Here is a 288,358-nt window from a genome sequence, read left to right as displayed (position 1 = left end):
GACCAATGTTTTTGAAAGAAAATAAGAAAGACGGAAGAACGACATGGGGATTCTGGCCTACTGGGATGACAGATCAGTTTAAATATCCTCTTTCTCATTTCCTGTTCCTTCTTGGTCATCTGTCATTCATGTCTTCTCCATGGACAGAGGCCTTAGATATAACCCAATTTTAATCACCAACAGTTGACATTCAGTGTGATCATGCAAATGCTCACTGTCTCCAAATCTAAGCTCCCCACCTAGGTAGTTACATCAGGAGTCTTGATTTCCTAGACTTCATGAAGACTTTTTTTTTACAAAAGACAGTTCAAGGCCTACCTATCTGGCCGCTGTTCTGAACAGCTGTGTGGAAGAGCCTGTTTCTCTGCGTTAAGTCATAGTCTGAAGAGTCTGATTTCGTAACTTAGCCATTTAATTTAGGTGTCTGAAATTAAGTATAGGAGTGCATCTTTTTTAGTGTTCCTAAACAGTTAAAGTGAATCTAAGCTGCTGTTTTAACACCACCTTGACCCCTGAACATAGTCACCTGTGCTCTCTTTCCTGGTCTTCCCTGACATTGGAGCATATCTGAAACTGGCAAAGCATTTCAGGGTGCTAGTATCATGTAAAATTAGCTTTGTGAAAAACGTCTGTTGTTTTAGCCCCATCAGCTGTCTCGCTTCAGCTGTGGAGCAGTTGTCAATGCAGAGAGAATGAATTAAATGGGAAGGAGTGTGGGACCCCAGTCTAAATCAGAAGTGATTTAGATTGGCTTATAAATTGTTTTGAAACAGCACCATAAAGTCGAAATCCAGAAGAAGAATGTAATATAGTCAAGCTCAAACATGCAGCATAAATCCATAATGCACCTGGTTTCCTGAATAGATTCACAATGCTGACTCAGGCAGCTATACCTCCTGGATAAAGATGCCAGTCCCCTACATAAGAGGTGGCAATGGGGCCCCACCATGGAGTGGGAGAACTGAGTGAAGTCCAGGCCCTCAGCACCTGCGGGATATTGCAGTGTAACATGCCCCCATACAATCATAGAATCATTTAGGTTGGAAAAGATCTTTAAGATCATCAAGTCCAACTGTTAACCTAACCCTGCCAAGTCCACCACTAAATCATGTCCCTAAGCGCCTCATCCACACGTCTTTTTAAATACCTCCAGGGATGGTGACTCCACCACTTCCCTGGGCAGCCTGTTCCAATGCCTGACAACCATTTCAGTGAAGAAATTTTTCCTAATGTCCAATCCAAACCTCCCCTGATGCAACTTGCAGCCATTTCCTCGCATCCTATCATTCGTTACTTGGGAAAAGAGACCGACACCTGCCTTTCTACAACCTCCTTTCAGGTAGTTGTAGAGAGCAATAAGGTCTCCTCTCAGCCTCCTCTCAGCCTCCTCTTCTCCGGACTGAACAACCCCAGTTCCCTCAGAAGACGTGCTCTAGACCCTTCTCCAGCTTCATTGCCCTTCTCTGGACACGCTGCAGCATCTCAATGTCCTTCTTGTAGTGAGGGGACCAAAACTGAACACAGTACTCGAGGTGCGGCCTCACCAGTGCCGAGTACAGGGGCACGATCACCTCCCTACTCCTGCTGGCCACACTATTTCTGATACAGGCCAGGATGCCTTTGGCCTTCTTGGCCACCTGGGCACACTGCTGGCTCATATTCAGCCGGGTGTCAATCAACACCCCCAGGTCCTTTTCTGTGGGGCAGCTTTCCAGCTACTCGTCCACAAGCCTGTAGCGTTGCATGGGGTAGTATCTTGGAAAGAAGTATCCACCACCCCTGCTTTTGGAGTTGGGCCATTGTGTGTCCTGTGGCAGAAAATTCTTGGGCCCAAACAAAAAGAAAGGGTCCAGCAAGAAGCTATATTCCTGAACACATCTCTAAGCACATGAAGAAACAGACTCAAGTTTCTCTCTGTTAGATCTGAGGCTGGCTACATGAAGCTATTCTGACCCATAAGCCACAGAGGATTTGCCGTGGCACTATGCCTGACCTGGTAAGTCCATGGCTTGTTAGCTTTGGCACAGTACCAGCCAAGTGTGGCTAAGCAGTTTCTAGTTCTGACCAGCTCAGAGTCTGAGCAGAACAATAGTAGGTCTGTCTGAATATGTCTGCATATGTAAGGTGTCATGGCATTTGATTAAGTGGTGAAAGTTCTTCAATGCTGCTCTTTGGACTGTATTTAAGTATGAACATCAGTTACAGACAGACAGTTAAGGAAGGTAGGACCAAAACCCAGGAACGCCTCTTTCTAGTTGAAAACTTGATTTTCCCTTCTACTTCTACTCAACAGTGTTAGCCTAACAAGGTAGCCTAACCTGGGAACCAGATGAAAGAAGAGAATGGGGAACTGCTTCAGTCCTGTAAATGAAGCCACTATATACCAGGAATGCAAGAGCTATTGAGATTGAAGAGCAGCCAAGGGAAGCTTCAGAGCACCAAGTGCAGGATGCAAAGAAACGGCTCTGTTCCTTTCCAATTCACTTTTGCTTGGTTTTTTTCTGTCCCATCTCAAGAGAAAATCATCTTCATTTGCCCAGTGGAGCATATAGTTTCCTGGGCCATAAGATGTGCAAATTCAAATCTACAGCAGCTAAGGCACAGGGCACTTAACACTAGGTCTTCCACTTCCTAGCTAATCATGGGGAGTGCCCTTATACCAATATTATGCCTTCCACATTAACTGTAGACCTCAGTAAGTCTAAACTTTCGGTGTCTTTAGGATTTAGACAATTGTCAGACTAAATATGGTGTGCAGAAGAGCTGTAAGTAGAGATCAGTACCTAGTTATCCAGAAAAGGCACTTCTGAGTCTGGTTATGTATCTAAAATTAGGTTCTTTCAGAAGCTACAAGTTAAACAATAAGATAACCATTGACTTTAAGCACCTGAAAGGTTAGACAAAATTTGAAATCCAATGAACTGCTATTGGGGATTTTAAGGGTTTTGAGACACTTAAATATCCAAGACAGACAATGCAAGCTTTAGCCTCACCATTAACTAAGGAAGGAGATTTCCTTCACCATTTTACCTTCATGTATTTTGCATTCTATGGGTTGCACACGTCTCTTTCCTTCAGAAGTAGTGAAGGGTGACACTTGCTTTCAACACTTAGAAAAGCTCTCAACCTGGTACTTACAGGCATTCTCCTTGAATGTGAAGATTATTAGTTCATAGCACTTTCTTCTGACTTATGGCAGAGAAAAAGTTTTCCATTTTCTAGGTAGGTACCTACTGAATTAGGTTAGTATTACATGGCCTTTGTGCTTTGAATTGGACACAGTGCAATTTTAGACACACAGTCTCAAGAGGGTGTTTAGTGGATGGAGACACAGAATTGCCAAGCTGCTGTATCAAAAGAAGCCACAGGTGAGAGAGAGAGATGGGATGCCAATCCAACTGCAGCACTCCTGGACATGAATAGAAATACACCTGTAGGCATTTGAAAGAATTCTTGCCAGGAAACACAGGCAGCTAGAGCTTTTAAGCAGGTTAGAAGTGGGGTAAGAGAGAGTTTTTGGATAGATCTTCTGATCTGAGGTTCTTATATTCCATTTTAAGTGTTTATGAACTATTTTCAAAGTCACCTTAAGACCTTGTGAAAAATTTACTTCAACTTTTGACTCCTTTGCTGAAAGTAAAAATGACTTTTTTGTCATCTTGGCATACCCTAATGTTTAGCTTTTCCATGAGATATATGCTTTGTGCTGGTAATGTTTTGGCTCATTTTCTATTTTGTCTTCTATAAAATACCATTATTAAAAGTATTCTCTTTATTTTAGAACTTGCTTAAGTGTAAACTTGTTATATATTGGTTCCATTTAAATCTCTCCAGCTTTGATCCTTTTATTCTATACTGTTTGCTGGTCCAAACAGTTTAGTGTTACCTGGAGACACAGAAACGAAAGAAATGGAGTTTTATCTTCCTCTAAATCATTTAGGTGCACACTGAATGCCTCAGGCTCAATTCTTTTCCTCCTGTTAATATAGTCCACTAACTGCTGAAAGACTTATTTTTTTTTTTTAAAAAGAGTATTTAACACTGCCACCACATTGTGGCCAATTTTTTAACTATCTTAATACTATTGCAGTCTATATTTCAATTTGCCCTTCTGAATTCAGTTTTAATAACCACTTTCATCCAATTAGTTAATATATTAGTGTTAGTATTTACATGGCATGCTGTATACAGATCTTTTTTTACAGGTTATGAAAATTATGTGACATTGCCCTTGAAAAAAAAAAAAAAAGGGCTCTGATTGCATGGTTAAAGACTGTACATGGACATGGAAGAGTTGCATATTCATCTTTACTTTAGCATATCTAGAGTTTGCAGTGATTCACTGTAGACCTTTAGATTATCTATGATCGGTTTGAATTGGGATAGAACCCATCATTTGAAAGACTGATTTGAAGGGAAGGGTGACAGGGATATTTCAGTTGAGCATTTACTTTACCAAGCTTTTAGTATTCTTTTGTTTGGAAAAAATTTACCTTTTCTAAGTGTGTTTATCAGTTGAAGCACAAACAGACTTTCTATTTCCTAGACAGAAACGTAATTAGTGTTCACCACAACCATAGGTGGACATATATTAGCTGAATACTTCCTTTAAAATGAGCAGTTGTATGGATACTACGAAGAGTAACTTGGAGTTACATGCTACCAAATGTTATGGCCTCTGGCCTTGTTCCAGTACACGAGGAGTCCCATTACCTCCCATCCCTGTTCTATAACTATTCCCATTAAAGTCAAGCAGTGTTCAAAATGAATTAAAACATCATAAACGAGCCTACAGAGTTTCTATCCCATTTCTTATAATGCACAGTATTTAATTAAAGAAAATTCTATTCCTCTTTCATCCGAAACTATTACAGATGTTGTAGGATACATCTAATCAGAACACAGTTGCAAAACATAATTATTTTGTAGTCATGAGCTGAACTTTTCAAAGAAAGTTTAAAAGAGATTCCATGCTGTGATAAGTTAAATGTTGCCCAGCAACATCTTTTGTCTAGTATGAGGACTTGAACAGGAAAAAAAAAATAGGTGGCCTTGAAAGAAAGAAGAAAAAAAAGGGGTTTCATTTGCTTTGGGATTTTATGACATCTGTTTTAAAGGGCTGTGGACTTAGCAAAGATGAAACAATTGGAGAGGAAACTTTCTTTGTTTCAGTTATTCTGAATTTACTTAGGCACTTTCTCATGTCTGAAGAAGTAGTCAAATAAAGATATTAGAAAAATCAACAGTATGATATTTGAGGGCCTGAGAGACAAATTTTAACCACATCCTGTAATCCTCTGATTGCTAATTTTCATTCAGACCTATATTGATGCATTAATATTTTGTAAAAATAATGTCCTTCCATTATATCTAAGTTTGCTCTAGGGAGAGATTTCTGGATACTAGCATACATATATCCATATACAACTACATACACATCTAAAATCAAAAAATATTCACTCAGACACACAAAAGCACGGAGCCTCAAAGAAAAACAGACAAACAAACAAAGAAAAAAACCCTAAAAAACAGGACAAATGAAAATTATAAATTAACTACCTGCATTTTTCTTCTAGCAACCTGGTATATTTATTTGATTAGAGCTGCTTTACAATTTATTGAAGCAACAGAAGATGCACTCAGGTTTCACTAGGTTTGTGGACTTTTAATTATCTCACAGATTCATATAGTAAAATGTTACTGCTTATTCCAGGTTCTTATGTTTATATTCTGAAAACAATCACTTTTTAAGAAAGCTGTTCCTTCTGCATACCAGTACGAAGAACAGTGATAAAACTGTCAGGAGTCCTTTCCTTTGACGAACAGGAATGTATTTGCAGAAAAGGCTACGAGTCTTTTTTTAAAAGTTTACGATTGCTTACCAAAAAACCCGTATAAATCAAATTTATGTAGCGTGCCTTCATGCATGCCAAGACCCCTGAGCCTACTGAAGCTGAAATCCTTCACAAGTTTTCTGGAACTTGCTATTTCACTCAGACAGTAAATGTTGTTTTGCTTGGTGCTTAATCTAGTTAAATAATGAGGGATTTCACACACTTAGCTACCACATCCAAAACCAACTTTCTCATACAGTTGGAACACAAACATTGGCTTTCTTAGCTGTCCTGAGCTTGATATGTGTTATATGTAATGCAATCACACTTTGTCTATGAGGGTTGGCTTGAGAAATTTATCTTTTCCCATGTTTATCTTGCCAGTGATCTGATTATACTGTATAAGCAGGATATTAAACTGAAAGACAGTGCCTGCCACAAACCATAGATTCTAACTTGGTTGGAGCAGAATCAATGCATGCTCTCTCTCTGGAAAGCTCTCTTGTTAACACCTGCTGCATTTAAAAAAAAAAAAAAATTAAAAATATCAGTAGCAGTACTCATAAACACATGTAATAGTAGTATTGTTGTAGCTCTGATTGTCAAAGAATAAAGTAGAGGCAGTTTGTTGAGAGATTTTATATCTTTTACTAAAACATCTGACATAGCTGAAAAGGAGACAAGCTATAAGGCCTACAAGCCTTTCTGCAAAAGATAATAACACAGAAATAAGAAATTGGTCAGTACCAATATCCTAAATTAAGAAAAACAAAAACTTTGTTACCCTTGTGAAAATTTCAGGCATCACAAATAAGTAAAGCTTAATTATATTTTATATATTTATATATATAAATATATTAATAATGTGATCTATCAGTTGCATTCCTAGATTTACGAGGGTGATTGTATAAGCTGACACACAGACAGTAGTGCCTATCAGGCTCCTCTTCCACCTCAACTCCCCACCCAGCCCTCCTACCATTTCCCAGTTCCCTCCCTCAGTTCTGGGTCTATAACCTTGCTAGGCACACGTGGTGATGGACGGCTGCCCTTGCAGTTGTGGCTGAGCAGGGGCAGCCTGTATCTTCCTTTTCCTTGTCTTCAGAGTGCAAAGTGGTGCCAGTTTGGGGGGCAGAGGGTTCATTAGTCCTTTTGTTTAAATGCTGGAAGGCCACAACCCATTTTGGATCTGCTGTTAGCAGTGAAAGCTTTGATAGTTAGATATGTTTTCTGATAACAGCAGGAAATTCAGCATAATCTGTGGTGACTTTGCATCTCTTTATCAACTGTGGCCTGAAACAAGAAATTTTGGGAGAAACGTGGTCTGGCAGTGCATGAATAATGCTGGCATAATTCGATTGTTTCAGACTGAAATAATGAAAGAGACAATTGTGAAATGGCAGGTATTAGAAACATCTGTTTTTTCATATGTAGGTTAAATCAAACAGCAGAATAATTAGGACTAGGCATTCAAAAGCAGTCTGCAGCTGAGATGGCTGGTATCAGTGCTTTCCTTTCAGGGAAGAGCTGATAAAGAAAATAAACTCCTAAATATGTTACCATTTTTAGCTTATGCAACTATGAATTTTATACAGAACCAAAGTATTGTCATCATTGTTTCATGCACTGCGGTCCTGGAAGGTGCTTACCATTTTCACTAGGGCCAGTGGACAGGAAACATCGCATGTTTCAGTAGAAAGCTTCAGTTCCTTCAGAGAGGGTAGGGGGCAGTGCTGATGACTATATCAAAAATAGCTATTCCCATTGGCCATTTGCCACTGCCTTCGTCATCATCCGTGAAAGAGTTCCCTGTGTCACACCTATGTACACATTTTTCCTCTTCTCCTTTCCTAGTGTCAGGACCCCGAGGGCACTGGTGACCCCTAACAACTTTGACCAGCCTCCTCTGGGACTCCAACCCACACCCTTGGGCCAGGGCTCTGTCTAAGGCCATTGCCCTCAGTCCCTGTCTCCAGCCCTGTCTTTGGACCTGTCTCCTCATGACCCTGATGGGACCCACAGCTGGACTCTGACCTGTTTTAGCCCCTTGCCTTGTTGATGGACCGACCCTCTTACCAGGCCCCGGCTCTGCCCCCCTGCTTAGCCCCTGGGGTACAGCGCCCTGTCAGTGGTCCACCCTCAGCTCCTGGCTCCCTGTTCCTCAAGAAGCAGCTGGTCTTCACTTAGCCCTGACACCAAATGGGTTCCCTTCACATTTCTTGTAGCTCTTTAATGATCTATTTGGAGTTATAATGAATAGAAAGTTGTCCAGTGAGGAACTGAGAGGTGTGACCCAAAACTTGGAATCATGCCATTGAAAACTTGATAGCATTTGAGAGAGTTCTGTTACAGGAGATAAGAAGATAGAGTCTGTCTCAAACAGAAAGGTCAGGAATTGATTTACAGGAACAAAGATGCTATGCATTCCTAGTCTAGATGCATTGCCGTTTTAGTTAAGATTTGAAAAGGTGATAAATAACCCATGCGTTCAAGTGAACAAACTTAAAAATAAACAAAAGAGCAGCGTATCTCTGAAATTAAAGTACTTTAACTATTTCAATTCACAGTAGTTTTGGAAATGAGGTCTGAAGTTTCTATGAGCTTGTGAATTCAAAGATAGGTGAAACTTGGACAGAGATTTTTGTAGTGTTATTGACAAAACAACTAGGGACGCGTTCTGGTCTATGTATAATATAAATGTCAGACTGAAGATCTAAACATGGAATATAAAATATTCCCAGACACTTTTACTAGTTTCTGAAACTACTCTAGTCACTACAAGTAAAACTAAATTAAATAATATGAAACTACAGTGTGATAGTAATATCTTTCTTAGCAGTTGCAGTAATAACAGTGGCAATCATACACTTAGGACTTGATGGTCCAAACACTGTTGGATAACTTCTGTACAGTGTTGTATGTAGAGTATACCTTTTGAACACAGTACATATGTGCAGTTAAGAAAAAGCACATAGCTACAGAGTAAAGGCAAAAAAGCATACTAAGGGAGAAAATATAATTCTGTTGATGATAAAAGCCCATAACTAGCCAGAGATGGTAAGATGTTAACAATAATGAAGAAAAGGCATGAATGTTCAAGAAATGTTAATGTTCTGTAATTAGGAAGAAGCAGAATGTTATATATATATCAGATGAGGACAATGAAATGCTTTTTCAGGCCATTACTAGCCCCAGAGAATAGTAAAAGTCTTCTATTATAGAGACACATATTTAATCTGATTGTGTGAATAACATGAACCAAAAAGTCCTGGAAGAGCTGATGCTTTGAATTTTCACAAAACAGGGGATACTAAGGGAATTTTACAAAACTAGAAGAACTTGTGATGAGCCAGTAATATAAAGGGCAGAGAAAACAACTGTGGCAGCTAGAGTACTGGTTTATCAGTATAAACATTGGCGGGGGGGGGGGGGTGGGGTGGGGAGGAAAACTGATATAACAGAGAAGTGATTTAATTAGGCATTAAAATTATCACAAGTTCTAACCAGCTGGTTTAGGAAAAATAGAACTTGTAAAAAAAAAAAATGTTGTTTTCGTTCTTTTCTGAGAATGCATGTTTGATTCCTAAACATAATTGTCTAGATATAATACAGCTGAATTTTGTATAGGCCTTTGATTTACTGTTGCTTCTCATTCCATAAAGTACAAGATAAATAGATGGAGAACTATCTTAAATAGTTTTCAGTAGAAAGTTACTGAATAATGAGATTCTGAGTAAACTCTCAAAAATTCGTCAGGCCTTGATACTTGGTCCAGCCTTATTTAATGTTCCTCATATAAGTCAGAAATATATCTTCTGGAAAATAGTGCAGGACATACATCTATGGATAAAAGGTAATACTATGGTCACACATGGCAAAATCCATGATCAGTCCTTGCTGGAGAATGTACTCAACATATAGAGAAAATAGAGAAAGAGTGAGTTATTCTTGGTTGAACCATACTGTGGAATACAGATTGTATTTCAGAAAATTTTTATATGCTGTTACATGTTATTGATAAGTACATTCTGGAATCAGGACCTAAGAACTTTGTCTCAGAGCACATGGCAAATCTGTAGAAAAAACTTTTAAATTTTCTAAAAATTGCTTTTTCTTCTTTTTAAAGAACAATTATTTTTAATTTTTAACAAAGGAATTAGAATTGCAAGAATCCTTTCCTCTAACGCTTTTGATATAATGTTAATTTAGCTTGTTTAATCTTCTCTTCATTTTTTAGAAGGCTCTGTAAGCTGCTGTATATGTATTTATTCCACAACTATTTCCAACTAGCATAGTAGACTAAATATAAAATTAAGATACCAGCATTTTTTTTTATTATTATTCTGGAAGGGTGGTTATTGTGTGACCACACTATTGCACCTTCCTACTGACTCACTAATACAAAAAAAGTCCCTCTCATTCTCTTCTTTTCCTTCCCAGTCATCCTTCCTTCAAGGATGTGATGCTACACACAGTCGTGCTACATCTGGCCGCTGTCTGACCTGCGTGGATCAATTCACCTGAGTAACTGAACAAAAATCAAATCAAATATATTTCTGACAAATGAGTCAAATGAATTGGCTCATTATGCAGCCAGATGAAGACCAAGGCAAGAATATGTAACCAAAGTCATAAAAGAGAGAGCAAGAAGGGGAGTGGAGGGAGTAGGACTCCACACCTTGGCAACATCTGATTGCACTGTTAGGAAATATAGGCATTTCTATTCTTGCATGTGTGCCCTCTGAATCTTCATCTAAGACAACCTTCATCAACTTTTTCTTTTCTTTTGGTATCATTTTTCCCATTTATTCATCTACTGAAATTGAATGTGTTTGCAGTAGTGCATTGTTAGATAAGCACCTGTAAGGACAAGCAAAAGAAGAGGTAAAGAAGTCCAAGCCTACTGATCAGACTATATCTTTAAATTAACAGGCCAATATTTTAAAAAATGACTAATTGATTACACATGCATTTTTTTTTGGAACGTAATATTACACTTTTTCTAGTATCATAAGGTACAAAGCAACTGAACTCTCAAAATTGTTAATCTGTTCATGTTTCTCCCAAAACATCTCCAGCCTCCTAGCCACTTTTGAAAATCTCAGCCATGATGCACTCCACTAAATACACATTCGATGCCAGTTTCTACATACAAGCTTATTCATTGGCTTCAGCCTCTTCTAGAAAGACCACCTGTAGGGGAATGCACAACTGAGTCCCTGTGACCATTCATAGACACTCATTGCCTTTAAGATAGATTCACACGCTCCAGGGTTTGCCCCTGTTTTAGAAATAGTACTTAGATATTAAAAGAATAGCTTAAACATATGAATAACTTTTCACGCACAATTTTTCCATGGTTGTAACTGTTGTGTAAGCTACAGAATTTTTTGTTATTGTGTACTGTGATACGTTATACTAAATAAAATTACTAAAATTCCAACATTACTTGAAGAAAGATATTTTTTGCAATTAGCAGGTCTTTAAAAGATGATCACTGAAAATTAAAATTCTGTTTTGACTTTCATCCTGGGTCATCTCTAGGAATGGATTTAAAAGAATGTCTAAAATGAAAATGTCATCACTGAGCTTCTTTTCACTCTATCTAAATTCTGATGAAGAGATTGCTACATGCTGAGATATGAATTGCATTTTATACCTTTGAAAAGTTTTACAAGAGCAGAAGAAGAGTTAAATGAGTAACCCACACTCTAGTAGTGATCAACAGTACTTGCTTCAAAGAAGAATTTAGGTTCACATAAGTGACATTTAGTCTACGCTAAATTCAGTTACTGGGAATAGACATTTTCTGAAATCTTACTGATTGCAAGCTGGCCAAGGAATTGAAACCTAAACAAAAACATTGTATTGAATGGAGTGTTATTGTTTTGTATAGGAAGAACTTGATAAATAACTGTATAAATTTACAGCTATGAAGGTTAAATAATTTTATCTGAGAGCAAACATAGGAGATTCCAACATTATCTTCCTCATTTGACACCTCTCATAAGAAATTAAATTTTTGATAGGGTAGATGGGGACTAGTGAAGTGATGTGAGTATCTAGGTGCACTTATCGCTAGTGGTTACAATAATATATACCCTTACATTGTTTGAGGCAGTCTTAACCACATGACCACAGCTTTCCATTTTTGTAAGGAACTGTTCTCTCTCTGTAATACGTTTTAGATGTGGGTTTTTTCTACATTGTAAGATTATTCTTAGACCTAGAAAGGTAATATACTGTTCTCTTCTCTTTTCAATTATTTAGGATTCATCATAAAATGAATCCTGTTTTGAGAGTGAAATTAGGGGAATAGGATTTTGGGCAAGGTGGTTGTTATGCCATATAAATATGGGATAAGAAGCTGGGATCATGTACCCCAGAATTTACAAGCAAAAGATGGCAGATTAACAAATACAGACAAGGGCCAACACAGGAAAAAAGTCTCATCAACGAGTTTCCTAACATTGTCCCCGAGGACAGAATTATTTGTGTTCCACTCTAATAATCTGAAAACTTAACCAATGTGTTAATGTGACAGAAGGCATGTTTGTATTATCTGCCTGCAAGTGAAGGAGTTTTCAAGCACAGAAAAGATTTGTAGCATGGCATTTCTGTAAAACATGTTCCACATTGCAAGAGTAGGAATGAGGAAAAATGACCTTGAGGGTGAGACAGCACAATAATGAATGTGTATCTTGCACTTTATCAAGCCAGCTGTTAAAATAAAAAGTCATAATAAAAGATAATTTAAGGAATATTTTTCAGTTATCAATTTCATCATTCATTAATATTAAATTCTATTACAGAAACATATAAGAATCTCTGACACTTATTAAGTCTCCACTGTGTATTCACTGTGAGATACAATCTCAGACTCACAGAATTTTCCTTCTAAAAACACACATGTTAGAGAATGAAACAGAGGTAATTTGGCTTGCCTGCAGGTAAGTCAGCAGCAGAGAAGAGGGCAGGACTGGAATTTAAGACAATGTCCAGTGGAATATGATGCTTCTTGTGCTGTTTTGAAAGTATAACCCTTCTTTAATCCCCATTCTGTTTCTGTTCTTTATTGACTGAGGTTCTCTCTGGTGGTGCCTATTTCTTTCATGGGAGTAGAGTATGATAATGTGTAAGTCTAGTTTTGTGGCTCTGTTATACATGATTGTCATGAGTTGCTATCAGGATTGATAATGTGCTAAATATAAATAATTGACTCTTGCAGAGCACATGGTCATTCTTATTTGTAGAATATTGTTAGGCAATGATGCAAACGTCAATGTGTGAAAAAGGAAATGGCAATCATTGACAAGGATAGGAACAAATCTCTTTCAAGGATGCCATATCAATGGTCTTCAGTCCAATTCAGAAGTCATTCTCTTCCACATTTTTGCCAAAATGCATTCTGAGCTGAGAAAGTCAAAACTAACAAAATCTTCCAACTTCTTTTGAAATATTTGTAGCCCCAGTGCTGAGTCAGCTTTGTCTTAAGCAGCATCAACTGTTAAGTATTGAGTAGAAGCATTTCTTCCAGACCTGCTGACTCTGCATGAGATGAGTGGTCCAGCAACTGCCAGAGGGTTAGTCAGAAGTTTCAATTTCATAAAATGTATGCATTCAGTGGAAGGCTCTTCACCTCAATCTCAACCTGTGCAGCCTGGAGGCGGAGCCTTTATTATTTGTATTTGATTTATGCAGCACCCACAAGCCTGACTGGAGATCTAGGGCTTGTTAAGTCCTGTATATTTTTTTTTCTCATACGCAATAACCAAGAGACAAAAGCAAACCTCATCTTAACTGGATTAATACCTTAAAATAACTGTGGTTCTGTACAGAAATGATTTATATATATTAAAAAAAAAAATATTGTCTTACCTGACTATGAATTCCATTGTTCAAGAATTTTTGGGTATAATAGAATAAATTACTGCAAATATCTAAAGGGATTGAAGATCCCTATGCAGGAGCACAGAGTGTGCAGGACTGCCAGTGTAGTAAGTTTTATGTGAGTGAAAGCAGTTCTATGTATTGGAACAGCACAAGGAACATCAGACTGCAGTAAAAAGCTCTGACCATTTATTCCCTAGCACTCAGGTCACAAGTTGTGATTTGGAAAGATTTTTTTTAATTAACTGTTTCTTTAACAAAGAGAATGTGGCAGGAAGGAACGCTGATAGGAAAAGGAAAGCGAACCTGGCAAATGTGTGGCTCAGAGACTGGTGCCATCGGAGGAATTTTGGTTTTTTTGACCATGGGGCGGTCTACACGGCACCGGGCCTGCTGGGTGCAGACGGTGTTCAACTGTCCTCAAGGGGGAAAAGGATACTCGCTCATGAGTTGGCGAGCCTCATTGAGAGGGCTTTAAACTAGATTTGAAGGGGGAAGGGGATGAAGCCAGACTACCTAGAGATGAGCCTAGGGGTGGCATGCCAATGTTGGGGGCAAAATTGATAGCCCAGCTCAAGTGCATCTACTCCAAAGCACGCAGCATGGGCAGCAAACAGGAGGAGCTGGAAGCCATTGTGCACAGGACAGCTATGAGGTAGTGGCCATCACAGAAACATGGTGGGACGACTCGCATGACTGGAGTGCTGCAACGGATGGCTATAAGCTCTTCAGGAGGGATAGGCAAGGAAGGAGAGGCGGTGGGATGGCTCTGTATGTTAGGGAGTGTTTTGATTGTATAGAGCTCAACGATTGTGACAACAAGGTTGAGTGCTTATGGGTAAGGATGAGGGGGAAGGCTAACAAGGCGGATATCATGCTGGGTGCCTGTTATAGATCACCCAACCAGGGCAAAGAAGCCGATGAAGCATTCTACAAGTGACTGGCAGAAGTCTCGCAGTCGCAAGCCCTTGTTCTTGTGGGGGACTTCAACTTTCCAGACGTCTGCTGGAAATATAACACAGCTGAGAGGAAACAGTCCCGGAGGTTCCTGGAGTGTGTGGAAGATAACTTCCTGACACAGCTGATAAGGGACCCTACCAGGGGAGGTGCCCTGCTTGACCTGCTGTTTTCAAACAGAGAGGGTCTGGTGGGAGAAGTGAAGGTCGGAGGGGCTTAGCGACCATGAAATGATAGAATTCTCAATTCTTGGCCAAGTAAGGAGGGCGGTGTCAGCAATACCACTACGATGGACTTCCGGAGGGCAGACTTCGACCTGTTCAGGACACTGGTTGAGAGGGTCCCTTGGGAGATGGTCCTGAAGGGCAAAGGGGCCCAGGAAGGCTGGACCTTCTTCAAGAAGGAAATCTTGAAGGCGCAGGAGCAGGCAGTCCCCATGTGCCATAAGAAGAGCCGGCAGGGAAGACGACAGGCCTGGCTGAAAGGGGAGCTCTTGCTGAGACACAGGGAAAAAAAGAAAATTTATCAACTTTGGAAGAAGGGGCAGGCAACAGAAGAAGAGTACAAGGACCTCGTTAGGTCATGCAGAGAGGGAATTAGAAAGGCAAAAGCCCAGCTAGAGCCACAGTCGTAAGGGATAACAAAAAATGCTTCTATAAATACATTAACAACAAAAAGAGAGCCAAGGAGAATCTCTATCCTTTACTGGGTGCGGGGGGAACACTGTCACCAAGGATGAGGAAAAGGCTGAGGTACTTAATGCCTTCTTTACCTCAGTCTTTAACAGCCACGCCAGATATCCTCAGGGTATTCAGCTCCCTGAGCTGGAAGACAAGGATGGAGAGCAGAACAAACTCCCCATGATCCAGGAGGAAGCAGTTAACGACCTGCTATGCCACCTGGACACTCACAAGTCTATGGGGCCTGATGGCATCCACCCAAGGGTGCTGAGGGAGCTGGCGGAGGAGCTTGCCAAGCCGCTCTCCATCATTTATCAACAGTCCTGGTTAACAGGGGAGGTCCCAGATGACTGGAGGCTTACCAACGTGACGCCCATCTACAAGAAGAGCCGGAAGGAGGATCCAGGGAACTACAGGCCTGTCAGCCTGACCTCGGTGCCAGGGAAGATTATGGAGAGGTTCGTCTTGAGGGCGCTCACAGGACAATGAAGGGATCAGGCCCAGCCAGAACGGGTTCATGAAAGGCAGGTCCTGCTTGACCAACCTGATCTCCTTCTATGACCACGTGACCCCCTTAGTGGATGAGGGAAAGGCTGTGGATGTTGTCTACCTGGACTTCAGTAAAGCCTTCGACACTGTCCCCCACAGTATTCTCCTGGAGAAGCTGGCGACTCGTGGCTTAGACAGGTGCACTCTTCGCTGAGTAAAAAACTGGCTGGATGGCCGAGCCCAGAGAGCCGTGGTGAATGGAGTGAAATCCAGCTGGCGGCCAGTCACAAGCAGAGTCCCCCAGGGCTCAGTTTTGGGGCCGGTCTTGTTTAATATATTTATCGATGATCTGGATGAGGGGATCGAGTGCACTCTCAGCAAGTTTGCAGATGACACCAAGTTGGGAGGGAGTGTTGATCTGCTGGAGGATAGGAAGGCTCTGCAGAGGGTTCTGGACAGGCTGGATCGATGGGCCGAGGCCAATTGTATGAGGTTCAACAAGGCCAAGTGCCAGGTCCTGCCCTTGGGTCACAACAACCCCATGCAACGCTACAGGCTTGGGGACGAGTGGCTGGAAAGCTGCCCCACAGAAAAGGACCTGGGGGTGTTGATCAACAGCCGGCTGAATATGAGCCAGCAGTGTGCCCAGGTGGCCAAGAAGGCCAACGGCATCCTGGCCTGTATCAGAAATAGTGTGGCCAGCAGGAGCAGGGAGGTGATCGTGCCCCTGTACTCGGCGCTGGTGAGGCCACACCTCAAACACTGTGTTCAGTTTTGGGCCCCTCACTACAAGAAGGACATTGAGGTGCTGGAGCGTGTCCAGAGAAGGGCGACGAAGCTGGTGAGGGGTCTGGAGCACAAGTCTTATGAGGACGGGCTGAGGGAATGGGGGTTGTTTAGCGTGGAGAAGAGGAGGCTGAGGGGAGACCTCATCTCTCTCTACAACTACCTGAAAGGGGGTTGCAGAGAGGTGGGTGTTGGCCTCTTCTCCCAGGTGATGACAAGACAAGAGGAAATGGCCTCAAGTTGCACCAGGTGAGATTCAGGCTCAATATTAGGAAAAATTTCTTTACTGAGAGAGTGGTAATACACTGGAATAGACTGCCCAGGGAAGTGGTGGAGTCACCATCCCTGGAGGTATTCAGGGATCGTGTGGACGTGGCATTGTGGGACGTGGCTTGTTGGGCATGGTGGTGTGTGGTGTGGTTTTTTTGTTTGTGTGGTGTTGTGTGGTGTGTTTGTTTTTCTTTTTTTGTTTGTTTTCGGTTTTTTTTGTAATGGTTGGAGTTAATGATCTTACAGGTCTTTTCCAACCTTAGTGATTCTGTGATTCTGTGATTCTGTAATATAGAGCAGAACATTATTTCAAGACATACTTTCAAAAATAATGCAGAGACCTGGGCATACAAGGTATATGCTGTACACTCAGTCTAGCTATGCAGTGGATAAGTGCATCTTTCTAAGAGACAATCTGTATAGTGTAAAACAGGCTTAGCCTTTGAGTGCAGGGTAATTCCCTCTGCATACCAGAATCCATTCCTGAGTAAAGAAAGAATGAGCATGTGGGACTTGACCAGTTAAAACTAGAACTCTTATTGACTTTGTTTTCAGTAGAACTTTTTGACTTCTTTAATTGTCAAAATTTGAAAATAAAAAAGGGTTGAAACCTTCAAACTCCACACATTTATATTATATTATTATAAAATATTTTACTATATCCAAAATTCTAAACCCTTAAATACTTTGGACTTGGTTTTGTTTTGTTTTCTTACATTGATATAAATTGCAAGAAAATTCAGTGAAGGCCGTTACTGATGTTAACGTTCAGTCTGGCTTTGTGTTTCATCTCTCTCAGAATATTTTCCTAATATTTTATCCTAATATACTTTTGTCTTCATTTAATGTGTTTATGAGATTCCCACAGCAATATCACAACAATACATTGATATATAGTGTTATGGGATACTGAAATGATTTCATTAAGTCACTTTGGACAACATTTTTTCCCTTACAAATCATCCAAGAACCTCTGTTAAAGAGCAAGCTGTCTAAACAAAAGTTTCTAGGGGAGCAGTAAATAAATATATTTTTTTCTTTAAGAAAAGTAGCTCAGAACATAGAAAACAATGTTGAAGGAAAAAGATATTATTCATTATATTTAAATCAGAATTCTTTAGTTGTAAGACTCTTGATCTGTACTATGTTATAGTGCAGTCCAAAAATGACTAAGAATTACTGTTTAAAAATATAATTAGCAACCTTAAAGATATAGTTGTTCTCCTGTCTGATGCCCCAAAAAGTCTAGATAATAGTAACACTTGTTCTAGATTTTTTATATAATCTGTTTAAGTACTGGTACTGATGCATTCTCCAGATTATGTGGCTGGAAGAGCTTTTGCTCAGTATGATAGCTAGTATTCTTTTGAAGCTGCTTAAAGTTTCTTTTTTTTTTTTTTTTTTTATTTCTTTTTTCTCCCTCTTCTTACAAAGCTTGGAGGATATCCAGACAAAATGAATTGAACAATTCTTTGTATCCAGTTCCCATGGCAGCTGTTCTCCAAAAGATCTTTTGTTCCAAAGCCTCTAACTCTGCTGTAGACTAATATAAACTATGTTAATTTTTCAGTATACTCTATGTTTGCAAGTAAATGAAGTGCCACCTTATTGTTATCCAACTTAGCTCTGATTGACTTGTCATTTATTTAAGATGGGAGTGGATTTTCATATACTAAACCCTGTATCTTATGGGTAAATGTAATGTTTCAGTTCACTTAATACAAAGTCTCCATGAGAAGGAAGAAGTGTCAGGAACTTTGAAATACTGAGGCTACAACCATTTATTCCTGAGAATCACCAGAAATTAATTTTTAACATTGAAGCAGGACTGAAACATTTGACCATTCATAAATAAGTTACAAATCCTATTGTATCTGTCCTTTCTTCAGATAAGGTAAAAAAAAAAAAAAAAAAAAAAAAGGCTTAATCTGAACTATGATTAAAAGGTACCCTTTAAATCCCACATAGACCAAACAGATAAATATGTTTTCAAAGAAGGAACCAAAGCAACAGTCTCTAAAAGGGCTGCACAGTGAATTATGTGACAGGATTTACTTTGGTTAATTTGTTGAAGTTTTCATTTTCTTTTCCTATTGGCTATATCTCCTGTGGTTTCTAGTTCCTCTGTTTCTCAGACCTGGTGTGTAATCATTTGCCAGCTACACAGACTATTCAAATGTATGACTAGTTCAAGACAAATAGTACAATTAAGATGCTCACACTGGAAATCTTTGTTGGAAAATTATTTGACACTGGAGGTGTATCTTGCTGCAAAAGGAATAAAGTTGTTTGTTAAGTGATCAGAATGCCTATTGTTCTAAAAATGTCAAAATGTCAGATACAGTAACATCTTCTTTAAAAGAGCTCACTCTTAAAGGACATCAATTTAAAAACTTTATTCTTCCCAGCACTTCAGAGAATAAGGGTTTAGCGCTTTTTTTTCTGTTTGATAGATTTTCTGTTCATGGAGTTTCTATTTCTGTGCAAAATTTTCCGATGCAGCATTTTGAGCATTGTGGGAAATTTACTGGAGCAAACAGAACTATTGGGTTATGCAGATTGCTCTAATGAATGGTTAGGTTTCTAAATGTTATGTAAATCTTACCTTGTGAACCCAAATCCTGCTGTAGCTATGCCCTCAGTATCACATAATATATTTGTGGTACAGCAAAGTCGAAATCAGATCTTGAAAACTGCACAATATAACCCTTAGACTATGTATCTCCTCTTGAGAAACTCTGTTCTGTCAGCATCAGTGGCAATCACTGGTTAGAGTATGAGGAGAGATGTCAAAAGAGTTTGGGCTATATGCTGGATTTAGTCTCTTATCTACAAAACAGCAATGGAAAATATTTATAAAGCATTTGAATCAGGTTTCTAGACAGCTGGTGGAGAGAGAGAGAAAACACATTAAAACTTGAAAGATTTATGTAAAAACTAGAAAACACTGGGAAGATTAAAGGAAAAATAATCCTATCTTTGCATAAAGGGATGGAAAGAGATGATGTAGTCAAATAGGACCCTGCACTCCAGTTATGTAAAATTATAAAAGACTGGTCACTCCTGGATCTTATGAACCACATGGTTTTAACAGCTTTTCCTTCGTAGATTAAAACCAACAGTCCTGCCCCTTGTTCAGTGTCTTTCCTCAGGTTTTGTTTCATAACATATAGCACTCTTATTTTTTTTTTCCTTTTTTAATTTGACTTGTTTGGAGAAATTGTAATTTTGGCAATGAGGCAAGAATGGGAAAAAAGATTGCTGGAACTTTAGAGCATGGTGGAAGATGCTATGTATGAGCCCCTCTCAGCTTTTCATGAACAAAGCCAAGGGTATGAAGTGGTTTGTGGACTCCTTGACTGAATACCATCATTACTAATGAACACAACAGTCAAAGGTTGTCTTTCTCAAAATGATTACTGCACAGTAAAATACCATAAATATGTTACACTGTAAGCAGCAGAAGAAACCAAGCTCAGTTTCCTGCTGATTTATGTATTCAGTGTGAGCTCCTGGGTGAGATTCTCTCTATGAAATGTAAAGGTCTCACACTACAACCTTTCCCTAATACAGTTACAGTTTATCTGCTTTATCCAAGAATCTGGTTTTATGATTCATAGAAACAAGGTCTTCAACTCTTCCATTTAATATGATTAAGATTGGCAGAGGCTCTAAAGGCTAAGGGGGTTCATGCATACACACACACACACGTACACAAAGGCTTATTGAATAAGCCTCATTTCCTTAGGAAACTCAGTTACAGATGAACTCCTTACAAATTGTTTGTGCTATAAATGTCTTAAGAAGAATGTCTTAAATAAAAAAAAAATAAAAACCACACAACAAACTCAGAAATCTTCCCATTATCCTAATTTTCTTCATAAATTAATAATAAGAACATTTTAGTGGAACTTTACCAAACTTTGTCTTAAACATTACCCTTTTAGATAAGCCTGTTAAAGAGGAGATTGGACTGCTAGCTAAACTACAGCAGTAGGGGAAGGAATTTAAGACTTCAGTCCCAGCTCCAACATTTCACACAAATCACATCAGAACTAGCTCTGCACTTTTACTTATAGAACTGGTCTTCCTTCAATAAGAACAAGTAAGGAGCCTGAAATCCAGCTTGTTAATACATTTCTGAATTTTGTTTCAGAAGAGGAGGAAAATACTTTCCTCTTACAGGTGGTACATGTAAAGCTTGTCCTTGTTAGATGATCAAAACCAATACGTGTGTAGGAGGGTTTCTGTTAAATCATAATTGTAAAACATAAAAATCTAATCTCACATAAAAATCTAACCTCACATAAAAAACTGCCATTCCAGCAAGCATTTTAAATTGTCATGGATGGAGAATGTCAGAAAAGAATATGATTCAGAGAAGATTGGAGTGCAACTGATATTAAGTAGAAACCTTGAACAAAAAATGCAGGTTTTGGGGTGCATTGTGATTGATTCATGTTCATCAATATTGGATGGTGAGGCTGACAAGAAAAGAATATATAGCAGAAAAATAAGTTTTTCAATACTTAGAGGTAATAGGCAGAACAAGGTACTGTTCATTCTTAGCAGAAAAACTAAAAATGAGACAAATGCTGCGTATAATTTCCATGGGTAGTTGCAGACCTCTAATTATGCCTCCTAAGAAACAGCAGCAAATCAGCTATACAACTTGGTGTTCAAACTTTTAGAGCTGTGGGTGATTATTCATTTCTGTCCTCAATTCATGTTATTACAAAATTTCATGTATTGCAGTTATTTTTGCTCAGCACAGTAGGATGTCTCCTAATGAATTAAAATTCATTAATCAATAACATTGACCGTGCACAGAGGGTCTAACAAAAACCCTCTGAACCATTATTTGCCGGTAGCAGTGCCTCCAGTCTTGCAGAACCCTTTGGGAAAACATTTTTGTCTGCAGAAGAATTTCGCACACTGATCTTTTTGAGCAGCAGTCAGTCCGGTGAGAAAGAACAAGACCAGAGTAGGAGCTAGACCAGGATGGGTCACTCATGTGAAATGGAGCGGTAAACCACTGAGGAAATCACCTCCTCTTAACCTCTTTTTCTCTTCCCCAGTTTGTGTGCCTGCCTTCCTTTTGACGTAATCTCTTCAGGGAACACTGGCCCTTTTGTTACAGTTCTTGAGTATCTATTGTTATCCTACTTTCAATGATGGTTCTGGATGCTGGTGTTAAAGAAGGCATGAAGGTGTTACAGAAGTGCAAAATATGTTATATGAATTTAGTTTAAAAGTATTAGTACAAATGGAATTTCTCACAGTCCAACCAATTTCCCGAACAGTTGGAATCAGTTTAACTCAAATTAAAGTCTTACCTCACTCTTGGATCTCTTTCTGTCTCTTTCTGTCCATTTCTACTACATTTTTGTGGAGAGAAATACCTCAATTTTCAAATTAAGCATTCTGTATTACAGTGACTTGAAGGTGGCCTAATTTTTCTCATTTCAAATATTCTATTATTAATGAGAAATCCAGCCTAATTATATTTCCATATGCTTTAAAATTAAAAATGACAGACCTCTGCAGAACATGGAGATATTTTCCAGGTCAGGTATTAACACTAGTATGCACATTGTTTATTTTTTCTGGCAACTGGCCTTTTCTTTTTAAAATCAAAAGTGATGTTAATTTAATAATAGAGGATAAAGTTCAATGCTGCAAAAGCCTTCCTGTCCCATCAGGGTTTATGCACATTTCTGAACCTGCTCATTCCTCTATCTTAAAACCCAGAAATCCCTTTGGTTACAAAAGGAAATGTTTTCTGGATCCGCTGATAGTGGAACATAGGGATTAACCTCTTGCATCATTTATATTTGAAAGTGTTATAATTGGCATTTAGCAAAATCTGAGTTTAGAGTGTTTTTTTCTGTAGGGTGACCTATAGTAAGTTTCTGGTTTTCCAAACTTTTTATTTAAAAAAATGTAAACAGAAAAAAAAAAAATTTATTTCTAATTTTCTGCTACTTTTTTACATTATTAACTCAGATGTCTGCGTCTTATTTTCTAGAATGAGAAAATTTAAAAAGCAGTAAACAAATTAACCTTAAATATACAGTAATTTGAAGAGCAGTAAACAAGTCAAACCTTCAGTGCAAACTTAATTCATTTAATTCATTAGGACTATTTAAAATGCTTTACTTTCCTGATGAATACTTTTTAACATTTTGTTAATTCAAATGATCCAGAAGAGCCTTAGTGAAAAGTGCCTTTGTTTCAGATCTAACTCCTTCCTCCAGTGAAGTACAAAGAAGATACTTTTATCACATACTCTGTCTTTCAGTAAAAAGAGATAAAAACAGATGTGATATTTCTAATGCTAACTTTTAAAATTGCTCATCTGAATATACTTCCACTTTACCAACCACTTCAGTATAAGAAAGAAAGGGGGGAAAAAAAAAAAAAAAAGGGCTCTCAGGCACATACCCAAATACTGTGGTAATGAATTCCAAAAACCTTTAGAGCTTTCAGTTCAAGCTGAAACACAAAAATAACAATTTGTATCGCCCAGGAAAATGCCCACTGTACTGTTACTTCTCTCTAGCTCAGACATTATAAGCTCCATGTTCTGATTCATGAATAAGATGATTGGAGCAATGTTTGCTATTAAAGGACTTGTTGTCAACACCATTCTTCCAAAGAAGTGAATCATATTCATTGCCGGCATATAACACCGGAAAATTGATCAGAAACAAAGATTTCTAAACTATTTTGCTAACAATATACTCAACAAAATATTTCCAAGTCTTTCTACATTACTATGACACTTTGCATATTTCTCCATGATGCAGACTCCACTCACCCAGCTCCTAAACTTAATATTATTTTTCCACTGGGAAGTGTTCTCACTTCAAAATTCAGGTGAAGTAAAACATTTTTTTTTTTTTTTTAACCTAAGGTTTACAGTCCTGGTAGTTGATATAACAGCTGGGCAGTTTTGCTCCAAGCCATGCCTGTTACATGTAGCACAGTTCAGTCATGTCATGGATTATTCTGGTTTGGAGACAAAGATTAGTCAAAGCATTTCCAAAGTAGTATTGAATCAGAAAATCTGAATCCTCTATCAACTGAACCAAAGAAATAATTCCTCCTGGAATCCTGCTGGAATTCAGTGTGTCGCAGCTTTGACCAGCTTGAGGTGCAACTGCTTTTTCAACATACAATATAACCTCATTATTACAATGTCTGGGGCTGCAGACATTCTACCTGGAGTCACAGGCACCTCAGAGAGCTGAAAGTGAATTTTAAATAATAAGAGAGTAAATCAACAGTTATTGTGTCAAAAGCATGTGTAGTAAGTAATATTCTATTTTCTATTTATTTAGTGCAGTTTTCTATCCTACTTATGTTCTGTTGAGTCATATACTCTTTAAAATGTCTTCTAACACAATGTAGAAGTGAAGCAATATAATTTAAAAATATTAAACTTTCAGTTTCATTAAATTTGGCTATTTTTAAGAAAAGGGAATTAAGATATCATCAAAAATTCTAAGATTCTTTCATTTCCCTAATATTTCTGGAAGAACAACATACAGCTTCAGTAAATAATCCATTATTTTTAAATTAAATAATACAGTCAATAAATTTATCTGCATTTATTTAGAGTTCTTCAGCAGGAAGACTGTTTGAAACATTTTATACATTCAGATCAACGATGTCGAGAATTATGTGTTCACTGAAAAGAAATATGAGCTAAATTTAAAAGGTATTAACAACATGGGATGGATTTTTTTGGTTTACATCCCAAGTATTTCCCCTATGTGATTTAAGGAATTTAAATATATTGTTTACACATGTAGCATCTCCAATAGAAATAATCAGATGCTAAGCCCTTTCATGTTCTTTCAAAACATATTATATACACTTTCTGTGTACTTTGTGATTGGAATCTCAAACCCATTTAAAGAAAGCAACTGATCCTGGTAGCCTCCCTGCCAGCTCAGTAAGTATTATCCACATTTAATAGCTGGAACAACCGAAGTCACAGTATCATAAAATGCTCACAACCCAGAAAATTTAAGTGCATTACAGAAGCCCCTGTAAGAATCATGTGAAAGATTTGGTATTTCAGTATGGATTCAAAAGTGAATTCAGGTAACCAAAATATTTGTAACCTTTTAAAGAAAGTTTGGTAAATTGGTTTCTAGTTTTGAAACCAGGGAAAGTGAAATACACAGGTTAGAATATATACAGTGTGCACGGAGGTTTGGTTTAATTTGAATTCAGGACAAAACCTGGCTCATGGGATATAAATGTTATATGAAGAATGGATTTAATCTTTTCTTGAAAATTAAGCTCTTCCCTTAAGTGTCAACAGCCCTGATACTACCCCTCTCCCCTACCGGACCCAACTCTGCAGTGTTTTCCTCACTGTTTGCCTTTATGAAAACAAGAACTAAAAGAAAGATATGAAAACAAGAACTAAAAGAAAGACTTGAAAACAAGAACTAAAAGAAAGATTTGAAAACAAGAACTAAAAGAAAGGTTTAAAAACAAGTACAATCAGTTCTCCACTTCTCTTTGGTTATTACTTTTTCCCTGGAATATACGAATTCATTGCCAAGAGCATTTTGAAAGTAGACTTTTTTATATTAACTTCAAAGTCAAATTATAAACTATATCTAAGAAAGGATAGGTACAGCTTTATAATGACACTAAAATACCGTTTACAAGTCTTAGAGATAAGACTGGAAGACTACAGAAAGCTTATAGTGGGAGTGATAAGTGCAAAATAATTCGAGAAAGTCTTTTGTATGAAGTGTAACAGAAGATAGAGACAATTGCAAGAGATGGATTGGGCACCTTTGCTCTGAAGGAACGATTGACAGTGATGCTGTGATTACTATAAAAGCACAGGGCTGTACTCGTCAGCTCATGGCTGAGGGCTCAGCCAGCTGAGTCAAATAGCATGTCCTCAAAGATCTGTGTTTCCAGAAGATCTTGTCTTGAAAGACAAAACTTTTTCCTCTGTGCCTCTTTGTGCACGGAAGCCTTGGGTTTCTACCTCGAACTTGGACACCAAGCTGTAGTCTGGATTACTTTGTCTCAGCAAATGTATGGAGACATTTAGTGGAAAACATGACAGGAAGATCCTCATACCAAAGCATTCAGCTGCTTGTTCAAGCAAAACCTGTCCATCCATGCCTTTGAACGTAATTTTCCTTAGAGACGTCTCATTTCAATTTTCTAGGGAAACAGAGTATAGATTCACATAGTAATAAAGGTTAACCAACATAGAAGTTATATCGATGCAGAAATTACAGGATATGCTGTCTTTTGAGAACAGATTTCTGTATCTAAATCTTTAGTTCTAAATCTTAGGCAAATATTTAACAAGTCAGATCATCAGCTTTTTTACGAATGGCTTCTGTTTATGCAGATTTCTGTGATTTTAGTGGAAAACTTTATATCTGGCATAATGTAATCACCTCCAATTTATACAGAAGCTCCTAACAATTCAATCTTCCTCTTAGCAAGGCAACTCTACTACAGTACCTTGTGCCTGGTTTTAAAAGTTCTTGTTTCTAAGCCTTTTCTAATTTTATCTCCTGTTGGACTTGAAGCTGCTCAGGGAGGTATTTAGGGTTTTCTTGACTGTCTACTTGAATTTCCAGGAATTACCTGATAACCACTACACAATAAATGATCATAACACTGAATGGTCATCTGGGAATGGAAAGAAAAGTGAGGTGACTATTACATTTGAAAAAAACATCAAGCGGAAGGTCCAGAATACCTTAGCAACATCGTTCAAAATCCCATGTACGATCTAAATATTGGTCCCAATCTGAAGCCTAATACTGAGTATGCTCTAGCCACATGCTAGCAAATTCAGGCCATGTTGATTATGTGACTTGTGGCACGATCTTCAGTGGAGTTGGGAAAATTGAAATACCCCTGGCAGAAGGAAGTGTCTTTCTACCAGGAAATAAGTACTGTTTAAGGGAATTTACCTTCAGGGCAGGAAATCTCTTAGAGGACAGGTGGAGTTTATGTGCCCTGGAGTTAAGCCAGTTAACCACAGAAGAAGCAGCACAGATCAGTCAAATAATTTTAACATGCCTACATCTGTGTTCGGAGCTGTTTGAGGCATTTTAAGTGTATCACAAACCTGCTTGTGCAGTAAAAGGGTTATAACAGTCCTAGCCTCAGGTAGGTCACCTGCTTTAGGCTGTGGCAGAGGTGGTTGAGTATGTGTTTCACTGGGGGGACTGACACCATGGCATAAGCTCTATAACACACTGCTGCATCTGAGCCTGTATGTGGCTTGATTCTCCTTCAATATGGATACTTCCACACTGAATTCAGGACACTTTTGACAAACACAATCAGTGCCATGGTATTCTGAAATGCGAACCAAAGGAGCCTGAATTTTAGCTGTTATTTCAGCTACTGTGAGTCATTGACTTAAAGGCAGTAATTCTAAGAAAAGCAACTTATTATCCAGATTTATATACATTACAGAAATGATGGACAAAACTGTAATTCAGTCATCAATATGAACAATAGAAGTACCATAGGTAAATGTTGAAATGCTGTTGTAACTCTTAGAAAAAACAGCATAGCAAACTATTTAACAGCTCTTTTACCAATCACTATGCGGAGCAAGAGGCAACTGCATATAGACCTGAGTATGTACCTGATGGCAACATGAGTATATAGATGTAGCAAAAAGAAATTTACCCTGCAGAATCTGTATGAGAATAGGCAAAATAAAGAGAGAATGTGGCACAGCTTTTCAGTCGTGACCTGAGTTTGCCTTGTGGGCAGTTAGGAAATATTGCGTAACTGTTACTATTACAGTTCTTATGCTTTTAAACTCAGCAAATCTGCAGCAGAAGTTAGCAGGGACAATTAGCATTCATTTTATGCCCTACTAGTCAGCTTTCAGCATGGGACCCACTTAAATTTTCTGATGTATTCTCATTCTAATAGCTCTTTCTTTTATGATATAACTATTGTTAGCACCAAAGTCTTTAAATCAATTGGTTTTAATTTAATATACGCCTCCATGTTTTCCTAAAAGAAAAGCCTATGCAAATTCTCTTTCTATATGTACCATTTCAATGGGGCTTGTGGAAGAAGTTACAGTCATCTTGCTGGTGAACACAGACACTGAGACTGAGATTTCTGTCAGTAGTTCAAAACTAGCCAGCTGGATAGTCTGGGTTGTCAGTGGATATTTCCCTCACCAGAAGTGATAGACTTGCCAAGGTATAGGTGAGTGTCTAGTGGTGTCTTTTTCAGCACTGTTCCCTTTTTAGGGTAAAGGAAGAATTATTTAGGGGTACCCTTCTGTATTGGAAAAGAAAAAAAAGTCCCCAGGTTTACAAATCAGGCTGCCCTAGATGTATTTGGAGGAAGACCTCCCCGCTCTGGCGGAGGGTGGCAGATGGAGCAGCAGACGGCATGGGAAGCAGCTGGATGGGTGCACAGACGCTGGTGGCTGGGGTCTAAAGAGGCTCTCTGTGGAGGTTCATGGCGGAGGAGAGAGTGGAGCAGGCGTAGGCTGTGCTGACGGCTGGACTGCAGGGCATGGGGAAAGAGAAGGAAGAAGAGTCTGTCCTTAGCCGCACGCTGGAGCCTCACTGTACTGCCGATGTGTTTACACAAAGCTCAGTCCCTGGAAATGAGAAGCTGCTGTAAACACAAATGTGCCTTGAAGCCAAGGAGCACCTGGGGACTTTCATTCTCAGCATTACAAGAGCTTCACTTCATTCACTGCCACTATGAGAGGGTCCTCTTGTATTCCAAAACACCGAATCAGAGCAAGTCTGGACTGTCGCTCCTTGAAACTCTTTCTCTGGGTGTTACTTTTGGGAACAGCTAGAAAAATACTGCAACATCCACTGTAGGTGTTGGCTGTGTCAACAGAGTCAGTAGGAAAATATTTATTCTTCCTCTACAGGCCTTCAAACACAGTTTCTAAACTCTTTTAAATGGTTTCTGTTTATTTCAAACTTTGCTATATGATAGCTTAGAGATTTAATCGAGCATAGAAAAAACAGTGGATAGAGGAACCTACATGTTCTCTCTTCCAAAGCTCCTGTTAGGTGACACACACAGATCTCTCAGTAGAGTCTTAAATCTAGATCTGAGCTAATCTCAAAATCTTATTTTCCAAGATATAATAGATTTTCTTATCTACATATTGTTCTTATGCAATATTGTTGCCATTCTTTTTAGAAAAATGAGAGACAGCAATCAGGGCACCTGCTGGAAGAAAAAATACAAGCTGCAGCTTTCTTCAGCAATATTTTCACTTAGCACATTTAAAAATTTCTTAGTTGAAAGAAAATGTTTCTCATTAATTTGATAACTTCTGAATATAGAGTCATGTTCTGTTATAGCAAGCTCTGCTAATTTTCATACAGATTTTTTTCCTTCAGACTCTTGGAAATGATGAAGTAGTTACTGGTAGTTTAAATGGATTTTCCAGCATTGTTTAATTTGAAATTTTATGGTATTTTTACACAACTCTGCCCATAGCCAGTATTAAGTAGCAATTTTCCATCTGGGTAGGGTGACATGTCATCCAGATGGTACTGGTGTTTACTCCAAGGCTCTCTAAACATCTGTCTTGCAGAGAAATTAAAGTATTCTTTCCACTCTGAACAAAAATTACTTCCAAATTTTCTGTACTATAAAAACATTATTTTCAGATTAGCAGCAGGCAAGCCATCCATTATTTCTTTAGGAGAGGTTATGACATAGATCTTGTGGGACAATAAAGCCTAATTGTAAGGATAAAAAGCTTTAACTCTAAGCCTGTCTGTGCTGGATTGGTCTGCAAAAAGATAACATGCATGAAAAGTCTTATTTTAGATAATGCGTTTGTTCCTGTGTCATTCCTATTAACTCGCAGGCAAATATCTAATTGTCTGATAGTTCATTTTTGGTTCTGATCTTCTGGGACACCCGAGGCGTTGTGTTGTGGAGGTGAGCAGTGCCTGCAGCAGTGAGGGCTGCTCCCCCTCTTTGCACAGTGAGTCCGTGTCGGCTTTGTGTCCATCTCGACGATGCTCCAGACTTGACCTCTCTTCTGCAGTTAATGGCTCCTGACCAGCATAGGGGCTGGAAGAGAGGTTTGTTGGCTGCGCTGGAAGTCAAGTTTCACCATGGCGATAAGCCAGCATGGAGTCCAGATGGGGCTGGCTTCAACAGGAGAATCTGTGATGAGCACAAGCAGCTTAGTTTTATGTGAATCAGAACAAAGAGAAGATGGTGTTCAAAAAAGCTTACATTTCATTACATGTAAGTATATGAGGAGAAAAAACAGTTCAGTCTCATTGTGGAAAGGGCTGGGTTGCTGCAAATAAAAACATTATTTTCACATCTAAAATACTTTGCCACGAAAACCTGTAACAGCACAAAACTGGATCTCCATTTGCTGTAGTTTGCTACTCACTTGTGGAGCTGATTAGTGTGGATAATGAGCATGTTCATTGTCTGTATCCTGTTAGTTAGATGGTTAGCTTTACCTTTTTTATAGGAGTGTTACAGGATTCTTGAGAGTTACAAGTGGACTGATCTCAATACACTGAAAAGGAGATCACATTTCTAAAGTAATGCTCCTGTTATGCCCATCGGATCAGAAGTAGAGGTACGTTTCAGAGAAATTACCAGTGAAACTGTTAAATTCAGCAGTGTTGAATAGGGCTCTGGACTTCCAGTGCTAGCTCAGTTACTCCCATGCTGCGTGACCCTGATGCAAGGTATTTCCTCCTCCTTCTCATTCCCACTGCGAGCTCTTTAGGCACTGTCTCCTACTGGGTGTTTGTGTACTAGCTAACATAACAGGCCCCACTAGGCACAACTGCAACACAATTCATAAATAATAATACATCTAGTCCCACTCTCTGCCATTACAGGTTCGCTTGCTAAGCAGCATTTTTTATTGTTATTGTCATTTCCTTAATCATTATTTAGCCAAGCTATGCATACATAAGTCTTTTATTCTTCTCTAATAAATCAGTCTCTCTAGCCCCTTCATCCTTTTTAGTGTTTTTCTCCAGAGGAAGAAGTTAGAGAGGCACTAACAGTAAAGTAGCCCTATATTTTCCACAATTCTTATCAGCAGTAAAAGTTTTATATTATTCATATCCAATACATAATACACATTTCTCAAAAATAAGCTAAACTGATCAAATGAATTTTGCTTAGTGCATTTCTAACTGTGCTTCAGTTTTCATTATACCTCCCTTTTACATATTGTTAGCACTTTTCAAGACCTGGAATAAAAGTTTCCAGTCTTAGCCAAGTTTTTCAGGTGCCTCACCTGGCCCTCCACTGGTGTGTTAACTTCAGCCAGCACTACCTTTGGATGCACTGACACTTGAGTGCATAGTTTACGGATTTGCATGCCTGAACATGCAAATAGATTGAGAGAAATAAGCTTTATATGAACCCCATGTTCATATAAACACATATAAACACATGGGGGATGTTGCCAGCATTTAGGCAATGTAGAAAGGACTGTATATGAAACTACAGAAACCACCATGGGTCTGAATGAGCAGAGGCAGACCTTGCTTGTTAAAAACTTACGCATTCTATCTTTTCTCTTATGGAGGAACTGAAGAATACTAGGCACAATTTTATACACTATTTTAGATTATAAACTGGATAAATTTGGGACATGACATGTGCCAAGGTCATTTATCTCACATAGTACTTATCTCTCATCTTTAATAGTGTAAACTTGATAGTGATCCAAACTTTGAAAGATAATGCTGGTAAAGAGGTGAACTGCAAAATCTTGCACAGCAACCAAAGCTGTATCAAAATATTGTCAACCATACATACCTTTTTTGCACAGAACTTGCCAGATCACCACTACTCTTTTGGGATTCAAGGCTAATAAATATAATACAGTTAAAATGAACTTGAGAATTTTTCAGTAAGTAAATTCTTTCTTTTGCAGTGGCAACAGTTGCACTGCTTTAGCTACAGGCAAATTTTGGAGAAGGTATTAATGTCCTTACACTGGTAGTTAGTTCCTCACATGAGTAAATCCACTGGAGCTGGTATTCCTACCTGAGTTAATGTCTGCTGATGGAAAACTCTGTAAACAGTCTGTGAAGAATAAAATAAATTATTTCCAAGTGAACTACTGGAAAGAGGAAAAAGATTATTTTGTTGTGAAAAGGATCATACAAAAGCTGGCAAGAGAGCAAACAGACTGGTATTGCAACAGCTGGTATTCAGTGTTAATTGCCTGACCCTCTCTGAGACCGTTGGAGTACATTGTGCTGCATGACCCAGTTCTTATGTAAAGTAATTAAAGACAAGTTTAGGCCAAACTCTTGGACATACATACCACAGATCTTAAGGAAGCTTATCTAAGTACTGAAGCTTTCTGGTTGGATTTTATCATTGTGGTAGATCAAGCTTTAAAGCCATGGATGCAGTCTGCAAGGGCTTGATTTTTATAAAAGAAATATAATATTTTGAAATACAAAATAATACTTTGTTCTGGATCTGGGCAGTTTGGCTTAAACCCATCTCCAGTATTGATAATATCCTTGTATATTTTAATTCCACAAATTTTGTAGACTGGCCATCTAAACATGTCCTTATCGCTCTGTATGTTTGAGACACGCCTTCCATTTCAGTATGATGTCTCATGCATGTAAGTGCTCTGCAGGATCAGAGCCAAAGGATTTAGCATTTTGCAGGACACAGCCCTTATAAAATAGAGATAGTGTGTATTATAAAGTAGGTAGATGGCTGTCAGATGCAGACATAATACCATCTCCATGAGTCTGTAAATATAAAAGAGGAAACTATAATTTTGCAAAAACAATCGGTAAGTCAAAAGGTAATGATAATAATTTTTTATGACTTCCTTGAACACAGAAACCATGTCTCCACACAGTATGAATTACTGAGCTCTTATGGAAAATTATTGTAAAAGACTCTGAGACAAGAATCAATAGATGAACTCTTCTATAGCATGACAAACATGCAGAAATAGTGCCTTACAAATGGGCTACAGAATTGAAGTGTCAGGTATAATCTTCCTTATGTAATCACTAAGTAGGATCATCATGAAGTATTAATGTATTAGTCAATAAAATAAATCTAGAGAAGGTCAAACACCTTAGGTGTTATCTCTTCAGTTCTAATTGCTGTTACAACATGACTTTATGAACAGCATGAAACATCCTGCATTTTAGCAGAGAAAAGACTTCAGCAAGTAACAGGCTGTTTGAAGAAAAGAGTAAGACAAAGCAAAAGAGTAAGCAGGACCTAACTCTGATAGATGTGGTCATAGGGCTGCATCTGGAACTACAGCCTCTTCCTGAGGCAGATTCTCCTACTCTGCTGCTTTTGTGCAAGTTAAATGTTGCAAAGAGACTGGAAACAATTTACCTCTGGCAGCTCCATCCTTTATGGGCTCCTTCGTAGGTCATTATACTACTTTCCTGAGGCCAAGACTTAGCAATAGTTATCCAAAGAGGAGGACCTGGCTAGGTCACCTTGGCTAGCATCAGCAACTAAATGGCTTTGCTGTGCTGTTATTCCTCATGTTCATCCAGCAAGTCATGTCATGCCCAGTAGTTTCTCATCCTCTTTTTGGTTAGCCTAACCTTAGGCCAGGGCCTAGAGTTAACACAATTTACAATGCTTTTAAGTGCAATGTGAGCACAAATGAAAGCACAACACTGCTCGCAACTCTCCTGCAGTCAGTTACAAGTACTACAGATGCCAGTCGCAAAAAGTTAGACTTGTTATGAAATGCAGTTGTCTGCAAAAACTGATAGATACTAGTGCTCAAATAATATATTTACTCTTACATCAAGTTTTTCTAATATTGAATGGGTTTAGACTTTTATCAATTAGGATATTTTTAAAGAAAAGACATACAGAGACTAGAAACAGGCAATGAGTGATGAGTTACTGATTCAAAATGTTATACATTATTTTATGACATACCTTGACAAAACTAGAATATGCCAAAAGCCTTCCACTATTTTCTCATTCTTATATCAATTTAAATGTATTAGGATTTTGATGAAATGTAGTCAGTCAGTAAGCCACTGAAAGGTAATGTTCAGTACAAGGTTATTTGCAACCGTACATTCAAAGTTATACACAATATTACATACCAATCATTCAAGGGGATTCCCCACAGAAAATCCATATAATTATTTGAAGCTTCATTGACTTCAAGAATAGGCTTGATACAGGCTTGGTCTTGCAAAAAGCAGCATTGGGATCCACCCCGGCACAGAGGTCTGTGAACACAGAATTCACTGAACTACCTAAGAGACTGGAGGTAGGATTGTCTGTCCTTTCTATTTATATACCATCTACTAGATTTTAAAGTTAGCATGCTGTAGTATAAAGAAACATCATTATCATCTGCAGTGTCCTGGCAACCCTGAATATAACAACTTAGTCATTTTAACTGGCTGCTAGAAAAAAAGTTTTGTGGCATGGAAAACTTCCTGAAACTAGTTCATTAATATTATTTCCTTTATAAAATGTAATTTTGTAATGGGCTGCAGTCTGAAGACATGAAAGCAAGGTTTCAGGTTTTAATCTATATGACCTAATTAGCCAGGAAGTTTACACTAAGCTCATCAGCTGGAAGGCCTCATCACTTATTTCAGAACAATAAATGTGCCTTGATTGCATTGTGTTTCCTATATATTTCATTAATGGTGAATTGGGAAGATTTGTGTTCAGCAGAAATCAGGATCTAAATTCTTGTCTCTACATGAGAAGAACAAATGCAGAAGAATAGCTAACCTAAGCAATCGGGATTATTATCGTAGTTAATGATCTCCTTTGGACAAGAGAGAAAGACCAGCCTGACTCTTTCACAAGGATGGATCAACCTCCTTCAGTATCCCTGGTGACAAAACTTCTCTGACATCTCTGCAGATCCTGATGAGAAAAGATGTAACCATGTTTGAAGGGCTGAACAATTTTCTCCCGTGTCATTCTATGTATGCTAATGGGCAATTATTTTTTCCTTAAGGTTCAGTTCTATTCTATCATGTCTTCAGTATGCACAAGTGACTTCTAATAGAGACAGTGAAGTTTTTCCTAAGATAAAGAAATTTCCTACTATAATTTGAGATTACCCACTCAAGATTACAAGGTTTTTACTAGTAGGAACTGGTGCACTAAACAGATCATTTAATTCTTGTCTAACACAACCCTGCAGAACTTAAAGCACCAGAAGAAACACACAGGTTTCACCTTTCATAGCTAATTATATATTGCCAGGGAAGACTTCTGGGCACTGAAGCTTCACCAGCTGTTTAATTGTTAGTATAATTTGTAAATGTCTAGTATGGTCCTTAGCAAGAGCTTGGCCTGAGCCAAAACACTCTCCCAAACAGTATTTAGATTTGAATCATGGATTTTCATAGGCCAAAATCCATTCCTCATAAGTAATTTCATGCAGCCTGTTTTGAATGGTAAGAGAGTTTAACGCTATGTAATAATAAACTATGGACTGTGTTCCGCCAGTTGCCTTTAGTGCCAGAGATCAGTCACAAGCCTTTTACTAATCTTGTTCCACACAGAAATCCCATTCAATTGTCTAGATCTACTTGCCTTCTTCCTCTACTCCTGTGACTCTTTTTTTCCCAAATTTGTTGCAATAAATCTGTTCTTCTGTGCGTCATTAAGACACTTCAGAAATTCCAAGGAAGTCTTCTTAGAATGAAAAAGAAAAGTCACAGAAAAAAGAAGTCCACCAAGAGATATTAAACAAGGGGGTATGACCTTGGCTGAAGAATTCCCTGTGCTGCTGATTGCTAAAGGTTTGGAGGATTTACCAAAGAAATATTGTTATACAATTACCTTCTTGTACTTTTTCTGAATCATGTGCAATATCTAGAGAGACTGCTCTGTACCCTTACAGCTGTTCTTTAATTGTTATAAGAACAACCGGAATAATACCCGTGGGAAAGATATTATTGTTCTTTTTCATAGAGTGGCCTAGGAATTTTTATTACACACTGGCATCATGAAGAATAGTAAAGTTTGTAGTCTAGTGTATGAAAATCCATCTTGCTGATTAGCATGATTATTTTGGGTTTTTTCTTGCAGTAATTATCTGTCATTAATGAAAGAGGAAAGCAGGAAATGTTCACATCCTGTTGTACAATAGACTAATTTGCAAAATCTGTTAAGAAGGAGTCACAGTAAAATAAGACATCACTCCTAAATATGACGAGATTAAATATTGATGTTTTCCTTTTGATAACAGGTTTTTAGAGAACACAAAAGATCTATCAATACACACACGCACATATAAAAATAGTCATACACTGCCCAATTTTTAAAATGTAATAAAAATTACAATTAAATATATTTTCCTAGTGTTACATATGATTTGCTAGAAAAAATATTAAAAGGCAAAGTAGCAAAACCACATCTATTCCAGTTTATATCGCTGGGAACTAGTGCATAACAGCTTATAAGAACGGTATTGGAAAAGTATATAGGATTGATCTTGTTCTTACTGAGATCTGTGGGATGTTGTATCTGGCATTTATTGTAACAAGACTAAAATTTTACTCCTGGTTTTAAAAAATCCTTTTTTTTTTTTTTTTTGTAGCAGATCAGCTATTAAATTCCAGATATTATTCTTACACCAGTGATTAAAACCAAGCAAATTAATTTTCATAACCTTGAATGGTAATTTTGTGTTTTAAACTGCAAGTTTAACTGAAATAATTCAGCTTTTCAAAATAATCTGAATATACTTTAAATCTGATTTTCAATACATTCTAATCAACCTGTACTCATACTAGTGGATCTACTCTTGAAATAGGATTTTTTTCACTGGTCCAGTGAGCTTCATTTGCCTTTTATTTTCTTTTTACAGGAACGCAGTGTCAACCAGGATATACTTTGCAGGAAGAAATAAATGTTAATCTTCTACGTGCTATGTAAAAGGCTACACTCTCTCTTTGATCTACGACAGTTTGGATGTTGTCCTATAAATATAGAAAGTATTTATCAACACATGCTGAACTGTGTATAGAGTTCAAAATTACTTTTTCATCTAAACAAAGCAAATTGTGCACTCCTGATTTTAAATTTTGGTTGACAGTGGCTTTGTTCATTAACTGTAATTTTGAATACTGTTCATACAGAAAAAATATGTCAAACTTCATTTTGAAGATAATATATATAGTGAGACTTTGCAGACTTTTTTTGCCATGTTATTATCATTCTCATTATGGTTTTTTCACATTTCCGTCTAGACCATTTAAAAACAAACTTTCTTAGCATATAGCCAGGACACAGAAATGTTTATACAAATAAATTTCTCTATTATTATAGATCAGTTTAAACACTGATAAAGAACTAGATATATCTCTGAGCTAGCTAAGTTTATGGCATTTTTCTGACTTATGAAACTTCCATTACAAAGTATATACCATTCTGTCCAAAGCAGGTGGATTCTTCTTGATCATAAACCACAGGAAACTAGAGCAGAGTCACGAATTACTAACAAGAAAGGCTAGTTAGTATTAGGAATCTAACCATTTGTAAAGGTTTAATGTTGTCAATATTTAGCTCCAACCTGGGCTTAGCAGAAAGCTTCTCCCATTTTACTCACTAGTTTTGAATGCCTTTCTTACGTCAAATCCCTCACTTTTTGCTGTAGGCACACATTTCAATTCATGAGGGAAATTTTTACTGTCTTTCTCTGGTCTGCTGGTAGTACTGAAGCATACTTCTGGAAGAGAAAATATCTGTTTGAGCCAAGAACTGTGAATTGACCTTATCTCAGAAATGTGTATTACTGCCACATATTTATATCCTGTTAAGGGTATTCCTGAGCAGCGGTCTCCAAATTGGGGTGCCTGCCCCCCAGGGGATGCGCAATCCATTGGGGTTTGGGAAGAATATACTTTTTTGTGTCATTAATAAATAAAATTAAAAATTAAAAAGAGTGTTTATTTCATCTTTACCTCAACCTTTTTTAATTTCTAAGGATTTGTATGTTTTATAATGTGCACAATACAATATTACAGTAGTAAATGTATATAATTTATAAATAAATAAATATAAATATATTGGGAGTGTGTTCTCAAAATTTTTTTACTGATAGAGGTATACAATCAAAAATGTTTGGAGACCACTGCCCTAGAGGGCCCTTGTGTAATTACAGAATGGCACAAAATCTACAAGTCAGGCAAACAACAAGCTCTAGCTTCCTTTATAAGTCTCTGCACTCCAGCAGCAATAGTAACCAGGATGGGCTGCTGACGCCCCACTACAGCCTATCTTACCACCTTCCTAAGGGGTTTGCCCCAGAGGCCTCCAAATACATACCATATTGAAGTTTTCAGCATCTTGGTCTTGGGATGTGTAACAGATGTTTTGTCTTCGCTCGTCTAGTCTTATGGATGCTCTGTAGCAGGTCTTCTGTGTTTCCTCACCTTACTTTTTTGTTTCTCCTTCCTTTCCACCTTGCTCTTCATGACTGTTTCTGCACCCACACAGTTATTTTATTCTCTTTACCCTCCTCTTGACCTGTGCTTCTCCCTATCTCTTTCTTTATCATATCCTCCCATTTCCACACACTTATTCTATGTGACTGCTTCACCACAGAGCAACTTTAAGTTCATGCCAATTAAGTAATTATAAACTGCTCCCAAAGACAGGAACAAGTGTAAACAAGAAAGGAAGAAAATAGCAAATGCAACTTCCCTATTATTGTAACTCTCATGCTCTCTTGTTTGCAATCACTTACTTTGTCAGATCTAAGTTTAGACTATAAACTCCTCAAGGCAGAAACCATTTTTCACGTTCCTAGAAACTGTTATGCCATCCTATTGCACTATATAAATATTGGTGCACATTTTTAAACACAATTAATCATTTCATATGCCACAATATTCATCTGTCCAGCTAAAGAGTGCTTTAAGGGTTATGAATTTTATATGGCAGGTACTATGCACTTCCTAAAATGGTGTTTCTTTAGAATGCTATCTATTGGGTAACTGAGGTAATTAATCATGCTAGAAAATTTGAGCTAACAGCAACATCAATCTATCATCTTATGCATTTTGCACACGTAAATCTCACTGGCATCACTGCCAGGAAGAGCAGAGGAGAAATGCAGCAGGAAAGGAACAGCTCTCCATTAGGAGCTGCCCAGTCCAGCAGCCTGATAGAGGTGTGGTGGCTGCAGCTCCACCCAGTTCATTACTCCAGCCAGTAACGAGTCTGAGCATGTAGTCCCAACAGGTACACAGACAAACACATGTATACAATATGCATATTCAGACGGCCAGCCACACCAGCTAGCAGAGGCAAAAACCACAGCATTTGGGCAAACGTAGGCAGCACCAGTGGCTTCCTCCAGTTCCCATCTCAGGTTCATCAGGATAAAAACCTCTTAGTGGAAAAGTGCACATACATATAATATGGATCCCTCCAGTAACTGGCCTAGACACTCAGTCTGCACTGGAACTGGCCTCTGGATCCCATTCTCCTTAGCTGTTAGCAGCTGGACATAGGAGCCCCAAAGCCTGCAGCCCCACTCCAGCTGCTGGTACAGACATCTACTCACACACACACTGTGGATGCACCCAGTAACTGATCTTAGACAGTCTATCCAGTAACTCACCTTGAGATCCTCTCACCTCCTGTTGCCTCATGCACTGACACACACATGTGCAAATGAGTTCCTCGGTTGAATCCTAGACCCCATGGTCAGCCCAGCAGCTGGCTTAGTTCACAGAATCACAGAATTACAGTATCACTAAGGTTGCAAAAGACCTCTACGGTCATAAAGTCCAACCATCAATGAACACCACCATGCCCACTAAACCATGTCCCACAATGCCTTGTCCACACGTTCCTTGAACACCTCCAGTGATGGTGACTCCACCACTTCCCTGGGCAGCTTATTCCAGTGTCTCACCACTCTCTCAGTAAAGAAATTTTTCCTAATATCCAGCCTGAACCTCCCCTGGCACAAGTTGAGGCCATTTCCTCTAGTCCTGTCGCTAGTCACTTGGGAGAACAGACCAACACCCACCTCTCTGCAACCCCCTTTCAGGTCTCCCCTCAGCCTCCTCTTCTCCAGGCTAAACAACCCCAGTTCCCTCAGCTGCTCCTCACAAGACTTGTGCTCCAGACCCCTCACCAGCTTCGTCGCCCTTCTCTGGACACGCTCCAGCACCTCAATATCCTTCTTGCAGTGAGGGGCCCAAAACTGAACACAGTATTCGAGGTGGTTCTCCTGGTGCCTCCAGTAATGAACTGGCAGATTCATTGGTCTCTCCAGGGTCCAGCCTCCACTTCTGGACATTTCAATATGTGTTTCCCAGGCCACTTACCCTATTTATCAACTAGTCCAGCTTGATATTCACAAATAATCACACAGTGACATATGTATCCACACACTATGCAAAAACTCCAGTCTCTCTGAACAGGAATGTATGAGGCACTAGGAGGAACAAACATCTGTCAGAAAAATGGCTGCAAGAATGTTGTATGATGGTTTCACTCAGATTAAGAGGATTCCAGTATATTTACTTGCAACTGCTTAGGACAACCAGACTGAAAGACAAAAGACGGTGAGTAAATTCTCATTACTCACACAGATGTGAAAGAATGGAAAGACTGTCAGCTTCTAGAGTACAAAAAGGCTATCCAAAACCAGCACAAGACAATGCAGGGAGACATGAGGAGGACAGGACCCTTTGCCTTCTCTGTCATCTCAAGGAAACCTGCTCAGACCACCTGAATACAAATGGCTTGGATGCTAGATGGACTACTTGGACACATAGGTTTTAGTGGTTTTGAGTATGCAGGCAAGATGGTGTGAGTGTGAATGCATGAAAGAGGTTTTATTTTAAAATTAAATCACCTTTTCCTGTAATGCCTCAGGCTGAACTTTGCTACATTTCTGTTGCTACAGCGTTGCAACATTACTTCCTAATGGCTCGTTGAGATCTCATCTTGCTTAGCCTATTGGCTGCTGTGAATCCCCATTACTAGGCTTACTAGAAGTTATCTCAAGAACTTAAATGCTTAGCTTCAATTAATGAATTTCATTAGGTGCTTGACACGTAAATGTTTTGTGTGATAATATGTCATGCTATCACACCTAAATCTGCTTGTAGATCTGGCTGTGTTTCAGTCACAATTCATTCATTAGGAAAGATCTGTTCTGGAAACGTTGCCTGATGTTCAAAAGAGAATTTGTTGGCACATTTAGTAGGCAATCATCACTACCGTATTTGACTGCTAAAGTGCTCACAGACGTCTTAAATACGTCTTAAATCTCACAACAAATTCTAAATTTACACAATAATACTTACACTATGAGCTTTGAAAATTCCCCATCCAGACAGTTGCTGTCTTTTTTCTGTATTCACAGAAGTTGCATTATTTCCATTGTACTATTAAATGACAAATAAACAAGCACAGATTCTGACAGTCTTAGAAAAGCTGAATTACTATCAAATAAAGAGGAGTTTGGTCTGAGGAAGAACATCAGGATTTATTCAAGCAGTTGAAGCTGAATTTAATGAAATACAATTCCTTACTGAGCAGTCAGAGTGTGTGGGTGAAGTGAGACTGGGGAGGGGGAAGGTTTGAGTATGTGTACGTATTGCTATTTATAAGTACCCTTCATAAACCAGGTGGTACATTCTGCTTCCCTAACAAAAAAACATTTCTCTCCACTACAAATAAGTGCAATTTTCCTTTTCTTTTTCTCATTTATTTTGATATGCAGGGTTGGGATACAATGTACAGCTGTAATAACAACTAAAAACATTGTAAGGAACTAGGCAAGAAGTGCAGGTGACTGCTAAACTTATAGGGATGAAGCACTGAAAGGGCCCAAGGGCCAAATGGCTTTTAGTACCAGACACATATTGAGACATGAATGTCAGAGCATGCTGAAGGTAGGAATTTAAATACACAAAATGCCTTGCAATGCAGCGTAAAAGTTTATATTTCCTTCTCCCTCCCCTGTAGGAATGTTTTCCTCATCATTAGAATAATACTGTATTGCTTGGACCCCCTCACTGGCTCTACACATGACTTTCTAGTGAATGGCATACTTTCTCCAGAGAAGGTGTGAAGTGTGTGTGAAGGTCTAGTGTTTAGGGCACTCTTCTTGTAAGTGAAAAGCCTGGATTAGACACAGCCATGCTAATAAAAGCTCAGGCCTTAGGTCAGCTGCTTCCACATCTACTGCCCTAACATTAGGAAAGATAGATACTCAAGCCTGGGGAAGGTGAGAGAGAGCTACAGTCCTTTTTTTCCACATTTCCTACTGCATATATTTGTCATCTCCCTGCTCAACACGCTTGGTGCTCCAAATCCCACTCTGTACAGTGTCTACAGTTATGAAAATGCAATTTGCTCTGATCTTTTCCAAAACAAGCTTGCTTGCCTCTCCCTCCTTCTGATAAATGCTCATTCCCTCAGTCTCCACTTTCAAGAAGACAACTTCTTATGGGAGAAATAGGCAATTCATTCCTACCTGCACATTTTCACAACTACAGATGCCGTAGCAGAGCCAGTTCCTCCTATACATGCAGACTCAGTTATTCAGCAGTGACAAAGATTATGGTTTTTCCATGTTTATATTTTAAGAGACTTGAAGAAATGTTTATGCATGCCTGCTACCTTTGAGCCAAAGCCAAACAATATATGTATTTCCAACTATGAGTCAGAGCAGCTCTCTTCAGTTTCAGGTTAATCGATTTTATTGTACATTTTATTTCTCCTGTAAAAGGAAGCTCAGAGTTCTTTTCAGTATATATTCTTATATACTCATGTTCAACATATACACACACTCCTTCTTTTAAAATATGACTTGTGAAGTTCTCACTCCACTCAAATCAATGACAAAAGTCTACTGAGTTTAAGTCCAGAATTTCATCCACAGATACAGAAAATAAAGCTCTCTCCAGCCTGCAGTTCTGGAAGAAGAACAACCCCTTTTATCAGCAAACATGGTTAAAGTACTGTAATGTATTTGTGAGACAGAATTAAAGGCATTTTTGCCATCTGGAGGAAACATTCTGTTACCATGGTTTTGTTTTGAAAATTCAAAAGGTGGCATCCTGGATGCGTAAGCAGAACAAGATCTGTTTTTCAGACACAATGGCTTTATTTGAGCATTTGCAAAGCCAAATGTAACAAGATGCTCTACTCACTGCTTAAATATCTTGGTAGGTAGGTTTGTGTACCAAAATTGGGACTAATTCAGGTTGTTTTATTTTTCAAAGTCCTAATTTTATCATCACAGAACTGCTGAAGGAAGGATGTGGTCATTTTCTGTTTAGAATCTTTTTCTCTGACTCTCTCCTTAATTACAGATCTCTTTTCCAAATTTTACCAGCTGCTACTCTAACAGAAGATAAACAAACCAACTTGAGAAGATGTTCAGAAAGACGAAGTCAGAAGACATGTATGGGATCTGGAAAAAAGTAAATCTCTCTGTTGGGAAATAGTAAGACGTGTTTTAGAAAAAGGTTAGATTGATTTTTCTTATATATCAGAGCTCTCCTACAACCATTACAATAAAATCAGGAAGTGTATAAAGGATAACTGGATGAAGTCCTGGGTTAAAACTGAATAAAGTAACAGTAACAGCTTAATATACAGAAAGTGATGATCCAAGCCCAATAATTCAGCAAGCAACTCTAAAGCTGAAAAATGAAAGGACTAGCGTCAAGTACTCAGTATAGGGTAAGCAAACTGCTGCATGCAGAGCTCCCAGTCTTCTTCTTACACCTTCTGTGAGGGCGGAGCACATCCTCAACTTCTGTCCTCTGTCTTGTCTCATGTGGGTGGTTTTACTTCAAGTTCCCAGGTGCAGTATAATATACCACCACAGGTGGTACTGACTTTCATATTATTATTGTCTGCTTTCTTGTGTGGCTATTAGTGATGGCTTTTGATAGACTGAAAAGGAAAAAAAAAGATCAGTTCTAGCTGGGAAAATGTTAATCGTGTTAAATGGGAATTATCATTGTTATTTATTTATAGTTATAGTAGCCTCAGCCTATTTTTTTCTTTCCAGAGGTACACTCTCAGGATAACAGATGAAACTCAGGCCAAGTGGAATAATTTGCTGTAGATACTTTCTCAAGAATTTGCTACATTTTATCTGACCACGTGTGACTTCACATTTCAGCCAGTATTCAGAGACTTGAATATCTGTGACAAATGTATTCAATAAAAAGTCAGTATTTTTTTAATACATTAATTATTTGTAACTTTTTTCTGACACTATTTGGCCAGATCCACTGTGTTACAGTGTGCTTTTGGGGGGCTTGTACTGTAGCTTCAATATACACAAATGAAATGAGATTCATGTTACCTGTGAAGCCGATGGAGATATTTTGGATCTACTCTCTGATCTTACCTGTTTTATTTTGCAAGGGAAAGCTATTCTGGCTCACTTTTTTGAAAACACTAGGAACTGAAAAATTTCCAGAATAAAATAACTATACTGATGATCCATAAGTAAAGCACACTAGGCTAATCCAGTGCTCTGAAACATGTCTTCTGATCTTTTAGGACAAAACTATCTTAATTTTGTATCTACTTTTCATACTAGGTCCCAAGTGATCTAAGTCTTGCAAGTCAGTCTACCTTTAGGCAAAAGACAGGTAAGTATGTTGGCAAAAAATGCCCTCTGACTATGGAGGCTGACACAGGACTAAGGATTAGAACTGAGGTCGCACTACTGGGAAAGGGCTTTTCCTGCCTGGCCACCAGAAAGGTTTTGCTTGAATAATTAGTAGTCTGGGAAAGCAACTAGAGGGCTACTGAAATAAAGCTGGGGGGAAAAGTCTGTGAGGAGTCTAGATGTAAAAGAAAGAAAGATTTAAAGGAAGTTGCTGTAATTCAAGACATTACTGTAAGAAGAAAGTTGCCTGAGGAAGAGAGTGTAAGAAACACTGACCTATGACTGGCTTCATACTTGAATATCCTATGCTTCAGTATTGTTTTAACTATGGTTTTTAATTGTTTTTGTGCTTCTCTGGAACACATCCCATTTACCAATTTTTTTTTTATAAAAGGCATGCACCAGAGCTGGGCACACATCCCATCTCAGCAGCAGCAGTCATACTCACTGGTAGTGGTATCAAATGCTTCCTACTACTACTCAGTAGTTCAGCTGTCTGTATGCAATCACCATAAACCAGGTTGTTACTCTGGAAGCTCACATTCAGCTGACTCTCTGCTATGATCTCTCTCAAACTCATTTTTTCCTGGGTTTCATATTGGAAGCCCAGACTACATTCTTGCTCCTTACACTTAGTGAGATAAAAACATATGGATTGTGCCCAATTTACAAGATGATCCAGCTTTCTACATTAGTGACCTGTATTCTTCATTGTATTTACCACTCCCTCAATCTTTGTCAGCAGCAAATTTTATCAGTAATGATTTTATGTCTTCCATGTCACTGAAAAACTTTAAATACTGTACAACCAAGAATAGACACCCATGGGGCTCCAGTAAAATCTGAAAAGTAGATGGTTCTCCATTCAGAATGACATTCTGAGACATGGAGTTTTAAAACCATTTTAAATATACCATGTTGTTTTTGTATCATTCTGGTTTCTGATTTAAAATCCAGTAAAGTCAAAGTACAAGACCAGAGCTTTCACCTTTATCAATAAAATTTGTGATTTTTTTTTTCTTTCATCAGATTAATTTGATAAAATCCTTAATCATAAGCATCTGGTGATATTATTTAAATGGAACTCCTTTAATAGCAGTGCCTTAATGACTAATTGGTGTTACTACATGATGAGAATCTGATTAACTGGGAGCTAAGTGCCAGTCATTAAGACTGCCTATTCAGCTCTCTGTGTAGGGATTTAGATGCCTTACCTGAGCATTTGGCTTGAAAATATTTATTAATTTGCATATGCAACTACTAAGTATTAGAACTCAGACAAATCACAAGGAGCTAGTTCCTCACAAGGGCTTAAATACCTAGATGCCATCTCAAACACTTGCATTTAAAATACAGACTCCCATAATGCACTTTATGTGCTGACAGCTAACTCTAGAGGGATCTAAAGTCCTTAGATGTCTAAGTTTTTACCAGGAAAGATATCCTGGGTACTGAATATGTACTGCTGACCCCATGCAAAGCCACCAATTGCATAACAGAAGTGAATTGTTCTTTGTAGATGTCAGGAATATTCACAAATTATGTGTTTCCATGTTTAGCTCATCTCTCATGCTTGTTTTAGTAGCATTTCCAAAACTTGGCTAATGGTTCTGACCTCCTGTATAGGTAGGTGTCTCTTTTACCCACAGCCCAATGCTTAGAGCAGCAAGACCCATTTATCCACTTAAGTTTAAAGTGGAGTCCCTTCACAGCCCTTGTTCTAGTCAGGTCACACAATCACAAATAAAGCCTTATATTTGTCCCTTAGCTAGACTCAAGGTTCCAGGAGATGTCTCTGAGCTTATGGGTCCCAGAGGCTGAGATGTCTTTTGCAGATAGGTGCTTGTGTGCCTGCTTTCCACAAAGTGTGGGGATCTCTTTCCTGAAATGCTTGTAATAGTGGTTGTCCTGGCCCTTTATTTCTGTTTCTTTTCCCTCACCTCTTCTAAGTAGACACCTGCCACTGTGTGGAATGTACAGACATGTTTCACTCAATCTGTCATTAGATGTTCTACTTTTCATTTTCTTAACTACAAAGGTAGAATAGAGGTATGCAAGGATTTTGAAAAACAGTCCCGTTTAAATGAAGAAGAAAGCACAGATGCAGGTTATTCTGTGCCACCTGAAAAATTCTGTTTAAAACAAAGATGTTGACACATTCTCAGCACAGGAGCATCCTTCACTGTAACATACTTGGGCAGCTTCGGGGTGTGCAAGTATGCCATGTCTTTTTTAATAGGAGATTAAATGACTCTGCAAGTGGAACAGAACAATGATGAGGACGAAGGTTCACCTTGCTTGGAGGTGTTACCAAGGTTAAGGCAGTGTCCTGTGTAAAAATGTTTTACGCAAAGTTGTACACCCTATGTAAAAATGGCATCCATAAAGAAAAAAAGATGGGTCATTGTCATAGGGGACTGTCTCCTGAGGGGAACAGAATGCCCAATATGCAGACCAGACCCACTTCTTAGGGAAGTCTGCTGCCTCCCTGGGGCCTGTGTTAAAGATGTGACAAGAAAACTTCCTACCCTGGTATGGCTTTCCGATTATTATCCATTATTGATTCTTCAGGTAGGCAGCGATGAAGTTGCGACAAGAAGTCCAAGGTTGATCAAGAGAGACTTCAGGGCCTTGGGACGACTGGTCGGGGGATTGGGAGCACAAGTGGTGTTTTCCTCCATCCTTTCATTGGCAGGGAATGACAAGGGAAGAAACAGGTAGAGCTAGCTGATCAATATCTGGCTCCGAGACTGGTGTCACCAGCAGAATTTTGGGTTCTTTGATCATGGGTCGGTCTATACGGCACCAGGCCTGCTGGCGACAGACGGGGAACACCTGTCTCTGAGGGGGAGAAGGATCCTGGAGCAGGAGTTATCAGGGCTCATTGAAAGAGCTTTAAACTAGATTTGAAGGGGGAAAGAGATAAAACCAGGCTCACCGGAGATAAGCCTGGGGGTGGCGCACCAGTGTTTGACGGGCGGTGTGCTGGCAATGACTGCCATCTGATGTCTGCCATCTCAGTAGAGGCAGGGGATGGAGACCCATGTGGCAGCAAAGACACAGGGGTTGTGATGTGCTAGGAACCAGGGAAGTGCCTGAGAATAGTCACATAGGAATTAGGGCTCCTCCCCTGATAAAGGTGTCAGGATCAATAGCCCAACTAAAGTGCATCTATACCAATGCATGCAGCATGGGCAACAAACAGGAGGAGCTAGAAGCCATTGTCCAGCAAGAAAACTATGATATAGTGGCCATCACGGAAACATGGTGGGATGACTGGCACAACCGGAGTGCTGTACTGGATGGCTACAAACTCTTCAGAAGGGACAGGCAAGGCAGGACAGGTGGTGGCGTAGCCCTGTATGTCAAGGAGTGTTTCAATTGTCTAGAGGTTAATGATGGTGATGACAGGGCTGAGTGTATGTGGGTAAGACTCAGGGGGAAGGCCAACAAGGCAGATATCATGGTGGGAGTCTGTTATAGGCCACCCAACCAGGACAAGGAGATGGATGAAGTATTCTATAAGCATCTGGGAGAAGTCTCACAACCCCTAGACCTTGTTCTCGTGGGCAACTTCAACTTACCAGATGTCTGCTGGAAATACAATAGAGCAGAGAGGAAACAGTCTTGGAGGTTCCTAGACTGTGTGCAAGATAACTTCCTGACACAGCTGGTGAGTGAGCCCACTAGGGAAGGCACCCCGCTGGACCTGTTGTTTGTGAACAGAGAAGGACTTGTGGAGGTTGGAGGCAATCTTGGGCACAGTGATCATGACATGATAGAGTTTTCGATTGTCAGAGAAGTAAGGAGGGGTGTCAGCAGAACTGCTACCTTGGGCTTCCTGAGGGCTGACTTCAGCCTGTTTAGGATCCTGGTGGACAGAGTCCCTTGGGAGGCAGTTCTGAAAGACAAAGGAGTCCAGGAAGGCTGGACACTCTTTAAGAAGGAAGTCTTAAAGGCACAGGAGCAGGCTGTCCCCATGTGCCAGAAGATGAGCTGGTGGAGAAGAAGACTGGCCTGGCAGAACAGAGAGCTTTAGATGGAATTCAGGAAAAAAAGGAGAGTTTATGACCTTTGGAAGAAGAGGCAGGCAACTCAGGAAGACTACAAGGATGTCGTGAGGTTAGGCAGGGAGAAAATTAGAAGGGCCAAAGCCCAACTAGAACTTAACCTAGCCTCTGCTGTAAAAGACTATAAAAAATGTTTCTATAAATATATTAACAACAAAAGGAGGGCTGAGGAGAATCTTCATCCTTTACTGGATGTTGGGGTAAACATAGTGACTAAGGATAAGGCTGAAGTACTTAATGCCTTCTTTCCCTCAGTCTTTAAGAGTAAGACCAGTTGTTCTTGGGGTACCCAGACACCTGAGCTGGAAGAGGAGCAGAATGAAGCCCCCATAATCCAAAGGGAAATGGTTAGTGACCTGCTACACCACTTAGACACACACACAAGTCTATAGAACTGGATGGGATCCACCCAAGGGTACTGAGGAAGCTGGCAGAAGTGCTCACCAAGCCACTTTCCACCATCCACCAGCAGTCCTGGCTAACCAGGGAGCTCCTAGTGGACTGGAGGTTAGCAAATGTGATGCCCAAGACCTGGAAGGAGGATCCAGGGAACTACAGGCCTGTCAGCCTGACCTCGGTGCCGGAGAAGGTTATAGAGCAGACCACCTTGAGTGCCATCATGCGGCATGTACAGGACAACCAGGTGATCAGGCTCAGTCAGCATGGGTTTATGAAAGGCAGGTTCTGCCTGGCTAACCAGATCTCCTTCTATGACAAAGTGACCCGCTTAATGGACAAGGGAAAGGCTGTGGATGTAGTCTACCTAGACTTTATAAAAGCCTTTAACACTGTTTCCCACGGTATTCTCCTGGAGAAACTGGCCGTTCATGGCTTGGACGAACGCACTATTCGCTGGGTAAAAATCTGGCTGGATAGCTGGGACCAAAGAATGGTGGTGAATGGAGCGAAATCCAGTTGGCGGCTGGTCAAAAGTGGTGTTCCCCAGGGCTCAGTACTGAGGCCAGTTCTGTTTAATATCTTTATCAATGATCTGGATGAGGGGATCAAGTGCACCCTCAGCAAGTTTGCAGATGACACCAAGTTGGGAGGGACTGTTGATCTGCTGGAGGATAGGAAGGCTCTGCAGAGGGTTCTGGACAGGCTGGATCGATGGGCCGAGGCCAACTGTATGAGGTTCAACAAGGCCAAGTGCCAGGTCCTGCCCTTGGGTCACAACAACCCCATGCAACGCTACAGGCTTGGGGATGAGTGGCTGGAAAGCTGCCCCACAGAAAAGGACCTGGGGGTGTTGATCAACAGCCGGCTGAATATGAGCCAGCAGTGTGCCCAGGTGGCCAAGAAGGCCAATGGCATCCTGGCCTGTATCAGAAATAGTGTGGCCAGCAGGAGCAGGGAGGTGATCGTGCCCCTGTACTCAGCACTGGGGAGACTGCACCTCAAATACTGTGTTCAGTTTTGGTCCCCTCACTACAAGAAGGACATTGAGGTGCTGGAGCGTGTCCAGAGAAGGGTGACGAAGCTGGTGAGGGGTCTGGAGCACAAGTCTTATGAGGAGCGGCTGAGGGAACTGGGGTTGTTCAGTCTGGAGAAGAGGAGGCTGAGGGGAGACCTTATCACTCTCTACAATTACCTGAAAGGGGGTTGCAGAGAGGTGGGAGCTGCTCTCTTCTCCCAAGTGACTAGCGACAGGACAAGAGGAAATGGCCTCAAGTTGCACCAGGGAAGGTTTAGATTGGATATTAGGAAAAATTTCTTCACTGAAAGGGTTGTCAGACGCTGGAACGGGCTGCCCAGGGAAGAGGTGGAGTCACCATCCCTGGAGGTATTTAAAAAGACGTGTGAATGAGGCGCTTAGGGATATGGTTTAGTCATGGACTTAGCAGTGTTAGGTTAATGGTTGGACTTGATGACCTTAAAGGTCTTTTCCAACCTAAACGATTCTGTGGTTCTATGACTTACAAATGAGGCTACATAGGTAAGGCAAGTATAAACAACTTCCTCAACAATCCATAACACCACAAAGCCCTATACTTTACTTTAGACTTTTAGATTACTTTTCTGTACAGATAGATGCCAGCTTTCCACCCAGAGATATGATGTGGTAAAGGTGCATTTTGAACTTTTTTAGAGGGGAAATATATATATTTATACGATTATTGCCCAGATGTTTGAATTTATTTGACATGTCATGACCTTGGCCTTGACGTGATTTTCCTTCTTTTTTGGATCTGTCCCTCCCTGTTTAGCTGCCAGAGGAATGCAGCTGACATCTAAGAAGTTTCCTTGATGTATCATAAAAGTTCTGATTCAGCACTTGCTGTTTCACCTGATGGGATCAGTCTACCTTTCCACATGCACAGTGCAACACTTCTCTCAATTAGCCCCCACCCACTGGAAGTTTAACCGTGCCAACTACAAAGCAGTGCTTGCTGATGGGTTCTCTTGGGTAATACACAGCTGCAGTGTGTTTAAACTCTTTTCTTTTACATCTATCTTTTTTGATCACTAGATTACTTTTTCTGATTTAAAAATAAAACTGTGGTTACAAGGAACAGAAAGCGGTGCATCCTGTCTCTCTTTGGCATTCTGATTCTTTTGTTTGAAACAGACGTTAGCTCCTATTCTCAGAATAGTTTGAAAGACAAGGTCCTATAATATGACTTTTGCATTTAAACAACATTAGGCAGCAATTCTTCAATTCAGACTATCCCATAGTGTCCTGCTCTTATTACATGACAGATATGAGGACTGCACCTGAAAAAAAAAAAAAAAATAATCAAGCCAAAAGAATATTTTACATACATTAACTTCCTGTGGAAAAAAAAATCATCATTTAAAGCTGATTCTGGGCACCTTCCCTTTTTCAGTCTTTTACAGTACACTGCAGAATGTTTGACAAATTTCTTTTCTTGTCATGAACGGCCAACAGTTCCTCTAGTCTTAAAAAAAGTAATCATTGACAATCAAACACACAATCACTCACATGCCTCAACCAATAGACACAACACATAAACAAGTTAGATAAAAATAGTTTTGTTTAATCTTAAATTCAATATTAGAAAATTTTTTTTGCATAAATTGTTCCCTTCTGTCCCCCAAATATCTAGTTTCTAAAGTAATATACGAGCATGGGCATATAATAGCATGTGAGATTATTATTTTTCTCAGCATTGGAATAAAGGGAAAAATGTAGGTTATTTTCAAGTCCCAATCACTCTATAATTTGGTTACAAACTTCAAGTACAATACAGATTCAATACGCACATCTTTTCTCTTCTTTCTGTTTAGCCAAATGGAATATGGGGACAATATTATGTTAACTGACATTAATATCCATCTAGAGGGTCAGGAAGGCTCTGTACATGATCGGGCTTCCTGTAAGGTCAATGGAAAGACATAGGAACATCCATTCCATCACAAAATAAGCACCTAAAATAAATAGTATTCTTCTTTGCTATAGAAAGTCTATCCATATAGGAGATGTCCTTATCTGTGTATGTCTGCTTCAAAACAGTAACTCTGGAAAAAATCTAGATAGCTACTTTAAACTTGATGCTCAAAATGCATAAAATTAATCCAGCTCCAAAGGATAATCCAAAGGATAATCCAAAGAAACAAGTATAAAAATTGTTGCTGATCACTTCAATAAAAATAAGTCCTAAGACATATGCATCACAGACTAAGGTAAGGATTCACAATAGAAAGGTACAACTTTTTCTGCTTTTGCTTTGCCTTTTTTTCATACTACGAACATCAAGTTTAGTTCCAGCCAGAAGCCTTATAAATAGTTCCTAAAACCAAGGAAGAGTCTGAAGCTAGAAAGATACTCAAGATCCCTTTACTGTCTCCCTTTACAGGGAGAGAGAGGCACTTCTGGAGGGGCACTCAGCTCCTCTGATTCACCCCTCTGGGGGTGGTCTCACTCTACCTATTTTGGCTTGGGATTTTCCAGTTAGTTGCCTACTAGCAGGAGAGAGGGTGGGAGGAATTCAGGCTCTATAATGGATATCAGCCTTTCAGTCGTTTCAACGTTTTCCCTTTTATATGCTATCCCTTGTTCATTTTCTTGGTTTTGAGCATTTAATACGTTCTTTCTTTTGTACACATTAGTGGACAGATGTATAGCCATTAAATAAAGCATCTGTTATGTGGCTTTCATTATCTGAATGATAACTGGTTTAGAGGAAAGGCTGAGAGAGTTGGGGCTGTTCAGCCTGGAGAAGAGAAGGCTCTGGGGAGACCTTACTGCAGAATTTCAATACTTAAAGGGGGCTTATAAGAAAGATGGGAACAGACTTTTTAGTAGGGCCTGTTGCAATAGAACAAGGGGTAATGGTTTTAAACTAAAGGAGGCTAGACTCAGACTAGATATAAGGAAGAAATTTTTTACAATGAGGGTTGTGAAACACTGGAGCAGGTTGCCCAGAGAGGTTGTAGATGCCCCGTCCCTGGAAACATTCATGGTCAGGTTGGACGGGGGTCTGAGCAACCTGATCTATTTGAAGATGTCCCTGTTCATTGCAGGGTAGGTTGGACTAGATGACCTTTAAAGGTCCCTTTCAACCCAAAGCATTATTTGATTCTATGACAGATGACAACCAAAATATTCTTCTCGGTACTGCCTGGTTATTGCTTGCTCCCTTTCCCCCCTAGGGGCAGTGTCTTCTGCAAGGTATCATTATCCGCAGTTGTCCTCCAAACCTCACATTCTTCAATTATAATAATTCTTCAATTATTTATGTATAATGTAATTTATGAATTTGACTGGTGGGAATACTCAGCATATTGGTCAAGGAATTGATTGGAGCCTCAGTATTTGCATAGTATTCAAATATAATATCTATTTCCCTCTAACTTAGGTCTTTATACTGTCACCTCTCATTTAATTGTGCATTGTAATAATGTATTCATTCTCACAGGAGCTTCCACCATATGTTCTAACACTGACAAAAGTTAACTTGAAAAAAGCAGGAGTTTTGAAGTGACTGATTTTTCAGAAACACAAGATAAATAGGAAGGGAACAGGTGCCCCAGATGCATTGCCTATAATTCTGGTAAATCAGCCTTTTTATGTTGTGTAGGAGTCTGGTGATGCTCACCACAGAGATTCACCTCCCTTTATTTTATACCATTTGGTTTGCCTGGTTTTCTCCAGTGAGAAGAAAGCAAACGCCACTGATGTATATTACACATCCACTCCTTCCAGAATCAGAGGAGCTTTAGTTTTAACAGGCAGCTAAGAACCCATTAAAATGAGTTGTCCTGTACTCAGACTGAAAGCAAATTGGCATGGTTGTTGGATTTCCTGAAGTTTGTTTAACAAACAAACCAAAGAAAGGGTTAATCTGCAGGAAGATGACTGTAAGCAGTTTAAAGCTGATGGCAGATGTTCTTAGACCCCCATCATAGCAAAGTTTCATTTGAGCTAAGAGAAAAAAACAGCTTTAAATGAGGTGCCGCTATGACAGTTTTATATTTCAGTAAAAATAAAACATGAAGCTTGGAGTTATATTCTAGTTCTACAGTTTTCTAAATAAAGTGGGTTTGCGCAACATGAATGGAAGTTTGATAATGAGCTGTTTACTGTAGGGCCTGACTAATTTGGGGGTCCGGTTTAGCCAGCCACAAAAACAGATCAGTATGATGAAGGCCGATGAGCAGGATGGCGTTTAGGTTACATTTGTCAGAATGACAAAGCAATAACTACCATTACCAATAGCTTGGACCTGATATGAGGTAAAGTTATTTAAGCAACCCAGTATTGTTCCAGTAACTTGTATTAATCAATTGTTTTGGATTATGTAAAATCACAATAATAAAGTTGTTTACTTAAACCAGTGATGTATATACTAAGCTTAAATTTCAACCAGCTACTCTCGTGTCGCCATCTCTCTGCCAAGGAGCCTTGCGTGTGGATGTGGCATTGTGGGATGTAGCTTGATGAACATGGTGCTGTGTGGTGTTGGGTGGGTTGTGGCTTGTTATTGTTGTTGTGTGGCGTGGGTTTTGTGGTTTGTTTTTTTTTTTGTTTTTTTGGTTTTTTTGTTTTGTTTTTTTTTTTTTTTTCCCCCCAGGTTGGACTCGATGATCTTACAGGTCTTTTCCAACCGTACTGATTCTGTGATTCTGTGATTCTGTGATTCTGTGATTCATTCTGCAGAACTAGTTTAAAAATTATAATGCAGTTACTAGGAGAAACAAAAAAATGGGAGATAAAAGATGATTCATGAGTTATCTTAGATCAATGTAAATTGCTAATAACTCTCTATCCCCCAGACCTCAGACCCTATTATGTCAGGGCACAATACAAATTGCTAGCATTGAAACCAATTGGACTTCTTTATACAATTCGGGAAAATAGAGCCTGTTCAGACTTAACCTCAGATGCAATGTCAACATCTTAAGTATTTTTACTTAACTGTTGTATAATTGTGAAAAAAACTCCATCGCTTTAGAGTTCTCATATATCCTGAAACTCACTTTTGATTGCATTTATCATTGCATCTGAAGTGAAACAATAGTCACTGACAGGCTTTTATAGACATACTTAGTTTACAAGTAGAGGCCACTTAAAGGAAGTGGAAGACTGTTTTTCTTTGAGCGACTTCTCAGTTGGCAGTATCTGAAGTATCGTTTCTTTAGGAAACAAAACCTTCATTGGATTTTTTTCTTCACTGGAAGTAGAGTTCAGCAGTTGTATGACTGTTTTTCTAAACTAAAAATGCCAGCAACCTATCTGTAGTATTTTTCATGCCTTTTCGTTCAATTAAATCTTCCAGCATTGAGCTTGCATAACAGGAAAAAGATTTTATATTACTATGACTGATTATTTTAAAAGAGTGTATACCTTCTCAAAAGTGAAAGAACTGAGACCGTAGAAACCCTACATTAAAAAAACCAAACTAGGGCATATGATCCTAAGAACTTTATTGTAGTATCTCCCCAAATTGGTTGCAGTGTGTCTACATCTTCCTGAAACACGTCAGGTTATTTTAACAGATTCAGAATTGCACAAATCCATCTTAAGGATTATAATAAAGTCATACACCCTTGAGCTAAAGTGTCCTTCTAGAAATGGGGAATCCAGAGGATGGGAAATGGAGTCCAAAGTAGGCATAAGGATGTGTGAAAATTTCAATTTGCAGCCATTTAGGTGGGAATTGGACTCCACATTTACCTCATGGAATCTTTTCTGTGTAGGTTTGCCTTAAAATGACAAATTACATTAAAATGTCACTTTAATGCCGTTAGCTTTACTTCTGTCATGGAAGCTTTGGTTTATAAATTAGGCTCTGAAATACAGACTGACAAATATCCCTTTTTATGACAAAACTATGCTTTTCAGAGCAAGAATAGTAGTGCATTCACATGCACAACTGACTTGTCACATAATGATCCACAACCTGAAAAAATTGAAAATAAAGACTATGTTTACTGATAATGGATTCATTAGGATCTCTATCCTGCTGCCAACAGGCACAGGAAAAAGTTCTTTGGCTTCATGTGCTGGCTACTCCTAGTGTTGATGGAAGAACTCAAACATCTTTCAATAGCATCGAAGTGAAAGGAGATCTTTGTTCTGTGCTCTAGTGGGACCAAAACATACATTTTGAAATTCAAAGGTGTATGCTCTAGGAAGACTTAGAAGATGTTTGTTAGCTGAGGAGGCTCCAACAGGGGAATTTAGACTAAACGTGTCACTGTTAAATTTATGATGAATTCCAGAGGTCCAGACACTTTTAGGTTCCAAGAAATCTCAAAGTAATGCAGAATATGAAGGAAAATTATTTTTGCATGTACTTCAGAAAAGCAGATTCATTAACAGCATAATTCTGTTTGAATAAAATGTTTAAATTTTAAGTTTAAACTTTGCTTAGTAGGAACACAAAATATTTCCATGGTATAGCTTGCAAGAGATCCAAAAAAAAAAATATATGGGAAGTATTCAGTTATTCTATAAGGCCCTAGGTATACATATTACTTGCATATTATTATTCTAAATATCAATATAAATAAGAGCTTTTTCCCAACTTTCTTTTTTCTTTTAGGTTTCATTTAAAAGATCTTAATGGAATGAGTGATTGAGAAAAAAAGTGGGTTCAAATTGGGTTTCATACCAGTTGTAAGACACCAAGTTGCTCTTTGGGTGCTCACAGGGATGCTCACCTTGCCAAAATGTCAGGTGACAAGACAAGAACATGGGTGTAACAGTGTGTGTGAATGGAATTCCCGAAACTCCCTGAAAGATCATTTCACCCCAGTTTGAATACAGTAGCAAGGATGGTGACAAACAGACGGCTTAAACAGTAACCAGGGAATTATTAAAGGACTTTTGAAGCACAGGAAGAGTCAGGTCAAAAAGAAGTATGAGAAATATGAAAATTTTAATGGTGAGAAGAGATACTTTGGAGAGGAAAGATCAGCAGCAAGGCTGGCATGACCCTGCCAGATATAACCCTGTGGCACTGGGGGGTCTGCAAGGACCTGGCAGCATGGCCCCCCCCGGGCACCCCCAGCAGTGAAAAAAAGTTCAACATTTTGAAAACTGGAGTCCATGGCTACCTTCATCCTGTCTGTCTCTCACAGATAGCCACATCCTGCGGCTCTTCATAGTTTTCACTCCCAGGGTTAGGCAGGCCGTCCTGTACAGAAAACAAGATTGAATTTTCTACATCAATCCTTCCAGTCATAGTAGTAGTAAGGAAAAGTAAATGAAGGCAGCTGTCCACTTTGCCTCTAGTTAACAATTTATTTGTTCTTCTATTGTAGCATGTAGCACACCCTGAGATGCAGATGAGAGAGAAGTTGACAAATAGAAGAGTCCTTCTGCTGATAATTGTTCTGCTCTGCAGATCTTCCAAGCCAGAGAAACTGCTAAGCTATTTGATGCTGTCTTTTAGTGATGTTTACAATACATTTAGCAATTTAAAATTAGTAGTTTGTAGATATAGTGAAGAAAAAGAAAACTTTCTGAAAGAATTGAAGCTGTTAGCATAACTAACTTGGATAAAACCTATGATAATAACTTTTGCTTTGTACACAATAATCTCAGAGGAGGTATTTGCTTTATCTCAATTTTATGAATCATATTTTAATTTATAAAAAATGTTCTGCTAAAAGATTCTTGGTGACTGTGAGATGATCATTGCTTTCAGTACATCACACATAATGGCTTTTTATTGTTGATCAGTCCCTTTCTATAACAACCGCATACTTCAGGCAAGTGGGCTCAAACTCAGGAGCCCATCTCTCTCTAGGAAAGTATTTAAACATACACAGACATGTAAGCATAATTCCCCTGCTGAACAGGACTTAATCCTCCTGTTTAAATGCCTCACACAGTTGGGGCTATAAGGGCTCAGTATAAGTGTACGTTTGAAATGTATCCCTCTTTATAAGTACATGTGAACAGTTCTAATTACCCATTGAAAATCAACTGCTACTTATTGCATAGCTATTAAAGCACATTGAACCATACCCTTCTTCCAGTTAGATAATTTAACTGATTCAGACATTTACAACATTCACACATAATCAGTGTTCCTGGAACCTTTGCTGGAATCATTACAGGGACTTTGGTTCACCAAAAAAGCTTTGAAATGCAGGAAGCTTTGCAGAGATAGTTGTTGCTACAATTTCTTTGCTAAGTTCTCATGAAGATGTGTGTACTTAGGAAATAGTCTCTAATTAAACTGAACAACCAAATAAATTATACGTGTAGTGCGTGGATGTAGTGGAATATGTGGAAGTAAGGATGCATAATTTGTGATCATATCTTGTTAGCGGGTACTCAACACAACAGACTAGGAAAAGAGACAGAAGTAGTAATAAATTAAACACCCAGATGCACATACCCTAACGAGCCATAGATAACAGAGACAATATCAAAGATCAGAGCTCTTAGGTGTCTGATTGAGACAGGCAATGGATGGAACCACTCAAAGGTCAAGGGACCACCTTGAGGAGGTTCATCCAGATGTTTTGTAACTGATAAGAAGGGGGAAACAAGATTATCCTGAGTCTCGTGAGAAAGAGGAAACTTATTATGGGATATTTGAAGGGGCTTGTGTGATTGTAAAGTTTATTATGGGATGTATAGGAGAAGGGCCAAAGAAAGTAGTGTGTAAAGAAGTTGCTGGTCTGGCATGCTTGACTGGCTAAGCCTGGCACATGATCATCACGGTCTGTTGAGTCTTCGTATTAAATCCTTCTCCTAAGTGGTTTCCTGTGTGAGTGTGCTCTCTGTGTGTGTGCATGTTTGTGTGAGACCTGCTGGTGAGCGTGAAGCTGGACTAGCTGGCAGGTAGGAAGAGTGGTCTAAGTGGCTGGTATGGAAGATAGAGACTGGGGATCAAAGGGGCTTATAGGACAGGGGTCTGGTAGCTGGGGAGACTGGGGCCTGGGGACAGCTACTGGATAGGCTGAGGGGCTAAGGCCAGCTCCTGGAGGGATCCATTTATGTGTGCATAATTCTACAAAATTGCAAACTGGACTAGCCAGCGAGTCACACCTTAAGGTCTGGCAGCCAGTTACTGTAGAAGCCATAGGTCTGGGGCCAGATACTAGGTAGACAGCAAGCAGCTACTGGAGGGATCCTAGGACAGGGCCAGCCACCAGAAGGCCCCATTTGTGAATGTGTGAGTGTGGGCTCTTGTTAGTAAGCCTTGAAGCTGATTAGCCTGCAGGTGAGGACAGGATCATAGAAACATAGAATCATAGAATATTTTGGGTTGGAAGGGACCTTTAAAGGTCACCTAGTCCAACCCCCCCTGCAATGAGAAGGGACATCTTCAACTAGGTCAGGTTGCTCAGAGCCCCGTCCAACCTGACCATGAATGTTTCCAGGGACGGGGCATCTACAACCTCTCTGGGCAACCTGCTCCAGTGTTTCACAACCCTCATTGTAAAAAATTTCTTCCTTATATCTAGTCTGAGTCTAGCCTCCTTTAGTTTAAAACCATTACCCCTTGTTCTATTGCAACAGGCCCTACTAAAAAGTCTGTTCCCATCTTTCTTATAAGCCCCCTTTAAGTATTGAAAGTCTGCAGTAAGGTCTCCCCAGAGCCTTCTCTTCTCCAGGCTGAACAGCCCCAACTCTCTCAGCCTTTCCTCGTAGGAGAGGTGTTCCATCCCTCTGATCATGTTTGTGGCCCTCCTCTGGACATGCTCCAACAGGTCCATGTCTTTCTTGTAGTGAGGACCCCAGAGCTGGACGCAGTACTCCAGGTGGGGTCTCACCAGAGCAGAGTAGAGGGGGAGAATCACCTCCCTCAACCTGCTGGCCATGCTTCTTTTGATGCAGCCCAGGATATGGTTGGCTTTCTGGGCTGCGAGCGTACATTGTTGGCTCATGTCCATCTTTTCATCCACCAGTACCCTCAAGTCCTTCTCTGAAGGACTGCTCTCAATCCCTTCATCCCCCCAGGCTGCATTGGTACCGGGGTTTGCCCCAATCCATGTGCAGGACCTTGCACTTGGCCTCATTGAACCTCACAAGGTTCATATAAGACCAGTTCTCAAGCTTTTATCAGGCCATTGATATGATTCATGTCCATGGGAGTGTTGTTTGTGGGCACATGGTGCCTGTACAGGCACTGCTCTCCTGTTTGTGTTACTTTGCTGTTGATCGGTTGTGTGTGCATGTATGTAAGAGTGTGTGTGTGTATCAGAGGTACCTGCTTGGCCTCACTAGGACCCAAACCTAGGCTGGGTCTTGGGGACTGGGCCAGGAGGACTTACCCGAGTCTTTGGCTCTGGTGGACTGGGAACGATAACTCCCTTGGGTCCTGAAGTTCACCAGATTTGGCATCCCTTTAGCTCATAGTCCTAGGGGACCCTTCTGAACCACACCTTGCATGGAGAGGGAGGGAGATGCAGACACTGGGTTCATAAGCAGCCTTACCCTGACTCCTTCTTTCAGGAGCCCCAACCCCACCAGAGCCCCCCCGTGCCTCCAGAAACCCAAATCCAAGAACAAAACTTGTGTGGAGAGTGCCAAAAGCAATCAGTATGACACAAAAAGAGAGAGGATAGCCACCAAAGTGCAGAATCAGGGTGCCAATGCCCTATTATACACAGTAATGGAAAGTTAATTAGGTGAAAACTCTTCCAAAGGAACCTAGAACCATATCATGCGCTACGGAGCAGACCCAAAAAAGCTATTGGTTCCTGTGAATTTGATCTGGAAGCAGACACAATTCTTTCTCGACCTCCAGCCTGACAGCTGGTTGGATCTGGGGCACATTAAACAGACACCCAACAGACTCATTGACACTACTAAAAGCACAAATGCATTTTTTTTCCCATGTCCTGTACCTAGCATGGCCATCCTCTGAATCTCTTAAAGAAGGTGAAATGCAGTTCTGATACACAATTGTCCAAGTACAAGGAAAAAAAAATATCTCTTGTCCACAAAAGTGCTCAAAGGAAAATCTAAAGCATGGAATCAATTTAGTACTGTACAAATACAGTGCAGTATGTTTCCTGTTATGTTGCAAAAATTCATGGCCAAGTGTTATTGATAAAGAACCCATTTCTTTTTATCTTTCCAGGGTACTGAAAGGGGAAGAAATGGTGACAGAAGGGAAATAATGTTTCTTTTGTTAGCTATTTTTTCTCATTCTGTTTTGATTTTTATTTTATTGTTGTTCTATTTTGTATCTATGTAAGTAGGCTGTTGTCAAAATCACTTTTCCTTGCTTCATTCAAAACACTGGCAAATATATGAAACATCAGAAGAAACTCCTTAGTTTTCACTGAGAGGAAGACTTCCAATTTAATTGACAAAGTTAATTCTTTTAGGATTAAAAATTTCATTCACATCCCAGATCCATCTTGACATTTACTTGTCCATTTGTTTATGAAAAACTGTGAAAGAACTAAACAGCTGTTAACTATGGAGGCAACTACTGCAGAAACTCCAGTGCAAAATTGTGAGGCAAAATTTTCCCCTATTACCTTGCTTGCTCCCAAGGGCCAGCAAGATACTGCATGCTGGTCACAGCTTCTCACCATTATTAAATCCATTAAGGGGTATTAAATCAATTAAAAGCAAGGGAATCTTGCTTTTAAACTTACTTATAAAGTGTTGATCTCTGAGGAAGCCGTCTGAGAAAGTTTTCCTTAATCAGCCACTTTCTACATCACGTATCTTGAATTATTTTCCTATACCTTAGGGAAAAATCTTTCCTTCTCTTGAAAAACTATGACAAATCACTCATTCATTATAAACTGTACATCAGGTACATAGGTTTAACTTAACCTTCCTGCTTGTGTGTGTATATATATATATACACACATAACAAATTTTTTACAGAGTAGGTGATAGACTAAGCACATAGAATTATACTGATTAACTTACTATATTAGGGAGGCAAAAGGTATATGAAAACTATTCCAAAGATTAATATTTAGTTTTTAATATAGAAGTATTCAGCTGGCCTCAGTGTGCCAAGTCAGTCTTTTCATGAGTCACACTGAGTACCAACACACAGAAGGCATATCCAATAGAAATCTTGATGTAAAGATCTGTATCAGGGAGACTTTCATAATATAATACACAGTAACCTTTGTCTCAGATTAGGCCTTCATCTGTGTAAAGATTCAGTTGCTAATGGTGAGCATGACTGTTATGATACCTCTCAAAGACATATTTTCAGGATCATTATCCCAAAATTCATCATCCCCCAAGTGGTTGATTATCATTGTGTCTGGTTTCAGTGAAGAAGCAGAAAAGAATTACACGCACTTATCCCATTTAAATATTGATATTAAGTATATCTACTAATGTATGGGTTGATATGAAATACAACATTCAGTAAATGAAGGTCCTTCACATTTACATTTGAAGTCCAGGTTACCCAAAGCAGTGGGAAGCTTGGTAGTTTACTCCTCACTGAGTCAAGTCAATTATAACAAATGCTGCTTGTTTACCAACTCAATAGATAAACACAGAAATGACAGTATGGGATCTTGTCTAGTATCTTGAGCCACTTCCCCAGAGACACTACTTTAAATTTGCATTATTCTTATTCTTTTCCACAGTCCTGCATCTTGGTGTGTCAGGTCCTGTCTGGAGGACTCCCTGTGCCCATGGTGGTGGTTTGTATTGAATAGCTCTACAGAGATTTTGCTTCTTTGCATTTGTCAATTGACTTTTTGAATATATACGTCAACTTTTAGGGTCTTTGATAATTTGTAACAAGTAGATGAGCATCTTACCTGTGTGTTGTGTGAAGTATCCACTTTAGCTAGCTTTAAGCCTGCCACCATTTGATTCACTTACTTACAGGGTAAGTACGACAGTGAAAAATAACTTCCTATACATTTATTCATATAACTCAGGTTTTTAGACCCGTTTTGTGTTTCCCCTCAGCTACCTTTTCTGAAGAGTCCTCCTACACATAGTCATTTCTTATAAAATAGAAACATCTTTGATAACTTTGCTCATCCTTGTAGCCTTTATCCAAACACAGCTACATTATACAATATTATTACTTTGCTACTATACGAATTTTGACATGCAAGTGGAGAAAAGGAGGCAGAACTTCAAACAGAATTCAAGATGCAGGTATGTAATGGATTTATACAACAGCATAATGATTTTTTTATTACTATTATATTGTTTTGTTCTCTATTCCATTCCTAACAACTTCTAACATCTCATTTGCTTTTCTTTGCTGCTACAGTGTATTGAACTGACACTTTCACAGATCTCTCTCTCATATTCCTAAGAGCTTTTCTAAAACAGTAATACTTGGCTCAGAAAACATCATTATGTATACAAATTCTTTTTCATATGTGCTTCACTTGTACATGATTTCATTTATATGCCGTTTCATTTCCAGGTCCCTTAGTATTCCTACTTTTCTTTTTACAATTATTAACACTCATTCCATGTCTTTATTACTGTTAGTATCATCAGCAAACGTTGTCATATAAGTCTTTCCAGATCATTTATAGTGAGTAACAGTCTCTGGCAGAGACTCTTATGAGTTTTATTTATGATGTCTCTTTATTGTGGAAACTAGCTAATAATGCTTTCTTTTGTTTTCTGTAATTTAATAACTTGCTTATCCATCTGAGGACCTTACCTCCTTTATCTGCTATCACAGATAAATTTCTTTAAGAATGTTTGGAGGAGGATCTTACTAAATGCCTTTTGGAAATCCAGAAAAGTGTGTCAACTTGATTAGCATAATTTATGTTTCAAGAACTCTAATAGATGATTCTGTTGCTAAAGTAATTTTGATTCCACTCTCATATATCATATTTATCCATATGTTTAGAAGTCCCTCTCCTAAAGTCAGTTTGCTTGCTAGAGGTGACAGTTTACTTGGCTGCAGTTTTTCAGATTCTGCACAAAGCTCTGTAAAAATATCACTGCCACTTTAACCACCTTCCAGTCATGAGGCAGTTTTAGGAAGACATGATACAGCACAATTCATAAATCAGTTATTTCTTCTTTCAGTTCCTTCAGAACACTTAAATTAATTCCAGCAGAAATTTTATACTTATCATCCTATCAACTATTCTTCAACATCTTATACTGACATTTCAGCTGGAGATGATACTGTGATAATCGCATCCAGGAAGATAATTCTACCTCAACATGTTCTTCCACTTTTAACACAGATAAAGAATTTTGCATCTCCACAGAAGTTTGTGCCAGGAAGACAGTGCCAGGTATGGAATAAAGTAAAATAAACTTAAAGAATAGTTGCGCAGGGTTAACCTTGGCTAGCAGACAGACACTCACACAGCTGCTCACTCACTCCCCCTCCTCAACAGGACAGGGGTAGAAAAGAGGACAGAAAACCTCATGGGTTGAGATAAAGACAGGGAGATCACTTACCGATCACTGTCATGGGCAAAACAGACTCAGCTGGTGGGAAATTAATTTAATTTATTGCCAATTAAAATAGATTTGGATAGTGAGAAACAAAAACAAATTAAAACACCACCTTCGCCTCACCCCTCCCTTTTTCCCAGGCTCAGCTTCACTCTTTCATTCCCAACTCTTCTACATCTCTACTCCCCAGTTGATGGAGGGTGTGGGGAATGGGAATTTTGGTCAGTCTGTAATAGTTCCGGTCTGCAGCTCCTTCCTCCTCACACTTTTCCCCTGCTCTAGTGTGGGGCCTCTCCACAGTCTGCAGTCCTTCAGGATGAATCTGCTCCAGCATAGGGTCCTCCATGGGCTACAGCATGCATATCTGCTCCACCGTGGTCTCTTGCATGGGCTGCAGGGGAATGTCTGCTCTGGCACCTGGAACACCCCCTCCCCTTCCTTCTTCTCTGACCCTGGTGATTACAGGGATGTTTCTCACCTTTTTTCCTCACTCCTTGTGCAGTGTTTTCACCCTTTCTTAAATACAGCTTCCCAGAGGCACCACCCACTTGGTTGACAGGATCAGCTGTGTCCTGCAATGGGTCCACTGGAGCCAGTCAGAACCTCCTGGAACCAGCTGCGTACACCATGAAGCAGCCCTGACCTCTCCTTACAGAGGCCACCATGCAGACCCCCGCTGCCAGCACCTGGGCACTGACAGCAGATACAATGACTAAATCTCTGTAAGCCACCAAGAGGCCCCTGGGAAGATTAGCCAACTTGTTTCACTCAGAAGGAACTTGCTGTGACAAATGCAAGAAACTTGCTGTGACAAATGCAAGAAACAGAGAATCCTCACAGAATTTATCAGTGACCCAGCTTAAGACATCCACTGCAAAGAGTCTTTGCTTTAATATCTAAGATAGTGCCTAAATTCCTTCGGCGTTGACTGGAGAGGCTGTTTAGAAACAGATTCACATCAGTTGCCATAATATTTCCTAAATGAATGCTGAGTGAAAAGCACTACTGAGAAATACTGAGGAAATAGAGTATTTAAAATCTTTCTTCTCTTTCTGGGTTAAGTACATGAATGACAAAAGCTCTCTGGAGATTAAATATCTAAATTTTCCCTTTTTAGACACAGGGGAAAGAAGGCTGAGCTGATGAAAGCCATCTAATTCCTAAGAAGAGCCAGATGCCCTTGAGCTCAGGGGGCTTTGGAGTCCAGAAGATTCCACACCTGGGGGATGATGCTTGAATGAGTGCAATTTACCCAATTCATCTCTTGATGGTGACCCAGAGCCTCAGATGTGCCTAGCTCTTCTCCCAGCTGGTGGCTAAGGCTAGAGGCAGAGTTGCACTGTCTTCTTCCTTCAGTGCTTCTTAATAGTAAGTTTAAGTGTCACCTTGCTCAACAGGTCGACTATTATGAATAATATTTTTGGTGCTCAGGGTATGGAGAGCTTAGACACGCAACTCTGTATTGGCAATTCTGCTAATTTCAATACAGAGCATTACAACAGCTGGCCAGTGGTGATTATGTGATTCACCAAGGGTCAAAAAAGTAATGTGACTATGCTGGGAAGTTGAATCTTATTCCAGTTACGCTAGTATTGCCATCACCTAGGTATCTTTATCACTTTAGCCACAGGACTACAAAAGCAGCTGCAAATCCACTTTATGTTCTACGCAGATGGAAAGAATTAGCCTTAGAGGAACTCCTGAGGCTGCCAGGCTGCAGACTGGGACTAACTGCTGTAATAATCCATGTAAAGAGAAAGAGACATGAGGGAATAAGATTACCAGTGCTAAAATAATTACTTTTATGTATAAAGAAGAAAGTTCTGTATGAACTGTACAGCTCCTGAGATAAACAGGCACGTATGAGTGTGCCAGTGTAATCTGGAGAGTGGTTGGAGAGGTGAAGTGAGAGTTTTTGTCCCTCAAGGAACTGTTCCTGCAGCCCGCATCAACAGAGGCATAACATACAGCACAACACCATGTAGCCTGACCCATCAAAGAAATAATTTAATCTTCAGAACTTTCAATTTCTTGTCTCCCTGAACCACTTAAGTTCAATTCTTTTAATTAACATTTATATGAGATTACAATTCCCTGTTTGCATTTTCAAAGGTCATTAGGACTTTAAGGCATTAGGCAACATCCCTTTCATATGAATGGATTTGAGAAATCTCACATCCAGGCATTTTATACTTTCCCAGTACAGTTCATCTGGATTTATTTTGCTGTTTCGTCTTTACCTACTGATTGTACCTGGGCTTGGTAAGTAACACAGCCAGAAAAACGTGCATGGTCCAGATTTCCCCAAATGTTAAGTAAATAGAAACTTTACTGTCAAAATTAATTTCCATATTGTATAAAGCAAAGCTCAGAACTACTCTTCCTAAACACTCTGGTCTTTACTGCTTTTCTCATTTCTCGCAGAATGTTTATCTTTCCCCCATTTCCATCTTTTTATTACATTAGTAATATGCTCTGTGTTCTCATTTGTTTCTTTCATCATCCTCTGAGAGACCTGAGTATACACAGTATAGTAACATTTCTCAGCAAAATATAAGTTTGTTCTGTATGGCATAAGCCAGCAGATAAGCGAAGTGCTGTACAAAGAGCTGTGTGTGCAAAAGCTGTAGGTGGCATTCAGCATTACAGTCAGAGGGCATTCAGCACCACTGCACTTGCAAGGCCTCTTTTTGCTCTCACCTATGTCCTGTCCTGCTAACTGATGTCCGTATGGGGTAGCTCAATGAATGCGTCTTCTCTATGCAGTTTGTAATGAGCAAAGACTCTGCTACACACATGAATTTCAATAGTGCATCAGTGGAGGCACCTTCCTTACAGGTGATAAGAATGTTAGTTGACTCAAACAAAAGAAATCAGGAAGTGGTATACCTGGAAACAGCATATCTCTGCCTGACACTTGTAAATGGGAGACTCAGCTTTGGTTGTCACCTGGGCAGTGTCCAGTGGTAGTACACAACTGTAGGATGGTCGAGTGTGCAAGCACATGTCAGATATTTAAACACAGAGAAGCATGTGTTGAGCTTCCTTTCCGTTTTCCTTTTTCTTTTCTCTTTGTACTGTGATTCCTGACAGTCCTGACATACCTCATTTCTTTTAATTGCATGGGATCTCTGACTGTTGCCATTCCCAGCATCTTTTTCTATTGTCTGCATCTCTGTTCTCCTGGCTGAGGGGTGAAAGGGGTACAATTCATTTAACTTACATGTCTTATCAAGAGAAAGAGTCTTAAATTAACTCCCAAATGTAACTGTTTATTTAAGGAAGAGAGGAACAAACTTCTGAAGGCCACCAGCTAGGGTACAAATCTATTATAGTCAGGTAGAGCCCTGATCTGATTGCTTTAGGCAGGGTTAGGAGCTACAAGTTGGCAATTATGCCCTGTGATAGACTTTTAAGGGGCATTTAAGTTCCTGTATCCCAAACTGATTTTCTGATAGACTAGTCCGACCTTGGAGAAGGTCTAACTTTTCTTTACCTCTGAGTTTGCTATAGTTCTGAGTCTAAACAGTGCCTGACTCATTGTCAATTATACCCAAAGAAGACTTACAAACTCATCGTTCTTCTAACTGAACCGAACTTCTTGTGAACTGTGAGGTTCTATTTCTTTTTGAATTGAGGTATTTTGAAAACATGCATTATGTCTGAAAGTGTTATACCTGCTGGGATCATATAGAAGGGATGATGCTATCTTATCCAGTATGTCAGAGTGATTCCTGGAATAACTGCCTCCCAAAAGAAAACACAGGTTTTATCTCTAAAAGACCTAGCTAGTGTACTCCAAAAGAAAATCTGCAATGCACACACAGTGTGATCTGCCAGGGAAACAGGACTTGGAAGAGATTTGGGAACAAAGTTATTTGACACTGTGACAGTATTCAGATACTCCATACCTTTCTTGTAAAACTAGTCCTTCACAGATAATAGAGTATTTCCTTACAAAAGAACAACATGAATAGAAAAACCCTTTAGGATCTTTTCAGCCTGAATCTATTACTTTAATCAAAGTATGAGCAAGGACATGCAGTGGGAAGCTGGCCAGTGTGACAGAGTAACAACTTCCCAGTGTAGAAATAAGGGGAGTGCAGCCACACTTGTCATTTGTCATGGGGAGAATGTTTGACTGATGCTGAAAATCAAAGCAAAAATTATGTATGAACCACAACACAAAAGCACTGCACAATGAATCTCTTATCTAGGAATTAGACAGAAAGTGAGCAAGTCATGGATAACAAGGATGCCTCTACATGTCACTTCAGGGGAACATTTTAAATAGAAGAATCCTGGAAAAGAGAAGAAAGATAATCAATATGGTGATTAATGACAGTAATTTCACACAAACATCTGGGAAATTAAGCATGCTCTTTTGAAGTTTTTTCTTGCAGTGACTTGTGAAGGGATGAATGAGTTGCAAACCAAACTTCACATCAATATATTGAACAGTGCGGTAGCAACAGTACTTATTTCAGCTTGGAAACTTTCTAGAAATTAAATACTAATATAAAAATGTCTTCAAAAAATAATGGGTTTTCAAATACTTTTTTTGTTGTTATTGTTTTCTTGGATGCTGCTTTATTTTTACAACTTACCCACTCTGGTTCTCCTGAATTATAACTTGAATATTTCACATTAAAAAAAAAAAAAAAATCATGGGGGAAAGAGATGCTTAAGTGAAAATATCTGTATGTTGCATTTAATGTGACACACAGTAAAGTAAGACAATATGGTTTTGTTAAGTCTTGGAAAAGCTCTTTTGCATTATGAATGTTTGTGCAGAGGATCATACTACACCTTCTTTTGGGTTGAAAGTGACTCAGGTGAACAGTGGTTAGGCATTGATCAGGGTCTAGCTTTTTGTACGAGTGCAGCACAGTTCAAATGTGCACCTAAACTTTGCATCTTACAGCAAAAATCTCTTTACCAATGAAGACTCATTTTCACCACCATTTTCACCAGTACATTGCTTACGTTACTTGGAGAAAAGGCAGTTTGGCTGACGTGTATTGTAGGCTTTAGGACTGAATAATGTTCATTAAAGTGCAATCCTCACAACTCATAGTAAGAGCCCAGAGTTTTCCCAGTTGGCTTAGTAGGTGATCTATAAAATACTAATTTCTTTTATCCTTAGCTGCTTTTGAATGGAAAATGAGTGTGTTCCATGCCATTGTATGCTGTTTAGAACTGAAGAAGGTCATATCTAATATATTCATAAGTTTTAATTCCATTGACAGCTATTGATGTCCAGATGTTTAGGTGTTTTTGTTCACTATTTGTACTAATTCAAATAAGTATCATGAAAGTGTTTGCAATAATTTGTTCACTGTTTGTAATAATTCAAATAAGTAGCACGAAAGTGGTTGGCAAGCAGTAATTAAGAAAATTTGTTGTTGATAATCAGTTTTGTCTAATTGGTTAACCTAGTATTGATTGTGTTTCTTGATTGGAAAGATTTTTGGAAAAGAATAATTCCTGGAAGCTGAATCTTGAATTTGGGCCCAAACATTAAAACAAAAACCTAATTATCTGCCACATAATTATATGAAAATAGGTCTGAAAAAGATTGAGTTATGGCACCAAATTTCTCATATGTTAACTGTGATTGCTAAGTAGTTTTCTGCCTGTAGCAGTAACTTTACCTATGAAGTGAATGATATTAAGAATACATGGACCAATTTGGAAGTTGTTTTAATTCATAACCTTCAGAAACAACACAATTCCATGAACTTAAGATGCTAAGACATTTAAGATACGCCCCAAACTCTTTCATTCAGAAATGGTGTCCTTCATGTCAGTCACCTGCAGACAAGACCCAGCCAGGGGGCTTTTCCTCTCTCATGTGTGAGAACTGCAATCAGTGATTTCTGTAGCATCTGTTTTATTCAGTTCTCTTCCTTTCTTCCTTTAATTAGTTAAATAATGGAATTTCCTTTTTTTTTCTTTTTTTTTAATGATGAGCTACTTGTGAGTTTTAGCAAGTGTAGTAAAACACATGCACCTCTGATTTAGAATGGAAAAAAGAGAGGTTTTGGGTAGCTTAGATATGTGATGAGTTTGGCCTCAGGTATTGGATCAGCTTACAAGAACTGCCTTCTTTCTTGCTAGGGCTCTGAAACAATAATAACTTTCAGGTTGTCTCCAAATAGATTGATCATGTTCCTGGTTTCCTACACCCACACATATGCATGGGTGTAGGAAACCTTTAGTCCTTTATAGCCTAAGAAGAATCACACATTTGTTGACACAGGAGGAACATAGATCTTTGCAAAGCTGAGCTGGGTGGCCAAAGTTTTACAAAACTCTCCTTTGCATCTTAGTCCTGTGGTCTTCTATTGTGATTTGTTTTCAAGAAAACTATATATTTTTTGGTTTTTATTCTTCAGCTTTTTTCTAATCTGAATCATTAGACTCACCTTTTCTTTACATTATACTTCTCATGGTTTTTCTTACACGCAACAAAGGAGGAAATTTGGCCACCTGTTCATCATTTTTGTAGTAGCTGTGACAGCAATCTCTAATGAATGGCCCTTCAGACATTACAGAATTAGGTCTACTGTCACACACTCCACCTCTTTTCCATACAAATTAGTTTTTCCTACTCTATTTTGATTAGGAAAATTAACTAATGTTTCTTTCACCCTGCTCATACCCAGATATATCCGTAATATCTCTATATATTGTCATTATATGTTAGGCATTCTTCTTCTGAAGCTAAAGTTGTCTGTAATGTTATACAGTATCTAAAGAGCACCATCTATAAATCTTACAGTAATATATACCAATTAAACCACAATGCCTTTATGAAACTTTTTTCTGTTCTCTTATTTATTGACAGATTTTTTTTAGTTACAACACAATGAAACGATGGTAAGTACATAAGATGCAATAGTATAAAAAGCCATTTTAACCCTTCCCTTGGTTAAGACACTTACAGCAGACAAGAACTGCCCCACCCCAATTCCCCCTTTCTCAAATGAAAACAAAAAATAAATATAAATTAATAAATATAAAACAAATCGCTGCACAGCCCTTAACTCTTTGATTGCCATGGCAAGAACCATAATTATGATTCTAGCGTGTGACTTTCTGTGGTTAGAGGTTGCCGCAGCAGTCAAAGGGTTATAGCATTGTAAACATAAGTACTTCGTTGAAAATGTTCAGTCATGTTAATGGTCTACAGCAATGAGATTATCATGACCCCTTGACCTTTAATGACACAACATTATAAGGAGTTAAAGAGATAATAGCTTGGTGAGCTGTTACATATATTAATTAACCAATTTTGTTTAACAATGCACTATGAGGTCTTGATTTACTAATAAAAGACAACTTGTGTATAATAAAACACTGTTCAATGCATTGATCAATAAAATCAATGAAAAAATCAGTCTAAGCACCACAAAATTTTGCCTGATTATATCTGACAGTCATAATACACTTTAGCACCATTTAGTCAGCCTTGCATTTGCACACAAACAAGCTTTGTGTTTGTCAGTAGAAGCTACCTGAAGGAATAACATATGTCAGTTATAAAAAGGTTACTGTATAGAATGCTGTGTGAGCCAATAAAATAAAATAAAATAAAATAAAATAAAATAACAATAATAAAATGAAATTTAGTTGCAGAAAGCAAATAAATGCTCCAGTTATTTTGTTACTAACACACATCCTAATGAGCCAAACATGGGCATGAAATGCATATGGGGCTATGCAAAAAAAAGGGACTAAAAATGAGAAATTTGCATCACACAGAGAAATCACCACATGCATATTCTGACTTATTTGTCAGGTTTTGCAAATTAAATGAACAATTGGGTGGTTCAAGAAGTAGAGCTTGAAAAGAGTTGATGTTTAACTATGTGTGTTTTATGGTCATGTTATGCATAAAACCACTTTCAGACATACCCTAACAACTGCACCAAAATCCTTGTCTCTGCATAAAAGGTTGATTTCATCTTTCTCAGAGGTGGAGGATAAACAAGCAAATCACAGTGTGGGCAGAGTCACAAGTTTAGTAGCTTCTAGCTAACATATTGGAACCAGAACAATTTCTGCTGGAATTACAGGGAATTACAGGGAGGAAGGAATGGCAACAAGATGGAAAATGGCATCAGTTGCTAAAATAACACCCAACAGGCAGAACTAAGGAAGAAATCAGGTTCTGGCAGATACAAGAGTACAGCACTTGGAGAGAAAGCAAGGTGCATGTTATTCAGAAATGAGAAACAAGAATGTGTATGAAGCATGGAAAACAATGTACCCTTCTTGTACATACTCATATCAAACTCTGATTGACTACACACTGACAAAACCAGCTGTACATGCTTTAACTGCTAACAATACTAACCACAGGACTGGCAAGGAGCAGACATCACCTCCCTCAAACAGCTTCTGATCATATAGGAACACTTACCACATACAATAAACCTAGAGAAGTCGAACACCTGCACCTTTCTCTGCAAGCTGTGACTGAATCATGCAATGAATCCAACTCCCAGACTACAGTAGCAGATGTCAGAGAGAGCTCCTTATAAATATGTTACTTATGATATCTAAAAGTTAGGATCAATCATAAAACAATGCATAATAGCAAAGCATTCTGCCATGCAACAGTGCTTGCGTATTACGCTACAGCAATAATGTAATGGTAGTTGATAAATGTGTATGAACTGACTTGTGGTAGAGGAAGGAGTCCAGACATATAATTATTGTCTGAATATCCATGACACAGATTATAGGCATCAGAATGCAAAGGAGAAAGAGAAAAGGTTAAAGATGAGAACTGGAACAACTGGAAATAATACAAACATTTCTGAAAAGTAGCTTTCGAGACTGCTCACCTCTCATAGATAGCATAAACCATGCATGCAAATGGTATGAAATGGCTGGCATCAAAAATGATAGGTCTCTGCTGTTACACCATTGTACATGTGACCACACAAGTAGTCACAAGATGCAAATAAGGAGTCCATGATGGTCAGTGCTGACTGTACCAGGTCATTTTCGTAAAAGACTTAAAGGATAGCAGTGTCAATGGATGGCAGAGACTTCAGTAATCTGAAGTGAGTAACTTGGAGCTCAGTGTTGGGGGACTGGACAACGAACAAGATTTCGTGAAAGATGTACATCAAGTTCCTCAAATGTTCACAGGTTTTTGAGAAGGTACTACGTCTTCACCGTAGACACAAAAAGCTGCATTTCCTAGTGACAGACTGTAAAAAGTTTTGTGTGATTAAATGAAATGATAGATAAACAACAAAATTGTATTTTCTTCTTTTCTCTGTATAATGAACAGATCATTTATCACTCGTCTACCAAGAGCACATAAAATTAAATATTGCCTTAATTAGTGAGGAAACATGTGAGGGCACAGTAAAATAAGGGAGTGGAGGGGAATCACAAGTTTGATTGTATTTATGAATTTACGTAAAGAAATAGCAATAGATGACCCATCCAAAGGTCATAAATGTATTTCTATTATATAAAACACTTCAGGACTGAGATATCATAGAGATAAAGATACATGGCTGTAATATAGACTAATAAAGGTAAAGGCTTCTTTGTTCTTCGGTATTTCATTCAGTGGAGTTCTTCAAGTGATAGATAACTTTTTGGATCTAATTTCTGAAAACAAACATAAGAACATTTCACTGTGACAAGTTTTTGCACACCAATTCAGGCTGATGTTATTTTGACTAAATCTCTCTCAAAAGATTTTTGATTGCAGCAGCTAAATAATGCACTGCCTATATGTATTTGTAGTCAGGTTTAGAGTAACTATACTGACGAGCCTTTTGACTGACTGCTTTCTGGTGGGTTATGACACCAAATATATAATTCAGCTATCACCAGCTTCCTGATAATGTCTCTTCTCTTCTGTTGTTGATTACATAGCAGCTACATGCAATTTTAGTGTTGTCAGTGGTCCTTCACTCCTTCCCTTTCTGACAAACTGGTTTTGTATTTGCAATTATAAACAAAAATGTTCTCTTTCCTTTTCTTATATTCTTCTGGAAATGAAAAATGGCAATGTGCTTATGCTGCTTTTTCTGCGCCTGTCTGCAGCCTTTGACCAAAAGACCTAGTTGGCTTTCCTGTGGGTTGTAGAAGTTATGGAAAGAAAGTTCATGACTAATTTAAGTTTCCTCTGAGAAAGATTTCAATAGGGTGTTCCTTTAAATCTGTATTTGTCATCACTGTGATCCAGGGACTATCACCTTCAAAGGAATGCATGTTGACAGCAGATGATGACCTGTGTATCTTGGATGACAAGAAGGGAGGATCATAATCCTTGATCTACCCTATAAAATAGTTTTCAATCAGACACAGTAAGACAGTACTGTGCATGAATTCACAAGAGATGTCTGCATGGTTTTGGAGACACAGGATGTTAGGCATATACTTACTTAGTTGACAATGTTTTACCAAGTGCATTACATAGAGTAAGAGCTGGGACTAGATTATTTGCATCATCACACATTCCTTCAATTCTGGATTCCTATTCAAGATTAAATTTTATTGGTTATAACAATCTCAGGTATTCCTGTGAGCTGTATGAGTGTTGACAATGGCTATCCTGAAAGATTTTTAACAGTTTTTGTCTACCTCATGATGCATGGCCAGACTTCATAGCACTTTATCATGAGGTAAAACACAACCATATAAATACAAACCACAGCTATGCCTTGCACGTATGAATTGTAGTTGTCATGATCATTTAAAACAGCACTGTAGGTTGCTGGTGATGTCTTCTGAATACACGCCATCACGTGTACCATTTCCCAACTTATATAACTTTACTTATATCCAAGCAGACAAACTGCTTGGAGCTGACTTCAACATGGTACTCCCATAAGATGAAGATGATCAGTATGTGAGCACTGACAATTTTGTGGCAATAGCCAAGCACAGCATACACAGTATGTGTGTCTCTGTTTAGATTCATTGTATGCCTAAATACGGGGCTGTGCATTTCAACTGGAATATATGAGGTGTACAATAGTACTTTTTGAGCTATATATGATATCATGTAATTGTGAACACTGACAAAGAGTATTATAAACCATCATTTTTCATTATGGAAAAACCTATTTTCTTTTCTTTTCGGTTGTAAAATGATAGTAAGGGAACCAAAATTTGTTCACACCTTATAAATGAGTTAGCACTGATTGCCTGATGACCCTAAGCATTGTCAGCTTCCACAGGGCAGGTGATTTTATGTACAGCTATGTAAGATACGAATATGTGTGTAGAATGGGTGTTAAACTATGCCAACACATAAGGATGGAAATATGGATTAGAAACATTGTTTTGTGACTTAACACACTACTTTTTGCAAGTGGTGAACCCATCTGGGCATGCACTGATTGGCAGTTACACTGTTTTGTTGCTGGTGGGTAAGTAATACAATACTTCACTAAAAACTCTTCTAACCCCATTGTCATATTGTTAGGGGCTAACCAGGTACTTTAGGAAGTTATTTTATACCAGCCTTCTGTTGCTAAACCCACTTATCAGAAAGCCAGTTCCCAGAATGATGGATGAGCAAATAGATGATCCAGGACACATGCATGGCACAGAAAGAGATTATTCCACGTGTTAGGGCCAGATGGCAAGATGGAGAGAATGTTCAGTATATATTTTACTGCAACAGCAAAAAAAATAACAGGCATGAAAGGCTATGAATTAAGATATGCCAATAGCTCACCAAGGAGATTAAGGTTGTAGTTATAGAAAGGATGTGATGCAATTTCACAGGGTAGGAATTACTATTAACTAAACAGAAAGCTTTGGTTTATGTGGTGGCTATTACAGTTATCTGTGGACAACGTCACTCTGCAGAAACAGAAGAAAGTAAGCTGTGTGACTGGAAAATTTGTGCCATTGTGAATGGCTGGCATGTGTAATGATTATTGTTTATGTAGTTTTACTGTGACAACAAGTAGCACTATGCTGCATGCACATCCAAGTGTAGAAAATTGTCTTTAGCATGCTAGTTTACATCAGCATTTCTTCATTTATGTCTTCTCTGCCTCTGAAATGTATTTAATCTATACTGTGAGCAGACTAGAGCAGTACTTAAGGCTATCTCCACAGGGCAAACATACCTTATGTACACCTCTCACAGAATGTCATATCTCAAAGACATAATGGGCACCTGCAACCGCAAATGTTAATAAACTGACTATAATTTGTAGATGATATGCTAAAGCTTATGTATACTGGGAAACAAGACCTGTTTATGATGCATGTGTTTAACGCTGCCTACGTGCTTCTTTCAAATACATTTTGATTTTAGGAACAGATGCTTGCTATGGTCACATACTGATGATCCTTCAAAATACGATCTCCTGATTATCACTGGGCTTTCCTAGTTACATACATACATCAAATAATGCCACGTCATACAGAATCTATGCTGCCTAACATTACAGGCTACCTTAGACCAAGCATCAAATGGAGCCAGCCTGCACAAGTGATGGCATGTTTTTGATGCTGACCAGACATTTTCAGCATCGATGGCACTGATGACAATGTCTTTCTCTATCAGCCTCTGACATCTCAGATGGCAAGTCAACAAGAATGGGTTAGACAGGTTTGATTCGCACGTTACATTTTTTCATGAGACCAGTGGCAGACAATTAATTGATTTACATGCATAAATCAGAGATTAATTTTATGAGTATATGGTTCATTTACACCTGATTTTGTAACTGACATATGTTTAAATGGTCTTGTCTTATGTGAACCAATTTGTTTGTCTGCAGTCTGTGTAGTGAGAGCTAAGGAAATATGCCTAACATTACAGTGCTGGTGTATCAGTCATGGATACACCACTGTATTCAATAACAGGTTATCTGTTCCTCAGCTCCCACACAATATTATTTGATTTACAGCATAGCTGAACACCTAAGTGGCCAGTGACATTTGTTCCCTCCACTGATAATAACAATTTTCCTTATGGCTCATAGGGCTGCAGTCATATATTTACGCATCTGGAAATAGAGCTGTCCAACGACAGTCTTAACAACAGAAGGCCACAGGGAGCTATTGTTCTGTAATGGCTGCTTCACATCTCCTACTGCCACGGTGCACGGCTTCCCCTACCTCTGCAATTGGTGATAAAACTTAGGCCGTGTTGTGAGAAGATACAGGAGCCAGGACAGAGCAAGCCCCTGCAGTCATATCCTTGCTCCTCATTCCAGTCATCTTGTGCTATCTCCAATTTAGGCTGCTAATGGTGTTGTAGCTTGCATTTCTGCTTTCTTAAAAACTGAACATTCACTGTTCAGTTTGCTATGTGCCTTTTTTAAGGTTTGCCCTAGCGATGGTTCAAATGCAAAAAACTAGAATAGCAATGTAATGCTTCCATTACTTATAGGCAGACCTACTTTCTATTCTACACACTTTTTTCTAACCAACAAGCTAGAGTTTGATTCTATATAATTCGGTACCAAAAGCTACATTTAACTGACATTAAGATTGTGAAGTAAAACCCCCCAAAAGTCAAAAATTCAAATATTAAGCCTTACACTCTGTTCTTAACCCACAGTGCTAATGGCACAGCCTCTTGACCAAACAACTGGGGAGGTGAAGTACACTTCTAAGAAAAAGCGTAAGTCTGCCCCTTACATTTGAATCTTTTAGCTTCTGTTATTTTCATTCACAAAATTAGCCTTAAAACATCTTTTTTCTTTAATTATTCCCTCCCTTTGCCCCACTTTGAAAGAAGAAAAAGAACAAAAGTTCATAGGAAGATATAAAATATGTATTACATTTATTCATGAGACTTGAAAGGGCTCCTTTGGAGCCATTTGAGTCTCTCCATCCCAGCCTATCCAGTAAATACTCAGTTACATGGGTTTTTTAAATGTATTTTTCGATAAAAATTAATTTTTGTCTACAGTCAATAACCTTTTCATAGGCTTATACATTAAAAGGCCAGAGGAAACACTGCCATCATCTACTCTGGCCTCCTGCATCATACAGACCATAGTACTCTGAAGATACACAACCCTGTATAGTCAGCTTGATAGACTGTAACTGATTAACACAATGCATATTCAGTTTTGTATTGTTCCACAGTACAGATCATGACAATAGCAATATGGAAATGTTTATTAAAAACTTTATGAAAAAATTTATGGCACATGAGCAGGAACCCAGATTGCAGAACTGAAAATATTTTCAATTTGTTTTTTCTTAATTCTCATAATTATAGGCCCTGGCAGAAAAACAACTGTTCAAAAAATAACACTGTCTTAGAACTTTTACTCATTTGAGTTCAAAACTAGATCAGGCAACATCGCTAATTTACTCTGAACTTCTATAATTTGAAACTAGACAGTATGTATTTTGGGGAATTACAGTGAACAAAATTGCTCCTACATCTTTTACTTAAAGCAAACCTTTATGACTGTGTTATAACCTACAGAAAATAGGAGTATGTAATAGAAAAGCTGATACAATCTTGCTCTGCATGACATAAACATGCCAATATAATATTATTTTTTCTCCCTCTCTCTGTATATAATATATATGCACTTTTAAGTAAAAGAAAATAGATTAAGCAATCAACTTACCATGTATTCATGTATCTATGATGTACCATACACCAAGCACTAGACTTATCACACTTACCTTCCTGCATAATTAAAGTTAAATTCTCCAAATACAAACATTTTTGTTACCTTATCAAAGAACAACAGTCAACATGCTCAGCACTTCATTACTGTCAGGGAAACAGTTGCACAAAAAGTTAAAGCTGCCATGGAAGATATTTCAAAATTGAAGTGAAATTTGCAAGTGAATAAAAAACCAGATGAGATGCTTTTCTGACTTAAAGATAATGTAAAGTAAGTTCTCCTATTGTAGAGGAAAACCAAATGCAGAATAAGTAGTGCTGTTTGTATTTTCGACCAACTATCCGAGGGACAAAATTGGAACAGCAACATGAATCATTTTGTTCTGTCTGTAGCAGAACATAAGTTGTAGTAGTTTGTTGACATTAAAAATCTCTCCATGGATTAAAATATGCATGTATGTGTGTGTGTGTGTTTGTGTGCATTTATAAGTATACAAACACACACGCACATTTTAATATATATGACAAACAGGCATAGAATTCCGAATTCACGAAATGAGCTCATGTGCAGTAAATGTCCTATGTTACTTAACTGTCAATCTATATTTTCAGCAACAACTGAATTGGATTTACTAAATAATGCTATGGGCTGATACTGGTGCACTTCTAACCTACAGTATGCAGTACGTCTACAAAACATCTCCAAATGCCATCTGCATTGCATATTTGTTGTAAAACTATATCTTTTTCTAATCTTCATTTTTGTTAGCCATACATATGTATATCTGTTTATGCTCTAAGAAATAAGTTTGCAATGCTTTATAGCATGCCACATATGTTCATAAAATAAGTCCTCAAATCAATATAAGATCATGTAATTGAACAAAAAGGCATACTATTTTTCATGCTATGCTCAATATAAATATAAATTCAAGGCAGTCAAGCTATCCATTACCAAAATAATAATAAACATAATATATAAGTATATATACCTACACCCTCTAAAAAGTGATTCAGTTATGTGGATTAAGAAACCAGTAAGAAATTTGTTGAATATAATATAAAAGTCTCATTTTATGTAAAAGCCAATACTGGCCATTTCAAGTATTTTAATACTTTCCTATAACCTTTTCATTAATAACTATCTATTTGTAGAAATGATGATTTTATACTGAAAATTGTATTCAAGTTAAATAAAAATTAACTTCTACTGTTGTTCATTTTTAGAGTGTGCATGTATACATAGCAAAATACCCTTCTACAGATCTATCACAAATATTTTAGTTTATGTCAGTTCTTTTCTATGAAAACACTTCAATGTTTTTTTCTCGAATCTTGGATAATGTATATCAGGCCTTTTAAGAAATAAAACTCAGTTCATTCGCAACACCAGATTCCCTTCAGTTTGTGCCAGTTTGCAAGTTAAAGGTCAAAGATCAAAGACATAGGACAGTACACTTTAAGGAAATTCAGACAGTGAAGCTGTTCACAGAAGACAATGTTTAACTTGGTAATGACAGTCAACAGGTCAATAATCAAGTTCAAGGCAAGCTGTTCATTGTTGCAAAAGCTACTCCCCTCAAATCCTGGCTTTCATAAAAAACCAGGTGTCTGACTTTTGGGGTGCATCATTCTGACCATCTTTAATAAGTTCACAGCCCAGTGACTGTAAAGCCTATCACTGCAAGAAGCAGCTCCTAAAATCAATAAAGAGGTCTGTCAGTTGCTGACTTTTCTCTAGGAAAAAAATATTGATACAAACCTGCTCTGCAGGTCACATGAAAATGACAATACTGCTGTTAGCACAAATTACACAGAATGACAAAACGCTTTGGTGGTCCCTTGGCTCTGTCAGTGATATCTTGTTTGGCTGAAGGCCAGAAATTTGACTAACCCTTTGAGAACTATGGTGAACATGCAAAGGGGTAACACACCAGAGGATACTCATGCAATATCAGAGTCATCATTTTAGCTTTCATTTGAAACTGCAACTTTACCTCTGCAGAGGTAAATTGAATTATCATGCAACATAGTTTAAAAGAGAAATTCAAGATGCTTAAGATAAAAGGCTAAGCTATAAAACTGTTGCCAGTTCAGAAAAATTCTTAATAAGTGGTAGAAGTTATTAAAAAAGGTTTGGTTCCTTTAACCAGAAAGTAGCTGGTAAATATATTTTGTTTTCTATTTATGTTACAAATGTTTTTCTAGCAATAATGCAAATAATTAAAAACACTCACTTGCAGTCACAGGAAATCTGTTTTGAAAAACTGATTTTCTTTTAAAACCTGTATTACCCAAACACAATCCTATAATTCAATGATAACCAAGATTAACATCCACCAGACTCTGAAAACGGATGCAATAGTTCTCAAAGGGTTACACCACCAATGTAATACCAGTGTCAAGCTTCTCTATAGCATGACTGTTGCTTTAGTTCATTGAAATCCACGTCAGAGACACACTGCTTTTTACCATACTTTGGAATGAGTGCTCCTGACAGACCTATGAAAGGTCTGGGGCAGTTGGCTTGGTTCAGCTTGGGAAAGATTATGCAGGAAAACCAACCAAAACTAAAAAAACCAATAAAAAGGTTCTGCTTGAATATAGTAATGAATATAAATGAGTTTAAAACATTGAGGATGTAGCCCAGAGCAGCTGTAAAAAACACAAAATGAATGTATTATTAAGGCTGTTACTATATTGCAGATATTTTGGCCCCTTGTTTGTTGGAAAATGGCTGTCCGAACAGTCTGAAGTCCTGCATGTCATCCGAGTCTCCCACCTGACAAAACTGGAAGCAGGAGTATAGGACTTTATCCATAGCAGACAGAAAGCAATCCTCTTTGGAGACAAAGCTGTTTTGGGTCTTCTCACTTTCCTGAAAGTTCCATTGTGGGTTGTTGTGTTTTTCTAAAAAAATTTACTTTCAGCAAAAAATCTTTAAAAGGGGAACAGGCCTTAAAGGAAAAATGTAGAAACATTGGAGATTTTTTCTGTTTTCCTCTTTGTTAGTTAATCCTGATAGTTTATAGGGCATTAAGCGTGCAGAGGAAAGGCCTAGAATCGAATGACAAAGAAAGACAAAGGACTGAAGAAACAGCAGATACTGTGTATCATGGAAGCTTCCCAGCTGAGCGAATCGCCACTCATGCGCAGGACAGGCAACCCCCTGGGTTTTAAAGATCAGCTTTGTTTCAGACTGACAGATGCCCGCTCCTAGCTAGGAAACTGCATAACAGCTCTTGTGTTGAATCTCAAGTTACCACAAACTCCTGGGAGGGAAAGAAAAAAACCAAAACCCTACATCACACCCACTCTTGCATAGAGCGTTTGCAGTACAGTATGTGGCGGGGTGTTCCTTTCCTTTTGAACTGGAACACAGTGTAAACCAAGACAAGGAGGCACAAGGCCAGGATGCAGGGAATGACGATGGCTATGGCTTTCACAGTGCTGGCTGTGTTGTCCAGTTTGATGACAATATCAACGTCATCTTGAGGGCTGTGTCGGTCTTTATCTCGGTCTGTTGGTCCATCACAACCCATAAAATCCTTGAGGATGGATCTGGGATAGCCAGGTTCCACCCTGAGCATCTGGTTATTGAATTTCCAGTACTCTTTTCCTTTGTAGAAATATGTGAAGCCTGAGGAAGAAAATTGCAATTATTTATGGTCATATTGGATCAAATCATGTCATCAACACACCATGACCAAAACTATTGGTATCAAATTATTTTGTAATTAAAAAAGTGTAAGGAATAGACATCAGTTATAGGTCTTTCAAATTTTCTTTTCAAATTTTGTTTCTTTACTGTCTCTAGAAAATCTAATATTGGGTGGGGTTTTTTAATTCAATAAACTGGGATTTTATTTTCTTCCATTACTACAAAAAAATAAAGGAATTCCAGAGAATATGATCTTTGATAGACCAGGGTCCAGCTGATTTGTTCATTCACTGAAAACCCAACCTGAGTTAGAGTCCTCAGGGCCAGGACTTTAAAGCATCGCAACCTCTTCAAGATGGGAAGTCTACTGAAACAAATTGCAATGCTATGCTAGGCAGAAATGAAAACTGACACTCTTTAAAGTCACATAACCTACTGCTGTACTTCAGAAGAAGGAAACTGGATGAAATAACAGCAGCTTTGCCAAGAGAAAACAGGTGTAATCAGTTTCAAGTTTTCTGCAAAGAGGTGGTATTTGATCATTCAGGCACAATCCAATGTTATTACTAAACATGCCTAAATGGAAAAAAAACCAAAAACTTGACTCCTTGCCAAAAATCTACATTACTTTATTATCCTAGCTGAAAAATGGCATTGATCTGGCAAGAAACAAACCTTCAGGATGGGTGAACTTCCTCCTACTGTATATGAACGGAATACAAACAGCTGGATTTTTCCTTATCTTCACTTCATAGACCTCAGCTTATTTCCTGCAGTATTAAAGGCCACTAAGAATACTAAGACAGATTGGGCACTATTTGTCATTTTAACAATGCTTCCTGAAAAGATTTGCAACTGGCTATCTGGAGATAATATTAGTAATTACCTATTCAAAGAGCAGTTAGTTTATTTCAACTGTAAAAAAAAATTACTTGATAGTATATTTTGCAGCTCAAACTGTAAAAAAATCATCATCTACTGACGCTTTTCAGAATATTTAGACTATTTGAACATTCTTCTACATCAGCTATTTATGTAATTTTAATGGCCTTCCTAGCCACTGAAAAGGTACTGTTTTCCTTTCCTTAATCCCTTTCAGTTTTATTATCTGAGAATGTGTTAGCGTATCTATAGAAAGGTATAATACTGGTTAAAAAGAAAAAAGAAAAGAAAAGCACTGAGCTATACCAAAATAGTAGTTAGGAGGCTTGTTTGCAAAATGCCTTCTATTCTAATTGGAATAAAACAAAGAAGAACACTGTAATTCTTTCAATACGATGAAGTTTTAAAATTTTAGTCGATATAAAGTTCCTTAAAGCAATCTGTAGTTTAAATGAAAAATATTATGAAATGCAAAATTTCAGAATTTTGAGGCACAGGTTACCCTATCTTTGCATTTCATGTAACAATGTGTACGTAAGAAAGCACTGTACATACCGGGTCTGGATAAATATTTCAAGTGTGGAAATTTGATATATTCACAGAATCACAAAATCACTATGGTTGGAAAAGACCTGTAAGATCATTAAGTCCAACCATCAGCCAACACCACCATGCCCACTAAACCATGTCCCACAATGCCACGTCCACATGTTCCTTGAATGCCTCCAGTGATGGTGACTCCACCATTTCCCTGGGCAGCCTGTTCCAATGCTTCACCACTCTCTCAGTAAAGACATTTTTCCTAATATCCAATCTAAACCTCCCCTGGTGCAACTTGAGGCCATTTCCTCTTGTCCTATCACTTGTCACTTGGGAGAAGAGACCAGCACCCACGTCTCTGCAACCTCCTTCCAGGTAATTGTAGAGAGCAATGAGGTCTCCCCTCAGCCTCCTCTTCTCCAGACTGAACAACCCCAGCTCCCTCAGCCGCTCCTCATAAGACTTGTGCTCCAGACCCCTCACCAGCTTCGTTGCCCTTCTCTGGACACGCTCCAGCACCTCAATGTCCTTCTTGTAGTGAGGGGACCAAAACTGTATTCGAGGTGCGGCCTCACCAGCGCCGAGTACAGGGGTACGAACGCTTCCCTGCTCCTGCTGGCCACACTGTTTCTGATACAGGCCAGGATGCCGTTGGCCTTCTTGGCCACCTGGGCACACTGCTGGCTCCTATTCAGCCGGCTGTCAATCAACACCCCCAGGTCCTTTTCTGCCGGGCAGCTTTCCAGCCACTCGTCCCCAAGCCTGTAGCATTGCACGGGGTTGTTGTGACCCAAGTGCAGGACCCGACACTTGGCCTTGTTGAACCTCATACAATTGGCCTCGGCTCATCGATCCAGCCTGTCCAGATCCCTCTGCAGAGCCTTCCTACCCTCAAGCAGATCAACATTCCCGCCCAACTTGATGTTGTCTGCAAACTTGCTAAGGGAGCACTCAAACCACTCATCTAGATCATCAATAAATATATTAAACAAGACCGGTCCCAAAACTGAGCCCTGGGGGACTCCGCTTGTGACCGGCCACCAACTGGATTTCACTCCATTCAGCACAACTCTCTGGGCTCGGCCGTCCAGCCAGTTTTTTACCCAGCAAAGAGTGCACCTGTCTGAGCCACGAGTCGCCAGCTTCTCCAGGAGAATACTGTGGGGAACAGTGTCAAAGGCTTTACTGAAGTCCAGGCAGACAACATCCACAGCCTTTGCCTCATCCACTAGGCAGGTCACCTGGTCATAGAAGGAAATCAGGTTGGTCAAGCAGGACCTGCCTTTCATGAACCCGTGCTGGCTCGGCCTGATCCCTCGGTTGTCCTGCGTTTGCCCTGTGAGCACCATCAAGATGAACCTCTCCATAATCTTCCGAGGTCAGGCTGACAGGCCTGTAGTTCCCTGGATCCTCCTTCCAGCCCTTCTTGTAGATGGGCGTCACGTTGGCAAGCCTCCAGTCATCTGGGACCTCCCCTGTTAACCAGGACTGTTGATAAATGATGGAGAGTGGCTTGGCAAGCTCCTCCGCCAGCTCCCTCTGTACCCTTGGGTGGATGCCACCAGGTCCCATAGACTTGTGAGTGTCCAGGTGGCATAGCAGGTCGTTAACTGCTTCCTCCTGGATTATGGGGAGTTTGTTTTGCTCTCCATCCTTGTCTTCCAGCTCAGGGAGCTACATTCCCTGAGGATACCTAGTCTGGCTATTAAAGACTGCGTCAAAGAAGGCATTAAGTACCTCAGCCTTTTCCTCATCATTGGTGACAATGTTCCCTCCCACATCCATTAAAGGATGGAGATTCTCCTTGGCTCTCTTTTTGTTGTTAATATATGTGTAAAAACATTTTTTGTTATCCCTTACGACCGTGGCCAGATTGAGCTCTAGCTGGGCTTTTGCCTTTCTAATTCCCTCTCTAATATCTCTATCAATATTCTAATACATATTTAGAGGCCATATACAGATATGACATCTCTAAATCTATATTCTTACATATATACATAATGCATATATGTATACATCAGGGGTACATATAAGTCAGAACACTGACATTAGTTAGTATTAATTGTCATTATACATTGAAATATCAAATTAAAACTGTTGAAATCAAAGCAGCAAAGGAATCACCAACCCCTATAGATCCAGTAAATATTCTTCAATCAGAGCATATTTTCCACTGTAAAACTCTGAAGGTAGTTTGAACTTTTCTGTCATTTTGCTGAGCCAGAAACCAGGATAACAGCCAGTAACAGCTGAAGGAAGGAAGTTACCAGCAGAGAAGGGTAGTTCTAAGAAACTGAGTAGTTTTACTGCTTCTCATGGCAGAACAAGTGACTTCACACAGTTGTTGAAAGTGATTTCATCTAATCTGCTTGATTTGTTGAGCCTGTTTTGGAAGCTGCTCCTTACAATTTTCTAGGTGCTAGTCGCTGAGAGTAGTGAGAGCAATGCCTGACCCAAATAACATGGAAGGGCTTAGCAGTCACTAATGTGTCAAATAGAAACTCAAATTAGGAGTGGTAGTAAGCACAAGGCAAAAAAAGCTCAATGGGCTAATAAAGTAGACTACCTTTTCTCTTTCTTCTCTCTAAAAATTGCCCCACCATCCACTTTAGCAGAATTTCTAGCTGGGAGGTGAGATTTTTCTATGCTGCTCCCAAGGCAGAAAGAAAGATTTCTCCAATCTGGAGAACTTTGTGTGATCTCAGATTCTGTAGAGCAACAGAAATGAAATTTCTTCTTCACCTCCTCCTAAGAGTTTCTACCACAGCGTTAGAAACCAAATCACAACATGGGAAGTAGCAGAGAGAGTTTCAAAGATGTTACCTATACCTTACAAGCTTCTAGAACACTGAGTCGGGATGCTGACTACAGTAGGAAATTGTTTTTTCTCATCTTTCCTAAGCCTCTTACTGCAAGATTACCCAAAATTTTTGTGGACAGTGAAGGAAACCCCTTTATGATCAGACTTATTGCAGGTGTTCATTTGCATGGTTTACACAATAGAAAGACAAGGGAAAGAAAAAAGTGTTCTTTAAAACAAAATGGATAAACTGTAAGACATGCTTTCAGATGTTCCCTTATGAAGTTATATAGTAAAACTTCTTTGCCAACTCTGCTTCTGCCCAAAGAAAGGAAAAGAATTTCAGGCAAAATGTAATCAACTTCTTTCCAACTAAGCTGTAGTACTTATTTGCATCTGCTTTTGTTTCTTTCTCTCCTCATACAAACAACAGTGGAGTTGTGAACTGTTTCTTAAGACATCTATTTTCTTGATTTCAGCAAAATGTCTTAGAGGCCTTCTTGGGAACTTTATGGTGTCATTTTTAGTCCCTCTTTCTGCCCTGGAGCCCTTTTAGGCTTTCTGAGAAGTCCAAGAATGCCCTCTTTCCCTTCCACTCCTCTCATGTCATGTTTTACCACCCTCCTCATTCAAAGAGTCAGACAGACTATTAAAGCCGCTGGGGTAAAAAAGAGAAGTGGCTTTGATTTAACCAAGAGTCTTTCCTGCCTTAGGAATGAGTGCTCTGCCTCTGCAGTACTTTCAGACCCACTGGTCTGAGTCTTACAGTAAGATGATTTTCATTTGTAATGAAAGACACATGTACCTGAGCTCAGTACAGAAAACTTATTATGGGGAATGCAATCAAGGTAAGGAAAAAAACCGCAAACCCATACATACATACATATATATATATATATGCTAAATTCCTTTTGGATGTAGATCTTTAAAAATGTGCTTAAAAAGTAATGAAAGGAAGAATGCAGAGGTTATATCCATTATGTTTTTCTGTTCATACATAATGTTTGTGCCCATTTCTACATATATGTGTATTTACAGTTAGTTATTGAGTGTGATATATGCAGAATATCATCTTGACTGACCTACTTTCCAGTTAAAACCAAAACAAAACAAATAAAAACAACACAAAAAAAATCCAGTCTAGCCAAAAGCCCAGAACCCAGGGAGAGTTTCTGCTTCTGGATAAAACGGAGACAAAGCAAGGAAGCAATTAAATATATTTTTGAAGAAAACCCCTAACATTTCCATGGTAAATTACTTAATCAAATTAGAGGTTGAAACAGGAGACTGAAATGGTTTATACAAGGAAAGAAATCTTTTTATCTGCTTAATAAAAGGAAATTGAAATAATATGGCAATATATACATGTGCTGTCTGTGAGGCAAACAAAATAAACTCAGAACATACTAATAAATAAATCACAAATGTCATACGACAATTCTCCAACAATGATAAGTGACGACAAATGCATATTTTTATTCCTGTCAAAGGGATCTAAACTCTGTGCAACTGAGGGCTCTGTTGGCAGCCTGCCAGCAGCTCCTGGGTAGCACTGAATTCTCGTAAGATAGAGGAGATTTGGGCTACTCTCATTCATTTGGATGCATGGGCAGCTGAGATTCTAGGTTTCTGTATGTGATGATGCATCTTAATACAGGTAATAGCACTTCATACTAACATTGCTGTGATCTGCATTTTTGCATCATGGGCTTATGACATCTTTGATTTACATGGATTCCTAGGGATATTTATGCTTAGCTAAAGATTTTTCTTCTCTTTTCTAGTTGTTCAGAATGAAAGTAATACCTTCTAAGCTGTTTAAACAGACAACACCTTGACAATTCAAATAGAGTTATACTGTGTTTAGGAAGCTTGTTTTAAGATATAAACTATTATGTGCTATAATTCAGCAAAGAAAAAAAAGTGAATTAAGACACAGGAAAAAAAAGAATGGAAATCAAGGTTTATGATACTAAATTTGAAAGGCTTTTGTCCATTGTGTTAAACAGTACATGCAAACCAACAGTCTTTTTCACAACAGCAAGTTCTATCGCAGGAAATATTCTGTTCATAAATCAAGAATTCCTTTGCTACTTAACCTGAATAGTCAATCACCCCTGTACTACTCTATCTTACATAAAGGGTGTTAGTAAATCATTAAAACAGGAATGTGTTTGCATACCATTTTCTTTGTGGACAAAGGCTCCCTGAGGAGATTCGGGGATACCTTTCCAAATTGTGATTGGTTTGGGATAACCAGGGTCCATGGATCTCATTTCTTCACTGTACCTCCAGTACCTGAAATTTTTTTTAAAGGGGAAAAAAAAAAAAAAAGAAAAAAGCATTTGTAAGAGAGCAGATGAGGAACTACGTATTTTTTTCCTTCTAACATTTGCTACATTCATTAGCCACAAATGGGAATATTGACTTCTTTTCTTTGAACATACTACCAGATTACAAAGGAATCTATTTGCTAACTGGACAACGGTTTCATGTAAGCAGAAAGAAGATAAAAGATATTTGCACTTTGACAACTAAATCAGTGTGCATCTTACTTATAATCGCAGCAATCCTGATGCCTAGCACTTCTGCACAGTGAGAGATGCAACATATGCAAAAAGATATATTAATGTTTTAGATAACACTTTAATCATGAAAATGACAGTAGATTCAAATTAAAACACTCTCAGCAATCTTAATTTAACTCCATATATGTATGCATTATGGTAGATTTTCATTTCATTATCACTAAATAGATACAGTGTAATAAAAAATTCAACATGATTTTGTGCCTTTTTGCCAGCCAGCCCTTCTCCAATTTAAAAACCTTCAGCATGCAAATTCTAGGCAACCTAAACATGTAAGAAGTATTTACACTTGTGACTTTATTTACACTCATAGATAATGTTGATAATTTCTTTGTCCTTATGTAGCTGGCTAAATTGCTATGCATGTCTTATTATAAGCTGGTTCTAAGAACTAACGTATTGTATCTTTAGTATCTCTGTGTATCCTGATATAATATTAAGGTGGGTCATTTCATATTTTGATTGGCTCCACTAATTTAGAGCATACCAATTTAGACCATAGTTTTCTTGGAGAATTTCTTTTTTTTTCCAAATCAGTTTTATTCATGTGAAAAATTACATAAAAAGGCAGCCACTTGCCATTTCAGGATATCAAGAGCATGAGAATGTATCACTTTCATTGATAATCTGGTCACTGCTAAAAACTTGAGCCTTTTTCTAATCTGAATTCATCTGACTTCAGCTTTTAGAAACCCTTGTTATGATCATTCCTGATATATGAAAGAGTCCTTAAGTGGATGATATTTTGTCCCTGTGAAGGTACTTAGACACTCTAATCAATTCACGTCTTAATCTTTTTTAGAAACAAAGTGGTCTAAACTACTCTGTATTTCTCCTTATGGGGCATTTCTCCAGCTTTAAACTTTTAATGAAATTGAAAGGTGGCAGATTTCAGGTAGGTTAAGAGTTGGCAAGTTACATTAAAAAAAATCTGTATTTATTTTTTTTCTTATGCATAAATTATTTTTATAGACTGATTTCTTAGTCACATATGCATGAGTAACCAGCTAACAAAACAATGCTCTTTATTTTGAAATGTAACATCTTTCAGAGTTTACATGGAGAAAGAAACAACGTGTAGAAGTAACAAACAAAGCTCTGATATCAATATTATTGCAACCAGTTCTTGCTCAGCTTTTGACTCTGCATTTCTTCATCCTTAGTTTGCATTTTCTCTTTTCACATTTGCCTGTTCTCTTTTTCTCTTTGTTCATTTATTCTCTTTGCTGAGCTTAATATTCTATTTTCTGACCTCCATTTTTATCTGCATTTCTTCTTTATCAGCTATCTTACCTCTTCCTCTATCCCTCTTAGCCAGAACCTTATTTCTTTCCTGCATGCTTCCACTCATTTTCCTTTTTTCTCTTCTAATCTTTTCATCTTTTTGAGCTCCTTCTTCTTTTACTAACCTCTGCGTTTTTCCACTAGGCTGCATGACGGAAATAGACAGTCCTATAGGACTTTCAAAAATATACATTGTCATAAAAACCAGATATTTGAGGACACACCCAGTGCACACTCAAAAGTGCCAATACTGTTGTTTTTTCAGCATTGATAAGAAATCCTATGAGGGAGGCACTGATCATTACACTATATCAGCAATCTGTGCTGGAATAATGAGCATGTCTACAGGATAAGGAAAAGCCTAGCCCTCATTCTCTTTGGCATGCCAAATGTTCACAAGCAGACTCACCAATGATGATTTGAGTCATCTAAGCTTTACAAACTATATAAATTGGGTTGCTGTATCTCAAAGACTGATAAAGAAACAGAGGGAAAATAAATGAAAGTGCACTTTGTGGCTTTAGAAAAAGGGAATTTGGAAAATATTTGCTAAAATGTGTTTTTTCCTGTATCTAATCCTATTTACTTAATGATATTCTGAACTATTGGATGACTAAGCTTTATGAAGAAAAAAATATTAATTTAAACTCTAAAGTACAAAAACCAGTCACACCAGACAGGGTCATAAAGAAGGCCATGTGTCAAGAAGTGCAGCAAACCTGTTATCATCTTGTCCCACACTACTCAATTCTGGCAGGAGAAAAATGAGAGAGGGCAAAATGTTTTCTGTAGTCATCTTTTGTCCGCTCTTTAGCTTTCAAACAATTATTTGGAAGAATTATCTTTAGTGTTTAAATGGATCGTTTCAAGCAATAATAATGATCCATATATGAACTGCTTTAGACATACGAGTATTACAATACCATCTACTATTTGGACTTTTAAATCTTTTTACTCATTTTGTTTTGTTTTTTTTTTTTTTCATTATATAGCCAATATTTGATGCTTTGTATCCTATTGCTCTAACTTTTTTATGTATACCACTGTTCTGGGACATTTAACTCTGTCTAGATTCTGACCTGGAGCTCCTTAACTACAAATTACTGTCAAAACAAAGTAAGTATACAGGTCCTTGAGTTACATAAGGAGGAACATACTTTGTTATTTTGACACTGGCGTAACTTTTTGGTTCCCTTTCATTCCTACCTCCTGCCACCGAGAAGCTACATTTATTTTGGGAAAAGACCCACCCCTATAGTAGACTTACACATACTACTAAAACCAACAGGAGAATTCAACTTTAACTTTACATTAAGAAAAAATTATCATATAAACAATACACATTGAGAAGCTTAGTAGCATATGGGTTTATTCCCACTGGTGGTCAATATCCTGTAATAGCTCAATTATCTCTGCAAGGTTCATGTTGTTTGATTTTCTTCTAACATGCTGTATTGCATTTATATCCTGCTGAGTGTCATTGTGCTTGTTAGCTCTAAGTAGCAACTTCTCCATCAATAAATATTTTCTCTGGTAGTTCTTTTTGTCTTCTGTTACTACCACTAGTGTCTTAGGAAAGTCTTGACTAGAAGTAACTGCCTGTGCGTGGAAATATAAAAGGACACTGCTGAATAAAGCATAAAGGAAGTACAGGTCACATAAGATTCCTACCGTACATACTTTCCCAGGAGTGTAGAGGTAGAAAATTACTACCTGAAAATGAACTTATATTTTTTTAAAAATCTACTCAACCATGGGAATCTACTCAACCATTTAGGTGGCTTTCTTCTTCATTATGGAAATTGTTTGAAATGATACCTAGTTTTCAAACTCCACAAAAATTTTACTTAGTTAGCTACTTTCCTCATTATGAGTGTTGAAGAAATTTTATTTTTTTTTTTAAAGCTTTAACAATAAAATTGTTTGTGGCAATCTGTAGTGCATTATTACAATACTGCTAAAAATTATCAACTGTAGTGTGCTAAACATATTCTATGATGTACATTAAATTAATTTCTGAAGTGCTCCATGAATACTATTAGTGTCTCAGAATCCTAAGCACCACACAGTAACAGCAGTCATCATACTTTTAATAATACTAATACAAACATTATGACTATTAATAAAGAATAAAATGTCTCTGCGCACTCAGAATTTGCACAGTGAAATATCAATCAACAAACATAGTAACATCCTGAAAACCTGTAAAATCCATCATTCAGATAACTTGCAGGGTTTCAAAAATTAATGAGTTGTTGTGACATTTCTATAAAGCAGACAAATATTCTTTCCCTTATTTTTACAGACCGGGAAATGAAGACATAGAAACACCAAGTGACTAGTGCAAGTCTATTTCAGGACTGGAGAATAACTCAGATTTTACAATTTTTTCTGTTCTTTATTAATCATAAAAATAAGTGTCACTTCTGAAGGTAACTGTAAGATTTATTTTAAAATAATTCCTAGGGAATTGCTCAAATTGTTCTCCAGCTTCCTGGTTTAGCTGTCATTTCCCTTTCTTACCTCATTTTTAAATAGTAGCAGAGAAGTCATTTTCACTGACCTTAAACAGCTTTGGATCATGCCTTGCCTGTTTACGTGCTAGGGTTTAGAAATGTGGATAAATAGGAGCAGGTAAGAATGTGCATAACTACATTACTTTGAATATTTAAGTTTGAATTTGCCATGACTGTGACTTGCCTGCTGTCTTCTAAAACATAACTTTTCCACTGGATATACATATATTCATTTCAGTATGTTCACAAAAACATAATTTATGTTATAAGAAATGTGAAAACAGAATGGCCCTCTATACAGGAGGAGTTAATTCCATCCACAGAAAATGAACTATTTAAGTGGCTTGACTTCTTTTGAGAAACGGAGGAAAACATTAACACACTTAGCTGATATCCACCAAATTACTTCCTTGCAGAAAACCTATACCAACCTATCTCCTTTGAAGAAGTAGGTTTTCCCAACATCTTCCCACCAAATTGCTGAATCAATGCCATGGGAAGGAATTCCGCTTCCAAGTGTTATCAAATCATGAGGATAACCTGGCTGGAGAGTAGTGTCCTTGAAAACCCAAAACTTGTTACCTGTACAGAAGCATACATATACATGTGTGTTAGTCTTCAGTACTCTCAGTATTAATAATAATACACTCCTAAGAAATAAGAAAGACTCCCAAAAGGCTATAGTGGTTCTGCCAATGAAATGAAAAATGTTCTATCACTGCAGATAATGCAAAATTAAATATGCCTTACAGATACCTTGCATTTATAAAGCACCTTTCATTCAATAAGCCTCCAGAATATTTTGATACTGATTATATAGGGATCAAACCCAGAATGAAAATGAACTCATGTCAAGAGGCTCTGTTGTTGATAATGTAATACATTTACAGCAACACTACACAACAAATCTACATTTCATGAGGAAAGAGTGAATTTTAAGACAAAATGAGGTAAGAAATCATGTAAATAAATAAAAAATAGAAACCTCTATCCTCATAGAGACCATATACTTTTATTACTCTGTACTCTCCTTCTCCTCAAGAAGTTAAATTGATTATGAAGGATGTATAGATTATTTCTGAAATGACAATAGAATTTAAAATATTTTTTTTAATAATATTTTCTTCAGTGCGGCCTAAAGACAGCAAACTGAGGTTCTGAATCCCACAGGTGAAAACCTTGTGTTTCTGAAATTAATGGAGGGTTGCCTTTAGTACCAGTGGCAATAAGATTTAACCTTTGGTTGTGGGTGACAAATCATTCAAAACCACCCAAATGACTTATTACGTGCTGATAATACAAGGTAGTTGTACGACTCTAGCTGGTTTTAGCACAGTGTCTACACAAATCTCAAGTTACCTAATGTGTCTTAAATACAAATAATAGCCTAGTGCCTCTTAGACAGCAATGCTCCATGGTTGAACCACTACTGTTGCAGTTACTAGCTAAATATATTGTCTATATAGGGGAATGCATGTCTATAGAAGCAGCAGTTGCACCAGTGTTTTGTAGTATAGCCCCCCTGTACCTGGTTTTGGAGAGGATGCTTGCTGTGCTCTCTCTTATAACTGGATAGCTTATCTCATGTATTGGGTTTGCGTGGCAAGGTTTTGGTAGCAGGGGGGACTACAGGGGTGGCTTCTGTAAGAAGCTGCTAGAAGCTTCCCCTGTGTCTGATGGAGCCAATGCCAGCTGGCTTCAAGATGGACCCGCTGCTGGCCAAGGCCGAGCCAGTCAGTGATGGTGGTAGCACCTCCGGGATAACAGATTTAAGAAGGGGAAGAACAACTGTGTAACAGCAGCCAGAGAAGAGAGGAGTGAGAATATGCGAGAGGAACAACTCTGCAGACACCAAGGTCGGTGACAAAGGAGGGGGAGGAGGTGCTCCAGATGCCAGAGCAGAGATTCCCCTGCAGCCCGTGGTGAAGACCACGGTGAGGCAGGCTGTCCCCCTGCAGCCAATGGACATTAACGGTGGACCAGATATATCCACTTGCAGCCCATGGAGGACCCCACAGCGGAGCAGGTGGATGCCTGAAGGAGGCTGTGACCACATGGGACCCCATGGAGCTGGAGCAAGCTCCTGGCAAGACCTGTGGAACCATGGAGAGAGGAACCCATGCTGGAGCAGGTTTGCTGGCAGGACTTGTGACCACATGGAGGATCCATGCTGGAGCAGTCTGCTCCTGAAGGACTGCACCCTGTGGAAGGGGCCCACACTGGAGCAGTTCATGAAGAACTGCAGCCCGTGGAAAGGATCCACGTTGTTGAAGTTCAAAGAGGACTGTATCCTGTGGGAGGGACCCCACGCTGAAGCAGGGGAAGAGTGTGAGGAGTCCTCCCCCTGAGGAGGAAGGAGAGGCAGAGACAATGTGTGATGAACTGACCACAACCCCCATTCCCCATCCCCTGTGCCACTGGGGGGAGTAGGTAGAGAAAATCAGGAGCAAAGCTGAGCCCGGGAAGAAGGGAGGGGTGGGGGGAAGGTGTTTTTAAGATTTGTTTTTATTTCTCATTATGCTACTCTGAATTGATTGGTAATAAATTGAACTAATTTCCCCAAGTGAAGTCTGTTTTGTCCATGACAGTAATTGGTGAGTGATCTCCCTGTCCTTACCTTGACCCATGAGCCTTTCATTACATTTTTCTCTCCCCTGTCCAGCTGAGAAGGGGAGTGATAGAATGGCTTTGGTGGGCACCTGGTGTCCAGCCAGAGTCAACCCACCACACCTCACCATCCCACAACTCCAGTTTCCCAGCTTCAGTTTGCTGTAGCTTCCTAGCCAAGCTCTTCTTCTTCACTGAACACTTCCACAATTATCTCACCTGGTTCATCATCTCATATTAAGCCTTTAGTCTAACACTTTCCCCAATAGCTGTGTTGTCCTCCAGCCTCTTTACTAGGGTCTTCTCAACATACTGTGCCTCCTGTCCTATTCTTGCAACTATCTTCTCCTTTTTACATTTTCGCTTTCTTCTAATTCTTCTTCAAAATACGTTTCTCACCTGTGTCTTTTCAGTAGAGACTTCTCTTTCAAACACAGCTTTGGCTGAAAAAAAGGGAATAAAGATCCTCATATGCCCCCTAGAAATAGGGAAAAGGGAGTATAATTTGTATTTTAGTGCTTGTCTGAAAAGCTTGCTTTGAGGCCTGTCTTCTCTGTGCATTATGTCATCTAGGCCACAGGGACACTCTTTCTGAGCTAGACTATAGGCTCTGTTGTGTGGGAACCATGTGTTTATTGTCTCTTCTAAGCACCACCTTCATCTGTGTTTCCAAAAAGCATTGCTATTTTTAGTAATAATAACACCAAAGGAGAAGATACTCTTTAACATTATGTAGACCCTTCTGAGTTACATCACAGACAGGTCTAGAGAAGATCCATGAACATATATATTGGATTGGCCTACTGGATACTTCACTTTGGTCTATTCATTGTTATTTATGATGATGATATTTAAAATATAAGGGGAAAAGTTTGAAAATATATTTTGCTAAAGCACATTTGGAAAGAGATCCTAAGAGATAGTTCATATTAGCCATTGTACTTACCTGTAAGGCTAGGCAGGCTATTACACAGACTTAGGAGGTTAAGGGACTGTGCTGTATAAATATTTTATAAGGAATTGTAATATTATCCCAAAGATCTAGGATCAGGTGTATGTCAGAGTCACCAAGATGGAAAATCCAGAGGGCTGTTTTGCAGTTGGTTTTATATTTTAGCTATTCCTCAGTAGTATTAAATGTTTCTTTAAAGGGAGGGGTGTTCTAATCTCCCTGTTTGTACTGTAGTGGTTTAAAGCATGTTTTCATTTTATTACAGTTTTAATTAGGAGAAGGGATACGGTTTCAGGCCCTCCCATGCTGGGTTTCCAGAGTAAATTTTTTATCAGCTTCTTTACAGCTGCTTGTTACCCACTTCCAAGAACAGACACTACAGTTTGCTCAACAGATCTATCTTCTTCCTTCTGCCAGTTGAAGGAAGAAAGGGTTCAAAGAGTAAGTATGTACAGAGCCATCTGAAGTACTGAAAATAAAAGAAACACAGAGATCTCTGAAGAACAGTCATGGAAAGCTGAGGTCTGTATTGACCTGGGATTAAGGTCTGTGCTAACCTGACATTTACCTTTCCTGAGATACCTTACAAAATTCACTTACAGGGTTTAATCATGACAGGGGTGAGCATCTTTAGTCATTCACTGTCCCTCCTCCCATGTGGTTTATACTGTTGCCAATTCATGTGACTGGACACAGAAGGCTTCAGATGGTAATGGCAGTTTCAAATGCAACAATAAGAGAAGTCATGCGTTTTGGACCTTACTAGTTGGTACTTATGGTGTGAACAACAGATGGCATCCAGTGAATGATACTGAGCCAGCTCATTTCTGTTTCAGAAGATCATTCAAAATGACAGCTGTTGCACAGCATTGAGAGGCATATGCTGTGATGTATGTAATGCCATTGCGTTTCTCTGTGCCTCACAAGGAATAAAAGTAACAGCAGTTGTTAGGAATAGATCATTATCAGCCATACCCAACAAGTTAAACTTAGCTATTAACAAGATGAGGTCATACAAAAATAAACAAAGGTTGAGCACACACCATTACAAGTGGCAGCACCGCTGAGCCAGGTATTTGTTCCATATTCAGATATACTGAAGTAGAAGGGAAGTGTAGATGTGGCAGCGCAAGACTTAAGAACCTAAACTCTTCTTCGCATAATTTCTTACTAAGAAGTAAATTCTTTCTGGGTAAATAAAGAAAAGGTAAATTTAACTGTATTTTATGAAGACAGGAGGGCATTGTGAGCTCTAACATATGTGGGCAAGACTTCTATTGAGTCTAACTAGAGGGAATTGTATTTAACATTTGCTTTGGAAGACATGTTTAGTCTGTTACAACTGTGTTGATTGTTAATGGGAAGGACTGTATGTAAGAAATCCAAATGTTCCATCTGGCTGACAGTTTTCACTTTGGTTTCTTTTGTTTGTTTGTTTCAGGGGTTTTTAGGTGATTTGTTGTTGTGGGGTTTTTTTCTGTTTATCTTTTGTCCCCCAGGCTGGAGGAAAGTGGGTGGCTGTTGATCAGAGGATTTTCGAAAAGTCCTAAAAAATGAGAAGCTTTCAAACTCAGAACCAGATATTAAGAGGACTTAAAGTTGAAAATCAGTGCAAAAGATATCTGACTGTGATGAGAATTAGCTCCTTTTATTTCTAACTTATTTTTATGTATCTTAAAATGTATTAAAAATTAATGCTTGTTAGTATGCTTTCATTTAGCTCATATTCCACTTCCACTAGTAAATAGTCAATACACTTCATTAATTGAGGTTATAATGGAAATAAAGAATATATGACAAAAATAGAATAGTTATAATTTGAGCCATCTTATAGATAACTAATGCTTGTTCAGAGTCCTAACCTATGCCCTTGGCAGAAATCATCACTGTATTTATTTTACAAAGTTGTTTTTTAAGGTCTGGTTGGTGGGTTTGTTATTCTCACAGCGAATAAAGCACCACATGTTTCATGAAGTCTGGCCAACCTTTAGGATGTTTCATCTCTCTGCTTTTATTCCCTAATGTAAGATCTAATATAATAACAAACAGAATGGTAAGGTCACAAGCTGAGAATGAAGAAAGTGATAAAAAAAGTCAAAATGTCTTACTTTTTGCAATAATGCTTTGTTAAATATCATCACTGTAGGGAAACAATTGAGAAGGATAAACTGTGACTGCAATTATTTGAAGTCTCTCAACATCTATCTTTGACATTCTAAAAAATTACTGGAAATAAAGGGTACCTGAATTGCTATGCTTCACTTAAAATATTGAATATTTAATTCCAGATATTCTTCAGACTATTTAACTACCTACTGACTACTGCAAACAATTATGCAGTTTTTAACAACTGTAGTTCTTCCTTGTAGAATCAGAATGCTGAACAGTTGTGCTGATGGGTTGTCAGCAACCAAATTTTTTGTTCATGTTATATGCATTTATGATGTGAGTGTAGTGCAAGACCTGTGTGGGATATGGTGTATAATCAGTGTAAGTGTTACAGCAATGAGATAAATTCTCAAAACTTTTAGGAATTATATTCAATTGAAACCAGTTAAAATTTTAATATCTAATTCTGAAGGGTTTTTTCCGCCAGTCACCCTTGCTCTTAATTTTGGTCTTTCAAGACAGGATCAAGTATCTTCTTACTAGTATCCCCAAATTGCTATTCATGGTTCCTTTTTTCTCATTCTCTGTTTCCCACATTAAGTTTCTGTCATTTCTCTGCTCCATGATCTGACACTATAGTAAATCTATTTTTCAAAATAAAACTGTTAAGCAGTAGGATAAGTGCAGTTGAAAGTTATGATGGTGGCACTGGTAGTATGAGTTTTACAGCAGCCTTTCTATTGCTACATTTGGTTTACCATAACATTCAGCAGTGCAGATGGCTTGGCAATTTCATTTTTAGCACCATATAAATTCCCACAGGTACACAGAATAAATTTTACTATTCACATTTCCTCATTAAAAAAAAAAAAAAGAAAAAAGTATCATTCTGGTGCCATCTTATTATCATTCAGCATGGACACCAGCAGTGAATAATGAGAAGAATGTAAACATCTGCTTTTTATAAGCAGACATCCACCAGATTGCTATGTACTTTATGAGCATTATGGGGCACAAGGAGGCAGGCCAAGTACCTTAAGCCACCCGAAATGAGCAAGCATCACTTTGCAGTACAAGCATGCTACTGAATTTTTACAGTTGTTTTTCCTTGTGTTAATAAATATTAATTAAAAAAAAAAAACCCAAGAAAGGAAATAAAAGTTAAAATGGTATTTTTTTAAAAAAAATCAAAACCAATGAAATTTCAAAACCAAAGAAGACACTTGATCCAATAGTCTTGAACTTGATTCAGCTTGATTTTCTATAGACATCTAACACATTATGCATGACCTCACAGGCTCCTCAAGTATTCTCAGGAGAGTAATGTCAAATAGGTATAAATACACTGATAGATTTTATTAACACAAGTTAAGAATAACTAAATTTCTCATATCAAAAACATAAGCTACAGAGATGTTTCAAAGATTCATAAATAAATGTTCCATCCTGAGCTGCCATATTATATCATTTGCATATGGCTCATTTTTTACAACATAACTCCCATTTTAAAAAAATATTAGTTTTTAAATACTTTTATACCTTTATTAATCTATGCTTCTACTACTGTAAAGAAGAAGTCTACTAATATCATGAATCCAACTGTATACACAAAGGGAGGAAAAATCTAATGCTAATAAAAAAAGTAATAAAGATATAAATCTGTTTCATAATTTAAATCATCTGTTTCAAATTTGATGTTTGCCATCCTGAAAGACAAGGATTGAAACAAATCAAATAGAGCATAAATTATTGAAAATAAATGAGATTTGTGGATTTCTAAAGATATAAACAGAATGCTTCAATCCAGGATTGTTCATAAGGTTTATCCTGAGTGCATCCTAAAAATGTCACTGGCCTAACAGAATACTGTTTATCCTGAACTTATGACAGTGTAGGCATGTAAAGAGAAGCCAGATGGCAATTACTCACTAGCAGTCACAGATGAGTAAATTGGCTTACTTCTTTCTTCACTTTCCTCAGAGCGTAGAGATACTGCTCCACAGGAGCAGTAGTGAAAAACCAGTCAGTCACAGGAGGTCCTGTTTCACACTAGTAAAAAAGCCTCCAAAGTGAGTGAAAGAGCACAATGGAGATGGAAGGTGTGCCTGGAACCTTCCTTTGAGCATCTGCAGGAGAAGCAGTGGCTGTTCTGAAGTGAGGATATTTACATGCTGACCCGTTTCTCCAGCATGCACCAGAGGTTCAAGACTATACCTTAGAGGACATTGATGTTACTGATACCTTGCGAAGAAGTTTTGGAGACTTTATTTAAAAATCTGCAAGTAAATGCTATCTTCACTCAAATACCACACTTTTCTGCCATGAAGAACTCACCAGTCTTAAAATTAAGTGATCTGGAAAATGTTTTCTGAGAGGAGCACATAGTCCAAGCTCTGTGATGGCACTCACTCCATCTTTTCTATTTTTTCTCTGAATAATGGATGTAAATATTGGCTCAGATATGTGCTTTGTGAACACATCTATATGCCAGTCTTCAGATTTAAAGCTCCTTCTAGAACTTACTTGGCTTGACCAGTTTTAGATTGGTAAAGCACACTGCCTGGATAACATGATCTACTTGCTCATCGTCTTAGCAACAATCAACTTGTCTATTTCTGACACCTTTGGAAATAAGACATATACTCTCTTCCCAGGAAGAAATTTTGTCAGGGAATGGAAGAAACGAGACAATGATTGTTACCTAGTCCATTTATACAGGACTCTGCAATCATGTTCCACAAGGTAGCTGAGATCCTTGCTTAACAGGAATGTTCAAGGACACACATGCAAAAGACTCAGCTGGACCTATTGATTCTGTGGCAGTGGAAAACATGGATTACACTGATAGACAAACACCATCAGGTAGATATTGGAAATCATGAAGAGCAAGTGGCAGAGAAGAAAAACTTCAGAAAAATCACACAAGGAAATACGAGGACTTTTGACTTTGGCAAACAAAGGGACAATACAAATATCACTGGAAAAATAATGGAAGGAACTTTGAAAAGAAAGCAGGTGGAAAAATACCTGCAACAGAAAATCCAAGTAGCATATAATATCAGCTAGAAAGCACAAAACTAGATGGTCTGAAATCAGAGAGCATAAGTGGGGATGATGGGGAAGGAAAAGAATGCAATATTCTGACTTCTAAGTGCACAATCCTGCTGCTTCTGATTGCTCTAATTAATCATGATTATTTAATTTCCTGGGTAGGAAATAGAGAAATTCCTCTCCTCCTTCTTTTTTTTTGTTATCTATAACCTGCAGACTACTGAATCAACCCGTTCCTCTGAGACGTAACAGGAGTCAGTCAACATTGGGTGAAGAGTTAAATAATGATAAAACACATTTTGAGGTCACTGGGAAGGAAAATAAAGCAGGTATAATACTAAGCTTCATAATTTCTGTCTGAAGCTCAGGTAATGGATCCCAGCATTTTCAGGGTGGAGATCTGGAATGCACAGGGTAGTTCCTTTGCTCTATGTAGCAGTGATGAGCAAAGGAATATCTACAGAATAATATTTGTATCCTCCCATGACACATGGACCCAAAAATCAAGCAGTGGGATGGACATTTGGAGGTGATTCCTGATCTTATCAACTTCCTGGAGTTTATGACATGAAATTTATTTTATGGCTATAGAAGTAAAAGCATATGCTGTATTGAAGTCATGTAAATAGAAAATGTACTATATGGAATGTAATTTTCCTTACAATTCACACAAAAATTACAATTTCCCTATTAGTAAAACATAAACTTCATCATCATTGTACTGTTATGCAGTGTTTCTGCATGTTGTTAAACATTTTCCATTTAGCATTCCCAAAATGATAATTTTTCCATAGTGAATGAAATATTATTTCTATCTCCCTGTTAATGATTCCACTTGTAAAAATGAATTCATTTTTGATATAACAACTTAAAAAAAATTATATTTTTTTGTAATGAGTTAACAAGTGAATCACTCACAAGACTAAATAGCTGAATAATTTTTCATATAACTATTCAGTTTCTTCTTTCTTCTCTCAAATTATCTTGTGAAATATACTTTACATGGGTTTCACTCTTTTATTGCTAAATGGTATTTATTTAACATATAGGATAATTTTCTCATTAAATCTAAATTAGATGCATGTTCAAGAACTTTAATTTTGAAGAATGGCTGATGCCTGGAGTGAAACTTTGAAAAGAATTATTAGCAACAATTCAATCCATACAACATATTTTCTGGAGTTTATGCTTCTTTAAAATTACTAAATACACATCTATGAAAAAGATATTTCTTTTTCACACCTGAAACTCCTAACATCATAGTTCTCAGATAAAATAAGTACAGTGCAGTAGAGTGAGGTATATGTAGCACAGATGCCATTTAAATATATGTAAATTTCATTTGTAAAAAGGAAGAAGAGTAAAGAGAACCACAAAAAAAAGGAAAGGAATTGTGTTCATTCTTGCTTCCTAATCCACATTTTTCAAAAAGGATTTCGTAGTAGATCACTGCCTTGCTATGTCTCTTATTTGTACTTCCAAATCTCTACTGAATATGTAAATGATCTGATACTCTGAAGGGTAATCATAAATTAAAGCTGTAGTTGCCAAAATGAGAAAACACAACTCATTACTCTTCATTTAGCTACCTATTTGTAATATGATTTACAAATCATTAGTAAAAATAAGCAAGATATGTTCCAACAAATCATCACAGCCAAAAGTATTACACAAAATCTTACTTTTCTTCTTTTCTTACCTTTAAAGAAGACAAAATTCCCCTCACTGTTTTCATAAACTGCATCAATGCTGGGAGGCAGTCCCCTCCAGAAGTAGGTAATCTGCATGGGGTATCCATCCATCACCCTGTTGTTTCTGACTCGCCAAAACCACTGATCCTGGAAACCAAATATACATCTCTTACTATGCTTTGAGGCATTTATGTGTGTTCAGTTGCTGTCTTGAAAATACTGAACAGACTATCCTAGCATTTTTAGAGCATGACCTTTCTCTGTTTGCATAACCATAATTGTGTTTGCATTCGTGTCACATCCACACTTTACAAATGTGTCAGAACTAGTTGTTCTCTGAGGTGGGAATAAAATACCCATGTGAACTGTGTGGTTGGTGTAGATAGCCTTCGGCAGAACATACAGTGTGCTGTACGAGATGATGCAACTTTCTCAACATCATTCCTATAAGGGAGTTCCTGTAAGTCCAATTTGTGGACTGACTGCAAGTGTTTTTAGACTGAACCATATGTATATGCGTAAACCTAATATAATGGGACTACAGACAAGCTTTGAAGATCAACTAATTCTGCAAGCCATTTTTTTGCAGTGGCTGCTAACAGTGAAAGGTTGATAGATACAGCTGTAACATTACTACATCAGTCCAATAAGAACTACACTTTGATGACAGCTTTACTGTAGTGAAGATTTGCAGTCTTTCCATGTAATATTAAATAAACCAGTTAATATTACAACCAGTTATATGTGCTAAATCCAGTGTCCTGGTAGATCTCTCTTAGGTTGTTGCCATTTAAAATGGCTTATCCCTGGGGCATGTGCTATTGCTTTAAGTGAGAGTCATACACAAGTTGCATTGTTGAGGAATGAAGAATGTTCAAGTTGAGAAATGTGTATGTGACACATTAGGTGCACCTTGATAAAGATGTTGTTGTTGTACCTCTGCAGCTCTTATAATAACAACAGTTCCGGTTCATCCAATATTTAGGGATGAAGGATGGGGTAAGCCAGTATTTAACTTTCCACACACATTTGCACATTTTTACAGCATTAATATTATATAAAACAAAACCCCTTAAATAATAAAGAAAGTGCTATCCTGTCAGGTATCTGTCATAGTTTTACATGGCAGTTCAGTCTTCTTTCTGTATAGGTCAACTTGCCAAGCAAAACAGATCTGTGCTCTTATGGGAAATAGCACAACTTAGAGAGAAGATTAATACTTTGCAGGAGCAGGCTGATGATGAACTGTATTCATCACCTTTCCAAACCTCAGATCACAGCTCTCTTTAATTGCTTATCTTTCCAATGACTCAACAATTTATACATCTCCACAAAAAGTTTTAGCCATACAAATACAAAACAGTTCAATATATATACAAAAATATGCCTTATTCATGTGAGAAAATGAGTCTAAAATTGAAAGATCGAAAGATTGTTTTGAGTCCCAGATTTCTGAGAACTTTAGTATCAAAAAAAATTCGAATAGCTTACACAACCTGAAAAATATTGAAAAGTTGCAATTGTCTGGAAACAATACTAATAAAATCCCTCACATTTTTTCATGTCTAGCTATTTCATTGCTAGTGGAACACAGTTGCACTATTCTAATCTGATTAGATTCCTATTGTCATCTTTCATTGTTTTTTTATTGTAAGATATATTAAGGAAGGTCAGCAAAGCAATTTTTTAGGATTAATTGACTAAATTCCAGTAAGAGAACTGCAAGAGTGGGGGAGTACAACTTAGAGATACAAGTATTTAGGAAGGCCTAACTGAAGCATGTGTTCTGAATGCTGAAGGGATAATGTCCACCTCTGTTATTTTTTATTATGGTATGTAGATAAGACAAGAGGGTTTTGAAAAATTAAAATTAGGGGTAATATCCTCAAAGCAGACATTTGGAAGTACTTTTTCACTGAAACAGTAATAAATGCTTGAAATGGATTTTCAGGTCAGATTTTTTAGACATCATCAATTTAAGAATGACTTAGGGAGGAATGATGTAATGTAATGATAAGCCTCAATAGGCCAAACAGTTCTTTTGTCCTCCCCAAATTTCTGTAAATGCCAGGCAGCATCTCAGAGATCAGTTACTAAAATTTACAAAAAGGACAAACAAGTAGCAAGCTGCAGTGATTTAAAACTGCAGTGTTTGCGTTATCTGTTACTATTTTCAGTACACTGGAATATTCCAATCTTGTCTTTCTTCACTCCGAGATAACCCTTTTTATTCGTCTGAATTTGGTTGCAAAAGCATGTCTCAGAAAACAATGTTTAGTTGCAGGAAGGAAAATATCCAGCTCCCATAAAGTGCCCACCAACTCAGAAGGACATTGATCAAGTTGTGGGTACAAAATAAGCAAGATATTTAAAGCTGAACAAAGGATGACTACTTAGCTGAATACAAAAGGACATAAGTACACCCATAATCACTTCATTGAACAAAGGTTGTAAATGAAATGTTCAGGCTTTCAGGAGTTTCCCAATACAACGTGCATACTCCGGAAAGTCTGGACATGAGTGCTATAGACAAAGCTTATGCCATTCTAGGCTGGCTAATGAATCTCAACTTTCAGTTAATACACCAAAGCAGATCTTGCAAAACACATTAATGTGTTACAAGAGAAGGATTTCTGTGTTTCTAATGACAGGAATAATCTTTTTTTGATCAGACTTAAACTACATTGCTAATTAGTCAATCAATTCTATTGACTGTTTTTTGGTTTTTTTTTTTTTTTAAAAAAAAGCAAAACAAAAAAACCCCAAACTTTAAATAGTTATGGCTATATTCCATAATTCACAAACTTCCAAGTGTTAAGATAAATGTGGCTGGAGTAGCAAGCAGTCAATTTAGTTTGGGCAGTAACGCACTGCTTACTGGCTAGTACTATCCCATCATGGTGATTTCTGGTATAATATCAAAGTGTTAGTAGAATGACCTCAGTAAAGAGGCTAAACATGCATTCTTGAAAGAAACTGACTCTGTAACGAACACAGATTTCACAGTGCAACAAAACCTGTAAAATCAACAAGTCAACAAAGATCCTTTTCTTGAGAATGAGTTATGTTTCAGCCTTAGTGTTTTGTGGAATATATTTGCATTAACTCATTTTGATAACAGGACCAATAAAATTATATTCTGAACATTTGGTATTGACTTGTATGTTGAATTGTGTATTTCATATTTAATATTAGCAATTTGCAGCATAACGGTGAGACTATTCTTATTTATTTTTTGCTTAAATTCCTTAGCAAACCAATAATTTGTCCTGCTACACCACAACTAAAATCTTCACAATAATACAATTATGGCAAAGCTGTAATGTTTGATTCATGCAGCATAGCCCCAGGAATTTGTTTTTAAATATATATATACATACATGGTAATGTCAATACTATGTATCTATAAGCTTTCAACATCAAACAATTCAAGGTATCTGACAAGAAATTAATTCAGCAGGGTGCTACTGTGTATACATATCCATCCTGGGCTGGCACAGGCCTTTTCACCTGAGACTGATTACAGAAGATCCCCACTCTATACTACAGTCATTTCAGATATACTTCCAATAGAAATGGTATCTAAAATGGTATAATGAAAAATCATGAACCTTCAAGATCTTTTCCTTTTTTAATATGTACCTTGTTAATTCCCGAATTCTACAAAGAAATGAGACTACTACTTCTGTACTAATACTACTAGATTAGTGTTCAATGAGTTACATAAGTAGAATTGATTTGATCAGATTTGTATGTCTACAGTGTAAAAATCTGTTTAGAAAAGAATCTCTGAACCTGGCACAATAAAGGTCCTTCATAGAAACATTCTAAGGTAAGCTTCTCTTGTTTGTTTACTTCTCTACACCGATTATAAAGGGAATCTAGAAATCTGACTCCTGTTTAGATGTCTGCAAAGTACAAAGTGGGCATTTAAATGCAAGTGAGATAAATCCGTCCATTCTCTACCTTTTGTCTCCTGGGTTCAACCAATCATAATGCAAAGAACATAAAATCATAAGGATGACCACACAGGGCCAGATCAGGGTTCATCTAGGCCTGTATCCTATCTCCAGTGGAGTCACTAGTAAATTAACAGATAAGACTTCAGCCCTGAAGTGGTCAGGCAGTTGGACTAGACAATGGTTGTAGGTCGCTTCCAACTGCACTATTCTATTTTATTCTATTCTAGTCTAATAAAAACAAAGGGAACATGCAATGACATGTTCTTTCTGATACACTCTCCCAGTCACCCATCACTTGTGGTTCAGGGACCTCCTGAACCAAAGGCGATAACTTTGTGATTAATAGCACTTGATGGGCTTTTACTCCTTACTTTGTGCTCCTTCCTGAACACATGCAAACTTAGAGCATCCACAGCTATCTGCAGTAATGTGTATGACAATTCAACAACCCACAGAGTGAAAAGCCATAAGCAGTCAGCAACAGTCACAGCTGCTTACTGGTGTTTAGCCTTCATTCACTTTACTTCTTTTTCTTTATCACCGCGAATAGTAGCACTTTGACTGCAAGATCTAATCCAAGATCTTTGTTGCTTCATATTAAAACCACCTTGTAGACTAAATCCTTCTGCTTGTTTTCAGGAAACATTTCTATACTGTAACACATCTGGCCAATATTAAGTATAAAGGATCTGTGGCTTGAAATAAGAACTTCCTGTGCCATTGCCTTTAATGTCTAAATATTCCATTCTGAAGCATAATTGTGAACATGATATATCATGCTCTCTCTTCTGCTGATGGAATCCCATAGACTTCTTATTTTTCTGCTCTGTTTTCAGCAGATGTACATGCCATTGAAATAATAATGAACAATGGGGTATTGCTTATCAGTAAGGACCTTACAGGGTTCCACAGAACTAAAATTTTGGAAATGTATAATTTTACCTTTTTTATGATCTTATTTAAACAGACAGAAGCAGGAACATGATTTGCCAATAGATGTATTTTTAGAGATAGCCAGACGGACAAGAATCAGCAAATATCTGGAAATGTCTGAAAGCAGAACTGAAAGTCTGGGTCATTTATAAGATTGGGAAAGGTAGATGTTGGCAGAGGTTGATAGAATAATTTGTTTATGTAAATTTAATTTTCCTGGCTGACTTTCCTATGAACATACTGGACTCAACAGTTTTAGACTGCCAGAGTTCAACTCTGGAACTCAAGTTAAGAAACTCTAGCATGTGGCTCTAAAGCATGCCAAGGATCTTTCTGCAGTATCAGATGGGATAGGCTCTGCTTATAGAAAGTATGGAACATTTCAGCACATTTAACTAAATGTACTTAATTTCTCTTAAACAAAGCTATATTTACCAGCAATTTTATAATCTGCATTTTGATAAACAGGTACAATTACTGAAAATGTGTTTTCAACACAATTCAGCTATTACTGAAATTTGAAAGAGGCATAGTCCAAGAGAAAGTGTATTCACTCTAAGAAAGCTCTTTCACACTTGAAGTAAATAGCTTGAAACAGTTTCTCTGACAAAACACGTCTCGGTGTATTTGGTTATCCTGAATAAACATAATTTTGTCTCTTTTGAGAAATACTGTGTATTGAAAAACTGTTTGTCTTTCCCACTGTATTGGTTAAATATACTTTTAATTATTTTATTTCCCCAAAACACATTAACTCCTGCAGACAGGTTGAACACATGACTTGTCACATGCTCTCCAATTCCAAGCCTGACAGACACATACATGGAATGCATAGCTTTTAGTGCCTTTCCTTGCTGGCTAGCAAATGCCTTTTTGTAAGCATCTGTAGTTACCAAATAGCTCCAAATATATGGATCACTCCTGTGCAGCTGGAATCTTGCATAATAATGGATCATTGAATATTATGACTACAGACATACTAAGAAATTAAACTTGGACAATTATTCCCAGTTCAAAAAGCAGAACTGAAACAAAATAAAAATTCAAAATTGAATTGAAAAGTGAGCAATATATCTAAGAATCAGCAAATGGGCATTGAGTAAGGAGAGACTGTAAGCTGTTTCAGAAACACTGTTATGGATAAAGAATAATAGTAGAATGAAGAAGCAGGAGCAGTCACTCAAATTGAGTGTTATGAAATTTGTTTTATTTAGAAGAAGGGATACTTCTGAGAAAAAAGACAATAAAGCTTTTTAGAGAAAACAGACGGAACAGAGGTTATACATAAATTATTCTGCACTGTCAGTAAATGCTCTAGGTATTTTTTCCTATGCATAGATAACTCATTGATTAGATGAAGGGACTAAAATATAGTACACTGTGTATGATCATAGCAAATACCTTCCTCATAAAAGCACTTTATTATCAACTTGGAGAATATTGAATGGAAGAGTGTATTAGAGTCAAAAATCTAGCTCATAATGCATAATTTTCATACTTTATTGTTAGATGCGGTCTCCTCCTAGTCTTACAATAAACCAATTTTAGCTCTTTAGTGATGATTGTGTTAAATTGTTCTTCATGTTTGATTCTATGAGCTCTTTTAGCAAAGTTTCTAAACCAAGAAGTTTGTAACTTTCCTTTTATTTATTTCTATTTGATGCTTGTAAGCATTGCTGCCATCTAATTTTTTTTTTTTCAAATGAATGTTTAAATCTGTACTCCTATGAATAATTAATTTCAATTTCGGCATTTATTTTCACCTTAAACATCTTTCAGGTTCCTTAGGGAACACATCTGATGGGTAGGAGAATTAAAAACAGTCTCCAGATATTTCAGTTCATCCATAATACACAAACTAGTGGAGTTTTTAGTGCAAAATTGATGGAGTTTTCTTCTCTCAGCACCTCATTTTCTCCTGCAATACTGGACCAACAACCATTGCCACCAATGAAACCCTAATTTGTTACAAAATCTCTAGAGCTCTGCCCCTTATTTTATACCTAATGAACTCTATCTGCAATTCTGTAACAACATGTGACACTCTGACTCAGAGGTCCAAATCATACCCACTAAAAACAGAAAGACTGCCCAATGTGACAGACATTCTAAAAAATCTACAAAGAGCTAGAAAGAAGAAAAAATTAGAAACCTTTCAAGTGGTAACTTTTGTAACTACTTGGAGATGAAGATTAAGCTGACTTTAGCAGAAATTAGGTTTTGTGATGGTTTTACGACGAATCTTAAAACTCACTGTAGATACACAAGGCAGGAAAAGATTTAAGGCAGACAGTGGGATAGGTGAAAAACAAGGACAAAGCACAACTGTAAATTATAATATTTTGACTATGATTATAAAAATGTGTGTGAAAAACCCTGTAATTTGTGAAAAACCCTCCCATTGTACAGCAAATATCTGTGTGAATTTCTCTCAGTCAATACTGAGACTTTGACTTGATGTTAAAGTATTTATGTAGTGCTGTTGAGGATATTCCACCACCAAAAGATGAATGAGATGCAAAACTGAAGAATTTAATATCTACAGCTGCTAGAGAGAAGTTTTGCTATGGCTAGATTCCACAGGATCACTGCTTGGCCTATTCAATTTCAAAAAAAAAAAGCAAATATATATAATACCTCTACCCTAACTCAATGTTAATGAAATGCTGAATTCCAATCAATACTGTAGCTTAATATTATTGACAAAAGACATCAAGGTTTCACACTGGGTCATGTCTTCTCTGATAAGCTACCTCTGCTCATGTGCAAAAAGCAAGTCTTTTGTCAATGGAAGATTAAACATACACAGCCGCTATGCAAAGCAGGAGCGGCAGACTGATACATTCAGACAAATGAATAGCTGTCTGATTTTTTCCCATCTGAGTATTGCAAAAAAAAGTCAGTGGTAAATAATATACTGTTTAGTAACTTTAAATTACTCTCTTACAGAGAAAGAAGAGTTCCAATTATATACAGAGAAACTTACCAGAGGACAGAACCTGCAGAGACTATATTTCAAGACTGTGATCCAGGAGAGAAGGAAGTTCCCCTGCTACACACTTTTATGGGAGTATAAAGAAACTTCCTGAATTTGAGAAATTCAAGGAATAGTTATTGTATCTAAGTCAAAATAAACTGGAAGTATCCTTTTAAAAATCTTGATTCAATCTCCAAAGGCACTTTTCCACATCTACTTCATCAGTTCCTGTGAATTTCACCAGGGGATCTCAGTGATGGTAATACTTGGGCCTGCAGCATGTGGGATTAAAGGCTTTGTTCCTACTCATTTGGGGAATTCCACTATTTCTTTAATAGCATCCATTTTCAACATTCCAAATTTGGAATTTATAGCATTCAACTCAAAGGACACAACTGCACAAAATAGGAAAAAAAAAAGAATAAAATGCTTTTGAGCAAATTTCTGTGAAATAATTTTCATGGAGCAGAAAAAAGAAGTTACAGTCCAGGGGAATTAAATGTAGAAAAAATATTAGCACAATTTGTCTATGAGAATGATTGCTGAAATTATTTTTCTTTTCTGTTTCACTTTGTTTTTCAGTATAGAATTTGCAAGGAAACATATATATCAGCCCTACTTCAGTTCCTACTTAATTCAACAGCAGAAAACAATTGACTCTAGTGAGACTGGAATCAGACATTAAATGGATGCTACCAATCTAGCTCATTTTAGGAAACAATTAACTAAATGGGCTATTCTATACACACACAGAATACTTCAGTTCAGCTAATTATTAAGCTGATTCACATTAAGAACAAACAAATCTCCTTTAAAACTACAAAGGACTGTTATCCATTCATTAACAGATGAATGTATAATGCATTGAAGATGACTTATTTGAACTTCTAGAAACAATTCATCTTTCCTAATGAGTTTGAGACAATAGCATGGTTGTAATAGGGTAAAAATGTGGTCTGAGAACTGCTGTGAGAAGGCAGAGCATTTAACACCACTCAGGAAAACCTCAGCACCTCCTATGGTGAGATCCTGAACCTCCTGATCATCTCCTCACTGGAGATGAGACCAACTCACCGGATTCAAAACAAAGGTATGCAAAAACATCACCAAATGCTGTTGCTAGTTCTGTTGTTTCCTTACATTCCCAAGCAAGGAATGTACTTCCTTGATGCAATTTATTAACCACTGTTAATTACGATTTATTGTTGGCATCTAATCAGACACCGAAGCACTCCTCCAGACACATTAAAGCCATTGTTTGTTATGATCTTGTTCTTTTTCTTAACAACATGTTAATGCTAACCAACACCACGAGCAAAAGAACTAACAGCAGGAGCAAGTAAAAAACTGGTAAACTTACCCATTTGTTGTTTATGGGAAGTACTACACTGAGCCTGCTTTAAAGTGTCTATCTTCAGCTAAGCCACTGACATGAAAAGTTCACTGGTGTAAATACATTTTCAAGAGGAAAATTTATCTAGTGATTTTATTTATGAAATCTTTGCTTACCTAAAGCCACAGCAATCCAGAAATCAGGCTTCAAAGATCAGGAAAAATACAAAAAATAACATTTCTTTTTCCAAAGGAGCCAAAGGGCTATGGCACTCCATATACACTCTGACTCTCTTCACAAGACAAACCTCTTTTTTTCCCGCTCATTGCTAAACTGCTGTATAGATGTCCTTCATGAACACTATATATAAGAAAATTGTAATATGCACTCTTGCTCATCCAAAGTCTGATTCTGGTTTATGCACCACCAGGACGACAGGCTCTAACAAGAGGAACTATGAAGCTGGAGCAAAAATACTTCCTTTACGTTCAACATCAAATTCCAAAGTATGGTCTGTTAGCCAAAACATTGGTAATCCCTCTGAAACCTCTCCTGACTTTTTGTAGTAATTTCAATGAAGTACTAGCAGCTGCACACCAGTTTTCCCACTTCTAGTGCTGCACAGTGGTAGATCCAAGATGCAGAGTTTCTCCTCCTTTATTTTATCTTTTAATTTCTTTTCTTCTCTATAAGCTTCCTTTATTTACTTTCTCCCAAATGCATACTTTGGCTGTTTGTGTTGGGTGTCGGTGCCCAGGTACTGGCAGGGGGGAGCTGCAGGGTCAGCATCTGCAAGGGGAGGCCAGGACTGCCCTGTGCCGGACACAGCCAGTTCCAGCTGTTTCCAGCTGGTTCCAATGGACCCACCTCAGGACAAGCTGAGCCCCTCAGCCAAGTTGCTGCTGTGTCTGTGGTAATGTATTTAAGAAAGGGCAAAAGCATTGCTCCCCACTCAGAGTTTGTCATATTCAAAACACTTTCATGTTCAGTACCAGATTTGAGGAATTTCTGATTTTATTTCCAATACACAAAAAGCAATATTGAATGCCTGACAACAAGCTATACAAGAATTCTGCAGTTCTTCAACAAGCTTTGGAAAACACCCATTCATATTTAGACTACATTCTGCAAATCGCTCATTTGTGCTATATTTTTCTCATTTGAAAGACAACATTAATTGTTCAACGTTTTCAAAGAGGTGTTGTTTTGTCTAGAATCATCAACATAAAAGGAATATAAAACTATTAATGTTTTTAGAATATAACTGTGAAGTTTATTTTGGGTATTTTATGTTGAAATTTTGCTAAATATCTTGCATATTACAAGGCAAATATGAAAAAAGTGCACAATACTCTGAACTTATATTTGTCTTCCTAAACAAAATATAACAAAATATTCAGCCAAGTACCTCATGCAGTTTGTTCTTTTGCTGTGCAGAAATTGTTTTGGACATCTATATGATTGACTGTTAGTATATCCCAATACTCTGTGTGCTTCCTTTAATATGTATAATGTATAAGACATACGCACACATACAAAGAAAAACAGCTCTTAAAAATAGATCTTAGGTTTAAAAAATGCCCAAAGAGGCCATTTTTTAAATTATTGTTTTCTAAAGGAAACAGGCTTGGTATAATACAGAAAGAATTGCCAGAGAAATGACCTCTTTAAATGAATATAGTGAACATAGCCTACTTGCAGAGGCATCCACAACCATGGCTATAGTTCTCTGTTGGAAGACATGTCTTGATTTCAATCCGGGCCCTTTCCTGTCTCTGCTCAGTTGTGTGCAGTAACTAACTGCAGTAACTAACTAAGTTACTTTCACCTGCACTGAAAAGGGCATATGATTGCTGTTGCCCTTCCCAGTGTAGATGAAAAAAGTTTTTAAAAAAATATCTTCTCTACATTTCAAACTAACAAATTTAAATTACTGCATATGAACAAATTCATTCTAAAGTAAACATCTCTTAAGACTACCATTAGTATTTGGTGTTCTATAGAAGTAATTAGTGTAATTAAAGTTTGCAGACAACACCATCTGGGCGGGTGTGTTGATCTGCTCTGCAGAGGGATCTGGACAGGCTGGATCGATGGGCTGAGGCCAATTGGATGAGGTTCAACAAGGCCAAGTGCTGGGTCCTGCACTTGGGTCACAACAACCCCATGCAATGCTACAGGCTGGGGGAAGAGTGGCTGGAAAGCTGCCCCACAGAAAAGGACCTGGGGGTGTTGGTCAACAGCCGGCTGAAGATGAGCCAGCAGTGTGCCCAGGTGGCCAAGAAGGCCAACGGCATCCTGGCCTGTATCAGAAATGGTGTGGCCAGCAGGAGTAGGGAGGTGATCGTGCCCCTGTACTCGGTGCTGGTGAGGCCACACCTCGAATACTGTGTTCAGTTTTGGGCCCCTCACTACAAGAAGGACATAGAGGTGCTGGAGCGTGTCCAGAGAAGGGCGACGAAGCTGGTGAGGGGTCTGGAGCACAAGTCTTATGAGGAGCGGCTGAGGGAACTGCGGTTGTTCAGTCTGGAGAAGAGGAGGCTGAGGGGAGACCTTATCGCTCTCTACAACTACCTGAAAGGGGATTGTGGTGAGGTGGGAGCTGGTCTTTTCTCCCAAGTGACAAGTGATAGGACAAGAGGAAATGGCCACAAGTTGCGCCAGGGGAGGTTTAGATTGGATATTAGGAAAAAAATTCTTCACTGAAAGGGTTGTCAGATGCTGGAACGGGCTGCCCAGGGAAGTGGTGGAGTCACCATCCCTGGAGGTATTTAAAAAGATGTGTGGATGGGGCACTTAGGGACATGGTTTAGTGGTGGACTTAGCAGGGTTAGGTTAACGGTTGGACTTGATGATCTTACAGGTCTTTTCCAACCTAAATGATTCTATGATTCTAATTAATTTAAGAACACTTTGATGTACATTTGGTTAATATCTAATTTTGAACTATTGTAACCTCATTTTGTTACAGCTCTGTTCTAATTAGTAAATTATTCTTTCATTATGTCCTTTATTTTAATTATTTCAGTCTTATTCAAATTTGTATTTTATAATTTTTTCATTATCAAATTATATGTGAGCTTTTTATAAAATTTTTGATGCATATCCATCTGTCCTCTCTATTTTTTCTGTGTAGACAGTAGCAATGGCATTTATCCATTTCTTTTCTTTGTATACATTAACCTTTCAAAACTACTCTGAAGCAATAAAAACCTGTAAGTATCTATAGAACACTTTCAGTTCAAGGAAAAACTCTTATGCAGAATACTTTTTAAATGTGCTATGGAGCCTTTGGTTACAACCACCGGCTGGGTGACACTAGATCTTATATCATATTTGAAAGTCGGCAATCTCAGAGACCCCTAACAACACCATGGGTTTATCTGGGCCTTATGTGAAAGATTACCATGTACTATATCACTATCATATACTTCCAAAAGCACTTGGCTCTTCCTGGAAAATTTTCCACATCAGAACTTGTCCAGTGTATCTATTCAGATTACAAGTCTGTCAGCTACAGACCTTGCAATATGGTGCGGCTGGAGATGGTATTGCACAGTGCTATTGCTTTTCTGATGTGTTCCACATTTTAATGGTAACAACTCAGGTACAAGAGTCATGTCATCAATGCTTTATCTTTGCCAACTGATCATTCAATTAAAAAAAAAAGAAAAAATAACTGCCTCCTTTTGGGTGGGTTTCTGTATTCCTAACTGAATTCAGCATTTCAATTAATTCTGATTTTGTCCAAATAACTAAAATGACTGAGACTCTATAAAATGTTCCCATTGCCACATGATGATGATCCAATATAAAGAAACAAACAGACAGCCATAAAAGAGACACAATAAAGACCTCTAAAGACATCAAATCGAGGCTTGTAGCTAGGAATCTCTGGAATGTTCACATTCCCTCTAATGCTCTGTAGGTAACAGTACATGCACGTGAAATACTGTACAAAGCCCTTCATTGACAGGATGAACATTAGGCCTTTACAGAGCAGTTGACTGTTTATTTCCCCAGTAGTGATTGCACTTTGAGCCTACAAAACCATCTGTAAATTTTCATGAACCCAGTTTGTTGCCTGTACCCATAGGGAGTTCACATAAAAGTCTATGAGTTCCATGAGTTCATGGAGCAATGGTGCGTTCTGCACCATGGAAAGGTAAGAAAATTTGGCATTCTTTATTATACAAAAATTACTAGTTTTCTTGATTAAAACTGAAAAACTTTCTCCTGGCATTGAGAAAAAAGTGTTCTGCTGAGATATATGCTATATTTAAACTGCAAATATTCTAACAATGATGATTCAAATGGAAAAAGTATGACATCTTTTCAATAATACATGCGCCTGTCTATGTAATATAATTCAAACAAGGCATCCTTGATACATCCATTTTTTAAACCAGGCAGGTATATAGTAGGGGTTAAACAATGAAGAGGGGTGAAAAGGTTTAATAAGTAGTTGCATAACAATATGAGGTGAAGATGTCTGCTTTGCAGTACCTATCCTTGTCTCTTTAAAAATAATAGTGTAAAACCAAGTCAGAATGAAGATTGGCTTTCTGAGAGGCCTGCATTTATACAGGCTGTGTCAACACATGATCATGGTTCTTGGAAATATCACCGGATATATGATGAATATAATATTCAAATGAATTAAATCTCACTTTCCATTTACCAACACCTACTTCCTGGTACTTCTCTTACACTAACTTATTCCCCTCTTGATGCGCTCTGTGGGAAACTAATTAACCAATAGTTTTCTATGACAGTTTGCTAGCTTAAATCTCACAAACTTGTGAGCCTCTGTTCTATTTTAAAGCTCAGTAATACTAATTTTACAACTCCCTTCATTCCCCAAGTCATCACTGATATTATATGTCATACTCTCCACTTTTCTTCTACCCTTTTACATCCTCTTTTACCATTTCATTAAAAAAAAGAATATCAAGAACCTTAGACTACCTTTTTCCCTTTAATAAAATTGTTCAAGAGGATTTGAAAACATGTGCAATTCCTTAGAAATAGACAGGATATCAGCATAAAAGTATTTTCAAGATTCTTTTCCCAGCTGCGCAGTTTTCCCTAGGACTATGCTATATTGCCTTACCAACAATAGCCTAGACATTAGAACAGGAACCTCCTTCCTGGAGAAGACCAAGTCTGCTACCTAGGATGCTATAGAAAAGTTAAGGACTTTTTTTTTCCACAGTTGTTTGTAATTTATTTTTTGCTATCCATCTTGGGCTATGAGAAGAGAATAAGGAATATTTGGTTTTGTGTGCCTATATTTTTTTCTGTACCTTTCCCCACCCCCCACCCCCGAATTATACTCTATCTATTTCTCATCAGTCTGAAATTGTTGACTCCACATTTGTAAGGAATAGACATACAAATATGTGAAAATGGTCCAGGACAGACTTATCTTTGTCCAAGCAAAACAGACCAACCATTCTAATGAAATCAGAATAATTGTGTTTTCTCTACTTGTCTGCCCTTATCACTTTATCACTTGTAATATGATGCTTCACCATCTGCCTGAGGGGTGAGCAGACTATATTAACCACTGCTACTACAAATATGTCTGAGTCATCAGGCTCTCTGTAATGTCTCGGGCACTCCCTGAAAATCAAAAAGACCACAGGAGACCAAACTCAACTCCCTTTCTTTATTTTTAGCCCCAAAACATAGGGATTAAATTAGCATGGAATGGAGGCTATGGGCCTAGAGAGCCAAAAGTTACTGACAATCCAGGAGAAGGTATGACCTGCTTCATTGAAAGTTCTAGATGCAGGAAGAGAAAACACTGAAAGAAGTCAAATGGAGAAATTATGATTAAGCCAAAGCCATAAATACTTGTTTCTAGTTTCTTTAACCCAACTAGATACCATTGGCAAACTAAGAAGGTTGGAAAACTCCAAATAGAGCAGAGAAGGATTCACTCGGTAAAAAATAATGTTCACCTACATGAATAATCCTGTGGCTTGAGAACTATGGCATGTCTATGAGATCATTTAGCATAATTTCCAGCTACAGGAAGCTTCTAAGTCTCTTTTCACTATGGAAATAAAATATGAGTCATTATTGTTCACTCTTGTTGGCCAAAAGCTTGTGAAGATGAGGGAGTAACAAACTATATCCACCAAGACTAGCCAAAACCAACTAACAAAAATCTTTTCTTGATATTGTAGGAACACAGAAATTAGTACTCCAAATATTTTTCCTAGATGTAATACAGTTTTCATTTCCTTTAAGCAGTGATTTTTTTACACTAGAATTAATTGTGATATATTTATGTTTGTATTTATATGACTTATCACTATATCACCTGCCTTTTCATATTTCTGTCATACGCATAAATTCATACACATCTGTGTTTCTCTCCATATGCATATGTATGTCCCTGCCCATGGCACGGAGGTTGGACTAGATGATCTTTGAAGGTACCTCCCAACCCAAACCGTTCTATAATTCTATGATTCTATGATTGTATGACTAGTAATAAGAAAGCATTCACAAGAAATTAAGAGGAAAAAAACATTTAAAGAATAAATGAAAATTGGGCAAAAGAACAGTAACATTACAAGTTGTAAAGAAAGATGGATGTCAGTGGGTGAGGACATAGCATGAGCTGATGGAAACCATAATGTACATGTCATACACACATACACAAATACAACACATGAAAACAGCTGTGTTGGTAACTCTCATGCTGACATTTGTTACCTCTCTGAAGACCTAAAATAATCATGTCCCTCCCTTGAAGCTTCATCACTGAAGCCAAAGGTAATGGGTTTGCAATACAATTGCAATTCGATGTGAACCTAAGTACAGATGCAGTATGTGCTCATCCTACCACTTACCCTGTCTCCCTGCCTTCCCAACACTGCACATTGCATGGATTCTCTGAGGAGACCAAAAGAAGGCTCAGTGCCCTGATGAGTCATGTCAGAACCACAGGTGAGAGCATGAAACAGTGACTAGTTTAAGTATTTCTTCCTGGTTGCAGTAGTTTAGGACAGTTCATGAATAAACAAGAGACTGAAGCTGCTCTAACCAGGCTGGGGCTCTCAAGAGCATATACCACTCCTTTTACACATTCTGTGTAGGGGTAATGGAAGAGGACCTACCCTATTCATGTCAGGGCCATACCACCTCTTTCCACATATGTATACCTATAATGGGTAGATGTGAAAAGATGTATATCAGCCTTCAAAACTGCATGGGTTGGTATTCCTAAATGTAAGACTTCTGAAATCACAAAGTAGAAAACACGTAGTTATTCAGGTCAGAGCTGTGGTTTCTTTGAAAAAGCAACCAGACACTTGTAAACAATGTAAGAATGCATTTAATTTTATACATGCCAACCTTTCTAAATGCAAATAAGTATCTATTTCTGTTAAGCTTCCTTTTTTGTTCTTGTATTATCCTCAGTGGCCATGGAAGTCAACTAATGCAATACTCCGAAAGCCAAAATGTCTCAATTTTTTGCCCCAAAAACTAGCTATTGTAATTGTGCAATTGAGGAGACAAGTATTCTGAGATAGATTAAAACTAATGAACTAGCTAACTAAGACTTAGGTAATGGACTAACAAGGGGCCATTTGTAAATTTGTTTAGGGTATGAATTAAGCAATAAGCTCTGATAAGCTGATAACACATGAAAATAGGGGAAGACATGACGTAAGAAACTCTATAAGTGAGTGTATGGGGGTTAGTTTGGATTCAAGCCACTGCAAGCTAAGACGCTAATATATGCTGTTTGATCTCAGTTTAATGCTGTGATCTACAAAATTGTGCTGACAACAACAATAAAAAAAAAGTGTACCACATCTAACTGTGGGTAGCATGGGGCAAGGCTAAGTAAATCTTCTCCCCCATGGAAGTGGCAGGATTAGAAAAAGACTGTAGAAGTTCCTATGTAATCAATGTGTGAACAGCAATATTCTTGGAGTGACTCAGCTTTGAGGTTGACAGCAATGGCCAAAGAGAAAAACAGGCCATTAAGAGTGGCATATCCAGCAAAGAGCAGCCAACAGTGACATCTGTCATGACAATGCAAATATGAAAATGGTAGATATTCAATTGTCTTTGCTCACTGTCTCTATCACTCAGATACAATGGGATTAGATAATGAAGAAAGTGAATGAATTTCTAACAGTGAATATGCAATATGGTAAATTATATCTGATTACAGATAAGCTGTGAATGTACAATTTGAAGCAGTAAATGACTGTGGGTGTTATAAAGGGCTGGCCAGACATTACTCCAAAACATCAGCAAAGGCTCCATCGTAGTAAGACTGAGGAGAAACGCTGAACTGTTAGGGAGAATGGGAAAGGGTTGAATTCTGTCATTATCAGCTGTAATCTTTGACCTAATACAGTCTATTCTCCTCAGTGAAGGTATTCGCACTGGACAGATATGTCAAATCATTAAATAAAATGATCCCTGTCTCATTTTGATTTATAGACTGGACAAGTAGTGTAATCAAATTTGATGTTGTACAGGAAAACAGGTTTTGATTTCATATGCTTGGTATTATAAGCTAATCTGCTGTTTCTTGTGTTATTCTACCTAATACGTATTACTCAAAATAGGTAGTCTCCTTGTCATGTCAAAGGTACTTCATTCTGAGTGAAATCATGAATCTGTTACAGTCAATGGAATTTTTTTCCCATTACTTACAACTGGGCCAAGTTTTCACTCAGTAGGCAAAGAAGGCAACACTTAAAAAAAATATTCAGGCTATAGCTTATAAAGAAGAAGAAAATATAGGATTTAAATAAAAATCTATTATAACTTTTTCATATTTTTCAATAGTGTGAATAGTGTTTTACTGATTTGTTGAAAAAATAAACATGGATGTTGTTCTAAGTTATTTAAGACCTCAATTGTTTAGTAGGGCAGTGTTTTGCACAGGACACAACTAATTCAGAGGAACAAATGAGATTAGTTTCTTTTCATTTAAATGCCTACTAAATTTCTGCATTGTGGACCCTCAACCCCTTGAAAGGGAAAAAAAAAGAAACAAAGAAATTAAAAATACAAAAATACATCTGGAATATAAAGCTTTACCTGTAAATCAAGATTAAGCAAATATTTCCAAGACTGATCAATACCACTGCTTGAAAAAGCTTACATTACAAGCCATTCCAATTGTTTCCCAAAATGTTTAGCTAAATTTATTGAAAGGCCACAATTTTGTACAGCAAGAAATTTTAATTAAGCCTCGTGCTTGAAGTGTTTCTGCAATTACTCCCTTTGGTTCCATTAGGATGTAGCCCCAATTAAAATGTATTGTTAATATTACAAGATAACATTTGCTGGTGGTAAAATATTGAAGATATTCTCTATGTAATTTTAGATTATTCCTTGCTGTGAGCTTTTGCATAACTTTGTCAATAATGCTTTTTTCTATTCTCTTGCCAGTGAAATATATTTAATCAGTTCACTCAAACACTGAGTCTCTGAAAAAAGGCAAGTTCTACAAAATTAAATACCTTTTGTACCCCAGTATTCAGTTAAAGCTTTTTGTTAGTCATTTTTGCTGTAGTAAAATAACAAGTGAAAAATTAATAGGGTCACAGGATTCTCTGACTGCAAATATTGTAACTGTGGGGGAAAAAAAAATCAAGATCTGATCTTTCAACTTTATTTTACAACATTAGTCCTTACTCAAGTGATTATGCCCACTGAGGGCTTATGTGCATATATTTTCCCCATTGAGATTCTCTGTCTAGGCTTGGATTATTCATAAGAAGTAAATCTGCCAGGTCAAAGTCCTTCATGTGCATTTGTTTATCTGTATTTTTAATGCCTTTCACTTATTTAATAGTGCTATGCAGGACTATAATTGTTCTGTGTTTCTTGCATGTCATAGTATGTAAAACTTGTTCTGATTGAAAGCACAATTAAGTTAATGGTCAGCTAGATTTCAGAACAACCTCTTGACATATCAGGAGAAAAAAGGAACAGTTATATTTAATGACTAAGAAAAATAGCATTTCTAAATACACACGTAACACCATATAAGTATTCTATCATTTGTTGGAGGATCTTCTGGATTATTTTTTGGGGTTCAATAAAAAGTCATAATTCTATTTTTTATTCAGTATTATTACAAGTACTTTCCTAAGAATACGTAAAAACTTGACCCATGCTATCCTTTTGCATAAAGAGAGTAACAGAGATCTTAGGATTCCACAAATTCCACTCTATTAAAAAAAAAAAAAAAAAAAATTCTAAAGAATGACTAATTCTTGTAATTTTGGCCTATGATTTACAAAAAACTTAGTCTCATATTTCTCCGTATTTATTAGATTAAAACTTAATCAGAAATAAGAATTTGTTAAGATTCGCGTTTAACTGTCCATACCTTTATGAACATTGTCTCAAATCCTACCACCAGATTTGTATATGGGTTCACACAAGTACTTGAGCATTGCTGTTAAACTTTGTCCACCCCATTGTGAAAACTCTTGAAGAGTCTGAAGTGCCTCTTTTTAATGTGTGAAAAGACTCTGGGGTTGGGAGTGCACCTTGTGGTTATTAACATGTCATCATGGGATGGTGAGAGTCTCACAGAAACAGGACCAGGTCAATCTTTGAATAAAGTGGTTTAGCCCAGAGCCTGACCCTAGAAAGGAGGGTGATTTCCCCTGAAAGCTGAGACAAGGGAAGGAGACAGCAGAGGATCTGTCTCGCACAGCTGGAACGGGTGGACCTTCCCTCCCCTGCAGTCCCCTTGTTAGCACTTTGTGAGGAGCAGCCACACACCCCAATCTCCTCTGCCTGGTCTCTTCTTCTGAGCTGAATACAGAAGTCACAAACAATCTCCTGACCAAATCTCACTAGCTATTGCCTGTGAGGGCCATATCCCAAAAGAGATGATGGATGTGGGTCTACTGGGAAATGCGTGGGTGAAACAGTCAAATTTCAATGGATTCACAGAATCATGGAATGGCTGAGGGTGGAAGGGACCTCTGGAGGTTTTGGGGGAGTATGAAGCAATACTTGATCCCACCTTTGGAAGAAAGTGGGGAAAACAGATGACAGAAACATTTTGGGGAGGCTATGCCTTTTAAATGCTCATATTTCAATTGCTACACAAAATCACAGAAGGCTTGAGGTTGGAAGGTACCTCTGGAGATCCAAATCCGTCCTTTGCTCAAAGCAGAGTCAGCTATAGCCAGTTGAAGAGGTCTATGTCCAGTCAGCTTTTGAGTATCTCCAAAGATGGAGACTCCCCAACCTCTCTCGACAACCTGTTCCAGTGTTTAATCTGTAAAGGTTTACAATGAAAAAGTTTTTTCTTATGTTTAAATTGAATTTAAACAATGCATTCTGCCTGTTTTTTCTCTCAGGGAAAAGAAAATTCAGAAGGATATTAGTCTGTAAGGTCAAGGTGATGTCTTGGCACAGCTGTTAAATCTACCTCTTCTCCCTGGACTGTATTGCAATGCACATCATCCAAACTCACAGTACGGAGGCAGTCTAGCAACAGGTACCATCACGTCATGCAAAAAATGGTATGAGGAGAAACAATATTATGTGTTTTGCATGTGAGAATTTATTTGGGTCAAGATGGTGTGAGCAATTATATGTTAACAAGATGGTAACACCACTTGCATTAGATGAAACGCTTGTGTGGTACACCCTCGAGGGGTCCACAGTCAAAGACGCCAATGTCTAAGGGATAGCTGCCCTTCAGAAAAATCTGAACCACATGTATAGTGGAACTGTTTGGCCTCAGAGGACAGACTGTATCTAATTAAAAGCAAAGCACATACGATGGACGTGAGAGGAGCTCAGTACCTTCTGCTCTGCTACTGATCAAATCCTTTTACATCACATTGTTTGCCAATGAAAACATAGCCTTTTGGAACAAAATAGTACTATTTCTTCTGACAAATCTAAAGCCTTGCTGAAAATACTGAGTCACGCATCCTGCTAAGGTTACACCTTGTAATGGGCTAGTACATGAATAATAAGAATTTTATTAGCCAGATAGTACAGATTGTTAATCAGTTCAAGTTGCTCACAAGTTTCAATAACATGTATATCCATTACAGTGATGCTCTTCTATATAAAGCCCTAATAATATAGTTATGATTTATTAAAACTTTATGCACATACTGTTTATATGTGTACAAAGACACCTGTAGGTTAGTAGGTGCTAGATATTAAGTATAGCTATGACTGGGTTGCCATCTTTTGAATGGACATAAAACTATGTAACAAAGTTCAAGACAATTGTTTAAAAGGTGAGAGGGTAGAAGGATTTTTAACTGAACTATTCTGGTATCATTATTACCCAGGTGATTACATTCTTGTCTAAATTCCTCTGCAGCAGGATGGAATATACTACCTACTTTCCATACAGTGATGAACAGACTGTGCATTTTAAACCTGTGAAATGTGTTAGCTAAAACCCTTCCCTAGCTTAGAAGCACACCAAAAGGTTTAGTAACATTTGGAAAATATTTTTACATCTGTCAGTGAAATACCCATTTATCAAAAATATACAAGCTATGATCTTTTGGTATTCCAGCATGTCCCTGATTTTTTTCCTTCTTGACATCTTCAGTTCAGTTTTGTGCCACAAAGCATCCATCCTGTACATTTCCAATGGGCTTGGTCTACTGTGATTGAAGTCCTCACTGAGTTTTTGCTGCTTTTCTCCTTCCTTTTCAACATATAACCTGCATTACCTGAATTAAAGTAGCCTTCCTCCCTGATGAGTTAAAAAACGGCAAATTCCACCAGATTGTTCTTCCTAACATAACAATAGAAAAAGTAGGGGGAAATGAGACCGCTCTCTGCAGACTTAGCTATTTCTGACCTCCTGTTCCCAGTCTTTTACAGCTAAGATGTTAAGTGGTTTTACCTCTCAGATCCCAAAGTGTCTACTTCACAGCATCCTCTGCTGAACTTTCCCAGGCTGCAGCTGACAGCCTGGACATCCACAGCATCACACGACAAAAACCAGCTACGCAAACAGACCAGGAGAGCTTTGAAAAAATGTCTGCTTTCAAATATGGTGGAGTCAAGTCTCATACTGTAGCTGTTTCTTTGTCTCTACTTTTTATTATTAGTATTTTCCCTCTGTCTCACAGACTTTTTATTAGACCTACCAGTTATGATTAAATAGCAAATGCTAAAATGCTTTAAAAAATCCTCCAGTGTTTACCATGTATCAAGAAACAGGGTGTTTTTTTTCCTTTTGTGTTTAACAGCATACTCCATATAAATACACAGTTCTGAAAGGGATATTAAATGGCATCTATACAGTTATGTGTGAAAGCAACTGCAGTCTAAACTAATGCCAAGGGGTAATGACAGCCTAATTGGCTTGGCTTGTTTGGCACGTCGTAAATGTTTTTACAATGGTTCTTAGCAGATGAAGAGTCAGAAAACAAATTTCTGCAAGTTGTGGAGAAATTACTATAAAATAGTAAAACACAGCCTGTTAAGGCCTTCCTAAAATTGGTTCTATATTCTACCATCTGTAATGTTAACATTTCAGAGGACATTTCTCTGAGCTGTAAATGCTATTTGTCTGATGAACAAGTTTCTTTTTCTTATACTTACATTTCAACAAACACCCTAGTATATGAGAGTGGTTAAAAATGCTGTTCTTCAAGCAGTGAGTTAACTTTTCCAACATGAATACTAAAACCATTATAGATTATATAGGATCCATTCATTTGTTTCTTAAGGATTTAGCATTAAACAAAGAAAGGACTGGTGCAACCTCTACGAGATGTCTTCTGTGAAGCAAAAACCTGTGCCACATAAGCAAAGAGCAGTGACCTGTCCCTCTAACTTGCTGTTTATGCAGGACAAGTTCCACACATTTAGTGCTTACTTTTCTAGATGTAACCTGTTCAAAAAGCTAAGGATTTTGTTAAAATCTGTGAAACTGAAAAGGACATAAAGAAAAAGGATATTAACAGCATTAACACAGATTGTTGAAGCAGAGCTAGAGGTAATTTTGTTGCCAAGGAACAATCAGCACGTAGAGTCAAACACAAGCTATATACGCCTCAGAAATAACAGAATAAGCAATCGGTGTTACTTGATCTGCATCCTTTGAGAGATAATACATTCTGTGCAACCATTGGCTCCCTTGAACATTTTTTTTAACTGTGTGAAAGATTCAGAAGGTGTTAACATAATTACCTTTATTGATAGGACATCCTAGATTATCTTCAAAACTGTTTTGCTACAGAAGACTGGAAAAGCAATGTGAATTGCACAGAACACAGGAAGAAAGTGGAAATATGTGCTGTAAACTTCTTCACTAATGAATCTTTTCTGGTGACCTTAGCCAATGGGGTTCCTTTTCATTATGTAGTAGCCCTGGAGGTACTCTCAGGAGACTTTAAGGAGAAGACAGTATTGTCGGATAATACTTATTGCTATATACAATGGCTGAGAGGTTTTTCCATTAAAGGCAGACAGTGTCATACCACTCTGCAGAACTTTCCCAGAAAAGGAAGACCAATTTGTTTTTCTCCATTTTCAGCCATTTTCTGTGTCCCAGGGGGAGTTCTAACTGCACAGAGGGAGAAAATAGCTGGAGAAAAGATTGGAAATGAGAGTGACAGCTAAATACTAATTGCATTCAGCTTAAATACAGAAGCTAACTGGAATCTCAAGATAAAAACTTGGCATTCATGAATTTTGGCATAAAAATTCTTCTGTCCTGATGGTTGCTTGTACCAGCTCAAGCATGTATTGAATAATAGCAGTAATTAAAAAACTGCATTCATACACTTTAAAATATCAGTTGATGACAACTGAAACCAACAGTTACAATACACTGATTTTAACTAATATTTTTCTTCTATAGCACACTGTGTTCCCAAGCCTTACAGCTAGCAGGGGCATTTTAAGGGCATCTAATTTAAAGAATTCAGGAAGAAGTCCTTTTGTCACAATACATTTACATGTCAGTAATCCATGAATATTTGATGAAAAATAATTTTTTTTTTTCCTTAAAATCCAATCATTTCTACCAAAATGATCCACAAAATTCTAATTTTATTTGGTGATCTTTGGGGAACCTTTAACAAGTTTATTGTTTTATTTTTGTGTTTACTGTTCATGTTAGATCAAGAACAGTTCCTCTTTATTTCATTTCTATAACACTACAATTTTTATCAAGTGTTGCTAGGATTGTTACTTCGTCAAAGTGATGGCAAAACAATAAAAAGGGATGGATACGTGTAAATTCCATTTTCCCTTTAAGTTTACTGCTATTCAGTTTTACTCTGGATATATCCATTTGAGAATATCAGATAGTCTTAAGACCATAGACAAAGCTCATCAGTTTGACTGAACATAGAAATTGTTTCTAATATTCTGATACTCTTAAATACACCTAATAGCTCAATAGCCAAGAGAAAACAATCTTCTTGAAATTAATATTGTTTATCATTTACTATGAAAATCCACAGTGTATCTCAAACTGTTATCTTTCATGCTTCAGTTTTATGTTTAAATTAGAATTTAATTATTCAAAAGGGCTCACATTCTTCAACTCTGTGGCTAAGTTCCCAAGCAATTTCAAGGATTATTTAAATAAATTGAGCTCCTGAGCTTGAGACTTGCCCATGAGATTAAAAAGTGGCTATTTTCAATTTGAAATTGGTACATGGCATACATGCCATTCAGAAGGCAGTAAAATCTGCCACTACACAATCATTACAGACCTGTGGATAAAGACAAAGAAAGAAAATGATAGTATTTGATTAGCCTTCAGCTTTATTAATTTAACTCACCTGGGAACTATCCAGCAATAATTCTTCCAATGAAGGTCATAATTCTTCTTTAATTGTTTCCACCTGGTACAGTACTGCCATCATTCCCTTCTTCTCCACCTCTCTGTACTTGGCTCTCAGTCCATCACTCATGCCTTCCTAGTCTATCCTTGCACTAGCATTAAGGGGCAGGGGCAAAGAGGTTTGTTTGGGTTTTTTTTGTCAGACCACAGAACCTCCATCTTTGCTTCCTCCATTGCTGGATGCTTTCCCTGTATTCAGTCCCTATTCCTGTTTATACCTTCTGAGAATTAATTCCTGCCCTGCTCCTGCTGCAGTCTGATATGCTGAGCTTTTCCTTATAACCTGCCCCCCTGAGATTCTGCAAAGTAAGTTGAAAATTACTAACAACCCCTGACTTTTCTAATTTCTTCTCCCCTTCCTGCTCCTTTCATACTCCTCCCCATACACCAAAAAACATCCCTCCCCCAAAAAAAATCTCAAACACGTAATGAAACTCCTTTAGCAGACAAAAATCTTCATTAGTAAATTAATGTACAAACCAGAAAGTTAAGGCCTGCTAACTCAAGCATTCAAAGACACTCAGACTACAAAGTCAAGATTTGTATACTTAAGTAAACTCCATTGCTTAGCATGCTAACCCAAGTCATGACTTGCCATGCTCCCAGGTACCCCGAGGAGAAAAAGGGGAACTGTGGGACCTTTAAAGAAATTAATCTGGACAAAGGTCATCTCTTTCTTCCCTTCCCAACATGTTGCTTTTATGATTGCAGCAACTTCATTTTGGAGAGTCAGACTCATATTCAGACATAAAATCAGTAAACACTCTGTTACTGGTCATTTTTCTCTGACAAAGTTTTACTGTGTTTCCTCATTAGAGTGTGGATCATGAATGGAGTTTTGATTTCGGAACATAATGCAGTTTGCACACTAGTAAGCATACAAAATGTATAGTAAATATGTAGTGTTAAGGCAGTAAGCAGTAAATATTTTTTGAGAAAATTTAATTTGTATTTTCAATCAGAATAGGTAAGAGTGATTAGTAATGGTGGTGAATCTATTTATCCAGGAACACAGACTTGACTAGGCAGGAAATTTTGTATTAGTGGAATAGCATTTCACTATTTATCGATCTATGTCTCAAACAAATGAGAATATGTTCTATTGCTCTTGAGGTGGATGACACGAGATTGAAGTAGGTATTTTAATATCCTGTTTAATGTCAAGTTAGAAAAGCAGATTCTTCTTTAACCTTTGAGTTTTAGTCATAAAAAGACTGATGGTTCAGGACCTCCCAGTGTTTGAATATATACCATCTATTCAAATGGAAAGGGCTGACAGCCCCAGGGCTGGCAAAACCCTTAGCTGTTTATGGGAAAAATATTTCCTGCCCTTTGGGTTGTGAAGGCAGCTCAATAATTTTGAATTAATTCATGTAAAGCTATTTGTATATATTTTTTCAGGTATGCTAAAGAAATTGAAAGCCTGCATTGCATTGCTAATAAGATTTATCTGGAGTGACAGATTACATAAAAAGAAAACATGTATGGGAGAAATGGGTCCTATCCGAAAAGCCATTGAACTGGGAGCTTCATGTTTTGGGACAAAGTCATTGCACTTCCCTTGTACTTACACTATTGCTGAATGGAAAAGTGTTATCTATTCATGTGAAAAGGCCTTCCTCTCTACCTATAATGTTGAAGTTAAAAAGAATCATACCATATATTTACAAAACAAAGATCCCACACTTCCTATTGCTTAAGCAAATTTGACACACCAGTAGTTCAAAATAATAGATTATCCTGTTGCTTGTTTCTGGAACATTTGCACAGCACTACCTGTCAGCAAATTGGTTTAAGATTTAAGAGACTGAACAATAATGATTCTGTAATTATTCTTCATCATTTAATACCTTCTGGAAACCATATTGCACATCATCCTCCTAAGACAGCTTTGGTGTCCATGAGTCTTAGCAAAGTCCTTCTATCAAAAAGATTGCCTTTTGGATCAGTTTGTTTATTTCAATTTGTTGTATATACCCCATATTCAGCTCAGAGCAAGAAGTTGAATGGAAATAAACAATGACACATTTGTAGTAAGATTTTTGTGGCAAAGACCTTTACTTAGATTTTGTGGTTTCAATGCAACCACAACACAATGACAAACTTCCTTTGTAAATGACAGATCTAATCGTAAAGTTAAAATCATAGCTGCATGGGGAAAAAAAAAAAAGCATTGAAGACACAATATCTGCTGTATGTCTGGATGTGGCTGTATTCCCAACAAAATCATTCCTATTATTCATGAGTGATTTACACTTTTTATCTCTACATAGCACACAGCATTTATTTATTTATTTTGAGGCTTTACAATTTCTGCTGACATGGGTATTTTCCCAAAATAGAACATTACAGCAGTCCTCTACTAGACATTCAAACCATGTGTATGTTTATTTTTTAATTTCTTTCTTGAACTTCTAACTGTGAACAGGCTGGGAAAGTGGAGTCACGATGAATGAGAGTTTGCTTTAAAAAAGAAAAAAGGAGAAATGTAGACATTTGATGTAACATTGGAAAATTCACAGCCTCCTACCTTGAAAACAAACATTTCCCGGCGAAGAATAGCTAGAGTGTTGAAGTTCCCATCACAGATGTTAGGCTTGGCTCCAGGATAGGAAGGTTTGTCACCAGTGGGTGGCCGGGGAGGTTTAGGTTGCCTGTCATTCTTCCGCGGGTCTGCTGGAGGGATTGAACGATGTGGGGGCACTGTTGGCAGAGGTCTTGTTGGTGGTGGGATCCTGTCAGGTGGACCTTTACAAATATAGCAGCAGGATGTAATTTACATGCTCACTAGTGGCACTCAAAGAAGAAAACACAACAAAAACCTGCTGTAAGCAGTGCAAATCCTACAGCAGAAGAGGAATGGAAAAAGTGACCTAACATAGCTTTCCTGTTTTGTTAAAGGGTATAATGAACAACTACCATAAAACCAAGGCACAAAAGAAGAAAATAATTTTGACTACCCATAATCTTCCTTCCTTATTGGAACCATATTACAATAAAACCTGCAAAGGATGCATAGTTCAACATCATTTCAGATGAGAAGTAATTCATAGCACATACTTTACCAACTGAGTAAGAAATGTTAAAACAGAATCATTGTCTATTGTACAAAATAAAGGAAAACAAAAAGCCTGTTCCTAGTAAGATCATCAGCAGTCAATGGATTTTGAACCCATATTTTTATCTTCCACTCATCAATTCACATATGCATATATGTAGCATACATGGTATTTCCTACTGACCCAATTTGTTGGCCAAGTAATGTCATGTGCATTAGTGACAGGACATTCCCAGCTTTCCCTAATGCCTCTTGCTGTGCATACGAGCTCTTGAAACTGGACTTCCAATCCTAGGCATCCATATAAACAACACCCATAATTCACATGTTTTCTTCAATATTCTGAAATTAATTACTTCTTGATTAATTTTTTTATTCTCCAGTCAGTCTTACAAAGCTAGAAACCTAGTAACTAAAAGAATTGTTCTGAGGATAAATGTATTAAAAAGAACTAAAGTGAAAAGCTAAAACTCTGTACAGCAGTTTTAAAACATTTTTCTTCTTTCAAACACGTTTTCTGTCGTAATATACTGAGTTTGATGACAGGTGAAATAACAATCCCACTCACAATTTCTCTACCTGAAACTCAAAAGGCCATCCTAGACAGATGCTGTTCATAACCCTAATGGCATACTGAATGACTTGCAATGTGTGTACTGAAAATGCCTTTTCCTTTCTACACGTATTACTTCATTTACTTATATTTTCCATGTATAACAAGATAAGAAGTTTCAGCTGGACCAGTAAGATTTCTGGAAACAAGATGAACACTTTAATTTTGCTCTCTCCAAATAATTTAAATACATAACAAATTTTGACTTTAAAAATCAAATATCAACTGCATGTCCAGCTTCAGAAAGATTTTTGAACAGTAAGACAACTCCAAAACTGCATAAAAGGCATTTGAATTTCTGATACTTTTCCAAAAATAGTATACTTTTTAAAGAACAAGATGGACTATGTAAGGAAATATTAAACTCGCCAAATGGTTGTCATACAATTTAATAAGGCATTTATTTAATTCACAATTTTAAGGCTTGTGACATTTATAATTTACAGTTAATAATGGCGTTTCAAGGAATACTGCAGACCAAAGTAATTATTTTAATAGGTGTGACATTTTTATTGAGGCATATGATTCCAGATCACCTTTTGATTTTAAAGGGAGCAAAGGAATCAGTTTGCAGTAGCTTATGTTGGAAAGTTTTTAACCCCAAACCAAAGTTTTCATATGCCATTCCATGGTGATGTCAGATATTACTTCCCAGGGGTAACACATTTCTCCTAATGTACAGCCCACAGCTGTTAGAGCTTAGCAGTTAGTTTTCAGCAAAGTATTCTTGTCTAGCCCTTAAGTCTAGACTACCAACTTATGAGGTCATGAGAAACAACCTTCCTTCCAGCTAATCACACAGGAAAAAAACCTACCAAATGAAATGTGATCAGCCAATCATTTTGAAACTGCTGTTTATGTTTTATGAAAATATGTGTCAGTGCTTGTTAATATAATATTTTAAAAAGCTTGTTAATATAAAACACCATGGAAGCTGCAGAGTTCTAGTTAGCAGTACAGTAATTCTACATGATCATAGTTATCCTTTCTAGTAGTAAAGACAAACAAGGAATGACCTTGATAATATTCAATATAAACCTGAAAAATCTTTAAACTGAAAATAGTCGCGAGTACAAAATGAATCCAATACAGAATTAGTTGGGGAATATTAAGCAAGTCAGTTCCAAATTATATGTCCTGGACACATAGCATTAACATACAGATACCACAGATTTATCACTGCAGGACAGAAAAACAAAATATATTTTTTTAAAAAAACCCAGACTATTTAACAGATACCAACAGAATCAAAGTCTTTAAAACCAAGAACAAAACCAAGTCATTGCAAATGTAAGGAACCGTAACATGGGAGTTAGTGTTACATTCAACCCATAATTAGAAAAATGTTATTGGTTTGGCTTTTTTTTTTTTTACTTTTCAATTACCTTGCTTTGTTAAATTGAATTCAACACACGTAGAATTTATTTACACCTCATGTGTCTTTTATATCAGGCCACAAAAAACCTGAACAAACATATTTTAAAGAAGGGGGCCTTTTCCCCCTAGGTAGCTCAAAATCTTGGGCTGGTAATAACATTTTTTTGAAATCAATTTGCTATATTTATCACAAGAAAGTGTTTTTCTGGGACCACAGATTTTGTACACCCAGGGAACTGTTTAGTATTATAACTGATAAAGTGAGAAGCAATCAATTCATCCAGTTACACAGGCTTGGACTACTGTGGAAATCAGCTCATCATGGTTAAAGGCCTGCATTTCTTAATATTTGCATAGTTTGGGATCCTGTCGCAGATATTGTCTTTATGGCTTTTTAAAACATCTAAAATTACTATTCCAGCTGAGTATAAATTTTAATGCAAATTGTGAACAGTAAGAAACAAAGTAAAAGAGCTTCATCAAAATCTTTGGCCTACTCACAAGAAGGCCTCTGGCATAACAGCTAGCAGAGTCTACAATAACAAACTTCTGGAGAGGTGGTATGGACAGGAGGACCACAAATGTATTCTAAAGTGAAAAACTTACGTTGCTTAATTAGAGTATGACATACCGTATATCTTCTGGATGCCCTGTAAATCATCATTAGGTAGTTTGAAGTTGTCAGTTTCCATATACTGGTAAAATGGAGCCATGATTGCAGTGGGATCATTAGAGTGCTCCAAGCCCAGAGCATGTCCCAGTTCATGCACTGCAACTAGAAACAAATCATTTCCTGTGAAGAGAAGAAAGGGAAAAAAGACCTTTGAAACCATAAGCATAGTAACAGAAATAGCACAAGTGGAGGACTCTGCACTTGAAAGACATTTTCACTAAATTTGAATTTTACAAGGTAATGCTTAATAATGAATCATAAGGATAATGTGGTAGCAAAGGGAGCTTTCCTGCTTTTTTAAACAAAGAAACCATTATTGTTACATATAATATATGATACTCTTACAGACACCGTAAGTGTAATCTTTTTTGACTGATGCACATGGTTAGCGTAGGGTTCAAGTGTCATACCTCATGTCTAGGCATGTGTGAAATTTCTGACTTGAAGTTCATGTTGTAGTCAACCTGACTAAAAATGCTTGCATCAAGACATAGTTTCAAAAGGAAAATATCCTTGCTGTCTGTGGTAAAATTCACGAACTAAGGACTACCTATTTAGTTCCTGTTTAGGACTACCTATTTAGTTCCCACAGGGAACTTAGTCATCCAAGCGTTTGTAATCAGACTCCTGCTGATTACTTGTAGATGTTGTCCATTTCTGAATCACCATAACTGAAACCCTAATGAGGAAAATATGGGTGTTGTGCTATCCTTCTTAAAATAGAATGCTCTTGTTTATTTCATTCTGTAATTCCCTTATAAGTGTAGTTGCTGACTTAAGTATTAGAACTTTTTGATTTTTGTAGGTCTAAAAAATAAAATAACACACTCATGTTATAGACTGATTTAACTTTTTTGTTATTCCCTTCTAAAATCATCTTTTCATTTTTTATTACAGGGTATTAGACACAACTAGAAGTTTTGGCAGTAGAATTATGGCACTCTGTGAAGCAAACACAAATCAAAGCCAATAGGATTATTTCTATAAAAATTTCAGAGCTAGAGGTCTATGGTATTAATTTTGTCTATTTTTATTCATCTAAGACTTGGTCCAGCATATCTTTCTATGAGTCTTTTGTACAGATTCTGTCTGTAGTCAACCTGTCATATAATGAGGCTTTGAAGAAATGTTTTACATCAGGAGAAAGATTCCAGTCACTTGGAGAGGGTCACGTCCAAGATATTGCTCATTTTCACCACCTAGGGATGGGAAGAATCATCCTCGGGAAGTGTGTTCCTGTCCCACTGACAAGAGAAGTATTCTAGATCAGCAGCTTATGCTGAACATCTGACTTTCAGATGGCTGGACTCAAGTGAAACTGGTGCCACCTACAGTAGGTAGTTTCTTGTTGAAAGAGCAACATAAATAACAAAAGGCCAATACTGTGGCCTAAAAGACAGTTGTATATTGGAACAAGAAAATGCTCAACATTAATTATTAGCCTATATTCTGTAAATTCTTTGGGGGTAGACAGTTACTTTCCACTGCTGCCACTTGATCTGGAATTCTAAGTACTATTATATTATTAATAGAAATAATATTAAAAAGTCGAATTTAGCAAAATGTTTTACATATATATATAGTAACAGAACTTTAAGGACATAGTTGACAGCTTTTCAATTTTTCAAGTATTTCCTCTTGTTGACATAAATAAATTTTCTCCCAAGTATATATGAAAGGGGAAACATTTGGCAGTAGATATCTTCATGATGTGTGGAGCCATGCTGATGTTTGTAAAATAAATGTTTGATTGAAAGCATGAAAACAGTCACAACTAAAACTATGTGCGAGTCTTTGTGATTCTTAATCTGGAAATATGAAAACTAAATGCTCTTGCTTTTTTATTCAGTATAACTGCAGAAAAATCATGTCTTTCAAAAATTAATGTGACATAATGTGCTTTCAAAAATGAGAAGAGTTTATCCTATCATTTAAAATTATGTGGTTTCCAGATGAAATATTTTCAAGACAATATTTTTTCTTGGATGCAGTTCTTTTTATAGTAAAGCAGATTCTCAATGTGCTGTTTTAACAGGTTTGATAAGCTTGACTGTCTCGGTGACAAATGCTTTTGATATCTGAATCTGCCCTTCTATATGCAGTCAAAGCTGATCTTGACATTATCTTATATGAATAATCCACAGCTTCTGTAGCTAACATTGGCATTGGAAGTGATGTACAGGAGCAACTCTGTAAAGGTTTTCATTCTGCACTCATAATGGAATAATTAATACTTTAAAAAATTATAGGCTTAAGATGGAAAGACATGAATGAAGAAGATGTTACTGTACTATAACTATTGTACTGTGACATGTCTCACATTATTTTTCAGTTCTTTTCTGCATTGAAACTCTTGACTTATGAAGGTTAAGAGTTCTAACTCAGGTTTATTAGAATGAAATATTTCTTTGTCTGGCGTTAACTCATATATTTAAGATGCAACTTTCTTTTGCTTGTCAGACCTTGTGAAAGGCAAATTTGCCTCCTAGACCTGTGCTTCCTACATCAGTATTAAGAATATTAACCAGTCTAGGTCCTATATTAACAATTGTACTAATAAATTGGCCAGAATATTTGCTGAACCATTTTCAAATAGTTTTAAATCAATAGTATTTTATTCTATCACTATTATTAAGCTGGTCAGTATCAGTAGACCAAAGAGTGTTTTACTTATGGTATTCAACCTCTGCTGTTTGAGGTAGGAGGTCTGGGAGTGAACTTGTTACAATTTCTAAAATGTCAAGAAACCGCAGTTGTTAAATAGTCTTGGAAGAATCTACTGCTTCTCTCTATATGCACCAGTTATGCAACTCATGAAGAATCAATACATGCTTTGGTTATCAGTCCTCATTGAGTCCCCATAAAGATCTCCAGGAATTTCCATGTTTTGTTCCATGTTGACCTTGATGAGGTGTGAATTACATAGTAAGGGGGAAATAAACAAAACACACTGTCATCTACTGGCATATCTTCCTTCTGGGATCACAGATAATGAGCATATGGTAGAGCACTTCCAAAGTAGTACTTCTAAATGACAGTGGGACTATGTCAGAGAACAGATATTATGCAGGGGTTAGCTGTTTCTTAGTATGTCTTTCTCCCTTTGTCTTTTGGATAGGGGTGATTATGTAAAAAAAAAAAAAAAAAAAAAAAATCAGCATCTCACTGCCCCTCTGGACTTAGTCAAAGCTTAAGTCCAAAAGGGAAAAAGGCAAAAGGACTATGAAAAGTAATTTCCACCTCCTGCAATGCAACATATAGCCATCAGGGGAGCTATTAAATGTGGGGAAGACAGAGCAGACGTTAGAGCAAATGGATAAGGGGGGAAGGGAGAAGGTCACTGGAAAGAGCTGGGAGAAAAATATTCTTGCCTGAGGTGACAGTGATTTAAAAGGGAACATATTTTCTACTTATAGTCAAATAGCCCCATTATTCATAACAATTTCCATCAAGAGTCATGATTGCCTCCAGGGCATCCTGAATTTAAACTGACCCAAATAAGTTAGTGCAGTTGAAACTGAGGTTTAAACCAGTTCAAGATGTGTTGTCTGAGACCAACACAGGTAGGACTTACTACTGTCTTAGTTTCCATCCTTTTTCCTTTGCATATAATTAGATTTCTTCCATTAGGCAACAATCACTCAGTCCCTCTTTGCTTTCAGGAGCAGACTTGCCTTGAGCATCTCAATGTTACTGTAAATAGCTACTGAGAGTTCAGAAGGATAACCCTGAGTGCTTGCTCTTTCTCTCCAGGCGGCACAGAAGTGTACTTGTGACTGCAAGGTTGATAGTAGGCCAACTTCAGTTCCTTGGCCAGTGGTCAGAGAAAGATGAAGGTGTGTAAAGGCAAGTGAACATTCCTACCAGCTCAGGCTAGTTTTGTTATCATACTGACACTGGATATAATTTTTTAAACATTTTCAGTTCCCACCATTGAAGGAGAGTCCCAGATGAGTCTATATTTCAGTATACATTACCCAAGTGGAAACATGTATTTCAATCCACTTGGCGAAATGAAGCACCATCATAAAACTTTAGCAAGTCATGAGTAACAGAGTTAAACTAGGTATGACTATGATGACTTTATACTAAAAGTTGCCACTGCAGGATATACGATGGTGAATATTCATTGTGATAGTTTCAGTTACATCTTGTTATATTTATCTATAGAGTAGTAGAGAAATATTGGAAAATATATTTCACGAGTCCAAAACTTGTGCATCTCTGTTCTTGTGTTCCCCATTAGTATGGAGATTTGGAATAGAACGGCTATAAGCTCAAAAAGATTGTGATTGTCTTTCGTATTTTATCTCAAGTTTGATTTCACAAGGAAAAAAAAAATACTATGTGTAAAGAACTAAGACAAAATGATTATTTTTATACTGACACTTTTCTCTGAGGCTATAAACTATTTTAGGCACTAAATCTGCCTGACTTTACAATCACTGCCCAAACACCAGAATATAAATATGTATTAATATATCAAATATTCAACAGCTAGCACTGTGGAGCATGGTGTATGGGGAAGCCTTTCCCTGTAGCTAATGTATACACTATTTTTCATGTCTACAGATAAACAAAGCTAATATATTTGTCCACAGCAAGCTATTAAGAAACCCTAGTTCTGAAGATATTAATTCCTGTTTTAAATGGTATGTGAGCTTAATTTACAAAAGCAATACCCTAATGGCTTAGCAAGCCTTTGATTCATCACTTGGCCATCTTTTTAAAGCAGCGCTAAATAACACCTCAGGGCACGTCACTTGGTTCTTCTCCTTGGCACATGACAGTAACTGCTACAACACATTGTGAGCTCCAGAGTTGTCCATCATTTAAATGCTATGTGACCTCAATTTTGAAGACTTTCCCACCCAGAGAAAAACAAAAAATCTAGAAACTGAATTTCAAATGACAAACTGGAAAAATACAAAAATGTTTTATACATGGACATACACTGTTTCTTCCAAAGATTATCCTACTTCATTTTTCATGTAATGCAGATGGATGCTTTCAGATTAAATCCATATGAATCTGAAATGTGAATTTGTGCAAGAAAGACTTCTATTACAGCCTTATTATCAACAAGACAGTACCTCAAAGTCAAGCTTACTGTTCATCAGAAAATATTACACACACGCTACCCATGAACTTGTGTCCAACGTATTTAGAATTTGCAATTTCATTATTCTATTCACTTGTACCATTGACTACTCAAACCAATGCTGCTAATCCCAACCGGCTGAAATGCTGCAAACTTCAGAGTAAGATTCTTACTCTACATAGCATACAGAAAGAAAAGAAAAGGAAACAAAAGAAAAAAAATTTATAACTTTGTGATTATTATTCTTTCCAGACAGGACTGACTTTTGAACATGGTATTTCAACAGTCAGTGATAAAAGAAGATTCTTTCTCTCTCTGACCTTATTGCAATACAGTGGAACTGAGCATATACATTATGTACTCACTTACATAAGCACCATATATGCATATATATGCTATACAGAGTATAGACGGACCTAAATATAAATCATAGGCATACTCTTACCCAAATAAAGATGCCACATTTTTCAGTTTAAGAAATCATATACAGTTGCTTGACATTATCTCAAATTTCTGCCAATGGCACTGAAATTTGGTAGCTTGGTGGTTATTTTGGAAAGAAAGTTTTGCTAAAAGATGGAGCTGAGGTGGTGCAGTAGCTTTGAAAAATGAAGAGCAAAACTAAATTTTTGTGGTTTTAAATAAAAATGTATCATATATAGTATAGTCATCTGTATGAAACTAGCGTATCTATTTTGTACACACTGGGTTTTAAACAACCATTTTTCAATAACTTATCTACACATTTAGCCTTTTTTCCATTGTGACAAAAGAGAATGACATAAAAATATCTCTTTCACTCTATTATTACATATACTAACACATACACTAAAATCTTTGCAAGTTGACTTACTGATATATATATTTGCAGACAGAAGGGGAGGTACAGGCAGTTTGCTATAGAAAAGGTATCTACTAATATACTCTGTGTATAATTTAGTATACCTACACCCACATCTGTATATTTTTGAAAAACTATTCTATTTAAAAAAGATCAACAGATTAGTGTGAAATTTAAACTTGCTTGCTTGAAATTTGACAAGGGGATATTCCTGTAGGGCAAGACTGTCTTCAGGTGACTCAGTGATCATTGATGAGATACGGTAAGAACATATGAGTTTAGAGGTGTGTGTGTTCTTCCTGGCAGTATTCTACTGTTTCTGCATATTGTGGGCATAATATAGAAGAAGTCAGGAGCCTGATAAATAACATACTTGAAAGGAGCCCACATTCTTTTATAATATATATCAGCCTGTACTTTAGAAGGCAAGGACATGCAAAAGGTAAGAATTTCTGCCTTACTACTTAGTTTATTACCAAGTACATTCTACAACTTTCTAGTAAATTGCTTGAAATGGGTGGAATTAGTTACTTAATGTATTTTTAGTTTTCTTTCTAAAAAAGCATGGATGTAAGGATATTTCCACTTTGCTTCTCACAGTTTCAATCACTAGTATTGAAAAATTTTGCCAACTATTCTGACTAGTGAATCAATACCAACATCTCCAAAAAGTGAGAAGTGAAGCAGCTGGAGATGGTCCTAGGGGAGGTAAAGAAGACAAAAGAGCTTACTGCTACCCAAAAAGGTGTAAATATGATTGTATGTGTTCCTTCTGAAAATATAATGCTTATGGCTTCATTTCATGCTTTGAGGAAACCCTGCTGTGACAGTGAACCTGACAAACTAAGAAAAACTACACTTATGCTGAATCTCTAGCTCCTGGGATTAACTTGTTCATTGCTCAGGTCCACTACTGAATTTATATGCTATTTTCAAATGGCATTTTCATTCTATTAGTGATAAAGTCATATCAATTGACAGACTGAAAAGTTTTATTTTGGGTGTTTTCGTGGTCATCTTGAGAAAATAACTATTTTACGTAAATTAAATTAAAATTATAATGGAATTTTACATTTTGCTAGAAAAGATCTTCATAAATTAACTTCTCTCAGCAAGCCAACACCAATAAAAACATTTGAAAATACAATGGTCATTCTCATAATATTACAAATGACCAGGTTGCTAAATAACATTTACGTTATTTTTCAGTAGTCTCAATGCAATTACAAATGCTGCAAATACTGTAGCAGCCTTATCTATTTATACTCTTTCCTATCTATCTTCTCTTTGTTTCTGTTTTTAGTTGTTGCTGTGGGAGCAATAAGCTCAAGAGGTATTTAAAACTCCTTCCTGAAGGCTGTGAGAATGAACACATGCTGGGATTGAAGATTTGGATACATGCACGAAAAGAGCATGTATCACACAATTCTCAGCTTTCCTCCATGGTCCTGTCCCTGAGGGTCATTCATGTGAAGGGAATGGATATCTTTCTACCACTCCTGAGTAAGTGCAAGACTGGCTGAGAATAAACGTAAAAGGACCTTAATTGATTATGAGTCCATATTAAAATCAAATCCTTGCCTTTGACAAAAACACATGTAGCTTTTGTCTCTGAGCCACTCAGCTAAAATGCTGGCATGTTAACACTGTGGCTGCTTTTGTTTTGAAGGGATGATTTTTTTTTTCTTAATTTCCTCTAATGTCCTGTGTGTCCTACTATAAAGAAATATCTGTAATTACTAGGAAGAAGGTCAAAGTTATGCTGCCAATATTCACCATAGATGTAACTTGTCATGGGGCAGAAGTCTGAAAGGGTTCTACAGATCACTGAAATCCCTGCAATAGAATGTACAGAGAATTTAATTTATGTGTAAATCTTGCGTTGGCTCTCTGCAGAAATAAATTTTTACCCTGTGTCAGTTAAACTACTAAGAGTAATTATACTATCCTCTAACTTAACTCACTTTAAAGCCATCAAAACCAGCTTATTATTCTCACCCTATCATTGTATCTGCTTAACACGTACATATGGCTTTAAGATTTTTTTAAAGAGAAATACAATCTACAAAGAGAAATACATCTACAACATCTAGTGTTGTAGATGTATTTAGGAATTTTATACGAACAGTTCTTCTTCCTTCACTGTTATTTTGCTTGTTTAATTCCTGTTAAGAAAAAAAAGTCAAGATACAATTGTCTATGTTTTTTTTCCTTGGACTGGTGATAAAAGAAGTGAGAAATTTGAATCCTAATTGGCAAAGTGATTAGGAGCAGAAAAAAATCATTAAAAGTTCTCTCATCTGAAAAGCAGATATGTTTTCTAAGAAGTCTGCAGACTTCAAAGGGAGACCTAATCCAAGTGTGTACCATATTCTAAACTGAGACCACTTCAAACTGAGGATCATATATAGAAAGAAAGTGACAGAAAGATAAATCTGCTACTTTGGTTTTACTTTCTTAAAATTTACTCATACGAAATGCTCTGATCAATTGGATAATCTGCTACTATTAGTGGTTATATCCATATAGTTGTTTGTTTCACTCTAGCTAGAGGAACCACTGTAAGCCTCTCTAGCAGTCAGAGAATACTGTCAGTTTGGCACCAGTGACTCTTGGCTCTTGTTGGCATGGAGAAGCTTCAGCACCCGCCCTGGAGGGGCAGCCTCCAGGATGAAAGATTGCAGAGGGCAGGGCAAAGGATGCTAGAGAGGCCAAGATGGTTAGGCTGCCATGCCATCCTCCTGGCAGAGGAAAGCCTGTGCAAGAGGGTGCTTAGAGAGGAAGATGAAGGCAGGAGTTAGCTGCCCCTGCCAAAGTGCAGGAGAGCTTGGACATGGGAATGTTAGCCAGGGCAGAGGTCAATCCTGGCACACTTTCCCTTCTGTGAGTTAGGAGCTCAGCAGGATCCCAGCCTGGAGGGACAGATGCTGGCACAAGCAGGGAGGAGGGGCAATGCCAGAGGTCCCATGTGTGATGGCTCTCAGACCAGAGCTTCCCACTGGAAAGTAGGGAGCTGAGCGCAGAGTCGCTGGGGGCACAATGCTCTCACAGCTGCTCTGCCATATCTCAAACTCAGGCAGGTCTGGGACCATTATCTCTCCACCTCTGCCAGCCACCAGGGCCAGCCCTGCCAGCAACACAAGTGATCATGAAAAACAAACCAGCTAAGGACTGACTGCTGGTATATATTGTAGTTGCTAACTCTTCTTGAAGCTCAGGCCCTAATATTTTTACTGCTTCTGCTAGCACTGCTAGCTGGAGTACAGCTAGCAACATTAATCCTATGTCACCACCATATCTTCAGATTCCTGAATACTCAGTGATAATCCCATTTCCTCATATGTACATTGTATCAGTTCCTAAACTGCATCATAAGAAAGGAGCTAGGTACGATTCTTAGAAAAGGGAAACTAAAAGTATGTTTACACATTACCATATTGCCAACTATGCATTCAAAATTTAAGTGGTGCAATGCATTTGTGAATTATCATATTTAGACCAATAGGAGAGTGTTTCTCCTGCCATACTGAGAGGGAGAGGAGATAACCTACACCAGTAATTACCTTTTCTGAGTGTAATATTGAACTGTTCCCAAAACAGGCATCTCTGCTGCTGAGACAGATTTCTTTAGACCCCAGCTGTTGCTGTTATTTGGAAGTACTTATCACTTCAGTTCTCTAATCTGAAAATGCACATGATTCAACATCACTGGTGAAAGTCATCTAGCTACAGAAAACTGCAACACAAATGTCTATACCTGCACCTTTCACAGCCAGTGATGAGAAACAGGTATTTCAGGACATGATTCATCTAGTTTATTTTAGACACCTACTTCAGGATGCGACAAATCTTACCCAGGAAGGCAATATATCTCTCCTCTAACTCTAAAAGGACTCTATGAGATTAACTCAGATGTAAACATCAACATATGGTCAGATTAATTCCACCCCCTCAAGTCTTCTGGCTTCTGACTTAGGTCTTTCATTTAAGCCAGTGCAAAACATTAATTATAAAAGTACAGGATATGGACTTAAGTGGTATATGTGCAAAACTAGGAAGCATTCATCATTGACTTGAACTAGAGACTTAAAGCAGTCCACTACAACAAAACATTTTGCACGAAAAAATATTGTTCTTTTAATTTAACTGGTACTTTTTGATTTTTCTGTTTTCATCTTTTTTCTCAGCCTGATGTTTCCAGGTATTGGTGTTAGCTGCTCAGCACTTTTTGAAACCCAAGCCACTTAAGAAGGAGTCTAAATATAGATTAAAAACATTTTGGCCTCAAGAACATATGGTTTGAGCATTTTGAAGTGAAGAATCGTCAGGGTAAAGCACAAATTATTCTCTACACTTAAGAACACAGATATTGTAGAAAATCTTCCATTAGTTAGTCATACACTATTCTTAAAAAAGTCATATACAGTATTGCATTATATTTTAGGGTTATCTTACATATCTCACATTCTTCTACTTTTGCAACAACAATCCATTAAATTTCTGCCTAATAGATAAATAAATATTTAATTAACGTAAAATCCTTGTCTCATTCTCTCAAAAAAACATGACAACATCCATAGTAATTGGCAATATGATTTTTCAGATTCTGTTTGCCCATGAAAAGGCAGGGGAAAGGAGAGAGCAGCACAGTAATAATATTCTCTAGAACATCTTTGGGAAAAGTCAGATTTCCTAAAGCTGCTGTCTTGGTGAAAACGTCTCCATGAAGTGGTCCTAGCAGCAAACGGAGACTTGAAGATCTCTGGACCACATGACAGTTGGAGTGCTAAGCCTGGTGCCTGCTTTAAATGACAGAAATGCCACTTTCTGTTTAAAGGGACAATTTGAGGATCATAGACAGTTTCTCTTTCCTGAATTATTTCTACTACCAGATCAGACTGAAAAGGAAAAAAAATTAATTTCAAGCCATTAATTCATTAAGTGATTTTTCAGTTGTGAATTGATTCCAACTTATTTGCAGTAATAAAGGTGATTTTCTCTTTTTTTAACCCAACGTGCTTGAGAGTATGGCTTTTCACAAGCTCTCCATAGCAAGTAATCTTTCAAGAACCTGAAATTCAGTCTCTAGTGTGAAATCCCATAGGTCATAAGGTAGTTTCTTTACTATTAGCATTAGGTTTTTTAGCATTATTTTTATATCATACATTTTAAAGAAATATTGCATTTTTGTAAGCTGATGGAGAACACTTCTAAAAAGATGCATAGGGGATAAGAAAAAAAAGCACTGGAATATGTTAAATTCTTTCCTTTTTTCCCCCTTCGCTATAACTTTCTGTCATGTGCAAGAATTATATGAATCTCTCTCAGATTCAGGACTCAAAATCTGTTAAGCTTCTTTCTAAGAGGAGGAAAGGTTAAGGTAGGAGCTAGATTTATTTGTTGTGTGTGAGATGTTACTTTTCTTTTTCCTTGTCATTCCCACACAGTAACCATGTGTGAGGGGTTGTGGGGCCATAAAAATAATCATGAACAAATCATCAACAAAAAAGCCTTCCCAATGCTCTTTTCTAGCATACTGCAGGGAAAAAAAAACCTAAAAAAACCCAACCAAAACCAAAACCCCCAACATTGTTAGTTTTAACTTATTAATAATTTTAACAAACATTTTTCAACTAAATTTCCCCATATTAACTCAGTATTCTTAATATACTAATACAAGTGTCTGCTCAAATGAATCCAGTTTGGGAAGATACGTTTATCTTCATGGTTGTAGAAACAGTTTTTTGAGACAAAGACATCTTTGGAAAAAAAAAATATGGCAGTTCTTTTTCTGTGAATGTGAGTGCAATGGTTGCCAAAATTGTCTGCAAGGATCCATTCTGCCTCTCAGCTAGATGTTTCCTTGGCAGTACAGTTGATGTAACAGACAATGTGAACTTTCCTCATTTATTTCCATGCAAAGTCAGCCAGCTTCATTTTAACACTTTTCATTAGCAGTTTAAGATAGGCTGGCTGATTGCAAACTGAGGCAGATGGCAAATGCAAGCAGTTTGTTCTACTGGCCCTGGTGTGTAGGAAATAACCTCCAGTTGCAGTTTGAATGCATACCTGAGTTTGCAACTTCCCTAACTACGCCATATAGGCTTGCAATGATCTATGTTTACCTACACTGTGATGGAAGAAATATGCAATTTAGTGGCTTAGGTTACACTGCCTTTTTTGGTTTACGACCTGCATCATGACCATCTCTGTTTGGCAATTAAGCCACAGTGTAAATATCACCCTGCTTCTATAGACACAAAAAGCACAACACAAGATGTGCATAACAGTTTACATTTCCATTGTTTTAATTAAGAATATCACAAAGACCATCTTGACATATTCCTCTTCTTCAGTTTGCATAATAGTGCACTTGGCAATTTTAGGCCAAGAAGGAAGCTGAGAGCATGATATTGCACACTCATAGCCCTTGGGATGTATTAAAAGCAGCCAGCTAAACACACATCTAGAACGTGGGGCTGGATTCATCCCCAAGACCGCTTTCACTGACTCTGCCAGTGTTCCACAGATTTCCCTTTTAATGACATGTAAATGAAGTGCTTTTCTCAAAGCCAAAAGGGTGTTCCATGAAAGCAAAAAAACTCCCCAAAACCAGTAAAAACTAGGTCATTACCTTGCCAATTGTTAATATGTTCCATCATCTGGCTTCCAGCCAGTAAGTGGGGTCTAGCAGACACATCCTCTTCTCCTATCTGTATAGCCCTATGTCTAATGACTGAGTCCTCACAAGCCAGCCAGGGCTATTTATGGTTTATTTTTTAATCATCTCTTCAGTAACTGAAAGGGATCTTTCAAGTGCAGCTTTGCATCCTATCATCATACTTTCAAGGACACTTTTTATGCAGCAGACACTGAAAGTTTCAGAGTTACCATTTTATGTAAGACCTTGGGGTGACTGGATATGGAACAGGTGGACATAACCCATGGAAGGTTTGGGAAGTTTGAGGACAGATTACCCCGTTAAATTCTAACAGCACAACATGCACTTACTGACGGGGAAAGACTGGTGTGCTTTTTAAATACTGGAAGCCTTGAGGTTTAGCAGTAGAAAGTATTATCTGTGTTAATTCACTCCTGAATTAAACTGGATTTCAGAGGGAATGGTGAAATTGAAAGATTCAATCCCTACTCCATTTGTCTGCAACTTGCAAAGTTCTTTTAAATATTATCCTGGCATCTTCATCATTGTGCAATATTATAAATGTAATAGTTGGGTTTTGCCGTCTTTTATAATTTTGCTAATTCTCTCATTTTGCACTCAAATAGATTCCATTTAAAATAGAAGTTGTGCTTCCTTAAACTTACAACTACATATAAACAAAGCTGTAACTCAGCGGGCTAGGTCTCTTCATCCTGGTGACAGAGGTCCATAAAATTATGAATGGCATAGATAAAATTATTAGGAAATTACTTCCTCACAATATGAACACCAGTCTACCTAAAGTGAATTTATCAATGGCAGGTTCAAAATTCAGAAGGAGGTAGTTTTTCACATCTGCTTAAACTATAGAACATATTGCCACAGGATGTTGTGGATACTGAGTGCTGAGATTACACCAATTCATGAAAGGAAATCCCTCAGAGGCTATTAAATACAAAAATATGGCCTGTGGTTCAGAAATTCAATGAGCCACAGATTGCTGGAAGCTAAGACAGGGTATGCTGGGGTTCTCTTACCATGTTTGCCCTGCTCTTATTCTCTTCCTTAGGTATCTGTTAATGGCCATAACTGGAGATAGGATATTTTGCAGGATAACCTTTGATCTGAACCCATGTTGGCAATTATGTGTTTACAAGTGTATACACAAGTATAATACACAAATTCAAAGACATTTATCTTTTACATATTTATCGTAGTACAGAACTGGAAAACATACATGTGACAACTGCAAGGTCACACTGCTTGGTTACAGACTAAATTTGATACTGATAAGAGCTTATTAAAAATATATATAATTAATTAAGTAAGAGTACTATGATTTATGAAATTAAAGTCATGGTAACATTGTAATACAGAGCTTCCTTTAATCTGAAAAGCTTGGCTTTCTTTATACCTAACCATAGCATATGACATGAGCACGGTTTGAGACACAGAGCTCCCTTAGGAGACTTAGTTTTCACAACGCCACTGGCTCATATCTCCAGCAGTATATATCTCCTGCACTGTGTCAACCACACTGGCAGCCAAAAGAAATTTACTACAAGTTGATCTATGTAGTTCAGAGATCAGGATTTTCATAAATTTTTCTTGGCTGCCAACATAGTGCCCACAGCAGAATCTATGCACTAACTAGAGTCCAAGTACATTACACTAGATACTGTGTTTGCATCAGGTCCAAGAAGCTTTTACTTGGCAATCTACAAACAGCATGGTACAAAGTGACAGGTTTGGTTTTTTCTTTTTATTACCTGCAAAACTTGAATAATTTTTTGAATGTTGGAGAGTTAACAAAAAAATTACTGAATTATTGAAGTTTTGGTTTTGTTTTCCTGAAAACACAGCTTCATACAAGGTACAAATATTCCACATGAATGTAAGCACTCTGCAGTAATATTCTCCTTACATTTAAATGTAACTGTACACTAAAAACACCTATTATTTCTGTAATGGAGTTTCACTTGTTATTATTTATTTTATATTCTTTGATGGAAGAACTGGTTTCTGCAGAATTACAGTATGGTACAGTAGCTGCCTTGATAAATTTGCTACAGATGTAAAAAGTCATGCATTTCACTTTGCTTTCTATTTCTCTTGCAGATATGAATACAAAGATAAGAGTATCAAACTACCATTACTGATCTGCTGTGTTTATCTAAGGAGAACTTAAACTTAGTCTTTGTGAAATATTTTCTGCCACTGGAAGACACAGTTCTATAGTCAGATTTTAGCCAGTAATTGGTATATTAAGCATCATGTCTAATGTGCTTGAAATCTAAGCTCCCAAGAAATCCTTGTTTTCCCCAAAAGCTGCTTCTAAATCTCGCTCTGTTTTAAAAGGCTGCACTTGTGTGAGTAGGTGAATCTTAAATTAATCTAGTTAAAAGTAGTGCACTCTCCTTTCAAACTGGTTTAACACTCCTTTAAATAGGCTTAGATGCATTCAGTAATTTCCCAGAAAAAATAAGTACTTTAAACAAGGTTTAAACTAACTTAAGTGCATGTAGCCAGACAAATGTGACATCAGTTTTGATAAACCAATGCAATTTTTGAAATAGAGGCAAGAGTTTATGCCTTAAGTTAGAGATGTTTACCTTCTGACAGATAGCAAAAATGTTTTCATACACTGTCAAGGTGAAGAAAGGAAATATATAAATTAAGAAGTCATAAAATACATGATCTGTATTAGTAATGGATTTTGCTTTATATTACAACATAGTGTATATATATCTTTATCCATGATTGCCCCTTCTTTGAATGTCTTCCTTTCTCCTCTCTCTGCCATAATTTTTAGGATTCCATCTGAGAGCTTCCCTATATTTAATAGGAATTATGTTTATAATAAATCGTGCAATAAATCCAGGGAAAAGAGATTGGTGGAAAATATGTAAGGCAATAGTGAGGAAGAAGAACAGATACATGCAGTCATTATTCCAAACTGATAGGAATAGTCTGTGTTTCATTCAACATGCAGGTAGCAATGACTATTAACTGCAAAATTCATCACAGTCCTTTCTTTCTTTCCCTGCCACTATCTGCCAAAATGAAACTTTTGCTCATAGTCACTAGTTGAGGAACCTGGCTTCGATGGGTTGGGGTTGCCAAGGAATATCACAATGATCCATGAAATGGCCCTTGGGGTTTGCCAACAGAACTGGTCAAGATACACAGATTTCTAAAGATGAGACAGCTTTCTCTGAAGTCACTGCTGAGAAGACTGTTTTCAGACTCTTCATCTGTCCCTCTCTTGGGTCTTAGTTCAGATATGGTGAAGGGTTTGAGATTCATTTCACTTTTGAAACTGTCCGCTTTTAAATTACTGAGAAAACTACAAACTAAACTGAGAATAGTTCTTGTCCTCTCCAAGGCTTTACAAGGGATTCCTGAAAAAAACCAAGCCAAACAAACAAAAAACCAAACAAGCAAATAACACTTCCTGTAATAAGGGACATATATCTACTTCATCACTTCAGAAGCAGCCCCCACTGTGTAGATTGCATTTAACAGCTCTTAGATCAAATATTGTTTCCTCTCTTTCTCAAAGTTCTGTTACGGGATCATAAGCAACCTTCAGTCACAGGAATAAGACAATGAAATAAAAACTAGTGAGTACTGTATATAATACATTTTTGACTTGTAATTTGCATTTTCTAAAGTACACATAGGAAAACTGGCCTACTGAAATTTTTTATGGTTTTATTACTCTGTGCCATTAACAAGGCAGAGTTGCAAAGTAAGTCCTCTTCCTAATTGTGTCATTGTAGAAATACACCTTCCATTTTTTCCAACAGTGAACATCTATGCTCAGCAGACATTATTAACAGCTTTCAAAAGACTGTTGCTCAACATTAGAACAAAATATGGAGAATATAAGTAGAAACAAATAATTGTCAGTCTTATGATAGGGAAAGAACCTTATCTATAAGACCTTGTGAATGTGTATGGCCCACCATGCTACAGTAACTTGGAGAACAGGGGAGGAGGAGACTATAGGCTCCGAGGCTTAACTCCATAATGAAGCAGATCTTCCAGAAATCTAGCACACTACCTGTTCTACTAGAATCTGACACTTCAACCTCTAGTTATATTGCAGTGCATAAAAAAATTTCAATGCTGCAGATTTAATAAAGCCTTCTAAGGCTAGTAGGAACACCATCTTCAGCTTTGGTATAGGAAGACAGGGCATAGGCTAGGATATTTCTGCTAGCTACTAGAAAATTTACTACAGAGACAGTCCCTATCCCTGCCACTCCCTGGCAGTAACTTTGAATTTCATCACAGTGTTTTGAAGTATCACAATTGAAAAAAACACTTGGAAAAATATTTTTGTTGAGGATTTTGACAATACAATATCTCCAAAATATTGCCACTCTTAGCAAGAAGTCATTGTCCTTTTCTGTATTTAGATACATTATTCATTGACCATAAATTTTTCATTCAAAAAATGAGGTGATATATATCACCTAAATGGATTGGAGTCATGGGAACAATGAAATCTCTTCCTAGCCTCAAGACTGGTATATTAAGATTTCTTCCTTTTCCTTCTTTTTCTCCACTTATTTTTCTTTCCAGCACTTAAGTTCAGAAGAAAATAAGGATTTAAAGTTTTTCTTAATAAGTGCTGATTTTTCACATAGCTACTTATGTAACTTGATTTTCATCTCCTGTTTATTCTTTTCTATTTTTGTATCTTTAAGTGTACATATTGTGAAATGTTTTCCTGTGATATTCCTATCCTTTCTGTTTTGCTATTCCTGAACAGTGTTTCACCGTCGATGTTTGTTTCCTCCATCCTCTTCTTCTACCATAGTTGTCAGGTGTTACCAGAAATGAGACTGCCTAGAGCACAAGGTACTTCATAAGATGCATGAAGAAACCATCCTGTCCCAAATAATTTACAAACCTAAGGCTCTCACCTCACACTGAAGCCTGGATAGGCAGACGATAAAGGAAATGGGGTCTACTGTAGGTGAAAAGGCCTATTCCCACAGAACTTGAAAAGTGGATGTCCTAAAAGAACAAGTGGAACCTGAAAGCTGACTGGAGGAAGACTACGGTCCAATGCATACAAAGACTTTGTCCAAATTAGTGGAAGACTACCATTTCCCTACCTTGCAAAAAAACCCAAACATCTTTTATCCTCCAGTATATCCCTCCTTTCCTAACAAAAGAAATTCTGTCCTTGTTTTCATTGCTCCCCTGTGATGGCAAGTTTCTTGTCCTACTTTCTGGCCAATACTTCTGGCAGCACCTGCAGCACTATGGAAGGAAATTCAGAGAAAAGACCTCTACAGCCCAGCTGGAGTTAAGGTACCACCTGTACTCTCCTTACAGGGTATTAAAAAAGCTAAGAAATATAACATTTTACAGAGCCTGCAAGTATAAAATTGCATGACAGAAGGTTTTTTCCTGAGCAACGGGCCCATTAGTCTTTAATCTTACAAGAACTTTATTCTTTCTTCAGAATGAGGGAGGAGTCAAAGCACAGATCTCTTCCTCAGAACATGATTGATAAGATAGGTCTGCAATCCACAAAAACATACCACTGAAGTGAGAACAAAGGAAGGCAGCGTTGCACTGTGGAGATGATGTATTTCTATTGGAACTGTCCTTTCAGTCTAGAACACTATTAAAACCAAGCAAAACACAAGAAAATCAAGCTAACATGATAAGAAAACAAAACAAAACAAAACCCAAACCTAAAGTATGAAGACACTGCAATTAACTAGTCAGGATAAATTACCTTAGGAATTAACTATACTCAGAATACTGAATTTGTATATGATTCCTTATTTGGAATGAAAATTATTTTAAAAAGGACAACAGTTTATGAAAGCATTTCAAGAAGTTGTCTGTCTTTTCTAAGGTAGAGAGTATGCAAACCATTTTCATTGGAAGAACAGTATAAAGTGGAGAATGAGGCTAATACTTTTCAAGAGGATCTTATGTTTGCATTTTTGCTGCTAAATAACCAAGCTGGTCCATGTTTTCAAATCACCCTGGAATAATAGAATAGGAATCAGAGAAAATCAGCCCTTTGAGGCGAGAGTTAATTTAAAAATAAAAATAAATCACTGATTTTTTTTCCCCTTTTATTTGATTTCTAATAACACTACATGAAGATGACTATTGGACTAATGAAGCAATGAACCTTAAAAAAAAAATGACACTCACCTGGGATAAATGACTCATAGCTATGATCATAAATACGTTTTTCACCCTTCTGCTTTTCAGTGCTCTGAGACTGAGCTCAAGATGATAGGGAACCTAAGAGAGCTGTAAATCTTTTCTTCCTGTCAATCCCAAATGGCATGCTTGTCTTCTTTTTCCACACGGAAATTTTTTCCAGTCACAAAAATGTTCCTTCAGGATTCCTAGCCATAAGCTAATGCAATAAGATCATCAGCAGAACTTGGCCTACCTGATAACTCGACGTCACCAATCAGACAAATAGATACCCTGCATATACAGATCAACTGTACATACATTGCTATTTCTAGAGTTACAACAACATAAGGCTTTTCTCTGGACAATAGCTACAACCTAAGATCTATGGTTCATACCATCTCAACCATGAAACTAGGAGTTGCCAAAATTTTTCAGAAAACTTGCACTGGTAAGATATTTTTTTTGTCGTGTATTTTGCACAAATTTTCCAGTCATAAAATATCCTGGGTTTTCTACCTTGACTATTCCATTCTAACAGGAATATGTCTCCCTCAAAAAAGTATATATGAGCACACCAAAGTACACAAGTTATTAAATTTGCAGAATAAATTTCCAGTGATACCTATTAAACCTTCATGAAATAGATAGCAAAACTTTTTAATTATAAAAGTTGATAATATCATGTAACTTTCACTTGATTTTTTTTCCTTCAAAATATCTTAAAATTCATTAATACAAGAAATAGCTTTTGAAAACTGCTCTACAAAACTCAACCACAAAAAAGCATATAAAGACATGAACGCCCTTTTGCACCCTTGAAATTATTTAAGTTAAAGGAGAAGGAGGTAGCCATGGATACTATAAGTATCCATATATGGCACTGCTCCAAAAGGGTTATCACATTTTAAATTGACACCTTGACTTCAACGTACACATGCCTGTAGATTTTCCTGAGTGCTTGAAGTAATACCTCCAAAAACACAGAATGTTATGTGCAGTGTTGGTCTCCCTCTGAGGCTGATAAAAATACCTTAATCTAGCCTCACAATGCTGTGACTGACTATGTATCTGAACTGCAGAAATAGAAGATTCCGCCTGTTGTTTCTTTGAGCTAAACTTGTGAAGAGGACAAATATGAGCAATGCAATACCACAGATTTTGTTCCAGTAAGAATCTAGGGCTTGGTCCACAAGAAATAAATCTCTTGAGCCCATTCTGCTACTAAGGGCTTTCACAGTGCAGTACACTGCTCTTGCTTCACTGACCCTCGCACAGCAGAAGTATTGCACCATTAGAACAGTCACAATACCGTATTTATACTTCTAAAATATTAACTTAAAGCTTTGTTGCAAAATCCAGGCTACAAATACTGCTACATAAAAAGCTCTGAATTTTACTTGGAAGATCTCAAGTGAGAAAGGGAAAAGAAAGGCATTAGATAAAGCCCCTCATTGTTCAAGAATTCAGTGTAACATTGAAATACAACAGCTCTGCACTTTTTGTCATCTTTATCGTCTTTTGTATGCCAGAAAAATCCTCTTTGTGCATCTATACATCCTCTTCTGTGCATCATTTTTTGCTGAAGAGGGTCTCTCAAACTCTATGTAACTGGCTTAGAGAGATCTACTAGGACAACTGAGGCTGCTTGGAACCAAAACCTGTCAAAGCATCAAAGCATCAAACGCAGAATATGTCTACACAAAAACTCTTCTTTGATACTGTTCTGCAGAGATGCAAAAGCTATCTTTAGATCAGGTTTCCTAGACAATGGCAGTAATTAAATCACATGAACTTGGAGCTCGGCAAGGGCCAGATTACAGTTCTGTGAAGAGTAACTTTAAAGAGTATCTTTAACCTTGATTTGGTAAATATTAGGTATGTCAACTGCACTATGCAGTCACTTATTTGACTACTGGGAATGCACAACTTAAGTAAACTGGAATTATTGTTAGAATTAACAATTCCAAAAGATGTTCAAAAGTTACTGGGAAACACTCGCTCTCTTCTTGAAATGGCATCTTTAAGAGTTGACTTTAAATTCAGCCATTGCATCACCATAAAGAAAAACTGGAGAAGACTAGGTTTTATGTACATTGGTACCCACTGTATTGGTGGGTAGTCTCAGTTGTTCTTAACCTCTTTTATATTACTGCTAAAAAACATTCCACATTTTCCCTAAACCTAAATAAGATCTATATGGCAAACAATTTAAAAAAAAAAGTAGTTTATGTAAACATTCAACAGTACAATGTTTGTATGAACACAAATGTTCCTAACAAGAATTCTGTGTTTTTCAAGTGAAACACATTTTCATACTGTAACTTACAGTTAGACAGAAAGTATTCTGCCTCAGATTTGAATAGACCAATCAACTGAAGATATTTCTAAAATAGGGTGAACTTAGGAAAGAAAACTATGTGACTTTAGGGACAGAGAAGCATGGAAATAGTTCCGTTAGCTGAAAATTCATGCCATTTATTTATTTTGTTTAAACTGAAATCTTCTCTTACCATCATGATTGGGATTTCCCAAAGTCCATGGCTCATCTGAGTCAAAATGAGTGTCTCCCCCAATTCCTGGCCCAGGGAAATATGCATGAGCCAAAAATCCTCCTTCCCCATCAAAGGGAGAACTGTCTCCATGAAAACCTGATGCAAAAATGATTGTAATATCCACGTCCCTCTTGCCATTTTCTAATTCAATATAAGGAACTTCTTCAAATGTTAGAGGAGTTACATTCTGCCACACATCGAAGGCACGGCGAATGGCTTTACGAGTTTCAGCATCCCCTACTTTTGGAGTGACGTTCTTTATGCTGAAAAAAACAGAGAAACATTAAATAGATTAAATTTGACAGAGCAGTAAGTGGCACTGCTTACATCCATTTTCCCCTAATTATTAAAAATACTGTGCTTTTAATAAAACATGCTGGTCTGGCATTATAATCCTTTAAGAAGAGTGTTTTTAAACAAGCTGGTGTGAAATTATTGTGTCAATCTGAGTAGCCCTTTATGCTAGAACTTATTATATGTTAGCTAGGTTACTCTCAGCAGTACAAAAATCTTATTTTTAGAAGTTTAAAAATATTTTAAAATGAAAAAATCTTAACAGTAGGATAACCAGGTTAATCAACCACTGACTGTTTACCTCCTGGACCACAATTAGAATCCATCACAGCTTAAGAACCACATGTCATTGCTGATCATAAGAAAAATGTTTCCAGTTAAATGAAATTTTAACTTCTTACTGAGTCCATTAACAACAGCAGAGCTCCATACTGTGACCACCAACCAGTATTCATAAAGCCTTAAAAATACTTCTTGTTGCATTTGTAACTGGATAGGTAATTCTTTATCAGAAAGAAAGTCTTTTCATTTCAATACAGGTTAAGATGTCCTTTTATGATCGGATTACTTCTATAAATCTTGTATAAAACTGCAGAATTCATCAGAGAAATCGTTTTATAGAAGACAATTATGTGCTAATTCAGAAATATATATTTAAACAGACATTTCAGTCTCCACTACTTCTTCAAATGACACACATAAGAGAAAGGCAAAAAACCATCAGAATTACAGTTGAGTTCAGAGTCACACATACTAGTAAATTATAGTGGAATCATCTTTTTTATTATTGAATTCAAGAAAAGTATGGCAATAATCAATTTCATACCTATCCAACTTCCTCCATCATTTTTATTCGATGGCCAGCAAAAACTCTCATTAGGTTTGTGTCTGCTCTGAAACTGCTGCAGACAAGATGCTCTTTGTTCATTTGACATATGCCTGACTGAACGTCCAGCACAAATTTCAGAAACTACATAATTCTAGAGTATATGTAAGATTTCTGTAAGTTTACACAGCATGGCGTGTTAATGGAGAACAAAAACATTTTCATTGATAAACATGGAATGATTGATTTGTTTGGTGCATTATATATGCTTGATTATACGGTATTGTAAGTTTATATAAATGGAAATAAATCCTTCAAGTCTAATTTTATAGATTTGACTTCACATATATAATATTGTGTTCATAGGTTCATGTAGAAAACATAAAGTTACCTATTTTGACTTCCATTCAAAAATATTATTGTATTGAGGCCAATAATGCTAGTCTAACCAAAGAATTATTTCTTTTTAGCTAGTATGTATGTTCCAAAGAGATATCAAGACAGATTAGAAGGTAGTATACTGCAGAGAATCCACTGCTTTCCTTGATCTTTTGTTCCAAAGATGATTTAACCAGTCATTACATACTTGTGCCTATTCTCTTATTTGTCTGACTTGTAACATTGGTTCTTGTTCTGCCTTTCTCTTTCACATACATGAGCTTTAAGAGCATTTTTCCTCCTAAAAAAAAAAGACATTAAAAAGACATTTCTCCACTGCAAAGTCATTACCTTTCTGTTGTCTCTTTGAAATTAAAAGTTTGAACTCTTTAAATCTCTTATTATAAGGCATTTTCTCCAGTCTATTAAATATTTTCTGTGATTTTTATTGAACTCATTCCAATTTTGCAATGTTCTTTTAAAACTGACTCTGTCAGAACTACAAAGTACTGCTGTACTGATCTTGCTGTCAGAGAGAAAAAGTCCTCTGATCTGTAGGCATAGCCTTACCCTATATGGTGTAGATGCCATGTGATTCAAATTGCTTTGTATGATGCCCTTTCTTCCTAGTTATTTATCCGTAAGTAATTTTATGATCAGTGTTGTGTTGATTTTCAGGTGATTGATTAAAAAAATATTGGATGCGCTGGATCAACTATCAGTCCCTGCAGAATACCTCTCTGAAAGCTCCCTCCCTTGTGAATTACTTTTTTGACATGTTTTAGTTAGCAAGTTCATAAACTACTCATGCTGTGCCCCTTGAGAATTTACAGTATTTTACAACCAGAGTGTCATGGGGCACTAAATCAAAACACCTTACAAAGGCACACTTACACTGCCACTACCAAAAAACCTGACAACGGTTAACTTGTTGCTATGCTAAGAATACCACTTACAAAGCTGATGACTTTTCTCTTAGTAGTCCTGCAGTGTGCTCTCTAAAGCACGTAAATTGTCTCAAGCACAGCTCATTGAAGGATTAGAGCCTCTTTTATTTGCTACGTATAATGAATACAACAAATGAATCAACAGGCTTTCATAGAAAATTGAATATGTCTAGGAAAACTGATATTTTGATGTAAGAAAAGTTCATCTGAAAGACACAGTTTATTATTTTTTACTTGTTTTGTATTTAGGCATCTTAGGAATGGATCAAAGTCACACTTTGGGATTATGTAAACAGAGCAAAAGGATGGTCTATGCTTTTATATGTGATATGAGGAAATGGATAAAAATAGATTGGAATTTTGTATTGGTGGTAAATTCATTAATTATTTGGTCTAAAAGGGTTTGACTCACATTTTAAACCTTATCACTTCACATTTTCGTGCTTTTTCAGTGCACAGAATTAAGTTTTAGTCATTGATTACAAATGGAAAATTGAGCCATTGTGCTAGTTTTACGCACATTAACTAGGGGTGATTACCTATGACGGGAGACCTTTTCCAGGGGATTCAGCTATTGAATTACTTTTGAAATAGCATCCTACATCTCAAGTTTCATTGTCAAGAAGAAAGATTTTTCAAAGCATACATTCTATATTAAAACAAGACAGATTTCTGGCTTCCAAAACAACCTTCTGGAGAGGGTGAGATTATACTGGAAAACGTAGCTTCTAAAAGAAATGAAATAAATCAGTAGTTATTCCAATATAAGAGTATTTCCAGAAGATAATTGTCCATTTTAATGTGTTTAATGCAAGCCATGTTCAATACTAAAATGGCAAATTCCAATACTGTGTGTAACACAAACGTTGAAGCTGTCTAGCTGGGAACTTTGCTTAGAATAATTCACCTATGTAGACATATGAAATCCAAGTTATTTTACATTTCTTTCATAGTGTTGATCATATAACCTCCAAAGGGGAAGTACAGTAACAAGATCAAGTCATACAGACAATGTATCAACTACCAGAGATTCTAGGGCTCATCTCTTAAAAGTCTTCAGTTTAGACATATCACTGCAATAGCTAATAAAGTCTTATATGAACTATTTTCCTATTACATTTGGCTTTATGTCTTAAAGCCAGCAGTCACCTGAAATAGTGGTAACTGTCACCAGTAACAAAAAAAGAAGAACTGAGTGTCTTACACTCAACATGTCCAGATAATGGAGCTCAGATAAAAATAAGTGGATGACATGCCAAGTGAGAACACTCCTATTGCAAGGTGGCAGCATAGCAAGACAAAGGCCATCATGATAAGAAAAGAATATTTCCTAAGTACTGCTTTCCTAACCTCCAAGTCTAGTGATCATTTCACAGAAAAAATGTTCAACAGAGAGAAAGATCCAGTGCTGGCCTTGACCAGATTGGCAGTGCAAACTTACAAATAGGCTGAAGAACATACTCACAGTTCCTTCCAAAAGGAAAGCATTTCAGTAAGCAAAAAATTATCTGTAATATGAAACATTTACTTTGACGTAATTTTTGTACAAACTAGTAAACTGAGTGATGCTTTGTATAAATTTTGAAAGCTGTTATTCTTAGACAACCACAGCCATGTATCAGTTGAATACAGTATTTTGTGGTTATTATTGCTGTTTGATGCAATTTAGGCATTATAGCTTTCATGTCTTGCACAAAAAGAATAAGATTTCACCAGTGATATGCACTTTTCACACTGATTTACTATTCCTACAGAACCTGAAGAGTCTTGTTTTGGAGACTGTTATTCTGAAATTCTGAGTCCCACTGATTTTAGAAAAGCTTTGGGTTTTCTTTCCCGTTCCCTCCTTCCCCAAAATACCCTAAAAAAAAATTATCCAGGTTTCAGTGACACATTTTTTGGCTGCAACAGCTTCAGGAGCCTTGCAAGGCTGTCAGGATATACCTCACTTGGCTGTGTAAAATCAGTCATCTGAAATTTAAATACAGTACGTTATATAGCACAAATTTGCCATTAAATTTCACTATTTCCTTTTCTTCTTCCTGAGCTGTCATTAGAACAGCTTGTTATATTTTTCAGTAAATTGCTGCAATTCTGTATATAAAATCAACCCTTCTGACCCAAGCTAGACCCAAGAGGCATTTCAGCAAAGGCTAGACAGAGCTCAAAATGCATAAAGCTTATTATTACTGCTTACCTTAGCAGTAATGGCCTCCACAAGAGTTGCAATAACTCAGTGACAGACTTCTTCAAGGCCTGTAGACTTTGATACTTCTATTCTCCACTGCATATAATAAATACTGTTTTTAAATTGGTTCTATGCTCATTTGTGCATTAAATCCAGAGTAAAAGATTAACAATATCTTAGTACCCTGTTGTGCTGATTAGATTGGATAAAAATGAGTGCTTTTAGCATTATTAGGTAATTATAATGATGCAAGATGATGTTTTTGGTTTTTTTAGAACATAAATATATCAATTAAATATAAATGGGGAAAATATTTCTACAATGCCGTTTGTTTTAAACATTCCAAGATTTTCTTGGAGCAGACACAAATTGGAAACCCCATTCTAAAGAAAGAAAGGACACAGAAGATAAAAGAGCAGGAAATTCAACTAAGTAAGTGAAAAGATGAAGTCAGTAATCTGTCTGAAGTAAGCCAATTATAGATCTGTATTTGATATGAAACAGTTAAGATAAAATTAATTGAAACATAGATTAAATTTGAATAACTTTTTGAAATGACCTTCTCACTGCCATTACTGTAAATCAAACCTAAACTGAACCAAAGCTTTTCTTTTTTTTTTTTTTTTTTTTTTTAATCCCACTGTTACTTTTATTGAAATTAATAGATTACCTCTGGTAAAAGGTATATTTCATTTTGCACCATCATTTCTCTAGAGATACTTTCTATCAAGTTGCTTCATTAATCTATCACTGATGTGGGTTTTCTTAGCTTCAACTTCTTTCCAGTCTCACTTTGCTAACTCTTTGTACCTACAAACCAAGAATGTTTCTCATGTAAAAGGTGATCTCAGTTCACATAGCTCCTGCTCCAGCTGATTAAACCCCAGTCAGAACTATTGCTTTTGATTTTCTTGTTCTGTGACCACATTAAAAGTCAACCTACTGCTGGCATGTTGGAAAGAATTTATAATTCTCTTGCCTCTTTAGTTTCATGGATAATATTCTCCCCATAATTCTTTAAAAGGAGATGAAAAGTGACAAAGATGAGATTTCCAAGACATAAAACCAAGATTAGCAAAATACTTGACAGATAAATGGTTTTATAGGAAAGATGTTCTAAGTAATCCCATGTCATAACTTATTACTAATTAATTTAAAATAAATAAAATGCAACATAAACATTTACAGGTGTAGGATATTAATATTCAAATATTTAATTATTTCAGGATTGCTGAAGTAGACAAGTAATAAAGAAATGAGAACTGATATTCTACAACATTCAAATTTTATATGCAAAAGACTGACACTAAAAATACATATACTGAAGAGCATTTTTTTGTTAATTACACTGTTGAAAAACAAGTAATTGGCTTAATTGATTGTTACGTAGGAATCCTCTCTCACAATTACAGTTATCCACACTTTTTTCGTTGCATGCATTTTAGAATTGCCACAGCGTAATTTAATCTCATTTTATTAGGTCTTCCGCCCTTCTATTCAGAGGTTAAAAATGCTAAGGTGTATAACACTGCTAACACAGTTTCCTTAAGAAAAGGGCAAGCATTACCTTTATTAAGTTAGACTTTGGGAAAGCACCAAGCTTTAACAGAGGGATAAATATGCTTAAATCAACACTCAGGAACTGAAGTATTCTATTTTATTCAGATTCCCAAAGACTGCCTATAATGGCACTAGCAGTTATCAGGTAGATAGATATTGGAAACTTTTCAGTGTATCATCAGGTTGACTAGAACTGCATTTTTTATGGTATTTCTGATTGAAAGCTGGTAGGAGATGCAGTTATAATGAAAAAAGAATGTTTAATAGAGCCTCAGTTAGCATCTAATTCTGCATCCATGCTTACTACAAAAAGCTAATGCTTAGTGTCAGGAATCATAGCATCCCTCTCCTTAAGGGTTGAAGCTCTATGGTAGTCTAACAGTTTATGAGACCTTCATTGTAGAAAACAAGTAATCTCTCTAGTACAAATTACTATTTTTCTAGATTTGCAGCTGTAAATCATCAGAGTTCCAGCAAAACATGTAAGTAAGAATGCTAAGAACTCATGGGTGGGTCATTTTGAAAACATCTGTTGTCGGAGAACCCTGAAAACTTCTTCACCATGCCACTCAGAATGCTTTCCACATCTGGAGCTATCACTTCTTAATAGAAATTTGCATGCGTTTTCTGTATTACTGTGTGATCTGTGATACAGAGAAACTAAGAACTTCAAAATTTTTTACTGACTTAAAATGGTAGGGTAGGATTCTAGAGCATGTATTTAGGTATTTACACTGCCTTAAAGTCTTGTAGACCTCATATGTATGTAGGGAAAAAATTATATCAAATTGCAGCCCAATCCTGTAAATGCTTCTGGTGTGTTTCAAAATATATTAGTCAGGTACAACTGAATTAAAGCATAGACTATAGCTAGTGTATTGAAGAAAATTTTTCAGACATTTCAGTTATTCACAAATTTGTTAAAGCAAGGACATTCTCGGCATCTATGAAAAAACAAATAATCATTATTTCCCCTTATTTCTGCTTTTCATTTTTAATGGAAAGACAATATGCTCATGTCTTGATGCTGAAATAGTATAGCTATGCATTTCAAAAATAATGCAGTGTGAACATCATCACAATGCAAAGCTTGTGTTATCATTTCAATATAGACACAGAGCTGACCTTTTTTCATTCATAAGCAAACTGAAATCAAGGAAATTAGCATATACTGACTTTGTGACAAGTATGATTAATAAGGTGTGCAATTCCTTGATTTAGGAAATATTTTCTAAAAATTCCTCTGTAGTAGTACTCTCAAAATATTATTTTATTAAAAAATCTTGTTGCTACTTTGAATCCACAGTATTTTCTAAATTTCTTCTTAATTCAGTATTTTCTTACTTTTCAGTGTGGCTTTTAAACATCCAAGAAAAATTCTCTTTCCATATGCCAGACAATATCGATCATTCAGACCATAGAAATAGCATAGTCTATTGTTAACAAGCCAGATAGGACTTTTCATTGCATACTGAAGCTCCCAGCTAGCATTAATTCATTTAACTGGACAAAATAAAGTAAGACATGTCCAAATCTTTCATCTTCTGTTGTGGTTTGGAGAGCTGAAATCCAGGATGTATCCAACTTGTTGAGAAAGGAAAAAAGACATTAATCTAGGGCTTGACCCAATGTCCACTGAAGTCAAGAAAAATATTAAATTAATTCTAGTTGGTTTGGGAGAAAGCCATTGACCATCCATAGTTAATTTTCCTCCACCAATTAAATTATTACATATTGCTGAACAATCAAATTTTTTTTTCTTCCTCAAGACAGCAAAATAAAGCAGAATAGCTTTTAAATTATTATTTTGCTTTATTTTAAATCATTATGAGTTCTAAGTAATGGTTGTAATTCAAGGCAAAGCTTGGCTTTTTAGAAAGCATTATCCAATTTTATTTGCAAAAGTGTTCTGCAGACTGAACAATCTGAGCAATTGACCAATGACTGACTGATGGAGTTAAAATTATGAATAGCATGCCCAGAATTCTGATGAGGACGACTTTATATTCAATGATTCTCTGTCTAAAAAGGACATATAAACATTTATGTTCTATTTTTACAAAGCTGATTGCTTTATTCATTCACATTGTTGCTCTTTCTTTAAAGTACTGGATGATTTACTTCCCTAGCAAAAGAGAACATGATTGTTTTTTGAGAGAGACTCATAAGTGCCTTTGTAAACACCTGTTAAAAAAAAAAAAAAATTTTTTTTTTTTTAAATGCCTTAATAGGTGTCATAGATTTCTCCTTTAACTCTATATAATGTTCAGAGATAGTTGTGTAACCTGATACGGTCTAAAACACTAAAGAAGTATCAAGACGATATCATTAAGATCTTTGCAGTTTGTTCTGTAATGGGGCTATAATTTTCATATACTCTAGATGTTCTCCTTCACTCCTATACTCTTCTGGCTGGTAAAAAGGTTCAAATAATCACTCCCTGTTTCTCTCTTTGTAAAAATCATGTTAGTATATAACATGGGTACTGATAACGTTTACAAGGTATACCGGCATGAACTATACCAGGCAGAAAAGATACAGTAAGTAATATTGCTGTGTAACTTCATTAGAAACAGAAATTCTAACAAACACCCTATTCACCAGTTCAAATAAGCAGAAAGCTGCATTCCTTGAGGGGGAGAAAGTATAATTAATGCAGCACAACGCCCATTCCATGCTTATGTTCCCAATACTGGAAATCTGCATTTTGATACTGTCTGCACACACGTTGTTTTCTAAGAGTAATTATCACCTAAGTCCAAAATGTAATATGTGGCCAAAAAGGACATAATTAATGTAAATTATAATAGTAAGTCACTTCTTTGAAGCTCCATCTTGAAATTTTGGGGAACTGTCAGCTTGAAAACTTACAAATTGAAAATACAGAAATTTAAAAAAAATATTATGTCGCATGTGTATCTGTTTGGATCCTCTTACCCATGATTACAGGGACAATCTAAGAGGAAATATATTCTTAACAACACTAATTAATTTAAATTTAACAGGTGCCAGGAGCAATTCTTGGGGAAAAGATGTGACAGACAGAAAATGCTAGAGTAAAAATATTAGTAGACACAGTTTAAAATGCATTTATATGTGGTCTCAATTCTCTTTTTCCATTAATAATGTCTTGATGTTTTGCCTGAAGTGATAATTGTTTCATTTAAACAGAGCATCTAAAGATATACCGTAAGACTAAGTAGCCAGACAGTAAATGGTAAATGTAGCTTTTGATCTCTTTCAAAGGGCTCCCCTCAGCACTGGAATTGCACCTATTTGACAGTGATGAATACAAAGAACTCCTCCACATCTGCAGATTTCAGAAAGTCCAACAAGAGTTTATACATTTACAGTTTTATATTAAATATTTTCTTGAAATGAGCAACAAAGAAGCAAATTCGAAAAGCTTGTCTTGCTCTACTCCAATCAAAATCCTTGGCAAAATAATATTTTACGAAAACCTATTAAGGACCATATTTTGCTTATCTGTTGGTCTCTTTTTAACATAATGCGTATGTCCACAAAATACTTTTTTTTGCTATTACCCTTCCTGTTCAGAAAAGCTGGTGAGTGCAGTCCTATGATAAGATAACTGTGACGGATGGCATCTTTTTTATTGTTTATTCTGTGTTTTCTGTTCTGTTGGGGACGGGCTTGGTTTTGTGGGTGTTTTTTGTGGGGTTTTGGTTTTGCCTTCCAGAAAAGTGGAAGAGGTAGCAGACACTGAAATGAGGGAGAAATCACTCTTTCTTTGGAGGAATTACTAAGCTTACTTAGCGGGCACACTTCAGAGTACAAGGTTTGACTGACCAGGAAGACCAGGAAGACACAGAATGCAGCTGGAAACCTGCAGATTATAAAGAGACTGAGAAGTGGCACTGAGAAGAATGGAGCAGACAAGTGATGCTAGAGATATGATCAAAAGTTTAGGGAACAAAGCAACTTAAAATGTCATTCAGTTAACTGGTATTAAGACTGTAAGCAGGGAATTGCTGGGAAGAACAAAGCAGGTGAAGAGAAGTATGTAAAGAATTATATTTCTTTTTTGTTGTCCTTATTTGTTTTGAGTTATCTTTTAATTCAGAAAGATTAATACTGTATTTTTTTATTCTAATAAAATTTGGGGTTTCTACTTTAAATGTGTTTTGGTCGGTAATTCACTACAAAAAATATTATAGGCTTATTCACTTCAAAGCTCTGGTTGACTGGAGGTCTTGTCAAAGTAAGAGAGTGAACATTTTACAAGAGGGAAGGCAGGAGGTAAAGAATTGCTATAAATTCTTCAAAGTGAGAAAGATTGCTACATAGTTGCCACATAGTTTAATACCAGGCACCCTCGTTTGTTATTATGATTAATGCCTTGGGTGACAGTACAGAAGATATACAAGTGGTAGGATTTAGACTGTTGTAAAAAATCCTGTAATGAAATAGAGAATCAGAAACTGTGTAAATCAGAGCGATAGAAAAACACACATATTTGTAGGTGACCATGCATGCCTTGTCATATGTCTGCACACACACTACATTTGCATTTTAAAATGCAGATAAATATAAAGTGCTGTAGATGCGCATTCTTATTCTAACCAACTACGCATTACATTTACATTACAGCAAAGGACTCCAGCCAATGCAACATACTAATCTCAAGGCAGTTAGTTCTCTATTGCTTGAAACTGTTATCAGTGTGTAATGTCTTAAAATAGAATTCTCCAATTCAGACATAAGTCATAGTACTGACACAGAGTTACTAATAAAATTACCTCTTCACTGTGGTATGAAGAACAGTCTGTATGATCATAAGAGCTTACGAACTTATGGATTCATGAATAATGGCACCAGTGAATGAGTTTGAAAACTATTTTATCCCTCAGAACTTACCCTTGTTAGATATTACAGGAATCCCAACGAGGCTCTGTAAATTTTCAAGCAGGCTGTATTGGAATCCTTGGTTTGCTGACAAATTATGGATTTTATATGATATACATGACACTTTCTTTGGTTGACAGAGCTCTAGCAAGTATGCAGTTTGCATCTAACTTTCCCCGCAAAGATCAGTTTTGACAGTAGGCAACATACTGTGTAAACTACATGCTAGACAAAAGAGTTATACAGATGTACAGCCCTGCACATACCCCTACGCCCATCATCATGTAGGCAGGAAATGGTTGGGTCAGTGACTCACCAAATTATAACCAAATTCATTTGTACTTAGCCCAGACCTGTAGGCACCTATATTTTGCAGAGATTGACTCCTTTCAATAATCTGTTTTACATATTTAAATTAGAGAACTGAGTTTCATTACAGTGCTCCTAGTTTCAGAGCAATGTTACCTCAGAAACTGCCAAGAGGGTTGAAAGGTAAGGTTAAGGACATATTTGGTGTTAAATTGATGCCGAAAGCTTCAGAGTGGTTACTAAATACATGCAATTTTAATGCAAGAAAATTATTTGGTTCTTATGCAACACATACATAGTTATCCAAGAGGTATCCAAATCAGCATTTTTATATCACCTATTAATAGTAAACTTCTCAAAATATTGAAAAATATTTCAGAAAATTCTATTTACTTTAAATTAAAAGTCAGCACTACTAGTAACATTTATATATCTATATGAATATCTTTGGTACCTGTAAGTGATATGTTTGTGTTGCCATTTCTGTCCTGTTAACGCGTAGCGTTTCCGACGAATGTTAAATTTGGAGCTACCTCTTGTTTGGTCAGGCACACCACACCGAGGCTTCTTCATCCAGCTGCAAGAAACAGCACCACATAGTTAAAGCAACATGAAAGAAAAATCATAACCACTGCACCCAACTAATAAAAACATCATACTTTTGTGAAGTTACAATGTTTTGAATTTTGTGTCTACATGCAACAATGACTAACAAAAGGAAGAGTTATATTCACAGAATCACAGAATCATTAAGATTGGAAAAGACCTGTAAGATCATCAAGTCCAACCATAAACCCAACACCACCATGCCTACTAAACCATGTCCCTAAGTGCCACATCCACACGTTTTTTGAACACCTCCAGGGATGGTGACTCCACCACCTCCCTGGGCAGCCTGTTCCAATGCCTGACCACTCTCTCAGTAAAGAAATTTTTCCCCTAATATCCAGCCTAAACCTCCCCTGGGGCAACTTGAGGCCATTTCCTCTTGTCCTGTTGCTAGTCACTTGGGAGAAGAGACCAACACCCACCTCTCTGCAACCCCCTTTCAGGTAGCTGTAGAGAGTGAGAAGGTCTCCCCTCAGCCTCTTCTCCAGACTGAACAACCCCAGTTCCCTCAGCTGCTCCTCATCAGACTTGTGCTCCAGACCCCTCACCCACTTTGTTGCCCTTCTCTGGACACACTCCAGCACTTCAATGTCCTTCTTGTAGTGAGGGGCCCAAAATTGAACACAGTATTGTAACCAGATGTATAGTTTGTGGAACTTCATTGCATCCCATGACATTTCTTTGCTGTTATTTTTCCTAGTTTTCTTTTGCTACAACTTCTGAAAAAAGACTTCACGGCTGGACAAGTCTTTCACAGTCAATAATTTATTCTGATTCATTCAAGGTAATTATGATCTGCATTACTAGCTTGCTTGCTGAGGGTGCAGTTAAAGTGCATACACAAAGATTTAGTCAAATCACTAGTTCCTAAATAATTTTTTGTGATTCTTCTCTATTGTCTCATTGTCATGATATTTAAACAAGCCTTGAGTTCTTTTAATCAAAGAGCCCAGCCAACTGTCAGAATGTATTTTTTAATTCAAGGTACTAAACCTCCTAACTTTATGATAATATTAAGTTCTTCTATCTTACTCTCTTTCCACATAATGAAGAGTATCTCACTGTAAACTCCTAGTGGAGATAATTAACTCAAGAATTTTGCCTAAGAATATTTAATGCTCTACACAAAACCAAGCTGAAAAGGTCTAAATCACAAACAAAAAAAATGCCCATTGCAGCAGCACCATGCTTTCCACAGAAGTGGAAAGTGGCCTTACAGTGGCCTTCAATATTTCAATATTTTCCAATATTTCAAAAGCTTCAAATTTGTCAGCATTCCAAATATGTCAAAATTAGGATGATATCTAATTCAAAAGCATGAGTTCAAGAGCAGTATCATTGAACTGTTTCTCACTTGTAGTGTAAGGGGTTATTTAGTTTGAGTAAAAGTGAACAAAACTCAGCTGAAGTTATTATGTTATATGAGCTGAATAGCTGCAGAACAATTTACTATCAGGAAGATAGTAAGATTAAAGACATTCTCTTCATAAGTAAAAGACAGATCTCCTCTGTTACTTTTCCAGTTCATTTGACTATATTTCTATCATGCCAAATAATTACTGATGTAAAAGCTATAGTTTTCTGATGGTATTTACCACAACAGTAGTCATACCCTATATTCAGGCTTGCATGAATGAATTTCTGACCATTAAACTGGCATTTAAGCATTGCTTCATAAATAACTATACACACACAGCTGCTGTATGTATGTATGACTGGATGACAGAAATGTCATTTGAAATGTCATCTCATAACATAGACTCCTTTTAAAACATGTGCAGGTAACAAAAACTCAAAAAAAAAAAAAAAAACCCAGCCAACCATCTTTCATCTTCTTCAGAAGATATCTTAGTTCAATATATGCAAAATGAAGAAAACCATCTTGTTTTTTTCCAAAAGAAAACATGGAATATTTGCAGTACAAAGCAGTAGTGTGTGTGTATAAAAAACTACACAATCTTATGAAATCATTGATTTTTCAGTTCTGTACTCAAGGAATGAGGTGTGCATTGTAAGTTTTACACCTACTAATACAAGACAAACTGTATTGCATAGTGAATGCACTTTTAGATATGGGCTAATCCAGTCAAAATCAGCCTCATTTTCATAAATCCGTACAAAGAGGTTTAAAAGTACAGCCAGTCTTACAACACTTCATATATGCTGTAGCTGTGTTTATATACCAAACCATTGTTTAAATGCATAAGTAGGAGTTAAGCTCACCAGCCTGTGGGAAACTACAAAATTTTAGTGATAGTATCAAGATGGCCCTGCACCCCACGTGCACTGATAAAGACTGCCTGCAAAAACATTGATGGGTGACACATCCATCAAGCAGTACAAGTGGGGAAGCCAAAGCTTATGAATTTGACTGCCTGAACTGAAGACACTGAGTTCATAGTTATTTGTTTCAAATAAGAAACACAGAATAATTTGCTCTAATTTCTGGTCAGAATAATTACAAAGTATGTGTGGCACATAAAATAGTTAACTATTATTTGTATTTGCAAGGAAGACAATCTTCTTTCCCTAATGTCTGCAAAGACAGTACTGCAAAACCTATAAAACTTTACCCTACCAGTATTTGCTGAAACACCCTGCAACTTTACTTCAGGTTCCCCTGCTTTTTAAAAACAAGCATCAATTTAACAAAATAGACATTAGCAATTTCTGGGATGAAAAATTATTGAAAAGTTTCATTTGCTCTAACAATAAAAGAAAATGGAGGAAAGCAGCAGATTTTAGTTGCAGACCAAAGGGCAGTTCTATTCTTCTTAGTAAAATGGTATCGTATTAACACTTCAGCAAATGAGATTAAAATTGGCTCAGACCTTAGAAAAATTTTAAACACGTTGTCGGTAATACTTTTTCACAGTGCATGTTAGATCAGCATGCAGTTACCATGCATTTTAATGACAGGGTATATTTAAATTATGCTGTTGAAACTGCACACACACATTGCAGAAAAAGACATATACGTAACAAAAGATCAGTGTTCTCACCCTAAGGTGATACCACTACATCAAAAGAAAGAAACAAGGAATAAAGCAAAAACAGATAACTATTATACTCTGTTAGAAACACTGTACAAAAATGTCAGGGTCTTGTATAAAATATATAATATATCACTTACAGTTGTATTGTTTCAAGGGCAATGACTTTAAATCAAATTAATTAGGCCTCCCCCCAAAAAAAAAGAGTTTAAATTATTTAGCTTAACTTATGGAGACCTATTTTAATAACAGGGTTTGCTCACTGGCAAGACAGAGCAAGATGAGTGTAAATACTCCAAGTTGGGAATTTAAAAATTAATCTTGAAAGCTGTTACTGAAATAAACTCTCAAGTTATGTCAAAGGTTCAATACTCTCACAGAAAATGTTAGCGCAAAATGTTTTACACAAGATTTAATACAAAAAGTCAAGAACAGTAGGTAGTATGGATTCAAAATTCAGCATTGTATTATCTTACTAGAACTACTGACAATCCAATTTTAGCAAAACAAAATATAGCCCAAAATAACATGTTATGAAATTCAAGCAGTCACAATTTGTTCTTGTATTGATTTTGAAGTGGCAGGTACCTATCAAAAACATTATGCTGGTATCCTTATTGGTTTGGATGGGCAGGGGATGTTCCATGTTGTCATGCTGTCTGGCCCACTAATGTTCTTACTGTTCTTACATGAGGACTGGGACTGTGGTTCACACACAATATAAATTCCAATGTAAATCAAATGGAAGCCTTTGCACAAGTGGTTCACTAGCTTTCAGGAAATTATCTTCCTGCAAAATTTAAGGAAAGATGCAATTTGCAGCTGAAGAGTTGGACTATCATCAAATCTATCACCTAAATCTTAGCTGAGCTAAGTTTAGCAATCAGAATTTTAAACAAATTATTACATGGTTAGTATTGGAGTTCAGTATTTTCTGGCACAGGAACGAGGCAAAATGTTAACAACTTCTGGCACATAAATTTTCTTTTTTTTTTTTTTAATATGTTAAAAATATTTTTTTAAACAGTAATTGTTCTCACACTCACTGTGAGGGACTTCTGTCAGTAGTAATCATTAATGTCCCTGATAGCTGGGGATACTTAGTGTGCAATATGCTCTTCCATCCAGAGGGGAATTGACAAGCAAAACATTACTTTCTATTTTCTTCCAAATATAGCTGCTTTTAACATAATATGACCAAGGTCTTCCATGTTCTTGATTGCTTGTTGGAGTTTAATTAATTTTTTTGAAAGAATTGTTTTTAATTTTAGAAAGGTGCATACTGGTAATGACTTTGCCTGTCTTCCATCTGTTCCTGAACTTGTAGAAATCTTCTATGCCGCAGCCCCTCAAAATTAATATTTTGTCAGTACTCAACAAAAAGGCTTAACTGTGACTAATGTACTCTATCTGTAGACTCTGTCACATCAAATTCCTCTCTTAGCTCCATTAGTTTGAATCTTGAGGAGCTATATATGTCAAGAGAATTAAAACAGTTTAGACTCACAGAAAATCTGAAAAGATTAAAATAAAAATATGCAGCAAAACTGTAATGCTGTTCCAGTAGAGAAAGAGCTGAAACTGAACTTCTCATAACTCAAGTCTGTTGCCTAACCATATTTTGTTCTTTCGGAGTTAAGAGGAAGAATCTGTTGCTGTCTCCTCACTTTCTTAAGCCTTCAGGAAAACGTTTTGGTCTAACGCAGAATCAAAACATTAAAAAATCCTACCTTTGGTTAAACACCCCCCCTCGTTTATCCCTAATCAAAACTGCTGCCTAGGCTGTATAATGTTTTTGTTGGTGGTGGGTTGTTTGGGGTTTTTTTTTGGCGGAGTTATAACAAAAAAGGAAAATAAAAGGGAGAGTCCAACTTGACTTAGTGCAACTTGACTTAGTGGCTGGAAAAACTACAGACATTTATTTAAGAAAACTACTGAGTGGTACCCTTAAAATTATTGTGAGGAGAGACAGATCTGTTTTCTAAACATCTTTACTCTTCCCTACGATACTCCACTATTACAGGACTTTACTGACACTCCTCTGAGTAATAGGAAGCAGTCAAAGAGTGATGTAAGATACTGTATTTCAGCCCTGTTACTGACAATGATTTGTCTGCAAGGCTTCTCATTGAATGTTTGCTGAGGGTACAAGACCTTATGTATAGCTTTTGTACAAAAGCATTTAATAATAAAATAGACCACTGAGTCGATTTCAACAGCTCAAAAATTACCATTCACTCTTACTCCATGACTGATAATTAATATATAAACAGGAGAGATCACACATAAATATGATTACATTTTAATTATGAACCTTGAAGTAAACTTGGTTAGAAACTCATCTGAGCATTAAAATAAGCACATGTGCCATTTATTTATAAAGGGTGACATTAAAATAAAATGAATGCTTTGTTACTATTGCCTAGATTTAGTCAGCCTCCTATACACAACCATTCTCTCTGTATACCAAGAAGTTTTTAATGTACCCCTTTAAACTGAAAAACATGTTTTGGAAATAAACATGTATAGCAGTTTTAAGAAAAGACAACAACTAGTCTTTTTCTACTTAGTATGTTTGGTTTAGGGATGTGAAAGACCAGCATGCCAACAGTGGGTCCATTTTCTGAAGTCATCTTTTTAATGAATCATTGACTGTGTTTGGGAATACATAAATAAATCACAGAAAATACTGTGGCACCCCATGCAAATGTCAGACAATATTTTCATTGGGTTTGTCATTGTCATGATACTTGTATTCAGAATGTCCCTCATATTTTTCCACCATTATAATGATGACTCTTTCTACTATTCACTCTTCCTTATGCCCAGCAATAAACGTGCATCATGCTTTTCAAGCCACTTGGGAAACAAATTAAAAAATATAGCAAAAACAAGTGAATGGTGAGTAGTAGGGGGAAGATGAACACTGTTCATATTTATGCATATCAAAATACTCATTGAGGGTTTATCTTTTTTTCAGAGCAACAAAATCCCCCCAGGAGATTTTTGATGGTGATGCTGCAGGACATTATTTCTCTGTTAATATCCCCAAAGTTGGTTCCTATCAAGTTCTATACTGTACTACTATAACTTCTTTCAATTTTTTGTCCTTCTAAAGCTGAAGAGGCACATTGTAATCTCTTCTCAAGATATGCTAGAGAAGCAGGTAAATCCTCATGCACAAGATGAGAACTTATGGGTTTTATAAGGTTCCTGCTGTTTTTTATTTTGTAATCCCAGCATTGTATGTGATTATAACATATTAATCACAGAGAAACAAATGGTAAACTGTCACATATTTCTGGTCAAAAGAGAGTATATATATTTTCTGTGTAGATGAAAAGGAAAATTATTTCAAACGTTTATGAAATACTGCCATAAATGAACAATTGAGAAAAAAAATATTTAACCTTTGTTATATAGTCGTATCTCCCAAGAATATTCAGTGGTGTTAACTGACGGTAACTTGAGGCCACAGTTTAGTTTAATGAGTTTGGTTTTTTCTCAACACCAATGCAAATGTGACAAGTTTTTAAGAATCAGTTCTGTTCCCAACTTGACTCAAGTTAATGCAACTCCAAATGTGGAAGTAAATGCAGAATTCATCCAGCATGAGTTATATGTGCCTAAGAATAGCCATGCTTTAATATGTCCTTCTGTGTAGAAGAAAATCATGCATCAAAAGGTTTGGAAGACTCAGTATCCACCAGATTGTAAAATTAATGTTTTGGACTGCTGCATAGATGGATTCCTTTGTTTCTTACATAGCAGAAGAAGCGAAGACAACCTTGCTGACATGCTGGCCAACAAACCCAATTTAGCAAACATAAGCCACTTCCCTTTGCAATTAAAGTTTTGGTTTTGTTTGGGTTCTTTTTCAGTTCACTATCTGATACTCTAAACTAAGAGACGGCCTCCGCTTTTCCTTAGGTTACCACTTTCCATCATCTCCGTACTGCTGTGAACAGATTATTTTCCTTTTAGTGAAATATATTGCCTCTTACAAAGCTGTCACTAATGTATCTTTAAAAGGCTACTAGTGACTAGTATAGCAGCACTCTCCTCTCAAGGATCAATCACTGAAGCTGTATAAAGAGCCTAGTCTCACCACCCTGCAGGTTGGATCATAAACATACTTTTGAGCATGGCTCTCTCACAAGGCATTTACTGCTATTGCGCTGCATGTTCTAAGGTCCTTTAAATTCCTAAACTGAGGGATGTGTGATCAACTCATCTCCCCTTAGGGCAGCCCTGAGATCTGCTTTGCTTTATTGCTTTTCAATAGAATAATGCATGTGCCAGTGGAATAAAATGATTTTTCCAATCCTGCCAGCATTTTGGGTAGTCTCTTACCTAAACTCTAAATGATAGAAAAATCATTCATGTCAGCTACTTTACCAAAAAAGAATAACAAAAGATGACGCATGGGGTTGGGGCTGGTAAATGGGAAATGAGGGAGGATTTCCCCCCCCCCCCAAAATCATTTTAGAGAAGTAGTAGAAACATATTTCAATAAAATAGGTGTTGGATATGTAGTGACAGTACTATTTTGTTATTGTTTGCTTTTCAAGCAAAGTAACTTTCTCTAAAATCACAAGATAATCTTTATTGCGTTTTAACTAGAATGAGTCCAACAAGCACTTCAAATCTTAATCCCAGATACATTTTCTTACTTGTGTACTAATACTCTTTTTTTTTTTTTTCCTGGCACATTTTTAAAATTTGGCATAGTATAGAGTTGTTTGGAAGTGTCTTTTAATAGCTGTGTTTCACAAAATTTCTCTGCATTCAGTCTGTCAGTAAAACCAGACATTGCCGGCCTTACACAACTTCAGAACTGCAAAGGGCATGCAAAACTAATCCAACTTTACTGCATGTTAAAATGACCACACCTGGTCTTTTGTTACTGGAAACCATTAAATGAATGGACCAGTGAAGTATGTTAAAATTTTTTTCAATGAGGATAAGGAAAATTACACTAAAGATTTTCCAGTAAGAAAAGACTTTTTCTACTGTGAAACATTTAATGAATTCTTGCCAATTTTGAATAGGTTTCTCCACTTCCACATTGATAATCTTTTGGCACTTTCTTTAGTTAACCCTGAAACATTTTCTTTACAATCACACACCCAAAGGCAGACAGCAGTTAGGCAGGTGACTACCTGCTACCATGAAGTACAGAAAATAAAAAAAAAAAAAAAAAACCCCGCAAGGAGAGAGAAAAACATTTTAACTCCCCATCTGAAGCTACAACACTATTTGGATAACCTGGTCACCCTGCTTCATATGTTATAAAGTTTTTCCAGTTCTATTTTACCCTGCTTTAAAGAGAAAAGTCAAGAGCAGTTCGGTACCGGTTACTTACTCAATTGTGTTCCTGTCCACTTTTCCTGTCATATTAATGCCATAGAACTGCTGCATGGCAGCTATAGCTGATTGCATGGTTTCTGCAGAGCGCAACACCGACATTCGGGGGTCAGTTGGTGGAAGGTAGCCATACTTTTGTAACCATACCTGCAATGACAAGTGCAGTGGCTATTAAATAGAAATTAGAGGTAAATAAAATGCTCCCTAATAATTAGTTTTGTACCATGTATAATGAAGATTCTAATTCACCAAGCATAAATCCTGTTAGTTTGGGTTGGGGTTTTTTTGCAGAGAAGAAATTCTTGGGGGCTTTTATTTCATCTCCTTTATTAAAGATTCTGCTGTTTTAAGACTTACAGTGTTTTCTACCCAGAAGTCAGCTCTCTTTATTATCTGAAACTGCCTGCTTCAATTATTTATTTAATGTATTTATTTATTTGAAGTTACAACTTAAGCACCTAACCCTCGCTCTAGGCACTTCAAGAAATTTTTAAAGCAGGCAAAATATAAAATCTACAATATATGGCACATATAATTGACTGTTCACAGGGTACATAATAATATTCACCAACTACAATAATAAATCCACAATAGCTCTCACACAGTTACACTATACTGTTATCATCTCTCAAAGAATACGAAAGAGAGGGAAGGGAGACATTCAGCTTTATGAGAAGAATATCAAAATCACAAACTTATAGGCAAAGCAGGTGGCCAGGAGATAGATAGTGAAGTAGCAGAGTCTGTCCCCACTTACAGGAAACTCCCTTACAAGAGGATCTTCCTTTTTAAATCAAGATGGATTTAATGCAAACCATTTTTGCTCTTAACTGTGTAGAAGTGAGAGGGAGAAGGCATGGTCCAAATAACGGAAAGCTTTATGGATTAAAGCCAATATCTTAAGAACACCTGAAAAAACCCTCTGACACATGCTGTCCTCTTGTGGCAACGTTTCATAAACAAGTAGCCGTGGTTATCTTAAAGTTTCTAAGCATTCTCAATGTCTAGCCTATACAAACCACAATGTAAGACTTCTGAGTCAATGAGAGCACTGATACATCTTTAAAAATGTCTTGGCTTCTCATCTAAGGACTGGAACTGCTCACTAGAATGAAAGGTACATATATTGCCAATCTACAAGACACAGTTAAATTGTATTGCTGCAGCTTCACTCTCCCAAGTAACAAAGTACTTGTGACTCCATAAATCTGATGTTCTGTTCTTTAAAAAAAATGAATGAATAGGCTAACAAATAAAAAAATTGGTTCAGCCACCTCTTTCAAACGTATCACATCCCAGCTCATGGATTCTGAATCATTACATTAATGAATGCTATCTACCCACTCTCTCCTTACAGTGTGTTGTGGGCTCTGCCTGCCTTATACAACACTTCTGGGGTTTTTATCTGTTTATACAGAGGCTAACACCAAACTGTGTAGTCTGCAATTTTCAGCCTTAAGTTTAGCTTGCAGAGTCCACCCAATTCAGTTCTGTAGCAGGTTAACCATGTTGGTGGTGCACTCCTCTTCCATCGACCCAGTGAAGACCTCAAGATGGATGAACTCACTGCTGTGGTTCACTTTACTAACACCGAACATATATTATAGGTGAACATTGGCTCAGTGTAAATAAAAGATCAAACTGGCACTAAAGATAGGGGAAATCTTCAGGTTATGAATTCAGATATTTCTAATTGAAACAGATTTACCTTCCCATGGCGCAGTTCAGCCACAATCTCAACAATGTTTGTGAGCTCCACACAACAGGGAGATACAGTACAGAGAGGATTAAGACCCAGCCTAACCTTTCTCACCTTCATACTATCTCTATATACAGGACCCATTCAGAATAAGAAGAAAATTTTGTTTAATAGATAGGAAGATGGTCTTATTTCCAGTATAAACGAATTGCTACAATCGGTACCTACATCCAACTTTACATACTCCTGACTTCTTGCACTTTTCAGCTTCTAGGGCAAACTTGTGAATACTAAGTTTGTGCTAGATTTGGGTCATCAAACAAATAATTTAGTTGATGTGTCGCTTTGCACAGGGAGTCTGTTTTTCTTTCCATTATTGGAAGATAGCTCTGAAAGGCAAGCTAGAGCTGGAAGGTTGGCAAGAGCAATGCAATACAGGGAAACAAGACCATGAAAATAAGAAATAAGTTTGACACTGAGTGGATTGATTACAACGCAGCGTGTAGAATCCCTTTGAATTAATATTTACAGTGAGTATATTTAAGAATGGGGTTATTTTGAGATTCATCTTCTCAAGTCAGTGATATTAAAACAAATGATCAATCAGGGAAGAAAAATAATTCTGAGCAGCATGTCACTGTTGTCTAAAATGATGCCACCTTCTCAGCATGAATTTGGTACGCAGACAGAGAGCAGTGCTTTTCAGGAAGCTCTCTTTCAGGTGCTAAGGGCACCCAAAATTGATTGGTAGGCTTGTGAGGCCACCTATCACCACTCAAAACCATCCTCACTGTGGCAAAACTGAAGATGACAGAGGTATGGGGCTACAAGTAATCAAATTTTCCAGGAGCTAAACCTTCAGATATCTGAATTAGAAAAGCTATAAAGAGAGAGAGAGAAAAAATAGCTTGGGGTCTACTGCTCATGGGAGAATTGGAGTAGAGAGGACAAACTGGAATCTAGCAGAGTGCCACTGCAGACACAGAAAAGGAAAAAAGAGGTGGCTCAGAAACAGCAGGAGAAGACAGTGTAGCCTTTCTCCTTCTAAAAAGACTTAAATACAAGTTAAATACAGGATGCCTGATAGTCACTCCCTATCACTGAGCAAAGGAAGTAGACCACCTGAGTCTTCCCTCAGCCTTCAAGATAGTAACTAGAAGACACAGCCAACATACCGGAAAGTCAGATGATACTTGAAAGCAAGTTTCTTTTTTTGAAAATTCAGACAAATTGACCTCCAAACTAATAACTGGTGCATGCTTGAGAGCTAGCAGCATTTAGTGCTAGTGCTACTTGTGTTCTGTCCTTGTGAGAAAGGATCATGAAACAAGATAAGAGACAACAAATCTGATTCCTGTTGCATTCCTCAGATTCCTCAGTTTTCTATCAACAAATTTTGAAGAACCTTGGCTAAGTCTGCCAGATACCTGAAATATGCCCCTCAGATTCTATTGTGCATAGTCCAAATGCTGGGAAATACGGAGGAGAAGCTTAACTTCAAAACTGAGTCCAAAATATATACATGGGTAAAACAACAAAGAGGAGAAGAAATGGAATGAGGCAGACACAGCAGGAGAACAGAGGAAAACAATTTTCTCACAGCTTTGTATTTTTAAGGCAACCTATTAAAGAAATTATGACCAGAAGAATTTCCTCCTCCCTCTCTAGTGAAATTAGATGTCTCTCTGCCTTAATGCACTTCAGCAATGACAATGCAGTGTTGGCGAGCCATCTATCATCCTGAGGAACTCATCTGTCCTGGAAAAAAGAAATAGTGAAGTAGATCCATCTAACATGTAATGCCTGGCACACCAACAGAGACCCTTTGCACAGACTACAAAATCAGTGATATGTCCCATTCCTTTATACAGTTTAGGAAGATAAAATACTGCTACTTAAAGTGAAGGTTTTGGGCAGGACTTTCTTGTCCTGCAGCAAAATGAAAGCCGTGGTAACCTCTTATAGTAACCACAGAAAAACACAGCTGGAAGACAACAGGTTCCACCACTTCCCTCTCTATTACAGTGCTTTACTATCCTACTGCTCTAATGTTTGCCTTAGAGTTGAATCTCCCTTACTATAATTTAATCCTGTAACTTCTCATTTTTCCTACTACAGGTGAGGGAAACTGATTATTCCTTTCCCCTCTGCAGCAGCCTTTTATGTATTTGAACTCTTTCATGTGAGTCACTCTTTCTAATCTTTTTTTAAATAAACTAAAGAAACATCTTTTGTTTAATCTTATTTCCTTGTCCACATCAACCTCCAGGAAACTAGAAGCTAAAATCTATCTTTACTAAGCATCTGCTTGAACTAGATTTGTATGTTAGTTCCCATTGTTAGCTTATTAACAAACACTGGAGTTTAGCTGAAGTGTTAGGAGTAATTCAGAAGAACATGGGAGCTCAAACACTTCATTTTGAAAAAAAAACCAAACCAGAAATAACATCAGCCTAAAAATATTTTTTCTCACTAATTGAACTTCAAGACTTATGTCCCATTTATCTATACATTTTCAAATTATAAAACTATGCTTTACATGCACTTTTCCCACCAGAAATATTCCTTCACCATGGTTCTACCTTCTCTTTTTGTAATTGTAAAAGATAAACAGAATCCATTGGTCATGAAAGCTGTAGAGATGCCAGGAGTTTGTTGGGGACCTGCCACTTCTGCAGGAGTCCATGGCACCTGTAAGTGCTCAGCACACAAGTTGTATCACCTTCCAGATTTTGGATGTCATTGACTAGACGTCTAAGGTTTGGGGGTTTTTCTGCCATGATGAAAAGATCTTTTCATTTTAATTTGTAAGTACCAGTAATGCTATGCTATAAGGAACATCTGGCTATGGAATAGATAGCACTTTGTCATGTGATTGTATGTTTTTCTCCTCTAAAGGAAAAAAGCATGGACTAACTTAAAGTGTATTAAATACACCAATGGACTTCAATCATTCAGATCTTTGCTAGTTTGGGAAGAAGGAGTGCTCTTAAAAAACAGTATGTTGACGCCAAATTGTTACTAAGAACAAAGAAAACCCATATATCATTCTTAAAGATTAAGCAAGAATATTATGAAGATAATCAGCGTTTCAGAGAGCTTACTGATTTCTAAGATAGAACAGAACTTATCAACAAATTATTAATGTTCCTGAATGACAGTACATAGTATAAGCTACAGTACAATTATGTTCTATGAATCTGAAAGCTTAGTAAATCAAACAGTCTAATAAAGCATGGATCAAAACAATTTCATCAACACCTTCAGTAGTGCAGCTGCATATCATTATTATTCATGTATTCCTGTTCCTTTTTTAGATTTGATCATGCAAACAAAATTCCTATCTGTAAAGAGTAAAACTGAGATTTCATAATTTCAAAATATTTTGACTTTTGATTTTTAATACACTTCCACCAAAGACACTATAAGTGAAATTATCTAAAATGTCTGAGTAATTCAGGAGGTATGTATTTTCAAAAAGCATACATTTTTAATCTAACTTACACTGATCACCATCGGATTTAGCAGTACAAGTGCTGATGTCATTTTGAAAACAGATTGAAGGCTTTTACTATGGTATGGATAAATAAGCTAACTCCAGAATTAGTATCCATATGGCCAGGTCATTTGTCCATTTAGGCCAATTAATCATGGCTAATGGTGTGTTTTAATTACAGACCTAACTATTGCAGATAATACTGACTTTTCAGTGACGACTTGATAGCCAAATAGACAGAGATAGACAGAAGTGTTTACACAGAGCATTATAGAGAATCTTCTGCTGTTTTTCTTACCTTGTATCTCTAATGCCACCAGTTCCTCATTGGTGATTTTTTCTCTTTTTAACAGAAGACACTGATGTGAATTTACAGAATGGATATTTTGTGTATGGTATCTATCTAGTGAGAAAAATACTTCCCAAAAAAAGCATGTAAGAAGAACATATACTCCAGGAGAGTCTAACCCAGTCTATCAGAAATGTCTACAGAATGAGAATGAGAATTTTGATAGATAATGTAATAGTTTAATGGTTATGATTGGTTTGCTACCTATGGTTGTAATTTGAGACAACTAATCCTTGACAGCTAAAAAAGAGCTTGCATGTTCAGAATACATTAGTCTGGAATGTCTTGAAGCTCACAAACAAATCCACTTCTTGGCAATTGTACAGCAGGTGGAAAAGATCTTAAATAGAAGGAATCATCTTCAAACCAAGCAACTATCTTGTTTGTCATGAACAGGCCAAAAAGAAAAAGTCAGAATACCAAATTGCAAAAATTAGTTCTCTAATGATCTAAACTAGAAAGTGACCAACTTCTTTTCTTGTGAATTACTCTGACACGTTAATGATGGCAACCATTATTGTAGATTACAGAATTTGTAACAAGATTTACTAATTCAGAAAATTCTGCGGAATGTCTAGGTTGCACACTGCACTATAGTAAATACTTAGATGGAGTACTAGAAGTAGCAGAGTTGAGCTCACAGTGGGTCAAAGAGGAGGATAAATTAGGTGTCATTGAGTTCAGTGTTGCTGCAGCTAGATAGTTCAAAATTAGTCGAGGCATCTCCACTGTTCTAGTATGTATATGCTTAGAGTTTTTCCTGCATTATAGCTACAAAATGGATGTGAAACTGAACATTCATATAATACAAGTCTCAAGATAGTACAAAAACAGATTTACCAATACATGATCTTTTATGACTCTTCCTACATGAAGTCAGGAGAGAGGGAACAGAGTCTGGAATTTCCCCACACAAGTGTATGGTGACTGAAGCAATTTTAAAAGGGAGCTCCTGTCCACAGTGAGAGGTAACTCCATTGCAGGAATCAAGACTGCAGCCCAAGGGCAGAAGCTCTGCCTGGTTAGTGACTTGAACCAAACTCAGATTCCAAGGAGTGGAAAAAGTAAAAAGGCAAAATATATTCAAAGCTGTTCACTGATGTATTGGGTTTGCGTGGCAGCACTTTGGTAGCAGGGGGGGCTACAGGGGTGGCTTCTGTGAGAAGGTGCTAGAAACTTCCCCTATGTCTGATGGAGCCAATGCCAGCCGGCTCCAAGACGGATCTGCCACTGGCCAAGGCCGAGCTAATCAGCAACAGTGGTAGCACCTCTGTGATAACATATTTAAGAAGGGGGGGAAAAACCGGGAAACGGCAGCCAGAGAAGAGAAGAGTGAGAATATGTGAAAGAAACAACTCTGCAGACACCAAGGTCAGTGAAGAAGGAGGGGGAGGAGGTGCTCCAGGCGCTGGAGCAGAGATTCCCCTGCAGCCCGTGGTGAAGACCATGGTGAGGCAGGCTGTCCCCATGCAGCCCATGGAGGTCTACAGTGGAGCAGATATCCACCTGCAGCCCATGGAGGACCCCACAGCGGAGCAGGTGGATGCCTGAAGGAGGCTGTGACCCTGTGGGAAGCCCATGCTGGAGCAAGCTCCAGGCAGGACCTGTGGCCCTGTGGAGAGAGGAGCCCACACTGGAGCAGTTTGCTGGCAGGACTTGTGACCCCATGGGGGACCCACGCTGGAGCAGTCTGTTCCTGAAGGACTGCACCCCGTGGGAAGAACCCACGCTGGAGCAGTTCGTGAACAACTGCAGCCCGTGGGAAGAACCCACGTTGGAGAAGTTTGTGGAGAACTATGTCCTGTGGGAGGGACCCCACGCTGGAGCAGGGGAAGAATGTGAGGAGGAAGGAGCGGCAGAGACAACATGTGATGAACTGACCACAATCCCCATTCCCCGTCCCCCTGCGCCGCTCAGGGGGAAGAGGTAGAAAAAATCGGGAGTGAAGTTGAGCCCAGGAAGAAGGGAGGGGTGGGGGGAAGGTGGTTTTTTTTAAGATTTGGGTTTACTTCTCATTATCCTACTCTAATTTTGATTGGTAATAAATTAAACTAATTTCCCCAAGTCAAGTCTATTTTGCCCATGATGGTAATTGGTGAGTGATCTCCCTCTGTCCTTATCTCGACCTATGAGCCTTTACCTCATATTTTCTCTCTCCTGTCCAGCTGAGGAAGGGGAGTGAGTGAGCAGCTGTGTGGTGATTAGTCCGGCTGGGCTTAAACCACAACAGCTGATTTCCTCTCATTTATAATTCAAGTTTAGTTTCAATATTCTAAATCCTTTGGTTTACTGTCACACTTGTGCATGGAAAAAAACAATGTAGCTTGAGAGCAGCAGGAACGGAAGGTGTAAAAGAGCAGCCAGGAGCACCAGGACAGAGCCATTTGCAGATCCCAGGCAGGTGGGTACCTACCAGTAAGTGTCAGATGTGAGATCTGCATGTAACACTGTGCTTGAGAGAGTCTGAAATACAGTTGGAACAGGGATCAGATACTACTCAGCTCCAAAGGCAGGAGTCACATTGTTCATTCACTACTTCCTCTGAGTGTCTGTACCGAGAGTGGGTTAGTGTTATAACAACTATGACACAAATCCTTTCCCTGGAAAGAAACTCTTTGTACCTTGATCATTCCCTGTAACAGTATGCACATTTATAACTGACTGAAGAATGTGGACCTTTTTTGTTAGTTGCTGAGGGAAACTTTCTCCAGTCACTAACAGAAATCTCTGGAGAAGCCTGGCATGGATCCAGACCAGTGGAAACACTTCCACAAATAAAACTAACAGTTCTAGTAGATGTAAACACTCAATCATAGAGCGTATGTTAGGGGACACTGTCCTTACATCTTACTAGGATTTCTACAGCTTCTAGGAAAATATGAAGTGCTCTGCAGGGATAAGGATGCTGTGTTGAATAATCTGGCTGGATAAGTCATGACTGCTTCAGAAAAAGAAAAAAGAAACTTCTAGGGCTATGAAGATGACTAAGGGATTGGAGCATTTCTCCTATGAGGAAAGACTGAGACAGTTGAGACTGTTCAGCCCAGAGAACAGAAGGCTCAAGGGGGATCTTATCTATGTGTATAAATATCTAAAGGGAGGGACTAGAGAAGATGGAGCCAGGTTCTTTTCAGTAGTGCCCAGTGACAGGACCAGAGGCAATGGGAACAAAGTGAAACACGGGAGGTTCCCTCTCAGCATAAGGAAACACTTTTCACTATGAGGGTGGTCAAACACTGGCACAGGTTGTCCAGAGATGTTGTGGAGTCTCCATTCTTGGAGATATTAAAAAGCCATCTGGACACGGTCCCGGGCAGCCTGCTCTAGGTGGCCCTGTTTGAGCAGGAGGTTGGACCAGGTGACCTCCAGAGGTCCCTTCCAACCTCAACCATTCTGTGTGATTCTGCGATTCTAGACTGAAGGTCCCAGAACTGTAATATCCTGAAGACTTGTAGAATCCTGCTCATACTGGCTCAAACCACGGAAAAGTCCCTGAGGGATTAGAAATCCAGGTAAGTCACTACTGATATTTTTATAGTTTTTTTCCCCCACGGTCTGTTGTAATAATTACTCCAAAATTACTTCAGACTAATTCTTATATGGTCAAACAAAACAATAGATTCTTTTACTGTGTACACTACTTTCAAAACTGAAGTGAATTTATATTTTATCTCGCACAGAGAAAGGTGCATAGGTGCATAAAGGAATATGTCCTGAGACTGGCTGATTTAAATTAGCAATTCTACCAGAATGTTCAGTTCACTTCATTACAAAACTTTGGTTTGAAGCAGAAGACTGCTAACTTTGGCTAGGCATGTACTCCTTGCAAATTATGTTTATAGTCACTGATTTTCTTAGACAGACACTCTCCTCATGGAGAAGGGGAGGATTCATTTGTTATTATAACTCACATACTTGTACCCAGTGTCATTCCAAGATCTCCAAGACAGAAAGAAGAATAGTCTTCTAGGAGGGAAAACATGCCTACATACTTACATTCCTAAACAGTCAGCAAGTTTCATAGACCCTCTTACCCTCGGCCTATAAGGCATTGCCACTGCTCCTAACATGAGGACAAAAAAAGGACCAGCAGAGAATCAGGAAATATGAACATGGGAACAACACTATTACTATTTAGGCAGTAGAAGTCAGATAGTTTGCTATAGCAATAGAGAGAAGCAATAGAGTCCCATTGTGCTATGCTGAGCAAACTAAGAATGAGAGTCAGACATAGACAATATCTAGTTCAATGTGAAATGAAGAAACAGTTTATAGGAAGGAGAGACTGAAAACCCCTATGTACAAGGGGTGTTGAGTAACTTAATCTTTTAAACAAGATAAAGTAGAAAAAATAATGAGTAATTCTTAGTAGTCACCCACAGTCATTGAAAAAAAATTGAGGAGACAGTCCTGGAGATAAGAACCTCTCTAGCAGAGTGTTGCAAGATTAGGGAAAAAAGTCCTCATGTTCAAAGATTAAAATAAGTCCCAGGAAGTTAATTCTCCACAGAGCTCTCTTTCTACAATACACATTCAATAACACATATTGTTTATGAATCTCAAACTAAGGAAGAACTTGGGTGTAATTTTGCAACTTTTTGCCTGATAGCTAAGCAGTCTGGCTTCTGGTATACATTTTGCAAGAATAGTGGTCTACTTCTTTGACAACCATCATATTGTGGGGTATGGAGATTGCCCACAAGGTTCCATAACCTCCAGTCCTTATAAGACTCATTTTATTTGTCGAACCTTTTACTTTTTTTGCCTCTTTCTCTCCCTCTCTGTGTATCTTCTGAGAGGTTGCTTATGTGTTCCTACCTGGAACATCCTTGATCTTTGCTGGGTTTAGATTTTTCTCTTCCTTTTACTGTTTTCTATGGCTTGTTATATGTAACTGTGGAATTCATTCAGATGCCTGGATCCCAGAACACCACTGGCCAGATCAGGGTAATTGGCATATATCAAAACCAATGATGAGGCTGGAGTCAGAACAATCCTGGTTGAGCCACAGGCCCATTAGGTGTTCCTGGGAAAATCAGCTGGCTTTCACGGTAGCAGAAATAAGAATGAGTAATGCTTCTGAACTTTTCTCAGCACAGCATTGGAAAAATCCAGACAGGTCTTAGAACACCTAGAATGCCGTATAAATGCAACTGTCATTTGGTGATGGATCAAGGAAGGCAAGAGTTCAAAGTGACTCTTTCATCACACTCCAGAAGATTACCGCACCTTGTCATTGCCTTGGTGTTAACATCTTTGATCCCTATAGCTTTGCTATAATATAATAATGACCTGCAAGCTGATTATTTTGGTCTAATCCATCTATATATTGCTGACATTGTTGTGACCATGCTTACCATCACAGTATTTTAGTGCACAGTTCTTTCTTCTATTTCACTATTTCTAAAAGCAAGCAGGGAACTGAACACCAACCAGGGAAACAGAGTTTGCTGCTTAGATCCTACAGCTTAGCTCTTGCTTGGACTTTTGTTTCTTCGGTTTTAGATTCCACAAGAGAAAGGCCTATCTAACCTCACACACATATGCTAAACAATCAAAGCAATGCATTTCAACATGAATTCATAAGGACTGCCTCACTACTTCCATCGCCATCCTACAAGCAGCAAAGTCTCAAAATGGGTGGCACTAACTGGAAATGGCCACACATGTTTTTAGGCTCTGAGAATATTATTGCAGTCAATCATGTACTTCAAAAGAGGCATTCATATCAGAAAATTTAACAGTAATATAGGATTTTTCCTCATAGATTGTAAAATTGTTAGCAGCAGCAGCTACATCAGACAAATAGAAACTGTATACTACTATAAGGCTAATGTAAAAAACCTTGGTTATTTGGTATGCCTTCTGTGGCACAATTATAAATTACATGCTGTCATGTAAAAAAAAAAAGATACCAAAAGTGTATTAACCAAAAATACATTAAATCAGTACTGCCCTTTTTTATCTGTCCCAATAGGTTGTTTCAAATTATCTTAATAAAAGTACTAGAACATTGTTCTAAGACATTTACATAGGAAATACATAAATACATATGTATTTGTACCAACAGATGGTGTTGTGCTACTTTAAAAAGCCTTTTCGGAGAGTAGTCCATTGTAATAAAATCAAAAGGTCAAGCTACAAAGTTTCTTTGTGGAAATGATTAGTCAAACCATATCTGACACTTGGTATTTGAGTCCGTTAGATAACATAACTTTACTATTACAGTTTATGCAGTTTTTAGTTTACATAAGTGAAGTAGATGAACTACAAGTTAAACATCTATACGAAATATGACTTGGCCAAACTTTTTTTTTCTTCATATCACTTATATTTAATTTTATTCATTATAATAGGTTTTTCTCATTTTATAGCCATAAGAAACATAATATTTTGAATCATAAACACATCCATTAAATATCTATGCAAATATTTCCTGTATAGATGTCAATATCATGAATATTCTTATATTATAGATTAAACTAAAATGGCATTAAAGCAAAAGAACAGAAATGCAACAACGCATTGCATATCTTTTGTGGCTTTATACTTCATAGGTTTTTTTACTACACCTTTACAGATAATATTGCACGTAAATTCATACTGTACTGCACATAAGCAGTGTTTGAAAGTCTGTATCTGTAAAAAACCAACTGGCTATGCTAAAGTCAAAAGCAAAGTTGCCTTCAGTGGAAACAGGAGGTATTTAACTGAATCAGGTAGTTCCTTTATTTTGCTGATTGTTATTTTTAATTTTTTCCTTTCTACGCCTTTTCAGCAATTAATGATGTCACTACTACTTGCAATATAAGATTTTACGGCACAGAATGTTTGTTTCCCATGGTCAAAAGAGTTTTTAAATATAAATTGATACTAAACCCACTTTTAAATTGAAAATATATTTTTTTCTGTCTTCTGCTTTTCAAAGTCAGATATATAAGATGTAAAATTTAAGATGCTGTGCTTCCTTGCTGGATATCATTCCATATTTTAGAAATCCTTCTTTTTTACAATCAAGCTGGTATAAGATTTGTGATATTTTCAGTATTATAATAGCTCTTTGAAAAATCTGATTCATGTTTTCCTGCAGAAATCTGTAGATAGAAGATGAACATGGATTTTATAAGTACATAAAATCTACAGATAGTATCAGTTTGAGAGACAGGAAGAGAATGCAATGAACATAAAAGGTAATACTGTGATTTCCCAAATTACTTTATAACATCCACACAGCAGAATGAAAACAATGACAAAAAAGTATATACTACAACACAACATCATTTGAAAGAAAAACCTTGTAACTTCTGCAAGGAGGCCAGGGAACTAATAGAGATGAAAGGAAGTAAAAACCCTGAAATGTATGACTTCTTTGGAGCAATGCATCCAGTTGGGAGGAAGAAGGGCAACATTTTAATTCAGCCACTCTCTTCCTGTTTTGCAAGGAAGACAATCTATTCAGCTACATAGTAACTCTATCTGATCAGAAGCTGTAACGATGAAAAGGAAAAGGCAGTACAGAAACCAGCTCGTCCTCTGCCCCATCCTCTTTTAGTTTCTGACTTGCTCCCCAGTTTTGAAAATGCTGGTCCGGTAGAGGAGTTTCCATGGGATATTGATCTGTAATTAATGTTGCCCACTTTTATTTCCAACCCTTCCTCAGAAAATGCCTGTGGGAGATGACTCTGCAACAGGGAGGGCAGGGATCAGTCAGAATCTAGCATTTCCATTTTTACATGCTTGCTTCTAATGATTCTCTCTTATAATTTATGCAAATTAGACCTGTCTTATTTTCCTCTTGTACATGTGACTCAAATGGAGCCAGGCAGTGCCCTACAACTGAAGAGGTAACATCAATACTAGTTAAACATTTTTACCTTTTTTTTTTTTTAACCATCTTCAACAGTGATCACATATCTTTCATAAATTTTGTTTTAGCATGGATCACAATAGGTGACTACAGTAGCTTTTCTGTATAAAATTCAAATCTTAAATAGCAAGAAAAGGTGAATTTAGTATGGGTAAGACACTATCCTTTCTTCAAATCACCACAGAATCTATCACAATTGACCCCTGCCATAGATGTTAAGGTGAAGAAAAAAGACAAAGTGTAGAGAAAGCTATCTTGCTTGCTGTAATAAAGACATATCAGTTCTGAAGTAAAACATTCCCTTTCCTTGAAACCATCTCTGTGTACATTAGTGGCAGAATATGACCGACTCAGGCTAGCTGTATTAGCATCCTACTTTCTTAAAGATAAAAAAGTCCTCATACTTCATTTGATAAGTAAGTCTATTTTGCTTGCAGTACACTAACTCACCAGCTGTTTCTAATCCTTCTGCAAGTAGCAGAAAGACTGCATATATTTCAGTACATCTGCAACTCTCCTTTTTATGTTATCCTCCAAACTCTATTTTTGTTAAAGGGCAGGATTACAAAAATAGAAGGGGGGAAGGGGAAGTGGTGGATTGATGCAAGTGAGGGATGTGACAAGGTGATTCCTGCAGGCAGAAAGGGACATGCAGTAATTGCTTCAAAGCAAACCACGGGGTTATCTTTTATTAGCTCCCCTATGGGCTATGGTCATGTGTATTACAATCTTAAAATGTAATAGAATAATTTTAGCTTTGCTTAATTAGGATCTGATGCTGTGAATTCCTGAGTAGCCAGGTTCAGATGGATGCTTGGAGCACTCAGTACCTGGCAGAACTCAATCAAGTGTCTCTATCAACCAACAGCAATATCTGTACTTTTATATATATTAAAAAAAAAGTTGCTAAAAGAAAAACATTTCCTTACGCTCATCATTGATAACATTTATAAAGCTCCGACATTGTAGAGGGTTTTTTGTATAAACACATTGTTTTTCTAGCTCAAACATTCAGATAGTACCAAAATAGCAGAAAGGCCAGGGAAAATTATATGTGTATGCTTTTCTGGTTTTTTTCTTCCAAGAGACATGGACTTCCATGCAGTTAAGAAGGATAATATGCAAAATGAGTAATCTAGTACATTTTAGAAATTACATTTGCAATTAATAAACATAATGAAGAGGTCCTGTATTCTCATAACAATATCATTAGTATGCTAATCCTGTGAACCTCGTGTTTAAGTATCCCAAGCAGCACTTTATTTGATATTCGTTTGTTTTCAGTTTAACATAAGATTCTTAGACTTGGTCTACCATAAACTAGAGGCAAAATTAGAGCTGGTATGACCCCATTCAGCAATTAAATCCAAATTTCCGAAAGTATGTATATATTTTGTACAGGTTCAAACTGCAAAAGCAGCTTTTGCATGTATTAAAGCCAAGGGTGTTTACAACTGTTTATCTGTGTATGTATACATATGCTTAGGAGAAAAATTACACATTTTTTTCAGCTTTAGTCAGAAAAAATGTTTTAGTATAGTGATGGAGTTAGCAGTTGTTAATGGACAACCTGAATATTTGATTTCTCATTTCCTATCAGGAAGGAGGAAGAAACCTTAGGAAAAAGGAACAGTGTAAGTTTTGCTATACTGGAAAAAAAAAAAAAAAAAGAAGAGAAGAGAAAACAGGGTTAGCAATCAAATGAAGTCCTGCACTTTGCAAACATTAAGCTCTCCTCCAGATTAAGGTACCTCAGAACTGCAACTAAGGAACCAACACCCAAAACCCCTCCAGCCTGTGACCCGTGTAAAATGAACAAAAAAATACATATTATGATTGACGTGGCATAAACTGGTTAGGATACATTGTTCTAGTTCATCCTATCACAAAACAGAACAGACACACAAAATATTTCCAACTGAAATCTTCCAATACGTGGTGGACATGATGGAAGTAGTACTCTCATTTTGCTGTATTGTTTTTCTGTATGACAGCTAAACTAGAGCTTATTTTAGACACTTGGCAATGTTTTTTGACTTCCTACATGTAAGAGCTAACAGTATGCTTTTGCATTGTTTGAGGACGATATCTGTATGATAAACATCTACACTATAAATTTCATTTTTATCAAACATCATCTCCCTATTCACCTTAAAATTGTGCAATTGACCTTCATCATATCTATTCTAAGGTTCAATTTTTTTAATACATGCTTGCCACATGATTTTTTCTGTAAGCAATTTTTCACAAAAAATAATCTTTCTTCTTTCTCCCAATCTAAGGAATATTCAGTCTGAGAAAAGTCTTTTTTAGTTTAATAGTGGATTTAATAATGCAGCCATTATCTGAACAGAAAGTGGGGCAAAGGTGACTTCCTGAATCTACAGAAGAGTGCTTGAAGTGCTCATGCTGCTCTTTAATGATCTTATAAGGAGGAGCAGGGATATGAACAAGACTTTAATGAGAAGTTCCAAGAGAGTGAAAGCTGTGAGGAATCATATTGCTAAGAAAGCTACCTGTAGCAAACACAGGGATGTAAATGGAGGCTCAAAGAGTGGCAGCAACCTTTCTTTTCTTTCTCTTCATAGCAGAAAGTCTGAAGAAGCAGTGATGGAGACCAAGTTTGTAACTTGATGCAAATTTGAAGAAAGTTCTTCTGTCTTATAGCCACAGAAGGACAGAGCTTCAAAGTTACCAAGCACCTAAGAGTCAGAAGTAGATTTGAAGACCCTAAGACATTTACCTTAACAGAAACTATAACCAACTTTGCATTAGTTGTTATAGCATCTATAGCCATTGAAGCATCTCATGTGTCTTTTCCATGAAGTTCAGCATTATAACTCTTAGGAACCTAACGTTGCCAGGTGGAAAACCGAAGTTTTCTCCTCATTCAGTTTTATGGATAAAAAGTGAGAATGGTCATATAGCCACACTGCCAAAAAGCGAGGTATGCCTAACGAAATAAGAGTCTTTAGCAAGTGGCATTTTTAGATTCATCAAATTTAATTGATATCTAGTTCCCCTTCCCTTCCTTTCCTCCTTTCTAGAGAAGAAATGCAGTCTTGGTTCAGCATTAGGTAAGTTTTTCAGATCTGAAAGCAAAGTAAAACTGAAGGATCTGATAACATCAAAAGCTCTTAACTGGTTGTATATACTCATGTCAGGATCATTATCCCTACCACAAAAACTGATAATCACGGTAAGCGATTGGAAACTAAATATTGGACTAAACATGGGAAATTCCACATTGCATTGTCTCAATGGTGCTTCATCTCCTGCCTTAGTAAAAACTTCCTATTGGACAATTATGGAATAATCTGGCTATCAGGGTAAATTCATTTTCACCCCATCAGTTAAAGGTTGTTTTTTTAAAAAGCGGTTTTCACTTCAAAGTTTACTGTCCACTTAACTGATCCGCATTATTTTTTGAAAAGATAAATAGGAGAACTCAGTTTAGCTTTTCATATTCTTAAGGCCAATCCTATTTAGTCTCCTCAAATGAAACAATGTTAATACAGACCCTTACAAAAAGGCATTCCCTTACTCAAATTTCTCCTCACCCTTTCCTAGAATTCTGTCTTGTCTTGATGAATCACTTCCTGAGATGAAGTTGTCAGAACCTAACAAACACTATGTAAGAAAATAGTAACAGATTAGCTTAATGATTTTAAAATACTTCAGAATTTTTAGAATTGTTTTTAAGTATCCTAACATTTCCCTTTTGTAGCACACTGAACAGCTGTTTTCGCTGAGCTGTCCAAAACATTGCCCAAGTCTCTTCTCTCAGTGACTACAGTTAATTTAGAAATCTGCAACGTGTGTGAGAAATTCAAATTATCCCCTTTAGTATGCATTACCTTATCAGCACTGAATTTCACCTGCCACCCTCAATAAATTGACAACCATTCACTCTAATCCACACATTCTGAGAACTGTACTATAGTACTTAGCAAATAACCTCTCTCTCTCCCAAAATAAATTCAAAATCTGATGATAAACTCACTTCTTAACAAAATCTGTGGGAAAAAGTCTTGCAAGGGTAAGTAATTAATGGATTAAGTTTCAAAGTTTTAAGAAATATCCTTTTTACTGGCAAGTTGAAAATCAGGATGGATTGTCTCTTCCCTAATGGATGTGCTTTATTTCAAAGCAGAATTAGTTCAGGGAAGTCCTATGACCTTTACTATGAAAGCAGGATGATCAACAGTCTTCTATGAGAACAGGTCTCACATTATTTTCCTCCTAGAGTTAACAATCTTCTTAGAGATAATAATTCTTCATGAAGAGGAAGATGTGATAGGATACTTGTACAGTCACCATGGCAGTAGCTATTAGACTTGCATTTTTGCATATCATGATCTAGAAATCATTAGTCTTTCTTTTGTGCCTGTTCCCTTTATCTCAGCCCCACAAAACACATGTGGTTGTGACAGCAAAGAGGTAATGTTTACTGTAAGCAAAAGCTGTATATTTAAGTGATATGAATCATAAGAGTTTGGGAGGTCTGGCAGTTGATGCCTCCAGGGAACAGTGCAGAAGCCTTAATGAAAAAAAGCAGTGGGGACTGACAAATAACAGGACATAGGTCTGCAGAGGGACTAATATAGACCAGTGTGGGGCTGGAAGGAACTGGAAAAGATTAATGTGGTTTTAGTGAGCACTGAACTGCTTTGTAGGAAAAAGAATCTGAGAGAAATGGATCAAAAGTCTGCTACTGAGGTCTGGGATGAAGTATTGGCTCAATGGCTGTTTATATAAATGGCTTCATTTGTACACATAAGGTCTAGACAGGTGGAAAACACATATACATCCCTTCAAACTTGACCAAAGCCAGTTTTCTGTCATATGATTAAAAAAAAATATTAAAATCTGCTTGCAGGCTCAGAATGAGCTATTTACTTTGTTTCTTTCTGTGGGGCACATAGGGCAGCTGATATACCAAGTTCTGTACATGTCATTTTTCATAATGGAATACTTGAACTAAGTCTTGCAAAATCCTTACAGCTAATTAGTGTGAGAAGAATATGTAGAAAGTCTCTGTTCCCAATCTCGGGAAGGTCTTGAAACATTTCAGATAGTGCCAAGTAATGCAGAATTCAGCATTATAATAGAAATGCTTCGCAAGACTTCTTTTTTCTTCTCCTGACACTAATTTTTATGTTCTACTTTCCTTCTTAACTTTAGAATATTGAAAACGTGTAACACCAGGAAACTATCTGAAATCTCTCGGAAAAGCTGTTTTGATTCTTATATCATGTATTGAAAATTCTGCTTAAAACTCAAGTGCCTCCCCATGTAGTATGAATCTGGTACCCCCAAGCACTATTCTGCCATTCTGAAAGGCTTCCAGAGTAGCTGCTCTTTTCTAGAAAGGCACAGAATCTAATTTTGAAATACTCAGACTTAAAATTTAATTTCCACACAAGACTGGAAAAGTTTTACTGCAGAGAGGTTAATTCAGTACAGCATAGACATGTACAGATAGAAATCTATCCTAGAGTTTACATTGCCTTAAAAAATTAGTTTCTCTGAATGTTTCACAATTTTAAAGGATTTCTTCTTACAGCAGATCAGATAGGGAAATAATGGTAATCTCCTTTCATAGATGAGGAACTGAAGCAGAGCTAAAGCAAAGAACTGTCCCATTAAGCCTCTGACAGGAGATTGAGAGGAGAGGAGGAAACTTTCTTGGACACAAACTGTGCTTTCTCCTAATTCGTCAGAACAAACTCTTATGCTGATACTTTAAAGTTCCTGAAGTTGATGGAACTGCTTTCACCTTGATGTTTAACCAAATGCTTTGTAAATGCATAAAAGTACGCACTAAGGAAGGTTTCAGGACAATTTAAGTCTTTTGCAAAAGAGGAACCACATGAATGAAAGAACATACACTGTTATGAATGAAAGAACATACACTGTTATGATTTACTTCCATATTCAGATATTACAGCCAGCTTGATAAGGTGTCTTTAACTGTTAGCTAATTCATAATTTGCCTTCTTTTTAAATACATACTTTTTAAAATAAAAAAAACCATACTTTTTTAAATACTAGACCTTCAAAAATCTGTGTCTGTGACTCTTGTATTACTCACTAGCTTTACAGATGTGTCCCCACACCATACTTTGGATCATATATCAATTTCTTAAAATAACTACAAATTTCTCATACTCCTAAGCAAATAAATATATTTATATTGTATTAGTATTACAAAATATACAGTACCAATTAGCATGCTGTGGGTTATTTCTACGAATACTTAAAACCAATGGAAATAAACAAATAAATAAATATGAAAATAAATCAATGGAAATATGCATATGAAAACACTTCACTATTTGTTCATCTTTTAACTCATAAAATTCAATTACCTTCAGTTGTCTCCCAGTAAAATTCTGCTCTCACCTATGAAATATCAGGTAAGGACTTTGGAAGTTATTTTTAAGAAACATCCAAATAGACCTGTTCTTAAAAATGGATCTTTCCCTATTTTAGTGTTATAGATATAGGAATTTGTTACATTTTTACAGCATTTTTGCATGCATTCACTGAAAAAAAGGCCATCAAAAATTTATGCTAAGGTATACAGAAATTTCCTTCCAAATCTTCAATTTATCCAGAATTTCATTATATTTACTAAATATCATTAAATATTTTCCAATTTCAGTGAATTTACAGAAACGTGAGCAACAGTTTCATGGAATATTTTCCATTTTTTCTTCCATCAGATATTTTCATGGTTGAAAAGCTATTACTTGAAACTTATGTATCTCAGGGTTTCTTTAAACCACTTACTCTAGAATACCTGATTCCCTAACTGGCCTTAGTGCAGTACCTATAGTGCAACTCTTATTTTTGGAGGCAAACACCTTTTCCTTGGATAGCATAAGCATTATCCCAGATTCCTCAGGTTGATTTGAATTCAGGTTTTTGCCATTCAGAAAGATCTTTAGATCACACAGGTATGCATGAAAATTCCTTTCACAGCAAGAGCAATAAGCAGTTTTTGGTCCCATTCTCCTGTTTCCTATTCTAAGCACTGGCATACAAATCCACACTGCTACTTGAGCTCTTCTCTGTGGAGGCATTCCCACCACTTCAGGTAGCATTCTTCCTATAGAGTAGCATTTCTTCAGAGGGTGGAGAGTTTCAAACTTGCCTCTAGTCTGACAGACTATTGCAAGGGACTGTGGCAGAGAAGAGTCAAGAATATGAGCAAATGCTTTATTTGCGTTTGACCATAATAGAAAATTTGATGACTCCTTAGCACCAGCTATCTGGCAGTACTTTTCAAAGACCATGGTGAAACAGCTGCTTAAAGACCTTATTTAGCTTGACAAAACTTGAAGAGAGTAGATGTCACAAACAAACTTCTCTTTTCCATATTTCTGAGTGGAAGCTGAAGGTATTGTATAACCTGTGCTGATAAATACCCTGTTCTTGCTTCCCTGTAAAAAGAATGCAGATTTGTGACATGATTTTTTTAATTCTCTTTCCAGTCTGAGCCCTGCTAACACCCAACTTTGTCACATTATATCTTCCCGTTTTCCTGGGTCCGACTTTTTCATACACAATTGCACATGACAGCATATACAAAAGTGAATGTTGATACGAACTGCTTAAAAAGCATAGACTCAAAAAAATTAGGAAAAATAGCATGACAATGAAAACAAGATAGGGTCCTATATAGAAGAGCAGGCAAACAAGGGAGGCATTCACCCTTGTGATAGAGACCAGCAAATCTTTTAACTGTCTTCTGCACCCTTTTATGTAAAATTTTGAATGCATCTAGGTTTTTTCAAGGCTCATGGATGTCATAAAGAGTAGAATAACATGAATAATTACAACAAAACCTCAGAAGTCCTCAAGTGGTAGCTTAAGCTGTTTAAGGCCAGAGCAGCACCTCAGAGGTAGACTGACAAATCTAATAGTGGACTTGAACACATATGCAGTGTCAGCTGCAAGCATCAAATTATAATCTGGATATGTTTCTGTTAAAATCAAAAGCCTGGAAAATTAAATCAAGGCCTTTTCAGGAAGATAGCTCAGTAGGTCAGGTGGAACCGTACACAGGCTACATACTGTGAGTATTTCTTCATTATATATTTCTAACTGGCCAGGATGGTTATACCATGAAGGGGGTTTTTTCCAAATAAAACCATATTTTCATACTGTATACTATTCATTACTACTCTGAAGAATTATAAAATATATAAAAATATATAAAATGCGTATCTTCAAAAACAGTTGCACGTGACTGAACTTTACAATTATTGTGAATATGAAGTCTTTAAAAAAATATCTCAAATTAGGAATAAAAAACAAGGAATTAAAACAATACAAGAGCCCATATACATAAATAGTACAATACATCTAAGATATAAAAATATAGTGAGCTATTAAAACCACATCTAGTTTCTCTTTTTTATGTTAATGAAGTGGCAAAACCAAAAAAGCAGGATTTTTCCAACTGGAATTGCAGACAGACTCTACATGCACTAATCTGATTAAACTAAAACACCTTACACACATTCACTGTGTTTGCAGCCAGATAGAAATGAGTTATGAATTTCACAATGTGTTTACATTTTACTTCCATTACTGTTACATTAACTGCCTCATAGTTTCAAAATACCTTAATGATTATCACTTGACTCTGCTTACTGTCATTCACAGGTACTTCTCCCCCTGTTCTATTGTTTAAAATGCCTTTCATTTGATAAAACATACTGCATTTCAGTTTACTCTGGCATGAAGTTTTATTATGGTATATACTTGGTAGTTTTTTACTACATAAAAAAACCGACACAAATTGGCAGCTAGGCAGAAGCTTTAAATTTAGGCAGGAAGTCTCCACAAGCACAGTTCTTACCAGGCATTTTTCATGTCCTATTATCAGTGACAAGGCCCATAGATCCATATGACACCTTAAAAACTATCATTTTACTGTAACTGATCCCAGTAACAATGGCTTGGCTTTCATTTCAATATCTTCCATTTTTACAACAAAATCTGTACGTACTTAGAAAAAGAAGCCTGTGTGTCACTGTACTTTAATGTATCAAAAAGTAATGCTTTTAATGTTGCTTGTAACACCCAAGCTCTTGTTGATAACTGTGCTTCAATTAATAAAATGAACTGCAAACACATTGGTTTTCGCAAAGTCTTAAGTTTATGTTGTTTTTTCAATGCTTGGTTGTGGAATTAAATCCAGGCCCAGATGTCCTCCCCTGTGTGTTACGAATTCATGCAGACTTGCACATGAGGAAAGGCTTAGCTTAAAGCACATGAAAGTCAGAAGTTTATTATCTAAATGGGATATTATTAAAATTGGGATTAAAATGGCCTCACCAGATGTTTACTCTTGTGAAATGCTTAAGAGCAGCACCAAGTTAGACTTGTCATTTTGATCAAGAATTGATAAATCCTACATTTTAGTATTTTCAGAATTTAAATAAATTATGACCAGTGTTTTGGAAAGACAGTTCTCATTTCACCTGATTCTGATAGCAAAAATTCTATCAACTTTCTGGTACATAATAGTATGATCGATGATTTTGAGAGTTACATTTTCAGATAATGCCCAAATAATGCTCAAGCTTTTTATCAGCCTATATTTTACTGACCCAAAGTTCAAACACAATCTCAGTGACAAGGGATCTGACAAAGAACCTCTAAGCAATGCCATCTGTGATGAGAATCTGACGTGTTTATCTTTAGAAAGGTCAATGCAGAAGGACAACCTTGCTTGCCGCATCCATCACAACAGAATTCAGCAGCTTGGATGAACAAAATACTTTCCTTTAGTCTGATCAATCGCACAATATCAGGGCAATGCCTCAAAATACTATGAACAAGCACTAACATGTTTGCAAATATTGATTTTTCTTTGATGCTGTCACCTTCAAATCTGCATTTTACTCCGGTTTGGGAGACTACTTCAAACCATTTCACACCATAGAAAGAATTAATTAGAAAAGTTGTCAGAAAAAATACTTCAGGAAATACTGTTCTCTTTAAATCACAGCTTTTATAATGCCTCAAAGTGCTTGTAAAAAATGTCTATTTTTAACTGAAAAATAGGTATAAGTTTAAATTCTTGTTAACTTGTTACAACATTATTCAGTCCAACAACCTCCAGGTGATGAAACTACTTTAATTGTTTTATTCCTTCATGAGTTACTCGATCCTGTCTATGCAGACAATGCCCTTTATCAACTTTTCAGTGCTTCTGGTCTGCAGGAACACTTTGACATTCTGTATGCCTCTTCAAAATGTGACAGCAAGGTAGAATTACTTACACTGTGCTTTACTCAGAGTTCAACTTTTTCCATGGACATGTCAGAAAAATCGCTACAGTAATCATGCAACATTTCAGTCTTGAAGGAAGCTCAGTGTTACTTTTCGGTGGTTCCAGCTTTGCAGCTACATAAGTAACTATGAAAAATGCCAGTAGAAACAGTACATGGAAGTAGGTATGGATGCAATGAACTCTGTTCAGAATTAAGGCAAATAACGTAGAAAAAACAGTATGAGTAACACTACAGAAAGCTACAGAGTAATAGTCTGGGGCATGCTGCCATTGAAATCAGTATCAAGCACTGCTTGATCACTATGGTACAATGCTCTGTGGTACACTAGCTCTATCTGATCAGTCAGAAGTCTACAAAAGAGTATAAATGCAGCCCCAAATGTTTGGCTACTTTTGACTGTTGAGATAATATACAATAATAATTTACTTATGATGATAATTATTTCTTTGGTAGGATGGAACACCCAAGTAACATTGAATTCAAGAATGTATTTATTTCTTTAAATAATTCATAGTATCCTTTTACTACCAATGTAAGTTACCATAAACAGATTATATCTTCCAGAAGTACTACTTGCTCTAATTCTTTCATCCATGTATAGTTGTTTCTCCTTTTCATTTTATTAGCACTAAAAGAACAATTCAGTAATAGTCCTATTTAGCATCCTGACTAGATAGTCCCCTGGAACTATCTACTGTAGCAGCCTACAGGTAGAAGCACAAACACAAAATAAAACTGGAGTGTGAATAAGATGCTCAGAGATATGATAGTCACTGCCTTTAAAAATACATCTGCAGTGGTTAGATGAGTCAAATATGATGAGAATGATTTAAAGGTTATCATGTCTCTTAGCTGCTGTAGTGCCACCTAATAAGCATAATCTTCAAAAGTCACCTCAAATTCCATTATTTGTTTTAATTTAATTCTAAAGAATGCTTCAAAATAAGTGCACCAAACAAAATGCGGAATGTGATGTGGACACAACACAGACAGTGTGATGCCACTCTTCATTCATGTTGGTTTAGTATCTCTAAGTCCCAGTGGAATGGTAGGGAGAAGGGAATCACCTAAGGCTGACCTTAGGTTAAACTGTAAGTGTGTTTTACTTCATCAGTTGTGCCATAGGCTTCTTTAACCAAAAGCAAGCATGTCAAAGCAAGGCAATTATCGGTAAAACACATGGAAATGTCTCATCGCTCTCTGACTAGCCCCCCTTGGTTGTGACATTTTCTAATATGTCATTTTTTCCACAGGGGTTCCCCTGTATAATGAGCAGCCACTACTGCAGTGTCAGTGCTGAGTCACATGTACTCTTAGGAATTCTCCTGTCCCACCTCTTCCATATGGCGATGGTGGTAGCTGGCACATCTCTGTGCCAAACTCTGCACAGGTGCAGGAGAGGACATATACTGGCCACCCAATACCTATCATTCATCTCTGTGAATAAAGGAGCAAGATGTCATATTACTGATGTCAGTTTTACTACTATTCTCTTGCATGATGCTTTGAAATAGATGGTGTATGAATTGTGAAAAAAGGTATGCCACAGTTTGGTAATCCTTGTTTTAGACTAGAACAACAGCTAGGAAACTGTTCTGCTATATCCAAGATCAACTCAGACTTGATGGCTGCCCATTGCTGGAAGTGGTGCAGCTACATATTAGTTATGAAGAAGTCCAGCTACGACATTTGCATTACAGTGCTGCCCCCCCATCTATTGTGCAATAATAATTACTGCAAACAGTGGCACACTCCTATTTAAACTCAGTGCTTTCCAGTCAGTCAGGATGAGCAGTGCCCCTCACACATATTTAGAGCATGAAATGTATTCAGCCTTCCAATCCTGACAGCTTGCATCAAGCTCTCCCCAGCCCCAGCTAAAAAATATACATCAGGCAGGAAAGCCAGGCAGAAGAAAGCAAAACCACTGCTGTCCTAGAAGTTCTTTGGAATCACAGACAACCAGTACAAGTCAAAGCACACCGCTTAGAATCTTCACCTGTGCTCAGAGACTGGCTTTATGAGAAACCAACCTGGCTTGAAGTAATGTTTGCACCATCCACCACTTAAGATGTGCCAAGCACTACTTGGCATGAATACATCTTTCACTTACAAAAGGTAAGAGCTTCCAGATGGTACAACTGTCAAGGCAGACCAGTTTCTGATCCAGTTCCAGCTACCTTGACAGTATTGTCTTTAGCACAGATGCAGACAAAGAAAGTCCAGAAACACGACAGGACAACTGAGATTTGAATTTCAATTGTAAGGTACTCTCTCTTTTAATCTTGTGATAAAAGTAACTTTAAAATAACATAACATTCTTCGATTGCTTTTGAAACATAATATGCAGCTATCTGATGTAGATACAATTAAAAAGCCCACCTCTGAAAACAGCACAATGATGCCAGACTAGTATTTTACAATACAGCCCAGCCAGTACACACTTCAGTATTGTTTCAAGCAAAAGCAAAGCAGAACTGATACAGCTGAAGTGTCTAGGAAAACTGACAGCTCTAAGATATGAGAAAATGTAAATCAGAGAACTGCACATCCCACAGAGAGAAATATTGCTGATACTGGTGAAGGAATATTACCAAAAAATCGAGTTAACCTCAGTTAGGAATGACATGCAATTCTAACCAATTAGAATGATATTTAATTTCATAACAAATCTGACTGGAAGTATTCTCCGCTGTTTCATAGAGGTTACACAGTTACTTCATCCTTTCAAGAATGTTTCTCAGAACATTTGATCATCTGACATTCACAGTTCACACAGCTACTGCCATGCAAGCTCACAGATCCCTGGGATAAACTGGCTTGTGGCAGGTGACTTCCATGGTCAAAACATAATGTACAAAAGGTTTAAGCAAAGGGAGCCATCACACCTCACATGGGAGATTGTTAATTCCCAGAACCCTCTGCTGTACATCATGAAATGCTGGATGTCTGGTAAAACTTCAGAAATGGGTTCACAGGAAGGAAAGGAGAAAAAGAGAGAGAGAAGTGTGATATGAGTATGATGGAGGACACAAAAGACAAGAATAGTAGAAGACAGTGTATTTAAATTTATATAGGATCTTCATAAACAAAGGTATTTCTAAGCCAAAAAGTTAGGTTGCCTCTAAATAGGTACCAATATATGCCTATAGGAAACATTTTGCAGTATACCTATGATGTGTGCAAACCATTTTGATGGTTATTTCTTCACCTACACTGTGCAGGACACATAAGCCATATATGGTTTAAGGTGCTTGCCTTACTGCCAGTTGACTTTTTATAAATTACTCATATTTGTAAATAATTCCAAAATCATTTTGTCAAACAATCTTCTCCATTTAAAGGGGGGGGGGGGGGGGCAAACTCCCAAGCAAAACCAAAATCCTTAAGGTTTTTTTGGACACAAAGAAAAGAAGCCATCATAATTCCAAAAAACACAAGCAGCTGGCGGATTGGCATCTGGAGGCTGATGACAGCTCTGTGGAGTTTACAGAACACATATGCACTTGAATGTTTCCACTCTAAGAACAAATACAAAGCTGAGCTACCTATTGCTTATCCTAAAGCTGCGTGAAAGTCAGAACTACATTTTATAGTCAGATCTGTCTCAGACCAGAAAAGGACAACTGTGCTACTGTTGCTGGTTACCATGTAACTTGGTACATTTACCCAAATATGTCCAAAGATCATCCCCAGCACATCACAACCTCAAGTCCCCACCACCTTCCAATCACATAATAGGCTTTAGACTTCCACTACAAAAGACCAAAAGCCTCACAAATGATAATGCTGCAGTTTAACATCTTTTTTCAGGAGTGTTATGATGACTTATTTGGAAACATAGGGTTTGCATCTTACAGAAGAGAAACACTGCTCTCAAGGGGAAATATTGTGATGTCAAGGCTATATTGTGATGAGAGTTTCTTCTGCTTGTTTTCTCATGTCTGCACCTGGTGGTGCCATTTATAGCTGTTTGCCATCAGAAACATACTGACCTAAAATGAAAATAGGAACCATTACAGAATGACATGCAGAAGCGTTCGCAAATAAAAACATGCAGGCAGCCGTCAGCAGAACTAAATTCATACGATCAACCTGAAGTATGCTCTAAAGCAGCTGTGGTGATTATACTGTAAAGGGAGAAACTGCAGCTGGAAAAATCTTCAACAACTTCATATCTTTGCCCTTTGATTATAAAGAAATAGGAATATAGAGAGAGTCGATATCAACTGCACCTTGCTTCACCGCAGCTTCTTTATGAATTAAATAAATTGCAATACATTCTGAGTTTAGAAGAATCAGACATTCCTTCATGAACCAGCTATTTAAACAGCCTTCCTTCTTCAAAAGTGTGTATTTTATATTCTTTTATGTGATCGTATAGTGTGCTTCCATTTATTTGCCTACTTGTCTCTGAAAACCTGATTGATACTCTTGCTAAGGCTTTCCTTGCTGTCATCCACCTGCTTTCTCTGCCTCCTTAGACATACATTCAAAGCGCTGCCTCTGCCTTGTTCAACTTTTACACAGCTCTGGATTATTCCTACCTACGCCCCATTTGACCTCTCTACAAACTCCAAGAATATTTTACCTTTTCTCCTCTTTCAATACCCGCCTTGGGATTTCAAAGCACAAAGTTTGAGTGCAGTACTTGCTCACTCACTTCACTCAAGCTTTACCCCAGTCTCCTTCCCTGCCTTTCCCATGCCAACAGCTTCTACAGCAGATTATAGCCTTTCTGGCAATGGCCCACATGTGTCTACACAATGCATTACAGGAGATGCTGAGTTAGTTCTGCCTACCCTATGAGCTAGCCAAAATGTACCTGCTTTATGCAGAGCTAAGCCTGAATTAAAAAAGCCCTCCTGAGATATAAAATACATCAGATCAAACTCAGCATTATGTCAATATAGGCACAGGTCTTTTGGACTCAGCTCAACTCACATTGCACTTTCTCAGAGCCCAGATGAGACACCCTAAATACACCTACAGAGTATCTTGGAGACATTTCCTCATTTTTCTAATTCTTCCTCTTCTCACAAACTCCACATGCATTCATATAAATGTGTGCAAACCATTCCTGGGTGAAGGAAAAAAGACAAGCCCATACTCCAGAGTACTACTTGTTTACCATTGCTATTTCCTTTGTAGTTTTGGTTTTTTGGGGTTTTTTTAAAAAAGATAAATTCCCCTTCCCACAAAGCTTCAGCTGAAGGTGCAAAACCACCTGAGCCAGCTCTGCTTAGGACCACGTGGATATAGGGGATCACTAGTCCAGGCTTTTCCTCACTCAGGTACAGTTGCCATGCTTCTATTGCTGCCTCTTTTTGAGGGATTCCTATTTCCACACCTTGAATACATTTCCTATCATGTCATGGGTTACTGTGTCCAGTTCTGGACTCCCCAGTACAAGAGAGGCATAGACACATCGGAGCAAGTCCAGCGAAGGGCCATGAAGATGATTAAGAGACTGGAGCACCTGCCATATGAGAAAAGGCTGAGAGAGCTGGGACTGTTCAGCCTGGAGAAAAGAAGGTTCAGGGAGGATCTCATCAATGTGTATAAATAACTGACAAGTAGGAGTAAGAAGAAGAAAGCAGACTCTTGTCAGTGGTTCCCAGGGACAGGACAAGAGGCAATGGGTACAAATTGACATAAAGGAAATTCCCTTTACACATAAGAAAAATATTTCTGCCTGTGAGGGTTGTCAAGCACTGGAACAGGTTGCCCAGAGATGTCTTAGGGTCTCCATCCTTGGAGACATTAAAAATCCAGCTGGACATGGCTCTGGACAACCTGCTTTAGCTGACCCTTCTTTGAGCACAGGCGTTGGACTAGATCATCTCCGAAGATGCCTTCCAGCCTTCAGCCATTCTGTGATATGTATTAACTTTTTGCCTTTGATCCCTTTTCTTCCTTTGACACTGTTCACAATTCTCTTGTTTCTCCTTCCCCCATTCCCAGCACTTTGTGTCTCTCTTTCTTGGAAGACTCATTGACAACACCCAACTGCAGAGTCAGCTCAAATCAGAAAGCAGCACAACCATCTCTTTTGGACTTCCGAGTGATGCCACACGCAAGAAGGCCAGAGCAGAGTTAATTGTGCTGACTGAACCCACAGCATAATCTGATTACAGACCAGGTAATTGATAACAGAAAATTGATTTCATCTCTGTTCTCTCAATTCCTGCTCACCCTCGTCACCTTTGTCTAAAATGTCTCTGGTTTTTTGGACCAGGTAAGAGGTCATGCTAGCTTTGACTAAACCCAAACTACTTCTATGACTCGCTTTTATTTATTATTATAGGTACAATCTGACTTTTAACAAGGAATATCAAAGTAAAGAAGGCCTAAAAACCCTGGGATTTTAAGGGAAGACTTACAAAATTTTAATTTCATTATTTTTTCAGTTACTTTACTCATTGTAAAATCAGCAAATCCAGAATACAGGCCCCCTCTCCCCCCATGGCCACAGACCTTAGGTAAACAGCAGACCTTATCAACCTCTCATCGACCCTGATGGCTTCGGTGGAATTATTCCTTGTTTGTGCTGGTGCAATGCAGGGAAGAAGCTGGTTCTCCATGTTGCAAGACTTAGATCAAAGTACTGGAGAAAGAATCACCAAGCTTTCTACTGCTCTTTTTTTAATACTGCATTTAATTACTGTTATAAGAATGGTCCATAACAAGCGTTAAAACTGGTTATATATTAACTGTATTTTTTTTGTTGCCATACATGTAAGCTGACAAAGAAAAAACTTCAGCGCCCTGTTTGTCCAATTGAGATGGGCTAGATTCAATTAAAGATAAGAAAAAGGTGAAGTAGTAAATTATTTTATCAACTCATGTCTGCTCTACTGGAGGTTGCAGTATAATAAAGCTTTCTCTAATAAGATTTTACTTTATCACAAATCCAAACAAATAAATTGAAACATCATCCTGCTTCATGAGAAAATATAAACTACAAATGCTGTAAAAAAGTATTTTTTCTGCATTCTGCTTTATAGGCTGGTACTGCCAAAAGTTATGTAGTGCTTAAAGTATCTAATTATACTGAATAATAGGGACAAAGCCCTGAGGAGTTTTAAAGTCACAGATAAAAGCCAACACAGTAGATGCAGCTCTGCAGCAGGGAGACTAGAGTTAGTGCTGCTTGACTTTTGCTACTAGAAGTAGACTGACAAGTCAAAATCTAGCTATAATAGATGCAGACACAGGTCAAAATGATTGAAGATCTATCTGGAACAGAAAGCAGGGAGGGCCTGCTATTTTAGCTCAGTGCTTGCAGGGCCTATGAATGCCATGGCAGCAACCTTCCACACTTCCCCACCAACAGAAACATTTCAGTGGTACTTATATTGGGGTAAAGAAGCAAGCTCATATGGATTTTCCACTAGACAGGTACTTCTTCTGGTATCCCTCTCCTAGAAGCCAAATTCCTAGGTTTTTCTGCCCATGCTCTTCTGAGAAAAGGAAAGGAAATTGTGCAGGCAGAATAATTTATTCTTGCTGAGGAATGAAGAAAAAGGTAAATACTAGATTGTCACTTCCCATGTAAAAGGAGCAAATTTGCAAATAACACCCATGAAAACACATATAAAGCTAAGAAAGCATCTGTGCAGGTTTTGCTATAAAGTAAAACAAGTATAAGACCGATTTGGAAATTCCCACCATTTTCCTACTGGACATCAGCCATGTAAAAAAAAAAAAGGTTGAAATATCCGATCTCAAAGAGAAGTGAAATGCAAAACTAATCAATGAAGATAAATGAATAATGAAAACTATACTTGTCGTTCGTTGGAGCAGAAACAAAAACATTGCAATGGATAAAGAAATATGGTTGCTATTGTTGTTTAAATGGACAGAAGTTTTGCATGAGGTTGCTTTCATTATCCACAAAACAGCAAATACTTAAATGCTTTCAAGGAACTTTATAGCTTTAGTAAACTTCCATTGAAAAATAAAATGACATGGTGGTCTACTATTTATTCTTCAGAATAAATAAACTGTTACAACCAGAGTATAATGTATTAAAGGGAAAATGTGACTGTTTTGCCAGAAATAATAAAAAAACCCGACAAACCCAAAACAAACAACTCTTTTACATAATCACTTCAACTGTGAAAAACAGAAGAATCTTGCTTAAAAAAACAGAATACCTCTAAGCATCACCCATCATCTGTGCAGGAGCAAAATAAACAAAAGATTACATTCCTGCGGCTCCTGAAGCAACGTCTTTCCTTACTTCAGCCAAGGATCTTTTTTTTTTTTTTCCCCTTTATTGAAGCAACAAAGATGGGGATATCTATGGAAACTAATTTCATCACCAATGACAATAAAACCTGTCCATCTATGCTTTCATATAAACCTCTCAGCTTTTAAATGAAAGGAGAAAATATTTTTGAAAAGAAACCTTCCCAATTATGAAACAAGGCCCTGTTTTCTTACTGAATCAGTTTGAAATAATCTGTTTATGGTTCTCTTGCTTACACAGGCACAAATCAGGAATAACTCTATCAAAGCTTATATAATTATCTGTTACAAAAGTCATGCAAGCAAATGGAATGCCCAGCGCAATTTGTTCTAAGATAGTGGTGAAATACCTGTTAGCCTGTCTGAACTACATCTTCCATGAGGCACTGCAGTCTCACCTAAATGAAACCAATGTGATAGAGGAGATCTAATCTAGTAAGGGAGATAGATAGAAAACAAATGTCAAAATACTGGAACTGCCTATGGGACAAAATTTGTGATTCCAGCTAGTTCTAATGTGATGTGTTCAGATACGGTGGCTGCCATTTCCATCAAATCGCTCTGAAATAAACAAGATCGAAGCCTGGAGAGGTGATATTCTCGGCCCACAGCAGAGAGACTGCTGTGCTCCAGATGCACATCTGGAGCATCCACAAGACAGAAAAGTGTTCAGGCAAAACTGTAGAGAGAGCATCTGTGGAGTAATAAACGGCAGCAATCTGGCAAGTGACTCACCCTGAGCTGATTCAGAAGTTCTGTTCCCTGCTTCTGTATGTGTAAACCTATTTGGAATAACTGATTAATTAGGAAGACATCATATTTGAGGTAACCTGTCCAGTTCTCAAATACAAAGACCAAATTAAAAAGCCACATTAAACTAAATAGAAGTTTAAAAAGAATAGAAATGAGGGCAAAATCAGAATTTTGACATAGCATTTTGCAAAGAAACATAAAAAAGGAAGGCTGGCCGAGCATACGGGAATAATGAAGTCACTTGCCTATCCCAACAGCAGAGTTAAGTGCATCTAGACTATTCAGGACAGATTTTTTTCTTAAAAATCCCCAGTGAAAGAGAATCCACACTGTTTCCTGTTAGTCAGCATTCCTGCATTTCATTCACAAAGGCGAAGGTTTTTCCCAATACCACATCTAAAGCACTGGGCTTTGATTGGTTGGTTAGTTCTGTGGGGTTTTTTTGAAAACTAAGCTAATTATTACCTGTTTATCTACATGGATGTCTTTTGGACTATAACAGTCTTTTACGTATTGAAAGTCTGACTTCCACCATTTAGGTGAAAACAATTAAATGTATCTTCTCTGCTCAAAAGGGAATTTTCCATACCTCTTGTAACTTTGCTACTCTCTTCTGAGCATGCTATAATTTTAAGCTCTTTTCTAAAGTGTGGAGGCAAAGAATGGACACATTGCTTCATAGTCAAGTCTTCATCAGGTTCAGAGTAAAATTATTAACTTACATACACTGCATATGGCATTCTGGTTAATACAACCAGAATAACATCTGATGTTTGTTTTTCAAAACCATCATTTTTTTAGCTGACAAAGTCTGTGGTCCACTATAGCATTCAGATACTGTTCTTCAGAATAAATACCTAGTTCTTTACCCTCATTTTGTATTTGTGCATTTCACTTTTCCCCCTAAACATTTTACACTTACTTATTACTGAATTTCAGCACAGTGATACAAAACATCTCAAATTTTCCAAGATAATGATCTTTCTTTCCTATTGTTCAAAATGCTTCCAAACTCTCATTTCATCCATAAATTATATGAATTATACTTGTTATTCCATTACCAAGTCATTTATGAAAAAGTTGAACAAAACCAGGCCCAGCACTGTCCACTCTCCTTGACAGTCAGACATTGATAACTCAGCTTTAGAGTATCGTTTTCAACTAGTTATGCATCTTGTCTTATTTTCATCTAGATCATATTGTCCTAATTTATTTATGGACTCCTTTATGGGACAGTGTCAGAAACCTTGCCTGAAGTCAAAATTAATCCTATCTGTTCCCATATCCGATTAACCCAGAAATCTCATCAAAGTAAGTAATTAGAGTATGTTGATGTGATTGTTTTTGACAAAACCATGATAGCTGTTTTTATTACTTTATTATTTTCCCTGTACCTACACATTGAATGCCTAATAATTTGCTCCAGTAACTTTCCAGATGTTTAAATTACACTGATTCATCTATAATTCTACAATAGTCTATTTTTCCTTTTTTAAAGTTAGGTACTATGTTTGCTAATGGTTCAGAGATTGAGCTGGCTAGGTTTTCTAGGTACTTAAGGGCAAATTTAATTGGATACTGTCAACATGAATACATCATGTTACATTAATATTCTTTAAATTGTTCCTTCCCAATTCTGTTTGTACCTACTTGGTAATGTTGTTTTGTTATATACATGCCTACAGAACTGAAGGGGATTTTTTTTTATCTGTTTCTTGTTATTCTTTCTTGCTAAGCAGTGGACCAGCACTATCCTTTATCATTCTAATGTATCATTCTAACACCTTAAGAATTTTTTCCCCAAAGCTTTCATGTGCCTTATTTGTGTAGCCTGATGCATCCATATTTCTGAGTGTACTTCCTGTCTTTCCTCCCCATTGTGATAGTTTGTGACTCTGCTTTTAACATACTCTCTTTCAGTAACTGCTATCTCTCCTTCACTCATTTATCCTTTTGCTTATCTTCCCAGGAGACCATTTCTACTACATCCCCAAGTTGGTTAAAGTATGCTTTTTTGAAGTCAGTTGTTCATGTTCTACTACTACGGTTGCTTCTTCCTAAAACCACAAATGTTGCCATTTTACAGTCACTTTCACCCAAACTGTCTTCCAAGTGCAGATTCTCATCCAGTTTCAGAAATCTCTTAGTCATAGCCAAATCTAAAAAATACTGTTTGTAGTAACTTCCTTTATCTTTAAAAAGAAAGTAAGTTGTTCATATGCCAGACCTTCTCTACCCTTACATACCATTTTTGGAATTGAGTAATTGATGCTTTCCAATGCAACCACACCAAATCCTTCAGGCATTTCTAGTTACTCTATTCTTCTGACCAAGCTGTCTACAATAGCTTCCAAGAATGACAATGTCTCTTTTCTTTTCCCTTCATATCTTTACCCAGGCTGGTGAAGGCACACCTTCAAGAAGTCTACTTCTCACTTTCTTGCTTGAACATCAGAGAACTATAAATACATTTATCAGATGAAGTGTAACTACCAGTTTTCCTTGGCTTGTCTTTTCTAAACAAATCATACTCTTCTAACCCAGTAGTCCAGCTTTGCTTTACTTCACAGCATCTTTGTCATCCATACCAAGTAATAGTTCTAGATGTGTGTTCAACTTCAAGATCGTCCAGTTTATCCTCCAGGCATCTCTGTAGAGAACTCTCAATGTTTGGAAGTTTTAATCTTTTGCTCTTCCCTACTGTCCTTCTATTTCCAGGTGCCTCCCTCAGTTTTCAGATCTGTGAATACTTCAGCCTCTCAGTGCTCTTTACTCACAAATAGGTTCTTGCCATTAAAGCATTTCAAACTTAATTTAAAAGGGCTGGGACACCTCTCCTATGAAGTAAGGCTGAGAGAGTTGGGGTTGTTCAGCCTGGAGAAGGCTCTGGGGAGTCCTTATTGCAGCCTTTCAATAATTAAAGGGGGCATAGAAGAAAGACAGAGAGATACCTTTTACCAAAGCCTGTAGTGACAGGAGAAGGAGCAACTGTTTTACACTGGAAGAGGGCAGATTTAGACTGGACATAAGGAAGAAATTTTTTACAGTGAGGGTGGTGAGACACTGGAACAGGTTGCCAGAGAAGTTGTGGATGTTCCATCATTGGAACTGTTCAAGGTCAGGTTGGATGGGGCTTTGAGCAACCTGATCTAGAGAAAGATGTCCCTGCCTACAGGGGGGTTGGACTAGATGATCTTTGAAAGGTCCCTTCCAACCCAAACCATTCCATGATTCTATGAAATCTGACCTCCCTTCTGCCCATGGCTGAGCAAGCTGACAATGGAGTGTATTCCCTTCCTAAAATTCATTTAGAAGAGTTTTATTAATTGTGTGCCTATATATACTTGTATGTTAATAGAAGTGAAATCAAAAAGAAGGGAAAACAAAGGTGTTTACAAAATTTATAAACAGCACAATGAATGCTATTAACCAAATTAATCAAGTCTTTCAATATTAAAACAACACAAAAAACATTGTTACACATATTTTTTTTTATAATTTGAACAGTTTTGTTGCTTTAGGCAGAAGTAATGCAATCCTAAGTGCCTTTATGCTTTCTTAAGTCCTAGGTATGATGTGAATACCTGCCAGTCATGTCCCTTGATCTCATTATGACTGGAATTTTCATTAAATTATCTTCAGAACTGTGAGAAAATTCTGAATTACAAAGATTCTAATGAGAAAATTGTGACTTTACTAAAATAACTTAATTAGCTTACGCTAAAATAAGAACTGAAAGTATATATCCAGAACACTAAACAATACCTCATGCAATTAGCTGTGGTTATGTTTAGTGAAGTCACAGCATGGAGATAATTGTGCAACAAAGGTATATCTGCAATAGGAAGTTCCACCATTGACATTACAACATTCAGCTGCAATTTTGTGGTATCCTGCATAGCACCTTCATTATGCCAGATTAAAAAAAAAGACCTATAATCCCATAAATTATATTAGCAGACTAGTGGAGGAAGATTACTGCCTCAGTGAGTAGGCTTTGGACAGAACAAGGATGCATACATAAATTCATCTGTCCTCATAGTAAAAAATATCCAAAGGGCCACTATAGCAGTTTGATTCCTACCATCACAAGCTTGTCTTTGAAAGGAGGTGAGCATTTTGCAACATACACTTCAGACCTCTTTTTCATGATAAACATATCTATTGAAAAAACTTCTATATTAAAAAACGATAATCCTATAAATAATTTTGTAGGCATATATAGTGATAAAAACATACATCTACACATGCAAATATTTCAACAGTGATATATAGTGGGAAATAAAGACATCATTTGTATTCTTGAAATGAATATTACAAAACTTGTAAAGTTGCTACATATTTTGCATTATATGTGTATTAGAAAAATACAATAAAAATTTAAAAGGATCCATTTAAATTCTAAAACCATTGCTCATATAAAGCTGATTTATTATCTCAGATTACTACTAACTTAAAGACTCAGCATCTGAGTCAGAAATGTAGCACTCCGTTGTCCTAAAAATCAAATTAAATGAAAAAAAGAATTTCAATAAATAGTATATTCCAGTAAGACAGAATATTTTCATAATATTTTCCTCATGTTTTACATACCCTGCTGCAAAACAAACTGCAACATTGAGTCTATAACTATCTAGTACAGTGACATTATTTGCATTTTATTAATTGTTTAATTTACATTTAATTAAGCTATTGCTGCAGTCGCATGAGATTTTCTCAGTATGTAACTGTTTTATACACAATTCTGATAAATTAAAACTTTTTCAGCCTTCTGCAGTATAGCTTAATATTTAAGAGAGGGTTTCTTTTAGATGTCACTAGCAAACGCTTGGCAATTTAACAATCTCTCTACAGTATAAACATTTATGAAAATGTCAATCATTGTGGCTTCCACGTGCTTAAAAATATTTAAGATTTCCCCAGAGGGCGGTAAGCTTGGTTCCTTGTCCTGTTCTTGATACAGTAATATGTTGTTATTATTGAAAGTTGTCCCAGGGTTTTCTGTTTCTTTTAGCTGGACCTAAATAAGGTGAGAAGGTGGCTTTCTCTAATGTCTTTTCAAAGGATCCTCTAAAATGACCTTATCTCCAGCTCATCTGAGTTTATTCTTGCATTCACTTCAACAAGATGTATGAGATGGCTTCTGTGGTCTTTAAGGTTATATAAACCTAATCATTAAAACCACTGTAGATGTAAAGTCTTTCCCACCACAAGATAGCCAGCATTATTAAAAAAACTATCAGAGATAGTAAAAATGCATTTAATATATTCCATGATTTCCAAAGGTGCTTTAATCTGGTCCTATTTTGGAGATTGTGTAAACTGTCTTCCTCACGCTGTGCTGAATAGAGTGTAATGAAGAAACATTTTTTCATAGTTTAGCTTATTTCAGTAATTTAATGATGAATTAGATAATGACAGTTTATAATGTGCTCTGGTATGGACAATAAACAGAAATTAAAGAAGAGGAAGAGAAGCTACGAAGATCTAAATACTGAGAGATAACATCTCTTCACCAGAAGACAACTTAAATAAGCTATAGCACAATAACCTTTGGAATTGCACACACATGCTTGGTAAAGCCAAAAGGTCAAATGTAAGCTTTATAACTCTCCAAAACTAAGGAGAACATTAAAATCAACAGAAGACCCACTAGCGTCAACAAGATCCAGATTTCATCAGGACATTGTAACACCATCACTTCACTGTCACAATTTACTAAAAATTTCAAAGCTGAAATAAAATTGTAGTCTTGAAAATAATGAAAAGAAGTTTTGAAAAGGGTAATGTAGTCTATGAAAAAGTGACAGGAAAAGTATATGTGATACAAGTTTCAAGGGAAATTCAAGAATTCAAGAATTTCAAGATTAAAAAAAAAAGGAGGTCAGATGTTAGGTTGAATCCATCTTAGACTTGGTTACAAAGAAATTTATTCATCCTTGATGTTAAAATAACAAGTTAGCTCTGATCTGTTTCTGCAGTAGCCTACACTGCCTGAGCCAACAAAGTAAGATGTTTTTACAGTTTCCACTAGAAAAGAACTAAGCTTTTTCTCTTATTAGCAGAAAATATTATAGAAATTCCATAACATGTTCCCAAAGTTCACCCTACAAATTGAAGAAAATCTTGTTCACAAAATTGCACTAAGATGCTAAAGAAACTTAAAAGGAGACCATTAAAACAATGGTTGACTCTGTTCCAGTTTATATGAACTTTGTCAAAAACGGTAAGAGACATTTTAGCTCGGGAACAGGCCTGTGAGACAGAAAATCATTGAATCAAAAAGAGGTCAACAGGCCAGAGAGATCTGAAAAGGAATTCTTACTGTGATGAGTTGTAGGCACTCAGACAAGTTACAGCTTTTAAAATTTAATTTACTGGAATCAGATTCTTGCTACCAGATTCTGCATACAACAGATTTATCAGTAAACTAAATGTCATTGTGCTATGCATAAATTTTTACTAAAATCACATACTCTCCTATCCAGCAGTGGGTTCCAAGAATCACAGCTACAATAACAGGTAAAAGTTTTGAACTGTACTGAGAACTTCTGACTAAAGCAGAATTCTGAAAAAAATCCACTGAAGTTTTGAATCCTATGAAACAAAGCAGAATGAATTATCCATTACAGGAATTTAAGAAAAAGGATTATTTTGCAAGTGAATATGGATCGTGTCACAATTCTTTTATCTAGAGTAGGGGATCCAAACTTTCTAGACCAACCACTCTCAACAATACCTTTCATTGCTCACAAAAGTACCTTTATCACTTAAAGGTTTTAAGTTAAAAAAAAAAAAATCTGCCTTTCATCATTTTAATGAAGCCCTGAACATTTTTGGAGTCAGTTCCAGGATACATGCAAGAATCTGTAGGCTGTAGAATGGAAAGTGTACAGGAAGGAAAGCACATAATGTTCCTAGCAACCTGTAATTTATTCCCTGCAACCTTTTTTTGTACTAGGAGACTCGATGCTCACACAGGAAGTAGGTGATCACAAATTCTGAAAGACTTCTTCCCCAGTAGCTCCTTTCTGAAAAGTGCAGTTGAAATCGGACATGTTAAATTTTATTTTATCATGTACTAACATGACAAAACAACAGCGAGGTCATATTTGACACATCATGGGATTAACTAAAGATTAATTTCCATGTTTTATGAACAGTTACATGTGCTTAACTTTTTATCTCATTAAGTTAAGAACCTGCAATACTTCGCAGGACCAAACCCAAGAGATTTACATGTACATAGTAGGTACATAGTAGAAGTTGGCTCACTGAACTTTATTTTTATTTCCTTGGATTGACTGGGCTTGAGGCATGAGTTTAATGAAGGAGACATAAGCGGCTACCAACCCAAGCTTTCAGTTATTTCTTCACTTCTCCTAGAATCCTTAAGCTTTGTATTTGTGTAATTCTCAGACTAATTTGCACCTTTCTGTTTCTGACAAGGAAAAGATGTTATATTTAGTAATTCTAAATAGCTTTTCTCATACCATTAAATAAATGAGCGGAAAGATGCCTTCAGACCATTAAGGAGAAAACATCTGCCCCTACTCTAGAATTCACCACATTTCAACAGGAAATGTTACAGAAGAATGAAGAGTGGTTTTTTAATTTTTTTTTAGCCCTTGTTTTATTTGTTTTTTGAAAAGCTAGCCTAAAATAAGAAGTAATTATGTGTAAGGCTAAATACTAAACCTTAGATGCAAATAAACAGGAGTCCTCATCAAGCAATATATCAATATCTCCTAGCAAACATCTAGAAGTTAATTATACTAATTTCACACACTAATGACTTTGGACTGCACCTAAAAGAGCCTACAGCCACTTTATGAAAGAAAAAAAATTAATAGCTGCTGCAAGGGTGAATTTGAAGAGCATACATCTCCTGTTTATAGCTCTTGCTACTGTGAAGTTATATTTAAATTCTTACTAAGTCAGCTAGTGACACTTTTCTGCCTTAGTTGTAGAGCTAGTTGTACAAATCCTTATTTGTCCTGGTTTGAGACCAAAGAGATGAGCTCCAGATCAACTGAAGAGACAATCAATTCTCATTCCCTGAATGGAAAACGCCCATCATGGACTCCTCCAACAATGCCAGTTTAATTATAGATGCAGCCACAACCTATCAGAACCACATTAAAAACACATAGATCTAGATCCTAATCTATATGCTCACCTCAAAACCGACTTTTTTTCCTGACATATTAAGATATCAGCTCTTATCATTTGTTATCACAACTGTGCTAATTCACTTTCAGACTGAAAAATAAGCTATCATCCAAACCCTGCTACTCTGCAGGGGTTCCACACTGCTTTCATTAAAGTTAAGGGACACTTTGCCTTTGAATTCAAGACTGCTGTGATATTGTAGCCTTTTAAAGCATACTGTAGCCTTCCAATCTACTTTTCACTCACAACGTACAAACCTGCTGACTGTCTTCTTTTTATCTGTGGTGAATTCTACCCGGTGCAACCAGCTAATTCTGAATAAATATTGAATTCAGTTCTGGATATGCAATAGTAATTAAGCAGATTTTTTTATACCCAGGGTGCAAACAAGGCCACTTCAGTGTTTACTTGACGGCTATGTTAATTTCCAGGCCAATTCTCAGTCTTCCAGGTCATTGCTAGCTCCCTCCGGGTCATTTCCACAGCAACTCAGAGGCCACATAGGGAGACTTGACCAATGGACCAACAGAAGTGAATGAAGGGCAGTTGCTCATGCAAATGTTCATACACCTCTGCCTCCGGGCATCTAATGAAATATAAACATGATTCTTCCGGAACTGCTGAATTGGGAAGTCTGATTTCATGTTCAACCCATAGATGTCCAGAGCAGTCTTATGAGAGAGGATGTTTTTGAAATCATTACATGATACAAGATTTTCAGTCCCCTTAAGTCTATTTTTTTAAAGAAGACTGAGACCTGAGAATCTACCATAAACCCATAATTTTTTAATTTAATAGTCTATGATAAATAACACTTTCTAGAAAGCTCTAAATTCTGTAAACTATACGTACATTCATCATTTTGCAATCAGTATTCTGAAAAGCTTAAATTTAATTATTACAATGGACTCACAAGTGATCGCATAACAGATGTCTCCAACTGGTTTACAATGAAAAAAACCCAAAATTTTATTTACAATCATTTTACATATGCAGTATGTCTTTCATTTTTGAATGACAGATTAGGGGCAAAGTCAAGTAAAGAATCCAGATCTGACTCCAGCACTCTGCTGTGCCACCTTAGCATTAAATTTCCTCTCTTTCCTTCAGAAAAATTAGGGAAATACAGTGCCTGCCTAACTAACTATATTAAAAGTGTAACTTACGCAAGAGAAGTTTTTATGTTTTTAATTGAAAAAATATGCTAGCAAGCAGCTCTCATGAATTAAGTCTACTACAACACCACCATGTTTTGAATTCTGACTTTGTTTAATTAGAACTATGGGTAAATATCCTTTGCCTGTGGTTAGCATAAAAAATTGATATGTATCACCTACAAAAATTCAAAGTCTTAAAATGAACCTAATAAAATATATTCTTACTTTATTTAAAAGTACTCCAGTATACTCCGCTCATTGCCTTAAGTACTTGCAAGATTAGAAACTGTCATTTCGTGTTACAGAAGAAAAAATAACCTACCCATATTAACCTGCACAACATTGATCTGTGCTTAGGAGATTGAGTTAGAAATAACGTTAGTTTCCAAATACAGTGTTAAAAGCAGTGGCATGGACACTGCAGGCCCACAATTCCCACACCAATTTGCATTTCTACAGTCACAGTTTTGTAGTGTTAACACTATTTTTTTCTCCTTTTTTGTAGTGTAAAACACCTACATTAAAAGTGAGAATTGATTTATTAGCACTCTTTTTAAGTAGCTCTAATGCACAAAGATGCATCTGGAGCATCTCCCTACTCCTGTGAAAGAGCAAAGTAACTCTGCAGCCTATTCATCTTTTTCCAAACTTAAATAAACTCATTTGCATGAGCAGTGATGTTAGAGATACTGCTCCTGCCTGGGACAGATGCTACACCCAAGAAACAGCTACTGAATACAGACAACATTTTTTCTCCAAAGGAGACAGACCACTCCAATTTGCTTCAAATAATACTGATGCATGGCAGAACGAGAAGCACTAGTTCACCCATGTAGCACAGACAGTTTCCCTACAAATAACTGGGTAGGAACACTTGACAGTAGTAGGCATCTAATTGCAGGCACTGAAAAAGGATCTTCTTATGTGACAGGGAAAAGGCAAAAGTAGGGCACAAGAAGAAATGAGAAAATTACATTTCTGGCTGAAGTCCACACCCCTGCTTCTCCTATTAGTACATGTTTCTTTCCATTACAGATTTGCTATTGCAAATCAGCGAAGGAAATAATTCCACCAGAGACAAAACATGATAAATATATTTTTTTCCTCATTTGCTTGTTCTGAGACTTCTAAACTTCACTTCCAAACTCTACTTGATTCATACTTAATTGAGCCACATGCTATGTGCAAGCTATATGCAAACTATATGCAAAATATTGCTGCAGTAGCCAGCACTGCATATTCTGCTAAGAAGAAACAGATCACTTCATCCATGCATCCAGTTTTCTATCATGAAAATTCTCAATTCTTCTTTAATGTCTACTCAGGCATTAAAGAAATGTGATAATCTATTGCATCCCTGCAATGCATCCCCATAACGCATCCCTACAAATAATATCAACATCCAAATACTATTATTTTTTCTTTTTTAAGTGCAGTCAAAAAGTTTAGATTTCCTGGGAATTCAATGGACTGGCTAAGTACTATCTAATGTATCCCTTTCACTTCATATTTAGAGCCACTTTTTTCACTTTGTTGTCTTCTGTTTCCTCAGCTATGCAAACAGTAAAATGAAAAGCTTATAATCTATTCCCTCTTTAACCTATTGAAAATCCACAATGTAGTTTTTCTCTTCCAGTGTTTATCCAATAAGCACACATCTTAAATGGGTTCATTCTTGATAAAAATGTCAAAAACAAGCCCTGCATCACAACTAGCTTCAGCTCTGCTGCTCTCAGTGAAAACTAGCGTGTAATGATAGAATTATATACCTTTCTTGCTATAAAGCTTCCTCTGTTTAAGCAGTTGGTGATAACCATGGTTAGTTTGGCTCTTTCAAGTGCAAATTCTAATTTGACACTATTCCAGGTGAGCAGGATCCTCAGGTTCAGCTGCCTCAACTCGAACTAGCCTTGCAAGCCTTTTAAATGCCACAGTTAATTGAATCAATTTCTCCTGGACAATACATGGCTATAACAGAGATGCCGGCTTATCATTAATTTCTTAAAGGAGAACAAGTTGGTAACAGAAAGAACTCAAGTTCAGCAAAGGAATTTCTAAAAGACACAGAAGTGCTGTTCTCCTGAAACAGAAAATAAACTTAAAATAATTTTAAAAAAGGGAGGGGAAATTAAGTTCCTCAGGGAAACAAAAAATCTCCTGAATGTAATTTTACTTCTCAAACTTCTAATGAATGTTATGCTCATGCAGAAGGCACGTTCCTTCTCCCCCTTCATATTCCATTTCTGGGCAAAACCAGCCTTCTTTTTCTAGGGAGCATGCTCCTTTTAAATCTACTTCTGCTCCTTTTAAATCCTACTTCTGCTGTTTCAGTGGAAGTTCTCTTTGCTCTAATGCTCCTGTCATTTGCTACTGGATTTCTGGCCAGAGAGCTGTTCAGAGTAAATGGCCCTGCCTAGAGAACATCCACGCTGTTCCCAAAGGGAATCAATGCCAATAGCGCTGCTTTTCTCTCTCACATCTTCCTACACTGGGCAATAGTTTTCCTGTAGAAAAATTAACTCTTATAGCCTTAGCAACAATCATATTCAAAATAATACTGAAATGCATTTTGACAGCCATGCACACACACACACACAAAACCCCATTCAAAATACCAAGGACTTCAAACCCTGGTGAAGCCTTAGCCATCATCTGGGCATAGTACGTAGCACAGCAAAATATGCTTGAAACAGTGACTGCAGTCAATTTTAAAGGGTGATTCAACTCCAAAGAGTGTTCCTGTGAAAACAGCACCTCATAGCTCAATGTTTACTGTTTTTCAATGGCTCTTATCAGTTTACAAGTAATGAGATTATAAAGAAGCTCCCCACCCCCCACACCCTTTCCAGCTCTCAGCATGGGATATAGAAAGCTGGTTTCTCTCTCACATTCTCCCCAATAATCTTGATCCAACTTGTACACAGCAAAGGGACAACTATGGCAAGGATCACTTCTCTGGACTACTGCCCTCATCAGTAAATGTGAACATTAATAATTACTTTTATTAAAAATGATTATTTGCTTGATAATATTTATAAATCCTATACACATATTAAAATATCTGGAATCTATCCCAAATTCTCCAAATTTTGGGCAGATACAAACTCCACGAGCAGATGTTGTTTGAAAAAAAAAGTCTTTACACACTTTTTGAAGGGTAGCAACAGCAGATAGGCTGCACAAACAGTTGTGCAGGAAGTGACTGGGTATTTGAGAATGTTCTCTGTAATCACTGTGATGCAATAAGTTCTGTAGAGACTGGCCATTTTCAATTTCTAGAAACTCACCTTGGATAAAGGGTAGTTGTATTTCAATTGACGATGATGTGGCTCAAGCAACGTTAAAAAACAGATGCATATTTTGGGGCATAAAATTTAATAACAATTCGTCACCTGCTCTTACTACAGATAACGCATCATCAGTAAGGGCTGAGATCACATTGCTGTACAAACGGTAGTAGAGCATCCAGGACAGCGCTACCAGGATGGATGCTGCCACAGTCTGCAAGAGGGTGGCAGACAGGAGACAGGCAGAAAGCATGGAGGGGCAGTACAGTCAAGCAGCTGTATCACACTTAGACTGTGTGCCCCAACTAAAGAGGAAGGCTACAACCACCTTCACCTGCTGAGTAAATACAGGCTATATGAGGGTACAAATGACTACACCCTAATTGTTTTTTTAAATGTCTGCTTGTATTAGTGGTTTAATTACTTTTCCATATTTTTAAAATGTATATAAGTACAGTAGAAAACCTTACCTCTTCACCATAAATCAACACCTCATTTGAAATACTTAGGAGTAAAGTATCATCTGTGTTAACAAAGAATTTAGCTTTGGCAGCTAATCATTTTGACTGCACAAAAAACCCCTCTACCTTTCATAATATTTTAGGTAGTCAGAGGTTAAATTCTTGATTACCTAATCAGACACCTGCATTTTGCAGCATTTGGCTGTGTAATTAAAGGTGCAGCACTGAGCCATGGTGTTCAAGGTCAACAACTAAAAAAATCAGTCATTTAAGTAATAAGCCCTGGCTGACTTTCCTAAAACCATTCTTCAGCTGCAAAGTGTTTTTAAATAGATCAAGAAGATGGCTAGGTTATGAAATATTTGTATTTCTCACTGTCAGACCTTTTCAGAAGTTTTAATTAGAAAATAAGCTTCAGACACCTCAGCATAGCATGCCTATTAAGACTCATATAGGTATAATCAGGAGTGATGCTCAATTATAAGCATCTTATAAAATGATTTTGCCTTAGCATTCCTCCCAAGCTAAATACTTCCCCTCATACTCTAAATATTATCTTCATTAACTGTATCTTAATAATGCCCAGCATTGTGTACTGTAGATGTAGTTTATCATGTTTCATTAGGTTGTAATTCAACCAGATATTTAACTACTAAGAATGTAATTGATGTTATCTAAGTCAATAGGTCTATTTAAAAGGCATAAAGCAGAGAATTTGATGTGGAAATTTTGAAGGTTAGTATCAGCACACAGACTGCAGAAGCAGTTGTGCTCCAAGGCTGGTGCAGGTCACTGGGAAGGTTTAAGATTTGCTTGTAGAAGGACCTTGCGGTATCTGGGGAGAAAGAAACAGTTTCACACCTGCATCTCACTGAGGGGTGGCTACAACCAGTCTTTCTTAAGCAAGCCTCCAGTCCCACTCCTGTAGCTGACATTTTACCTGAGTAACTGAGCTAGAATGGAGCATTTCGTCCAACCTGCCTTTCTGAGTTTTGCAACTCAGCACAATACAGAAAAGCAACCCGAAAGTTCCCTGAATGTATGACTACCCCCTTTCTCCATTCAAACATCCAATATGACCTCAGAGGAGTTAAACATGTCTCATTTTAACTGTTTAAAAATGGAGAATAACATCAGCCATGTGCAGTGATGACAGAATTATTGAAAATGTAAATATCTTCCCTTCTTCATAACTCTCAAGCACTCAGGTACATAAAAAGTTGGAAGAAACAGCCATATATTGTAGTTCAGTGCAAAAATGTTCACGATATTTTTACAAGGCCATGCCACAAAGGAATAATTAACAACATTTATGTTTTCAGAGCATTTTGAGACTTTGAATTAATTTTAGTCACTTTTAAGGGACTTAAAATTCTCTTCCAGATTCCAGTGTTCCAGGAAGCAAATGCCTCTGTCCTTTTTATTGCATTTCTAAAAGGTTGTCTTTTTATTTGCCTATCCACAATGTAAAAAAAGATAGAGCATAATAAAAACAGAATGACTGAAAAGCAGTTGCAATGGTTAACTGTTTCACAAAGTGCTGAGTGGAAAGTAAATGACAGAAAGAAGGAAAGAAGAGTGGATAGTGTTCCAAACAGGGAGAAATGAATGCTTTGTAGTACATGTGAATCTGTTCTGCAGTTACGGTTGCTCTGAAAAGGAAAAAAGTCATATTTCTTTCTTAAGAGTTAAGAAGAAATCTTATCTGTTTAGCATAAATACCAGCCCTGCAAGAGAGAAAAAAAATAAATATATATATTTCCAACACAGGGGCTTTTTCACATACTATCAAATGCATAGCTTACATAGCTTACATATGCATAGTATCTAAGGGAAATCCACTGAATCTGCACTCTCCTCCCACTAAAGCTTCCTGATGGAACTGTGTGAATGTTTCTGTAAAAAAAAGTGCCACATGTTTCATAAAGTATCTTTATATGAACTGCAAAACTAAAGGGTTAAGCTTACAAAAGAATCACAACTTGTGATTATGTGAACTAACTCCCTGTGATATCAACATTTGATCATCATTCTGTAGAGGCCATATATATCTTCCCATAGATCTGTTTAATGAATCCCATACAAAAAGTACAAAGCCTTTTAATTTCAAATTAATGGGGAAAAGGTGGTGTTTGCATTAAACCAGAGGCTAAGAACAGTCTTTATTCTCAAATAGCAGTTTGTATGGCAGTTATGTTGCAAGTGATACTTACCCTCCTGAATTTGCAAATCATATCAGATCTGAGGGCCCTATATCACTCTTTTTAATCTGCAGCATTTCTTCTAGGGTCTCATTCCTCCTCTGCAAATAGTGTTTCAAACAACCGCTCCTAGTATAGTCAAATTTGTCAGAAAATGATACCTACTCTATTATATTAGTGTGGTTCTAGTATCTGGGCGCACATCATACAGACCCCTTTCAAAGACTAGACTAGAGGTCATTCAGACCAAACCCATTACCCGTCAAAAATGGCTTGCTTCCCTTTATTGTCTAATTTCAGTCAAGTGCTGGCTCTTAACCATGCAAATTATTCTCATTTATATGCTTACGTAAAGTTATAGCTGTCTATTGTGACATAAAATAGACATTTCAATGTATAAAGTATATAAACCATATGGGTTTTGAACTCCATATTCTCAGAAACCTATACACTAAGAAAGAGAGTAAAGAATTTCAAATATCAGCAAAGGATTTGAAGGAAAAAAATATTTTCTCTTTAGCAGTACGCTTCTATTCTTTTTAGGTAAGAAAATGATCAATACATGTTCGCATTTTCCAGTGTGCTGACTGCAACAACCCATTAGAAACTTTAACATACAGCAAGAGAATATAGAGATACACTTTCACAGGTTTACACTGATTTATATTTCCACCATTTGGAAAATATTGATTTTTCTTCTTGTGCCCTGAACAGAAGTGAAATTTGCATGTCTGCATTTGTTTAACAAGAGCAGCTTCGACTTGCACAGTGTCTCGACATTCCCATATATCTTCGCGTACTATCATTTGACTGATACTTCCATAGCTCTAGGAATAATGATTGCTTTTTAACTATATCAGCATAACAAGGGAAGAACCAAAAATACCATGTACTCCACAGAAATAGTGATTTTAAAAATCCTTACATCATAATACAATAAAAGAAGAGTAACCCAGCCTAGATAGGGGGGATCTGAAGACTATAACCCAGCAGAAGATAACACTGAACAAATGAGCCTGATTTGATGTCTGACAAACTATTACATAATAAATATATCACGCCAGATTAATATCTGGCTGACTTCTGGCTACACTGCAATCAAAGTAGTCTGATCACATTACCTTTGAGGACCTGGATAAAAAGCTGGGATTTGTTTCTTGTACTGCTAATATACTAGAGAACACTGCTCTCCTCATGCCCTGAAGAGTCTGACTTCTAGTAAGACAGAGAGGAAAAAATGTAAAGAATAACTGGTAAAAAAGAATTATTTCTTTCTGAAAGAAAAAATTAACCAGACAAATAATACTGTGTGCACAGTATGTTGTAAACAGATGATACATGGAGCCAATTACAAGTTTCCCTACAAATACATAGTTCTAGTTACTTGCAGATATAGCTCGTCAAAGGCATTTGGAAAAGGAAGACTGAGTGACCTTGAGGACAGTCCCTGAGTTCTGCTATTATTGCACTGAGAAAAAAAAGTGTCTTTACAGAGGTGTTATTTCCTAACAAAAATTCTGTGCGTGCCCCTGTGTGGCAATATTTATTTTTTAAAAATACTTTGGCTAAGCCTAGCATATTAAAAACTGTAATAAAATCTTCCATGTAATTTATTTGTTTCAGTAGAAAACTGGAGCTGGTCCAGGGTATTTCACTTTGTTGCAGGGAAGCAGTTAGTTGCATTTATGGAACTGCAGTCCATCTTTGAATTACATGTATTTGAGTCAGCAGTCACTTACAGACAGAAAAGTATAGTTTTTCAAATAGTAAATCTTAGAGTAATAGCTTTAGCTAGCTGGTACTGTGGGATTAAACTTCTTCAGTAGCTCATCAGCCACAGTTTAGCCCAGTCAAGTTAAATTAAGGTCAGAGGTTCAGGTACAGCTGCCTTTAGCTGATGAGTCCTGGGATGAGCACTGCAGGTTGTCTATTGCTGTTATAGGCCCAGAAAACGTGCAGAACAGCATGTTTCTCTTCAGTTTATATGGGCGAGCTTAACACAATGGCTTTCTCTCCATCCCTTCCCCATAAACTAATCTCTTAGCAGAATTTTGCCTATTTTAAATTTTCAAGCATATATTGGTATTCTAATTTATGACTGAAATAGCTTTTGCCAGACCTACCTGTGGAGGGCTTACTTTTCTTAACCATTTCTCTGCTATACTTTGATATCTGCTTCACCTGCTGTGCCTGCAGTCAAGCAGGGCATGTTCTGCAGGTGCTTCATCCCATATTCTCATTTGAGGTGTTACCAAAACTTTGTCAGCTGGGACATGCTTTTGCAAATGGAGAACAGAATAAGGTAGTTAGTGGGACAGTGTCCAGGGAGGGACAGGGACAATGAGAAATGGAAATACAGTGGAAGGAGGTGAAGTTGAGGAAGGAAAGGGAAAGAGAAGGCAGAATGTTTGGGGACACAGGACAGTTATGAAAGCATTTTGGGAGTAGAATTTTGGGTTCTGTGGAAAAGGGAGTAAGGTAAACAGACAGTGGCAGAAAGTGGAGAACAGAAAAAGGGAAGAAGGAAAAGAAAAAAAACCAGGAAGCCATAGTAAGCTTTTTTTAATATTTTAGGACACATACACCTTAGTAATTTCTAGGTATAAGAGTGAAAAAACAGCTATGCCTATTAAAAAAAAAAAAAGGTTTTTTAAATCTCTGGATGAGAAAGCAAAATCACCTTTTCTTTGAACTTTTAAACTCTGCCTTCATCTCCTTACAGGAAAGTACGTTAGTTGACTTCAAATGATGCAGGGCCATGGGGATTCTCTGCCCCAAAATATCTTCTCTTAGATGCAAAAACTTGCTCCATTCACAAGAAATACCATCCAAGACACCTCTCAAAACTCATCAGCCGCATAGAATTATGTGATACTAACTGGAAATTCAAACATTAGATAAAACCAAAACTAGTCGATGAAAAGTGTAATAGAATTTGAGAATTGTTTGCAGCAGTTTTTTCCTTTTTTGAAATTTCAGCATGTTTTTATTGAAAATTATAAAACCAAGTAAAACATCAAAAACTGGTTTCTAATGGCACGTTTCGTCAGGTAAACATTTATTTCCTTTCCAACCACAGCCATGGGAAGCAGATAGCAAGTTATTTAACACTCTTTAAAGTGTTAGAACTAGACAACTGAATAGCAGACAACTCCTTGCAATGTCTTCCTGGTAAGGTATTCAAGCCGGTAAAACAAAAAAAAAAACCACCAAAAAAAAGAAAAGGCAATTATAGCAAACCCAAGAATATGGCAAGGCAGCCTATTTTTGGCTCCCTACTTATAAAAAAACTGACTAGTAATCATATTCTGAACAATCTAAAATAAACATGGATAGATAATTCTGGAAGACTCAAACAGTCAGAGAAGTGCTATCCAACAGGATTAAATAAAATTCTGCAGCTGCAGTCACTTATATTGAGCTAGTACAAGCATTTCAAGATACAGACATAGTAATGAAATGTGCAGTGACACTTTGAACATAAAAGCTCAATACACAAACAGAGTGTGGAATCAAAACATGCCACTTTTAAAAAGACAATTCTATTTTCTCCTAATAGGATTCATACACATTTTAAATTTCAGTGGACATACAAGAAAAGAAAAATAACTTAATATCCTAGTGAGAAAGCTTACCAAAATCAACACTCAATCCAGCCATCCAGAAGATAAATTTTAAATAAATGATTACTCAGGTTTTACAAATCAGCAGTTACATTCCCTTACAGAAAAATGCAAACTATAGTGGGCATCAGCATCAGCCAAGAGTTTAGCTTACCACAGACCATATGGGAGGATGTCCCCATAGACTTTGTATCTTCTACTAGCATGGCATCTGCAGTACATAGCAACATTTTATCTGATGTAATAACAGCGTCTGCTCTTAGCCTTTCTAAGTTACAAAACAAATGATTAAGTGATTTCACCATAAACAGCCTCATGGAACCCTGACAAGGTGGGATGAATATAGTAAGTTATAATTCCACATGCCAGGCACCTTGTAAGTCAATATATTAAGAGTTATAGCCTAAGTGTATCCTTTTTTAGAAGGCTATATTATTTTACATAAGAAACTAAAAATGTTAACTTGCAAATGAAGTGGAGGCTCCTGCAGCTCTTTGGTTCCTTGCATTGTTTATGCCGGTGGATGAATTCAACAAATCCTAAGAGAGCACAAACAGACTTCAACAACTTATGCTATGAGGTGTGTTCACAGTGGTGCACCGTCAACAAATACTAAGAGAGCACAAACGGACTTTAGCAACTTGTGCTATGAGCTACAGTCTTTAGAGCAGAGGACCTTCCAGTGGGATAGGTGCTCCCGGTAGGCACTGCCTCCCATTGCGTCATTGGAATAGTTAATAGAAATGTTGCTGATACACACTGGAAGGAAAGGTGGGAAAACATCAAGAGAAAGATGCTTTCCAACAAAGTCCCTGTCTCAATCATGCACCATAGAAGGATGGCAACATTAAAAACTTTTGCAATAAACCAAATACCAGCATTCCTTTTTCCATAGATGTTTTGCCATCAAATATGACCTTTATTATTCTCCAGTATAATATGTTTCTAAATATAGAAAGAAAGAGAGAATACGAATGCCATAAAATTAAGGGAGAATGACATGCATTTATCTCTTTAATCCTCCTCAGAAGAGGGGTAAGGAAACTACCTATCACCAGTCTGGATTTACCCAAAGGAACAGAGACAAAAAAATAAACTCATCCACTATTTCATGAGAGTTTTAATCACTGGAGAAAGTAAATAGAAAAAGAAAACATAGTCATGAAATGTTTTTGTTTTAGCAAGTTAGCGTTTTCCAACACGTGCTCTTCCCTAAAAAAATTCTTATCCGGCTCTTATCTTGTCCTGTCCTATGCTAAAAGCACTGAGCAGGAAATGCTCTCACTGAAGTCATAAAACCAACAATATAATAAAAATGTCTTCAGAGTGCTCTGTCTTCTAAGAGCTCCCTTATACTGTCTGCATCCGAAATGATAGCTCTAGTGACAGCTACTGACAGAGCTAGTCCAACACAGGACCACATTAGAGATTAGTTTTAGAGATTTCTGCAGTGATGTCATGTTCTCACACAGCAGGGATTAATCAATGACATTAGTCTCTTGTTTTATTACAACCTCAATTTTAGTATACTATGTCTGCATTTAACATTCTTCACTGATGTGTGAAGACCACTTGACCAAGCTGTGTTCCATCAAATACTTGAAATTATTTTTCAGAATTGTAAGAGATGCATTACCCAGAAAATCAGAAAGTCAAATTTTGTACTGCTTTTCCTTAAATATTTTTATCCTTAAAGGCCTTGACTCTCTAATCATATCTTTTAACACATAAAATGCATCTCCAGGTACAGTAATCTAATCCTGTTTAAGCAGGGGAAATTCTTTCAGAGTTTTCTCAACATCTGTAAAATGTGTGTCATCTTTTGGCCTCAGATAGAGATAGCCTTAGAAAATACTATATTTTTTCACCCCCAGGATTGCTGTTGATTAACATTCTGTAAATCAGAATTATTATCTCTGTAATAAATATCTACATAACAGACTATTTCCTATTGTTTGTTTTAGAGCAAAACCAGCACAATTGAACTCTGGTTACAAAAGAGATCCTCTAATTTTATACAGTTGAATTTGCTCAAACCTGCTTATTAAATTTGACTGCTGAGGAGATTAGAGAGTTTAAGGATTCCTTGTTTGCGAAGCTCCAATAACCTCAACTGGGTTATAGGTCCTGAGCACTCTGCACAAAAATGATATAATCTCCAAACATGTGTAGGTAAGTGGTCAGCCCTCAGCAGGGCTTTTGAAGAACGCTCTTTCGATTCAGGTGCTAACATTTCACCTGAATTCCCATTCAAATGCTAGAATGCTTTTTGGATATTTTCTTAAAAGGGATTACATAGAAGGAAGATGTTTTCATGTTTGAAAGCACTGCATGTTACATACATACTGCAGATTGTCTAATATCACTAAAACATGTGGTGGGTCAGTAGTTACTTCCTGCTTGAAAACTGCCACTCATGTCTCAATCCGATTCATGCAGAACAGACATTCCATAACTAATCATCAGTAATGAAAAAGTAACACGTCTTCTTTCAGTAGAACAACTGCTAACTCAGTTGATATCTAAAGGGATCAAATAATATCTTTTAATAGCATGTCTTAGTTTAATTTTTTAACAAGCCATGCCAAACGAAACACACCCAGGCAACAAATGTGATTAACATGAAATAGGAGGGCCACTCTTTTCCCATTCCAGTCACTGATACAGATCTCTCATCCTCGTTTTCAGTGTGAACATAGGTCTTTATGCTTTTTGGTCTAAACTCAGAAGTAATTACATTAAGAGAAGTTAATTTCAGACTCTCAGTTTTTGGCATTGGCTTTAATTTTGAACAGAATTCTCTAGGTCTTTTTTCCCACTTGAACTTTTTTAATAAACCCTATTCCCTATCATTCCTATTTCCATGTGTGACTGATTCCTTCCAGTTTTGCTCTCAAAGGAGGATAAAAAGATTCAAAGGGCTGGGAGGCAGAATACTAAGCTTTGCAGAGATGCGTTAATCTTTTTATTGTAACACTGTCACTGTTGTATGTGAATGAGATCCCACAGTAACAACCACAAACACTGGTCTCTAGCTGGAGGTAGAACAGAAACTCTTGGCTAAAGAGTAGGAAGAACAGATAGAGAAAGAATGAATAACAAAGGTGGAAAAGAAAGAACCGAGCCAGCCTGTGCCAGAAGAAATTAATTATTCAGAATTTTCCAACAACCAGGGATGGATATCAAGCTTCTACTAATCTTTCCCAACAGGTGGCATTTGTCTGCAAGGTCCAGTGAAGAAAGAGACAGTCAAGAGTCTTTTCTCTTATTTAAACTGGTAGCCCAAGGACAGGTGGATTTTACAGGTTCTAGGAAAGAAGTTTGGTATCAAGGTAAGTAATGCTGATCCCAGGAGATGTTATGTTTCTCCTCACAAGGGCTCGTTTAGAACAGCTGTGGTCAAACCTCCCTGACTTGGGGGGATTTTCTATGCACAGATGCAGGCATTGACTATACAGCCTCCAAGTAACCCTCCATGATAACTCTAGACTAAGAGAAAATGAGACACAGCAACACAAAACAATCAGTGGAAGAGTTGCCACACTTGCTTTGATGCTCTTGGAGGCTGGGATTAACCAATCCATTCCATTTCACTCAGTAATAATCAAGGGCCCAGCCATCCTGCTATGAAACAATGAGGAGGTACAGCATGGTGGAAACAAGAAAGCGTGTCAGCAGAAAGCAGTGAGACACATCAACATAGGAAATAGTTTTAATGAAAATAGACTCCTACTCTTCTACTTGTATTTTTACCTGGTCACCTGAATTTCCATACAGACTGACTCTGAGCTGTAATGCTCTTGTTCTGCATAGGCAGTAAGCTGAATTCCAAGGTATGTCAGCAGGATATAATGCTGCCTGCGGAGTTGCACAAGCTAGCTCAAATACTAGAGGCAGTATAGTTGCATTACAGAAGGGTTCTGCCACAGCTAATTAGACCAACCACTGCATCTTGTTGTGGGAACATACCCTAGGACAGTTCCTGAGATCTGATACTAGATTTCTCTTTGATTTTAATTTCCAAGGTGGTGTATCTTTTGTTGAACCTAGACTGCTTCATGCCCTTTGAAACACTTTGGATGCTGAGCTTTCCCATCTGAACTGACTCAGAACACCCAAACCAATCCGTCTGCTTGGTGGAGCCCTGGCTACTATCACAGCCTCTTGGTTTCTTACTGGGTAAGTGTCAGGCTATTTTGTGAAGCACTTCATAGCTATCAGCAAACACGATTGTCAGCTTCTGTTCCAGGCGGATGCCCAAATCACAACATACACCAATAGTGAACCCTGAATGACATGGAACTTCTGGAGCTGTCTCAGTCTTAAAAAAAATTGTCTTTGTAATGCAAGCTTATTTCACTTGCAGTGATATCCCACATCTTCCTACTCTATGTTTCACCAAGAAATCTCTTTGCTGTTTGAAATCCCCAGCAGTCCAATAGTTTTATAAACAGTTATAGAAACACAGTACTTGCTTTTCCTGAACCCGAACAGCCAGTTGTTATTCATATCCTTCACCTGGAGGCTTCCTCTACATCCTCCTCCAAATATTTCACCTTCAAAAGCTATGCTTTCATACTTCTATTTAAAAGTGCTACTCTGGTACTCTGAGGAGCACTTTACACTGCAGGGTGGATGAATTTACCGGTTCATATTCCACTAATATCTACCCTGACATTAAGAACTTCTTTGGTAAGTTTTCAGTAGATCTGAAAACAGATTTGAATCTTAAGTCTACTGAATTACGGAAGGAGATAAGCCTCTCTTAGCACGCATACTTTCCCCCTGTCCATTCAATTTTTGTTTTTCATCTAGATACTGTCCTAAAATATCAAGTTTCAGGGCATCAGCATTATCATGTTTATGCCCATGCTTGCTTTAACTTTATAATCAAACATAACATTTCCGTTTTTTTCTGACCGCTTAGCTAGCTGCCACTCAAGAATCCTGAACCATAAAATCTATTGCAGAGATACACAATCTCTCTTGAATAGAAATGATGAAAAATAAGATAAAAAAGTTCTAGAATGTAATCACAACTACAAGGTTGTGTAATTATTTATCTCAGGAAAATCTGGACTTCTCCCATCGTGACATACCATTTTCTTAAGACACTGGTATGCTTATGTATTGTTCTTAGACTGTAAGGACTGCCAGGTATATTCAACTTTAAAGAATTTTGGCATGCAAGCAGCCTAAAACTAGAGAAATGACAAGAGCTGTCAATGCTTGAGAAGGAAAAATCACTTGCATTAACTATTGTAAGCTTGCCATTCTCACTTAACCTGTGCAGCGTCTGTGAAATATTAGTTTAGCAATATCACTGAGCAAAACAAGAAGAGGGTCCTGCAAAACTTGCCATATCCTAAAAGGAATGGAAAACTATCCATTTCCATATAACCTTAGGTATTTCAGAAGAAATGCTGATCTCACTGACTTACTGTCTGGTTTTTAAATAACTCTCTTCTCTTTGGATTCAGTTTGTGACTGACAGCCTTCAGTTTATCACAGACTGCTTGCCAGGCACTTCTTCAAAGATTACAGCATGCATAAGGATATACCAGAAGGATAACAAACAGAGCTGGAAAGCCTGTGTCGATCAAGTTATGCTGAAACTGCCACACCTTTCTTTGTTGTTAAGTTCTCTTTACTTTTCCATACACCGCCACCATCTTCTCCAGTAACACCCAGTCGATGCCCAGTATGGTGCTCTGCCAAAGCTTTTCCATACACAGCCTTTCAGTTTCTGAGCAGCTTTGCACTGTCTTTGCTTCAGACAGGCAGCAATGCTTATATGTCACATGTAACCATCAGAAACGAAAATCAGATATTAAACTTACTATTTCTTTACTTTGAATTGTGAACATGAACACTAACTTTAATGAACGAATGTTCAGCTTCAATCTACCATACAGCTGCTGATGTAATAATTCTTTTCAAAAATCAGAGAAACAACGCATATACAAATGTTTCCAGAAACTGAAAACTGTTAGACAGCAATAAAGCAGCAAGTAGCCTGCAACTTCAGCACGCAGATTTACATTGCTGTTAAACGTCTTTTGATAGTATTAAATAGGGCCATGATTCAAAGTTTTTAAACACATGCTGTACTTATTTCTATGGAAACTGAAAGTTTGCTTTCATTTAGAGTTGCACACCAAGCAAGCCTTACAAAATCCATATAACTTATTTCAGAAGGAAAAGTGCTCAATTCTGAAACAGTCGCTTATCACATCACACCAGAAGTGCTTTCATATGTCCAACCTACACACCTCACCAGCTAAACTCCACAATGAATGAAAGGAAAAGAAATAACTTGCAGCATTTTCTTGGACATTAAATAGCCTTTCCCCACGGGGATGAATAAGGACTCTGGATTCATAAGGCTGACCTCTCTATCATCCATATACACAAACACCAATCTGTGAGCTGTCTGTGCATACATACGTACGACAGACAGACCAGCACAATCCAGAACACACTAATGACTGAATGACATGTTCTCAGGTACCAGGACCACTGCTCTTAAGAATCTCTCTCTGAGAAAAAAATTAATTGATCATCATATTAATTACAGAATCACAGAATCACAGAATCACTAAGGTTGGAAAAGACCTGTAAGATCATCAAGTCCAACCATCAACTAACACCATGATGCCCATTAAACCATGTCCCACAATGCCTCGTCCACATGTTCCTTAAACACCTCCAGGGATGGTGACTCCACCACCTCCCTGGGCAGCCTGTTCCAGTGTTTCACCACTCCCTCAGTAAAGAAATTTTTCCTAATATCCAGCCTGAACCTCCCCTGGCGCAACTTGAGGCCATTTCCTCTTGTCCTGTCACGTGTTACTTGGGAGAAGAGACCAACACCCACCTCTCTGCAACCCCCTTTCAGATAACTGTAGAGAGCGATGAGGTCTCCCCTCAGCCTCCTCTTCTCCAGACTGAACAACCCCAGTTCCCTCAGCCGCTCCTCATAAGACTTGTGCTCCAGACCCCTCACTAGCTTCGTCGCCCTTCTCTGGACACGCTCCAGCACCTCAATGTCCTTCTTGTAGTGAGGGGCCCAAAACTGAACACAGGATTCGAGGTGCGGCCTCACCAGCGCCGAGTACAGGGGCACGATCACCTCCCTGCTCCTGCTGGCCACACTATTTCTGATACAGGCCAGGATGCTGTTGGCCTTCTTGGCCACCTGGGCACACTGCTGGCTCCTATTCAGCCGGCTGTCAATCAACATCCCCAGGTCCTTTTCTGCAGGGCAGCTTTCCAGCCACTCGTCCCCAAGGCTGTAGCATTGCATGGGGTTGTTGTGGCCAAAGTGCAGGACCCAATAAATAAAATATAATAAATATAATATAATAAAAGTATACCCTATATATATATTATATATACCCAATATAATAAAAGTATACAACATTCCCATTATGCATTATTCAGAGAAATACTTCTGTTTGAGTGTGTTTTGAAGGAACATTTAGAAGTGACTCCCCTAATGAAATGCCTTTCCCTCTTCCTTGAGATGCAGTAGGATCATTTTCAGATGAAATCACAAAACTGTCTGCATGCGCAAGGGAATTAAAACAATTTTAGAAGCATGCACAGGCAGAAATAAAAAAAAAAATTAATTCACACACAGGCCTGAGTATTTTTCTCAAATTATCTGCTGCACATTCTTCATTGCAATTGCCAGTTTGTGCATATATACCTAATGCAAACCTATACACAGATTATAGCATAATAAAAACTTTGGTTTGTGGGTTCTTTTAGCTCAGTAATTATATCCATACAATTGCAGTTTCTGATTTAGGTATGGCTATACCTTATCTACATTTGATTCTTCACACTGTTACATCTTTTTAACTTCCTGCTTCCACATCTAGAAATTGACAAACCAGTATAGAGCACCTTTACGTTCATGTCAATTCTACCAAGTCATACTGGAGTAGAGTTTGCTTCTTTTTACCTGTCTCATTTACTTCTAGGAAATAAATTTGTAGTATGAACAAACTGGGATGGGCAGTTCTTGGTTTTCATTCCTGATGGCAGTTACGAACACATGTTGGGATCGAATCTGTTGAAAAGGGGATATTGCTCCTTCCTTGGGGAAGACACCAAGCCTCCTCAAAGACAAAATGGTCAAGCAAAGGAACCTGCATAACAGTACAGAGCTGGGAACCTGCAATTCATTTGAAAAGGTGAAGAAACGATTGCAAGGAGCAGATAACCAGGCCTCAGAGCTGATGGGGCCTTTCTTATTTTTTTTCTGTGGGCCCCACAGGATGGTCCTGAATGAGGAGGTCAGTGGGCTTTCTGGAAACAAAGATCAATTCTGGGAAGGCATTTGTTTATAAATCCTTCTTACTTCTATTGCCTTTCCTAAGTTCTTTGAATTTTCTTATGAAGTTAACTAATCTAGTTTTATGTTAATAAAAGCTAAAGGTTATTTACTTATTTACTTGTTTATTTAAAAGCCTTTTGGTTTTCTTTGAAGAGTTCCTTGTAAGGGAAAGGTCTACATACATCTGCCTCGCAGCTGTGGCTGACTTGAGGTCCTGTGGCAATAAAAAGTAAGTTCTCAAATCAGGAAAGCTTCAGATGTTTCTGGCAAAACAAACAAACAAAACCACCACCAAGAAAAACAACCAGCAATGGAATCCAGCTGTACCTAGTATATGGGTCCTGCAACGTCATGGATTTGGCCATCAATTCAAGAATTCAACCCCCCTAACTTTTACTTCTGACTGCTGTCAGAAAATCACCTACCAGAAAGAATAAGAAGTGTCTCATGAATAACAAAGTCAAATTAAACCCAGCTATTTGAAACAAAGAAAGCCAAAACCACAGCACCAATAACCTCTCTGCAGCCCCACTAGTCTCTACACTGTCAGTGTGGTCTCAAACTGTGACAGTGATGTATAATAATCCTCAAGTATTTTTTATTCTTACCTTTCCTTAACTTAAATCAAACTTTTGTTAATGTATTTTTGAAGCGTATGCTTTTCAAGTCAGTCTGAAGTTGTTCCTTTCTAATTTGAACAACAGCACACTGAATGATGTAGACTAATTTCAAGGTAATGTTCATGCTCATTGTAATGCTAAAAGCGTACCCATACCAGTAGCAATTTCTGGAGCAACACAAACAAGAAGGTGGGCAGCTGCAGAAGGCGGGGGGGGGAGGTGGGGGGCGTGCAGGGGGAACTGTCCAGCAGCGCAGGGAATACACTAAGGTTTGCTTCCCTTCCTTCTTACAACTTCTCTTATAGCTGTGCCAATCACCAAACCCATGCCAGGCACCATCTTTGCCCTGAGAGCTCATTCCCCTCTGCAGTCTCTACAGACACTTAGATGTGTCATGAGAATCATCCTATGCTTCTTTTTCTCAGTTTTCTTCATGCAGATGTTCAACTGGAAGAGGACTAAGGTAATCAGTTGCTAAAGAAGATTCTGTCCACAGCACTAAGAAACAAGAGTTGAAGTGTCAGTTTTTGAGTCATAATTTACAACAGAAGCTTCTACTTCCATATCCCAATTGTGCCACCTTTCTGAAAGGCAGGCCTAACTAATACGAAAAGTATTTCTTACATAATGTTGGGTTTAATTGCGTAATGTAAAGAAAGTGATTTCACACTCTTAAATTATGGATTACAGTCTTCTACTTCAGCAGAGCTATGAGATCATACTGTGCATTAAATGTTAATTAGGATATTTTCTTTCAGTTCCTCCTTAAATTTAGGAACATGAGAATGAATTCTGCGGAATAACTTGGGGTAAAAGTCTCTTCTCTTTTATCTAGGATGTAAATGACAGGTGTAGTAGCAGTGCACTTGAACAGCATTTTTCTCTCAGTAAGAACTGTATAAAATTGAAACTGACTTACAGAAAAAGTTCTCTGTTTCAGAAAACATGTCAGGAAAACATCCAAATAATATACTAAACTGGATAACAGGCTTTTAATTGTTTTTGGGAAATTTGCTTGCCATTATTACAGTATTTTCAAAAAAGAAATATTTTTTTTCACATAGCACAAAATGCATTTCCTATTGCGTAGGTAAAGTCACGTTATCTTAAAGGAACTCTTCCTTAAATACAACTGCAAACTAAAGCTGTGCAAACCTCATAATGTTTCTTTAAAATACCATTCATCCTTGCTCCAGACACTTCTATTTTAAGTAACAGAAGAAGACATAAGAAAAAACGTAGAGAATATTGTAATTTAATACCACATTATACAGCTAGATCATTGACAAATCAGATTTAACTAATGGTATGATAAATTTTTAAGCCTACTGATTAAAGGTTCTACACCTGACTTCTAAACATAGCTAATCCATTCAGCAATAAACTCAACACAGTGAGGGAAGTATTTTGACCATGATTTTCAAGTGTTTAAAAGAACAGCAAAGACATGGAGACTGAAATCCTTTCTTCACTAGGTTCAGTGGCAAATTGAGGTATTTCAACAAGGCAAGGAAAGGCTATTAAAACAGTCCATTTTTCTAAAATGAATGCTGAAACATCCAGCCAAACCCACACATTATATTGCTGGTAGAATTTATTTTTACATGTCCACCAGGTAACACCAGTTTATTTTGAAAGCCAGAGCTGGAAAAATCTGGACATATGTCATAAATCACTGTAACTATCAATCAGTAATTAGGCAAGATGGCCATCACCTTGGATGATTAATGCAAATGACCAGGATCAATAAATTGATACTATTAAAAAAATCTAAAAATATGCATATCTGAAAATAAAATATATTACTTATATGTTATTACTTTAAAAGCAAAAAGAATCAATTCCCACTTTTAGTACCTCCTTTAGAGTTACAAATTAGCTAATGTTAATGAAATCAGTCTAATGAGATCTTATAATGGATTTTATCTGCACTGTTGCAATGGTATTTCAAGGAATTTATTTAATAGACAGACAATTGTTTTTACTGGTTTCTACAAAGATGCTTTAAATTTTTAAGTCATGTTTTTTGTATGATTTCAAAAGTGAAGCTAAGTATAAGCTTACATGTTTGATTGTTTGGGAGTAAATATAATCCATGTAGTAACAATACCCAGATGTTCCACCTGTCAAAAATAATATAATCTAAAAGAAAGGAGTATGTAAGCTTCTGATTTCAGCTATAAGTAACAACCTATTAGCCTTATGTAGAGCACCACTCCCAGATTCAGAATCAGTTCCCCCAAGGATAATGAATATTCCTATAAATGAAGAAAAATAAGGCTGATAAACTAAGCATTAATGAAAAAAGACAATAGTACTTGTTGATTATTCACAGAAAATGTGGATTTTATAATTTCCTATAGTCAGAAATCTGTGTTTCCTTCCGCTGAAGCCATCAATGCTTCTTCATTGTAGTGTTCTATTATGGTGGTATGTTTGCTAGATAAAAAAATGACAATTTCTTTTTTTTTTCTTTTTTTTGATCATTAGCTGTCTGCCTTTGAATTATACTGTATATCTTTACAGTCACTTTGTAAGTTCTTCACATTTTTGTATTCTCTAGACTATAACTGAGCTCTGTATTTACTAATTCATCTTTATTTGCAGCTGGCAGATACAAAGATGTTAGCTACACTCAGGAGACTTTGACATGTGACTTCTTGAAATGTAGAGGAGTTACAATTTTCCCTTTAGCAAACTGTCCCATGTTTCATTTTCAAGAAATGTGAGTCCCAAGGCAAAATGAGATTATTAGACTGATTTACTCTCTTTCAAAATAAGGATTTAATAACGAACATGCAGCTTTTTACTTCTAATAACCTTAGCTAGCTAAAGCTTTGGTTTAGTTAATGTTACTTCTGGTTAAAACAAAAGCAGAGTGCAAGGGGACAGAGTAATCTCAGCCACCTCATTCTGAGTCCTGCCTTGGATTTACAAGCTGACAGAGCTGTGAAGAGGATCCTTCTGATTGAGGCTGAAGCTGCAAAGATCAACGGAGGGAAGGTTAGGCACACCACTCCCTTGAGAGCCATACGAGGTAGCACGGGTAGCGTTTTGCTGGGTTAGTTCAAGACTCACATGGACTAATTATACAGTATGCCAAGCAGGGAACGTTACTTCTGTGGGTTCAGGTTTCATGTAGAAGGTCAATGCCATGTTGCTGGCAAAACGGAAAGGAGGTGATGAGGCAAGCAGCAAAATATACCTGAACTTCAACCCCCTCACACAGACATGCTCCCCACTGAATGCGTCAGACAGATCACTTGTAATCCTTACTTAGTGCTGTTGTACAAGGATGGGTCATAAGATGAGTTATTGTATGGCTCAAAAGTATGCAAAAATACACCAGGGCCAGGGAAAAAACTATTTGAAGCATTTCACTTTTTTGACACAAACAGCGATTTGGTCAGCGGTAGTATGAAATAATCTTCCCTCCTTAGAAAGAGAATTATGAGTTCTTCTGAAACAGAGGGCTTTTGAGTCTCATACATGCATGTAATGGTACTCTGCCCTGAAGTACATGAACATGAATAATCCTTTCTGGTCTGAACTTTTAAAAATCAGGCTCACCGGTAAAATTTGTCTCCAAAGTCTGAGGTGCCAAACCAAACAGTGTACACTTGATACATTACCTCTTCCCCCAATATTCCAAATTTTCTTCATACATGCAGCAGATAATACTGCTAGAAATAACAATAACATTTGTCTTTTCTACTTAAACTCCCTACCTGCAGGTATGCCTCAAAATCCAAAACTGCATATATGGATACGTGTTTTGGACTGGATACGTGTAATCCAAGCACAATAACAATTCATAAACAGAATACAGGTCAGTTAACTTTGTCAGAAACAACTGACAACTGCCAAATGCTCTTTAGCAAACTGATTCAATCATCTAAATACATAGAAACACACAGCAGTTTTGGGCATAATTATTTCTGGGCTTGATTCGGTGTATGATATTGTCAAACTCTTGTCGTAATTTCTCTCTATGAAAGTATATTGTTAAAAATGGAAGTGCAAAATTGTTCAAACAGAAATGAAAGATCACCAAAGGAAAAAAGACCATCAACTTAAAGAGTTAGAATTCTCTTATTTTCTGTTGCTAACCATTGACAAAATGTGGGGATCCTATATGGACAGAGATAAACAGCAAACTGATCCCTCTGAAGCTGGTGAGAACCCTCAAGCACATCAGTATAAGCCGACTGATGTCACCGTACTGCTTTCCTCAGTTACTCACTAGGAGCCTGTTGCTGTATTTTTTTTCTTCAGCAGAGCTAAATAATTCATCAGGGCATGTCGTTTTGTGAGCAGGCCAGACTGCAGGCATCAGGCCAAGACCGAGGTCGCCATGGAGACCTACATGCAGCTTCATCCCCGCTCCCTCCCTTGCCAAGAGAGCCTATGAAAAACCGCATCAGCTGAGCAGCCATGCTCATTTCAGCAGTGAACAATAGGTATAATAAAAACAAAAAAAAGCAAAATAAGGATATAAAAGCATCTGCTGTAACTGCGTTGAAAGATTTAAATGACAAATGAGTCATTAAGCAGTTCCTATTTGCACTGATACAACTATTATTTTAAATGAGAGAAGTACTAACCCCCCTGTTATTAGTAAGAGCTATTGCTGCTCTTCAAACAAACAGATTACCCTATACATTGCAGATGGCAAATTATTAAAGATACATGCTCTTTAGAACTCATTTTTGTTACTAAAATACAGCTGTAGGGATAAAATGAAATGCTAACACAGAAATAAGATTTATTGCTTAGATTTCTGTTACCCTCTTATATTATATATAGTCATTGTACAATACTGTTTCTCAGAGTTCTCTCGTCATTCTTTAAAAAGACAGACATATTTATTATCTAAACCAAAAAAAGTAGTCAGAAATGCAAAAAATTACATCAAAGAGGAAAAATGCTTTTGAACTGTATTTATTGAAGGGGTGTCTCATTTCTCAATTCATGTTTTTCATTAACATGCAACCAGCATTTTTGAATGCTTTATCAATGAAAAAATGAAAATCTATTCTGAAATATTTATAGAAAATCAGCTTAACTTTATAACCAGTATTCTATCCTTTTCTTCCTGCTGCATATTGCTGTTCTTTGACTATCTTGCTCTCCAGGCACCTGTTATTAAACATCACCATATTTTATTACTCAAAAATACCTGTAAAGCAAGGGCCTGGTCATGTTGTTATTTGATATATAAAGTACAAACCTTAAGACAAACTACATCTGCAACCTACTAGAATAAAGTTCTTGATTTTTTCTCACTTCTAAGCCTGTTTATTCCAGAAACCATACAAAACCACTCCCTCTAGCACATTCCCACATCCTCAAGCTTATGTGTTTATTGGAAAAAGTGATTCTGCGGAATGCTGACATCACACTACTACAACATAGTACTATATATATAACCTTTGCAAGCCACAGTGTGCTCTCTATAGGTGATAATGGGAAAATTTACAGTATGAGATGACAAGCACAGAAGTCACATGACTTCTGTGTGGTAACCCTGAAACCAGAAGAGGAGCATCTCTGACTGCTTGCCTTGGAAGGTCCTTATAGAGCCTCCCATTGCCTCCAGTACACACTCCTGTTAGGACTGCAGAACTCTGAATCTAGTATGGACCAATCCCTTTAAGTTTTTTCTCTATGATTGCCAATCTCACCCTCTGCTTAGGCACAATGCTGTCTAGCAATATGCTTGTCTATCACTTCCCTTTCCAGATTTTCAGTTTACAAGTTTACATTGCTGTAGTCAAAGTATAGCAGGGCTGCGTGGACATAATAGACCTCTTCTTCTGATTTCCGATACTCCCACAGAGATTCTCCATGTTCAAATAAAAGTTCATAAACAGAAACCCCACAACATTTTGCAGCGGTGTCCCCTCTGGCAATTGCCTGTATGTAGGCCATACAGAATCTGAGACCAATTTCTCAGGAGGTAAAGCTGATAGATAGGGACCGGAAATCACTGCATTTCTTGAAAAAAACTGAGGAGATAAAAGTCAGTCAACCCTGATCTCAGAACCACCAGGCCTAATTTAAATCCCAGTCCACCCACCAAAAACCACAATAGCAATATATTTCTTTCGTCTTTCCTGTATAATTATGAAGGAGTTAAAAGTGTTCAAAAACATACCTTTTTAAGTTTTAGAGAAGATTTTTTTTTTTTCAGAATAGTATTTTGGCATGAAATGATTCAGAAATCCAGGTACTAACACGCAACTGACTCTTACCGTCACATATTTTCTGGACAGAAGGCATGTAGGACCTCTTTTCATTATTTCATCACACAGAGAACAGACGTTCCCTTGTCTAGAAAGAGACTACTAAATCACAAAAAAATCTCTGCTGATGCTCTGAAGCACTCTAGACAGAAAATTGGAAAAAGTAGAGTCCCTTTGCTCAATTATGAAATGGTAACAAAAATTTAAGGTTAAAGCCTTGCAGCTCAGGTAGGGATAGCATGATCTGTTGCTGGAAGCCCAAACCCCACTACAGGAGGAGGGCAGACCTCCGGGTGGAGTTTTCATTCTCGATGATCTAACTGCAGCCTTCTAAGCCAGCTGGCCATTACATATATTTTCCATTGGATTTGACAGGTCTGGTCTGCCTCCAAGGCTGCACACAGAACAGCCTGAATATCATGGCTCTGAAGACCTCATTATGAATGTGTAAAAAATCCAGATATGGTAACACAAACACCAGCAAGTGTTGGACAGCTGAGGAAATGTGCTGAATGGTTCTGATGCCCACGCTGATTTAAATGGACTAGAAGAGAGCTACTTCTGATCCAGCCTTCATGTAATGCCAGAGCCAGGCCTTTATCCTCTCCTGAACATACACAGCTTGGAAAAAGTTGTTATACATCTGCCTTAAATTGATCTATTGTTTCATGAATATTGCACTTACCCTCCGGTAAATCCTTGCAGCTATTGATGTTAATAAATCTCTTTCTTTGATTTTTACAAACTGTTACTTGTAAAAAGAAAAAAAAAAGAAAAAATATATAGCTTAATTTGCTTTATTTCTAAAATGTGCGAAGAAAAGGCATAAATGAGAATCTGTTGACGTATTTTCCCTTTAGAACACAGCATAAGTGGACATGGGGAAAAGTATAAAAAGAGCAATTACCACGAAAACTTGCTAGAAATATTGTTACGAATGGATTCAGTGGCTGCTGAAGGTATACATTGTAGAAACAAAGGAAATAAATAAAGAAAAATCACATTTCCTGACATACAATTTTTTCTTTTGTTATCATGATCATGAGGGAGATAGAGGACATCAGAAACAGGTTCTTTTGGACTTGGTTTTCAGCTACTGGTCTGCTTTTTCAATCTTCTATGTACAGGAGTCCTACAGTGGACATAAATGTTATTTACAGAGCTTTAGATCCTTATAACACAGAAGAAGGTAGCGAAATAGTTGTTCACATGAGTTGCACTAAATTTCACATTGTCCCAAAGGAATTTCCTCTTTCTTCTGTATGCTCTTAGGGGGAGGGAAAAATGGGATAGAATGTACAAGCTCTTGTCCTCTGTCATGGGAAGCCACACCTTTAAACAGAGGGAAGCCATTTTCTCCTTTCTTTATGGTTGCTTGGGTCTCTTTCCATCTCCTGGTTCCTTTAACATCCCTTATGCACTCTCCTGTTAGTTATTTGATCCACATTTCTTCTTATCATGTGTAACCCTTGCAGAGAGTGGGGCTTACGTGCTGGTGTACAAAGGATTTTTAAGCTCATTATTAGGAGAATATGTGACATAGTGGTCTGACACCGCTTTTGCAAAGGTACTAACCATGCTGCCTGATTCTGGCTCTTGTAGTTATGTTTGGGCAGATTAACCGATGTCAGTTTCCTCATCTGTATATATATGATAGGCTAAACAAAAGCATCCTAGAAAAATCCCATTTGACAAAGTAAGAATGCATACTTTTGTCAAAGGTCTGTTGACGTTTCAGAAGGCTAGAACGGTACGAACATACTAGTATCAACATGCATGAAGTATTGAGGCTCACCTTTAATCAAACAGATCAAATTATCAAACATCCCACTTATACCTGAACTGGTATATATGAGGAAGCCTTCTGGAGCAAGAACTTTTGTATCCATATCATGATGCTTTAATGAATTTACCACCAAACCACAGATAACTCCTATGGCATGTGATACATCCATAGGAATCACTGGGGATGGTGGGCTTTTACTGAATGGGATGCTTAAACAAAAATTGAGCATGTGCAGAACACGAAAGCCATATGGACTTGAGACTCAAAAAGAATGACAGGACTGTGGCAGAGTGATTGAAAAGTCTGTCTGGAGTGACGATTAATATTTTCCAGCATATATATACAAGGTTTCAATAAATGTCCTATAAAGTGCTACAGAAGGTATAGAGAGAATGCTTTTACACAGCGTTATTATCGTTGTGAGAATTTGTTTGCCGATGTTTGTCAAGCATTTTGAACAAAGGCACATTTATATGCAGTAATAATAAAATACAGTCATATTTAGCTGCTAGGCAACTATGAAGGAATGGAAGGCTCTTCCTCTAGACTACCACCACAACTTCACTTCATCTTGACACCCTGTATTTCTTCCTATGTATTTGGGAATCATGGACAACTACGTTTTGGTTCCACTATTTTAATTGCTGTACTGGTTTTGGCTGGAATAGCGTTAATTTTCTGCATAGTAACTTGTAACATGCTATGTTTTGGATTTGTGATGAAAACAGTGTTGATAACATAGGGAAGATTTAGTTATTGCTGAGCATCAAGGTCTTTTCTGCTTTTCACGCTGCCTCGCCAGCAAGCAGAGTGGTGCACAAAAAGTTGGAAAGGGACACAGTCGGGACAGCTGACCCCAACTGACCAAAGTGATATTCCACACCATATGTCATCATGCTCAGCAATAAAAGCTGAGGGAAGAAGGAGAAGGCGTGACATTCAGAGTTACAGCATTTGTCTTCCCATGTAACCGTTACACGTGATGGAGCCCTGCTTTCCTGGAGATGCTGAACACCTGCCTGCCAATGGCAAGTAGTGAATGAATTCCTTGCTTTGTTTTGCTTGCGTGCATAGCTTTTGCTTTACCTACAAAGCTGTCTTTTTCTCAACCCACGAGTTTTCTCACTTTTACCCTTCCGATTCTCTCCCCCAACCCACTGCGGGGAAAGTGAGCCAGCAGCTGTGTGGGGCTCAGCTGCCTACTCAGGTTAAGCCATGACAATTGCTTAACAAAATGCTAGGCTGACTAGCAAAATGAAACATAGTCAAACGGACTTCCCAGTTAGTAAGGGACCTCCCCTGGGTCTCTAACCAAAAGCAGTAAAGATGTAGGTCTGCATACACATACTAATTTTCTTTCTTTGGATATGGGGATTTTGGGGTTAGGCGTAGCACTGTACGACTGCTGTTGGGAGCCCAATCAAATATCTCTACCTAGCAGGCATATCAGGTAGAATCAATGGTAGTTTCAGGATATCTGTGTTTCACTCTGTACTTTAGGACAGATACAACTTGCATATCACAAACAGTATCACAGATCTGTATGTCACTATAGTGACATATGAGCATCTCACATATGTTAAAAGAAATGCTTGGTCCTTGGCCAAAGAAAGGAGGAGTAACACTGCTAATGCCAATGTAGTGGCACTGGTGCAATGTGTCTCACGTTCTCCTTCTCCACATGGAAGGGAAGTGCAAATAATTTGTCCCAGTATGTATTTCAAGCAAAGAGGCTAGGTCAAAGTAGCAACATTTACACCTTGTTCTGCTGGCGATCATTCAAACTAATTTTGAGAGAATCATTTCAAGTTGATGCAGAAATTCTGTCCCCATTTTACATCATGATGAAACATATAAAAAATATTTCTAGTGATCTGGTATATATCTATCTGGTACATAGAGGCAAGTTAAACGTATTGATCATCATTTGCCACTTCTTTCTGTACATGGCTTAAACTGAGGCACTACCTTGAAAATTGTCAGACACCTTATTCAAAGGATCACTAGCTAAGTCTCCCCCAGTTCAAATATCTGCATTGCCTCATTTGATATGTTGTTGTATTTTAACATTTTCTAAATAAAATAAAAGAAATAAGTCTTAATGACTTGAAGCTACTTTGCCAAGCACACAACAAACATTTCTGGAAAATTATCAGCCACGTTATCATCCTGCAAGCAATACTCCCCTGAATTACAGTTATGACACAGTCTGCAGTGTTCAACCAGTAGCACTGATGTTAGCAAGAGCTAATCCCGTGAGTGAAGACTACAGAGCAAAAGCAACATGAAACATTCTAGCTGGTGACAGGGGATTCCACAGCTTCAGACACAGTCCCCTCGCACTTGAACTGAAAGCTTTGTAAAAGAAGTGCTCCAGGTGAAACCACAGCCACACAGGTCAGAATAAAACTCCCATCAATTTCAATCAGGACACAATTTCACTGCAGGAATTTCTTTGTCGCTCGTCTTGCTGTATTTTCAATATCCTTTCTTCTACTTAGAATAAAGAAGTGAAGTTAAAAAGGGGAGAGGAAGCACCATATGTTATATGGTAATAACTATATTTACATAAAGAACAAGGGAGGATCTGAAGAACTGCAATCCAGTAACTCTGACTTCACTTTTAGGACTGAAATTGGAAATGCTTGCGATGGCCTCATTTACAAACCTTTAAAACTGTACGCTGCATAGACCAGCCAGAGTAACTCAAACTTATAAAAAAACTACACATGGCAAATTTACTGTATGTATTGCTGATATGACAGACAATAAATGTGACACAATGAGGACATTTTATCTCAATTTCAAATCAGTTAATGCTGCATCACACAGCAGTTTCATGTACAAGGTCAGCCATTAGAAAAGTTCCTCATACAGCTTAAGAACTGGCTTATAAAAAAGAATGGAGGGTGTCAGATCAGGAGAAAACATTTGACTTGTGTAGGAATAATCAGCACGATAGGTATCAATAGCTTGATTTTGTTTACACATTTTATACTGAAGACAGTATTGCACAGGGTATCAGAGGAGGCCAATAGTATCAATGACAAAATGCCACTCTGGGCTTTCTCCTTCTCTAGACACTAGTCTAGCTTCCCTAAATACAATTCTCAATAGCATGCTTTCCCAGACCTAGACTAAAGTCCTCTGCTATGTACCAGGCTGAGCTTTATAAAGAGAAATGCAAAGGAAAAAAAGCAGAGGAAGCCTCATTTTTCCCTAAGTACTTCTCTGAATGTGGTCTTAAAGGCTAATAATGCTAGATTATTGCTACTACAGGAGTTCAGTGGGCTGCTAGTACATAACACAAGTTGATCATTCCAGCTCAGTTCTCAAAAATACAGTTCAAATCAATTCTCACTGGCATTCTTCCTTGATAGTCCCAGGAAGTACCAAAGAGTGAAGGAGCCCTGGAAAGCGCTCTCAACTTACCTCACCTTCAGCACAGGAGAATCCAAGCACTGGTTGCTTCTTTTGCTGGAATCATATCCCAGATAAATACCAGCGTACAACTGTCCACATCCTACAAAGGGGCCTTTGGTTTTCTCACCAAAGGGCACGTGTTTTCCAGCAAAATTTCATCCACTGTGAGACTTTACCCAGAGATACGGAGCTGACTGTGAGGCAACACCATAACATTTGCACCATCCACAATCTGCAACCTTAATGGAAGTTTGTAACGTGGAACTGCAAGCATATAAACTGCAGGGAAGCATTTCACGAGACCCAACTGGGTAGGTCATGATTGGAGATAACAATTAATATTTCTGCTTCAGCTGACTATTCTCTCACCTGGAAACCTGGGTGCTGCTTTCTCCAGCTCAGATTTGATCAACTTTGGTACAGTGTTGGATAACTTGCCCTGACACTAACCATTCTAGGGACAATGATGAGAAAAAGCATGTCTGTCTCCTCAATAGTCAGTCAATGTAAGCCAAACTTACAACCAAGAGAAACACAATCATAAGAACGCAGAGATTCAAAAGAAATATAAAGCAGGGCAGACAAACAAAATGTTGACTCTCAATCTAATATATGCAACAAATGGCAATAAAATTATTTCAAGCTTTTGAAGGCGTATCTTCTAGATCATACATAAAATCTGAGTGAGCCCTGGCCCAATACCCCAGTCTGACCCTACTGAAGACTGATATTAAATAAAGCCCTGATCCTCAAGTCTTGAAATCTGGTTAAATTCTCCTTCTACCATAGAAGTGTCTGGGGCTAACCTTTATCTGTCGTGCCTGGATGATGCAAGTCCAAAGAAAATATTTATATGCAAAAACAAAGAAACAACAAAACAATCAGTTTTCCGACACAGTGTCTGTCATCAAAATTTTTTGAGAGAAACTGCAACAAATCATAACAAGAACATAGATGTTCTGGACCTTTCCCCTTCACATCTCACCTGAACAGAGTGAATCACCAAGAGGGACAAATCAGGATCAGTTCATCTGAGAACATTCACAAAAAAGACTGGTCATGGCTAAATTAAATGTGCCTGAGACCATTCTCTGGCATGAAAAAAATTACTGGCACAACAGCTCACCTCCATACTGCTAAACACACAGAGTGCCTGAATTTAAATCCTTCAGGAGGTTGTCCCTGGTCAGTAAGAGTGCTAGCTGGTTGATACTGAAACCATGCCTGAAACAATTTAATTGCATAGACAAATGAGTTCAGTGCCTGAAGACTTCTCTGGCGTTGCTTAGCTTACTAATATACACAGAGTTACTCTGATACTGAAATTTATACTTTTTGAAACGTGGCATCTTGAAACTTAACTCCTGCACATTAACTTGTCATTAGCTTGGTATCTTGCGTCAAGCAAAACAATAGGTGAAAGACAGAAGTTGCACATGATATGAAAGTTTATCCAAACCTTTTCAGTTTACCATCTGTGCTGGAAATTTCTCAACATAATTAAAGACACTGAAGACTTACACCAGTTTCAGTTAGGTCTGTAATGCAGCAATTTAAACAGTATTGGCACTTTTACATAGAGGTCTCCACAAAACCTGCAAAAACAGTTTTATTATTTTAATATATTATACAAAAACACAGTCAGATCTCTTTCAAAAATCTTCCAATACTGTGTTCATTGAGCATAATCTCATGCAGTGTAACTTGAAACTCACAGTGAACTCAAGGGATACTTTCTTGTACAGACTCCGCTTCCTCTTATATAAGACAAGGGTTTTACAGTCACCTGGGACTACATTTCCAATACTTTTTTGTCTTCAACATTCATGTAATTAGGGCTTTACATCCAAGCTGGACATAATGAGTTAAATTCATTCCACTATCTTTAGAGATCCTTTGGGGGACTACACCTCAAAAGCTGAATCTAACCCTATTAATACAAGCAAAGAGCAATGCCTGAAGGGATTACTTCCTCTGTTCTTTCAAAACCAAGAGCCACAACATCCACTGCATTTATCTGACATATGTGTCTGACGTGTGTTTCTGTTTAGCTCTTACTTTGAAATTCGTGACTTGCTGTCTCCTTTCTACCCAAGCAATGTTTTATAATCCATAGGAAAGAAATGTGGTGGCTGATTTAAAATACCCCCCATTATAGATATATATGGTTAAAATAATGTTGAACTCCCTATTTGCATTCTTGAACAAGCAGAATCCCTATTGCCAGGTCTTCTAAAGGCCACCCCCTGATTTTCAACTCCTGACTCATGCATGAAGTCAATCACTACGGGAATTCTGAAGTTTAAACTTATATAGTTAGGCAGTCAACTGTCTATCATATTGTGTAGTCCCCCCTCCAATCAATATCCATTGCATATGTATCAATCACTGACATTTTTCTCAGGAAAATATTATCTAAGCAGTCAGCTACTAAGCAGTCCTGTCTTCTTACATTTCATGTATCTCAATCAAAGTAAACCAAAACAAAATAAATGAATATAAAAAGCATCTGATTACATAGGAGGAAGGAGGATTTATATTATCTAAATACTCATCTAAAAATTCATTTATATTATTTAAATACTATTATCTAAATTAACCTCCTTAGTTCACAAATTAATGTTAGTTTATGACTAAAAGTACATGTCACTACTGACATTGGTATTTTAATATAATCTTAATTATCTTAATAATATCTTAAACCTCTAAGACACTGCTCCTACCTCACTCGAACTCTATTTGTCTCTCACAGATGCTACAAAATACCAAGTTAGGAGTACAAAATCACAAACTTAGTTTAAAAACAGTAAAATCTGTGCTTTTCTTCTCCTATTAGAGAAATCACAGTACCTGTAAAAATAAAAGCTAAATTTGTGGAGAACTACTCCATCCCTGCTGCTGCAAACAATCAGTGGCTAAGTCGTAGAATTGAACTTAGGCTTCTCCCATGGTCACGCAAATAGTGATGCAGAAGGCCAGCCAGATAGCCACTGTTAAACAGTTTAATGGTGTTATGCAAATTGTATAATGTTAGTAGTCATGTGAAAAATGGTCTTTGTCACCAGTTAGAAGTACTTTGACCTTTTGAAGTGGCAAGTTTTAACAGCAGCAAAAATAGCAGCAAATACAATTTTGAAGACAATCAAAACTGAAAAGAGGTATGAAGTGAGCACTGTGGCTAGTGCCACAGATAGATAGGTTTCATCTTAAACATTTGGTATGTTTCCTGAGGACTTGGCTTACTGGATATAATGAAAATACTCAGTTTCTTCTTTACCTGTGAATTTCTCATCCTCATTTCAGGAAAAAAAAAAAAACAAAACAAACCCAAAGATCTGAACACAAAAGCTCAAAAAGCAGAAGACAACCAAAAATATCCCAAAAGCCTTTTTATAATTTTCAAACCAGTTCAATTGATTCCACAGGCCTTATTCACGACTGTCAGCATTGAATTAAATGTTACTGGAAAAAGAGACTTTCACACATGGTGTCTGAATAGTGTAAGTGACAAAAAGCAATAAAGCAGAGAACTCAATTGATGCAATATAGTCTACATTTTTGGTCTAATACAATAGCTATAGAGTTCTTAAGGTAGACAAACACAGAAGAATAAACATTACAGTCAATGGCTGTCAGTAGAGCCATCAGCCTCACTGAATGAGGAAAATTACTGTTAGACTGAGGGTATAGGACAAGAAAGGGATCCAGTCCATTACTGCTGGTGAGAGAAGTTATACTATGTAAGCCCTTTCATTAAATAGTTAGATCCCATCTCAAAACAAGTTAACTTTTTCTCCCCTACATCACCCCCTACTATCCCTTCTGGAAAGTGGTTCAAGAATACCACTCCTCTAACAATTTTAAACTTTCTTCTAACTACAAGATTCAGTTTATGCATAGATAGTGTATCTCCACTTCTTTTTGAAGCAATTTTATCCCTTATGTACAAGTTAAGCCTATGGATTTCCACACCAATATTTATCTTACGTATTTTATATATATATACTCTTAATTTCCTCAGTTAAAATGTTTGGCAATTCAGCGCTTTTCAAACAGCTTGGAGTAAAATCCTGGACCAAATGAAATTAATGGCACAATCTGACGAATTCCATGAAGTTAGAATCTCATCAAAGTCTTCCAATAAAGACTTCTAGACACAGATATCTTATTACGATACTAAGTACACAAGTAAACGAGTAACAGTTATGTAAAAGAAAACAGATCAAATATGGGTGGATTTCCTTCTTCTTCCTGTCTCTAAATAGTTTCTTATCACTGAAACATGGGTAGTGTATGAGCTCCAAAAAAAGAAAGCGTGGAGCAAAACTGTATTTATACTCTCCATTTCTATAAAAATCTGAAGGCTGTTGACGTCTTTCAACAACTCTGTGAATTCTTTGTTCCAAAGGAAAAAAAAAACTTTTTTTTTTTAATTAGATACTTTACCAAACACCATTACACAATTTCCAACTACACATGTAGCTATTTTATTTCTAAAAACAAGTTAACACCTACAAAGCCCTTGCATTGTAGAACATGTAAAGTTAAAAGTCCCACTCTGTCCTTTTCTAGCTATCATGGTAAGGCTAACGGGCATGATGAATTTCTCTATTGTATTAGAGTTGCATCATGAGAAAAGCTATAGTTGCTTTAGGCTCTCCTGTCCTTAGTCACTCCTAACCTTTACAAAACATCACAGAATGTATTGTTCTAACATTTTTAAAGCTTAGTTTCACCTTAAGAATCATTTCCTCTGCTGCTGAAAATTTAGAAAAGGAAGGGAATATTCATAAAGACATTAAAAAACCCTTTTAATGAAATGGAATCATTATTTTGAGCAAAGCTAAAAAAAGAACATATTTCTATAGAAGCCAAATCTTTTGGTCCAAACTAAATTGACATCACCTCGTTAGAAAGATCTTGCATGTAAGGAAAAATTCTCTAATATCTCAGTGGAAAAGGCATCTAAGCAATTAATCTATGAAGAACAATGACTCTATCTGATTGCTGGGACAAAAAGTGAATTCTCTTGGCAGCCAGGAAAAATGATGGGATTATTCACAAAGGAACTAAAATACTGTTTTTTCTCTAAATGAGCCTGTCAGTGCAAAACAATAGAGTAGAGCCAAATATTACAAAGGAAGCTCTTCTGGAATAAAAGATTGCAGATATATCACTCTTCCTTCCCAAATGCAGACCTAAAAATCAACAGCAGATCTAGTATCTCTATAATTACATGATATCAGAAAACTTATTTAAATAGTACATCAGGTAGAATACTCAGGTATTTCAAATTTTGGACTTATAAATAAGTGAATAAGCAAACATATAAATACAAGTTGGCCAATAACACTCTTCCTCTAACCCAGTTAATTTCACAGGACTGAAGACCTAATGCAAGTAGTGTAAATAAATCAATGCAATTACATACCTGCCTATGATAAGATCTAAATTCTGTTATTAACACAGAAATGTAAATTTCTGTTGAATTAATCCACATTTTACTTTACATAACAAAAGTACTTGAAAACATCACTAACGAAAGTACTTGAAAACATAGCTAATTATTATTGAGGGCCTAGGGCTCTTACTAAAAGAAATTATTAAAATGACATTTTCATTTTTATCTTCTTGGGGATTGTCTATCAGACAATAGACATTTAGCGAGCTTATTCTTCTGAAATATATTTTCTAATTACTTACTTTTTGTAAAAATGCTTAACATTCTGTTCTCTCCCCTGAAGGGCAACAAATAGCTGTTTAGAGGTTTGCATGTTTAGGAAGGAAAAACAGCCTTTAAAATAATTTATGGTAAGGCATCAAATAACAGTCAGAAGCACTAAGTTTATAAAACGTGCCAGAAGTATTCGCTGTAAGTTAGGTAATATGTTTTACATGAATTTAAACAGGCCCAGGCCTCGCCTTGTTAAGGTTGAAGGCAAAACCGCCTTGCCAGGGGAGAAATGTTGTGTTCTTTATATCCCTAACTAAATATTTAAAATACACGAGATTTAAGAAAGATGTAAGAAAGTGTTAGCCTCTTGTGCTAAGCGATAAATGTATTTAATAATGTGCAGGGCACCAGAGTGACAAGGTAAAAATTGTAGTACCATAAAAATGGAGATCTGCTCTTGGTTTTGTCAGAAGTACAGGTTGTCTGGTGTGATCTGAGATGATCTACATTATCCAGGGGATGGCAGATATATCACTGGACCTTTAGAAGGCCCATGCTTTTCTGGAACATTATCTAGAGCCCAAGCAAGATAGACCACATGGCCTAAATGGCACCAGTATAATGAAACCCACCATTGCAGAGGGAAGGGATTCAACCCCAAATTACAACACCTGAATGCCAATGTCTACCTGGGGGAGCCCCATGATACAGGTGTCTCAACACCCTCAACCATCACTTAAAATTGGGAACAGGATTTAGTTACCTAAACAGAAATGCCTAGAGTCATCTGAGATGACTTAAGACACAGATCCTGGCTTCCTGTTCCTAGCCTAAAAAGATGAAGCTTTCGTAGGTCCCATGTTATCTCTGCCAGCCTTGTGCACATCTCGGTCAAGGGCACCTTAAATGGTGCTGGATGCCTACACATAAGCAACTGAATCACAATACTAGTCCATACTAACAGTAGAGTCCAGAAAAAAGATTCAACTCACTCTGATACAGACATTAACTGGTTGGTTGCCCAAATAGTCTCTCTGTTTCACTGACTTCAGGGAGCAGACTGTTATTACTATATAGGAAACATTTACAGCACATTTGCACACCTAAACTTAAGTACTGTTCTCTCAAACTGAATCCCTTTCCCAATCTAACCCTGCAGCTTGCATACTTGCTGGAGAATATACCTCATGCAAATCATCCTGCACAAATCTCATCATCAGGATGTGTATCAGCAAACAAACTCAAGCTTACCACATAAAATACCTTGAGATCCTTGTTTTGCAAGTGTTACGTAATTTCCAAAGCATGGACATTATGATAGCTCATATGTGCCAGTGACATGAACATCTTTAAGTCTATATTTGTGACCACACTAATGACGTAATGTGTGAAATTCCAAAGTAAGATTTTTTAACAGAACGTACTATCTAGATATCCATAACACTTCTATTAATACCCAATTTTATTCACTAGGTAGTAATAATTAAATACAAGGCATGGTACTTTGAGAAAATCATCATAAACTAGTCAAATCATCCTGAGACAGTGTCAGCAATCCATACACATCTACATATCTTTTAAAATCAGGCAGTGTTAGTCCATTTCAATTGCACTAAGGATTTCAAATAGAGTGAAAATTTAAATCCATCCTTCATTTCTTTCTGCCCCTCCTGTATTTTTCATTCTGTAAAGTCAAAGAAATACACCAGATTACCAATCAGTGCATGCCTTCTATGCTCATAAACAGCTGCTATCATCTTAGATTATAGAACGGACATCACTTTCTATCAGAAACTGCCTAACCTGAGCCAATTTCAAACTGTTGCCAGTAGCCAAAGGAAAAGTCTATTGAAAAGAATTCTTCCACTGTAGTTTTCCCTACTGTACTTTTACCATGTTTTTTTCAATTCCAATTTTGGAAGTCCCACCACTGCGGATTTTAAAACTTGACTTGACGGAACTCCAGCAAATATACAATAATTAGCAGTCCTGCACTGGCAGAGAAATAGGCTTTTGGTAAGTCTTTCCCATCTCTAATATCTCTGATTGTATGGTTCAATAATGACTGATGATTTTCCTTGGCTGCAAGCAATGGTCTGTAGGAAGAAAGGCTGAGGATGAAAGAAAAGGAGAAAAAAAAAAAAGGAAAAAAAGATGCAAACAAAAGATAAGAAAAAAAGAAGCAAGGAAAAGAAAAGTAAGGAGGAAACTGGAGGGAAGGGAGGAAGGAAGGAAGGAAGGACATAAGATGAATTCATGGGACAGGAACCCTGAAGAACAAGATTCAGTTTCCACTTTTATCATACTTAACATGTCAGCATAGCAAATCTCTTATTTCCCCTGTGCTTCATCCTCCCACTATTGAGCTTTTAACATCCAGGGGTATGTGAGCAGCATGTCTGCCTATTAGTGATGTCTAATAAAAACCATTAATACCTAGACCAGTGAAATGCCAATCTTTTATTGTATTCCATAAAAATCCACAAATATTCAAACAAAAAAGAAGAAACTTAGGTACTGTGATGAGAAGACAACATGAATGTTTGTGGAATAATTTACTTATTAAATAGTACATTCATTCAAAAATAGAACAGTTTTTAATTTTGCATAGTGTAACATTTACAATCTGATCCAAAATCCATTTTATTTGTTAAGACTTTTACATTTATTTAAATACATTTTGAAGCAGACTATTTGTATTCTATTTGGGAAACAAAAATTACCTTATTCCAACTTCTATTCTGAAAGAGAATGTGATACTTTGTATCCTCAGTCATCTAATGACATCCTTCATGTAATCCTACTGACAACATTCTCTACCAAGTTTTTTTATTTACATTTAAAAAAAAACCCAAAACAAAAAAACCCCGCCAGGGTTTGAAGTGTTACGGACACGTTTTTCACCTTTTCTGCTCTGGTACTTGTCTTTTGACCATATTCACTACTTGAATTCTTACACAAATGACCAAATTGAAATGCTGTAGTTCTAATTTATGGTATCACTCTACTACTTTTCATGAAAAAAAGTGAAACTGTCCCAAGACAAATGAATGACAAAGATATATTTGTGGCTCTTTTACATTACTTCTCTTCTATTGTCCTTGACCTGTATTGGAAAAGGCAGCAAATACTCTTCAATTAGTCCAATTCACATTTGTGGAAGCTAGGTTACAAAGATGGATGAGCTATGTGATCAATATGAGGACTCATGATGGAACTGGACACACAACCCACATCTCCAGCCCCCCAGCACAATGCCTCAGTCACTTAATCACATTGCCTCCTTTTTCCTACATATTTAAAAATACATGCAACAGAGAAAGCGATAATAAAGACCTTTCCTAAGCTGACATTCCATGTATGACTAATGAAGGACAGAAGTATCAGAATCCAGCACTTCATAATCAATAAGGAAAATCGAAAAATGGAACACAGTCCTGGGGTGTTGGCTTTTTTTTTTTTTATATATACATAGAAGTAATGAGAGAAAAAAACAAGCTTCACTTGCCAAGACCAAAATCATGCTTTACAGTTAGCAATATAATACTATTACTTCTAGCAATAATAATAGATTTTATTGTGTGGAAGACAGATCACTTATTTTACTTGCAAATAAATGCATTATTACTATTCTCTACAGCATGTAAACCATGACATGTAGACAAACACAATCTGTCAGTTTCTCAGTGGGTCAAAGCCATTTCCTAGAAGAGCATCACATAACCAACATCTAAGGTAAGAAAGAAAAATATGACAGGGTCATCACCTTCACATTCAGATGGAGTACAAAAAGGAAACCATTTCCTCTTTGGTACACTTCATAAATATCCACTGATATATTTAAAGGAAGTATGTTCCTTCCCATTGAAAGGGATGCTTGTTTTCCTGTTTTGCTATCTACATTTTAAAGAAATTGATAATTTTCTGTCTATCTTTCAGCTGGTAATCTTCTGAAAAGGTAAGTCTCCCACTCACCAAACTGTATTTCACACTTGTAAGTGGAGATGTGATTACATGTCAACAAAAATGAACAGAACCAATGAAATAAAGCAACTCTTTCTCTACAAGATCATGAGGAAAAAAATATTAAAGACCAGATTTTCTGAAGTTAGCATTTCTTTTCAAATTATCTATACAACTATGAAACCAGTTCAATTGTTCATAAAAGGCAAAAAAGCATAACAGCATCTTCATGTATTACAGATATGTCACGTGAGTGGGAAAAGCTGATGAAAATCAATATAGATTTGTCTTACAGCAGTTACTTTGTGCCCCATAATCATGGCCTCGTATGAAGAGTACTGGTGAGTTAATAAAATCAGAAGCTCAAAGTGGAGGGCATCAGTCCTAGAGGGACTTTCTTTCCCCAAGCTCTGAGCTGTACAGTATAGAGGCAAAGCCACAGCTATCGAGATGTAGCAGCAGAGAGACAAGTGTACTTCCACCCTGGCCCTACAGTGACAGTTGTTCTTTTAAGAGGCAGCCATAAGGAATTTGTTCCAATCTTCCTCCCAATGTACCGAGACGTCTTCTACAAACACTCCATAGTACAACTGTCCCGTTCAACACTGCTATTCCACACAAGGGTCAATCATGATATGATCCATAAAGAGTTAATACAAAAGGCAAAATATTTCTCATCCACAGTCACAAAACAATTGTCAAATAATATGCTTTATGAATGTTTTCTCACAGTGCAATAAAAACTGCTATTGTTCTACAGAGAGAAAGCATCAAGTGACTTTAATGTTCTACAGAGCTATTGTGGCTCATTGCTTCAGCTGCACATCCTCTGTCACAGCAGTTTTAATCCCAGAATTTTAAACCCCTTTCCAATATGGGGTTCAAGCCTCAGCACTTGAGATTGGATTGCCTAATGCTAAGCACTGAAATCAACAGGGGATAAGTTTCCTCATACTCTGAAGCCTTGATCTTGAAATTAACAGGAGATTTTAAGCATGACAAAAACACCTGAACAAGCCTCTAAGTCAATTATGTGCTGTAATACCTCAGAAGATATGCTAGGAACATTATGATCACAGCTGAAGTGCAGATAACTCCTCAGCTGGTATAACCCAGCTGTTAAAAAGTAGAGAAACATTGTACCAACAGTTTCAGTTAATAAGTAAAATTACAGAAATATTTTTTTCTATTTCTGTAATTTATGTCAATTTTAATTCATCACAGAAATAAGTTGTTACCACTTAATTGCTCTTATTGTACAGCAAAGATGCTTATAATGAATGATGATAAGCAGGAACATGAATGAACAGTTGCCAGGCAACCAATAAATAAAGGTTCCAAATAGCATGACCTCTCTTTAAAGGATAAAGTTCTATTAATAATTATTTTTCAAATCCATTTCAATGCCAACTAAAATCATGTTTGCAGCGCTAATCCTGGTCTTCCTCATACAAAATGAAACCAAATCTGTCATTTGACATATCACAGATAACAAATTAAACAGACTCAACCTGCTCCTTCAGATTATGGTCAATAGTGTAGTTTGAGGATAGCAAACAGGTTAGACAATAAACTGGAATCCAAAACAGAGAGGTGAGAAGAATTAACCAATTTAAATAGGTTAATTAAAAAAAAAAAAGTAACATTATTACTTTAAGGATCTTCAAAAAGCATCAACACAGAGTCCTCCAGTGTTTAACTCCACAAAATGATCATTCAGTGAAGGATGAGACCGACTTTAAAATACTGAATACAGATGCAGTTTGAAATGTTTTAAAAATCTGTATAATACCACATTCTATCTTTATAAACTCTTACAACTCAGTCTTGTCAAGTGCATAAGCAGAGCTGAGGTGCCTAGAGCAAGCACTGACCTTTTAGATGGATTCAAATAAAACTGACAAAAAACAGCATAAATCTTAAACCAGTTAAAGAACACAGTATATCCACTCTGAAGAAACAATGAATGGTTATGCAGGAGTTTTACATTATGCCTTCTGAATAATGTAAGGGGGAGAGCTTGGGCTTGTTCAGGGTTTTTTGGTGGGCTAGTAAATTGTGTATTTATTTTAGTAAGATCTCATGTCAGAAAACATTAGGAATACATGTTTTGGTAGGTTTATCTTGCACTACATAAGGTGATTACATAAATCTCTTTATTTAACCATTTTATTTCTTTCCTTTAGTACGATTGAGAACCACTAATAGCTGTTATGCTTAAACACTGAACAGTCAAAAATTTGCAACAGGAAAATAAGATGAGCTAGAATTATAAACAAATCCATCTTGCATCTAAGGTCTAACATACTATGTCAATTTTGACATGGGACCATCTTTTCAATCTGTCTTTGAACAAAATACAGGCAACAGAATCCATAAACGTCCGTGCAACGTTAGTAACAAAAAATAATCTCATACTTCACAATGGAAAATTGATCTACTGCAATTTTTGTGAACAGGAATTATTGTTTAAATTACAGCAGAGAATGGACTCTGACAATTATTAGTCTCCACATATATTTCTTCATATCAAATGAGAGCCAGTTCATTATATAGTAGGTATATGCCTTCGATGACGGAAGAGCGTTCTGTTGCCTGTCACCAGACACATAACTTTCCAATTATTTTCCTTATCCAGATATATCTGCTCATCAGAAGCCTTTACAGGAGGTTGTCTATGTATCTGTATTTCCTCAATAATCAAATAGAAAATACACATTATATTTTTATTGACTAATATTTCACTGACTAACCACCTCCATCACCCGATTCAATAACTCCTCTCCATCTTTCTAATAATTTCAGTTTGAACTTCTTGTTCTAACAAATATCCAATTCATTTAGTTGATACCTTATACAAGAGTAAGATTCAGAATTTAAGTAACTGAGAATCATGCATACTGACTGCAACTAAAACCAATGCAGAAGACCCTGTAAATTCCTTTTAGGACACATGGCACTATTTATACCAAAACCACCTGAATTGCTTTTCCATAGTTTTGAGCTTGCATTTTAAGAAATAACAAAAATGCTGTGTTGTGCTTGCAAACCTGATAACCAAGCCCACTAGTTGAAAAGTGTGTAAAGGTAATATCGGAGGACTTTTTCCCCTCCCAAATGTTTCTTTCTTTTCAATTACCAGCTGAAGATCTAAACTGGTCTGGTTTTAAGCTTAAAAGACCCAAAGCCTATGGAAGAAAAGGTCATGCATTACCATTCAGCAGGAGCTGGAGGCTAATTGTAAAGTTTATTAACAATGAAAACAACGAGGTTCTCAGCCACTTATTACCATGGTGGAAACTAAATAGTATTTTTCTGAAGTTTGGATTCCACTGTATTTTGTTCCACAATATGCAATTTAACTGTCCCACCTCTGAAAATGGGAGGAAAGAAAAGACTGTATCGTCTTAAAGAGCTGCTCACACTAAAATAAGAGTAATTTTAAGATCTCCCCTGGGGATTCAAGTCTATATACTTAGCATTAGAAGAAGGAAAATACAGCATAACTGCCAGCTTGAAGAGAGAGATGATGAAGCATGCTTTGTCTCTAGTGTTTCCCACATCACAGATACAGTTAATGAAACTAGGTGCAATTGTAAAAACACTTCTTTGCTCAACAGGCTTTAGTCAGATACCCAGCTGATACAGTTGCTCACAGGAGTAAAAGCAGGCAGTATTAGAATCTGGAGATTAATCTTATTCTAGATTCATGCTGATCCTGTCTTCTGAACAAGGTATTCTTGTTTCGATAACCAAATTTAACAAAATGATGACATGGTTTTTCAATTTTTATATTGAATATTTAATAGTATATTAAATATACATATACTTATTATTTAAATATATACATAAACTAACAGATAACAACAGAAGATAAACTCACAGTATAACACCAGCTCAAACAGTACGATACTATTGGTTTTAGGAAAACGTATAAAAATGCATATAGTCTATATGGATGATACTTGTGAAAGCTCATCTATAGACACTTCCAGTAACACACAAAGGACTTATCTTTGAACAAAAATACAAAATAGTGATGTTATCACTTTGGACCAATAGTTCAGCACTGAGAAGAGGGAGCTAACAGTGTAGTCCTTAGTTTTTCTCATGATGTCTGAAACAATGTCTCACAAAAATGCCACTGATAATCAGTGAACTTTGAAAATTAATGCTAAAATCTTCCTACCCATAAGACTATGTGAATCTTAAACTTCATCATTATTACTTAAACTATCAGTTTACAATCATCTCTCAAACAGCTTTATCACAAAGCTTTCACTGACTCAGAGTGCGTGTCCCTCCACAGTCCTATACTCCATGATCTGAATCCTACTCAGCTGTGCCTATTGCATGAAATACTACACACATGAATACATTTCAGGATTGACAACTCAGCTATCACTGGAAGCTTGAGGACTTCATCCATGTAGATGTTTGGTTAAAAGAAATTTTACCAAGGGACAACAAAATTATAAAGAACAGTTCATACAAGCTTGTAAACTTCAGTTTTGGTTTTCTTTTAAAAATATAACATTATTATTTAATATCTTTGTGCTACAGTAGTATCTCCTAAGAATTGCCCTGGCTTACAGCTTAACAAATCCGCATTGAAACAAACAAATCAAAAATCCAACACTACTACACAGATTTTGCTTATCAATCAGCAATGTGGATTAAATGAGACAGAATAACAGGAGAAAATACATGCTCTCTGCCTTCTATAATGTTCAACAGGTATTATCTGTACTTTATTTAGAGACAAGAAAGAATGAAAAAAAAAAATCTTCTTTTCAACCATCCCAAACATTTGTTCAGTGACACTTCATTCAACTGTATGTACACCACTTCTTTCCTGAACCCTACTTTGCATATTTATTCTTATAATCACAAGAAATATTTGTCATATTTTCACAATTTACTATCAAGTACAACTGTTTTATGCACTTGTCCTGACACGGAGGATTGTACAGAACAATACATACACGCTGTTGCCAAGTCCTTGTCCACAAATTTCCCATGCTTTTAGCCTTTCCTGTTCGCAACAAAAAGAAAGCTGAATTTTCAGTGCTATCCAAACAATGTGAACATGGCAATGGCTGTTCTGGGGCAAATCCCACATCCATTTAGCCCAGGACCATGTGCCCATGACAGTGCTCAAAGGCAGAGGCCTAGGGAAAAGTCCCATATTAGGACAGCTCTTTAATACTAGAGTAATTCCCTGGAACAATCTTCTGGCTCCCAGCAATCTGTGGCTCAAAGACTTAAATATGAAAAGAAACTGGGAGTGCTGGCATATGACAACACACTTTGTTTCAGAAGGGCTGGGAGGAAGAACAGGAGATGGCATATTTCAAAAGGGAGAAATATGTGCCCTCATCACACACACATGCTACTTCATTGCACCCAACAGTGTTTCTTGCTCCCGATACTGCCTTTGCCCTCAAAAAGCGCTGTTTTCCATATGGAAGAGGTGGCAAAAATGAAAGTGTTTCCCTTCTTTCCTCATAAAACCTCCTTCTGACTGGAGTTGGCCTCCTGTTCATATTCCACTTGACTGAACCAATCTTTTTCTCCTCCCACACTAGCTCCATCTGCCGCCCGTCTCTCCAGCAGAGCCAGATGCCAGCAAAGCAGACTACTGTGGGAGGAGAAAGTTCTGTCGCTGGAATTTCTTCCCTATACCCTGCAGGGGGCCAGCCTGGGAAGCCTGGAGAGGAGACAGAGAGCAACTTCCTCACTTCCATGCTGCCTTCCCCTGCTCGTCAGTAACGAAGGCAGCTGAGGACATAAGCAAAAGAATAGAACTTAAATGTGCGCTCTGAAATTTGCCACTTTAATATTTATATAGCAAAAGTCTCACAATTGCACTCCAGACTCGAGCACACCACATAAACACGTAAGAAGACATGAGTCCTGCCCCAAAGAGCTTACAATCAAAAAAAAGCAGAGACGCACATTTGTGATAAGAAACGAACAAGAGCGACTGGAGTGTAAACGACAGAGAGAAAAAGACTAGCATTTGTAAACAGGAGAGATCTTAATGATGGAGTAAAAAGACAATACTTTCTGGAGAAATACAAGTCAGAGAGAGAAGCTATAGATGTGTGTTGTTAAGCTGAGAGGGGGATTGCATGTGGCAAGGGAAACTGCCTGTTGAGAGGGAAAGACTAGAATGAAAGCAGACATGGGGAAAGAAAATTTTTGAGGTGATCTCGCATGAGGCAGAGGAAGTAGTACAGGTAAGAACCATAGACAAAAAGGGAGAGAGTCTAGGGATGGAGAAGCAGCTGCGGGAGCAGTCTCACCAGAGATGGTGGCAAGAATGAGTGTCACTGAGTGAGAATAAGAGCTCATATAAAACAAGCAAGTGTGCATATGTGCGAGACAGAGGAAAAGGCACAGACTTCATTTCTCTGAGAGAAAGAATTGTGGGAACACAGGAGATGAAAGAGACTAGAAACAAGAATGAGTGAGGGTTGTGTATGGGTGCAGCAGAAAGTTTGAAGTGGGCAGGACAGGAGAAAGTGGAGGAACACAGGGATCTAACAGAAAACCAGAATTATGTATTAGAAGTTGAAAGAGCACATACAAATTAAAGAGGCACATAACAAGAAAGATGAAGTTGAATAGACGGGGAAAGGAAGAGGGAAACACAAACATCACATTGAAACAGATTAAGAAAAAGGGCTCACAGCAGAACGAATGGAGTGACAGGAGAGGGAAAAAGGAGGAAAGAATATATGCAAAGATGATAAAGTCAGTAAAGGAACATTAGTTAATAAAAAGCACTATGTAAAAACCCCAAATGGGAAAACTGGGAGTGTATAGAAGAGTGACTGGAAATGGATGTCCACTGAATTCTCACTGTCACTGTAAACTCTTAGGGTTTGCCCCATCTAGGTATCCCCACATTTTAATAATCTTCTTCACTTGGAAAAATTCTGCTTCCTGGTCCTCCACACCCTCTAACTTTTGTGCTGTAGTTGCACCTCTATGCCGTTTGTTTCACTATTGCTAGTGGCAACTCTTTTTGTTACGTTTAAATGGGAAAAAGATTGTATTTTGTCAAATACTCTACCACAAAGAAACGTGCCAAAATCTCAAGTTTCCTTCCCTCTGTCCCTATAACGCTCTTTCATTCATTCTTCTTTAAAAAATACATAAAAAAAAAAGCTGGGGAAACTCAGCAATACAGCGGTATCTTAAGTCCAAAATACTCGCAGAAACCTTCCCTCTTCCCTGAGTGTGCATACTACGCCCCAGGTTTCCTCAGTGCCCGGGCTGAGGCTTTCCCGTCTCCCGTGGGCGAGGGCAGCGGGGAGGCACGGGCTGCGCTCCAGCGCTCAGCATCGCGCTTTGTGCTGCCGCGGATAACGGGATCTCCGGCTGAAACGCATCGTCAGGCGGGGGAACTCGGGGAGGGGAGCTAGCTACCGGCTGCTGGAAAGAAAGCCGACACAGGCGTATGCCCTGGCTGCTGGGAGACATGGCTGGCCGGCTATTTGATTTTATTTTATTTAGGGGATATAAAAAAAGGGAAGGGGGGCAAGGGAGAGGGGGAAGCAGACACGCTCGCACACGCATACGGCTGATCTTACCTCCACATTGAAATACTGCTCCGCTTTGCACACTGTAGCACATAAAATCCAAAGGAAGGTTTGCAAGAAAAACACCCTGGACTGAGACACGAAATCCAACCGGCTTCCAGTGCTGAATGCGAGTACGATCATAGTGAACTGTGCTTCAGCGGATGGAAGATCTCTCTCTTTCTCTCTCTTTGCCTTAAACAAATACACAAACAAACCAACCCCCCCGTGTCGGTGAAGAGCCCGTAGCGCAGGTTCACCCACAGCAGGGGAGGGGGAGGAGGAGGAGGAGGAGGAGCAGACACTTCACAGCACAGGCGGCGGCAGCGGCAGGGTCAGCTCTCGCTCATCCTCACCACCAGTCCCGTAAGGAGGGAATGTGGCGTCCGAGTGCAACCGCAGCTCCTGCACGACTCCTCTCCGCTCAGCAGCAGCAACCGCCTCCCCGTGTCTTCCCTCCTCCTCCACCTCCTCCTTCCCTGCCTCCACCCCCTCCGCCTCCGCCTCCTCCCGGGGAAGGCCGGCTCGGCTCGGCGCCCTGCCTTGCCTCGCCTCGCCTCGCCTTGACTTGCTTTGCTTTGCTTCGCTTCGCTTCGCTTCGCTTCGCCCCCCACCGCTCCCCTCCACTCCAGAATGTTCAGCCGAAATCTACATAGCCCCGCCCCGTAGGCCGCGGAGAGGCGACGGGCCCACCAGGCGGCCCTGCCGCGCCGCCGGCCTGCGGGCGCACTCGCCAGGCAGCCCGCCCGCTCCTGCACAGAGCGGCTGTCGGAGGGCGGCCGCCCAGGAGGAGCGCTCGGCCCTTCCCCGCACGAACGTATCGAAGCAGCCGCACACGTGCCAAGGCCGCCGGCGGGGCAGGCCTCCCCTCCTCACGGAGCAGAACCCGGCGCGACGTGAACGCCCCGAATTTTTCCCCGCTCCCGTGGGGCGGGAGTGGGGTCGGGGCAGTGCGTGTGCCCGGCGGTTAGCACACGCACGCACCGCCTAGGCCGGGCTTCCCTGTGCGCCGGGGAGCGGGGCTGCGAGCCCGGCGGGGTGGGGGTGCGCACGCTGCTCCCGTTAAGCGACCGTGAGACGCCCGCTCAGCGCGGGCTGCGGGAGCCGCCGCCGTACCGGGCGGGGCGGGGCGGGTGTCCCTCAGCTTCGGCGTTCCCCTCTGCCGCCACCGAGGGGCGAGGGACGCGCAGCTCGTCCCAGCCCCGGTGCGGTCCGGTTTAGCGGGGCAAGCCCAACCGCCTGCCCGTGCTGCCGTGAAACCCCTCCTGGCACTCAGCGAGACGGACCGCGGCGAGGGAGGAGCACTCAGTGTAAGCGGCAAATTAAAGTGGTTGGACGGGGACTAAGGCGGAGAGATGGAGTTGCCCGAAATGCAGCTCTTGATGGGGAAGGACCGTCGCATAGTCATCGGGGTGTCCCGGAGCGGTCTGTTCTTTCCGCGGCTCGGAAAAAAATCCAAAGTCCCCGCTGACAAAGTTCACAAAAAGTGACATCATGATAGTTAACAGTGATGTAAACACGCCAGACAAAATCTGGGTATGGGGTTGATTGAAAATCTGTTTTAATGCGTCCAAATATAGGGTCATATTTTTAGGGGAAAACAAAGTGTGAAATACCTATAGCATAGACGAACTTTATGCTAGATATTGTGATGTTCAAAATGCCTTGTGATTATGGTGGATAAACTACTCTTGCAAGTGATTTTATAGTTAATGGGACATTTTATGCAGCCCTTCGATATGTTATCCAGTCAAAGGAAGGTGGGATGATCCACAACATTAGTGAGACAAGCTTTTGCAATAATGCACCTTGTGGGAAAAAGGGGGGGGGGGGGGGGGGAAGCAAGCTTACTGAAAAAAGAAGTAATTTAAAAATTACAAGATTTGAAAATTTCTCTTCATTTTACTTCTTTGGTTATCAAAAAAGATGCAAAGATACTTGATCATGATACAGAACAGCCTGGAAGTAAAAGATGTGCCTGACAGATGAAATCTCCTTGCTCAGATAGTTGAGGTCACTGGCCAGAATTAAAACAAACGCAGATTAGATGTATAAAATTTTGACAACACCTAGTAGCAGGATGTAGGAATGTGGTAGGTTCTCCACCACTCCATAACTTAAGAGTAAGGCAGTTATCCCTGAAAAAGTCATGTTCTGCCTAACCAAAAGTGATGGTATTTAAGCAGAATACCTTATGTAATATCCTTTTTTCATGTTAACTGCTTGATCTTAAAGGCATTTTCTGTTCTTCAGATTGTTAGTGATGTGAATGATGAAATCATGAAATATAGAGCTGGCAGCAAGCTAGAAGGACCTCTTGGCACTTTGGTAGCCAGTATCAGAAGTCAAAATGGTCTTAAGAAATTAAAGAAACGTCTTGGAACCATCAGGAGGAAACTTAATACTGACAAATGCAAATTACATTTGGGAATTAAAATCAGAAAGTAAAATCAAAAGGATACTGGTAAAACAGCAGCACTTCAGAAAAGAATCTGGGGGCTGTAATGGACTACAAAGTAAATATGAGTCAGCAACGTGCTACCCTTAAAGAAAAAGACAAGACAGTCTTATTGTGGAGTGTATTAATAGGTGTGCAGTACATCTGACAGGACAAATTATTTTTCTGCTAGGGATTGATGAAGCCAACTGTGTTTGGTCTCAAACTAAGGATAGTCCAGAGGAAAATAACAAAATATTAAAACATGGAGAAAGTAAGACATATGTGTAAAAGTTGAAAGACCACTATTTAGTCTGAGAAGACTGAGGGTAAATGGTCTCTTTATATAGAAAGTGTTGCTGTGAAAAGGACAGAGATATTTCATTCTTTCTGGGTTTGGGATGAAGGAAAAAAATGAATCAACTAAATTATTCAGAAAGTTCAGATTCAGTGTTAGACAAAACTTCTAAAATGTGATGGTTGTGGCATTTGGAACAAGTTGCCTAGTGGGAGTGTGGAATCTCTTCCATACAGAGGTTTGATAGGCAAGAATATTATACCTGTCCTTTCTCCATTCATAGGGCAGTGGACTGTATTATGAGATCTAGTAAACTTTTTCGCTTCTAAGTGCCTCATCCACACATCATTTAAATACCTCCAGGGATGGTGACTCAACCACCTCCCTGGGCAGCCTGTTCCAATGTTTGACAACCCTTTCAATAATGAAGTTTTTCCTAATATCCGATCTAAATCTCCCCTGGAGCAACTTGAGGCCATTTCCTCTTATCCTACTGCTTGTCACTTGGGAGAAGAGAACAACACCCACCTCGCTACAACCTCCTTCCAGGTAGTTGTAGACAGCAATAAGGTCTCCTCTGAGCCTCCTTTTCTCCAGGCTAAACAACCCCAGTTCTCTCAGCTGCTTCTGATAAGACTTGTGCTCCAGACCCCTCACCAGCTTCGTTGCCCTTCTCTGGACACGCTCCAGCACTTCAGTGTCTTTCCTGTAGTGAGGGGCCCAAAACTGAACACAGTATTCGAGGTCCAGCCTCACCAGTGCCGAGTAGAGGGGGACAATCACTTCCCTAGTCCTGCTGGCCACACTATGCAAGCCAGGACACCATTGTAGTGAGTTTTGGGCCTCTCACTACAAGGACGTTGAGGTGCTGGAGCGTGTCCAGGTCTTTTTCAACCTTAGTGATTCTGTGATTCTGTGATTCTTGGCCACCCGGGCACACTGCTGGCTCATATTCCGCCATCTGTCGACCAACACCCCCAGGTTTTTTTCTGCCAGGCAGCTTTCCAGCCACTCGTCCCCAAGCCTGTAGTGTTGCATGGGGTTGTTGTGACCCAAGTGTAGGACTCGGCACTGGGCCTTGCTGAACCTCATACAATTGGCCTCGGCCCATCGATCCAGCCTGTCCAGATCCCTCTGAAGAGCCTTCCTACCCTCGAGCAGATCAACACTCCCTCTCAACTTGGTGTCATCTGCAAACTTACTGAGGGTGCACTCAATCCCCTCATCCAGATCATTGATAAGGATGTTAAACAGAACTGGCCCCAATACTGAGCCCTGGGGAACACTACTTGTGACCGGCTGCCAACTGGATTTAATTCCATTCACCACCATTCTTTGGGCCCGGCCATCCAGACAGTTTTTTACCCAGTGAAGAGTGCGCTCATGCAAGCCAGGAGCAGCCAGTTTCTCCAGGTCTCTTCTCCTAAGGGACATCCTTCTTGTTTTCACTCTCAGTGAACACTAACTCTGTTTTTGCTGGTGTATTTTGTTATGTCTGCTGTTAGTGTAATACCTGGAAATGGAAATAGATAAGTTAATGTAATTGGAATTTCGTTCATCTGCCGTGTCAGGACTGCTGTGGTTATTTATTGTGAAAAGCACGGGGCCATAAATACAGCTACCTCCTTCCTTTACACTGTATACATTAGAAGAAGAAAGAAGAAAAGCAATGGTATGAATAGAATGGTGGAGAACAAAAGCACTTGAGTTTTTGTAAGTGTGATTGAGGAAGAGAGAGGGCGACCACACAGCTAAAGAAAGAGATTGGTAAGGAAAGGGAATAGCAATGTGTGCATATGAGTGCCAAGGGAAGAGACAAGGCATATGAAGGACAGAGAAGGCCTTTGAAGTGAAAAATATAATTCAGGAATGCTTGGGTGAGGGAAGAAACACCAGCAATGATGAGAAAGGGCTTTGAATATTTCTGAGTAAGCTGTGGGCAGGAACATACAGGAGTAGGGTCAGAGCCTCATGGGACATGTAAGGAGGTAAAAAGAAATAGAAAAGAATTTAAAACTCCATACAGAGGGCTATTTGTAGATATGTGTGCATGAGATTATGAGAGAGACTAAAGAAAAGACCTAAAAAGCAACAGAGATGAAAGGGTGAGTAAACAAGTAAAGAAGGAAGGAAGCAGAAAAATGCAATTGGAAAGAAATGGGAGCTGTTTGTTGAAGTACTTGAATGATTAAAGTTATATACTTTATAAGTGTCTTGCAGATTTTTATCTTTATCAAATACTGATGTGATTTTTCTGTTCTTGCCTATGGCAGTTACCAGCAGTAATTAATAAGCAGTGAGCAGGTTTGTAGGGAAGGAAAATTGAAAAACTGAGATTTCCATTGAGTTCTAAAATCTTTAGCATTTTTGAAAGGCAGGAAGAGGTCTGTCTCCTGTGCTCCCAACCAGCCCATTTACCAGCTGAGTTTCTTAGACTCTGTAGAATATATCCTTTATGGATGACTATAGTCACAGGTTTACCATGGATGATTACTAGAAGCAGACATAGACGTCGTTAAACATTCCCATGTCCAGCTTTGAACACAGGGCAAAAATCTTCCACTTTACTGTATATCAATTCTGCATAGAAATTCACATGATAACTAAAAAATAAAAATATTATATGTTGTCCTTTCTGCATTTTGTGTTGCTTAGCTGCTGATAGTATCAGCTGGAACTTTTAAAGAGAAGAGAGCTCCATTACAAGATATAAGAAACTACAAAGATTGAGGGTAGATATCACATAGCTCACACATCTATACTTATCTCACACTGGTATATTTAATTCTGGTTTGGAAAAGATGTTCTAAACGCCTGGCCTTTCACTCGTGGAATGAGACTTTCATAGATGTGTCCATATGAATTCTGTTTGACTATTTGAAAGGTCCTACAGGACGTGAAGGCATAAATGAGTTTAACAGTGTAGGAGGGAATATTACATTGAATATGTATTCCTGCCAGGATCACACTCATATTGCCTGTGTTCAGATATCTATGGTTCTTTATTTATACAAGGTTCACTGTAGGCATAAGGCTATCTGGTCAGGATAGAACTGGCTTATACTGCCAGTGCACTTTACTGTGTTGTCTTACAGCTCCATTGATGGCTTTATAAAGAACCTAAGTAAAGATAAAGATAAATGATAGCGTAAAACCTCACACATAATTGTTGTAGGATCACAAGGAAAATTTCTAGAGTCATAAAAGTCAGAAATATATCAGGATATTTTGGTTCATATTTGGTTGCAATTTTTCACAAAAAGCCAGTGAAGTCAGAGAGGAAGAAAGTCTGAAAGTGTAAAAATTAAAAAAGATATGAAGTTATGAATTGAATTTATAATTCATGGAGTCATAATGTCATAGAATAATTTAGGTTCAACGAGACCTTTCTAAGGTCCAACTGTCTGCACAAAGCAGAGGCAACTCAGATTAGGTTACTCTGGTGCTTGTTCAGGGAGTTATGAATCAAGTTAATCTAACCCAAGCATCATTTCCTAGTCTGCAATACGATTTCTCTGTCTCAGGGAGCTATTTTCAGGGTAGAATCTCTTCTGTGAGGCGTTTGTCAGACCTTCAGTTATTTTGGTCTTTGTGGTGACAACACCCATTTCAGAAAGTAGAGTAGGTATCTCCTGATCTCTTGAAGGCAGGAGAAGTAGCCAGAGGAATAGGTATAGAAAATATAATTCTGTAGCTGAAAACTGTGATAAATACAATTTAAAGAGAAAGAAGATTTTCATGAATGAGTGGAATAATGATAATAATTAAAAAAAAAATCTTTTTGATATTAGCATTTTTGTAAGAACATTTCTAGGAACATCAGTTAATATTGCATTAGTGTAGAATAGATCCAAAAAACACACTGAAGCAGCCAAATCCTTACTTATTTACTCTGTGTCACTGTTCATATCAAACATTATTTTCTCTATGACAATTTTCATGCTGCTGATTTCACTCCCACTCCTGATGCATTCTCTCCGTGCTTTCTGATTTTTGGCTCAGTCTGCAGAGCAAGAAAGGCCCATTCAAGCATCAGGTCCATCAGCAATTTCCCAACATATGTATCTCAAACTAAAGGGTTCTTTACAGCCAAAGGCTTACGAGTGGTGCAGCTGTCCTTTGGACTGTGCTGGTGATTATTCACTAAGTTTACAGTAGCGTCAGAATGGCAGTCCGGTGATTGTTGTAAGATCTTAACAATTTGTTTTGAATATTATCTCCTTCATTTTTACCAGGTGCCCTGTGTATAAGATTGATACTGTTAACAGCTAAAAGAAGAACACAATATATGAAACAGAAATAAATAGTGCAGAGCAGTGACAGGTGAGTCTGACAGGTTTGAGGAGGAAGACAGAAGGAGTTCTGGGAGAATATTCTGGCATAGCCAAATGGTTGAAAAGTAACAAAGTCCTCTTAGAAATATTGAAGGGTTTTGTCAAAAAAGAAACAAACAGGTGTCTGTCATAAATACTATGTTTCAAAAGTGGGCAAAGGTCTAGTTACTAGGTGGCTTATATAACATAAACAGAAAGGCCTCCATAACTGCATATCAAGCTGAATTTTAAATGGAAGGTAATTGTCCCAGGTTTTGTGTTGCTCTAACCTGGCTGGAAATTTCACATCAACATGGTTAAAATAGACCTTTTTTAAATTACTCTAATTAATTAACCTCCCCAAATTAACTGTACTTACAATCTGTATCATTTATTTTATTGTCCACATAAATTAATTTTATATTGTCTATTTTCAGCTTTCAACACACTATTTAGTACATTTTTTTCTCCATGTGTTTACAGCACAAATGAACGTTGGAAGTGTTACCTGGGGAAAGATGAGTCTTGGCAACTGTTGTTCGGAAGAAATAGCATTGCATTTGGCACTTGAAGAGTAAACCTAAGACTGTGGAATTTCATAGATGGATTGCATGCATCTGGCAAAATGAGTAGCAGTAAAATAGATAGGAATGTTAACATTTAAATATCACTGGTGAGTTTCAGAGTTAATTACCAGTGTCATTAATGAAATCACTGCATCTCTTAGAGCTATTGTTCTGCAGACTCAAGAAAAAATTATTATACTTGGCATATACATTCAAGGATATCTTTATTATCACAGCATAATTTCTTTGCTTATTTGCTTTTGCATAAATTAAAGTTTAGATTCTAAAAAGCAGTTCTGCTGCTTTGGTAGCCAAAGAACTGGAGTTACTCCCCTTAAAAGCATCAGACACATATAACTCCTTAAGATATTTTGGTTTATACCATTCATATATGAGATTTTGGATCAAGAAGAGCTGGGAGAAAAGTTTAGAGAAGAAAAAACTGCACACTGCTTGTAAAGAGAGAACAGTGTTAACAACAGAAAATGTGTTTTAAAAGGGCACACTTGAAAATGTATCTGAAGAGGCCAGCCTGCAAGAAACAGGAGGGTTCATTCAAGGTTAAGCTTTTTTTGCTTTTTTAAAGCATTTTGCAATACTGGTACGCTCAAAGCGACAGGTATTCAAGTGAGAGAGGAAAAATCACACACAGAAGATTCAGTTTCTCTGTGTCTATACTCCTCCAACTACAACCTGTTTGTTTTCCCCTTTTATTGGCGACCTTTACTTCCATGTTAGGGTTATCTTGGCATCCTTTTGGTGTTTGGGAAATCGTGGTCAGGTCAAAGACAACTATACAATAATGCTCATAAGACTATTATTAAGGTTCCATTTGCAATTTCAACTTTTTAACTTGAATGCTGATGGTCTAATAAGGAACATGTAACAATTTTAGAAATGCCGCTTTTAAATGTGGAAATATGGAAGTGTGGGTGTGTTTTTATAAACCCACTTATCCCAAAATGAAAAAAGTTGGGAAGGTGAAAGGAAGGAAAGAGTCAGAAAATGAACTCTTTAGAACGGTAGGACAGACATGTTTACCAGGGCTACACTATCTGAAAATGCATTGCACACTTACAGGATCTAGTTGCACCCTATAGATGATTTTACCTATCTTTGAGGAATATAAGTATGGACTTGACTCAGTTTTCCTTTGCCCAAGCTTCTCTGACTAAAGAGTGCTCAGTTCCTCTGTTTTGAACACAGTTTACTTCTCGGTTAGAGCAATGTGAATGTTCTCTTCTTACTCTTACGGGTGGTTTTTTTTAATTAAAAATTAATTATTAAAATTAAATTATTATTAAAACTAAAATTTTAAAATTTTAAAATTACATTTTTTCTGGAACAAGAGGATAGGGAATGATTTTAAAGTAATTAAGCCTAAATTTAATTTTATCCTGTTAACTTTTTTCATCAGTCAAATTTCATGGCCATCCTGGCTGTTCTTTGCTATTCTAGTGGCAGTCACGCGACTTAGCAACAGCAATTTTAAAAGTTTGCATAAAATATGTGAAAAAGAGTGAAGATGCTGGTGTAGATGTGATTGTTGGGAAGAGGAGGAAATTTCTTAGAATCTGATGGTCTGCCACAATACTACTGTAGCATTTCTGGAGGGAAGGACCTCATATAAAGAGGTACACTTCAAACCTATCTGTATATATGATTGTATTGTAGGTGTGTGTAGAGCTACAAAAATAGATTTAAATTCATTATATTTCTAGTACTGTATCAGGCAAAATTATGGTAAAGGAAAAAGATGGGAAGATAAAGTGGTGAGGCACAACTGAAGATTATTAGCCTTAAAAAGTCTGCATGTACGTGACTATTGATAACAGTGACAGTGGCAAGAGTGAGATAAGCAGTCCACTTTTGTATCTGTGTTCTGGGAGGGACACATAGAAGGTAGTTAGATTATGGTGTGGACTTTTATAAAGTCTTAGTAGTTCAGTTTGAACCTGTATAACTCAGGCACAGAAAAGACACAAAAACTACTGAAGAATTTTGCAACACCACATGCCCCCTCCAATTTTGCTCTGTAAAATGTGTGAGCACAAACAGAGTCCTGGTCCGTGTAACGTTTTGAATTATCTTTCTTCAAGAAAGCCACTATTTATATATTTTTAAATTTATATATTTTTTAATCTTCCTTAATCTAAGACATACAGGTTTTTATATCTTTCCTCTGTCTTCCTTCTGGGATTTTTCTGGTCTTCTCAATTTTATTTTCTTCTAACTTCTGTATTGCAAGACACTTCATAAAAGCAGAAGAACTGGCTATACAGTATTTCCATATCATTAAGGGAGCTCCCAGTAGAGATCCTAAGCATATGTTCTTACTCATGCATAACTGAAGAAGAGGCAGAATTATGCTTAAACCTTTAGCTTGAGAGAGGCTTCCAAATAGTGCTCATACTTTCAGGTGCACTGATATACTCATCCTGACTATATGAGTGGGCTTTATGAGGTGACGGGCCTTTAGTAGACTTTCAAACCTTCAGCTCTCACTGACCCAAAGGCAGATGAAAACATTTGTACCTTTTAGAAAGTTTCTTATATTTTGTTAGAACATTCCCATATTTGTCAGGATGAGTAAAATTTGTGGAGGACAGAGGACGACAACAGCATCATTAGACATATGTGGTTTTTTTCGTTGTAGTACACATACTAAGGTTGCTGTTCTGTGAGACTGTGTATATGTGTGCATGCACACACGCGTATGTGTGTGAGAGAGAGAGAGGGAGAGCACACAAGGCAGAGTTCCAGATTATCTTAACAGAGAGAATATAATGTCTACTTTTTCATTACAACTATCCAGAAAGCTGCCAGAAAGTAGAGTGAGAGGTGGAGTTCTGAGACAAAGGTTTCTTGCTTTTCCCAAGCCCATACAGGTACTTATCTTCAAACACGTGATGTTCATCCATGTTTAGTATTGAATAAAATGAGTGTGAAATATATGCATGGTATGATTATGAGAACATATATATACATACGGACTAACAGAGATAATGGAGATTAGATCAAGTAAAAGAAATTTTCTCATTAATTATTTGAGCAAGTTCCATTTTACCAGCTCTAACTTTTCAGTCTGGAGCATCAAATCTGTAAATTTACCATTTTTTCTTAACCAAATAAGTAAGCGTGCCTATTCATTACAACTTTGAACCTGGGGTTCATAAAATAATTTAGTTGGAAATTTGCTTATTTTTATGCTGTTTGTGCTTCATTTTTTACTTCAGTGATGTTAAGATACATACAGTTGTAGTGTTTAAGTGTCTAACTCTAAGCTTTGTCATTTTTCTTCCTTAGACAATGTAGTTCTGAGCAAAGTTTATCATAGGAACATTCAAAAACTGAAATTTAAGGGTTAAAGATCTAAATATCCACACAGAGTAAATTTATATTCAAACCATGTAAGTGATCAATAGTCAAAAGAAAACAGCTAATTTTACATTTACATGAGGAATTCGAATACATCTCTAAGTATATGATCATACAGAAAATATTCAGGGACTATAAATAAAAATCAGATTACTTATGAAACTATGCAGGCTCATAAAAAACTTGGAAATTTCCAGTAAGTGTTCTGCAAATAACCTGTGAATTTAAAATAATTTGCTTAAAAGTTCAGCTCTAAAAAAGTGTAGAGCAGATAGATGCATTTCCAGCATTCAGGTGAGGATTCGGGTCAATACTTTCATTGTTTTCAATGGGACTAACTTTTACTACCAAAGGACCTGGCTCAGGAAATCTATATTTAACCTAAATAATTTCCTGTAGCACAGTACAACCAAATACTTTGCTAATGCATAAGAGAACAGATTAATGTTTATGTGACAAGAGAAGCACTAATAACTTTGAAAACTAAATATTGTTTAATTTTTATAATATGAATTTCAGGTAAATGCAAAGTCTATGGAACTTAGTTCTTCAGTCTAACAAGATTAATTCAGTGTTCAAAAGTGGTTCTGGTACATATTAAGGGCGCTTTTTCATTATGGCATTTTACAAATACTTAATAAAATTTAAGCCTTTTTCCTAATCATGCTATACAGTTCCTCGGATTCTTATTAACTTTTTCCCTTTTAAATCATAACGATATAGGTAACATGGTTTGCCAACACATGCCACATATTCTTAACTTCTTTCTTTAAAGTAGTGTCACCGGATACATACTTTTCCAACACTCAGGAATTTCAGGTTCCTTGACAGTACTTCATACAATGACACTTGGCATCATGGTATTGAACTGGCACCTGGGTATCTGTGTTTTCCTACCTTCCCATAGGATCAAAACAGTTCACATTTTGCATTTTCAAGATTTGGTGGTTCAGGTCCCAAATTTACGTAACTGTTTGCTCTATATGTTTTAGCTGAATGATCTGTTCCTCACCAAAGCCCTTTGTTGCCATGACGAAATGAATATTTCCATTTTACTTGGTACATTCACCAATCAATTTATTATTTTTTTTCGTGGAGGGCAGCAAGGATTTAAGTCTGAAAATGTGGGACAATGCATGACTAGGTGATGAAAAAAGTTCCTTTCTTAAGGTACAGCTTTTAGAAATCCAGCCTCTTAACAGTATACTATCATGTTAATTTTACACAGTCTAGATGAAATTACCAGAAGGAGTTGAAAAAATATTGTCAAAGTTCAGTTTTCAATAGTTTTGTGTCAAACTGGAAAGGTGGTGCATTTCTGTCCCAGCTGACCCATTCAGGGAAACAGCTTCTCTGAAGGTCTGCTCCATATTTCCATTAATGATTTAAACAATGAAATGAAGGGTGTAGCTATGCAATTTGCAAATGGCACAATATTTGTGGTGTTAGCAAGTGTTCTGGAGATCAGTGTATGTTAGGGAAAAGGTCTCAAATCTGATTAAATTTTATACAAAATTCAAGTACCATGCTTGGGAAAGCTGTTATATGGGCAAATACAAAATGAGGAAGAGCAATGCAAGAAAGACTACAGAAAAATATAGATATGCCATAATCTGAATTAAGATTTATAAGATGTTGCCAAAAAAGGCAAATGTCATTCTGGGAATGGATGGTGGAAAATTGACAGCTCTGAGTGATATTTTTTCTTCCTTCCTAAGTCTTGGCAAGGCTTCAGCTAGAAGTTTAGGTTTGGGCACCATTCTCTAAGAGAAAACAAAGAGAAAGGAGCAACAAAGTGATCAGAGTTTTAAAAGCATGTGAGAAAATCTTTTGTCTTGGACTGAAAATTGGATTTGTATAGCCTAGAAAGGAAAACAATGCAGAGGGCATGGTAATGATATCTATGAAACTGTACAGGTGTTATCCCCCACCACTGTGGGATAAATTTGACTTCATTTAAACCCAAGACATCTAGTTTAGACATATTTTTTTCCTTGCTGTAATAATATGTAAACATTGGAAGAGGCTACTTAGGAGGGACATGAAAGTGTTAAGAAAGTTTCAAGTTAGTCCTGCCTCAAAGCAGAGTAGATTGACCAAATGACCAACCCATTGAATTATCTTTTTAATGAATTATAGGTAAACCATGCAATCAACATTAAAAAATAGCAAATTTATATTTGATCTGGATTTAAGTATGTAGAGGACTATTTTTTTCCATAGAAAGATTTTTTTTACTTGTTCCACTCCTTGAGAATGAATACAGGACAAAGAAATATTTGTATTTCTCCACTTCATGCATTAAATTTATTTGTTAAAGATAAGTTTCTCCATTTTTCTTGTTTTATTTTTTTGTCAGGAAAGGTCCTCACATGATGGGAAATTTTGTGGGCTTTTTTGTAACACATTAGTGTGCTGACTAACGAGACTACTCTTTGAAACACTAGTATTCTCTCCCTTCATTTTCGCTGACAAATGATATATTTTTCCTTAGCTCTTGGAACTAAAAGCTTTTCATTTAATGATTAAAAATGTACTTGCTTGGAATGGTATGAGCTTGCCGTTCTGAGAAAATGATGACAATAATATGATTGTGATGTAATTACAGCACGTACAGCTTTGGGAAGTGATCTCATTTTGAGAAACCCGTAGCTCCTCATAATAGCTACCAGTATAGTCTCTAAACTTGCCTTTACAGATGCAAAAAGGGTAAAGTTTGTCTGGACCCTATGTCGATGCCAATAATCAGACTGTAGCCATCTTTTAAGGCATCATGTTGCCCTTCTCAAAACATGAACTTGAGGATCCTGAATTGTTAAAGATACTGACCACAACAGCTTATTTTCTAGATCATTTTTCCTATATTGGCAGATTAATAAGATAAGTAGGTAGGTTCTGGTACACTAACATAGATAGCATCTTTTAGCCTTTTATTTTTATTTTTTTTTCCTCCAGGAATAGATGCCACTTGCCATTTGGAGGGGGAAAAATGCAAAAACAGGTTAACTTTTGAACTTCGGTCCACATTATTGAAAAACACCCTGTTATTAATGCAGGTGCAAAGGGGTCATTTCAAGATGAACAGTATCATTCTTCTGCTTGCTGTTTGCTGTAATTAGCTGTGTGTCTTATTTGGCCCTAATGTCTACAGCCAGAAGACCACTGACTTAGTTTCAGTAATGAAGACAGGGAAGAAGAAGAAACAGAACCTCTGAGCATGTAGTACCTTATAAACAACCAATGGCCCATATGGCTAGAAACCTTTCACATGACTAGAGCAATAGACTGTATGGCATAGAAAAGCAAAATATGACAGCAGTAGTTTAGAAAAACAAACTAAGTGAGGCATGCAAGGGCATGACCTTGTGTTGAGTAACCTACTCTTTATGCAAGTAATTTTCATTAAGGTAATCTAGTGAATACAGGGAATGATTTCTGTAAATATTAATTTCTTTAATGAATTCATTTCAGCATTGTATTTCTTGGTTGTGTTTGTCTGTGAATATTCTAGTGAACTAGAATTAGGGTGCAGGATTGTACTTATTTGGTTTGTTAGCTATTTTTAAGAAGTCGTCCATTTAAAGAAAATGCTAGAGAATGTTTAAGGAAGATGAGTCTTGTACCTGTAAACAAAACTACTCATGGCAATTCAAATACATTGCAATTGGAAACCTCATCAGCTGCAGATAAATAGAAAACAAACAAAAGAATATCCTAGGAACCAGATCTCCGCTTTTAAAATGTGTGAGGATACTAATGCCATTCTTTAGTACCATCTCTCCTCCTTTGAGCTATTATCTGGAATTAAGCTGAAGCAGCTCCAGAGACTTTATTTCCGAGGCCCCCAGTCAAAACCTTTTACTTATAATTTCCTTGGAGGGAGAGGGAAGATAATATTTTTTTCCCATGTTTCTGTTCACTTACCATATTTATTCATTTTACTCAAAGAATTTGCAATTGTTCCCACTTCATACTGCTCCAAGTGGGGAACAACCTCTGACAAGTGCATGTGAAGGGTCTCCTTTCCATTTACAGTCTCCTCAGAAGTCCCATCCTAAAATCATGTATACCACTTCACCAAGTTGGTGAAAATTTACTCTGTGATTTTTTTCGACATAAAGATTAAAGAAGTGAAACTAACTCTGATCATCCTGCATCTCTCATATCTGGGCCACCAAGAGTTAAGACGAAGATAAATGAACAATTAGTTCTTTAAAAATATAGTCATTACACAAAATCTTTTTTTTCTTTGTTTGGCTGGTTTTTTTCAGCTGTGTTGCTATCCTTTTTCACTGCTGCCTCCATATGGACTCTGATGAATTATATAATTAGTTGTGCACTAGACCAATTTGAAACTTTGGCTTCCTCTACGTTCAGGTACTTCTGATAATTTTACTTTATATCTAAATGCATGTGGGACTCCTGCATACTATAATAGAATGCTCAAGGAAGGGTTTTGCTAATAGTAGGTTGTAAATTTTAAAGTTTTTCCAGCTGTACAAAGCCTGCATTGCTTTCCTAGAAGTAGGTCACGGGTAAAACTAAGTCTACCCTTCATACTACTCCACCTTTTGCTTGTAGAAGATATGATCAGTTACCTACAGAGATCAAATTATCTATGAGATAGAGAAAAGAGAAAGGAAAGCAAAAGAAAAAAGTGGGGAAAAAATCACAAGACAGAGAAGCAGCAGAGAGATAAAACATGAGCTTACAATTTCTGATATGTCCCTGAAGAGTCCCTGAAGATGTCTTCTCAGACATCACTGTTTTTCACCATTTCCTGTTAATGCCTCTGCCTGTTCCCCCATTCTTTGGGAGACATTCTCACTTTTGTGGTGAATGGAAGAAGCAATCTCTTCCCTGTTCAGAGTGGTAGGTTGTGTTTGTGACATACATCTGAAGGCCGCTTTCATATTGCTTCATAATAAGGAAAGAGCAGAGTAGAAAAACACAAAAACAACAGGAAAAGAGAAAATGAGTGAGAAAAATATGATGAGTCAAGCTGAATGGGGGAATACCCCTTTCAGATGTGGACAAGAGATTGATTATATGTGGTAAGGATGAGTTGTCAGTGCATCTAAGTGAAAGCAGGAAAAATGATACCATCTGAGAACATCATGATTGGAACAATGGAATGAAGAAATAATGAAGCAATAGGATGAGATCAAGAAGTGGAACTATGAAACTTTATTACTGCTTGACTGAATTGGGAGAAAAGATCTTTAGTCTGGAAATTGCCAGGAATATGTTGAAACAGCAAGGACAAAATTACTAGGAAAATGTTAAACAAAACCAAGATAAAAGAGAAGATTTCTTTAGATCCAGTCACCTTCCCACCCTACTAACAAATGAAATATTTTTGCCCTCCAAATCTGATTTTCAGGTAGTGCAGAAAACAGTTTTTGACTCCTTATAAGAAAAATGGTGAAATCCTGGGTCCACTGAAATTCAAAGGGAGGTCTGTCATATAGTTACAAACCAGGGGTGTGAGTTCACCCAGTGTATTGAATATTTGCCTGTATACTTTGCTGTATTTTGAAGTTTCTCTCCTGTGCCTCTTCTATTAAAAGAAATTTCTGGGACAATTACTTGAACAGTACATATTTTATTCTTCAAAGTATCCATTATATACCAGCTATGGCCTTGAGTTAATAAGGATGTTTCAAGAGGCAGGGGAAAGAGCGAGATTGTAGGTATAAAAAGATGTTGAAGGGGTAACACCAGGCAGAGGAGGATGTTGCCTGTGTATTGAAGTAAAAAAATACATGCAGTTCACGGCGAACTTCATCTGCATTTTTGGGAAGGGAAAAGAAGATAGGCCAACTGATGAAAAAAGTGTTTCGCTTTCAATTATACTAATAAACCAACTATACAGAGGAACAAACAATATTAATGTAGCCCACTGAGATCAAGCAACGCTACATTGGCATTACTTGACATATCCAAATAGAAATGACTTTGTTTCTCATGCTGGAAATAAGTTAAAATCCATGAAGTACAAAAAAGAGATTAGAGATGAGATTAGATGCTATGAGATTAGATGTACGTATTTCTTCCTAGAGGATTTAAATATCAGGTTAATTAATATAAAACCACAGATAAAATGGGAAGTGCCTGCAATAAATTTTTAGTTAAAGTTGGCTATCTCAAGATCTCATAAAACTAGTCCCAGATTCTTATTCACAAATATTGCCATAAAGTTGGATTCTGTCAATCTTATTCATAGAGTCAATCTTATAATTTCATAGGATTTTATGAAATTCTTAACAAGTTAAACACAATTCAACTCAGTGAGAATGGCAAACTGGTTCTTTAATACGAGGAATCCACCTTAGTGTCATTTTTTGATATAATGTAATCACAGAATCACAGTTTATTATGACCATCTAAATGCTTGCTTGCTTTCAACTGCTGCATATAGAATGTTTTGTAACTGGTCTGACCCCATGAATAGTACAGGGATGGAACTGTGTGCATGACTGACACACATCTCACCGCTCACCTTGCTGACTCTTAGAAGCCATGTATATGGTGCTTTATATCAGTATGTTGATACCTGTATTGTGGAGTACTTGAGCTGATTGATTTTTTATTACAGCAAAGGCAAAGCACCCTCTTGCCAGATTCCTTTTCCTTGCTTTCTTCTCCAAGGATGTATAAGATATACAGTATCTGCCCACACTTTCACCACCGGGTTGATGTTGTACACTTCCCCCACACCCAGATGTTAACTCCCAGGTAGGCACCAAATAGTCCAAGGATGATTTGTGTTTGCCTAATTTTATATTTCAGCTGTGGAAGCCTCTTCTTTCATGGTCCTTTTGACTTTACTTGGGGATTGCAATGTACTTTTTGCCTAAATCATTTATTGCTGTGAGATCATAGTTGGCAAATTATGCAATCTGTAAACAAATTGTAAACTGTAGATACAACATAGCAGTTAAATGCCATCGTTAATAATTGTTTAAAATCTCTGAAATGTGTTTATAAGTGAAAGGTGATTTTTATGAATGAATTAGGCTTGTGTATGACAGAAGCAGAATAATACCAGATTAGAAAATATTTAGAATAATGAAAGAAATATGCTGTGGAAAAAATTATCTCTAATTCTTTATGAGTGATATAGAAGTCCTGTCTGCCCTTAAAACTCAGAAACATCAAACATGATTCCTAAAATTCAAGCAAATATAAATTTGGGCCTAATTTACTGATACTGGATGTAAATTTGTTAAGTAAAAATTCTCATTTTATTCACCTGTTTGCCAGGGAGCAGCAAGAGCCTGACTGGGCCATTGAAGAGGATGACCCAAGAGCTGAGAGCGGGTGTGGCACAGGCAGGGCAGTGTCCTCTCTGATGAAGGCACAGTCCTACTGCATCAGGGCAGGGTGGTGAGAGGGATAGGGTCCATCAACAGTCCCAGATAATGTGACACAAAGAGTCAAGTCCAGGGTGAACCCAGGGATCTCCTCAGGAGTGACAGGAGACAGGGCTGGAAACAAGGCTACTACAGCATAGATGCAAGGTCTATTCCAGGAACCCCTCAAACCACGACAGCAGGAGACAGGTCTGGGCTCAGGGACACCTACAACATAACTCAGGGAGGTCTGGGTGTCCAGGCATGAGCCTGAATGAAACGCCTGTGCCCACGAGCAGAGTGGATGGGTGATGGTCCGGGTGAGGCTGCTTAGGGTAGGTAAAGCCTATTAATGCACTCAGGGCCCTGACAGTGTAAATCCAAAGTAATCCCATTCACTTCAAGGCATAAGCAATGGAATTTACAGTAATCAGTCTCTCTCAGTCAAGCTTTCAAACTCACTATGTGCTAAGAAATGGTTTAGAAAAATAATGACTTATTTAATAAATATTTATGTTGCTCCTTATTGTGTGAAATAAGTCTTATTGATGGACTCTGAGTATTAAAACAACACTCACTGGATGTTTAAAACAGATTAAATGACCAAATTATGTTAATACTACAATTGCTGCAACATGTAAATTTGTGATATTTGTGAAGCCATGTTTTACTCCCATTAATAAAAATTCAGACACATCCCATAGAGACTTTCATTGATTCCTGTTCCAAATTAAAATATATAAAATACAATTCATTTTAGATATAAAGGCCACATTTACACACATTTGAAGGGGTCTAATTACACAGATTGATGCTCAGTGCAATTTACAATGGCAAGTGTGGTTCATTAAACAATGTTTTTAGAAGTCAATGAGTTAAGTACTTTCTCTTGTGGGTTCTTTTTAAAATCTATCTACATTTTACTCACCTTAACTACCTTTATTAGACCAGTCCCTTCAATTCTAATCTTTATAATGTCATTCAAAAACCTGTTATATTGTGTGCATGCTGCCCTGATAATTCTGTAACGTATTTCTGACTTTTTTTTGTTGCCTTTCAGTCTTACCCTTTACTTTTTCTTTGATAGAACTTTATCCAAGGCTTGCTCTCTGTCCCCAACAGAAACCGTGTGAGTTTGACATGCTGACTAATTTCAGAAATTTAACCAAACATTGAAGCTACAATAAAACATGAATAATGGCTGAGAGTGATTGAGACTGATTAACACACATACTGCAGTGCTGAAATGACAGTCACCCACTCAGTCTGATTGTATGGTTTGGGTCCTAGGCAGTCATGCTATACTTGCCTGGTTGATGTCACTGCTAGGTAGATTTTGAACCTTTGTTGCAACAGACTTCACTCATTGTTTAATGTAATACAAGAAGTTTTCTGTCTTCTAATAAAATTTACATTTCATAATCCCCAACACCTACCTTGCAAAAAGTAACTTGAGATATTTTTCAGTCAAGGATATTTTCTGGTTCAGACTCACTGTTCTATGTTACAGACCATAGGTTTTTCAAAATGTTTTCAGGTTAATTTATACAATTGCAAATAAGTAAGTCCACTAGAGGGCAATAACATTGCTAATCTAGCTGAAATAACATTCCAGCTGATTAAAATATTTAAGTGAATAAGGAAAGGCACAGGAAATCATGTAAGTGGCAGGGTATTTGTACTGACTCCAGACTGGGAACACTACTCATCCTGCTTCTTCGTTTCTCCTATTCCAGATGTACAAACTAACACCCAGGATAGACATCTTCAGATGCACTGACCCTCTATTTCATGAGGAGAAAAGGAAATGTCAAAAGGATAATTTTGTAAGTAAAGGACTTCAGGAACCCTATTTTCCCAGCATAATTTAACCTGAGACGTAGCTCTTCAGTCTTTAGCCTGAATAGTAATCCCATGTTCTACTACTTAAAATGTCCTTTACTTACATAAAGAAGTTGGGAAAGTAAAATAGTTGTCAAACCATCCCCAGTTTCAGCCTTATTTAGAAAATCCCTTTGTGACCTGCAAAGCACCAATCAGAAAGACTTACCATTGTCTTTAAAAAGCTATCTTTTAGGAGTACATACCAACCCTTACAGTAAGAAAAGGAAAACGTGACTAAAGAATGGTAGAAGAGATAGAAGAGTAGATAGGAGTCTCTTTCTAAAATGTTTTGGCTGGAAGGAATGGCAGAAAGCATATTCCTGAAGGAGAGAGGCTGAGACCATATTACCCTATGCCCACTCACCTTCTCCACCTCATTCCTCAGAGCTTTGCTGGGGCTGTCCTTCATGTATGTTTCACATCCAATGAAATGAGTAGTAATTTCTACAGTAAGTGAAAGCATCATTTTAATTCATTTAAGAATACAATATCTGAAATCTGTTTTGCTTCACCGGGGTAATACAGAAAGTATATGAAAATGATGAATACAGTGCAATTTCAGATTTGTACTGGATAAAATATAATGAGGGATTCAGACGTACTACAAGTACATTTATAACAGCCTGCTCATTTGTCTTGCTAGGTAAGTCTAATGCAAAATTGTCCCTATTGATATTACAAATGTTTTGGTGGAATCGCATATACACTTAAATCATCTGCAAAATACAATAAAACACATAGATCTCATCAGCAAACTACCTCATTTATATAATGAATTCATATATTGAATATGTAAACAAGATAGGGTAAAAAGGTGGAAAAACATAAGTAAATTAACTTTTGACTATGTGTAAATTAAGTGTAGAAATGAATTGTTAGTGATGTGTGAATAATTTGCAGTAAGTTTATTTATAGGGTCAATATCTCTTCTTTTTTTTTTAGAATATTCATAAACATAGAATATGAACACCTATAAAACAGAGTGTTGAAGCAATGTTAGGCTCCTATATTCTCATTCTCACTGTTGCTTAGCTGAACTCCGTGAAGGTGCAGTTTTGGTAAAGGTCAGTATAACTGAGATTAAAACTGAGTGAAAAATAGGTATTATAGGTTTCCAGTGAACTTTTATTGAGAGAATAAGTTTTTAACAAAACAAGCACTGAATTAACTAATAAAACCTAGAAACTTCATGATGATAGCCAATAGTCATTGGAGTGGAATGGCTAACAAAATTTTTAAACAGTCTATTGGTGTTCTTCACCTAGGGCTTTCTACTTTGCTGCTTATTACCACAAAAGATGCTTCTCTGCTCTAACATGTACATGTAGCATATGGCCCTGTATTTCATGCCAAAAAATCATTCTTTTCTTTAGGTTTTTTCACCATAATAAGTGATACATGACCTTGTCTCTTCACAACTAAGGAAGAGAAGCAGCAACTGAGGTCTTTGCAAACAATCCCAATGTTCCAGAGAGCTTTTTTATTCCCTGCATGATAGTTATCTGTTGTCTACAAAAAGTAAAACCTTAAAAAAGAAATCTTGAAAATAAATCATCTTCATGTCTTCATGGGTACTTTGAAGACTCTCCAGACCCAGGAACTCTGACAACTCTGTCGCGGATTTAATTCCAAACAGAGCCTTCCATAACAAACTATTGCTAGCCTGTTTGAAAGGAGTTGAATCATGTTTAACAGAGAAAACCAGAAATAGATCTGAATAGTTTATGAAGGTTATACATAACTTTGTCTAAGTGCTATTCCATTTGGTATAATGACAAAATTATCCCTTCCATAGCGTGCTTCACTCCAAGGAAAAATTGCCTTTACATGTGAATCCTGGGAACAGCAGCTGAGGGAAGCTGAAGAAACATTACTCAGTAGTTGTGGTATTAGGCAGGTCTCTCAGAGGTCTAGGCCTTTCAGGCAGAGGAAATGTGTGTAGGAAATAAGTATGAAGAAAATAAAACAACATTAACAAAAAGGCACATGTTAGAATATTCTTCTGAAAAAATAATAACATGCAATTATTACAAAACAACAAATTCAGCTGATCTATGTTCAGTAATAAAACTAAATCTGAAGATTTATTTGAACAGTTAAAGTAGAAATAAAGGTCTGTCTTTAAGTTTCATCCCAATATTAACAAAGTTTTAATGATATCTCTAATTACTATATGCACAGACACTTACGTGCAAGGTCTGAAATGGATTAAGGAAATAATAAACGTACATATGAAATTATAGGTAAATCAGTTTAAATGGAAATATGTTCCAGATGCCAAAGGAGATGCTGGTAAAATGCCTGGGATGTGACGTCAAAGATGATGAGTAAATAGGGTTTAGTAGTAGCATTGAATTAATCCTGAAGATAAAGTAGCATTGATACATGCTCCAGAAGGAATTCACACAGGAAGCTGTAAACTAGAAGGTCGTAACAGTTGCACTAGATGGATGGGGGAATATACTCTGCTTGACTCTTCTCTCTGGCTCAGCATAGGTGCCCTGTCATGCCAGGGCTGCTGAATTTCTTGTGCCTTGTGATAGGTACCTGGAAGCAAGGGAAAAGGAATATGAAACCATCTTTTCCTTTTGCCTGGGTAAATGTTTAGATAAGTCCACAACCTCTCTCTTTTTTCCCCAAATGTGCAGTTTGGGGAATATA

At 37.4% G+C, this 288,358-nt stretch overlaps 1 protein-coding gene across 1 annotated transcript; it reads right to left on the bottom strand.

Annotated features, from left to right (window-relative positions):
* Positions 1 to 82,358: 82,358 nt before the first annotated feature.
* On the bottom strand, positions 82,359 to 265,610 carry MMP16 (matrix metallopeptidase 16). The gene is made up of 10 exons (XM_059815306.1): positions 265,479 to 265,610; positions 176,190 to 176,338; positions 167,677 to 167,799; positions 155,813 to 156,117; positions 134,472 to 134,633; positions 131,323 to 131,540; positions 103,743 to 103,881; positions 93,756 to 93,906; positions 89,119 to 89,234; positions 82,359 to 82,693 (listed from the first exon to the last, which is right to left on the bottom strand). Exons 1-10 carry the CDS (start codon positions 265,608 to 265,610, stop codon positions 82,359 to 82,361), a joined length of 1,830 nt encoding a protein of 609 aa, XP_059671289.1.
* Positions 265,611 to 288,358: the final 22,748 nt, after the last annotated feature.

Source organism: Gavia stellata, chromosome 3 (genome assembly GCF_030936135.1).
Source record: "Gavia stellata isolate bGavSte3 chromosome 3, bGavSte3.hap2, whole genome shotgun sequence".
Lineage (NCBI taxonomy): Eukaryota > Metazoa > Chordata > Aves > Gaviiformes > Gaviidae > Gavia > Gavia stellata.
This window is presented reverse-complemented; position numbering and strand designations above follow the sequence as displayed.

Bases quoted from the DNA above. Each gene is read 5' to 3' on its own strand.
- MMP16 (XM_059815306.1), bottom strand. From the start codon at position 265,610: ATGATCGTACTCGCATTCAGCACTGGAAGCCGGTTGGATTTCGTGTCT. The intron at 134,634-155,812 runs GTAAGAGAAGAT...TTCTCTTCACAG, and splicing joins GGGAAATCCCAATCATGATG to GAAATGATTTGTTTCTAGTT. The intron at 103,882-131,322 runs GTAGGAGGCTGT...TTTGGTTTCCAG, and splicing joins GGGAAATGTTTGTTTTCAAG to GATCAGTGGTTTTGGCGAGT.